The sequence below is a fragment of the Hyperoodon ampullatus genome, assembly GCF_949752795.1.
Source record: "Hyperoodon ampullatus genome assembly, chromosome: 3".
Lineage (NCBI taxonomy): Eukaryota > Metazoa > Chordata > Mammalia > Artiodactyla > Ziphiidae > Hyperoodon > Hyperoodon ampullatus.
This window is the reverse complement of record NC_136916.1, coordinates 94,245,639-94,481,542: the sequence shown is the minus strand read 5'-3', so window position 1 is coordinate 94,481,542 and position 235,904 is coordinate 94,245,639. Positions and strand designations below refer to the sequence as shown.

Here is a 235,904-nt window from a genome sequence, read left to right as displayed (position 1 = left end):
CTGTGCACCAGACAAAATGGTATTTTCAGTTTTTCCCACCTAACATGCTCCTCCCACAGGGCTTTTTCTTATGCTGGTCCCTCTCTTTGGAATGCTCTTACTCCTTTCCATCTAGTTAACTACTCATTCTTCAAATCTCAGTCCAAATGTCAGTTGCCTGAGGAAGCACTCCCTGATCTCCCAGACTAGGTATTTCCTCACTATACACTACTCCCCTAAAATCCAGTAACTTCTTTATACCACTTATCACAACTATGACTATTTCTGAGGCAGACAGAAGAGCAGCAGTTCTCAACCATATCAGACCCAATACCCTTTTTTCTAAAACATTATGGGAATTTTCATTCATATATAAATATGAGGGATTATTATAAGAATTCCCAGTGTGCTCCTCAGTCACCTTTCCAAATTGTCACCATACAATTTTTTTCTTTAAAGCTATTTTTATACCTTCTTTTTATTGTAAATATTTTATAACACCTCCTTATCCTTCCTGAAATGAAATTCAGAGCTACTGTAACTTACACATGTAAATTTTGAAATAATGTGCTAGCTATAATAAAAAAGAAAATTTATCATAAAACAATATGTATTTCAACATATAAATGCTTTGGCATGATATTAAGTAAGACTACAAATGTGACACTTACAAATATAGACAGATATAGGTATTTTATTGTTGATAAAAATACCATGAATAACACTGCTGTCTGTGATATGACCTTCCAAAATAGTGACCAACTCTTGATAAACTTTCTGAAACAAAGAAACCACAGTCTCTTGATTTACATGATAACTATGCTCTATGCAAAAAAATAATAATACTGTGTGTTTATATGTAAAACAAATTTGATTCTAGGCTCAGATAATCATAAACACATTTTTACCTATGTGAAAAACCCTCTGGGACATTTGAAAGTGACACAAGATGTGGAATAACTTTTTACTATACATGGATGTCCCTTACACTGCAGGATGTCTAACATCCCTGATCTACATCCACTAAACTCAGTGTCACCCTCCCAATTATTTTGAAACCAAAAACACCCCTGCAAATTTCCAAACCTCCCTGAGTGATGATCCCCAAACCATCACTGAAAACCACTGCATTAGGGTAAAGGAAGAAAGCAAGATCTATATAGCCAGACTGCTTGGGTTTGAAACCTGGCTCTATCACTTACTAGCTGTGTGATCTTGAGCAAGTAATTTAATTTTTCTATACTTCAGTTTCCACTTATAAAATAAGAATATCAGTACCAATGTTAGAGGGCTGTTATGAGGAATAAATTAGAAAGTCCATAGTGTTTTGCACAAAGCAGGTAGTAAATCTTTGCTATATTTAGTTATTAGTATAATTATTTGCTTAATAACTGCCTCTCCCAATAGAGTGTAAGCTCCACGACAGCAAGCTGGAATGCCTGTCTTGTTCACCATTTTATTCCAATTACGTGGCACACCATCTGGTATAGAATAGGTATGCAATATCTGTTGAATGAATGAAATCAGCAAAGATGTCTGTAACAGAAACATAATAAAAACTGGAGTATAACCTTCAACAGTAGTATTATTTTAGGTTATACTACTAAGATACTTCTACATATGAATGTCAGAATTTACCCTGATGACATATACACATGTATAGAATATCTCCAGTGGGATACTCAAGAAACTAGTAACAGTCATTGCCTCTGGGAAAAAGAACTGAGGACATGGGGGTCAGGGATTTACTTTTCACTATAAATCCTTTTGTACTCTCCAAAAATTTAAGCAAAATACACATATACAGTTGACCCTTGAACAACATGGGGGTTAGGAGCTCTGACCCTCCTAACAGTCAAAAATCCATGTATAATTTGTAGTCAGCCCTCACTATATACCAATTCAACCAACCACAGATGATGCAATACTGTAGTATTTAATATTGTTTTAAAATCACCATATAAGTGGACCCATGCAGATCAAACCCATGCTGTCCAAAGGTCAACTGTATTATTATTTTTAAAATTAAAAAAAATTTTTTTTAACTCATAATATGTTTTTAAACAAAGAAGACTTTAGGCCCAAGAACCAAGACTATATAATGGTTCCAGGTAGGGAACTTTTTTGGAACTCCAGAAATCATCAAGAAGTTTGACTTTCACATATTTTGAACCTTCAGAGTGGTTCATTACAGGCTATCATACCACAAAGATCAATTCCAGTTTACTGATACTCCAAAAAGTCTAATCTCATTAGATATTGATTACCCGCCTAAAAAGATACAAAGGGACAAATAGCATAACTACCAGGAGTAATAACGATTTTATATTTACATACTAGTTTATAGTTTACAAAATATGGTGGAAAAAGCGGGACCTTGGAATTAATGCAAAAATACCTAATTTACCACCTTGAGTAAATTTTGGTCTCTCCAAACTTCAATTCCTCTTCTATGAGAACAATGCCACCTAGTTATCAGGGTTTCAGTTTAGAGAAAAAAAAAAAGAGAGAATTTCTTGCAGTGAGTTTTGTCTTTTTAAAGATAATTATTTGTATTTTGAATAGTTAACAGAAGTTTCAAAATTATAAAGGTACAAAAGGGCTTACAGCTGGTTTCAAGGGGTGAAATGCAACTTTACAAGGAAAGACTCAGACTTACCACCTGAACCCCCTAATTAATCTTAGCACCACTATCCTGGGGAAAACTAGACTACACAGCCTGATCTTTGATATAGTCCCCAAAGTGTTTACCTGAACTAATCAACTATTACCTCTATCTTCAAGTCTGTAGTAACATGTTAAATGATAACACTAGGAATCAATCAGATAAATCCAGATAATTGTACAACGTTCTTTGAGTCATGATGAAAAAAGAAAAGGGAAAGAAAAAAAGGTAACTTCTAGACTTAAAAAGACTTCAAGAGACATAACAGTCAAACTCAATGCACAAACTTTGATTGGAAGATGGATCAAAAATGGTAAAAAGAAAAAAAAGGAATAATTTGGGGAAATTTTAAAAGGATTGGGTATTAGATAATACAGAGAAATTATTGTTGTTCAGTGTATTATATAGGTTATGCAAAAAATGTTCTTTTTATTAGAAACACATATTAAAGTATTTAGGGGTGAAATGTCAGGAATAAAAACAAAAACAGCAGAATATTAACAGATTTTAAAATCTGAGTGATCGATTTACAGGGGATTCAAAATAGTATTTTTCCTACTTTTCTGGATGTTTATAAGTTTTCATTTAAAAAAAAAAAAGGCTTATAGAGAAAATTATTCCTCTCCCACTGGCTGGTGACTCCCAGCCACCTCCAACTTATCACTGTTACCAGTTTCTTATGTATTCTTCCAGAGATATTCTATGCATGTATATACGTACAATAATCACCGCTCACAGTTTTTCCTTTTTAAATATCTTCCTTTTAATCAAAGCAATTGGTTGTGAACTAACTTGATCTTGTATCTTTAATTAAGGCTCCTATCATTTTCTAGATTCAATAGTTAACTCTAGAAACTATAACTGTAGTATAGTTGCTTCTCAACATAAGTGCTCACAATATCTAACTTGATGTAACAAGAAAAGGATGAGATTTGTCATCGTATGTGAATTTCACCACTTACCCTAGCTAGGTTATCTTGAGCAAATTACCAAACTCTCAGCGACCGCATCTGAAATGTGCTCCAAAAAAAACCACCTTTCATTATAGTATCTCATTAATTTTTTGTGACAGACCTGAGTGTATCTGGCACATGTGTAGTAGGTGTTAGATAAATCCTAGCTGAATCTAAATATTATCTTCCATTGTTTCACTCACTTGAGAACAGGGCTTAAAACAAATTTTAAGATTTTCCATGGGGCTTAGAAGAGTATTAGGCTCTTAGTAAGTGCTCAAAAGTTATTTTGGCTTGAGTAAATTTGATATAAACCATTATGGTGGAAAAAGACTCATTTGTTAGGTAAGAGAACTTTCCTTAACTAGGATGGGAGTCCCAAATTGCTAAAAGCCATGGAAATCTCAAACTTCCCAACAAGATGGCTTAATCTGACTCTCAAAGATGATTAAATTGAGCAGGCTGAAGGGGAAGTGGGGTGCAAAGCATTTCCTCTCCATAAGTATGCACTGAGATTCGGACTAAATATTAAATTGACCCATAGTAAGCGCTCCATAATTAGCAGCTATTATTAAGACGAATCCCACAGGGAGAGAAGACCGAAGGAGGAAAAAGAACGAAGGCTGTCAGTCACAAGAGGTGGAAAGGTGTCCGTGGCGTGAGACGTGTAGGCCATAAAAGGCACCTGGGTCTATGGGCTCCCTGCGGCCCCGGTGGGGCGAAGGAGGTCAGCGACCTCTCCGAAAGGTCAAGCCTCTGGAGCCACGTTTCCCTCTGGAGCTGGAAGCAGAGCCGGAACGCCCCCGCGAGAACCTGTACCCGGAAGCCAGAAGCACCGCCTGCCCGTAAACCCGCGCCGATTCTGGGAGAGGGGACGACCCACCGCGCCGGCGCCGCAGCCCCCAGGAGCAGAGACCTGCCGCGTCCTGAAGCCCAACATCCTCCCTAAAGTGGCAGACCACCGGGACCCTCGGGCTCCGATACGCCTCAGCGCAACCCGGCCCTTGGATACTCACACTTACAGCCGAACCCTCTTACTCCATCAGGCCTCCGAGGCCCCAGCGACGGAGCCCACTGACGCCCCAGCCGCCCCCCTCAGCTTCGGGTCCGGGGGCCCGCTCCGGACCCGCTGCCCGCCTGGCACGCCGCCGCCAGAGCGCAGGCGCACAGCGCCGCCGTCGCACTCCCTTTTTTTTTCCTCTGCGCTCAGCCTTTCTCAATAACCTAGCTTTATTTGAACACACGAGAGTGAACAACGGACACAGAGGAAAGAGGCTTTACTGCAAAAGAATGGAAGAAGACCAAAGGGTGGAAGAGTTCATCCGCTGCACCGGACGGTGCTGTGACCAGCCTCCCTCGTTTCTTTTTCATTCTTTTTGCTCTTTCTGGGCCTCCCTCTTGCTCCTACTCTCTTCCTAAGTCCCTACCGTTCCCTTTAGGTAGTGGCAACTGTTGTGGCTAAATTTCCAACCACGCCTTCCTTGTAAAACTTTTTGAAACTTGATGGAAGGTGCAAGAGCTTTAGAACAGACAGACCTCAGGTCAAATCTTGACCTAGGTACTAGTAATTTGTGATATTGGGAAAATTACAAGTTTTCTTGAACCTCACTTCCCTCAGAGTTAAAATTAGGATACTGATATCTTATCTCTCAGGGTGTTGCTGGGAGTGAATGACAAAACATAGGTCAAGTGCCTGTCCATGAATGGTGCCTAAATCCATCAACACCAATGATTATATTCTTATTAGTACCTAATGTATTTATATTCATCATTAAAGTTAGCCCATAACCATTCCCTCAGGATCTCCTTTTAGTGACTAAAACTAGTCAGATAAACCAAGTTACATTAAAGTTGATAATGATGTGAATTTCCTATATTATTGAAAACTTCTAATAATATCTATGTTTAACAAGACCTTCAATGCCTCAAATCAAATTAAGCAGCTCCCTCCATCTATGTGTAAATCCAGATTTGCTTCTAGAGGATTGAGGAACTTATTCCAATTCTGTATTCGTGACATCACAAGTCTTTGAAACACCAAGGTGTGGGGTATGCTGCCCATTCTCTCTTTTAAAGGCATGCAGTGTAAGAATTGCTTTACCCTGTAATCTCAGGGCCACAGTCCAAGAGAAAGCTTGTAGAAGACCAAGGTCAGCTGTTGGTGGGCATCAAGGTAATCGTAGATCAACGTTTTTCAACCTTGGCACTATTCACATTTTGGAAATAACACTTGTGCTGTCCTGTGCATTGCAGGATATGCAGCAGCATCCTTGGACACTACATGCCTATAGTACCCCCCTTATGACTCCCACCTCCCACACATACACACCTGTTGTCCTGACAGTCAAAAATATCTCCCAAAGGAAAAAAAAAAATCTCCAGACTTTGCCAAATGTTCTCTGGGAGCAAAAATATCCTTGGTTGAGAACCACAGCATTATACCAGCCACCATCCCAACCCTAAATGAACTCATTTTCTCCACTTCTACCCTCAAGAAGTGATTACTGCTTAAGAAAGCCACGCGGGAGGGCAGAAACTGGTGAGTTCAAGTTTTCCAATCTTATACAGGCCCTCAACACCACTTACCTGTCCTACTACTTTTCTCTGGTCAACTTGCTCCATCACTTCCTACAACAATATTCCAAATCTTCTCCACTTTTCTTAAAACTCCTCTTTATCAGTAGGTGACCTTGTCTCCTACTTCACAGAGGAAACAGAGACCATCAGATGAGAAATTCTTTAACTTCCTGTTACTAAACATACAAACTTACAAATACTTCCTCTCATTAAAATTGAGGAGATATCTTCTCTATCTTGTTTCCAAGAACTTTCCTTCAACAGTGCTTTAGATTGCCTCTACTCTTACCCACTCAAGATCTTTACCTACTGACTAACCCTTCTCTTTAAAACAGTTTTTTCTCAGTTGTATCTTCCCTATCATGCTTAAGTTTCTCCTGTCTTAATTCTAATAACAACAAAAAAAAACAGAAACAAAAAAACTTTGACCCCTTGTCATCCTCTTTCCAGCCTCCCTTCAAGACCAAACTCTCCAAAAGCATTCTACAATTTGTCCCCGTTTCTGCATCTCCTCTGTCTTCAAACTAGTACAATCTATCTTTCAACCTCATCATTTCACCACATAGCTTTCACTAAGATCACCACCAGTGTTACTAAATTGAAAAGATATTTCTCAGGGTTCATCTTCCTTGACTCCTTAGGAACAGACAACTCCTTTGAAACTCTTTTTATTTCCAGCACTATGCTTTACTCTTAGAGGTGCCTGGAACCGTTTCCGGACCTGCTTAAAACCCTTCAATATTTTCAGTGATCATGGGAAAGTGCAGGTTCACTAGTCCAAAAATGCAAGATCTTCCAAGATCTGGCCATTGCCAACTTTTAAAAACTCATTCCCCCCTTCACCGGATGATATACGATGAACTTTAAGCCTCTAAGTAGGATGAACTACAAGGAAATTTCCAGAAGGCGCTATGTTCTTCTTGGACTCTCCAGTGCCCACAGTCTGGAAATCTCTATCTCCCTCCCGGACTTCCGGGGGAACTCCTGCTTATCCTTCATGATTCAAAAGTCACTTCCTCCGGGAACCCTTCCAGATACCCCTAAGAATAAAGCGCTTAGTTCATTGTGCGCCAGCAGCGCCTATGATTTTCTATTTGTCAAGCATTATATTCAGTCCACCATAATTTGTTTACATATCTTTCTCCCAAATCTAGACGGAGGGCAGGGAAGGCATTCTATTCGCCTTCTTTTCCTCAGCATTCATCCCGCACAGTGCCTGGCACACTGTTTGCCCTCAGTAAATGTTTGCTGTGTGAACACTTCCCACCTTCGTGCGGGACTCGAATTATCCGGTTAACGGGCGAGTCCCCGGGCTCTCCGCCTGCGTGGCAAGGAGATTTAAAGCCTCAGCACGGTGATTGGCTCCAGCTGCAGGGGTGTGTCCGCGCCCCCCGCCCCCCCGCGCTGGGGAAGTGCGCAGGCGCGCAGGTCCGGAGAGCGCAGGCGCAAAAAGGGGGCAGCTGGGGCTCAGCTTGGGGTCCGGCCTGCGGGTGTCCGAGCTGCCGCGGCCGGAGAGGAGTGGCCGGAACTGCTTGGTGAGTCTCCAGGAGTGGGGCTGAGGGAGCTGGCCGGATGAAGATTGGGATCATAATCCCAGGGAGAAAGAGTATATCGTGACGGTTGAAAAGTTGGTGGCGTCGGGCTTAAGGGGAGGAGCGGGCGCTCTGGCCCCGACTGGGCAGGTCCGGCCCGGATCGAGGACGCGAGGTGCCTGGAGACTATCCAGGGGCCAGAGGAGGAAGGGTGGAGAGATGATGGTTCTCTGGACCCTTCCTTGAAACCTAGAAGAGGTAAACTCCCACTCCCTCACCTCCCACCCTCGCAGTGTTGCTGCGATCGGGATTAATAGACTGTATGGTGGCCACAGTGATCAGATAACTCTGAACTAGTTGTTTGAAGGTTTCTGAGGTTCATGGCATTGGAGAGTCCATGCTCTCCAGGAAAGTCCATTCTTACCTCGCGGCTTTACTGAAGACACACGAAGGAAAGGGTGGGTAAAAGATCGAATTCCACGGAGTAAGGGGGGCGGGGGGAAAGTCCTGGAAAGTACTATTTTACCTGAGACTTTTTTTCATTGTTAGTCACCGCAATACTAGGAAAGGCAGGTGGGAGTTAGAGGAAACCGAAAGTCGTCAAAGTTGGGAAAAGAAGATGAGAAAGGGGTAGTATTTTGCCTTTTGCTACTTGTCATCTACTTCGGGGAGGGGTGGGGGCTATTGGGAGAGGAGAGTTATGGACACTGGCAGCTTCTGACAGTGTTCCCTTTGCCTTGTGAAAATAATGTAGCTTCTTAGTAGCAGATATTTCGAGAATTGAGAGTGATATTACTCCACCTGCCCTGGTGCCCTTAAGCCTGGTTTTCAGATGTCCGGGTGAAATACTGCAGCTGTGACCAGATAGAAATGGTTCTCCCACTTTCTTGTCTTGCCTGGAAAATACCACACTTGAAATTCATGAGACATCATTAGCAAGAATACTTTGACATCTAATCTTAAAATATTTCGTAGTAAAATTTTAAAATATTAATATTTCTGCCACCAGTAAAGTTGATGCCAAAGGCATCCAGTGATCGCTGGTCATTCATTCCTTTGGCAAGAGGTAATGAGAAGAAACACAGTCATATAAATATTAACAAATATTGATATTAGAAAAACTTCTTACATTACCCTGCTCCTTTGACAGGTCATGTGAAAGTAAATAAAATGATCATATAACAACCTACAACTTAAATATTTTTCAGTGTTGCTAGGGTTCTTTTTTTAGGTGCTTGTGGTATGTGGGTATGCACTAGAAAATTGCTGTTATCTTAATTCCAGAATAGGAATGACTTACTGTGCCATTATTTTCTTAACAATATTATACTCTTTCCTACAAACAGTAGAATTTCTGTATGCATCTTAGTGTTTGTTTCTTTTACTCTAAATCAACTTTAGTAACAAACTCACTGAACTAAAGGTCACATCTCTTCTAATCATTCAGAGCACAACCTTGAACCAAGAGGAGAGCAAACAAACAAACAGGTCCTGTTGCTCATGGGACAGCTATGGTACTTCACTTGGCATGAACCATACCACCATCATGAATTATGCATTTTAGAAGATCGTCTGTGTTACTATTTTAGATCATATTTTAATAGACTTTCTTTTAAACATTACCCTCTTCCAAAGTGATAATTTGTGAAATCACAGTTTTGCCATATTTTATAACTTTTTCTAGTGCATATTATATTAAATACATAAGTATTAAGTGCATAAGTATTGCTGTATAACAACTAAAATAATTTCTTGTTCTTGCTCTGCACTTTGGAAAATACTGCTTTGGGCCTAATCTACTCATTTTTAAGAGAAAGTGAAGATTGAACTACCTAAACTCTAAGGCCAGTGGACTCCAAAATTCTGTGAGCCTTGTGATGATGGCCTTCATTATTGTGACACAGTTCTAACAAACTTACTTATCTGGTTTCACCAGAATAGCAAAAGTGAAAAAGAGGATGTGTGCTCTTTGACATTTTTGTGTGAAATCAGCTGCCTTTTGTTTTGTTTCCTCTGAATTAAGGTGCTTTGTTTTCCTCCTGTGTGTTCCTCTGTCTTAAATATTCTGGAAATCTGTTTTTTAACTGTGTTTGTACTCTGTGTTATGTATATGTTAACATTTATAATATATGATGTTGCTTGCATCTAAGAGTGCTGAACTTTTTATTCCAGTGCCATATTTTGTTTCCAGGTCTGTAGATTGACAGAGAAGTAGATGACAAGGACTGGTTTTTTCTTTGTCTTGGGCGGGTAGATGCTTGGAACAGATGGATCCAGTGCCTCTAACAATTGGAGGAAGTGGATTGTGGAGCCAGGAAACAGCATCTACTGTTCTTTTTGTAATATTGGGGGGTGGAGATGGGATTCCATTTGCAGTCCTTTAAGTCACTGACATTTTGGTTTTGATTTCAGTTTAGGTTGAATCGCTACTAAAATATTTAAATCATTGTTCACTATGTTTTTCTAGAATTCCCTCATCTTAAAATCTTAACATTTATTTTAACAAGGTTTGACAATTGAGATTACCTTTAGACTGCCTCTTGATACTTATAAAATAAAATCCAAACTTCTTGGTATAGGATATAAGCCCTTCATAACCTCTCTCCTACCTGCCTTTTTTTTTTTTTTTTTTTTTTTTTGCGGTACGCGGACCTCTCACTGTTGTGGCCTCTCCTGTTGCGGAGCACAGGCTCCGGACGCGCAGGCTCAGCGGCCATCGGGGCACGAACCCGTGTCCCTGCATCGGCAGGCGGACTCTCAACCGCTGCGCCACCAGGGAAGCCCCCTACCTGCTTTTTAAAGCCATCCTGCCTCCTCTGTACACAGGCACATACATACACACGTTATATTCCCGCATGACTACGTTGTGGCACTTCTTTTTTTTTTTCCTTTTGGCGGTGTGGTGTAGCTCATGGGGTCTTAGTTCCCTGACCAGGGATTGAACCCAGGCCCCAGCAGTGAAAGCACCGAATCCTAACCACTGGACCACCAGGGAATTCCCTGTGGCACTTCTTTAATAGTCCAAAATCACAATTTTCTTAGAGTTGATTGTGCTTTGATTCCCAAATCACAATCCTGAGAGGTATTTAATAATTATTATGAAAAATTATAATAGTTTTAGTTAGCATTACATTCTAGCAGGGTTCTAAATGCTTTGTATAAATTAACTCAATCCTTATAACAACACTTGAAGTAAGCATTATATTCTCATTTAATGAGAAAGCTGAAGAACAGAGAAGTTAAGTAAGCAATAGTCATGATTTGAAACCATTATGCCTCCAAATACTGGCCACTTAACCACTACATCATATTGCTTTTTATATAAACAAGAATGCCATTCAATCTGCTGTGGGGGATATTCCTTTCCAGGGATCTGAATGCTTATGTTTTCTGCCTGTGGCACCTGACTCTTCCCATCAGAATATTTGAGAAACTTACCAGAAAGCATCTAAGTAAACTTGGAATTAGGGCCAAAATACTTGGATGGTTTAGGTGAATATTTCTCTCAGGCAAGGTAAAGCCATGCCAGTCCTCCCCACCTCACACTTGGTATTTCCCTGGCAGATACCATACTTATGTCTGCCAGACTGCGTCTCTCTCTTCCCTGGGGAATGACTGCTGCATTCTTGAGCCTCCTTATCTTTCATATAGATCATCCCTTTTCTGTTCTCACGGCCTTTCCTTTAGACGTGGTCAATGTAGTTAATTATAATCACAGCTAGATCTTCCTCCCCAAGATTATATCCTGATCACTTAGAGTAGAATTGCAGAATTTCCAAGGCTGAGCAGTACTTGAAAACTAGGTGTTGGACATCAAGCAATTAAGTTAAAATAGGTGCTTCTGTAAAACTGAAGTGTAATTTTGATCTTTTTGGTTAGTGATCTTTAGTGGTACTTTCTCCCTCAGTAGTATGATTTCTGTCTTGATTCTTGTGCTTCAGCGGTCTTTGAAACCAAGGTATTTAATAGGTATGATTCAGAGGTGTACTTCTTATATTTGCATAGCTTTGGGGCTTTGGCATAAGAATTGCTAAAGTTGTTCCTATAGGGGGAAGTAGAAGGAAGAAATGAACCCTAACATAAATAAGACTCTCATCTCATCTAAATGCTTTCAGGAAGAATTAAATTTCCTAATCAGAGCATGTATTCTTTTTGGCCTAACCTAGAATGTTTAGAGTATTTTGGAATACCATGTACCTGTACTTTGTGAGTATAAGTGTGAACATTTTTTCTTCCTTCCTTTCTTCTTTGTGTGCGAACACTTTTAATGTTCCATATTAAAAATGGAATCTAAGAATGAAACATATTTCTAAAGAGAAACTAAATTCTTTTATGCAGTAAGTGATGGTTCATATCTGAATTTCTCCTTCGTTCTCTGTAATCCTTTTTTCTATTCTTTCCATTTATTCTCCATTACTCATGTTTAAGAGTCTTCAAAAAAGAGCTGCTTAGGTGTATTGTGCATATACTAGTACTTTATTAGGCGCCTGGAATGGCACCTAATAACTCACAACATGAGATACCACGTGTGAGTTAGGAATGATTGGCAAGGCTTCCAATAGCCTGAATAAAATATTCACCCCAACCATCCAAGTGTTTTGGCTCTGATTCTAAGTTTACCTGGAAACTTTCTGATTAGCTTCTCAAACATTTTGATACCAGGAGTCAGATACCACAGAGAACATAACAAATAACATGAGTGAAAATGCGCAGTTCATTAGTAATTGTCATTTCATGAGTCTTTGCTCTGTGCTAGGCACTGTGCTAAGCACTTTATATACCTTAACTAATTTTATTTCTGAAACAACCCTGAGAGGTAGAACTGTAATCCTAACGAATGAGGAAACTGAGACTTGAATATGTTAAGTAAATTGCCCAGGTACCAGAGCTAGGATGAACTCGGGGTCGATCTGACCTCAGAGTCTGTGTTATGAACCACTACATTATGCTCATTCAACACAATTTATTAAATTATCTCACCTTATCTGGATGTAGAAAGTTTAGTCACAGGAGAATTATAACTGAAATCATATTCAACCCAACTAGGCCTTGACAGTATTTCAGATGGTCTTAGCCTCAGGCTAGGAAGACAATAGTCTTGTAGAGAGGCAGAATTTATGTGCATAAAACAATTAGAAAACTTAAGTGAAAAGGAAAACTATATATATTTGGAGGCAGGTAGCATAAAATAAACATTGCAAAAGAAACAAAGGTAATTTTCTTGGCATCAAAATATGTTCCCTTATTTGATAGTAGATGCTTGAAAAATGTTTGTGGAATGTATTGAGAGAGATGAATTCTAGGACCAGGGTTCCTTTCTTCCACACCTTCAGACTAGGTAGGTTGCTGACTCCTCCTTGCTCTCTGTCAGCAGAAGGAAGTTTTCAGCTCCCTTGGGGAGGTCACCATAGCTACATGGTAGTTTTTATCAATTCTCTTCTGACAGCCCTGGCCTATAGTTTTCCTCTTCAGCTGGACCTCGGTCTCGCTTGCTCGCTTGTCGTCTTATGACGACACTCCTCTGCTTTCTCTTTCTCAGCTATCATCAAGTCTGTTCCAAGAAGTATACCCGACCCCTGCCACTTCTCCAGTAACGACTGTGTAAAGAAAGCCTAAGAGTTGCATTTTATTCTCTTAGCATAAAAAAGTTGGACTAGATGATCTCTGAGGTTTCTCTTTAGAGATAATTCTCTGAGATGAGAATTAAACAGAAACTTTGTTCACACTTAATTGGTTAATTAAGCAGAAATTTCTGTAGGCTGGTGTTTTCCAAATGGTGTTCCATGGAACCCTGGGTTCCTTGGGATTAATAGAAGTATTCTTGGAAGGATTTTATGGTCATCTACATTTGAGTGGGATAGACAAAGGTGAATAAATATACGTCTTCACTGCTTTAGAACTTATGATTTCCAGCCAAGAATTTAATAAGCCAGCCAGTCTATAATGTGAGGATAAACATCAAAACTAGGAGGGGATGGGAAGGTGTAAGAGCTAAATATCTTCACTGTAGAAAGTCAGTGGATGATACCCAAAATTGACAAATATCAAGAAACAACACTATAAGCATGATTTAGAAGTTGGGAGTTAAACACTAAAATAACTAATACTGTTGAAAATTTTGCCTCTAGGGTCTTGGGAGCAGGAGTTGGTTTGGGGGAAGAGGAAGGTCAGGGGAACTGCTATTTATTGGTGTAGAACTGTTCGACGTCTCAAACCATGTATATGTATTTGATCAAAATTAAATATGGAAGAATATCACATCTTCAAAAATAACTTTTAATGGATGAATAACATTCCATCATGTAGTTATACCATAATTTTTCAGTCAAATCTCTATTACTGGTTATTTAGACCACTTCAATGTTTTTAACACTATAAATAATACTGGGACAAATGTATTTTTGCCTATATCTGTGATTTTCTTCTAAATTGATAAAAGTGGGAAAGGCCAAAGAATAGGGATATTTAAATTTTTCTTGTATGTATTACATTATCTTTTGAGAGTTTTGATTTTTTTAAATCAGCATTTTATTTTCTTAAATAGTGGTCAAGTAAATTTTAATTGTATAGGAGTAAGAATTGAAATGCCCATAGATAACCTGGGCTTGAAAAATACTATTATATCAATTTTTCTTTTGTCATTGGAGCTTGCAACATTTTTTATCTTTTAGAGTTTTTCATTATCAATCAAAGGTTTGTAGTTATAGCATAGACTTTTGCTGTTAACAAACTTCTAGAGTGTTCTGAAATCTGTCTACAAAACCAGTGTGTTTGTAACTTTTCTAATGTTAAAGTGATTTTTACAGAAAATTTAGAAAATACATTATTGTATAAGGCAAATAAAAATCACCTGTAAAGGGCTTCCTTGGTGGCGCAGTGGGTAAGAATTTGCCTGCCAATGCAAGGGACATGAGTTCGAGCCCTGGTAGGGGAAGATCCCACATGCTGCAGAGCAACTAAGCCCGTGCGCCACAACTACTGAGCCTGCGCTCTAGAGCCCGTGAGCCACAACTACTGAAGCCCGTGTGCCTAGAGCCTGTGCTCTGCAACAAGAGAAGCCACTGCGATGAGAGACCCACGCACTGCAACGAAGAGTAGCCCCCGCTCGCCGCAACTAGTGAAAGCCCACATGCAGCAGCAAAGACCAAACACGGTAAAAAATAAATAAATTAATTTTTTAAAAAAATCACCTGTAAAAATGTTTAAACATTTTATTCCGTGTAATTTAAGATAGGGTGGACCTTCACATTTTTGGCCTTTAGTTTTTAAACTGTACATAGTTTTTAGTGTAGCCTTTTTTATTTATTTATTTATTTTTTGCGGTACGCGGGCCTCTCACTGTTGTGGCCTCTCCCGTTGCGGAGCACAGGCTCCAGACGCGCAGGCTCAGTGGCCATGGCTCACAGGCCTAGCCGCTCCACGGCATGTGGGATGTGGGATCGTCCCGGATCGGGGCACGAACCCGTGTCCCCTGCATCGGCAGGCGGACTCTTAACCACTGCGCCACCAGGGAAGCCCATTTATAGACTTTTTGATGATGGCCATTCTGACCAGTGTCAGTGATACCTCATTGTAGTTTCCATTTGCATTTCTCTAATAGTCAGTGATGCTGAGCATCTTTTCATGTGCCTGTTGGCCATCTGTATGTCTTCTTTGGAGAAATGTCTATTTAGATATTCTGCCCATTTTTTTTTTAATATTTATTTGTTTGGCTACATCAGGTCTTAGTTGCAGCACAAAGGATCTTCCTTGACCCGTGTGGGATCTTTCGTTGAGGCATGTGGGCTTCTTTCTAGTTGTGGTGCACAGGCTCAGTAGTTGTGGCATGTGGGCTGTCTGGTTGTGGCGCACAGGCTCTAGAATGCGCAGGCTTAGTTGCCCCGCAGCATGTGAGATCTTAGTTCCCCAACCAGGGATCGAACCCACATCCCCTGCACTGGAAGGCGGATTCTTAACCCCTGGGCCACCAGGGAAGTCCTTTCTGCCCTTTTTTTTTTTTTTTTTTTTAATTTATTTGGTTGCACTGGGTCTTAGTTGCAGCAGGCAGGCTCCTTAGTTGTGGCATGCTCGCTCTTAGTTGCGTCATGCATGTGATATCTAGTTCCCTGATCAGGGATCAAACCCTGGGCCCCCTGCATTGGGAGTGTGGAGTCTTTTTTTTTTAATTTTTAAAAAAATTATTTTATTTATTTATTTTTGGCTGCATTGGGTCTTTTTTTTTTTTTTTTTTTTTTTTTTTTTTTTTTTTTTGGCATAGTGAATTACTGCTTTTTCTTTTTTATTTTTTTTTGCTTTATCACAAATTTAATCAGTTATATGTATACATATGTTCCCATATCCCATCCCTTTTGCGTCTCCCTCCCACCCTCCCTATCCCACCCCTCCAGGCGGTCACAAAGCCCCGAGCTGATCTCCCTGTGCTATGCGGCTGCTTCCCACTAGTTATCTACCTTACGTTTGGTAGTGTATATATGTCCATGCCGCTCTTTCACTTTGTCACAGCTTACCCTTCCCCCTCCCCATATCCTCAAGTCCATTCTCTAGTAGGTCTGTGTCTTTATTCCTGTCTTACCCCTATGTTCTTCATGACCTTTTTTTTTTTTCTTAAATTCCATATATATGTGTCAGTATACAGTATTTGTCTTTCTCTTTCTGACTTACTTCACTCTGTATGACAGACTCTAGGTCCATCCACCTCATTACAAATAGTTCAATTTCATTTCTTTTTATGGCTGAGTAATATTCCATTGTATGTATGTGCCACATCTTCTTTACCCATTCATCCGATGATGGACACTTAGGTTGTTTCCATCTCCGGGCTATTGTAAATAGGGCTGCTATGAACATTTTGGTACATGTCTCTTTTTGAATTATGGTTTTCTCAGGGTATATGCCCAGTAGTGGGATTGCAGGGTCATATGGTAGTTCTATTTGTAGTTTTTTAAGGAACCTCCATACCGTTCTCCATAGTGGCTGTACCAATTCACATTCCCACCAGCAGTGCAAGAGTGTTCCCTTTTTTCCACACCCTCTCCAGCATTTATTGTTTCTAGATTTTTTGATGATGGCCATTCTGACTGGCGTGAGATGATATCTCATTGTAGTTTTGATTTGCATTTCTCTAATTAGTAAAGATGTTGAGCATCCTTTCATGTGTTTGTTGGCAGTCTGTATATCTTCTGTGGAGAAATGTCTATTTAGGTCTTCTGCCCATTTTTGGATTGGGTTGTTTGTTTTTTTGTTATTGAGCTGCATGAGCTGCTTATAAATTTTGGAGATTAATCCTTTGTCAGTTGCTTCATTTGCAAATATTTTCTCCCATTCTGAGGGTTGTCTTTTGGTCTTGTTTATGGTTTCCTTTGCTGTGCAAAAGCTTTTAAGTTTCATTAGGTCCCATGTGTTTATTTTTGTCCTTATTTCCATTTCTCTAGGAGGTGGGTCAAAAAGGATCTTGCTGTGATTTATGTCATAGAGTGTTCTGCCTATGTTTTCCTCTAAGAGTTTGATAGTGTCTGGCCTTACATTTAGGTCTTTAATCCATTTTGAGCTTATTTTTGTGTATGGTGTTAGGGAGTGATCGAATCTCATACTTTTACATGTCCCTGTCCAGTTTTCCCAACACCACTTATTGAAGAGACTGTCCTTTCTCCACTGTACATTCCTGCCTCCTTTATCAAAGATAAGGTGACCATATGTCCATGGGTTTATCTCTGGGCTTTCTATCCTGTTCCATTGATCTATCTTTCTGTTTCTGTGCCAGTACCATACTGTCTTGATTACTGCAGCTTTGTAGTATAGTCTGAAGTCAGGGAGCCTGATTCCTCCAGCTCCATTTTTCGTTCTCAAGATTGCTTTGGCTATTCGGGGTCTTTTGTGTTTCCATACAAATTGTGAAATTTTTTGTTCTAGTTCTGTGAAAAATGCCAGTGGTATTTTGATAGGGATTGCATTGAATCTGTAGATTGCTTTGGGTAGTAGAGTCATTTTCACAATGTTGATTCTTCCAATCCAAGAACATGGTACATCTCTCCATCTATTTGTATCATCTTTAATTTCTTTCATCAGTGTCTTATAATTTTCTGCATACAGGTCTTTTGTCTCCTTAGGTAGGTTTATTCCTAGATATTTTATTCTTTTTGTTGCAATGGTAAATGGGAGTGTTTCCTTGATTTCACTTTCAGATTTTTCATCATTAGTATATAGGAATGCCAGAGATTTCTGTGCATTAATTTTGTATCCTGCAACTTTACCAAATTCATTGATTAGCTCTAGTAGTTTTCTGGTAGCATCTTTAGGATTCTCTATGTATAGTATCATGTCATCTGCAAACAGTGACAGCTTTACTTCTTCTTTTCCAATTTGGATTCCTTTTATTTGCTTTTCTTCTCTGATTGCTGTGGCTAAAACTTCCAAAACTATGTTGAATAAGAGTGGTGAGAGTGGGCAACCTTGTCTTGTTCCTGATCTTAGTGGAAATGGTTTCAGTTTTTCACCATTGAGGACGATGCTGGCTGTGGGTTTGTCATATATGGCCTTTATTATGTTGAGGAAAGTTCCCTCTATGCCTACTTTCTGCAGGGTTTTTATCATGAATGGGTGTTGAATTTTGTCGAAAGCTTTCTCTGCATCTATTGAGATGATCATATGGTTTTTCTCCTTCAATTTGTTAATATGGTGTATCACGTTGATTGATTTGCGTATATTGAAGAATCCTTGCATTCCTGGGATAAACCCCACTTGATCATGGTGTATGATCCTTTTAATGTGCTGTTGGATTCTGTTTGCTAGTATTTTGTTGAGGATTTTTGCATCTATGTTCATCAGTGATATTGGCCTGTAGTTTTCTTTCTTTGTGACATCCTTGTCTGGTTTTGGTATCAAGGTGATGGTGGCCTCGTAGAATGAGTTTGGGAGTGTTCCTCCCTCTGCTATATTTTGGAAGAGTTTGAGAAGGATAGGCGTTAGCTCTTCTCTAAATGCTTGATAGAATTCGCCTGTGAAGCCATCTGGTCCTGGGCTTTTGTTTGTTGGAAGATTTTTTATCACAGTTTCAATTTCAGTGCTTGTGATTGGTCTGTTCATATGTTCTATTTCTTCCTGATTCAGTCTTGGCAGGTTGTGCATTTCTAAGAATTTGTCCATTTCTTCCAGGTTGTCCATTTTATTGGCATAGAGTTGCTTATAGTAATCTCTCACGATCTTTTGTATTTCTGCAGTGTCAGCTGTTACTTCTCCTTTTTCATTTCTAATTCTATTGATTTGAGTCTTCTCCCTTTTTTTCTTGATGAGTCTGGCTAATGGTTTATCAATTTTGTTTATCTTCTCAAAGAACCAGCTTTTAGTTTTATTGATCTTTGCTATTGTTTCCTTCATTTCTTTTTCATTTATTTCTGATCTGATTTTTATGATTTCTTTCCTTCTGCTAACTTTGGGATGTTTTTGTTCTTCTTTCTCTAATTGCTTTAGGTGCAAGGTTAGGTTGTTTAGTCGAGATATTTCCTGTTTCTTAAGGTGGGATTGTATTGCTATAAACTTCCCTCTTAGAACTGCTTTTGCTGCATCCCATAGGTTTTGGGTCGTCGTGTCTCCATTGTCATTTGTTTCTAGGTATTTTTTTATTTCCTCTTTGATTTCTTCAGTGATCACTTCGTTATTAAGTAATGTATTGTTTAGCCTCCATGTGTTTGTATTTTTTATAGCTCTTTTCCTGTAATTGATATCTAGTCTCATAGCATTGTGGTCAGAAAAGATACTTGATACAATTTCAATTTTCTTAAATTTACCAAGGCTTGATTTGTGACCCAAGATATGATCTATCCTGGAGAATGTTCCATGAGCACTTGAGAAAAATGTGTATTCTGTTGTTTTTGGATGGAATGTCCTATAAATATCAACTAAGTCCATCTTGTTTAATGTATCATTTAAAGCTTGTGTTTCCTTATTTATTTTCATTTTGGATGATCTGTCCATTGGTGAAAGTGGGGTGTTAAAGTCCCCTACTATGATTGTGTTACTGTCGATTTCTCCTTTTATGGCTGTTAGTGTTTGCCTTATGTATTGAGGTGCTCCTATGTTGGGTGCATAAATATTTACAATTGTTATATCTTCTTCTTGGATCGATCCCTTGATCATTATGTAGTGTCCTTCTTTGTCTCTTCTAGTAGTCTTTATTTTAAAGTCTATTTTGTCTGATATGAGAATTGCTACTCCAGCTTTCTTTTGGTTTCCATTTGCATGGAATATCTTTTTCCATCCCCTTACTTTCAGTCTGTATGTGTCTCTAGGTCTGAAGTGGGTCTCTTGTAGACAGCATATATATGGGTCTTGTTTTTGTATCCATTCAGCCAATCTGTGTCTTTTGGTGGGAGCGTTTAGTCCATTTACATTTAAGGTAATTATCGATATGTATGTTCCTATTCCCATTTTCTTAATTGTTTTGGGTTCGTTATTGTAGGTCTTTTCCTTCTGTTGTGTTTCTTGCCTAGAGAAGTTCCTTTAGCATTTGTTGTAAAGCTGGTTTGGTGGTGCTGAACTCTCTCAGCTTTTGCTTGTCTGTAAACGTTTTAATTTCTCCATCAAATCTGAATGAGATCCTTGCTGGGTAGAGTAATCTTGGTTGCAGGTTTCTCTCCTTCATCACTTTAATTATGTCCTGCCACTCCCTTCTGGCTTGTAGAGTTTCTGCTGAGAGATCAGCTGTTATCCTGATGGGGATTCCCTTGTGTGTTATTTGTTGTTTTTGCCTTGCTGCTTTTAATATGATTTCTTTGTGTTTAATTTTTGACAGTTTGATTAATATGTGTCTTGGCGTATTTCTCCTTGGATTTATTCTGTATGGGACTCTCTGTGCTTCTTGGACTTGATTAACTATTTCCTTTCCCATATTAGGGAAGTTTTCAACTATAATCTCTTCAAATATTTTCTCAGTCCCTTTCTTTTTCTCTTCTTCTTCTGGAACCCCTATAATTCGAATGTTGGTGCGTTTAATGTTGTCCCAGAGGTCTCTGAGACTGTCCTCTGTTCTTTTCATTCTTTTCTCTTTATTTTGCTCTGCATTAGTTATTTCCACTATTTTATCTTCCACCTCACTTATCCGTTCTTCTGCCTCAGTTATTCTGCTATTGATCCCATCTAGAGTATTTTTCATTTCATTTATTGTGTTTTTAATCGATGCTTGATTCATCTTTAGTTCTACTAGGTCCTTGTTAACTGTTTCTTGCATTTTGTCTATTCTATTTCCAAGATTTTGGATCATCTTTACTATCATTATTCTGAATTCTTTTTCAGATAGACTGCCTATTACCTCTTCATTTGTTAGGTCTGGTGGGTTTTTATCTTGCTCCTTCTCCTGCTGTGTGTTTTTCTGTCTTCTCATTTTGCTTATGTTACTGTGTTTGGGGTCTCCTTTTTGCCGGCTGCAGGTTCGTAGTTCCTGTTGTTTTTGGTGTCTGTCCCCAGTGGCTAAGGTTGGTTTAGTGGGTTGTGTAGGTTTCCTGGTCGAGGGGACTAGTGCCTGTGTTCTGGTGGATGAGGCTGGATCTTGTCTTTCTGGTGGGCAGGTCCACGTCTGGTGGTGTGTTTTGGGGTGTCTGCAGACTTTTTATGATTTTAGGCCACCTCTCTGCTAATGGGTGGCGTTGTGTTCCTGTCTTGCTAGTTGTTTGGCATAGGGTGTCCAGCACTGTAGCTTGCTGGTCGTTGAGTGAAGCTGGGTGCTGGTGTTGAGATGGAGATCTCTGGAAGATTTTCGCCGTTTGATATTATGTGGAGCTGGGAGGTCTCTTGTGGACCAGTGTCCTGAAGTTGGCTCTCCCACCTCAGAGGCACAGTACTGACTCCTGGCTCCTCAATTTGGGATGATTTGTTGTCTATTCATGTATTCCACAGATGCAGGGTACATCAAGTTGATTGTGGAGCTTTAATCCGCTGCTTCTGAGGCTGCTGGGAGAGGTTTCCCTTTCTCTTCTTTGTTCTCACAGCTCCCGGGTCTCAGCTTTGGATTTGGCCCCGCCTCTGCGTGTAGGTCGCCGGAGGGCGTCTGTTCTTCGCTCAGACAGGAAAGGGTTAAAGGAGCAGCCTCTTCGGGAACTCTGGCTCACTCAGGCCGGGCGGGAGGGAGGGGCACGGAGTGCGGGGCGAGCCTGCAGCGGCAGAGGTCGGCGTGACGTTGCACCAGCCCGAGGCGCGCCGTGCGTTCTCCCAGGGAAGCCGCCCCTGGATCCCGGGACCCCGGCAGTGGCGGGCTGCTCAGGCTCCCGGAAGGGCGGTGTGGACAGTGACCTGCGCTCGCACACGGGCTTCTTGGCGGCGGCAGCAGCAGCCCCAGCGTCCCACGCCCGTCACTGGGCTCCGCGCTTTCAGTCGCGACTCGCGCCCGTCTGTGGAGCCCCTTTAAGCAGCGCTCTTAATCCCCTCTCCTCGCGCAGCAGGAAACCAAGAGGGAAGAACAAGTCTCTTGCCTCTTCGGCAGCTCCAGAGTTTTCCCGGACTCCCTCCCGGCTAGCTGTGGCACATTAGCCCCCTTCAGGCTGAGTTCTCGCCGCCAGCCCCAGTCCTCTCCCTGCGCTCTGACCGAAGCCCAAGCCTCAGCTTCCAGCGCCGCCCGCCCCGGCGGGCGAGCAGACAAGCCTCTCGGGCTGGTGAGTGCCGCTCGGCACCGATCCTCTGTGCGGGAATCTCTCCGCTTTGCCCTACCCAGGTATGTGGGGAGTTTCTTGCCTTTTGGGAGGTCTGGGGTCTTCTGCCAGCGTTCAGTAGGTGTTCTGTAGGAGTTGTTCCACGTGTAGCTGTATTTCTGGTGTATCCGTGAGGAGGAAGGTGATCTCCGCGTCTTACTCTTCCGCCATCTCTGCATTGGGTCTTTGTCGCTGCGCATCGGCTTTCTCTAGTTGCGGTGAGTGGAGACTATTCTTTGTTGTGCGGGGGCTTCTCATTGCGGTGGCTTCTCTTGTTGTGGAGCATGGACTCTAGGCACGCGGGCTTCAGTAGTTGCGGCATGCAGCAGGAGTGCAGAGTCTTAACCACTGCACCACCAGGGAAGTCCCTGCCCATTTTCTAATTGGGTTGTTTTTTGTTCTTGTTATTGAGTTGTATGTTCTGTTTGTTCTGACTGGGTTATTTCCATTATTCTGTCTTCCAAATCACTTATTTTTGTGCCATTTAGTCAGCTGTTCATTGCTTCCAGATTGCTTTTTATCTCAGCAATTGAATTATCTGTTTTTTTTTTTCTGCTCTTTCTTTTTTTTTTTTTGGCAGTACACGGGCCTCTCAGTGTTGTGGCCTCTCCCATTGCGGGGCACAGGCTCTGGAAGCGCAGGCTCAGCGGCCATGGCTCACGAGCCCAGCCGCTCCGCGGCATGTGGGATCTTCCCAGACCGGGGCACGAACCCGTGTCCCCTGCATCGGCAGGCGGACTCTCAACCACTGCACCACCAGGGAAGCCCGAATTATCTGTTTTTGACTGGTTCATTTTTATAGTTTCTAGATCTTTGTAACAGTGACCTGCATTTCTATTGATAATCTTTCTTAATTCAATTAGCATTTTTATTACCACCTTTGAACTCAGGATCTGCAGGGACAGGGCAGCTACCAGTGCAAGGCTCTCTTCTCCCTGATTGTTGGTAGGCCAGCACATGTGCACTCCTCCCAAGTAGAATCTATTCTTCTCTAGCCCTTCATACTGTCATAGTGATTCTCCCAGGAGCCAACAGGGCTTTTCTTCTTTGCGCAGGACCCCAGGACTGGGATGCCCAGATTGTTGCTTGACCTGCTTGTTCCCCAGGGTGAGAGTCTGCTGGTGCAGACCTTCTCTTCCTTCCAGATCCCTCCCAAGGTTGCAGATCCTGACCTGATGCCTTTTTTCTATCCTACTCCGTTAAGTGGAGATCTCTCTTGTAGCTTTGGTTGTATAGGAGTTCTTCTGTCAGTTCCCAGCAGTTTTCCCTGAGAATTGTTCCACTTGTATATGTGGGGGGTTTTTTGTGTTTTTTTTTGTTTGTTTTTTGGGTTTTTTTTTTTGCGGTACGCGGGCCTCTCACCGCCGTGGCCTCTCCCGCCGCGGAGCACAGGCTCCGGACGTGCAGGCCCAGCGGCCACGGCCCACGGGCCCAGCCGCTCCCGGACCGGGGCAAGAACCCGCATCCCCTGCATCGGCAGGCGGACTCTCAACCACTGGGCCACCAGGGAAGCCCTGTAGCTGTGTTTTTGATGTGTTTGTTGGGGAGGGTGAGCTCCACGTCATTCTACTCTGCCATCTTCATCCCCCTCTCGGCTTTTGCCTACTTTTTGATTATTACGAATAATGCTTAACATTGGTGTACAAGTTTTTGTGTGGACATATGTTTTCATTTCTAATATATGTAGGAATTAAATTGCTAGATCCCATGGTAGTTCTGTGTTTAACTTTTTGAAGCCTAAGTTGTTCTTGTCCTGTGTCGTTAACCTCTATCTATGTTTTTCCTCCATTAGGTACCAGAATTATAACAGGGAGAATGTCATCCATTAGTACTTGTTTGTATATTAAAAAACGAAAACTTTTATCTGAAACAGTGGTTTTCAACCTCGGCCACACGTTGGAATCACCTGGAGAGTTTTAAAACTGACTGATGCCTGGCTCCCACCCGCAGAGATTCTTATTTAATTAGTGTGGGCTGCAGCCTTGGCCTCCAAATTTATAAAGGCTCATCAGGTGATTATAACATGTAGCCAAGGCTGGGAATCACTGCTCTAAAATGTGCTTTAAGCATGGAGTTAGACTTGCAACTTGGAAAAACAGGAGGCAGGTGTTGCAGGAAAGAAAGTGGGACTCGAGAGGATGGTCATTGTAAGGTCGGATCTTAACAGACGGCATCGCGAAACAGAGGAAAGCTTCAAGTGAGCTTTATTAGGGGGCGCTCCCAGGCGAGGTTCACTGGTCCGAGAGAAAGGGGCCAGAGAAGTCGCACCCGGGCGAGGGTTGGGCAAGACTTTATAGGGGAAGAAGGGAAAGGGGTGTGGTGAATCTGGGAGGGCGCAGGGTATTCCTTATTTGGTGGTCTCTTCGGGTATCGTGGCAATATCTGGTGCCGGTTACATCAGTCTTGGGACCGCTAGTCCCGCCCCTCGAAAGGCGGGAAGGCTGGGCCGGGTGGAAAGCCCCCAGGTCAGTTCCTGGAACTGGGTGGTCTGGAGAGTTTAGGTCTGATGCAACCTGTGAATCTGATTGCGTTCCCCTGCCTCGGGCCAGTTGGCCTTACAGTCATGTCCCAGCTCTCAGGTGAGTCGCTGGGAGGGTCGCTGAGTGTGGGTTCTTGGCTTGGCGTAGGAAAGAATTCCAGAGCGCCATAGTAAAGTGAAAGAAGGTTTATTCAGGGAGAGATACACACTCCATAGACAGAGTGTGGGCCATCTCAGAAGGCGAGGGCCCCAAGGTACGGGGTTGTCAATTTTTATAGGGGTGGGTAATTTCATAGGCTAATGAGTGGGAAGATTATTCCAGCTATTTTGGGGAAGGGGCAGGGATTTCCAGGAACTGGGCCACCACCCACTTTTTGGCCTTTTATGGTCCGCCTCGGAACTGTCATGGCACCTGTGGGTGTGTCATTTAGCTTGCTGATGTATTATGATGAGCGTATACTTGAGGCCCAAGGTCTAGTGGAAGTCGACTCTTCCGCCATCTTGGACCTAACCAGTTTATGTAACCAGTTTATGTTGTGTCCTCAGTGACAATGCCATTCTTTTAAAGGTTGTGCCCAGCCCCCTTCCTGTCTCCCAGGGACTTCATGTGTATACAGGTTGACCCTTGAACAAGGTGGGTTTAAACTGGGTGGATACACTTACACTCAGATTTTTTTTTTCCCAATAAATACCTACTACAGTACTAACGTAACCCCTGCATTGTTCAAGGGTCAACGGTACTTTTCTTTGGGCAAAGCTGCTACAGATTTGAATGACTTGATAATGTGGTTCTTTACTCTCCATCTAGTATGCATAACAGTAATTGAAAACACATGCTCTAAAGCACTCTTCCTGGGTTTCATCCTGGCTCTACTTGCAAAAGTTGCTTAACCTCACTGTTCCTTAGTTTGTACATCTGTAAAATGTGGGATTAAACAGTGTTTGCTAGGGTCGGATGTTTGTACGTCCTCCCCTCCAAAATTCATATGTTAAAATCGTAATGCTGGATGTGATGGTGTTATTAGGTAGAGCCTTTGGGTGGTGCTTAAACCATGAGGGTGAAACCCTCATTAATGGGATTAGTCTCTTATAAAAGAGACTCCAGAGAGCTCCTAGCCCCTCCCACCATGTGAGGGTGCTTTAAATCATAAAGAGGGCCCTTACAAGAACTTTTAAAATACCCAGTCTGTGGTATTTTGTTATTGAAGGCTTAATGTACTAAGACAGTGTTGTAAGGATTAAATGAATGTGTGTGTGTATTTATATTTTTTAATATTTCTTAGAATAGTGTCTTGCATGTATAATGCTTTATAAATATCAACTATTGTAGTTAGAGTCCTCTCAATCCCCTACCCACTATCTAGACTTTCAAAATGGTGAGTAAGGATTATTAAAAAGTTAGCTACCATTTAACATATTTTTGTATATTTTTAAATTTTTTCATAATAAAAAGTTGAGAAAGTAGCATAATGACCCTCCATGTATTATTCACCCAGCTTCAGCAATCATGGCCATTCTTTGCATCCTCTATACTCCCACCCATTTCCCCACCTTTGTTGTTTGTTTGTTTTTTCACCACATAGCATATGGGATCTTAGCTCCCCGAGCAGCAATTGGACCTGCTTCCCCTGCAGTGGAAGTGTGGAGTCTTAACCACTGGACCACCAGGGAAGTCCCAACTTCGAATTATTTTAAAGCAAATCCTACAGACTTCCATTTATTTATTAATTAATTTATGTATTTATTTATGGTTGCGCCCGGTCTTAGATGCAGCCAGCAGGCTCCTTAGTTGCGGCATGCGAACTCTTAGTTGCGGCATGCATGTGGGATCTAGTTCCCTGACCAGGGATCAAACCCGGGCCCCCTGCATTGGGAGCGTGGAGTCTTAACTTCTGCGCCAACTGGGAAGTCCCAGACTTTCATTTAAATGGCTTCTCATTTCATAACATTTTCTTTGAATCCCTGACGGTGCTGAATATCAGTAGAAAAGTTAGAGAACAAGAATACACTGGAGGTGAGGGGCTATGACAGAAGATTGACTGTACTCCAGGATGGAGCTGTTGTAAATTCTCAGTTACAGCTACGTTCTCTGCTTCTTTATGGGATCCTCTTTTATCCACTTCTTAGTATTTTGCCATGAAAGTACTAAGAACTTATTCAGACTCCATTAGAACCCACTCCTGCCACATCATGTGAAGTATGTTTCCCAGCCAAACCATAGCAAGGGCCTTTTCTCTAAACAACTTTTAGCAGTTTAGGACAAATTTTTCCACTGTATTATTTCTATACTTTTATGGTTGGTGTGGGTGATCATCAATTAGTGGATAGAAATGTTTCCACGGATTTACACTTACTGTGAATATGTGCCAACTGGAAGATCTGTCTCAGGAAAGGCTAAGAATTGATATTATGCTTATGAATTAGGGTCTAGAATTTATTCCTTGTCCTTGTTTTCTCCAATCTTATAAATCTCTTTTCTTCGTTGTCATAAACTATCATATTTTACAATAAAAATAAATGTATGAAATTTAAAAGTAGTACATTGCAAACTATTTGGAAAATTGGAAAAAGAAGAAAAATCACTCTTAATTCTACTATACCACAACAGCCATTGGTTATATTTTGATGATTCCCTTCCAGACTTTTTTCTGCCCATATTTTAACCCTCTGGTAATTATAGCACATATTTGATTTTTTCTTAAAGTCTCCTTTGTTCACTGTATAATATACTAACCTTCATAACCTGAGCCCTTTTGTGGTTGCCGGCTTTAGCCAGAAAAAAAGAATCATTTAAGGGCAGTCTTTAATTTTTTAGACATGCAAAGTTATATATATTTGTCTAGATAAGTATCTGTCAACCGGAAACTTGGTTTAGTTCTCCATCTTGATGGATTTTTTTTTTTTTTTGATAACAAGCAGTGAAGTTTAATTAACCAGTACTGAGAGGTAACCTTCATGGACCAACATCACTTCCATGAGCTGATTGATTAAGTGGGAGAACCACAGGCCTCATGACTGGCATGAAAATAGTATAGCCTATACAGTATCATCAACTTTTTTTTTTTTTTTTTGCGGTACGCGGGCCTCTCACTGTTGTGGCCTCTCCCGTTGCGGAGCACAGGCTCCGGACGCGCAGGCTCAGCGGCCATGGCTCACGGGACCAGCCGCTCCGCGGCATGTGGGATCTTCCCAGACCGGGGCACGAATCCGTGTCCCCTGCATTGGCAGGCGGACTCTCAACCACTGCGCCACCAGGGAAGCCCCAGTATCATCAACTTTAATATTCAAATTTAGTCTTCAGATGGAACAGTTAATATTTAGTAGTGATTATTTTCAGTTGCCTTTACATTGATATCACTCATATTTAACATTGTTACTTTACTTTTGTTTTGCCTACTATTTCTCCTTCCCTAATGGTATTGAAATAATGGCTAACACTTGAATACCAGCTATGCTTCAGGCACTGTGCTAAGCACTTTGTATGGATCATCTTTTTTAATCTTCACCAGAAAAGCCTTTGAAATAGATCTGTTATCTCTTATCTTACAAATGCAGACTCTGAACTTTAGTGGGGATAGGTAGCTTGCCCAGGGTCACACAACAAATACATTTTTGGGGCCAGAATTTGGATGCTGGAGCTCCCACTACTCACCACTGTGCTAGCCTGCTCTGAACAGAAGTTTCTACTTGTTGTAAATACTTTAGTTACCATGAAAGTCTAATCAAAATATGCCAAAGAGAATTGCACATTTTATCAAACTGCTAAAGAGTACAGTAATAACTGTATGAGTGTAACTGATAGAGCAACTTACATTGTGATTAACTATGTTTTAAGAGAAGGAATAGGCAGGAAACTAATGGTAGAATATTTTAATACAAAATCCTTGCCTTCCTGTATAAACTGAGTTAATACTTTATAAAATCATTCTTATATTGGTCTTGTCAGGAATCAGTGATTTAAAGTGCTATTTCTTCATTACTTCCTGAGTATCCCTCCATTTTTATCAATGAAGACATGTGGCTCTCCTGTTGATTAAGTTCTGAGTCCTTTTTACTTTGTATTCCTTCTTCCCAGTAGTATTATTTTCATTTTCTAAATTAATGTAGATATTTTTCAGGTTCTAAATTATTATAAAACAGATGAAAGCCATGATTACTCTGGTCTTTCTAGTTCTTCCTTCGGTTTAACCATCTTTGAGTCTGTGGAAGAGATAAGATTTCATGGTATTACTATAGAAAGTATCTGAAATTTTGCAATGAGCCATCAAGTAGAGTGCTTAGCCTATATTCTTATATTCAACAGTTCTCATATCTTATTAAGGGGCGGTACATCCAACAGTAAGACTATTTACCAGACCATGAGCCAGCCTTGGTTTCAGAGTTGATCCAGCCTTGAATAATAAATCTGCTCTTTACTCAGTCACCTTGGGCAAATTACTTACTTAAACTGAGCCTTAGTTTCCCCACCTATAAAGTGGTATAACAGACATAATGACATATATAAATAACTTAGATGGTTATATGATACATAGTACATGCTCAGTGAACATTTCTTCCTCCCCTCTCCCCTCAAGGTTCATAATAGAAAAGAAATTAAGAAAGATAACTAGGAGTCTGCTAGTAAGCCCAAAGGAACCATAGTAAGGGAAATAAGGTGTAAAAGCACTGAGAAAAATCTTGCATTTTCATCTCCAAGTCACACATATAGCGTAAGTTCCCAGGAGCATTGGGAAAATGACACAGATATTTAATCTATTGGGTTATACCTAAGAAAATAAGTTTAATGGGATCTTTGTGTCAAATGATGTTTCATTTTTCCTTCCCCTCCCTTCTCTAATTCTCTTTACCATTCTGGATAGCCTTTCCTGACTCCATGAGAAAAACTTCTGGAGATAATAAATATGAGTAAAGCTATATAGCTAGTTCTAGCTTGCACCCTGCCTGACACTTCTGGGCAGTTTAGTAAAGGCTAAAAGAGCCTAGGGAGTATTATTCTTTGTCTCTCTTTGGCCTTCCCCTTACAATTCTGCTTTGTCTCACTTACTCCCATTTACTATAATCATGTGCTCAACATCCTCAAAAATCCAGAGTAGAGAAGTCTTAGGCAGCTCTGTCCTGATATCAGCATGCCAAACATGTGAGAATTTTACAGAAGTCTGTTTCTTGTTTTGTGTGTCATCTGCTCAGGGAGGAAAAAAAAAGAAGTACTAGGCAGCACTTCGAGTTCACTTAAAAGGTGTGTCCTAAAAAATGGCACCACTGCTATGCCAGGAGTGACTCTTCACATCTGCTTCCCAGCTATATCTGCCTTTTTTTTTTTATCTGCCTTTTTGATAATTAAAGGCAAGGACTCTTGGAATCTTTAAGTTTGACAGAGGTGAGTTTTACATTCAAGCCTCTCTTTGAACCTACATAAGTTTTGCTCATATTTACTAGGAGAATAACAAATATTGACTTGTAATTGGCAAGAATCACTTCTAGGAGTAGAATTACAAAATTATACAATTTGAGAGACCTGAGCTTCCTCACTCCCAAAATATCTTCCTACCCATAGTATACTATATCAGAAAACCTAATCGGGATGTCATTTCCAGGTACTAACTGATCAGTGTGTATTGCTTTTCTTAACACTTTCTGCTCTGTGGGGCATTTAGGAGTTTCATGTGAGAGGGATAGATAACTTTGGAGCATACCGCCTAGGAAGGACAGGCTTTGAAAGGTACCTTGTGTGGGAAAGCACGAGACTGCCTGGGCAGGCAGATGGAGATATTATAGAAAGGAAAAGCGTACAAAAACGGTGGGAGGGTACAAAGCAACTTCCTTTTCTTTTTATAATTACAACTATGAAAGATTGACAGAAGAGAAACTGTAGCATAATCATATGTGTGACTAAAGCTAAAGTCTCATAAAGAATTAGCAAGGTAATAAAGCATGTGGTTCTGTTTATGCTTATATCTACTGAATGATCAGTTCTTAATTTAAGAGAGACCTTTATATCTTGATTATGTATCTTAGTATATGAACCTTTTGGCAGAGCCACAGTCCTACTATGGCATACAAGCTATGAGATTAAATTTGCAACTTTTAATTTAATAATTTTAATAACAGTTTTATGAGCATTAATGTCTTTAATCAAGGCTCAAAATCTTAATTAAATCCTGAAATGGTTAGCAATGACAGTAGAATTATAAACAAGGCTCTAAATGTAATGCCTTCCTGTCCTAGGAATGGGATATTGCCGCTTTTTGTTTAGATGGTTCTAATAAAAGTGTTGGTTAGCTACGGATGTGACTAAAAAGATCTGTATGTGACCAGCAGGCCATTCTAAATCATACACATGTAATGGCAATTTTTGGTTTGTGGTTCTAGTGTTTATTTGAAGGCTTTGTGCTACTATTACATGTAGCTTTGTTTCTAAGATCCACTTAAATGAGCGTACATCTTGTTTTTCTACTTCTTTGTTCATTCAGCACACATTTATTGGGGTACGAACTGTCAGATCCTGTTAGGTGTTAGAGGTACAAAGATATAATAAAATCCTTTCCCTCCAAGTGTTCAGTACTAAGAAGTTAACAAAGTTCCCTGCTCGTCAGTGAGTGTACTCCATGGCAGGATTTCTCAACCTGAGCACTTTGACATTTTGGGCCAGATAATTCTTGTTGTGGGACTGTCACAAGGAGCATTATAGGAGGTTTAGCAGTATCCCTGGCCTCTACCAACTAGATGCCAATAACGTTACTCCTCCTTACCGCCCCCCCGCCAACTCCTGGCAATCAAAAAATTCTCCAGACATTGCCACATGTCCCCTGGGGATAAATCCAGAATGTGAACCACACTTTTATATGTGTCATTGACAAAGGGCTTTGGTAAAATTGGTTTTCAAATTTTTAATAACAAAGCTAGCAAATGTAATAAAAAGAAAACAACCTAGGTATGTCACACAGTGCTTATTACTCCACATGACTGCTCAAAGAAGAATACTATACAACAGTGTATCGCTGTTAATATTAGAGGGCAGGACTCTTGGAATCTTCACCTATTAAATGTTTTATGTTTCAGTTTGAATGTCTGTGAGATCACTTCCTGAGTTACTATGAGCTACTAAGTATAGAAGAATAATTATACAGTTTCTTAGGGACTTCACTAAAATAACAGACCATACAGTAATTGGAAAGGGAGAGTCTACTCTTAATAAAAACTAGGTCTTTTCTGAGCCCTTTGTATCAACATTATCCTTTTCTTGTTAAGAATGAAAGTATTTCATTTTTTCCAATGAGTAGCCTGGACAACTGACACATTTTTAGAATGTTTCCTGTGCTCTGCAGGCACACGACTTTGAATTTGTTACTTTACTAATGGAACACTACCTAACTTCGACTTCTTCACCTTATTGCTTTTCCATAAAGAACATTGTACAACCAGGAATTCATTTTAATAGTTTCCTGAAGCTTGTCTTCTAGTAATGCCTTCCTTCTCAAAGTAGAAGGACCACTTTCCTATTAGAAACAGTGCTTCACTGGAAGTCCTGAAACCTGAGTTTTAGTTTCACCTCTGGTAATAACTAGCATTTAAGCATTTACTTACCATCTCTCAGCCTTAATTTCTTCACCTGAAATATAGATAGATAGATAGACAGATAAATAGATAGGGATAAAGATAGGCTATTTTACCATGTTTTCCAAGTATCCTAAATTCCATAAATATACACTCTTTGCTCAAACAAACTTGTTTTTTGTGTCCTTATTCTTACAGGATATCCACATTTCAGTTTCTCCACCTATCAAGTTTTAATTCATCATGGATAATCTGTCAGCAGAAGAAATTCAGCTGAGGGCTAACCAGGTTACTGATGAGGTAAAGGTTTTACTTGGAATAAGTAATTAATTCTCTTTCAGTTTTCACAGTGGAAGGATGAGAGGACTTTCTTAGAAGACCATTTTGGCTTCTTCCTAGTCTCTTTATATCAAAGAATGCATTTGCTCTAGAGCACCGTTACTAGCTCCTTATTTTTTCAACTCATCAAAAAGCTAAAAAAGTGAAAACAATTTGTATGATTTTTTTTTTTTTTAGTCATTACTGAACAGTTACTTACAACAAAGATATTCTAGATTTGAGGAATTCTGACATTTAATTTTAATAGAATTTTCTAACATCTGTGTAATATACCTAGATTTCTGCTTACATTAAATTTTTTATAAATTCCATTAACTTCACCTTCCAAATTTTCTCTTAAGGACCATCTGGTAGGAAGAAAATAACCAAATTATAGTAATAAGCTTTCTTTTTTTGTTTTAAAGGGAGAGGTGGATGGGCTGGCAATCTTTTTTTTTTTTTTTTTTTTTTTTTTTTGCTGTACACGGGCCTCTCACCGCTGTGGCCTCTTCCGTTGTGGAGCACAGGCCCAGTGGCCATGGCTCACGGGCCCAGCCGCTCCACGGCATGTGGGCTCTTCCCGGACCGGGGCACGAACCCGCGTCCCCTGCATCGGCAGCCGGACTCTCAACCACTGCGCCACCAGGGAAGCCCTGGGCTGGCAATCTTTAAAAACAGAGTAGCATTATGAATATGGCCTGTGTTCAGATTTTGGGCAGGGGGTTGTGGATTGTTGTAGAATGCTGAAACTCTTGTGTTTTTTCCTAGTCTCTGGAAAGTACTAGGAGAATCCTGGGTTTAGCCATTGAGGTAAGAAAGTGTTTAATCATCAAGTTAAGTATAGAAACTGTATAGAAGGGATTCTGATAGCACAGGCTGGAATTACTATTAAGAATCAGAAGGGTATTGTATCAATAAGCTTTATTATTTGAAACCAGCAATTGCTGAAATTGTCAAACCATGCAGTAATGGGCCTTTTATGTTTTTCTAATTGATAGTATTGGAATATGACAGGGAAGACAATTCACCATGAGTCTGTGACTTATTTTGGGGGGTTAATATGTTAAAGTGTGTTGGTTTGGGGAGATTAGTTTCCTCAGTAGCTCTAGTCCTCTGAGAAACTTAAGTTTCTAATGATTCTCTCTTGCTATTTTTCAGACCTTGTAGGTTCTGTTTCTGTTTTGTTTTTATTTTGCTGTGCTCTCAGCGTTTTTCCCTTCTTTTAGTCTCAGGATGCAGGAATCAAGACTATCACTACGCTGGATGAACAAGGGGGTGAGTTGCAGTCATTGGCAGAAATTCTTGATTTGATTTAGGATGCCAGAAAGCCTTTTCAAATCAGCCATGTATAAAATTAATTAAGCCTTTGGGAGTACCTTCCCTTTGCAAGATAAGAGTGATATTTTACTTCTTTTCTGCTGATTTGAATTATATCATGTTTGTTGCCTATTTGAGGTGGGGACCACAATACCCCATTGTATACCAAGTATTTATTATGTAGCAGGGCTTATTGTGTGTATTGGTCATATGTGAACTAGACATTATGATATTTTTGCATCATTTTCAGAAATCAAGTTAAGTCCTTAAATAGGTCAGATTCAGGCAGGCTTGGAAACATTCTGTTTGATTTGGCCCTGAGCAATCTGGTCTAGTTTTTATTAATCGTATGACAGCCTTCAGGTTTTGAGCCTATCCAATAATAGAAATGCTGGGGATCTGGTCTAGTCAAAGTATACTTAATTTGGTTGCAGAAGTGATCTCTAAACCAATCCTCACATGCTCCTATTATACAAATTTCTTTAGAACAAATCTTTCCACAGTCAGAGGCCAGGTGCCCCAGGATCAGTATGTGAAAGACTATTTTCATTCTGGACAGTCTGTAATACCATCTGGCCCTGATACAGTCACTGTGATGGGTTATTGGTGGATTCGAGGTTAAAGTTTTTGCTGTTCCATCATAATGGCGTTTTCTGGTTGGCACCGTGAATGTAACACAAAATGTAACTTCCACAACTTATTCTTAGAACAACTAAAACGCGTAGAAGAAGGCATGGACCAAATAAACAAAGACATGAGAGAAGCAGAGAAGACTTTAACAGAACTAAACAAGTGCTGTGGCCTTTGTGTATGCCCCTGTAATAGGTGAGTTGATAAATCAAGACCTTTTTCAAATAAATCTAAAGTGAGAGCACACCCCTCCCCACCTCCCAATAAGTATGACAGGGCCTAAATAAGGAACTTTGTTAGATCAGCTGAAGCTGTTTCTCCTTCAGTCAGATCAAACTTTTTGTATAAATGGGCATGTTCACTGCAAACCATCGCTTAAATTTGATCAATCTTTCGATCAAGTCCCAATTTCATTTTTTAATAATACAAGAAAAGGTTAGGAAATATACATCTGGGTAATACAGAGCAGGATAGAATTAGTGTCTTTTCCTTTCAAATAAGGAGAATTAACAAAATATATGTTCTGTGGTAGGCACATGAGGGAAGGTCAAGGGAATAAAAGACTTGGATCCTGGCTTCAAAAGACTTACCATGTGGTTGGGTATATGAGAAAGAATAGCAAAAAGTAAGAACTATATAAATCTAGTGCTAGATCATGTGATATCAACTGAGGCTAAAGGTATAGAACTGATAAAGGTTGGTTTGGAGACCATCTTATAGGAGAGATAGGACTTGAGTTGGGCTCTGAATGATTAGAAAGATCTGGATGGACATGAAAGAAGTGGGAAGACATTTCCTGTGGAAGATTTAATTTAAATAAAGATTACAGAGGAGCTTGACTTAACTGTACTACATGATTCATATAGATGAGAAGTGGAAAATAATACATAAGTAGACAATAGAGGAACTTTGAATGCCAGCCTAAGGGGTTGATTGATTGGAGTGGAGTATATAACCGCACACCAAGAGACTAGTTAGGAACCTTTTGTAAACTAGGCCTGTGGGGTATAACTTTATCATCAAGATTAGAGAGAAAAATGTAAGTGAAAAAAATTCACTTTAAATCAACTGATTGTATATCAAACATGAGGAAGGAAACATCAAAGAAGACTCTGAAGATTTGAAGCCTCTAGTAAACTAGGAGATGAAAAGTCTTCAAATTATTTGTGTATAGTGTATGAGATTAAACTTGACAGAAAGGAATTCATTCTTTTTAGTGACTTTATTATTAACATTTAAATTCTCTACTTAATCTTGGGTAAAACAAACTCCATGGTGTTGACAAAAGTACATGTATTCAGACAAAGATGAGGAGTCATTAACAAAGCAACTTTGAACTTTACCTTTGGCTGAAATGACATTGTCTGGAGATTGAATGACTATCCTTTCTGCTGAGAGTATTCATTTTTAAAGAGCTTTGTAAGCATTACTGCTTCCATCCAGTTGTCTCAGCTGGTGTGGTAAACCAAAAATGAGATACGAAGGTTTACAGACTCTCAGCATTTTTTTACTCCTCAAAGTAGTTAGGAATGGAGGGGGTTTTGCTCTGTCATGAGTTCAGATAAGTGTTTTCATGTGACAACATTCTCTGTGCCATTTCTACTGGAGAAAATAGAGTTAAATTACTTGTTGGTCAACTTTAGTGTTTGTTTTGGGCATAAGAAGCTAAGAAAGACAAGTCTGTTGACCTGTTTAGACCTTGGTTGACTCTCCAAAAGTGCATATTTTAATAACTATGACCTGCAAATCAGGGTTTAGAAGATTACTTTCAGCAAACAAGTTAGAAATGCACAGATTTTTTTTTTAATCTAAACTTTTTTTAACTATGTTTTGCAAACTTACTTGCACTTTTCTCCTATGTTCTATGCACCCTCTTGGAAGAGTTCAGGGGAAAAAAGTAAATGAACTTCATTGAGATACATATTAAGAGAAGAGCAAGGAAGAGGAAGTCCTCCCTAGAACCTAGAGCAAATTATCTCTGATGAGTAGGAAGAGCAGTGAATAAGGTGATCTGATATCATAGAAAGTGGGAAATGGAGCTACATAAGTATTAATTTTATTTTTCTTTGTGTACCCAGACAAGCATAGGCAGGGTTTTCTTGGACAGTCTGAGAGAGAAGGTAGAGTATGGTCCTGAAGCGGTCCGTCGTCAGCCTCTAACCTCAGCAGAGCCCTTTCCTAGTGGGTCAAGAGAAGAAAGCACTTCTTAACAGTTGGAATCAAGGGGCTCCTATAACAGAACACTTGTTCTCTGAAGAGGAGAGAGTAGTGTTTCACTTTACAGATTCTGATTTTAATTGCCTCCCTTCCATCCATCTCTCCTTTACACCATTGAGTCCTTGCCCTCTATGGTATCTCTTGTCCTCAGCTTTATCTATTTTCATTCCTGCCAGGGGCGTGATCTTTCTAAGCTTAATCTGCTAATCTGTGTTTCAGTTAGGCTTATCATATAAATAGCCATAACATGAGCTTCTCAAAGGCAGGTATCTTAGTCTTCTGTATAAAGCTAGTACTAATTCTGGTACTAGCAATAACAACTCAGGTCCACAGTCTCTTATCTGCCATTTAGAAATCTAAAAAACTCTGCAAGCCAAAGGTTTGTTTTTTTCGGAATGTAGTGCCACAACTTATTAATTAGGCTACAAGATGTAACCTGAACTGAAGCTATTTAATAGTCTTTATTACACTTAGCATAAATGTTAATCTGTTTCACTGCAGAAATATTGATGTATGTGATTGTGTGGTACTGCTCAAAATGTCTCACATCCAAAGGTTTGCATGAGAGTTGTGAGCCTGTATATTAATTTAGGCTCTTACTATCCTGAGCACTTTAAATTTAATCCTTACAATACCCTTAATATGAGATAGTTCCTCTTATTATCACCATTTTACATATGGGGAAACAGGCATAAGGAGGCTACACTAACAAGTGGAAGAGCTGAGATTCAAAACCAGGCAGAGCCCGAGTTTTTAACTGTATGCTACATTGCTTGACTGGCAAGAAGAGAATGAACCTTTTTGTTGTTGCTTTTGTTAGATGTATTACTATATAGAAAATGTCTTGAGTAGATTTGTTCTTTGAGACTTCTTTTTTTTTTTTTTTTTTTTCGGTATGCGGGCCTTTCACTGTTGTGGCCTCTCCCGTTGCGGAGCACAGGCTCCCGACTGCGCAGGCTCAGCGGCCATGGCTCACGGGCCTAGCCGCTCCACGGCATGTGGGATCTTCCCGGACCGGGGCACGAACCCGTGTCCCCTGCGTCGGCAGGCGGACTCCCAGCCACTGCGCCACCAGGGAAGCCCGAGACTTCTTTTTTTAGTAGTATTCATTAAAGCCATATCAGCAGATCTTTTTCTAATAAGACATGGAAATAGCTTCACTTAACAGAACGCTATACTAGAAGTGAATTTTAATTTTAGCTAATTCTTTTTAAAGGACTACTAGAATTTGAAAACAGACTACCAGGATTAAACTTTAAAATTGTGAATAAATGTCATTCTTTTAGCTTGCTACTATTTGAATCCTAAAAGCAAAATAGAACAGATCCTTATTAAAAATCCTATATCTTTGTCAGTAACTTTGGAGTTTTTTTGTTTTGTTTTGTTTTGTTGTTTCGTCCGTGTCACACTGCTTGCCGGATCTTAGTTCCCTACCAGAGATCGAACCCAGGCCCCCGTCAGTGAAAGCGCCGAGTCCTAACCACTGGACCGCCAGGGAAGTCCCTTTGTCAGTAACTTTGATAAATCGTAATTCTAATTAACGAGTTTAAAAAGAGGCAGGTTTAAAATGGGAAGTCTCAGAATAGTAAACTGCCTGATGTCCCAGTTTAACCATTGTCAGACAAAGTATTCCTCTGTCTTAACCTGCCTCTCTTCATTCTGTGCTTAAAATGTCAAACATATTGGCATGTAGTTTGAAGACAGGTTGGTATTTCTGGACCACTTACTAGAGAAGTTGAAAATTGGTACTACAGGTTTTATACTATTGAATCTTATGTCATATTAAGATGTAAATATTCAACTCTGATTAGTTAAAATAAATATTGAATTACTGTATTTTAGTCAACATTTGAGTGCTTCCTCCATCCTACTCACTGAAGATACAAAGTATTTGCCTTCTCTTCATGTTAATTTTCATAATTTTAGGACAGAATATCATCATTCAGACATTCTTAGGAAAAACGAAGTATGCTCTGGTTTAAATAGTTTTCATGTTTTTCTTTTTATCTAGATTCTCAGATGTTGGTTGTTTCTATGAAACCAGGCAGGAATTTAAATGCATTATGCTTTGAAAACTAAACCTGTTTCTGTTCTGTTTGATTGGCATTCACTGTTTTCTGAATTTCATTCTCTCACCTAATCTCTTCCTTTCTAATATGCTTACTAAAAATGAAGATTTAACATCAGAAGCTGAGCTCAGTAACTGATCAAAGGGAACTTTAAGATGCAGTCTTGTGGCGCAATTTGGCTGTTAACCTGCTATCTAAAGGTGATGCTTCAAATGGCTTTTCTGTGCACGTGCATGGATTTTGTGAATGGTAGAGACTCTTAAAAGCTGTGCTGTGGTGTGTAATGTAAAGTGAATTTGTTCTTGATGAGTGCTGTCTGCCAGAAGATGGATTGACGAAAGGATCTTAATTTATAATACCACCCTTTGACTAATGGCTCTGATACTAAGTTTTTGCTAAAAAACATTTAAGATTATAAAAGTAAAAACACCCCTAAAGTTTCCTAAGAAGTTTTAAATAGGTTGATCTTTGTAGAGAATTGCTGCATTCTAGTTCTGAACAAAGGTAAGGGAATTCAGGCTAAATACATAGACTTTGATTTCAGCTTCCTTTCTTCTGTTAAGTTTTCCTACTCCTTTCTGGTTCCAGAATTAATATTTCCTCTATTGAAATATTGCTTCTAATGATTTTGGATTCCCCATGATTTAGGCCACTACCAAATTGAGGAATTAATTGCCAATGTAAGTCATCTTAAATGCCATTTGGAACAAGGTGGGATATAAATTTAAAATGTTGCCATATCTAGTTATCTCCTTTTTTTAAATAAGGGTTTACCCTCTTTATATATATTATCATCTGTTCCATAATACCTATTATGTCATGTGTTAGCTTGCTGTGGTTTCGTATTGAATTAATGCAGAGCTAACTAAACTTAATTTTTTTATGGAAGTTAACCCTCTAGTCAGCCTACTGTTTATTATAATGTTTGACTCCTTAATTTTGGATCTTTATGGGGACTATGAATACCGTGGTTAAATGTTAGAAAATTGTTTGATTTCTACCCTTTGTTTCTTGCCCTTCTTTTTCTTCTTTCCTGTAACCTGATCACCTCTCTCTCTCTCTCTCTCTCTCTCTCTCTCTCTCTCTCTCTCTCTCTCTCTCTCTCTCTCTCTCTCTCCCCCCGCTTGGGCTTTCTTTTTGCTATTTTATTCAGTTAGTACTAATGTTGACAACCAAAACTCAAAAAAGAAATTGTTAAAGTTACTGTGTTCATATCCTGATACTTGTTTTCTATATTTATAGCAGCTTCTTAAGGGATATTTCAAATTCTTATTTCAAACATGCCATTTTGGAATGTGATATTTATCTGAAAAAATGTAGTAGTTAAAGATGATTAAACTCTTCAAAACTGACAGTCAGGGGTAAATCTAACTTTCTAGATGGAGTTCTTAATTGCATTAAAATCTACCACAAATTTGCTTAAGCATTTTATTATGAATTCTAATTTCTTCCCAGAGGGGCTGTTAATTTTGTTATGCAGAAGAATTCTGTTGCAAATCAGAACCATTTCTTTCTTACTGTAGACCAGAAACAACCCTGGCCTAGATGCCTTTTTATATAGCTATATTCCAACTATATTCGGCTGCTTGTAGATCTCAAAGCTAGGGAATGTTAATGGGCTATAAGAATAAACATGCCAATTGGTAATCTGTGCAATTAAAGACATGAACTTTTAGCTAAGGATCAAGTTGAGTTGAAACCAAAGAACAAAAATATTTGTCTAATGCTTTACAGAACAATTTTACATCTATTATCAACAGCCCTGTGACTTATTAAGTACTGTTATCATCTTAGTTTTACATATAAGGAAAAGATGCTCAGAGATGGAAGTTTGCATAAGGTTCTGTAGCTACTGAATGACAGGTCTAGGATTGGGATTCAAGTCAATTTACTCTAAATCTTGTGGCTTAAAAAAAAAACCTTGTGTGTATGTTCGCTTCCTCCAAATTAATTCCTCAGTGTCCCAATATATAGTAATACTAAGGTGTACTACCATAGTCATCTAAAATATTCCTTCTACAACAGATTGGAAGTCTCTTAGAATAGTGTTTCTCTTCCCTGGTTGGGCAGCTAAATGATCTATTGAATTTAAATAAAACCATAGTTACAACAGAAGATTAACAGGCTCCATCCGATAAAAATTGAAGTAGAATTTTCAGAATGTGGCCTGAAATACACATCTGTGTATTCAGAATCATCCAGGTCACTTTGGTGTTCAGTCAAGTTTAGGAAATACTACCTTTTAAAGCACTTAAGACACTTTGAAGGAAGACAAATTAGATTAAAACCATTGTTGTTTTTATTAGACACTCAGCTGCCTGACAATGCCCTTAAAAACAGGTGTCTTTAAGGGTTTTACAACTCAGTGGGAGAAGCTCCAGGGTAACAGCATGTGGCAGATCTTGAGCAAGCAGAAGGCATTATTACCTGGAGTAGAGGTGCTGAAAGAGACTTGGAACTATCACAAGGATGAAGATATGAAATCAACAGCATATAAAAATCACTGCTTTATAAACATGCAGAACATGTCAAAACTGCATGAAAAAGAAGTGCAGAGTTTTTTTCCCCAATCCATTTGAAAATAAATGTGACAATTCAAGTGAGCTTTTTGTACCTTTTCCCCTTGATATTGGAAGAACATCAAAGATCCAGTCATCTTAAAGGGAGAAGGGTTTGATAACCAGTCTGATTCTTTATTCATAAACTATGCTTTAATTGAACCTCATTCACAATATCATGTTAAAACAATTCGTTTGCATCGTATGCCCCTTATATCTAGTTGAAGGAAGAATTCTCAGAAGTTGAAGGAATTTCAAATATTATTTCTTAAGGTTGAGGAGGTTGGAGCATGTGTATATCCCTTGCTAGACCAAGAGCCCACAAGTCTCTCCCAACTCAGTGCTTCTGTGCTAAGACTCTCAGAAGCACAGTGTCTTATTATGTAGTGACATTAGAATTCCAGCCCTCAATCTTTGACCTGTTTTACAGTCTAACATCCTCACTTATCTTATATTACTTCTATTAATATTTCTGGTTAACTTTCTGATAAACTTATATGTTATTTATTTTGATTGGTTGCTATTACTCTGCTTCAGAATTTTGCCTGAGACCCATATTATTAAAAAAGAATACATGTAAATGGGTTTTTTACTAAACAGAAATTATTTATAAATATTCATTTAAATAATGTATATATCAGGGACTTCCCTGGTGGTCCAGTGGTAAAGAATCTGCCTTCCAGTGCAGGGGATGCGGGTTCGATCCCTGGTCAGGGAACTAAGATCCCACATGCCACGGGACAATTAAGCGCACATCACAACTACTGAGCTCGTGTGCCTCAACTAGAGAACCCACGTGCCGCAAACTACAGAGCCCACGCACTCTGGAACCTGAGCGCCACAACTACAGAGCCCACGTGCCCTGGAGCCTGGGCTCCACAACTAGAGAAGAAAAAACCTGCACGCCACAACTAGAGAGAAGCCCGCGCACTGCAAAGAAAGCTCCCGCGTGCCTCAATGAAGATCCCGTGTGTCGCAACTAAGACCCGATGCAACCAAAAATAAAAAAGTAGTACTAAATAATGTGTATCCCACCTTGTTACAGGAAGGATTTAACGTGGCTTATTAATAACTAAATAGATTGATTAATTAAACATATAGTACCCTTTCTGTAGCATTGATGATTAAGGTCTAAGATCCAATTCTAGGTTTGCCAAACATGAATCCTCACATGATCCTATTAAGAAAGGAGCCACTGCTTTCTTAAAATCTCTCCTTTGCTTTTGCGATTTCAAAACTTCCTCGTTAATGTATCATGTGGAATAAATCAGGAACCAATGTTATAGCCATATACTACTTTGTTTTTGTTTATAGAAAAGCAAAAACTAAAATTGTGTGAGTGGAAACTTTACCTAGCCAAATAATCAGTAAGAAAAAGTTTTATTTGTTTTTTTTGTAATAGCCACTTAAAAGTCATTTTACTAGGTTCTTTTTTTTTTGCCATTTATACCAGTTTAAGTAGTAAATCCCGTGGTAAAATTCTGGCTTTGGCTGATTTTTAGCTATATCAGTTAATCTAAACATATGCTTCTATTTTTAAGAGGCTTGGATTTAGCATCTTTTTTTTTTTAAGGTGGAACAGTAAACTCTTAAATGAAAAAGTCCTAAACCAAAGGATTTATAACTGGTACCATTGTAGCCAAGGAACGCATTCATTGCCTTTCCGTCATGATGTTTGTTTCTTAAGAAACCTTTCTTTAAAAAAATTTTTTATAATAACTTAAAAAAATTTTTTTTATACAGCAGGTTCTTATTAGTTATCCATTCTATACATATTAGTGTATATATGTCAATCCCAATCTCCCAATTTATCACACCACCCCCCCCCAAAGAAACCTTTTCTAAAAAATTTAATGCACAATTCTAACTTTAAAAACAGATCAGCTGAAACTACTACAGTTTAAGTAAGTGAACAGCTGAGGTCTAAGTACTGCCCACTCAGCCTTCTTTCTCTTCCATCCCTCATCAACATCTGAGGTGCTTCCAAGGAACCATTAAGGCATCCCAGAGCACCTTTCCTAAAGAATTTTTTTCCTAGTGTCCATTAACCTCTTTTCTGGAGAGTGTCAGAGGCTAGGAGAACCTGAAAAATCAAATAATTACATTTTGGTACTTGCTAACTGCTCAGTGAAGATTTGGTGGAAGTAGTTTAACCTCTAAAAAAATGTTTTTAATGTCAGTGGGCTTACACAGTTCATCTTTTTCCTATGCCAGATTGTGATGGAGCACAGTGTAGATAATCTAGATCTAGCTGCATGTAGCTTTTATTCTAAGGGTGCTAGGGCATCCCTAAGGTAACAAGCACTAATAATGTCATTTCTCCCTCTCCTGCTTTTTGGTATCTCTACACTCCTGACTCTTATATAGGACAAAGAACTTTGAGTCTAAGAAAGCCTATAAGGCAACATGGGGAGACGGTGGAGACAACTCTCCTAGCAATGTAGTATCTAAGCAGCCAGGCCGAGTGACAAATGGTCAGCCTCAGCAAGCAACCACAGGAGCAGCCAGCGGTGGATACATTAAACGGTATGCCAGCTCTTCCTGATATTTTTATTCTTTTCCTAAATGAATGGCTGTCTCTGGAGACTGGGTGTAATTATGCATGAACCCCAACTTATTAATTAGAAATAGTATTTATTCCCTTTTTTTTTTTTTGGCCGCACGGCATGTGGGGGCATGCGGGATCTTAGTTCCCCGACCAGGGATCGAACCCGTGCCTCCTGCAGTGGAAGCGGGGAGTCTTAACCACTGGACCACCAGCAAAGTCCCTTATTCCATTTTAATATTTGCCTTCTGACAAAATGGTGACTGGGATTGTTGACATTCAAGGATGGATTAACTTTTCTTTGTAAAGTACTTTCCAAATTATTCAAGTAATCATGTTTTACTTCTGTAAATAAGAAGACGTGTTTTAAAATGTATCATCTAGAGTAGGAGTCGACCAAATCCCTATAAGGATATCTGTAAAGGGTCAGATAGTAAATATTTCAGACTTTACAGGCCATACAGTCTCAGTCACAACTACTCAACTGCTCAACTCTGTTGTAGGGTAAAAGCAGCCATAAACAATATATAAACAATTGAGCATGGCTGTGTTCAAATAAAACCTTATTTATAAGTTCAGAAGGCAGGCCAGATTTGGCTTTGGGCCAGGATTTTGCAACACTTATTTTAGAGGAGTAGTTCTTTAGACCTAAGCATGCATCAGAATCACCTGGGAGGTTTATTAAAACACAGATCCCTGGGGTCCCTTCCAGTCTCTGATTCAGGAGATCTGGAGTGGAGTGTGAGAATTAGCATATTTTCATGTCTAACAAGTTCCCAGGTTATGCTGGGAATTACACTTTGAAAAACCACTATCCTAAAGTTATTTCTTAATCTTAAATGGCTTTAAGATGTTGTGCTCTCTTGGATTAGTCTTTCCATTTTTACTATGGAATGTTTCCCAAGCATGGTAACCTGCATCTATTGGGTCTAACACTTGCTGAGGTCATTTTGGTTACTTATTTTTATAAAAATTAAATCCAGACTCACTCCATTTCTAATTCACCCAAAAGTACTGAATTAACTATCTTTTTGTGGTAGTATAACAAATGATGCCAGGGAAGACGAAATGGAAGAGAACCTGACTCAAGTGGGCAGTATCCTAGGAAATCTAAAAAACATGGCCCTGGACATAGGCAATGAGATTGAGTCTCAAAATCGACAAATAGAACGGATCACAGAAAAGGTAAGAGCTTTTTAGTGCCACAGGAAAATGAGACATCCAGTATAGTGTTTAGTAATAGACATCTGTGCTAGATGCTCTGGGGGAGAGCAATAGGGATAAGATCCTGTCCTCACAGGCCTTGCAGTTTTGATGAGTTCTAACACATTGAAAAACAATAGTCAAGTCCTCCTATCTCTTACTTGGTTCATTTTGAAACCAAGACCTTGGCACCAAGTGGTTTTATTTAAAATTTCACACATGAAGCTCACAATCTCCTCTAACCTTTCTGTGAGCTGTCGGGTGTTTTTTTGTTTTTCCCCTGAAAGAGCGAGTTAGCTTTTGGAATTTTATTTTGTTAACTAATAACAAATTAGTAAGTTCCTGAATCTTCATCTCATGAGTCAGTAGGTAAAAATCAGTTCTGCAGAATGGTTCTCATGGGGTGGACACACAAAAACAAGAGTTACAAAAAAGTGTGGTTGCTATTTTTTACTTCATATGATATAAAATATACTGAGATTAAATTGTGTTCTGTGTTTGGTTGTGTCACGTCTAAAAGCTTTTCTTATTTATTGTTACTTCATTAAAATCTCAGTATACTTTAAAGGTTGGGGTAAGTTTTTCAGCTTGGCTTTCTGTTGAATCACTTATGATGGATTTCATTGAGGCAAACAATGGTTCATAAGATGTTTTCAATGCTGTTATGTGGGTTTAGGCTACATATTACCCATCATTTTAATTTACATATTGATGTGGATGGTGATACATCTGTTCCACAGATCTTGGGATAGGTTATTTCAGTCTCTGGGTGAGATCTAGGGTAGCTCCAGATGAGATTCTATGATTCAGTTCACGGGACTCCTACAAGGTCCAGATCTATAACAGAGAAGAGCATTATATTTTCACTGCATCTGCATGCCATTGATTATAAGATGCATCCTAGTTTCAGACATGTTAAACTATGAAAAAAAATGTTATAGAACTCATGAAATACTGGCAAGTTCTTCTGTTATATCTTTGTCATGTTTGTACACCCAGGTTTTTCCAAATGAATTTGATATTCTGTCACTTCTTGCCCAAAATGAGTTTTGTAATGTGGCTTGGACTATTTCCTGAATTTTCTCAATGTGTCAGTTACTCTAAGTACATGAAATTTAACGTTTATTAGAGCAGCTTACCTTGTGAAGTAATGCTGGTATATTTTTCTTTTTTCCAGGCTGACACCAACAAAGATCGTATTGACAATGCCAATGCCAGAGCAAAGAAACTCATTGACAGCTAAAGCTACTGCTGTACTTCTTTATCATTTATTCACTTCCCTAGTTCCTCCTTCAAAGTCATTACCTTTCCAGAGTTTGAAATTTTGGTTCCACACTCTTCTAATCGGGAGATGATGTGGAAGAAGATCTAGGAGTAACAGCCCCCCTATTCTTTTATTTTCTCTTTTTCCCTTGAGGGTAGACTGCGGCTTAGTTTTCCTTCTAGTACTTTCTTTCTCAGTCCATACTCTTAGGTTGGTTTTCATACATCATATATAGTGTTATTTTTCATTCTCTCCATTTACTTAGCAAGTTCTTCTGCTTTCAAACTTTGGAAGCATTGCCAAAGACAGCCGTGTAAAAGGCTGGGGGCAGTAGGGGCAGGCACAAGGAGGAGAGGCAAGAGATAAGAGGTTGTTACCTCAGTAAAACCTGCAGACCCTAAAGCCAAAAGTTGCATAACCACAGTGAAGATCTAGTTGGGTTTAATTTCTGTTTAAGTTGCAGTTTTTGCCAATTTAGGCCAATGCTTGGTTTGGGAGCCTGTATATACAATATTTTTGTTATACATCACAACTTTGCAACCTCTGCTTCAAAAAACAGAATGAGTTTTCTGAAAGTGAGCTTAATTTCTGAACTCTTGGTGGTTCATCTATGTACATAGATTCTATGATCCCATTTCATATTGCACCATATAGGAACGCATGGTATAAATGAATGGCTTTTTATTTTCATATTATTAATAGTATCATGGTCCCATTACAGGCCTATTAACCTCATAAATTTGTCATTAGTCTTTGAAGAAAAAATATGTAAATATGTATATATAATATGAGAATTTCTCTCTACAGCAGGGCTTAAAATTTTTTGGAAAAGTTTGACAAAGTATATCACGTGAATTCAGATTTACCTCAATGCCAAGAATTCTGTTTAGATAGGAAAAAAAGAAACTTGTTTTGATCTCAGGTAGAAAATAGTTAGATTGCTTTGAGTTTTATGTAGCTTTAAACTTTTTTAAAAACTAGAATTTATTCGGTTTAACTAAAAATGATTTAGAAAATTATGTCTTTGGTTTACTTATTGATGATTGCACTATGATTCTCTTAGCTTTTTGGATTCAACTTCCAGAATCACATTTGCTTAGATCCTGAACAGTGTTATAAGAATCTGATTGGTATTTGTCACCTTTATTTAAAAACTAGCTTCTGCACACTTCAAAGCTATTAATGTCGATTGGTTTGACCAATAACCACTGTTTGATCCTTACAATTAAATTTTGTAACTAACTAATGGAACTGTTTTTTCAAATAAGTGATGTGCTTCTGTGAGTACTTTTTGGGGGGTGGAAAGCAATAATTTTGTCAGCTCTCATTTGACAAACTGAATAGAGCAAAGATCCATAAATCAAAAGGCACTCCAGCAAAGAGCTGACTTTATTAGCACCTTTCCCATTTTTATTGGAAATATAGGACTTTTCCCTGCTATGATTTGTCATGAGGTTCATTTTAATCATTACTAGTCTTTTATTCATTTGAGCTTAAATACACTAGCGACTGAAAGTGTTCATGAGTGAAAACCGCAACGCACTTACTGGAGGAGATAGAGTTAACATGGGAACTTTCAAAGGCTGAAAAGGAAAATATTTATAGTGAGATTTAATTAGGCCCTCAGTAACAGAAATGCCACATGCCAAAAAGGAGTAGTTTGGCAGGTGGTAGTAAATGTGTACAATAAGAAGGTATAAAACACTGGGGGCTGTTCTATACTTAAATGTCCTTCCTAAAAGCGTTAAAAAAATTTTTTTTAACACTATTATGGCTAAAGGAAATAGTTCTGAAGATACCAGTATGCTGTTCCGACAGTATAATTGGTTAGAAGTGTGAGCTAAGGCACCATATTGTCTGGATTTACACTCTAGCTCTGCCACTTGCTGGCTGACTATAAAAGCATTTCTGTGCCTCAGTTTCCTTGTGCGTAAAGTGGGATTAATGATTCCTACCTCATAGAGTTGCTGCGAAGACTTAATGTAGTAATGCATGTAAAGCACTTAGAGCAGTGCCCAGCAAATGTAAGAGCTTATTAAATGATAGCTGCTATTCTCTCTAGAGTGGAGCTCTTTTTGGGTCAAGGATCTCTTCGTGAATTTGATGAAAGACAACACAGCCTATCTCTCCAGAGAAATAGACACACAAACACACACACGTGAATCATGCATAAATGGGTCTTGAAAGCCCATCCATAGATCCCAGGTTACATACTTTTTCAAAGCTTCTGCTACTGAGAAAAGAGGAATGAGGACCTAGAACTTAGGCTCATAATACACTAGAAATAGAAGCTGTTGACTTAAAAGTGTTCTCCTGTGACACTGGAAACTTGTTTCTATTACTTCTGAAAGGTAGTAACTGAGGTGGTTAGCACAAGCTCTGGAGTCTGACCATCTGTGTTCAAGTTTTGGTTCAATCATTTACTAGTTTTGTGACCTTGAGCATAAAACTGACCTATAATTAAGGAGTTAAACATTATTCTCCACTGAACTTAATTGTTTTTTTAACAATAAGCTCCCTCTTCAGGTTTCCGGTCTTATAATGACAGTGATCTTTATCTCCTATAGTTGTGCCTGTTTTATTTTTTCTTTCACAGTTTTAATTCATCCTTTGTTTACCACATTTCAACTCTGGATCTTTTCATGTCATGTATGGATTAGGAATCTCCCCTTAACTTAAACTTCTACTTCCCAGACATTCTATACTCAATTGCTCTTAGAATTAGTTTCTTTAAACGCTATGCTTTAGGTTACTCTCTTACTAAAATCCTATGTTATCCCAGTTACATTCCTAAGCATACTTATAGTTCTCAGGTTGATATTCAGGTTCCTTATTCTCTACTCATTTGTTTTTCATCCTAATGTAGTGTTTGCTCCAAGCCTTCCATTTATGTACAACTTGCTAAATTCTATTTTAATGTTTTACAGGTGAAATAAATAGCACCATTTATTGAGTGCTTACTCTGTCATAGGCACTATTCTAAATGCTTTTATGTATCTTTTCACCAAATCCTCATAACATACATGAGAGGTAGGAGGTGTTCCCCATATTATGGATGATAGTAAGTTGCTCAAATTCATAAAGCTAGTAAATGATGGACTTCAGATTCAAATCAGGATCTTTCTGACTCCAAGGCCCATGTTCTTACTCAGTATACTACACTGACTTCTAACCAAGCTCTAAAAGAAGGTAGGTGATTTAGAGCTGGTGGCCACTAGAATTTCAGTCTCCAGACCTCAAGTCAACCCACTTTATTAGCTCATATTTAAGTCTAAATACTTGTGTACTATATCTTTGGGCATATTACTTTACTTAATCCCTGCCCTCAAGTAGCTCAGGCAAGAGGCAGATGAATACAGAATGTGAGAAATGCTGCTGTAACAGATGGAGCAGTTAATTCGGCTTAGACTTCTCAGGAAGGGGCTTAGACATAGGAAAGGAGCATGTTAGTAAGAGGGCATTCTGACTGAGCAAACAATGTAAAGACAGTTAAAGGAGAGAGACATTGCACTGTGGGTTTAAGGAGCAGAATAACCTGGTAAGACTAGGCAAGTGAATGAGAGTGAGGAGAGGGTATCTGGAAACAAGGCTGGTCCAAGTTGTGAAAGTTAGCCATCATAACGGGATTCTCATAAGGGTAGGGATTTTTAAAACTCCCATTAATAATTAAATGTCTTGGGACATTTAAGTTATTTAATTTATAAGTTCTGATTTATTAGATAAGTACTGATAAAATAGAGAAATGTTCAGTAGGTCCATAAGATTAAGCATTAAACAAAGTTTATAAAAAACAAAACTCAATTGGTAATGTAAACTGGCACCCCCATCCCTCCCCAGTTGAGAAACAGAGAATAACATGGGGAAAAAGAGAACCCCTAGACTAGATTTAAGGTCAGAGAGACTTTTCCTCATATAAACACTAGGCTCTTGTGATCTCTTGACTTAATGGTTAAACTAGGTTTGTAAAATGAGAACTAACAATACATGGTAAATGACAGCCCCTTGGCTAAGACAAAACAGCAGAGTTTTAGCTTTCTAAATGTTCATGCCAGTAACGGTCTGAAAAAATCTACTTTTATAGCTTCAGTTTCTCTTAATAAGCATGGTTTCCAGTACCACAAAAATGTTTATCAGTCACATGAAGGCATTTCAGTACTCTTGCAACCTGAACAAGAACATAAAACATTTCTTCCTTATCAGTTTACTTTCAAACAAAGGGCCATTTACAGGTTAAAGTTCCCCTGTCGTCTTACTTTAAAGGATTAACCTTTCTTCCAGCCATAGTTATTAAAAAATCTTTCATTCAGAGAATAAATTTGATAAACATAAGTTGTTGTAAAATACTGTAACAGTAGCTTTTTGATAGGTAATTTGTATTAGAGTTGTAAATACAAAAAGATGACCAGAAATAAGAGACTGTTTCTAACAAAGCTTCAGGAAAATCTTGATTATTAAAACCCTTGTATCTTACAAGTTTTGCATACAGTTTCAGCTCTTCAGAGCCCTCTATCAATAAGGCACCTGCAATAGTAAAAAAAAAAAAATTGCTACTGCAGCCTTGGGAACACCTCTTAGTGTTGTGTTGTTGCTTCTCTGACATACACTTTTAATCAAGAGTCATACCTTTATGTACATCCTAAATTCCAAGTATAAACATTGCAATTGAACTAATGGACTGGAGTAAAATCATAAATCCTTAGATTAACTATAGCAGCCTCTCATGAATTATTTGAATTTCATAAAAATATGAAGTGTCAACACAGGGTGGAATGGTAACTGATTTTTTGAAAGCTCGCACATTGAGACACATGAAATTTCAAGCTGTTGTGTGGAGCTATTCTGGTACCAGGCAGCATCCCCTCACTGTATACATAGCAACTAGCTACTGGGTTTCTCAAAGCCAAACAAATGATGGTTTTGAAGATCAACATTGTCCTTTGCCCTATCCATGATTCAAAATGGAGGAGTCTTCCTGTGTTTGATTCCCTTTAGCTTATTTGAGATGAGCCCGGGAAAGGAAAAAGATCATTGAGTGAAATATAACCTCCTGGAATATCATCTCCTCAGTGCAGATATCCTTGACAACAACAGGAGCCTTTCATTCAGCCAGATTGCAACAGGTTCCAAGTCAGTGTCCTGTATGGTTCACATGCTCCTGGAGAACATCATGCAAACTTCTTCTTGGTGGCTGTGAACCTCTCCATGTACTGAAAATCATGAAAGAATACATGTGTTATTTTGCCCTGAGCAAATAACTAACGTATTGGTTATTTAGGATTTTATGATTTTTTTTCCTTTAGGTTTTTATGGTCCTTCATTTCCTACAAAATCTACCTATTCTAAATGCAAATTTAAAGCACATGGTTTTGTGGGGTGTTTTTTTTTCCTTTATATCTTAATAGGACACCTATCAAAAGAAAAAGATGCTTTACAATAAGCTGTCTAAAGAAAAATATCATCTTGGCACAATACCATTTGGCTGATTCTCAGAACCCACCTCCAAAATGGAGAACAAATCCTTATTGACATAAACGGATTATACATATGTCCTGTACCTAGAAACACTCATTTGAGTTACTTCACCTTTCTCTTCTCTGGAGCAGTGACTAGAAATTCAGAAGTACACTAATACATACCTTATCATAGCCTTCCAGTTCTCGAAGTTTCTTTATTTCAAAAAGGTTGCCTTCTACAGCAAGCAGACAGATCTGGGAATCACTGAGGATGCTCTGTGGAAGCATACTGAGCTCAAGACAATTCTCCTCCAAACGAAGAACTTTAAGGCGAGGACAGCAAGATATCTTCACTGAGATCTGAGCTATCTATTGAACAATTTTAAAAAGGGATAATAGGAAAAAGTATAAGCACTGTAATGATTATTTTTTACTAAATTAAAAAATCTTTACTTGACTATTTGTCCTAGTTCTTTCTTCTACCACCTCCATTTTCTCACTACCCACTCATTCCAGAAGCCTCTTGTGTTATCCAGCTTCTGTTACTGCTCCACTTTTTTGGGGAAAAAAGAACAAATCTTTTTTGAAGGTCACCAGTGGCTTTTTGGAAACAAATTTTTCTGATAATAAAAGCACTTCATTATAGAAAATTTGAGAATCATATGAGTTTAGAGAAAAAAGTTACCTGTAATTCATCACTGTAAACATTTTGGTACATTTACTGCCAATCTTTTATGTGTACATAGATGCCAACCACTTTACTGCCAAAGTCAAGGATTCGTTGCCCTCATTCCCTGTTGCATCTGACTGTGCTATGTATCCTTTTCTTGAAACTCCCACTTCTTGTACCTAAGTGCTGTGTTTTTCTTCCTATCTTTTGAATTATTCCCGATTTTTGGCTTCCCTTCTTGTTTGTATGGACATTTTTCAAGCAGCAGTCCCTAATACTTAATATTCAATCTTTCTAAACTTTCTCCTAGAAAGCTCATTCATTCTTTTTTGCGGTACGCGGGCCTCTCACTGCGTGGCCTCTCCCATTGCGGAGCACAGGCTCCAGACGCGCAGGCTCAGCGGCCATGGCTCACGAGCCCAGCCGCTCCGCGGCATGTGGGCTCTTCCCGGACCGGGGCACGAACCCGTGTCCCCCGCATCGGCAGGTGGACTCTCAACCACTGCGCCACCAGGGAAGCCCAGCTCATTCAGTCTTAAAGCTATCTCTTCTTTTAAGCTATCTATCTACATTCATTTCTGCCTACCTCTATTCCACTCCTATGTTTCTGATTTTTAGTAAAACACATTGGATGTTTCACCATCATAACCCACTCAGCATGCCCATTCCCAATAGCACAACTCTTCTTTTAGGCTCTGGAGCTCAGTAGCAAGCAGTTATCTTTGATGCATTCAGCTCTTCTGCCCTTTAAATGCTCCAAGCCACCTAGTTATATTTACTATGCCTGGTATCATCTCAGACCATCACCTGGGACCTTGTTAAAACTGCAAATTCTCAGACCCTACCCCAGACCTACAAAATCAGAAACAATGAGTGTGGAGCCCAGTGATCTCTTAACCAGCTCTCCGGGTTATTCTGATGCACACTAAAACCTGAGAACCACTGATTTAAGGCAGCATAGGTGAATGTGGAGCAAGTGCTCAATTTGCTTAACAAGTTTTTTCCAATATTTTTTGCCAAACATTCAGAATTTTTTTCCAAAAAGCTCAAGAACATACAAGAATATCCACTTTAAGGAAAAGATAGAGCCAATCTCGTCCAAGACTGACTGAATTTCATCATAACATAAGGTCAGGACAATCTAGAACAGTTTTGTCCAATAAAACTTATTGCAACTAGTGGAATGTTCTATATCTGTGCTGTCCAATATGGTAGCCACTAGCCACATATGGCTGTATTGAGCCATACTTGAAATATGGCTGTATTGAGCCATACTTGAAATATGGCTAGTGCAACCGAGGAACTGAATTTTTAAGTCTAATTTAAATGAATTTTAATGGCCATGTGCCTAGTGGCTACTGTAATGGACTCTGCAGATGTAGAAGCATAGACACTGGAAAAACTAAAGACTACCCAGTCTCACTATGATCAGTGTTTCATCATTTGTGCCTTATGTCTAGACCAAAGATTGTTTCTCCAGTCAGATACGTGTTAACCAAAGAGTTTCTGAAGTTATGGAAATAAATTTCAAATACTGAAATTAGAGCTGTCCAACAATCTCCAAAACTCCTATCACTGACGGTTTTTCCGCAAAAGCAGGACACACACTTGACAAAGATGTCAGCAAAAGGACAACTGAATGAACTCTGATGTCCAACTCTGAGAACATATGAGTTTAAGCCTCTTTTCCACTCTATCTTCCCGACATAGCTCCTTGCTAGATGATTAGAGGTATATCTGAGGATGATTTGAAGAACTCAAGGTTTGTGAGACAGGGGTTTAACTTTTGAAATTGCCTCACCATGTTACCCACCCTACCCTCCAAAAAACACCTACACAACAAACACACCCAGTGTCTCAACTAACTTCACGGCACTTTGGGCTTTGAAATTAGTCCAGCCCATAGAATATACCTCTCTTCTAGCCTCTTATACCCCTCTCCATGATTACAGTTTAGAGAACAATTGTTTATTCAGGAGACTGTAAACCCACATACATGCTGTAGAAAAAAACCCTTAAGCTCTAGACCTGGTTCTGGTTGAGGTTGAGTTCGATGACCTGCAGCTCCCGCACTGTGTCAGGTATGCTCCGAATTTGGTTCTTGGAGAGATCCACTACATCCAGGTGCCGTAGGTTACAAAGTTGGGATGGTAGTGCTCTCAGCTGGTTCCCAGAGAGGCTCAGGGTCTTAAGGGCAGATAGTTGCCCAAAAGTAGATGGCAGCTCTCTCAACTGATTGTTGTTTAAGCTTAGTGTCTCTAGTTTTTTCAGATTGCATAACTCATCAGGAAGGACAGCTGGCAAAGAAAAATTTAAAAACCTGAATCCAATACAGCTGAAAAACACCTTTGATGAAGTTTATAAAAACTATATGGCAGTCTGTTATGCCTCTTGTTAATACACATAGGCATTTCACATGTTGTGCCATTTTTAAGTATTGCATTTTTACCAACATAGTCTTCAGAAGGTGAAGGTGCCATCAAAATTCAGGAAAGCTATGTATATAACAGGCTCCTTTTGTGAAGGGGCCACTACACAATCCCACAGCAATTTTGTGGGATTTGGAAGGCCCTCTCCTTACCATCCCATCCGCCCTTCCAAATTAGCAGCAAAGTTAGCTCTGTTTACATTACACCCCAAAGATGGTCCCTTTCAAGTCCAAATTAACCTCCTACCAATCATTACACCAGGAGAGGAGGCTTATAGATGTAATTACAAGAGATAGAAAGCTTCAAGGACTCTGACATTCTTCTGCATCTTGAGCTCCTGAAGTTTCATAACAAGAAAAATCAGCTTGTAAGAAAAAAAAAAAACCCTTCTTTTTTTTTAAGATTCTGATACATTTATTTGAAAACCAGTTTAATAACATTATAATCGTACTCCACACTGTATTCCAAGAGAAAAACCACCCTTCTTAACAGCTGATAACTAGCAAAATTCCCAGGCGCAAAAGCCATACTCAGTTTGTTGTTGTTCAAGGACAGGCTCTTCAGCAGAGTGAACTTCCCTATAATCATAGGCGGTAGACTCTCGATCTTGTTGTTGGACAAGTCGATGGTCCTGAGATTGCTTGTCAGCTTCTGCAACTCTGAGGGGAACTGAAGAAAGGGGCTCTCAGCGCCTTACCTATTAACTTCACCGCCCGCCGTCCCTCTCCCTTTAAATTCCCTTGGTCGGATCCTCCCAGTCTCACCTCGGTCAGCCCACGGTCCTTAAGCTGAAAGACACCAGTTTTCTGCGCTGTTTCCACATGAGCGCGGAGGGCACTGTTTCCCATCCTAGCGCCAAGGCTCAGGTCTCTGCGGGAAGGATGAGCAGCTGTAACCACTCGGCCCGGCACCCAGCCACCCTGTCGGCCTCCCGGCTATGTCTCAAGCTCCAGCTGTCACCTCCTGCCGATCCCTGGATCTTGGGGGCCAGCTCAAGAGTGGCAAGGAAGAAAGGGAAGAACACCAGGCCCCGCCGCTTTTGCAGCTGTTCGAAGGCTAGACGCCGCTAGGAGCCTACAGAGGATCAGGGATCCCCGAACTCGCCTCCTACCCCTCAGCTCACAGCCGGCTCCGCAGAGGAAGACCCGGGACCCGCGCTCGCCTGGGATGCGCTCCCCAGGCTTCCGCCGGGGCGGAAACGCCCTGTGACGTCATCGAGCCGCGCGGTGCGTTCCGCTCACTCTCCGCGCCACCCGGAAAGGCGGCTGCCAGCTATGGCTGAGGCGAACCCCTGGGACCCGGCGTCCGAGCCAAACGCTGCGGGGCTACTGCTGGGCCATTTCGTAGCTTCGGGGTTGGTTACTCAGGTGCGTGGGGGGCGATGGCGTCATGAAAGGGGTGCCCACGGTGGCGACAGAAGATAGCTGTGAGGTGGTGGTGCTGGCTGCGGGAGTGGGTGGGAGGGTGCTGGCTGGGGGCTGTTCTAGAGTCGTGGCCGATGGAGCTCCTTGTAGGCAGCAGAAGTGACTGGTCCGCGGTGGGTTCTGCAAAAGCGGGGCTCTAAGGAGATGGTGTTTCAAGTGTCTGGCAGGCGAGTTATCCCAGGTCAGTTCTTGGGCGGTAATAAAGACTAGTGTTACCCGCCTTTTTTCATCCAGTAATACCGCCTCTAGATTGTAATCGGTGGCGGGGTTGGGAAATAACGGGTAGGTGGTTAAAACATACGTTCCCAAAGAACGCTCGTTTGTGTGAAATACTGAAGCATTGCGGCAGGCGCCGGGTACAGGAGAGCGCCAAGGGAAGCACGCATCTTTAAAGGCCGGTGGGGGCGGGGAACAAAAAAGCATTGGTGAAAAAGACCCGAGAGACCTTGGAACATGATTGGAGGAAGGAATTAATTTTGAGAAGGAGAGAAGAGGGAGATTGGCCAAAGGGTGGTAGTTTTAGGTTCGGCGGGAAGAGCATGTTCATAGGCCAAAGGGAACAAGCCAACAGAGGGAGAAATTGAAGATGTGAGGGAATAATGAAATAGAAATGGCAGATATGACAAGGGAATGGGAAAAGTGGGGTTGAGAGAAGGGAAAGAAATTTTGAGATAATGAGGAAGTTGAGGAATTTCACTAAAAAGGCAACTGAGAAAAATAGAAAAGGTAAAACCATCTACAGAGATTAGCACTATGCACATGATGAAAGATTTATGAAAAATAGACAATTTTTTAGACCTAGAAGAGTCATTAGAGAATTCTACTATCTACTTACAGTAATTTTAAGATGCAGAAACTGAGACCTGAGGAGACCAAGAAACGTGTCCAGGGCCACTCAACTAGTGAAGTAGAGTTAGATCCCAGAGCTCTCCCTTTTCTGACACATTATATCATCTCTAAAATGAACTGTAATAGATGATAGATACTGTAACACTATCTTGAAAGAGTTTAAACGTCTGTTGAAGGACTTTTCTAGATTACTTGAAGACCTAGTAGCCAGACCTTATGGATTTTGGGGGAAACGAGGGGTAGGAATGAATGCGTTGGAAAATAGGCAAAACATAACCACAGCACTCCCCAGTTCTCACCTTCCTCACTTCTCTCCTGTGTTTTCTTGCTACCAGATTGCCTAGTGCTCTCACCTGTATTGTCCAGTTCTGTAACAAAGTAATTTGGTAAATTCGGGCTTCCCTGGTGGCGCAGTGGTTAAGAATCCACCTGCCAATGCAGGGGACACAGGTTCAATCATTGGTCTGGGAAGATCCCACATGCCACGGAGCAACTAAGCCTGTGAGCCACAACTACTGAGCCCAGGTGCCACAACTACTGAAGCCCGTGCGCCTAGAGCCCGTGCTCCGCAACAAGAGAAGCCAGAGCAATGAGAAGCCCGCACACCCCAACGAAGAGTAGCCCCCGCTCGCCGCAACTAGAGGAAGCCTGCGCACAGCAACAAAGACCCAACGCAGCCATAAATACATAAATAAGTAAATAAATTTTTTTTTTTTTTTTTTTTTTTGCGGTACGCAGGCCTCTCACTGTTGTGGCCTCTCCCGTTGCGGCGCACAGGCTCCGGACGCACAGGCTCAGTGGCCATGGCTCACGGGCCCAGCCGCTCCGCAGCATGTGGGATCTTCCCGGACGGGGCACGAACCTGTGTCCTTTGCATCGGCAGGCGGACTCTCAACCACTGCGCCACCAGGGAAGCCCAATAAATGTTTTTTAAAAAGACCTTCTTTTTTTTTTTTTTTTTTTTTTTTTTTTTTTTTTTTTTTTTAGTTTCTGCTTTATAACAAAGTGAATCAGTCATACATATACATCTGTTCCCACATCCCCTCCCTCATGCATCTCCCTCCCTCCCACCCTCCCCATCCCACCCCTCCAGGCGGTCACAAAGCACCGAGCTGATCTCCCTGTGCTCTGCGGCTGCTTCCCACTATCTATCTACCTTACGTTTGGTAGTGTATATATGTCCATGCCTCTCTTTCCCTTTGTCACAGCTTACCCTTCCCCTTCCCCATATCCTCAAGTCCATTCTCAAGTAGGTCTGTGTCTTTATTCCCGTTTTACCCCTAGGTTCTTCATGACATTTTTTTTTTTTTTAAATTCCATATATATGTGTTAGCATACGGTATTTGTCTTTCTCTTTCTGACTTACTTCACTCTGTATGACAGACTCTAGGTCTATCCACCTCATTACAAATAGCTCAGTTTCGTTTCTTTTTATGGCTGAGTAATATTCCATTGTATATATGTGCCACATCTTCTTTATCCATTCATCCGATGATGGACACTTAGGTTGTTTCCAGCTCCGGGCTATTGTGAATAGAGCTGCAATGAACATTTTGGTACATGTCTCTTAAAAAGACCTTCTTATAATCTTACTGCACAGCTAGGCCCAGTGAGGAAACTGAAGATTTGTAGCATGATTTTACTTTAAGCAAACTTTACATATAAAAAACCTATTTTTATTACAAGGATTTATCATTGATTCTTTCAAAATGATGTATTATATGATCCCTTTAAACAGTCCATCCCTTAAGTGCACATCCTCCCATGTGAATTAAAAATTGAGTGATGCTTAAAATTGTGATGTGATATGATACAACTCTTATAGAAAATGTTTGTTTCAGCTTTGTTCTTTTTTTTTTTAATATTATTTAGGCTCCCCTCGGTCTTAGTTACAGCGCATGTGATCTTTAGTTGAGGCATGCAAACTCTTAGTTGTGGCATGCATGCGGGATCTAGTTCCCTGACCAGGGATCAAACCCAGGCCCCCTGCATTGGGAGCACGAAGTCTTACCCACTGGACCACCAGGGAAGTCCCAGTTACTGAGCATTTATAATGTTTAGTTCTTTCTGTCTGGAGTACCTTTTCCTTCCCATCCATCATGAGCTTGTTAAGGGCAGAGAGCTTGTTTCATTCATCCTTGAATCTTCTATTGCCTAACTCAATAAATGTTATAAAATTGATTATCATCAGTCAGCAAACGTTTGCTATGAAGGGCAAGAGAATAAGTATTTGAGGCTTTTAGGTCCATAGGGTCGCAACTAGGCTGTTGTAGTATGAAAACAACATGAGATAATAAGTAAATGAATGAGTGAAGTTGAGTTTCAATAAAACTTTATTTCTGGACCCTGAAATTTGAATTTCATATAATTTTCATGTGTCACAGAATGTTTTTCTTTTGATTTTTTTTCTCCAACAATTAAGAAATATAAAAACCATTCTTAGCCCTTAAGCTATACAAAAACAGGCAATGGGTGCATTTAGTTCATAGGCTGTAGCTTCCCAATCCTTGGCCTATATGATATCTGAAGTTCTTTCCTGTGCTAACATTCTAGAGAAGAAAAGGAGGATAGAAAAAATTATGGATGAAGCCAAGGGATGAACAAGATAATATTCTTATTCTGAGATAACCTGCAATTTAAGAATGCAGCATAATACAGAATGAAAGGATAAAAAGGAGGTGGGGGGTAGGCTTTTTCAAGGAATAATTATGCCTGGACAAAACATTCCTTTATCTAAGAGAGAGAGAATGCGGAAGGAGACAGTATGAATGACTTGTAACCAATAGAGGTCATTTAATGAATCAGGTGAATGATTCCATAGCCCAGGAAGTGTTTAATTTTAGCCGCAGGAAAGTCTGAGAGACTAGGTCATTTGTGTAGAAGTGATTCTCCAACAATTTCAACTTTAGAATTTTTTGGTAAGCTATCAGCAATGCCAGTCTATTGTGCATGATGCCTTAAGAAATAGTACAAAGTGATTTTCTTCTTTGTTTTTCTTATTTTTAAAATATTAATATTTGGCCAAAAGATTTGTGATGGTGGAGGTTTTAAAAAACAGGAAATATACATTGCACTGTCCTACTCTGTATTTCATTTTTCAGGGGCAGCGTTGGACATAATATATCCTCATATTTTAGACACGTGGGCATGCTATTCCAACACACACATAAACTCTGACATATTGCTGCTTTCTCTGTTCACTTACCAATAGGAGATGTTAAATATATCTAAGAAATCAACTTCTTGCTTTGTGAACTTCTCCAGACTACAGCAGATCACAGATCTTCAAGCTGAAATCTACCAGGTAAATTATGTTGGAGTTTTTACTTTCTACCTCTAGTATGGAAAAAAATCTTAACTGGCTCCAACAGTAATCCTCTTGCACGCAGAACACTGTCTAGCACATAGTCATATAGGCTTTTCTTTGCAGTAGTTAATAATAGTAGTAATGGTCATAGTTGTAGTTAGGAGTAGTAGCAGTAGCAGCAACAGGGCTTGAACACCAAAATGAAGAGATTCAGTAAATCCCTGGGCTCTCATAACAAATCATCCTCCTGGTCCCCTTAAATATTCCTGAGTTAAAGACTGTCCATTTTTATCAAAGCCTTTACTTCAGGCTACTTTCTGCATGAGCTAAGTGTTTTTTTGTTTCTAATGTAGAAAAACCTGGAAATTGAACTCCTAAGTCTAGAAAAAGATGCAGCAGATGTTGTCCATCCTTCCTTTTTGGGTAAGTGGTTTAGTTAAATGAGTAATCATTGAAATTTCAACTTTTTCTTGGATTACTTTAAATAAGCACTAGGCTATAAAATTATGATAATTTTTCCAGGTATTGCCCCAAAGCTAACAAAGTCAGTAGAGCTTAAAAGACATGGGGCTTCCCTGGTGGCGCAGTAGTTGAGAGTCCGCCTGCCGATGCAGGGGACATGGGTTCATGTCCCGGTCCGCGAGGATCCCACAAAGGCTGAGGAACTTTCCAGATGAAAGGATCCTAAAGAGACATGACAGCTAAAGCACAGTGTAGTCATGGATTGAATATTTGATTAGAAAAAAATTTTTTTGATATAAATGACATTATTGGGATATTTGGTGATGTTTAAATATAGGCTGTATTAAATATTGGTAGTATTGTACTAATGTTAAATTATCCGAATTTGATACTTGTAGTATAGTTACATATCTTGTTCCTATTTTGGGAAATACATGCTGAAGTTTTAGGAGTAAAAGGTCATGACATCTGCAACTTACTCTCAAATTGGTTAGCAAAAATATATGTATGGGCATGTAGAGAAGAAGGGGAAAAAAAGAAAACATAGCCAAATGTTAGTTGGTGAGTCTAGGTGAAATGTATATGAGAGTTCAATCAATGAGCTATTCTTGAAACTTTTAAGTTTGAAATTTTTTCTAAATAAAAATTTAAAAGAAGAGACAACTGACAGCCATTAACTGAATTCTGGGGAAAATATTGAAATAAAAGTAGCTTAAAAGACAAATATTTGTTTTTTAATGCTCTAATATAGAATATTAGAGACAGACACTTTATGTGAAGCATATGGCTCTGGCTATAAAAACTGAACTATGAATAGAATTGGGAAACACAAAGAATTTAGCACTAGATTGGGTTGTCAGTAGTAAAAGTAAGAGAAAATAGTTGAAAATGAAACTGGTATTGGTATTAAAGACAGCAAAGGGGAGATATTTAGGAGAGAAATGGTGGGATTAATTTTTGACCATTGTTAGTATTAGTGACTTCAAAACTTGTCCTGTTGCTAATTATAATGACTGTTTCTGGTTTGTGTAGCTCAGAAGTGTCATACTCTGCAAAGCATGAATAATCATTTGGAAGCGGTGCTAAAAGAAAAGCGGTCCCTCAGGCAAAGACTGTTGAAACCCATGTGCCAAGAAAACTTGCCTATTGAAGCTGTTTATCACAGGTTAGACTAAAAAGTAGAAGTTAACAGTCACACATGTTCCCTGAGGGTAGTTTTTGTTTAGACTAGTAGTTATTTCATAGCATAATTCATTAAACAGTATATGAGTGATCATATCTATTAACATTATTATTAATGCTGATACATTAAACCAGAAAGAAAATCCTTTACTTTTAAAGAATTGTAGCAATGGTGAAGAGAAAGACATACCTTTTGCCCATTGTGTCTTAGGAATTATAAATAATGACTTTAATGAAAGAAATTAGATCCATAACATATAGTAAGGTGGATAAAAGTCATTTTTATTATGTATAGACAGCTTTCTGTGATGTAAATTTATTGTTGCATTAATGTTGCCTCTGTATAAAAATTCTGTTGGGGGAGTTTAAGCAGGGACAGATGAAAACAATGTCATCTAAAAGAAAAATAACAGTTCTGATCTCACCTCTGCTGTTTATATGCCTCAGAGCCTTGGGCAAATGATTTAAGTTTTTGCCTTAGTTTCCCAATCCATAGAATGGGGATGCTTTCTATTGCTCTCTTTCTCATAGGAGTATGGAAAGTATCAAATTGAAGGTGTAGGTTATTATTAATAATAAATAACAAAATTAAAAAGCACTCATCTGGGGATCTGATTGCTAACTTTGTCTGCCAGTGCCTCACTAACTGACCCTGAACAAGTCAATATTTCCTCTAAGTGTCAGATCTTTTATCTTGCAGTAAAATAATAAATATACAAATCCCATTCTTGTGGATATATTCAGTATTCAGTGTAGTTAAATATCATTAATGTGTATATTATACATTATATATATCAGAAGAACTGAGTAATAGTTTTAAGGCATTTTGCAAATACAAAGATTCAAAGTAGTTACATGTGTAGGCTATTTCAGTGAAGTACATTTATCCTTATTGTCTTCACCCTTCACCAAGAATGAGTAGATTGAAATGGAATGAGGTTTTACCTAGAGAAATTTTTTTTTAAAGTTCTTCACTCTTTTTTAAATTTTTATTTATTTTTTAAAGTTTTTAAAAATTTTATTTTTGGCTGCCTTGGGTCTTCGTTGCTGCGCACGGGCTTCTTCAAGTTGCAGCGAGCAGGGGCTACTCTTCATTGTGGTGCACGGGCTTCTCATTGCGGTGGCTTCTCTTATTGCAGAGCACGGGCTCTAGGCGGGCAGGCTCAGTAGTTTGTGGCCCACGGACTTAGTTGCTCTGTGGCATGTGGGATCTTCCCAGACCAGGGATCGAACCCGTGTCCCCTGCACTGGCAGGCGGATTCTTAACCACTGCGCCGAAGTCCCAATTTTTTACTTATATGAGAAAATTATTAACATTGATATTTGTCTAACATTAGATTGGGTTACAGATATGATTAGTGTTGTCTCTTTCTGTTTTTGTGTTTGGATGAAAAGTTAATTCCTGTTTAAAGTGAAAGAGAAGAACCTTTTTTTTTTTTTTTTTGCGGTACACGGGCCTCTCACTGCTGTGGCCTCTCCCGTCGCAGAGCACAAGCTCCGGACGCGCAGGCTCAGCGGCCATGGCTCACGGGCCCAGCTGCTCCGCGGCATGTGGGATCTTCCCAGACCGGGGCACAAACCCGCGTCCCCCGCATCGGCAGGCGGACTCCCAAGCACTGCGCCACTAGGGAAGCCTGGAAGAAGAACCTTTTTTATCACTGATATTTCCATGAATGCAGAAAGGTTATTAACAGCTCATTGGGTGGATTGTAATTCTCTTAATTTCATATTAAAGGTCCTAATTAAAGGGAAAAAAGAGAACACAAAATACCTGAACTAAAAAAAAAGAAGAGTTGACTTTTTTTCTCCCTCCTTCAGATACATGGTGCATTTGCTGGAGTTGGCAGTAACTTTCATTGAGAGATTAGAAGATCATCTTGAAATAATTAGAAATATCCCTCATTTAGATGAAAATCTAAAGAAAATGGTGAGTATTACCAATAGCATTTAAGTACCTCATCAACTCCTTCCACATTGCTTTTAGCTATCTTTAGTTCTTTTATACTAGAATCTCAAATGTGTGATCTCGTTTAACTTTTTTTGTTGGCTAATATTATGAGCAAATTACTTTTTTTTAATCAAGATACCTTTTCTTTATTTAGAAGTCATTTTACATTGTTTTATTCCAGTATTTAATAAATATGTGTTATCTTCATTGTGCAAGGGACTATGCTATAGGTATCATGAGAGATAAACAGATATGACCAATCCCTGCCCTCAAATTCTCAAGGTTTGGTGAGAGAAAGTATAAGATACTCTCTACTTTATTGTATTTGCACAATGAGTGCAGCAGAGAATTATAAAGAAGATGCTATCTTTTAAGCACAGAGAAGGGGGTGATTACTTTCACTTTAGGGAGATTGGGAATAGGATAGGAAGTAGGAATACTTGAATAAAGTTTTAAATAGGAGTTAATAGCAAGCTCCATCTTGAAGAATCAGTGAAAACTGGATGTGCATCAGAAAGAGTAGTTCAGCCGAAAGCAGCAATGTGAGGAAAGCCATGAAAATGAGAGAGCACAGGTAGTTTGAGGGAAGAGTGGTACTCCACTTTGGCTGATGCTTCAAGGTATTGAGAGGGAGATTGACTCGGGGTTAGTTTATGGAATATTTTGAAAACCAGACTAAGAAATTTAGACTTTGTCTGAGTACTGGGGAATCATTGGATGTTTTTTTCTTTTGTCTTTTTAGAGGAGGGCACAGAGGGTTGGCTTGAGCAGGACTGTACCTTAATCATGGAGAAAATATTGGATAAAGTAGACTGAGGCTTGTCACTCAAAGTATGGGCAGAGCATCAACATCACCTGGAAGCTTGCTAGAAATGCAGAATTGCAGACTTCTTTCACTTTAGACCTTCAGAATCTGAATCTACATTTTAACAAGTTCCTCAGGTGATTCCTATGCACATGAAAGTTTGATGAGCTGTGGTGTAGAGGACTAGGCAGAGGAACAAAAGGCAGAGGAACTTGGAGAATAAATACAGTCATTCAGAGAAAAGATTTAAAGCATAGGAATACAAAGGATTGTGTAGATTTTTAGATTTTGGAGGTCAAATTTCTAGCACGTGGCTACTATTTGGACAAGGGACACATCCAAGGAATGAAGTTTCTAGCCTTGGGGACTTGAGGATAAGTAGGATCAAGAGATTAAAGAAGCCAATGAGTTTGTTTTTTGATATGTCTTGCAGAGATAGTAAATGTTCAGTCATGGTTTGTTGAACTGTGGTTAAATCGAGTTTGAGATATTGAATATGCATCTAGATGGAGATTTCCAGCAAACTGAAATGTAGGACTAAATTTTAGGAAGAAGATTAGGTTTGACAATATAGATTGAGGGTCATCTGCATTGAGGTGATCACTGAAGACAAAGGAGAGATGAACTCACAAAGAAACAGAACATATAGGACAGCACAATTTTAAGGAGCCTTTGTATTAAGGGGCTGGAGAAGATCAGTTGTCAACTTTTGGTGTCATTATTTATGATATAGTAATGTTGTGTTAATGACACATGATTTCTCTCCTGTTTTCCCCTTCTTTCAAATGTTATAGAGCACAGCTTTAGCAGAGATGGATATTTTGGTGGCTGAGACAGCAGAACTGGCAGAGAATATACTCAAGTGGCGAGAACAACAGAAGGAAATTTCCTCTTGTATGCCCAGAATATTAGCTGAAGAAAATTTTCTTCATAAATATGATGTTACAGTGCCTCCTTAACCTTTTACTTCTAAAGTTAATGTTCAAACTATTAATGCAAAGTAATTATCAACTTTTAATTTTTGTTTAATTATATGTAGTCATGTGAAGTCCATTTCTAGTCAATTATAACATGGGTATTTATAGACTTTGCCACTAGCAATACTGAAAGAGCCCTCTTTATATTGAAATACCAAGATTCCAAGTTCATTAAGACAAAACTGAATTTTCCTTTGTTTTTCAATGTATTTTCATTCCACTTCAATAAAACTCAAATATAACTATGATAATTAACGTGAGTGCATTAACCATATCTTAGGCAGCAGACTTTATTATGTTGTTTTTTTAAAAAAATGCTTGTTTCTGAGTTAGAAGAGTCTTGAATCTGAAAGTATGTTGCTTATTCCTGTGAGATTGTCACTAAGTATGCAAAAAAGAGCAAAATAGCAGACCTGACCGCTATCCTGTGAAAGGCCTGCTCGTAAGATTGGTCCTTGGCTGGCATCTGGGAACTTAGATTTCTAGGGTTCCCTCCACTCACTGATAAGAGTTGCTCGCTGTGACTAAGGTGTTTGTACAGTGTGGTTTGTGCTGAACACCAGCTTTCTTCCTGGGAGTCTAGAATTTTGGTATATGCTAGGCAGAAGGTACCTATGTGACTAGCCCGCAGTAATAACCCTGGCACTGCATCTTTAATGAGCTTTGTGGTAGACAACATTTCACACGTCACAACTCAGTTGCTGGGGGAATTAAGCACATCCTGTGGGACTCCACTGGCAGGGACTCGAAGATTGTGCCTGGTTTCCCCCGGACTTTGCCCCATACACCTTTCCCTTTGCTCTTTTGCTTTGTGTGCTTTTGCTGTAGTAAATCATAGCCATGAGTACAGTCATATGCTGAGTCCTATGACTCCTCCAAGCATATCATCAAACCCAGGAGGTGGGAGGGGGCTCTTGGGGACCCGACACACTAAGCAATTCCAGAGGGTGTTCACTGGCAGCCTTAGAAATAGGCAAAGAAGTAGAGCAGAGCAAAGAAAAAGGCACATTATTGTAAAACTTACAGAGGTTTTACAAATTGCTCAGATATTTTACCTGAGATTATTATGCATATAAAAGGGAGTGGTATACTAAGTCTCAGGATGCTTTCATTTATATCAGTAGTACAACTACCCTTGGCTTATTTTCAGACTTGGGGTTCTCTTTCGCTTTTTTTTTTTTTTTTTTGGCTGAGTCAGGTCTTAGTTGTGGCATGTGGGATCTTCGTTGTGGTGCCCAGGCCCTTTGTTGCGGCCCGCGGGCTTCTCTCTAGTTGTGGTGTGCGGGTTTTCTCTCTCTAGTTGTGGCGCGCAGGCTCCAGAGCACATGGGCTCTGGAGTTTGCAGCACACGGGCTCTCTAGTTGAGGCACGAGGGCTCAGTAGTTGTGGCGCGCAGGCTCAGTTGCCCTGTGCCATGTGGGATCCTAGTTCCCCAGCCAGGGATCAAACCTACGTCCCCTGCACTGGAAGGTGGATTCTTTACCACTGGACCACCAGGGAAGTCCCCTCTTCTGCTTTAAATGGATGCTTCAATAATTTTATACTGTCCTATTCTCTGTATCACTGGAGTTTACTCATCCTTGTATTCATCACACTCTTAAAGGCAAGAAGACCTGAACATAGTGGATGAGTTAAGTAGTTTTTCATAAGGAAACAGGATCATTACCCAAAACTACCCCTGCTAAAAAACATGTCTTGAAGCCTATTTTGCTGACCTTTGCAAATGGGATATAGAAGAGTGGTCATAATTTCTTGAACATTGCCTAGAGTCTTTAAGCAAAACTTTTAGTTGTATTTCATTAGAAATCTGTTCAAGCCCAGCCTTGGTTTCAAACATCTTACTAAGCTTCTTCATGTATTGTCATACATACATATATATATATATATGAGTATATGTATGTATATATATACATATATATGTGTATATATATATATTTTTTACATCACATATGTCACAATTATTGATATACCTGGTTGTTTTGGGTTTTATTTTTGCTTTTTTGACTTTTATGTCTTTTTCAAAATAAAAAAATAAACCTGTGATTTTTAACTAAAATTTTGTGGCTCTTGTCTGAATCCTATATGATTAAAAGGACAGATTCTTTATTTAACATACACAGTTAAAGTGTAAGCATACAGGTTATCTGATTCACAAAAGCTTGAGGTAAGTTGAGACTGAGGTCTACTACAAAGAGAAAAGCTAATTTAGTCTGTGCTAGAGTCAATAAGTGTGCATCAGTTTTTTTTTTCCTCAGCTTCTAGATATGTGGATAATAAAAACAAACAAAAATAACTCTGAATGTCTTTCTATTTAACACCAGAAGTTGTGTGAGATTTGTGAATTCACTTCCAACATAATAATGATGCCACTTTATGAAGACTCTTCTGAAGGAATTGAGATTCTACCTGGTTTTTCCAGCATTTTTCTTATTTTATTCCTTGCTTTGATCTGTGACTCTGCCAGCCTGACCCGTGTTATCCTCTCAAACCTCCATAAGGTTAGGAAAATAGTCTGAGGAATAGGAAAACCCAAAGGGTTTCTTGACATGCAAACTATAGAGTTGAGATATTAATAAAACTAATCAATGTATTGTGGAATTTTCTGAGATGTAAAATGAATTTATGTAAGAGATTTATTCTACAATTTGGGGAATCTACTCATGTAATTGAGTTTACTTTAAATTAGTATAGTTCAAGATAAGCAGATCATGTTCTAGAGTTCTTTTAATTTTGCCTTTTCTTTTTCCTTTTTCACCATTTCCAAGTTATATTTTCTCTTCTCCTTTTGGAAATACCTCATAAATATTTGTAGGAAAAATTTACATTAGGATGTGGTAGGAACAGGAGTCCCATTAGCAGTTTATGAACTTTTCCTGGGAGACTATAGACCTCTGATGTTGCTCTACCAGAATTTAGGGTAAAAAAATAGGAGTCAAATATCTTACTTGAGACTTTGAATCACTTTATTTTCTTAATGGGGAAGGCTGGTAAAAGTGAAAAGTCATTCATTTCCTGAAGGTTGTTGTGAGATGACATTTTCAAGGAGACCCTACACAAACTCTGAATATGCTTCCTTATCAAAAATCAATTTACCTCTAGAGGGCAACATATACTTTTTCTTTTTTTTTTTTTTTTTTGTCTGTCAGGTCTTAGTTGTGGCATGTGGGATCTTTGCTGAGGCATACGGGATCTTTCCTTGCAGCGCACAGGCCTCTCTCTAGTTGTGGGATGCGGGTTTTTTTTTTTTTTTTGCTAGTTGTGGCGTGTGGGCTCTATAGTTTGCGGCACACGGGCTCTCTATTTGAGGTGTGTAGGCTCAGTAGTTGTGGCACACAGGCTCAGTTGCCCTGCGGCATGTGAGATCTTAGTTCCCTGACCAGGAATCGAACCCGTGTCCCCTGCCTTGGAAGGCAGATTCTTTACCACTGGACCACCAGGGAAGTCCCATATACTTATTTTTGATCAGTAGATGCTAATAAAATTTTCTGTAACTTACATTTTCTTTTCTGAGTCTTAGCTTTTGTGGGACGTAAAAATTTACCTTGGTCAATGAAGATTTATTTGAAAAACTTTGCTGGATGGAAAGCTTTCTGTAGAATACCTGACGGTAGGTGGGAATCATGGAATAGGATATCAGTAATCTGAACTGCCTTATCTCCCCAAGCTCATCTTAATCTTATATTCCTCTCTCCATCTCCACCCCCAACTTCAGGAGATTTAGAGACAGGGCTTGTCTTTAGCTACTACAATATGGAGAGTAATAGCAAAGGCTTTAGAATTATACCTGGTTTTGAATCCACGTTCCACCATTTACTAGCCCTATGTTCTTTCTAACTTATTTAATATCAGTCTCACTTTCCTCATCTCTAAATGAGATGATAACAGTACCTACTTCATGGATTCTTGGGAAAATTAAATGAGATAATGCATAAAAAACAATCAGCTCCTAGTACACAATAATTGAAAGTCACTGCTGTTAGTTATAAGCAAAACAAAGATGGCTTTGGTAACTCCCTTTCTAAGCTATTCCTTTTATTCCTTCAGGCAATAAGTTCCAAAAATATGAGTTAGATATGGTGGAACTTAGTTAAAGAGACCTTTCTGGATTCCCTGAAATTTTACCATGTAAATCATGGTGAGGTCACTCTAAGGAGTCAAGAGGCAGAGAGCTAGCTTGGTTAAACCACAGAACAGTGTAACTTCACTTACAACAGAGGAAATTCAGATGAAAACTTCTGAGTTATCATTTCTCACCTATCTGGTGGGCATAAATTCAAAAGTTTGTCGAGATACTCTGTTGATGAGGCTGTGGAAATACAAGCATGCTTAGCATTGCTGATGGGAATGCAAAAATCAGTCATATGGCCCCTACAGAGGAGAATTGGGGAATATTTAGCTTAACTGCATAAGCATTTCCTTTTGGACTCAGCAATTCTATTTATAGGAACTATCGCAAAGATATACTGGCAAAAATAAGAAAATATGTATGCACATGGCTATTCATACCAGGAATATTTCCGATAGCAAAAGACTGGAAACAACCAAATTTGCAGTTAATAAGGGACTGATAATATAAGCCATGGACATCCACATTGTAGAGCACTGTGCGGTTGTAAAAGGGAATGAGGTGTATCTGTATTTGCTGACAGGGAGTGATCTACAGGATCCACTGTAAAGTATAAAACAAAGTCAGAATCAGGACTTCCCTGGCTGTCAGTGGTTAGGACTCGGCGCTTTCACTGCTGTGGCCTGGGTTCAATCCCTGGTCAGGGAACTAAGATTCCACAAGCTGCGCAGTGCAACCAAAAAAACAAACAAAAAAAACAAAGTCAGAATTGTATGTATGATATGTTACTGCTTATGTAAGAAAGGGGGGAGATTAAAAAAAATATATATATATATACAAAACTAAAAATCATGGTTACCTATGGGGGAGAGAGTCAACAGGGTAGAGGGAATAGGGTAAGAAGTTAAACTTCTGAATAGATCTCGTTTTGTAAATTTGACTTTGGAACCAGGTAAATATATAATTATAAAACAAAATTAAAGGATTCCTAACATTGATAGAAAAATGAAACATTTGACTATATATCAAGTTGGTGGCCTAATCAAACTGAGAGGAATTATTTCAAATGACTTTAAAATTCAGTAAATTTGACTGAATATTCCTAGTGAGATATTCCCTATGAACAAAAAAACTCCAAAAAAATAAACCGTTTTCAGTATGCTTCTTATTGATGGTATTATTATTATCATTATTACTCAGAGACTGTGAGTATACCATGGGGTAAAGCAAATGACTAATTATGTTGATGTAGTTAGGGTAGCAGTATATGTTATGGAAGACAGTATTTATACTCTTTTTTTGAAACTTTTTTATTTTATTGAAGTATAGTTGATTTATAGTGTTGTACTAATTTCTGCTGTACAGCAAAATGACTCAGATATACACATATATTTTATATATACATAATGGAAAAGAATATTTTATATTCTTTTCTATTATGGTTTATCCCAGGAGATTGGATATAGTTTCCTGTGCTATAGAGTAGGACCTTGTTGTTTGTCCATTCTATATGTAATAGTTTGCATCTACTAACCCCAAACTCCCAGTCCATCCCTCTCCCTCCTCTCCTGCCCCTTGGCAACCACAAGTCTGTTCTCCTTTGGGAGACAGTATTTATAGATGTAAGGTTTCAATGAGACTAAAAACTCTGTGGTCCTGAATTTGAATTAAAAGTATGTATACAGCAACTATACTTCATTTAAAAATAAATAAATAAATAAATAAATAGAACTATCCAAATGGAAAAAAGACCTTAAATCAATGACAAACAAAATAGCAACAAGCACCAAGATTATAGTCTCTGAAAAGCAATTCATACTAAAAGGAACCACATTGTGCTGTACAGTACATCCACATGATTTGTTTATTTAATTTATTTTTTAAAAATATTTATTTATTTATATTATTTTATTTATTTTTGGCTGCGTTGGGTCTTAGTTGAGGCACGCGGTATCTTTGTCGAGGCGTGCGGGATCTTTCGTTGCGGCGCGCGGGCTTCTCTCTAGTTGTGGCGTGTGGGTTTCTCTTCTCTAGTTGTGGCACGCAGGCTCCAGAGCACGTGAGCTCTGTAGTTTGTGGCACACAGTCTCTCTAGTTGAGGTGCACAAGCTCAGTACTTGTGGCGTGCGGGCTTAGTTGCCCTGCAGCATGTGGGATCTTAGTTCCCTGACCGGGGATTGAACCTGCATCCCCTGCATTGTAAGGCAGATTCTTTACCACTGGACCACCAGGGCAGTCCTGGCTTGACTATTTTATAACTGGAAGTTTGCACCTTTTGACCACCTTCACCCATTTCTCCCACCCCCCACCCCTCACCTCTGGCAACAGCCAGTCTGTTCTCTGTATCTATGGGCTTGATTTTTTTCTTTCTTTTTTTTAAGTTTAAATTTTTATTTATTTATTTTCTTAATTTTGAGCTTGATTTTTTTGTTTATTTTTGGTTTTGTTTTAGATTTCACACTCAAGTGAGATCATAGAGTATTTGTCTTTCTCTGTTTTATTTCATTTAGCGTAATGCCCTTGAGGTCCATCCATGTTGTTGCAAATGGCAAGATTTCATTCTTTTTTTTACTAAGTAATGTTTCACTGTGTGTGTGTGTGTGTGTGTGTGTGTGTAACATATCTTGTTTATCCATTCATCCATCAATGGACACTTAGGTTGTTTCCATATCTTGGCTATTGTAAATAATGCTGCAATGAACATGGGGGTGCATATACCTTTTCGAGTTAGTGGTTTTGTTTTCTTTGGATAAATACCCAGAAGTGGAATTGCTGGATCCTATGGTAGTTCTATTTTTAATTTTTGAGAAACCTCCATACTGTTTTCTATAGTGGTTGCACCAATTTACAATGCTACCAACAGTGCACAAAGGTTCCCTTTTCTTCACATCCTTGCAAACACTTGTTGTAGCTTGCTTTTTTTATAATAACTATTCTAACAGGTGTGAGCTGATAATCTCATTGTGGCTTTGATTTGTATTTCCCTGATGATGGTGATGTTGAGCAGCTTCTCATGTACCTGTTGGCCATCTGTCATGTACCTGTCAGCCACTTGTATGTCTTCTTAAGGAAAATGTCTGTTCATTTTTAATTTAAAAACTCCACTTTTTAATTGAATTTGTTTTTTGGTTTTTGGGGTGGTTTTTTTTTTGGTCTATTGAGTTGTATGAGTTTTTTATATATTTTGGATATTAACCCCTTATCAGATACATGATTTGCAAATATCTTCTCCCATTCTCTAGTTTGCTTTTTCACTTCTTTGATGGTTTCCTTAGCTGTGCAAAAGCTTTAGTTTGATGTAGTCCCACTTGTTTATTTTTGCTTTTGTTGTTTTTGATTTCAGCATCAGATTTAAAAAATCATCACCAAGACTTAGGTCAAGGACTTCCCTGGTGGCACAGTGGTTAAGAATCTGCCTGCCAAGGCAGGGGACAAGGGTTCGAGCCCTGGTCTGGGAAGATCCCACATGCTGCGGAGCAACAAAACCCATACGCCACAACTAAGGAGCCTGCGCTCTAGAGCCTGCGAGCCAGAACTACTGAGCCCACATGCCACAACTACGGAAGCCTGTGCACCTAGATCCTGTGCTCCGCAACAAGAGAAGCCACCTCAATGAGAAGCCTGCGCACAGCAATGAAGAGTAGACTTCGCTCACCGCAACTAGAGAAAGACTGCACGCAGCAACGAAGACCCAACAAGGCCAAAAATAAATAAATAAATTTATTTAAAAAAAAAGACTCAGGTCAAGGAGCTTAACGCCTATGTTATTATGGGTTTTATGATTTCAGGTCTTATGTTCATGTCTTTTTGAGTTAACTCTTGTGTATGGTATAAGATAATGGTCCAGTTTCATTCTTTTGCATGTGGCCACCCAGTTTTTCCAACACCATTTATTGAAGAGACTGTCCTTTTACCATTGTATATTCTTGGCTCTGTTTTCATATATTCTCTATTCTGTTCTGTTGATCTATGTGTCTGTTTTTATGCCAATACCATACTGTTTTGATTACTATAGCCTTGTAATATAGCTTGAAATCAGGGAGTATGATGTCTCCAACTTTGTTGTTCTCAAGATTTCTTTGACTATTCAGGGTCTTTTGTGATTCCATACAAATTTTAGAAATTTTTTTTCTATTTTTGTGAAAATGCCTTTGGAATTTTGATAGGGAGTGCATTGAATCTGTGGATTGCTTTGGGTAGTATGGTTATTTTAACAACATTAAGTCTTCCAATCCATGAGTATGGAACATTTTTCCATTTATTTGTCTTCTTCAATTTCTTTTATTAATGTAGTATTCAGTGTATAGGTCTTTCACATCCTTGGTTAAATTTATTCCTAGGTATTTTATTCTTTTTGATGCAATTGTAAATGGAATTTAAAATAATTTTGTCTTCTAATAGTTTGTTATTTGTGTATAGAAATGCAAGATTTTGTATCCTGCAACTTTAGTGAATTCTTTTATGAGTTCTAAGAGGTTTTTTGGTGGAGTCTTTAGGGTTTTCTTTATATAATATCATGTCTTCTGCAATTAGTGACAGTTTTACTTCTTCCTTTCCAATTTGGATGCCTTTTATTTATTTTTCTTGCCTAATTGCTCTGGCTAGGACTTCCAATACTATGTTGAATAAAAGTAGTGAGAGTGGGCATCCTTGTCTTGTTCCTGATCTTAGAGGAAAAGCTTTCAGCTTTTCACCTTTGAGTATGATTATGATGTTACTTGTGGGCTTGTCATAAATGGCCTTTATTATATTGAGGCACATTCATTCTATACCTAATTTGTTGAGAGTTTTCATCATGAAAGGATGTTGAATTTTGTCACATGATTTTCTGCATCTATTGAGATAATCATATAATTTTTATCCTTCCTTTTGTTAATGTGGTGTGTCAGATTGATTGATTTGAAGATGTTGAACCATCCTTGCATTACTGGAATAAATCTCGTGATCATGGTGTATGATCCTCTTAATGTATTGTGGAAATAGCCTTGCTACTATATTGCATCTATGTTAATCAGGAATTTGGTCTGTAATATTCTTTTCTAGTGGTGTCCTCAGGGTAATGCTGACCTTGTAAAATGAGTTTGGGAGTGTTCCCTCTTATTTTTTGGAAGAATTTGAGAAGGATTGGTATTAATTCTTTTTTGAATGTTTGATAGAATTCACCAGGGAAGCTGTCTGGTCCTGGACTTTTGTTTGTTGGGAGGTTTTTGATTATTGATTTAGTCTCCTTACTGGTAATCAGTCTGTTCAGATTTTCTATTTCTTCATAATTCAGTTTTGATAGGTTGTGTGTTTCTAGAAATTTATCCATTTCTTCTAGGTTGTCAAATTTGTTGGCATATAATTGTTCATAGCAATCTCTTATGATCCTTTGTATTTCTGTAGTATCAGTTGTAATGTCTTCTCTTTCATTTCAGATTTTATTTATTTGAGTCCTCTCTCTTGTTTTCTTGGTAAGTCTAGCTAATAGTTTGTCGACTCAAAAAATCTTGATAAAGAACCAGCTCTTAGTTTCACTGATTTTTTTTCTGTTGTCTTTTTAGTTTCCATTTTACTTATTTCTGCTCTGATCTTTGTTATTTCCTTCCTTCTACTAATTTTGGAAAATTTTTTTCTAGTCCTTCAGGTGTAAATGTAGGACATTTATTTGAGATATTTCTTGTTTCTTAAGGTAGGCATTTATGAACTTCCCTCTTAAAACTGTTTTTGCTGCATCTCATAAATTTTGTTATGTTTATTATTTTTGTTTGTCTCACATATTTAAAAATTTTTCCTTTGATTTCTTCTTTGACCCATTGGTTATTCGGTAGCATGTTGTTTACTCACCACATATTTGTGAATTTTCCAGTTTTCTTCTCGTAATTGGTTTCTAGTGTCATACTATTATGGTCAGAAAAGATGCTTGATATGATTTCAATCCTCTTAAATTTATTAAGACTTATTTTGTGGCCTAACACAAACAAATATAATGTTATATGTCAATTATACCTCAATTTAAATATTTTTAATTAAAAAAAATAAAATAGAGACCTAAAAGGAACCAGAAATCCTTGAAGAAAAGGCTGATAGCACACTTGGAACATGTTCAAGAGGCACCTGGAACTTCTTATCACGTCAGAAATAAAGGAAGCTAGCAAAGATTACTGAAGGTGAGTCAAAAGTCAGTGAGGTTCCCACTGGCCAAAGTTGGGATGATTTTGGCTATCAAGAATAGTAACTGCAGGGACTTCCCTGGTGGTCCAGTGGTTAAGACTCCACGCTCCCATGCAGGGGGTCCAGGTTCATCCCTGGTTAGGGAACTAGATCCTGCATGCCGCAACTAAGACCCGGCGCATACAAATTAAAAAAAAAAAAAAATAGTAACTGCAGTAGGCTGAAGCAAACAAAATATGCTTAAATTCATGAATTTATAATAATGTTAAAAAAAACAACAGCTCATTATCCACCTTTGGAAAGTGCTAGGGAACCAACTTATTTTGAAAACTAGTCATTGAAACAAGCATTTATCCTGCCTTTACTATGCTACCTGTCCCTCAGTTGATGAAGAAAAGTTGCTCTTTATAAGTATGTCAACACATAAATGAAAAAGGATAAAATTGGAGTTTATCACTTTGCAACCTTGTGATATTGTGACTTATAGTAAGAAATATATATTTGGTCTTTGTCTCACTTTTGGCACAGAGCTCCTAAAACCCTTGGGATTTCCTAAATGATGAGTCTGGTAAAGGTGTATCTTGTTATGTTAATGAGGTGACTTTTTGACCCCACTGAGGGATGGGGCCTGGTTGCCAGGAGAAGCTACCATATAATTAGAGGATTGGAACTTTTAGTTCCAATCCTCGAGGTTTAAACAATCCTCCTGGGGCTGGAGGTTTAAACAATCAGCAATGGCCTATGATTTAATCATCCATGCCTATGTAATGAAGCCTTCATAAAACCCCAAAAGGATGATGTTCAGAGAGCTTCCAGGTTGGGGGACCAGAACACTTCTATGTGTCACGTGCAGGGCCCCAAACTCCACAAGGACAGAAACTCTTTTGTTCAGAACCTTGCCTCATGTATCTCTTCAACTAGCTGTGGATTTATATCCTTTAATAGCCTCTGTAGCAAGCTGGTAATCTCGTGAGTAAATGGGTTTCCTGAGTTCTGTGAACTGCTCTAGCAAATAAGCCAAACCCAAGAAGGAGGTTGTGGGAACCCCTGATTTTATAGCCAGTAAGGTCAGAAGTATCAGTACAAGTAACAACCTGGATTTTCGACTAGGATCTCAAGTCTGCTCTAGCAAATTAATTGTGCCCAGGCAAGAGACAGTCAGAATCTCTAGTCTATAGCTGGTGGGTCAGAAGAAGAGGTAACAACCATGGGCTTACGATTGAGGTTAGAAGTGGAGAGCAATCTTGTGGGACTGAACTCAACCTGTGGAATCTGACGCTGTCTCTGAGTAGATAGTGTCAGAATTGAATTGTAGGACACCCAGCTGGTGTTGGGAATTGTAGGACACCCAGCTGGTGTTGAGAATTGCTTGGTCTTGTGGGGACCGCCCCCCAGCCCCACGTTGGAAATTGGGTCCAGAACCTTTAAGCTCATAATGAAGTGATGATCTAATTAACTCAGAGGATGCTCATTAGTGACTACAAATAACACAAAAAGAAAGATAGGTGCCAACTGATTTGATCAAGGCTCTAGATTGAACTACCAAGTTACAGAAAATACAGAGGACAGAAAAACATTTAAATATCACCATAGGGATTAATTTGCAGAACTGGTCTGTGGGAAATTTACCGGAAAACTGCCTGGTTTCTTAAACAAATAAATGCCAGCAGGGAAAAAGGAGAGGGACAAGGAAGCTACTGAATAAAAGATTAAAAGACATATCAGGGCTTCCCTGGTGGCGCAGTGGTTGAGAGTCCGCCTGCCGATGCAGGGGATACGGGTTCGTGCCCCGGTCTGGGAAGATCCCACATGCCGCGGAGCGGCTGGGCCCGTGAGCCATGGCCGCTGAGCCTGCGCGTCCGGAGCCTGTGCTCTGCAACGGGAGTGGCCACAACAGTGAGAGGCCCGCATACCGCAAAAAAAAAAAAAAAAAGACATATCAATCAAACTGTATTTGGATCCTGATTCAAACAAAGAGACTGTTAAAAAAACTTATGAGAAAATCAGGGAAATTTGAATGCTGAGTATTTGATGGTGTTAAGAAACTAATGTCTTTGGTTGTGATAATGGTATTATGGTTATGTTAAAAAGGTAGTCCTCATCTTTCAAAGACACATTGAAATACTTATGAGTGATATAACTAAAAATACAGAATATTGTTATGCTGACTTCTCCAACCTGAATATAGAAATATATATATATATATTTGGCTGCACCACGTGGCTTGCAGGATCTTAGTTCCCTGACCAGGGTGAAAGCACGGAGTCCTAATCACTGGACTGCCAGGGAATTCCCAAGATAGAAATATATTAATGCAGCAATACTTTCCATCCACCCCCCAGCTTTATTGAGATATAATTAACATATAACATTGTGGAAGTGTAAATTATACATGATTATTTCATACATGTATATATTGTGAAACATTAATATTGGTTAATATATCCTTCACCTCACATAATTACCATTTTTTTTGGTGATGGTAGTGGTGGTGAGACACTTAAGATTTATTCTCTTGGCAATTTTCGAGTGTACAATACAGCATTGTTAACTATTGTCACCCTGCTGCACATTAGATCCCCAGAACTTATTTATCTTACATCTGGAAGTTTGTACCCTTTGACCAACATCTCATTTTCCCCAACCCCAGCCCTGGCCACCACCAATCTACTCTCTGTTTCTATGAGTTTGTCTTTTTTAGATACTTATACAAGTGAGATCATACAGGATATTTCTGTCTGAATTATTTAACTTAGCATAATGCCCATCTATGTTATCATAGACAGCAGGATTTCCTTCTTTTTTTAAAGGATGAGTAATATTCCACTGTATGTGTATATATATGTATATATATATATATATATACACACACATACAATTTGAGATGTATGTATATATATATGTGTGTGTATATAAAATTTTCCATTCATCCTTCGATGGACACTTAGGTTGTTTGTTTCCACATCTTGGCTAATCGTAAATAATGCTGCAGTGAACATGGGGATGCAGATATATTTTTGGGATAGTGATTTCATTTCCTTTGTATATATACCCAGAAGTGAGATTGCTGGATCATAGGTAGCTCTATTTTTAATTATTTGAGGAACTTTCATACTGTTTTCCCTAATACAGCCATTTTTTCCACTGCAAAGCACAGTGAGTAGAGAAGCCATTCAGAAGCCTAGGGTTCCAGGCAAATTTGAATTGTAAACCAGCTGTCCCAATAGTCTAGGGGTGGGTCCTTTCAAATAGATGAGAGAGGAGACTGGATAGGTAAACTACTGTTGGAACATGCCTGACACACAAATCAAAGGCTCACCGTGACTCTATTACTGCCCCTGGGATACTAAAATAGCCTCCTGACTGATCCCTCTTGGGCTTCCATCCTTCCCCACTCCTCAGAATAATCTCAAAACAGTGGCCAGAGTAATCATTTAAAATATGTACAACATATGATTTTACTTTTCTCCTTAACACTTTCCAATGGCTTTCCAGCTCACCTAGAATAAAATCCAAAGGCTTTACCATGGTCCCATGCTACCTCTATGACTCTCCCCCCCATCATTCTATGCTACCTCCACTGGCTTTCCTTTTGTTCCTCTAACATTCCAGGCTTTCTCCAAGTTCAGTGCCTTTACACTGGCCTGTTCCCTGTGTCTGAAATTGCCCTTTTACAGAACAGCATGACTCTTTTACAACCTTCAGATTTTTCTCAAGTGTCACATTCTCAAGGAGGTCTTCCCTGGGCATATTATCTACAGTTTCAACACTCTCCTTTACTCACTTCCCATCCCCTTTCCTGCTTTATTTTTCACTCCTTAGCTAATCTGATATACATTTTAATTAATTTGTCTTACTTATTATAAGTTTCTCTCACCAAGCTGCATGAGGTCAGAGGTTTGCCTGTTTTCTTCACTGCTATGTCCCTGGTCATAATAGGTGATTACTTAGGAAATATTTGTTAAATACATAAATGAATACCTGCAAGTCACTCCCTGCCCCACAGTTCATTCAAACCTTGTCATGTCACCTTATCAATGATGCCTTTCCTGGGCCTCCCTGGTGGCGCAGTGGTTGAGAGTCCGCCTGCCGATGCAGGGGATACGGGTTCGTGCCCCGGTCTGGGAGGATCCCATATGCCGCGGAGCGGCTGGGCCCGTGAGCCATGGCTGCTGAGCCTGCGCGTCCGGAGCCTGTGCTCCGCAACGGGAGAGGCCACAACAGTGAGAGGCCCGCATACCACAAAAAAAAAAAAAAAAAAAAAATGATGCCTTTCCTGAAGATCCTATACAAAGTAGCACCTTTCCCCCTACATACACACAGAGATCATTACTGAATCTCCTCACCGTTCTTTTTCCAAAAAATTGCATTTAGCACATTTCGACATATTATATATTTATGTATTTATTCTCTCTTCCCTTCCCTGTGGATTCTAATTCCCATGAAGGCTGGGACTGTATCCTCAGGGCCTTAGAACAGCCCTTGACTCTTGGTAGGTACTCAGTAGCTATTTTTTTTTTAGATTAATTTGTGCTTTTATTTGCCAATATAACTACAGTGGCCTGCAAACTTTTTTGATCTAAAAGGTACATTTTACATCACAATCCAACAAACACACACACATATATAATATGTATACATATATAAAAGTGAAACAAAAGTTTTGCCAAAAACATCTACCGTGAATGTTCTTTTTTTTTTTTTTTTAAACAAAGGATGAATTTCACTGACACATTATAATCACCAAAGTCCCCAGTTCATCTTAGGGTTCACTTTAATGAAATGAATATTGTTGCACGTTCTACAGGTTTGGACAAAAGTATGGTGACATAAAATCATTATAATGTCATACAAAGTATTTTCACTGCTTATAAAAAACTTCTGAACTCTGCGTATTCATCTCTCCTCTCCCCCCAAACTCCTGGCAACCATTGATCTTTTTTTTTTTTTTTTCCGGTACGCGGGCCTCTCACTGTTGTGGCCTCTCCCGTTGCGGAGCACAGGCTCCGGACGCACAGGCTCAGCGGCCATGGCTCACGGGCCCAGCCACTCCGCGGCATGTGGGATCTTCCCGGACCGGGGACGAACCCGTGTCCCCTGCATCGGCAGGCGGACTCTCAACCACTGCGCCACCAGGGAAACCCTGATCTTTTTGTTGTCTACATAGTTTTGCCTTTTACAGAATGGCATATAGTTGGAATCTTTTTTTTTTTCCTTGAAAAGGTTCAAAGCCTTTATGTCTGTAAGACTACTCATGGCCCACCCATGCGTGGACCGGACAGGCTCTAGGTAGCAAACTCCCCTACTAAATACCGTAGCTTTCCTTCCAATACTGAGCCCTGTCGCACTGGTCCAGCAGCCACTTGGAGGTGCAGGGGAACACGTGTTGGGTATTTGCTCATAGGAAGGCCACAAGCTTTGTGCCCCTTCTCACAATGAACCCAGATTCCTGTAGGGTGTGTTGTAAACACACGAGCCATTTCTTCAGGCCCCCTGCTCTGAGCACACCCCAAGTAGCTATTTCTTGGATGAATTAATGAACTAACTCGGTCCGATAGTCTTCCCGCCACGATCAAGAACTCTGTCAGGGTGGCTGTGAGCTTCCAGCACGATCAAGAGAAGCTCGCCAGCGAGCCCTCTAAACTCCTTCATCTCCCGTGCCTCTTCAAAGAAAGGCGATGCCCTTTGCAGGGAACTGCAAAAACATCGGTGTTCCCCATTTCATTTCTGCTCCTAAAATTTAACCACAGAATTGACAGCTCAGGCGAACGCAGCGAATAAAAGTATTTAGCAAATTACTTTGTAAACTGTTTTTGTAGTCTGTCTGTAAACTAACTAAACTTAACGGATTTACTCGACTTTATACCACTGTCGCACGGTGGGAGAACAAAAGCTAGTTCCCAGTAGGCGGGAGCCGGCCCCAACCAGCCAGGATCCGCGCCCTCCCGCCCCCGACAGGATTGGTCCAGGCTCCGCAGGCACCTCCCTGGTCGGGCAGCCTGCGCCCTCGTGGGCGGGGCCGTCCCGTGAGGCGCGTGGGAGGAGCGAGGCGGGGCGGCCCGGGCGTCCTCCAGTCCACCGAGCTCAGGATTGGCTGAGGTTTGGCAGGCACCGCTGCGGCCGGGCATCCGCCCGCATATGGGCGGGGTTGTCCCGTGAGGCGCGTGGGGTAGGCGGGGCGGGGCGGGGCTGGGCTGGGCTGGGGCTTGGCTTGGGGCTGGCATTGGGGATGCTGCAGCTGGGCAGACCTGCGGGACTTGAGCCTTGGCCCGAGGGATGGCCAACGTGCGGGTGGCCGTGAGAGTCCGGCCCCTCAGCAAGAGGTGAGTCTGGGCGGGAGGGGGCGCCTGAGGCGTCAAATGAGCTGAGAGGAGGGCGAGGTTCTCGCCTCTCCCTCCAGTGATTCTGGCGCGGAGAAATCAGACACAAAGTGGCTCAAGGGTCCAGCGTCCGGAAACTGTAAAAGCCTGGCGGGACAAAGCCTCGCTCGGGTTGGGTTTTCGATTAGTGCCCTGGCGGGTAGCGGTTAGTGGATGGCCTCAGGGTGGCCTACCCTGTGTCCCTGGAGTCCTGCCAGCAGGAGTTTTGAGGGGCCGCGGCTCCAGTCTTTTTTGGAGTATAATTGGTTTACAATAGTGTGTCAGTTTCTGCTTTATAACAAAGTGAATCAGCTATGTGTATACTTATCCCCATATCCCCTCCCTCTTGCACCTCCCTCCCACCCTCCCTATCCCACCCCTCTAGGTGGTCACAAAGCACCGAGCTGATCTCCCTGTGCTATGTGGCTGCTTCCCACTAGCTATCTATTTTATGTTTGGTAGTGTATATATGTCCCTGCCACTCTCACTTCGTCCCAGCTTACCCTTCCCCCTCCCCGCGTCAAGTCCATTCTCTACGTCTGCGTCTTTATTCCTGTCCTGCCCCTAGGTTCTTCAGAACCTTTTTTTCCCCCCCATATATATGTGTTAGCATACGGTATTTGTTTTTCTCTTTCTTGATGCATGGTGTGGGCCTTTCTCCCTGGGTACACCGAGAAGGGCTGGGAAAGGGGGAGAGGGATCGGGCGGTCTCCTGTCTCTCCTTCGTGGCTCTGGAGTACCTGTGAGGAATGGGGCAGAATTGTGTGCGTGCCTGAGTGCACATGGGTTTCTCTGTGAAGATGTGGAGGAAAGCACATTGTAAGGTATCAGAGGGAAACGGAGGCTCAGAGAGATGGTGGTTTCATTCGGTGCTCGACAGCAGAACTGGCAAGAAGGGGAAGTCGTTTTAACCCCTTCCCTCAACGTAGTCAGTGCCCATTTCCTCGTGCGTGAATCTGATCCTGCACTTCTCAGCTGTTGAGGCATCCAGGGTCCAGCCGCATAATTTCTTTCCCTTCTTACTGATTTTCCACTCATAGGTTTGGAAAGTCAGGGAAGGCTTCACAGAAGGGTTGGTGCTTGAACCCAAATGCTTTTGAAAGAGCTGCTAGAGTCTGCTGACAGGTGGAGAAGGTGTAAAGAGCACTCTGTGTGAGAACACTGAGAGCGAAGGACTTAGGCTGTTAGGAAACAGAAAAGTTTCAGTTGTTTGAGGAGAGGGTGTGTGGAGGGAGATGAGTAGTAGGAGATAAAGCTGGCAGAATGTGGTTTGGGACCTGAAGGCACATATTGGAACTATTTGGGAGGCACAGACTCAGTTAACAAAGTCATTGGATCTTATGTGGTACTTGGAAAGAAATCTTAGAGGTCAAGCTTCCATTCTTAATTTTTCCAGATGAGAAAATGGTCTTGTTTAAGATCTAAAAGTAGGTAAGAGCCGAGATTCCTTTCACCAGACCAAGCCGCTCCTTCCTGAGATAACAGAAAAGTTGGACTTCTTTTTCAGAAGCCTGTTTGCTCAGTAGGGCTAGAATAGACCATCAGTAAAATGATAATATGGGAAATGGCTTTGGTGCCCTCCCTTCTACCTCACAGTTGTTTCCCATAATCAGAAAATCATGTCTCATTATAAGATGCTGGCCCTTGTTTGTCCCAAATCATCCATCAGTGAGAGAACATGTTTCCTTCTGCCAATACTGTAGGCTCTGGAACACTAGCCACTGCCCTGGCAAAAGTTACTTTTCATGCACTATATTCCCTTTCTGTGCTCTTCTTTTTAAATCTGTGAAATAGTGTAACTACTTTAATGGGTTTTTTTTTTGTGTGAAGATCAAATGAAAGGGTATATTAAAAATACTTAGAACAGAGCCTGGCTCATTTTAAGTATCCAGTAAAGTGCTAGCTATATAATTTTAAACAGCTGCTTTTATTCCTCCCTCTTCTTAGCTGTCTTTTTTTTTTTTTTTAAGTTTTACAAATGAATAGATCAGTGGAAATGGCTTGGTTATTTTCTCCTCTAGGGCAGTGATTCTCAAATTATAGGAGACATACAGTCCACCTGGGAAGCTTGTTATAATGCAAGTTGTTAACAGGAGTTCCAAGTAACTAGCCCCACCTTCTCCCATAATTCTGATGAAGGTAACCTGTGGACCACACTTTGGGAAACACTGTCCTAGGAGTAAACGTGTAACTGAGGATTTATTCCTGTGCAAAATCTTTAACCCTAACGAATGAATGCCTGTTGGTAGAATTCAGGACCCAGAGACATCAGTAGACTTCCTATGAGCTCTGTGCAGTCCGCTGCCCAGTTGAGGTTGGTGCCCTTTCTTTCTCTTCTGCTCAACTTTAATTTGTCCTCATTTTGTTTTAGAATATTTTGGAATCACTAGATTACCAATGGCAGTGGTCCAGGCAGGGGAGGGGCAGCATCTCACCCACCTTTAGTGTCATATCTTTCTGTCAAGAGGTCAACTTCAAGACACTTTTTTCTTTTGGCCGCTTTATGCTAAAAAGTCCTAGATAAATCGTCAAAAAAGGGCTTACTTTAAAAAAATAAATAGATTTGCAAACGTTATTGCATATTTCCCCCCTTATTTTCTTTATTGTCCAAATTTACTATAACCTGTGTATTTTATAGTGAGTGGAGGGAGAATAAAACCTACTTTTAAATGCAGAAAGGAAAAAAAATTATCTTAACACCAAAGATGAAAGATTTTCTTTAGAAGAGCTGAGGGCTGGGGGCAGGAAGTGTAGTTTTATGATCCTGGGGGACAAAGAATATCCCTGCTGCCTTAAGTACAGTCTTGTATAAAATGTGAAAGAAAGAGCATCAGGGCCTTGAGGAAATTTAAGTAACAGAAATGTCATCATCTGGGAGAGGGAAATTTTTTATCCAGGACTTTATCCCAAACACACTGACAGGTTTAAAAAAATAATCTTAAGTGTAAAGACCCCTGTCTCACTGTGCGCACCTTGCCATCCCCCAGCCCCCAGATCCTCAAGGTCACATCCTGGAAACCCTGAGGAAAGATAAAAATGAGACTGAATATATTTGCTCAACTTTCAGGTCTCAGACCAGGAGTAATTTAATTGATAACTTTCTTTGTAGTAGAAAAAGTGCCAGTGAGTTAACTCTCATCTATTAACATTCTGACCTTAAGCACTTTAGCTAAAGTTCTTTATGTTGTGAAAAAGGATTTCATATCTAGAAAGGAGTGTATTCCATTCATTTTGGCCTTAAGGTATATGGATCATATGGATTAAGCCCCTTAAAGTGAATTTAGGGGTTGGATAGTTGTTAGCAGTGTTACTACAGAACTGCAGTTTAGGAAGATTCTTAAGGATCTTGGCTCTCATTCTGATTTAGGAAGACATAAGGAAAGGATTTGGGAAGCATGTTCTCAGGTCTCAACAGAGAGGACTCCAAACCTTTTTCGTTATTTTCTGTGCTCAGAATATCAGAGAAAATGAGAAGTGATGCCATGCTGTGTGCTGAGTGGAGGATATTCTCCATGGTTTCCAAGCTTGATTTCTAAGTCATATGGCTTTGTGGTTAGACAGATCTGGGTTGAAATTTCAGCTCTGCCACTGCTAGCTGTGTGACCTTGGACAAGTTACATGATTTCTCTCAGCCGTAGTCTTCATTCTGAAAAAATGAAGATATGTTAGGAAGCTATGTCAGGAGGTTGTGTTAAGAGGATTGCGTAAGATGAAGTATAGTACATACTCTACTTAATACAGTGCCTGGCACATAGAGGGTGCCCAACAACGGTGACTCTTCACTGTTCCCAAGCCAAATTCTAATAATCCAGGGAAGCGTGCCAACTAGGGGACTGCTTGATATGATGCTGATAGCCATTTATGGAGACGGACACCCCAGTTATGGAGACAGCAGTAGGGAAACACTTTGTCCCAATAGCACTGTTCTCAGCTGCTCTTTTCTTTAAAATAAATTTATTTATTTATTTTTGGCTGCATTGGGTCTTCGTTGCTATGTGTGGGCTTTCTCTAGCTGCGGCAAGCGGGGGCTACTCTTCGTCGTGGTGCGCAGGCTTCTCATTGCGGTGGCTTCTCTTGTTGCAGAGCACAGGCTCTAGGCGTGCGGGCTTCAGTAGTTGTGGCACACGGGCTCAGTAGTTGTGGCCCACGGGCTTAGTTGCTCCGCGGCATGTGGGATCTTCCCAGACCAGGGCGCAAACCCGTGTCCCCTGCATTGGCAGGTGGCTTCTTAACCACTGTGCCACCAAGGAAGTGCCTCTTTTCTTGATTAACTTAAAGAAGCAATATTTCTTCTCATATAGGTTGTGTTTTGTTTCTAGGGAGACCAAAGAAGGGGCAAGAATTATTGTGGAAGTTGATGGCAAAGTGGCAAAAATCAGGAATTTAAAGGTAAGCCTGAAATTGTTTTCCTTTTTCTTTCCACTGAGGAGCTAGTATTATTACAGGGCTTCTGCGGGTGAAGGTGGGTATGTGAATGTGTTTAGAGAGGGGGATTGGGAGAGGGAAGGGCATGTAAGGGGGATTGTGGGAAGAGCTTTGAGCAACCACAAAGCAACTATAAAAATACAGCAGGAAAGAAGTTCCAGGGATGTGGCTGCTGCAGCCCAAGTTCTATCAAATGGGGTACAGCTGTTTTGGAAACTGGTCAGTAGTTCTGAAAGCAAACACTAGGAGTGTTATGGGGGCTGTGGCCAGCTTAAATCATGCTGGGGACAATCCACGCATATATTTAACTCACCCGACCACCAATTAGACTTCGGCTCAAGTTTCTTATGGGATATCACTTCATCTAGAAGCATTACCAGGGCTTTTAGTATGCATCTGCTAATGCAGGGCTCTTTTTTTGGCCATAGTGAAGGCAAAGTAAGAGACTTTAGATCTCAGAAGAGAGTCGGTCACTAGCCCGAGTCTTGCTACAAATTCTCTTTTACAGATCTGACTGATCTTTGAGTCACGATTGGACAAATACTGGCAACTTCCTCCCCTACCCTTCACCCCTTCCTAGGGCTAATTTCCTCCATCACATTCCTCCATTTCCCAGGCCAGCAGAAGTGGAAGGGATTTTTTTTAAAGAACAAATGGCCCTTGAGCAGTGGAGAGGGACAGGGCAGCCGGCCATGTGACTGTTGCTGTGGTCAGCTTGCAGGTGGTACTCAGCATTCCTAAGAGCTGAGGAAGATGACTTGCAGGATGAGGGTTATCTGGATCCCAGGGCCCCCAGCCATGCCCACTCTTGTGTTACTCCTCTGATGGGATCTGTTTCCTTTTGTCAGTAGCTCTCTGCTGAAAGAGAAGCCGGCCAGACTTTCAACAGGAGCTCCCCGGGGACAAAAGACCTTTCATTCTCTGCTGTCTCTTATTTATGTCTCTGTTGCCTAATCACTTCAGCTACTTTGTTCTGAGAGCCCATATTTTTGGTTCTTAAGAATAAATTCTGGCCAAGATCAAACTCTAATCTGCCCCCTGCACACCTCGCTGACTGCTTACTTCCCTGAGGCCAGTTATCCACTAAGAATCTCTTAGTCATTCTGGCAGCCTCATTCTGTTGTGGCTTATGGTACCTAGTTCAAGGGATTGTTTCTCCCTGTCCAGAGTCTAAATTTTAAATAGTAAGATAGGCATTTCTGTGAATAATGCCGTTCTCCCCAGTACCTGGAGGTCAGTACAGTTCCAAGCTCTGGCTCTGCCCTCATCTACCTTGGGCAGTTGGAGTGGTCCTAACTCTTCTGTCCAACATGCTTTCTCATTCACTGGGGGTGGATACCCCAAGGACCTCTGTGTTTGCCCTAGGTTGATAGAGCCTGTCAGGCCCAGGGACTGAATTACTCATGTACTACCAGTATGTTCTACAGGAATGCTTAGAGAAGAAATGGTAGTAAGAAGAAGAGGCCCAGAGAAGGAAAGGCTTTTTCTCCCAAGCTGTCTTATGCCTCATAGGGCTGGTTCATATGTGGGTTGATGTGTGATAGTATGATAGACAGGCATTTAATTCTCTGGGGCTTCATTGTACCTAACAAGATGAAGACAAAGGTTACTTTTTATTTTTCAGGTAGATATGATAAAGGTTCTCATGATCAGTCCAGGTATCTCTAGCTACAGCAGAGAGGAATCAAGTGCTACTGGCCAGATTCTGATATTATAGTAGAGAAGACACTGGATCCTATGTTTGATTTTAGGTGGACGGTCGACCCAGTGGCTTTGGCGACTCCTGGGAGAAGGTTGTGGCATTTGGCTTTGATTACTGCTACTGGTCAGTCAACCCAGAGGACCCTCAGTATGCATCTCAGGATGTGGTAATGTCATTTTTCCTTCACTCTCCCCAGGTCTTTATAATTGGATAGTTATTGGGAAATTAACATGGAATCTGGGCCCTGGCTATTTCTTACTTATGGTAGTTTGGTCAGAAACTAATGATGTTTTGATCTGGGAAGTGGTAGTGAGAGGCATCAGTTGCAGAAAGAGCAAAGGAGATAAGAAAGGACTGCTTGTTGAGGGCACGGAAATTGACTCGTGTCCATTTAGGCTTGGACCTCCGTCTGATTCAGGTTGGTACGAGGTAGTTCAGGCAGTGTTCTGCTCCTGTGGTAGGTGAATGGGCTCACCTCAAACTTGACCTTGTATTGTATGCAGCAGAAGGGCCCATGAGTCGTAGAGACTGGTATCTTCTTTGAGTCTTAGGCTTGTGCTCCTAGGCTGAGTGTAAAGGGCTGGACAGCTAGTCTGCCAGCCTGCAATGTATGTAAGAGGTGAATTCTGTTCATCTTGCTGAGGGTTGAGAGGATGAGCCAAGCCTTTACTGGCTGGTGCTGTAGGTCACCCTTCCTGCTGATTAGCTCTCCCATAAGTTTCTGAGGCAGCAGGTCTGGCCAGGTGGGTCTACAGGACTTCTCTCTGTTTCTGTGAAGCAGCAGCCTTGTCCTGGTTGGAGCACTGTCAAAGGTCATGCATTTAGTCCCCATGACGTCCAGCAAGCCTTGCCTGATTCAAGTCTGTGACCACAGACAATAGTCCTCATCCTAGCAGCTGCCGGGGTCCTTTGTAAAATTAGAAAAATCATTTATTTGGCCTTTCAGATGTTCTTTCTTACATGTGAAAGAGAATACTAGAGGAATATGTCTTTAGGAAAAAACATTGAAAATGGAAAAATTTGGGGGAGAACCCTAGACAACCACTGCCTATCAGTGCATACATCTTTGAATAAAAAGCCAAAGTGTGTTTTCTGCTAAGTATGTTAGTCTTTTGTGAAACTTTTCCTAATTATGCCAAAGAAACAATGTTATCAAGCCTGAGTGACTTGGAGGACAGCATAGGCATACCTCGTTTTATTGCACTTTGCTTTATTGCCTTAATGGATGCTGCATTTTTTACAACTTGAAGGTTTGTGGCAACCCTGCATCAAGCAAATCTATCCATGCCATTTTTCATAACATTTATTCACTTTGTGTCTCTGTGTCATATTTTGGTAATTCTCGTAATATTTATAACTTTTTCATTATTATTATATTTTTTATGATGCCCCCTGGTCAGTGATCTTTGATGTCACCACTATGACTCACTGAAGGCTCAGATGATGGTTAGCATTTTTTAGTCATAAAGAATTTTCAAATTAAGGTATGTTCAGTGTTTTTTAGACATAATGCTATTGCACACTTAGTAGACTGCAGTGTAGTGTAAACATGACTTTTGTATGCACTTGGAAACCAAAAAATTCATGTGACTGGCTTTGTTGCAATTATTTGCTTTATTGTGTTGGTCTGGAAGCGGACCTGTAACATCTCCGAGGTCTGCCTGTACTGATTTTCTGCTGATGCAGACTTCTGAAGATGATTGGACTTCTGAAGATGATTGGATAATTCTAAACCATGGAAGTATAATTCCCCATCCTTCCCTTTTGATGGGGAACATGTGGAAACAAGACCCTAGACCACTGTGAGATTTGTTGTTTCAGTGGGTCCCTTGTATTATAATATGAGCACCCCACTTTTGTAGTCACAGTGTGTTTGCTGTAAATGCTCAGCAGAAAGGGGCAGTGTGGGTATTACCTGGCCCCTACCAAGTCTTCTCCATCCTTTGGAGGATGAGGGCACTGACAGGTCCAGGCTTATCTTGTGGCCCTTGACTTTTATCCCAGCACTCAAGCAGGTATGATTTATCTGGTTACTGGTGTTTGTATTGTTCCACTGAGATCCTCCAAGAAGAGCCAGGAAAGGAAGTGACTCTCAAATAAGAGCATGGGACTCCTAAAGCAGTTCACCGTTGTGACTGTATTTGTGGTATCGAAGACAGTGGTCTTTCTGTTAGCAGAAAGTGTGAGCATTCTGATGGCTCTTTCCATCCTTCTTGGCCATAGCATACTTAGGACTGTTCTGTACATAAGAAACATTAACTATTTTGTGTAACATTTGATAGATAATCTGGGAAGTATGTGTAGACAAAACAAAACTACATGTCTATATCTATATATCAGCAAGCTCAGGTATAATTTTGGTATGAGACTCACTTTTTATATTTATGTAGCTTAAGTGTATAAAAGTAACCTAGTGGAAACCCAGAAGCCCATAGAGGAGGGGAATTCATAAATATGATTCCTTTTCTGTTGCCCGATTTGAAGTTCAGTGGAAAGATCAAATGGCATTTGGACAGGAAGCCTGTGCAGAGAGATAAAACCAGTGTCTCCTAAGGTTTATTCTGGCTTGTTTACTAATTGTCTAAGGCACTCATTGGTCAGGTTACGAGAGGGAAGGAAAGGAATCTCTGTCACAGGCTGGAGAAGGGCCAGAGGTCCCAGAATGATGTCAAGACTCACATCCACATGATTTGGTTGGAGGGAATCATCACTTTGACACAGAAATTGGAGCCCGGTCTTAATCCTAATCATTACGGCTCTGAGGTCACCAGGGATAGGAATGGCAGATTATCATAAAATCATAGGACTTGGCATAAGAAAGCATTTAGATGTCATCTGTTTCATCTTCTCCCAAAGTACAGCAATCCTCTCTACTGTCTTTGTGATTGTATTTTGGGGGGGGTGGGGGCAAAGGGGCCAGTCTTATTGAAGTATAATTTTGGTACAGTAAAATTCACCATTTAGTGTACAGTGTACAGTTCTGTGAGTTTTGACAAACACATACAGTTGTATAACTTACACTATAATAAGTATATAAAACAGTGCATCATCCCCCAAATTCCTTCATGTCCCTTTGTAGTCAGACTGTCCTTACCCACCCAACCCCTGGCAACTGCTGATCTGTTTTCTTCCCTACAGTTTTGTCTGTTCCATAATGTTGTATAAATGTAATAAAATAGTATGTAGCCTTTTGAGTCTGGCTTACTTAGCATGATGTATCAATACTTGATATTCACCTCTGCTGTTGTGTGTACCGTGTATCATTCTGATCTATTCAGACTCATTTACATCATCTTCTTGCCCTAAAGAAACCTCATGGCTTTGGAAACACCAACTCTAATTGCACAGAGTAAGGGACCAAGTCCCTGGAGGACTGTGCCTCCTTTTGTGAAGGAAGGACTGTCATCACCCTCAGAAGTACAGCACTGATTTCAGAATATCCAGATATCCGAGGGGAAATTTTCCCCACTGGCCTTAGGGGGATTTTGAGCAACGTCATAAGGCATTGCTTGATGGATGTTGACAGGAAGTCACATGTTCAGTGTTGGTGTTGCCTTCTCCTCATAGTTTCTTAGAGCATTAGAACTTGAAGGGAACTTAGCAGTCATCTAGGCCAGGCTTCCCCAACCTTAGCACTGTTCATATTTTGGCTGGTTAATTCTTTGTTGTAGGGAGTCTGTCCTGGGCATTGTAGGATCTTTAGCAGCATCCCTGGCCTCTACCCATTAGGTGCCAGTAGCAGTCCCAATCGTGGCAATCAAAAATGTTTCCAGGCAAGGCCCACTCATTTAGGCCACCCTCTCCTGTTCCAGATACAGCGTGTAACTTACATGGTCTTATACAGGCAGTTAATGCCAAAGTGGGACTGGACCCTTGCTTGCTGTGGTGCCCTTTGCATTGCATTGTACCACTCTACCTCCCTCTCTTTATGTTTACGTTACAGCCTCAAAAGATAGGTTCAAGATTAAAATTCCTTTGTGCTTTAGCACTTCTTCCCAGTCCTTAGTGGTGACACACTTGAACACATAGATCAGGTGTCAACAAATATGAGCCTCTAGAGAGCAAATCAGCTACTGCAAGTTCTGCTGAGAGGCAGCTTCCTTGTTAAATATCTATAGACTCTAAATGTTTATCATTTCATTTGACTTTCTTCCAAAATCTATTAACCCTATATTATTTACTCCATTTTATAGATAAGGAAACCGAGCCACACAACGGCTACAAGAATTGCCTGAGTCACTTAGCCAGTAAGTGGTAGAGCAGGGATTCAAACCCAAGACTGTCCGGCTCTAAATTGTATGTCGTGTCCACCAAGCCTCACTGACTCTCAAAATTAAACAAATCTCATTTAGTCTGCCAGTGACCTGGTCCTCTCTTTATGCATATTATCTGATTTAATTCCTTCAACAGCCTGAAAGGTAGAAGATTTTATTATTCTTCTATAGTTGAGGAAATTTAGGATTAGAGAGATATGATCTGCCCAAAGTCACACAATAAGAAAATGAGTCTTAGATTTGAACACAGGATCATCTGAATGCAAAGTTCATATTCTTTACTAAACTACAGTGTAAAAAGATAAAAAGAGGGATATAGGAAAAGGAAGAGATGGAAAGTTGAGAGAGGGTGAAGGGAAAGAGAGAGAGAGAGAAAAGGTTATAGTGAATGGGGACTAGCAGGGGATTATACTACCTGACTTGTCCATTACCCCACGACCCTGATGTCATCAGCATCCTATTCTTTTTTTTTTTTTAATTTATTTATTTTGGCTGTGTTTTGGGTCTTCGTTGCTGTGCGCGGGCTTTCTCTGGTTGCGGTGAGCAGGGGCTACTCTTTGTTGCGGTGCGCGGGCTTCTCATTGCAGTGGCTTCTCTTGTTGCAGAGCGTGGACTCTAGGTCACGCAGGCTTCAGTAGTTGTGACACACGGGCTCAGTAGTTGTGGCTCGTGGGCTCTAGAGTGCAGGCTCAGTAGTTTTGGTGCACGGGCTTAGTTGCTCCGCGGCATGTGGGATCTTCCCGGAGCAGGGCTCGAACCCGTGTCCCCTGCGTTGGCAGGCAGATTCTTAACCACTGCACCACCAGAGAAGTCCCCAGCGTCCCATTCTTAAGGGAGGTTGTTACTGACCTAATTGTGTTTTCAGTCTTTATTAACATTTGGACTTGCAGCCAAGGCTTTTCTTAAAAATTGACCTGCATTTTATCTGCCTTGAATCTATATTAATCGGCTTCTTCTTTTGAAGTTAGACCTGGATTTGAATTCAGGCACAGCCACTTACCAGCTGGCTTACTTTGGGACAAGTTACTTAACCTCTCTGAGTCCTAGTCTCTTCAATTTGAGTTACTGTGAAGAGGAAACAAATAATGATGTGAAGTGTCAGCCCAGGGCTTGACAGCTAAAAGTGGAATAAGTGAGGTCATGAGTGCTGTGGCTTGGGTCCCTGTTGTGATTACCACTATCACAGTACAAGAGAAGTGAGGCCCATGCTTCTTTCTAAGAGCTGAACTAGATTTGAAAATCTCTTCTTTGAATCTGGTTGTGATCCCTTCTGGGATCAGCATGCTCCACTTGGAAAATTAACTTCCCTCCCTTCCTCCTGGTCAGGAACATCTGTTGGAGCGGGAGTCCTCTGCACAAGCATTTTGTGTTTGGGTGATTGTATGTTTGTAAAACTTTCCATGGGGAGCATTAGCTCAGCTTTACCCACCAAGGACTGTGAGTGGCTGTCAAAACAAGTGTAGACTGAGTCAACAGAAAGTGCGTCAGAAACAAAAAGCTACCCAGCCCTTGTGGGACGTAATTGCTTCTATTCTCCTGGGAATCTTTATTTTAAAATGCTCTGTTACTTGGCTAAAACACAATAGTTAAAACACCTGTAGCTTTTCCAGATGAAATATCGTGTGAGTAAGCAGAGATTTCCTCCCCACAGCCACCAAATTTCAAAACTGAAATTATAGCAGCAATGTGATTATGCTTGTTGTTGTTTTAACACTGTTTCATCTCCGTAATACACTGAACACCAAACAACACACACAGAACATCCATTGCTTACCCCCAAAGAGCCCTGCCGAGGGGCAAGGTGGGGAGGAGAGTGTGTGTGTGCGCTCGTGCATGTGCGTTTGTGTTACAGTTTCTTTGGTGAGTATTTTCTCCAGTTCCGGACTTCAGCTTGAGGATGATAGGAACTTGGAGAGGCTTCAGAGGAAAACCCCACATACCCCAAAATGATTAAAGGGCTGGCTGCAGGAACCAAGAGGAAAGCCACTGTCAGTGTAGTGCACCTCATGTGCATTCTGCATGTGATTATTTAATGAAGGAATGTTGCTCTGGAGACGGGAAGACAGATAATAATAATGCTCTACAGGTACAGAACATGATGATTTTAATAGTTTATGGAGCATTAGAACCAGCTGGTCTTCATTGCCATTTGGAGAAAATAGAGGATTTCAGATTAAATTGCAGAGGATTTATAAAGACATGAAGAGTAACTTGTGCAGAGTTTTTGAATCTGGATATGTGGCACCTAAATAGTTTGACTTTAGAATTCCAGAATGTTGGTGTTAGAAGAAATGCTAGAGACCATCATGACACTTATTTTAAAGATGAAGGCCTAGGGCTTCCCTGGTGGCGCAGTGGTTGAGAGTCCGCCTGCCAATGCAGGGGACACGGGTTCGTGCCCCAGTCTGGGAAGATCCCACATGCCGCGGAGCGGCTGGGCCCGTGAGCCATGGCCACTGAGCCTGCGCGTCTGGAGCCTGTGCTCCGCGATGGGAGAGGCCACAACAGTGAGAGGCCCGTGTAACGCAAAAAAAAAAAAAAAAAAAAAAGAAGATGAAGACTTAGAGAGACAAAAATAGTAGTTACAGGATTTTTTTTTTTTGGCCAGTCCAGAGTTGTGCTTGGTGTTGCAGGGAAATGCCTGTTGCTTATTCTAGTGACGGGATCATGAACTGCAGCACATAGTTTCTTGCAGGGCAGGAAGTGTGATGCTTAGCAGAATCCCAAGGAAAGATCTTGTTCTTGAGACTGGGCCTCGTCACGATGAGGAAATTACACTATTGCCATCTAGTAGTATGGAGGTGGGAAGGTATTGAGTGACTATTATCATAGGTTCTGTAACGTGACCAGGCTGGGGCTAGTTACTGCTGCCACAGAAGCAGCATTTCTGTCTGGGGACTGCAACCCATTATAAGATGAAGACAAGTGATCTGTGATCTCCTGCTTAGGAAAGTAAGTAGGGCGAGGTGGAGAGGGGTATGGCTGTCACTTCTTTTGTGTCTCCTGAACTTGGAGTATGAATGAAGGCTTTGGGGAAAGAGGAAAGAAGGTGGAAGAGCTACTGAAACTGAAGAGGGACCTTGGAGGAGCAAGAGGAGGGGCAAACATGAAGAAGAAACTAAGGTGAGAAGGAATTTGAGAGTTCACAGAGGGGTAAGGGGTATATCACTTTTTACAGTAAATATTATTATCTGCAATTTAGGTACAGGAGCAGGTTCAGATAGGTTGAGTAGCTTGCTTGAAGGTCACCAACCAAGTGATGGAACCAGCATTCAAACCTTTGACTGTGTGATTCCAAAGTCCAAGCTGTCAAATGCTGCACCACACACAGCTCTATTTATTTCTGTATTTCTAGTGCTGCACATCTTAAATTATCAGTTAACGGTTATTGGGTTGATAATTCAATTTATGGTTCAATGGATAAGTGATAAGTTAGCACTCTGCCTTCTTGAATCTTGCTGTCTGTGCCTTCTTGAATCTTGCCTGTTTTAGGAGGCCTTGCAGTTTGCTTAAGTTGGAGAACCATAGATATCTATGAATTTCTCTGTGCATCCCTTTCCCTAATGCATGTATGTGCTAGGGCAGCTGGGGAGCGTGTGGGCGTCAAAGGATTTTCTCATGAATATTTGCAGAGCTGTGTACATTCCATCGCTAGTGCTATTTCTTCCCAGCCAAGATGGAGACAGAAGTTGAAGGGAGAGAAGTTTATAAGAAAAAGCCTTTTTGTGCAATAATTGGATGGGGCTCTTCTGGCATGAGTGGGGGAAGGGAGATTACCATGAGTGCTTCATTTCAGTAAGTTCCCTCTGCCAATAGCACAGCTGCTCAGCTCCATAAGCATGTCCATGGGCTGGATTTTAAAGGAATAAGGTCATTCTTTTGGCTTCTTCTAACTCATTTTTTCCCCTCTCTGGAAACTTGATTATGAATTTTTAAAGGGTAGCTTTTAGATTCATAGAAAAATCTGAAGAACAGAGATCCTTGACACTTAATGCTTGCTGTTGGTGCTGGATACCTTTACAAAAATGAACAGCAGAAACTAGAGAAATCTTTTAAAATGCAATAGCTTGTTTGGATTCTTTTTTCTCCTCTGTGAGTTAAGGGTAACAGGAATTTCTGGTTGTATCTGGAGTCCTTGAGATTTAGGCTTGGGAGAGAGGTTATCTGTAGGGGCGGCATGCCCAAATTTTGATAGTTAACTGGAAACCTGGTGCAGCCTAAGCATAAATACAGATAGAGGTCCTGAGCTAGGTGTCCTTGATGTTGCCCAGAAGTTCTCTTGCTTGCATCTGCAGTGCTGAGAAGTTGCCCTATACTCCGCTCCCTTTACACTTGAATTTGTCCTGGGTTTATAAGGGTTGTCAATTAATTGCTTGAAGAAATGATGATGGAGGTGATCACTTTGAGGGTCTTTGGAAAAACTGATTTGAAAAATCATGTGAACAAGAGGATATAAGATGAAGCGCAGCCCTTTGAACAAAAGGTCTGTGTGTCCACCACAACAGACGTGTGCACAGGCAGACTGGTAACAGTAGCCTTCTCCAGAGGAAGCCACCTGGTCTGCATCACCAGGTGCTAAATTCTCTCCCACATACTTGCACGGTAAGCCTGTGTCCAAGTCCCCTCTCAGCACCTTTCAATGGTCCTCTGTTTGGGGGAGCCAGTCCAGCTGACCAACAAAAGGCCCCTTCTAAGTGCAGTGTTCTGAAAAGGGTTCAGAAAGTACGGGGAAAGGAACAGGACTGGACTCTCTCTAGTTCTATGCTCAGCAGAAAGCAGACAACTGCATAAAATGTGTCAGTAGATTAATTAATTAAAATATTTTGCTGTAAAAACAATACAAGCTAACTGGAAAACGTTCAAACAGTCCAGAAGGGTGTAATATAAAAAGTGAAAATCGCTTCCCCTTCCATGCCTCCCCACTGGTCTCATTCTCCAGATGTAACTACTGTCGGCAGTTCTTTGCTATCCTTTCAGACATTCTGTAATCATAAGTAAGCATATATAGTATGTCTCTTTTAAAAAAAAATACTAAGAGGCTTACACTCTATGTACTGTTTTTCAACTTGCTTTATTCTATTCAACTTATCTTGGCCCTAATTTATTTGTAGTACCTATAGTTCTACCTCATTGTTTTAATGCTACGTGGAATTCCATCCTATAAAGGTATTGCAGTTTAACTAGTTTTCTAATGATGGATGGTTAGAATATTTCCAGCTAACTATATAATACAATATATTATTACATATTATATAATTATAATTCCAAAATTTTGTAGTTCTGCTATTATATATATTATGTTTCTACTATTCACTATAATACTAGAGTGATCATCTTTGCATTTTTGCAAGTGTAACCGTAAGGTAAATTTCTAGAAGTGCAGTTGTATGTTCAGAGAATATGTATATTTTAAATTTCAATAGATTTTTCTCTAATTGTCTTCCAAAAAGATTTTACCAATTTACATGCTTAACAGTAGTGTATCAGAATACTTTATCACATTCCTTGTCAATACTAGGTGTTATCAAACTCTTTAATCTTTGCCTATCTTATAGGTAGAAATGGTATCTTTTTTTTTTTTTTTTTTTTTGCGGTACGAGGGCCTCTCATTGTTGTGGCCTCTCCTGTTGTGGAGCACAGGCTCCGGTTGCCCAGGCTCAGTGGCTGTGGCTCACGGGCCCAGCCGCTCCGCGGCATGTGGGATCTTCCCGGACCGGGGCATGAACCCGTGTCCCCTGCATCGGCAGGCGGACTCTCAACCACTGCACCACCAGGGAAGCCTGGTATCTTATTTTTGGCTTTTCTTTTTATTATAATTGGGATTGAGCATCTTTGTATGTTTCTGGGCCATTTGTATGTTTTGTTCCCTGTGAGTTGTGTGTTCGTATATTTTTTCCCCGTTTTTCTACTGTATTGTTCATCTTTTTCTTTTTTTTAAAAAGATTTATTTATTTATTTATTTTTGGCTGCTTCAGGTTAGTTGTGGCATGCAGGATCTTCGTTGAGGCACGCAGGATCTTTCCTTGCGGCGTGTGGGCTTCTCTCTAGTTGTGGTGTGCGCATTTTCTCTCTCTAGTTGTGGTGCTCAGGCTCCAGGGCACGTGGGCTCTGTAGTTGTGGTGTGCGGGTTCCAGAGTGCGTGGGCTCTGTAGTTTGCAGCACACAGACTCTCTAGCTGAGGTGTGCAAACTCAGCAGTTATGGCACGTGGGCTTAGTTGCCCCGTGGCATGTGGGATCTTAGTTCCCTGACAAGGGATCGAACCCACATCCCCTGCATTGGAAGGTGGATTCTTTACCAATGGACTACCAAGGAAGTCCCTTTTTCTTACTTATTTTTAAAAGCAGTTAGAATATTAAGGAAATTGATCCATGTCATAGATGTTGCATGTTTCCCGTTTACTTTTGTTTTGACTGTGTAATTTTTTCCCGTGCACCCGTGTGTGTGCGTTTAAATGTAGTCAAATTATTGACCTTTCTCTGTGGCTTCCTAGTATACTAAGCTTAGAAATGCCTGTCATTCTGAGATTATAAAAGTATTTGCCATATTTTTTCTGGCATGCTAATGGATTTATCTTATTAATAGTTAAATATTTGATCCATTTTAATATTTTTGTTGTAGGAAATGCGGTGGGGCTTCATCTTTACTTTTTTCCCAGATAGCTAGCCAATTGCCTCATTGCCGTTTACTGAACACCCATCCTTTCTCCACTGATATGTAAAAGCGATTTTTATCATTTGCTTAATTCCTGTATATACTGGGGTCTCTTTTATTATTTTTTTAATTAAAAAATTTAAAAAAATTTTTTTTGGCCACGCTGTGCAGCACGTGGTATCTTAGTTCCCTGACCAGGAATCAAACCCACACCCCCTGCATTGGAAGCACGGAATCTTAATCACTGGACCGCCAGGGAAGTCCCACCTGGGGTCTCTTTTAAAACTGTTTTGTTTCATTGATTGATTCGTACTTTTGTGCCAGAACTATACTGTTTCACAAGTTTTCAAATATTCATAAAAGCATATACCATACTGTTTTACTACTTTTTAGTATCGGACAGGGCTGGTCCTTTCTCATTTCTTTTTCAGGCTATCCTGATTATTTTGGTTTTTGCTCTTCCCCAAATGCCATGTACTTCCCTGCTTTTGCTCATGCTGACTCCTCTTTCCAAAAATATGTTAAAATATCTCACCTCCCCAGTTCCTACCATTCAAAATGCTGCTTGTTCTTTAAGACCCAGTTAAAATGGTACTTCCTCCTTGAAGTTGTCACCATCCCTTAGATTCTCATAATATCTTGTTACTCTCTTATGACACTCTGTGTATTAATTTAAATTAACGCTCTTTGGGTACACGACTTACCTATTTTATTAGACTGAGTGATCCTTGAAGGCAGACTAGGCCTCATCCATCTTTGAATACCCTACATTTCCTAGCGTAGTGACATTTCTCTCATTCAGTCAGTAAGCACTTGAGAAGCAACTACCATCTGCAACACAGTGGGGTTGAGTGCTGTGAGGAATATGGAGTGATATAAGATGTGATTCCTGCCTTCAGAAAGCTTACAGTCTTATTGGGAATAATAATAATAGTAAATATAATAACAGTATACTTATATTATTATAAATGTATAATTTTATATTTATAAATAATCCTTAAAATAATAAAAATAATCAACAATACCAAGCATTCAAGTGTTAAATGAGTGGCACTTACATTAAATATTTCAGGAATCCAGTGGAGTAACACACTACCCATAGATGCCTTTGAATGAGTTCAAGGGAGGTCATTGAAGTCAGAAGGAAAGGCATAATAAGCAATGATTGTAGGGCAAGAATGTACAAGATGTGCTTGAGTGGATCAAGTGCTGCCAGTCCAGGGTGAAGCTAAGAGAAGGTAGTCATAGTGTCCATCTCTCCAAGTGTCCCAGGAGGCCAGACTCCCACATTCCATCTCTGCGCTGCTCCAGACTCCTAGGGGATATGGAGGCTAATCCCAGGTTCTTTGGGACAGTGGCAAAGTGGCCTCAGCATCCTGGATGCTTAGCTGAATCCAGCAGATACAGGCCATGTCATACAGGCCATGAAGATATTTAACCTGAGGGCAGGAGGCGGCGTATCCTGGGTTACAGAAACAGCATTCACTCACCATTCATCTATTGTATGTTGGTATACGCTAGGTGCTGGGTAAACAAACTGTGAGTGTGTGTGTGTGTGTGAGTGTGTGACAGAGACAGAGTTTTGCTTAGTTGCTTTACCTCACTTGATATATCACGTTTTATGCTGATCAGATTTTGAGCAAATCTATGTCTCATTCAAGATTTTTTTCTAGAGGTTCTAATAGGCTATAGTGCCCATTCCATCCATTTGTCCATCCCCATTGTTGCTTGGACACCACTGCCTTTCTTTGTTTTCAGAACCTTGGTTTGGGGCCATGGTATCTCCATTGTTTCTGCTCTCTCAAGAGTCTGCCCCTGGGACATCATGCAGACCTGTTTTGTTCCAGAATGGTTCAAGTGTTCTGATTTATTGTAGAAAAATGCCTCCCAGGAGCACATTACTGGTTTTTCCTTCTGGATGTGCCTGCTGAGCTTTACTAAGAACTCTGCGTGTCCAGATGCTTCCATACAATGAAAGGAAGAGGACATGCTTCCTATTCTTTGGGAACACAGATGTAGAGAGCCTTGCTCCTCAAAGTGTGGACCTTGGTATTGCCTAGAGCTTGTTAGAAATGTGTACTTTCAGACCCTAAGCCAAATGCATTGAATCAAAATCTGCATTTTAAAGAGATCACCAGGTGATATGTATGCATGTGAAAGTAATTAAAGTTAGAGACGCAGATTCAGATCAAAGAGTTCTGGGTTGGAGCTTAAGATACTGCTGGACTGAGGACTACGCTTTTAGTAACAAGATTCTGGAGTTCATGATATATTGTAGCTTAAATTATACAATTTTGAATAGATGACTGCTCTTCCCAAGGTCCAGATAACTGTGCTTTTGCTTTGGCTGTAAAATGTGGATTATTCCCTGGTTGACATTTCTCTTACTTGTCTGTCTGGCTGATGTAAGAAGGAAGACATGTTAGACACTGACATATCCACTTACACAAGTGCCATCTCAGGCAAACCTTGATGGCTTTTGGTTTAGTGGAACAACTTTATATTATGTGATTTAAATAGCCTCAGTTTTCTTATCTTTCAAGAGGGAGTGATGATCCCCACCTACCAACACACAGGAATACTGTTAGACTAAAATGAAGTATTAGGCTTGAGAGGACTTTGAAAAAAATTAGAAAGATTAAATAAATATCAGTTGATATTATTACTACATTATATTCTCTGATGTTTCTGTACCAAGAAAGAAGTCTCTTTACAGAGTTCTATATACTGCCAGTGAAAGTATCTTTTGTTCTTAATTCTTTAATAATAAAATTTTTTTCTAAAAATACTATAATTTATTAATTTAAAAATAGGTAATATATGCACATGGCAGATAAAACAGTACAAAAGGATGTACAGTGAAAATTAAATGTCTTTTCTATCTCCTGGTACTTCTTTCCCCTATGCTGAGGCAACCATTGTTATTGATTTCTTGTGTATATTCCTATATATTCTGTGTACATCTAAGCATGTAGTTGTATATTTATTCTTTTTTAAAAAAATGGTAGCAGACACATATTATTCTGCATCTTGCTTTGTTCAGTTAATGCATCTTGGAGACATTTTCATATCTGTATATATGATTACCTCACTTTTTTGATGGCCACATAGTAACATTTTATGTGAGTGTACCATAATATATTTGCTACTGTGAACTTTTAAACTATTTATGTCTTTATATTTACAGTGAATTTCTTGTAGGCAGCATATATATGATTGAGTCTTGCTTTGTTTTCCTAATCAGATCATCTCTGCCTTTAATTGGGGCTATTTAGAACATTTACACTGTGTAATTACTAATATAATTATGACGATCATTTTTCTTTTTCTTTTTTTTCTATTTGACCTATCTCTTATTTGTTCCCTTTTTTGTATTTTTCTGCCTTTTTTGGATTGAGTATTTTTGTGTTTCCATTTTATTTTTGTTGGTTTATTAATTATAAGTCTTTGTTTTGTTAGTGGTTGCTTTAGGGTTTATAGTATACATTTTTAACTTATCACAGTCTATATTTAAGTGATAATATACTACTTCCCACATAAAATAAGGTACACTGAAATACTTCTGTTTCTTCTCTCTCAGTCTTTATACTATCAAGTCATACATTTTATATCTACATATGTTATGAACTCCATAATACATTGTCAGTAATTTCATTTAAATGGTAAATTATTTTTTAAAGAATTTAAATAGTAAGAAAAAAAATCATATACTTGCCCATGTAGTTACTGGTTCTAGCGCTCTTCTTTTCTTTTTGTAGATCCATGTTTCCATCTGGTATCATTTTCCTTCTATTAGTATATTCTTTAACTTTATTTCAGCTGTCATATTTTGGACAGTGAAAAGATGGAAGACTGCGTTTGATTTATATCTGACAAACCGTATAGCATTAATTCTGGTGTCAGCAGATGGATCCACACTGGTTTGTGACTTGCTCTATGGACTCAGTAGAGCAGATTTTAATTTAGCGTTTGTCTTCTAAACCAAAGACAGTTAGATCCTTTGACAGGCACAGTGATAATATGCTGTGGCTTCTAGAACATGTACAGGAGACTTTTCGTTATATTCTAAAGACAAAATCAGAAATTGATAATTTACTATGAAACATTTTGGAGCATTTCAAGTTGTAGGTCTTAGCTGTCCAATATCTTTGTTGCTGCTTGCTGTTCTTTCTGAACTGCATTTTTTGGGAACAGGAGTTTGGCTTCAAATTATTTTTTCCAGGATCTGAAGTTAGGGGTGGTTGTTACTGTATACTGGCTCTTACTAGTGTGTGGTTTACATACATTTACATAATCTCAGCTTCCAGCAAACATAGCCTTTTTGGAATCCTGAGCAGGTGTGGAGATGAAGGGAAACAATCTGTTTATATCGCTGTTTTGTTTACTTTTACCTGCTTGGCCCCCTTTTCTCTCACCTCTCCCTTAAATCAACATTAAATTTGATGTATCTTTTATTTGTGAAAGCTCACTAAGGTCATGTAATATGTGATTATTTTACCTTATTCATTCAACATACTTCTACTGAAAAATATGCCAAGAATTGTGCTAAGCACTGGAAATAACCAATAAGAATTGGACATTGTAGTTACCCATGAAAAACTCTTAGTTCTTGAGGGAGAGAGATACACAGAGTTAATTACTTCACAGTGTGGTAAATACTACTGATAAATATTTTAATTAAGCATTTGAAAATACTTGAAGAGGGAGGTAGGCCTTTTTTTGTCGGGGGTAGGGAGGGGAGGTTGTCAAAAAGTCTAGTCCACAGCGTGATTGCTCTTTTCAGGATTGAATAGGATTTAAACCTGTAGTTCTCTTCCGAAGGCGGGAAGGGCATTCTTCTTAAGACTTGGAAGTGGTGCTTCACATACATGGATTTAACTACACAGTTTGGTGTGTTTCCAAAAAGACTTCTCAAAAGCATCACATGAATCATTCACTAATCTTAACTTGAAGCTCCTTCCTGGTTTCATTCTAGATACTGTTTAGTCTTATAAGTAAGTGTATGAATCATTTGATTGAGGCTGGCTACTTAGCATATTAACTTGGTTTATAATCATGATGAGGGAGCTGTGTTCAGTGAAAACCCTCTCTTCTCTCTGCAGGAAAGGCAGAGTGGATGGTTTCTCATTTTTTCGAGTGTGAGCTATTTATAGCCTCACTTCCCCCCACAGACTGAACACAATAGGAGCCTGAAATCAAATGGTGACCAGATGTGCCCAGGCATCCCCCAGTTTGTACTTAGAAGTTGGAAAAGGTAGAGCCCCTAGGACGTTGGTCTCAGGGCAGAAACGGTTGGACTCACTCATAAGATTCTCATCTGTATACAAACAGCCCCTTGCTGTCCCCAGGAGCGGAGGAGGTAAACAGAAGCGTGTGCGCACTCATTTTTCTTGCTTCTCTTCCTTGAAGTGGGGGATTATTTCTTTGTTAGTCATTTCATTGCTCAATTCTTCTCTCTGTAGTTAGGCAGTTAGACAAAGTACAGATGCTTTCTGGGGATATGTGCTGAATTGATGTAGGAGGAAGAGCTAATGCAGCTTTTCCATGTAGTTGGTGGAGACAATGGCTCTGCTCAGATGAGAAGAGATCTGACAGGAATGGAAACCCTTAATTACTTTTTTTTCTTTGCTCTTCCTCCCCTAGTAAACTAACCCCATCTTGTTTGTGGTGGTGTTATGGTTTAAAGCACAAACATGTAGTGGTTTCTGGCTGGTATTGCTTTTCCTTTTCTCCCACATTAGAGATTTTGAGAAAGTAGAAGCAACTTCCCCCTTCAGTAAGCATCTGGCAACATTTCCTTGGAGTTTAGAGATTTGATTTCAGGGTTTGGAAAAGTTGTGCTTAATTTCGGAGAATATTCTCATGAACAACTCGCTTAAGTGGGAAGTGAGAGAAGAAAATACCACCTTTTGAGAACTTGCTCTGTTCCAGGTACTGAACTGAGTACCTGACTCATCTCATTCACTCTTTAACAGCAGCCCCCAAAGTGGGTTATTATCATCTCTATGGTACAGATGTGAAAACCAAGGCTCAAAGAGGTTAGGTAACTTTCCCAGGGCCACACTACTAAGAGGTGGAGCCCAGATTGGAACCCAGATCTGCTGCTTCCAAAGCCCTTGCTCTTTCCACTACACCTGCTGCCTGCTGTGTGTGCTAACTCCTCCTGACTGTGTGCTTGCCTCTGATATTTGAAGTATGACATGAATTAGCTGACAATTAGAAAAATTTCAACTGATAAACTGTGCATTTACCATAGGAAAGGACCCAGGAGCCATGATGAGGATCATGTGTTTTCAAGCCTCCCTGTTGATGCCTTTCTCTGAGATATGGAGGACACCACCTATTTTAAATTTTGTATCTGAAGTGCTTGTCTACAGGTTCAGTCAGCGTGTGTTCTTCTGAATCCGCCGAATAGCTCTAATTGACCCAATCACTTTCTGAGATACAAAAAATAGCTCCCACGTTACAGCAAGTGGATGCTTCATTTCACCTGTTCTGACCCAGGGGCCAGGTTTTGAAGTGGACTTTAAAAGTGGCGAAATGGGGACTTCCCTGGTGTTAACCACCCTGGTCCAGTGGTTAACAATCCGCGCTTCCACCGCAGGGGTCGCAGGTTTGATCCCTGGTTGGGGAGCTAAGATCCCACATTCTGTGTGGTGCGGCCAAAAAAATAACAGTAAAAGTGGTGAAATGTACCCAGAAGTGCCCATGAAGGAGCCTGGGGTCTGTGCACTAACCCTGCCAGTCAGTGTGCTTCTTTCCTTCCCAGCACAACTCAGTATTGCTGGTGCCTCTTTTTCTGAGTAAGTCCTTTCTCATCTGTGAAGTACCCTGGGATGTTGTTTCATATTGGGGAGGGAAACAGTGAATGCAGGACCTCCAGTTTGAATCCAGAAGAATCTTAATATGTGTTTTTGAATGAGATGAAATCCTACATTGTTTACTAGTTTTATCCTAAATTCCACCAACTTTAATTTCCAAATATTCATTTTTCTGCAAAGATGAACCTCATCTGCTCAGTATCTTCCACATAGAAGCATTTATGCACCAGAGAGAATGAACCTCTTAGGCATTCATCAGCTCTGTTAGGGTTTTTAGAGGCTTATTAACTACACTTCATTGAAAATCAGTCCCAGGTTCCTAACTGTCCAGGTTTGTGTCAGTGCATCTCTTGGTTGTCACCAGCAAGTAATTTTTGAGCTGAGTGCTCACCACTGTCGGGTCTCTCTTCGATCATCTAATTTTTTTGTCTTTTGCATACACTTTAGTAAGTGGCTGTGACAGCTCCAAGAAGCACCTTTGTTCTGGGGCTGTTGGCTAAGGCTGGAGTCATGCTTTGTTTATTTGGTTGAGGTGACTTGAGATGAGGGGCTGAGGCACAAGAAGCACCACAAGATGGGTGCGGTTAGAGGTCTTGTGGTTCTAACAGGCAGCTCTGTCTTCTGCAAACTACCAAGTCTTCAGGGAAGACTGGCGGAGGGAGCTGTGGCTCGAGGGAGGAAGGCCCCTGCCAGTGGGATGCATGAGGCAGATGCAATTCAGATCAACGCAAAACTAATCTCTTTAACTAGACCTTGGATTGCTGAGAATGGTATAGGCTTAAGCTGGGCTGGCTGAGCTCAACTATGAAATTAGAACTGTCTTGGGAGCTCAGCGTATTTGCTTCTCCAGCATTAAGTTTGGTCTCTAGAGACCCATTCAGACTAAACAATATTAAAAACAGGAAATTTGCTCCTAGCAGCATGGCTGCAGAAAACTTTTTCCACTTAGGCAGGAATGAGAGTTAAAAACAGGAACTCCATCCTTGGGGCCTGTTTTCTTCTTATATAGAAGTAGTATTAGCAACTCCAACAACTTGAAGCAGCTTTGCCCTACTTGACTTCCCTTCAGAGTGCTGCCTGAGGGCATCCATTACAAAAGGTGGTAAAGAGCCCTCTTGAACACATTCAAAAATATGGAAACAGTGCTATGTGGAGGATGTTGACCTGGTGATGTATATCTTGGCTGAAGATCACGTGTGTGGAATTAATGCAGGCAGTGCTTAGGGGAGACCTGGAGAACAGCTATCGTTAATTTTATTCAGCACACATTTATGGTGTGTATTCTGGATTGGGTCCACGGGTTATGTATTCATTTATTCAGTCGGTGTTAACTGAGCGTGTACTATGTGCGTCGTGTGTGGGGCCCTTAGGTGTGTGATGTGTGTGTCCCCTTCAGTACTGCAGGGGCCTGCTTGGGTTTGCTCGTGATGGTCAGCCCAGGGCATCCCTGAATCTGGGGGTTCAACTCCCGGGACTGCTGCTCTTTTGCATAATTTGCTGCTGAGGTTGGTGGGGGTGGACAGGGGACATTTTGGAAGAAGGGAGTAAGGACAAAGGAAGCTAACAGCTAGAGAGGAAATGCTCTTTTCTTCCTCCCCCGCTGTGATGGCACTCTGCCTAAACAGTCCAGCCTTGAGGAAGGCTTCTGAAGCCCTCAGCGAACGAACGTGAGCCAAGCCCTCGCTGTCACCCCACCCTTTGTTCACAACCCCCTCCTCTGGCTCAGTCGATGTGTCATGAACAAGCTTCTGCAGCAGAACAGCCTGTGCGGTGAAAAGATTCCTTAGCAGATGCGTGTCATTATTTTTGGCTGGTAAGGAGACAGAACTACTCTTTTTAAAACTTTTAAATTGAAATATACACACAGAAAAATTATATGTTCACACATTATAAGTGAACAGCTCAAATTTTCTACCCACTTGAACTTTTACAAGCTGAGCATACCCACATAACTAGCATCCAGATCGAGAAATAGCGCATTACCAGCACCTCAGAAGTCCCACTTGTGCTCTGTTAAAATACACTGTAAAGCTGTTTCCTGGGGCTTTTTTCCAGTGAATGCTCTGAGAGGCAAAGTAATGTCCCTGCCTAGCTAATCACTGAATTTAAGAGAGGGCAGGCAGGCCAAACACAGCCCTGCCAGCCTTTCTCCTCAGTCTTCCCTTCTTTTTCTGACTTGCAGCTGTCAGGATCCAATCAACCTCCTCGTGCATTCAGCCTGGGGCTGGTTTCTAGCTATAGAGATGCATTTTGGTTTGTTCTTTTTTTTTTTTTCTGGCTGTGCTGCGTGGCATCCAGGATCCTAGTTCCCTGACCGGGGGTCAAACCCGTGCCCCCTGCATTGGAAGTGCAAGGTCTTAACCACTGGACCGCCAGGGAAGTCCCCATTTTAGTTTGTTCAGTGCATTTCTTTAGCAAAAAAATGTCATGGAGAGCATCTTCAAAATAGAGATTAGTGAGGTTTTAGTATGTGTGCTGTTTATCATCCCTTCTCAGTTTTGGTACTCTTCAGGTTGAGCATATGCCATATTTAATAGTTGTGTGTAGGATTGTATTACAGCCCAGCATTATGAGTTATTATCCACATGTGGGCAAAGCAACTGGCAAGCTTCCTGGGAGCCATGCCCGTGCTTGGGGTAACTCCATGCTTGATCATATGGCCCACATAGTAATGGAAGGTATATACATAAAAGGGAGCCAATAAGAAGAAAGATCATAGAGTTAGAATTTTGTAAACTGGTCAGAGTTTTAAAAAATCATCCATTATGCAATGTTGTTTTTGGTTTAGACTGTGGACTGTAGTATCACACTGCTTGGGTTTGAACCCCACCTCTGACATTTGCTAGCTATATGACTCTGGGCAGCTTTCTGGACCTCTCTCTGATTTGGTTGCCTCACTTGTAAAATGAAGATGATAATATCTACTTCATGGGTTGTTGTGAGGAATAAATTATTAATGCAGGTAAAGTGCTTTGAATATTACCTGGTACATTTCAGTAGTGAATAAATTGTTGTTCTTGTCAATCTAGTGTCATGACAGATGTTAAAGTAACAGCTATCTGAACCTCTTTTTTTTTAAAATTAAATGCAAGTCAGTATGGAATTGAGATGGAATATAGAAATTTTCTTCTACAGAAATTTTCTTCACAGCCAACTTTGCACATGTTTATTTCATAACATGAGGACATATATCCACAGCCTGGGAAAGAAAATCTCACAATAAGTTTTTTAAAGCTTAGTCTTTGTTTCCTATAAATTCTCTCTATGGTAAGGTAGGACCACTGTAAGTTTCATTCTGCCGAGGTGGCTGAAGTTTTCCTTCTCAAAGTGAGGTTTCCAGATCAGCAGCATTGATGTTACCTGGGAACTTGCTGGAAATGCAAATTATTGAGCTGTACTTCAGACCTACTGAATCAAAAATTCTAGGGGGTGGAGCCCATCAAACTTTTTAAACAGCCCTCCAGGTGATTATGATGCATGCTAAAATCTGAGAACCACCACTGTACAAATTTTCTTCTATTTGTAGACAGTGGGGAGCATAGTCATAATTACAGGTTGGGGGAAGGATTAGAAGTTGGGAAACACCTATCTTAAATGAGCTAACTTCTTCCTAGTGTAATATTCTCTAGTTTACAAAGTGTTTTCACACGTATTGTCATCGTCCCATGTATTTGTCACAAAATTGTTGTGTTAGGTACCATTATTTCTACATTTTAGAAGGGTTGATAAAGACTGCTGTTACCTAATAAGTTGTAGGGTGGGAACTCTGTCATTTGGAGTCTCCTGAGTCCAAATCCTGGTCTCGTTCTGTAGCACTGTATAGCCTTTATGTCTTCATGCTGTGAGTGGGCTGTTTTCAGTCTGGCTTCCTCAGTAACAGACCCTGAGATAACGAGTTATGTGGAAGTCATTTATTAGGACGTATCACTGGAAAAGAAGTGGTAGGTAGGGTGGGGAACTGAGACCAGCAAGGGAAGGAGGAGGCCAAGCAACTCCACCGAGGTGCTCTGAAGACAGAGTATAGAGTTTTCCTAATCAAGAATGTCCCGAGTTTCCCTGTACCCATCAGTCATTGGTAAAAACTGCCTTCTAAAGAACATCTGGCTGTTATTCCTGTCTTGCCCCTAGGTTCTTCATATCAATTTCTTTTTTTTAAGATTCCATATATATGTGTTAGCATATGGTATTTGTTTTCCTCTTTATGACTTCACTCTGTATGACAGACTCTAGGTCCATCCACCTCACTACAAATAACTCAGTTTCGTTTCTTTTTATGGCTGAATAATATTCCATTATTCCATATATATGTGCCACATCTTCTTTATCCATTCATCTGTTGATGGACACTTAGGTTGCTTCCACGTCCTGGCTATTGTAAATAGAGCTGCAGTGAACATTGTGGTACATGACTCTTTTTTTTTTTTTTTGGTGGTACACGGGCCTCTCACTGTTGTGGCCTCTCCCGTTGCAGAGCACAGGCTCGAGACGTGCAGGCCCAGTGGCCATGGCTCACGGGCCCAGCTGCTCCGCAGCATGTGGGATCTTCCCAGACTGGGACACGAACCCGTGTCCCCTGCATCGGCAGGTGAACTCTCAACCACTGTGCCGCCAGGGAAGCCCACATGACTCTTTTTGAATTATGGTTTTCTCCAGGTATATGTCCAGTGTGGGATTGCTGGGTGGTATGGTAGTTCTATTTTTAGTTTTTTTAAGGAACCTCCATACTGTTCTCCATAGTGGCTGTACCAATTCACATTCCCACCAGCAGTGCAAGAGTGTTCCCTTTTCTCCACACCCTCTCCAGCATTTATTGTTTGTAGATTTTTTGATGATGGCCATTCTGACAGGTGTGAGGTCATTATAGTTTTGATTTGCATTTTTCTAATGATTAGTGTTGTTGAGCATTCTTTCATGTGTTTGTTGGCAATCTGTATATCTTCTTTGGAGAAATGTCTATTTATGTCTCTTCTGCCCATTTTTGGATTGGGTTGTTTGCTTTTTTGATATTGAGCTGCATGAGCTGCTTGTAAATTTTTGGAAATTAATCCTTTGTCAGTTGCTTCATTTGCAAATATTTTCTCCCATTCTGAGGGTTGTCTTTTTGTCTTGTTTATGGTTTCCTTTGCTGTGCAAAAGCTTTAAGTTTCATTAGGTCCCATTTGTTTATTCTTGGTTTTATTTCCATTTCTCTAGGAGGTGGGTCAAAAAGGATCTTGCTGAGATTTATGTCATAGAGTGTTCTGCCTTTGTTTTCCTCTAAGAGTTTGATAGTTTTTGGCCTTACATTTAGGTCTTTAATCCATTTTGAGTTTATTTTTGTGCTTGGTGTTAGGGAGTGTTCTAATTTCATTCTTTTACATGTAGCTGTCCAGTTTTCCGAGCACCACTTGAGGACACGGGGAGTGGGAAGGGTAAACTGGGATGAAGTGAGAGCGTGGCATGGACATATATACACTACCAAATGTAAAATAGATAGCTAGTGGGAAGCAGCTGCATAGCACAGGGAGATCAGCTCGGTGCTTTGTGACCACCTAGAGGGGTGGGATAGGGAGGGTGGGAGGGAGGGAGACGCAAGAGGGAGGAGATATGGGGATATATGTATATGTATAGCTGATTCACTTTGTCATAAAACAGAAACTAACACACCATTGTAAAGCAATTATACTCCAATAAAGATGTTAAAAATAAAGAAAGAAAGAAAGAACATCTGGCTCTTAAAAGGCGTTTCAGTAACCTGAGGGCAGTCGTCCAAGAAAAACAGATAAAGAGACACAGATACTGACTGTTGGAAGTTAAAGCACACCCACTGGCTGGTGCACATGAAAATAGTAAAGGAATCCAAGAGTATATAGGTGTAGAACATTAACAGCACCTGCTATACCATCAAAGCTGGTCCAGAAGACTGCAGTAGGGAGCTAAGGAATTCTGAAATACATGCTGGTCTTGGAGAGGGCTGTGGAAAAATCACTCTATGTATCCTGTCCCTAAACCTCCTGGGAGAGCCCTGCCCCCAACACAGCTTCTGGTTATGTCCTGTGGTCAGTAAACACTCAGTCTACTGTATTCTCTGCATCTACCAGTATGGGCATTAAGAATTGATACTCATAATGATGACCTCAAGTCCTGCCATTCCCAAATCCTTAGACACTAAGGAAGAGTATACCGAACACTTTGAAATTTTAATGTAAATGAAGTTGACAGTGGTTTCTGGCTAACCAGTACATCAGAAATGTGTTTTTAATATGAAAATCGCATTTTGTGATCGTCTAGGTCAAAGTAACTTAACCATTGCTATGTGATAGTCACTCATGCTGCTCACTCAGCATTCCTGGCTTTTCATCTTCTGTTGCGTGATAGAATTTCACTTCCTGGTCCCATTGTGTGAGGGGAGGGGGACCATCCAGTATATTTTAAGGAGAAATGATGTCGGAGCCTTCAATTGCTGGAGTATGACCTTCCAAAGCCCTCTTTCCTTCTGGCACCAAGATCAGTAATGTTGAAGATAGGTAGTTCTGTCAGAGAAGCTACAACCATCAAGACTCCCTACTGACCCACAGGTAGCATGAGCCAGAAATAAACTTTTGTTGTTTTAAGCTACTGTGCTTTAGAGGTTTGCTACAATAGCCTAAGCTAACCTAAGCTTGTCTTGACTGATGACTCTTCAGTGTTGATCTTACTGAGTGACTTTAACTTTGGTACAATATCAGTTATTGTAAGAAAATGGATCGGGACTTCCTGGTGGCGCAGTGGTTAAGAATCTGCCTGCCAATGCAGGGGACATGGGTTCGATTCTTGGTCAGGGGAGATCCCACATGCCGCGGAGCAACTAAGCCCGTGCGCCACAACTACTGAGCCTGCACTCTAGAGCCCGCGAGCCACAACTACTGAGATCGCCTGGTGCAACTACCGAAGCCTGCATGCCTAGAGCCCGTGCTCTACAACGAGAGAAGCCACTGCAGTGAGAAGCCCGTGAACCATAATGACACCACAACGAAGAGTAGCCCCTGCTCGCCACAGCTAGGGAAAGCCTGCACGCAGCAACAAATACCCAACGCAGACAATAAATAAATAAATAAGAAAATGGGTCTAGGTGATCTGTCCATATACTTTCACTTTATTTTCAATGATAAATGATTTTAATGTATTTCAAAGGATTAGAAGGCCTTTCATGTATGTAGGACGCTCTTTAGTTTTGCTTTGTTTCTTTTTCCACTTGGAACCTTCAAACCCACTTATATTTTTGAAGAAGTTGGCTCTAAAAAGGACTTTTGCCTTACAACTGTGGGCCATATCTGTCTACCACCTGACTTAGTGAAGTTTTATTGGAACATAGCCATGCCCATTTGTTTATGTAGTGTTTATGGATGCTTTTGTACAAAAAGGCAGAGTTGAGTAGTTGTGACAGAGACTCTGTGGCCCATAAAGCCTAATATATTTGCTGTATGGCTCATAATAGAAAAAAATTTTCTAACTGTCTCACAGATCCTTAATTATTAGGAATGGAAAGATTCCCAGATGATTTGCCTGAATTGCTGCAGATATCCTGGCTCTTGGAAGTTCTATCTGATGGAGTGAAGGCCTTCTCCTGGATCTGCAATGTCCCTTTATTTTATATACTACCCTAAAAGCAGTGAAACAGCTTATCCCTCTTGGATTCTGCCTATGAATAAGCAAAGACTCCCTCACGCCTGATAATCAAACCATTTTTCCATATTGCCACCCTCGTTGTCTTTGTCCAGACCAGCTGCTGGGCAAACTGCTAACAAGTCCACTTTGTCATGTGACTGCTGCTCAGTGATTCGGCTTTGTGCTTGCTGCTGTTGACAGTTGAACCTGCCATTTTGATAGGGCTTTTTCAAGCTGCATGGGAGAGAGGTGATCAGGTTGTCTCACACAATGGGTTATGAATGTGAGGCTATGTGAGGAAATAAGGAAACTGTCCACAGTCACACAGCCAGACCACATGACAGTGGAACGTTATTCATTACTGCTCAGAATTCAGCAGTAACTGTAGGATGACAACAGCAGCTCTCTGTCTCGCATTCAGAGCTCCCCAAGAGTTGATCGTGTCCGTTAATCTTTATCCAATTTGGCACACCCTTATTAGCATTCTTGTTTGGGGTCATGTAATGGTTGACAGTCTCTCTTTTGCCCATACTTGCTTTGCTTGGGGCCCAGTCAGATGGGGCCTAGAAAACAGGGTTAAATGACATAAAACGTGGCAGATTATGATCAAGGAATCACTTGTGGTTGTCTTCTTAGAAGTGGCTGTGGGAATGGCAAGTCTTTAGATTCTATTCCAATAAATCCATCTTTCATCTTTTCTCATAGGATCCTGTATAAGGAATCTGTCTTTTTGCAAGGAGGAGGGAAGCATTAGAGCTAGAAACCCATCTATCTGTCCTGTGAATTCCTTGCTTATGTCCAGAGAGTATGAAAGCCACATATGGGACCTACCAGATGGCACATGCCACTTGGGCAGTTGTTCATGGGAACATTCCTTAGCAAAAAAGCATTGTTAGAAATAGCAAAATCTTGTATAAACAAAGATATGTGTTTTGGTGATCTCAAAGCTCAGTTTTTCTGATTCCTTCAGTAATCAGAGGCTTAAACTAAGAATGTGAATTTATGTTTCTCTGTGTGGTATGTGTATCTATTACCTCTGAGTGTTTGCTGCTATGTGCAATTTTCTTTTTCTTTTTTTTGAGGTTTTTTTTTAAAATTTATTTTTGGCTGCGTTGGGTCTTTGTTGCTGTGTGCGGGCTTTCTCTAGTTGCAGTGAGTGGGGACTACTCTTCGTTGCAGTGCGCGGGCTTCTCATTGCGATGGCTTCTCTTGTTGTGGAGCATGGGCTCTAGGCGCGTGGGCTTCAGTAGCTGTAGCTCACGGGCTCTAGAGTGCAGGCTTAGTAGTCGTGGCACACGGGCTTAGTTGCTGCGTGGCATGTGGGATCTTCCCAGACCAGAGGTTGAACCCGTGTCCCCTGCATTGGCAGGCAGATTCTTAACCACTGCGCCACCAGGGAAGTCCCTCTTTTTCTTTACTTTTTTTCTTTTCAGAAAAAGAAGCCCTAGACAAATAGACAGGGATTTCTATTTTTATCTTTTGTTAAAGGTAATAAGAGTTGCATTCAGTAGAGAGGGCATATTTTAGGGTCTGAAACCAGAGGGACCCTAGACTTTCCTCTTTGACACCCCATCTCCTTCCTAGATGAAAGGTGGTGAAGTATAGTGATTAAAAATATGGTTTATTTTCCAGTTTCACAGATTACTGGCTGTGATCCTGGGCTAGTCCCTTTATCTCTCTGTGCTTCACTTATCTCATCTGTAAAATGGGGATAATGATACCTACCTCAGAGTTGTTGTGAGGACTAAATGAGTAAGTAAATATAAAACACTTAGAACAGTGCTTCGCAGATAATAAATGCTACATAAGTGTTGTTATTATTATTATCATTATCTTCTCTGATACCTGATCACCATCTTATCCAGCACACAATAATTTCTCCAATCCCTTTTCTATTCACAACAAAGTATCCTTCTGTCCTTCCTGGTAGCATGTGCATTTTAATAGGGGCACTGTGAAGTTACAGCAAACTCAGATGAATTACTCTAATGGAGAGAATTTCTAGTATTCTACAGGGTGGTGGGGAAAATCATTTGGGGCACATCGTGGCAAGAGGTTGAAGAATCAGGGGAAATCACATGCTTAGAGCATATCTAGAAAGAAGAGACTTGAATATGTCTCAGCTTACTTCCATTTCTAACCCCAAGTTTTCTTAAGTCAAGAAGCTATAGGGTCTGCACAGCCTCCTGTGGAAACCTGAGCTGGCTCTGTAGCTTTCTCCCTGTGTCTCATAACCATGTCGAGCAACAGGAATGCTAACTCACCAGCTGCCTGCCTTAACAGATTCAAGGGCATGATAGTACAGAAATGAGGCCGCACTGAATACTGGTTAATGTGGAGCTGAGGAAAGCTAATAAGCTAAGAAGGATGACCAGGTGCTGAAAAGGAGAAATGTAAGGTTGCTTCCTGAGGCTGCTGCTTCTCCACTGCAAGAAAACCAGAACAACCAGGGCACTGTAAATTGGTCTGTTGATGATACTGTCAAAGGCATCAATAGGAACAATTTGGAAAGCCAGCTCCAAGCGACTCAAGCTGCTGGGAAACTGCCTTCTAGGAAAAACAGCCCCCCGTAGACAACATAATCTGGGCTGGTTTGATTCCAAAATTTGTGTCCTTCTTGGGCAGAACTGACTTTAGTCCCATTCAGTTTGAATCTGCTTGGGTGCTCATTAACATTGCCTCTAGGACGTCAGAAGAGACTGAGGCTGGGACTTCCCTGGTGGTCCAGTGGGTAAGACTCCACACTCCCAGTGCAGGGGGCCCAGGTTCGATCCCTGGTTGGGGAACTAGAGCCTACATGCATGTCGCAACTAAAGATCCCGCATGCCGCATCTAAGACCCGGCACAGCATGCATGCATAAATCAATCAATCAGAACAGGCTGGGATATAGAAGATGTGGCACATATATACAATGGAATATTAGCCATAAAAAGAAACGAAATTGAGTTATTTGTAGTGAGGTGGATGGACCTAGAGTCTGTCATACAGAATGAAGTAAGTCAGAAAGAGGAAAAACAAATACCGTATGCTAACACATATATATAGAATCTAAAAAAAATGGTACTGAAGAACCTAGGAGCAGGACAGGAATAAAGACGCAGACGTAGAGAATGGACTTGAGTACAAAGGGAGGGGGAAGGGTAAGCTGGGACTAAGTGAGAGAGTGGCATGGATATATATACACTACCAAACGTAAAATAGATAGCTAGTGGGAAGCAGCTGCATAGTACAGGGAGATCAGCTCGGTGCTTTGTGACCACCTAGAGGGGTGGGATAGGGAGGGTGGGAGGGAGATGCAAGAGGGAGGAGATATGGGGATATATGTATACGTATAGCTGATTCACTTTGTTATACGGCAGAAACTAACACACCATTGTAAAGCAATTATACTCCAATAAAGATGTTAAAAAAACAGAAAAAAGAAAAACAGACTGGGGCTGTGCTGTCCCAGCATTCATTTCTCTGCTGGCATCTCCCCATGCTTATATCAGTGAACAAGCTGTATGGGCTCTCGGAAACATTGCAGGTGATGGTTCAGTTTTTTTTGACTTGGCTATCAAGTGTGGTGCAGTTGATCCACTGTTGGCTTTTCTTGCAGTTCCTAATGTGGCATCTTTAGCATGTGGTTACTTGTAGCACCTTACCTGGACACTTTCAAACCTTTGTTGGAATAAGAATCCTGCATCCCTGTTAGATGCTGTTGAGCAAATTCTTCCTACTTTAGTTCTTCTCCTGTATCATGATGTCCAGAAGTATTAGCAGATACATGGACAATATCAAATATCATAGCTGGCCACCATCACCAGATACAGTGAGTTGTGAATCATGGATTAGTCCCATTCCTCATTGGTGTTCTAAGGCAGACTTTAAGATGCAAAAGGAAGCTTTATGGGCTGTGACCAACTAGAAAAGTTGTGGAACAGTTGAACAGATTGTGTAACAGGTTGTTCATTGTGCATAATAGAATTGTTGATGAACCTCTGAACTGTGAAAGATACCAAAATTACCATGGTTATTCTGGATGCCATTTCAGGTATCTTCTAGGCTTCTGAGAAACTAGGTGAAACTGAGAAACTTAGTATAATTGAAGAATGTAGAGGTCTGGACAAAACTGAAGCTCTATAAAACCATGAAAATGAGTCTGTGTACAAAGTTTCATTAAGTTTGATTGAGAAGTGCTTCCCTGTGGAGGAACAAGAATATCAAAGTGTTGTGCCAGAAACTGCCTCTGAAGGCTGTACGTCCCAAGTTCCGGATGGCATTCTGGAACCACTTTTAGATTGTACAACTAAAGCATAAGTTTATTATACCAAACGTGTACTATGTTTGGTATAAGTTTGTCTTACTGTTTCTCTAAGAGCTCTTTAAATGTGGTTTGCTATGGTAAAACCACTTTTTACAAGGAAACTGTACTTGAACAGTTCCAAACTGTGCATATTGTATGAAGCTTCTCCTCTCAATGGGTTTCTTAATTTCAGTGTGGAATTTCATATCTTGCAGTGTCCTATAAAAAGATTATTTCACCCTTTGCTTCAAAAAAAAAAAAAAAAAAAAGCAGCAGCAGCTGTGGGTCAGCAGGCAGTCAGGGCCTAGAGGGTTCAGGGGAGGCCTCAGGCTTTGTTGCAGTTCTGATAGAGGAATTTAGACTTTATACTTTGGAGTGTCTAGAGGTAAGGGTCATATTCTATAAAAATAAAAACACCAGTAATAAGGATATATGGTCAAGGATATTTATTGAACCATTTTGAGTAGGGATAAAATAGTAGAAACAAGTGATTGCCCATTTATAGGGGAATGATTGACTCAATTTTGGTACATATACACAGTGAAATATATTGCAGATGCCTTAGAAGAATTCAAAACCCATAAATATGTGAGTGAGCATGTGTGCATTTATGGTTATGACTGTGGGAAGAACAAGAAATGATGCCAGTTGTTAACATCTTACCCACAGGTGGGGGTTAATGTATGAGGGAGGAAAAGAGGAAGGGAAAAGAGGGGTGGCAAATAAAAAGGAAATAAAATGAAGCATTCCCCCCACAGCATGCATGATAGCCCAATTATTTTAATTAATTATTTATTTATTTGGCTGCATTGGGTCTTAGTTGCAGCATGCAGCATCTCTCGTTGGGGTGCGCAGACTTCTCTCTAGCTGTGGTGCGTGGGCTCCAGAGAGTGCGGGCTCAGTAGTTGGCGGTGCATGGGCTTAGTTGCCCTGTGGCATGTGGGATCTTAGGTCCCCAACCAGGGATCGAACCCACCTCCCCTTCATTGGAAGGCAGATTCTTAACCACTGGACTGCCAAGGAAGTCCCCCAATTATTTTAAATTGTGTTTGTGTAACTGTGGATTTGTGTATGCATGAAAAAAGGAAGAGTTGTATCTATGGGAAATAACCTGTATGTTCATGCTATGTTATGTGATAAAAAGCAAGTTGCAGGTTGACGTGCATTATATGTGTCTATTTCAATGAAAATAAAGAAAAACGAAGAATGGTACATCCTTATATATGTGGAGAAAGGTGTGGAAGGACATACCTGTTGGTTATATCCTTCTTTCCGTCAGTACCTGAAGGGGGACCTGTTGGATACTTAAATGAGTAGGATTAGGGGTTGAGGTAGGGATGGAAGTTTAGTTTTTTCTTCATGCATTGTATTTTTTCAGTTGGTACAAAAAATGGATGTTCTTTGTAGTTTGAAAAACAGCAAAGAAAGAAAAAAATGTAATCTTGTCTGTCTCTAATAAGGCTTCAAATTCTGGTCATTTAATAATAGCAATGTGGGTGAAATTTGGGGGTGAGATTATAATTCTCTTCATGTGCAAATGAAAAGGTTAATGGAGCAAAAAGACTCCAAAAGTGATTAACAAATGGCAGAAGGATCAGATTTTATTGTTTTTGACCAAAGGCTATAACAAAATTTTACTGAGACTGCTATTTAGAAATACTCAAAGGAGACTTGGTAAAGTTTCTCCCAGTGTGAAGCAAAACAACAGGAAGTAAGGAAACCTTGAAGAACAATTTAAAATTGTAGGGTAATAGCTTAGTGTTCAACAGATAAGATTTGCTTTTCCTGATAAGTCTGGTGAACAGTTATTTTGCTAGTGGCAGAATATCACAGTGGTTAAAAGCAAGAGCTTTGTTTAGAGGTACTTACTACCCATGGGACGTCAATTTTCTCATGTGAACATTAGAGAACTTTGATAATATTAACTACCCTCATAGATGTATTGTGAGGATTAAATGGATTAATAACATTTAAGGTGCTGAGAGCCTAACACAAAATAATTGCTTAGTAAATGTTACTAGCTATATGAATCTAAAACTCTGGTTTTTGAAAAAGCACTTTTAGAAAAAATTGTAAACTTTTTTTTTTTTTTTTGCGGTACGCGGGCCTCTCACTGTTGTGGCCTCTTCCGTTGCGGAGCACAGGCTCCGGACGCACAGGCTCAGCGGCCGTGGCTCACGGGCCCAGCCGCTTCGCGGCGTGTGGGATCTTCCTGGACCAGGGCACGAACCCGCGTCCCCTGCATCGGCAGGCGGACTCTCAACCACTGCGCCACCAGGGAAGCCCTGTAGACTTTTTAATGATGGCCATTCTGACCGGTGAGAAGTGGTACTTCATTGTAGTTTTGATTTGCATTTCTCTAATAATTAGTGATGTTTAGCATCTTTTCATGTGCCTCTTGGCCATCTGTATTTCTTCTTTGGAGAAATGTCTCTTTAAGTTTTCTGCCCACTTTTGGATTGGGTTGTTTGTTTTTTTGTTGTTGAGTTGTATGAACTGTTTGTTGAATAAAGCACTTCTGTTGAAGTATTCATTGTGCAAAATAATCCTAACAATCATCCTTAAACAATAGGACTAGTGCAAAGCACAGTATTTTGCTTTAGTAGGCACTTTACAAATATTGGTTGAGTAAACAATTTCATATGGTTTTTTTAGAGTCTCTGTTTAGATTAATATCATTTCACATATTTATATTTTTCAAAAATTTAAAAGGAAAAGTACATATATAGGGTAATAATTTGGGTGCATCTTAGTTAATGGATTCAAGAATAAAACAGATTCCTATGTACTTAAATATAGACAGCTTTCAGTAGGGAAATATGAGGGTACTAATTTGTATTTTAGAAAATTATTATGAAGGAGAGGATTCTGGGAAGAAAGCAGGAATCTGTCTTCCCACCTAGATAACAATTGCACTGGTAGAATCCATCTTAAGTAACTGTTTTTCAACCCTGGGGTCTATTGAAGACTTGCCACTTCCAGAGGAAGACTTGGAGGACAAATTGAAATTAATTTCATCTCTTAACATAGTAGCAGCCACCCATTCCCTATTCCCAGCCAAGTGGCAGGCAGCTGTGCACTGGTCCTGGAGCATCTTGCACGTAGCTTGCAGAAGTCAGTGTGGGCAAAAAGGACCCTGTTTTCCAAATATCAGGAATCTGCTCTGATTGCTAATTGCTGCTTCTGATCACAGAGGTGCAGACAAAGAGGGAGGCAGCCATTGTCGTTGCACCTTTTTCCAAGTCCCTCCCCATCCTGCTGAAGTGACTTCCAGGGGATTTAAAGGGCCAGCACCCCTTCTCCCCACCCCCACCCCACTTCATTTCTCTCTTTTTCTCCTTTTGGGAGCCAGATATTTATGACCAGGGCATTCAAAAACAACAAAACACACAGGGAAAATTAAAAAGTAACCAGACATGCCCAGGGAAAGGCTCAGAAAAGACCTGAGAATACTTTAGCTTTACACCTCTGTCTGATCCTCAGCACAGAGACAGCCTACAACAATCAAAAATACAAAAACAATAAATGAAAAGAATAACAAGAGATAGCATATGCTGGAGAAAGGAAAGAATCTGATTTCCAGAGTTATTACGTTATTAGATTCAAATGTTCAGTTTTCAACAAAAAAATCACAATACAAAGAAACATGAAAGTATGGCCCATGTAAAGGAAAAAATTAATCAACAGAAACCACCCCTGAGAAGGACCTAAAGGCAGATACACTAGACAGAGACTTTTAACTGTCCTAAAAATGCTCAAAGAACTAAAGGAAGATATGGAGAAATAAAAATATGTATGAATAAACAATCAAGCTCACCACTAACCTCATACTCAGTGGTGAAAACCTGAAGCATTTCCTTTGAGATCAGCAACAAGACAAGGATGCCCACTCTTGCCACTTTTATTCAACACAGTATTGGAAGTCCTAGCCACAGCTCAGACAAGAAAAAGAAATAAAAGGAATCTAAATTGGAAAGGAAGAAGTAAAACAGTCACTGGTTGCAGATGACATGGTACTGTACATAGAAAATCCTAAAGATGCCGCCAGAAAACTACTAGAGCTCATCAATGAATTTGGTAAAGGTGCAGGACACAAAATTAAAATACAGAAATCTGTTGCATTTCTATACACTAACAACAAGCTATCAGAAAGAGAAGTTAAGAAAAAAATCCCATTTACCATCACTTCAAAAAGAATGAAATAACTAGGAGAAAACCTAATGAAGAAGGTATTGGGGGGCTTCCCTGGTGGTGCAGTGGTTAAGAATCCACCTGCCAACACAGGGGACATGGGTTCGAGCTCTGGTCCGGGAAGATCCCACATGCCATGGAGCAACTAAGCCCATATGCCACAACTACAGAGCCTGCTCTCTAGAGCCCGTGAGCCACAACTACTGAAGCCCATGCACCTAGAGCTCATGCTCCACAGCAAGAGAAGCCACTGCCATGAGAGGCCCGCGCACCGCAATGAAGAGTAGCTCCCACTCTCTGCAACTAGAGAAAAACGCACGCAACAACAAAGACCCAATGCAGCCAAAAATAAATAAAATAAATAAATTTATTTAAAAAATAAATTAAAGAAGGTATTGGGTTGGCCAAAAAGTGCCTTCGGTTTTTAATTAAAAATAAAAGGCACATTTTTCATTTTCACCAAGAACTTTATTGAACAACATATTCACCCTTTTGTTCCACTACCTTCTGCCATTTTTCAGGCAACTTCATTATTCTCTCTTCCCAAAACTTTTTATCTTTTTGAGAAAAGAGCTAGTCCAGGTGCCTTTTACAGTCTTCCAGGGAATGGAAATTTTTTCCATTAAGAGAATTTCTTAAAGACCTAAATAAGTGGAAATCCAAAGATGCCCAAATGTCTGGTGAATACCATGGATGAATCAGAACTTCCCAGGCAAGCTGTAACAGTTTTGCCTGGTCATCAAAGAAACATGTTGTGTTGCATTATCCTGATGGAAGATTATGCATTTTCTCTTGACTAATTCTGGACGCTTTTCGTCGAGTGCTGCTTTCATTTGGTCTAATTGGGAGCAGTACTTGTTGAAATTAATCATTTTGTTTTCTGGAAGGAGCTTATAATAGAGGACTCCCTTCCAATCCCACCATATACACAACATCACCTTCTTTGGATGAAGACCGGCCTTTGGTGTGGTTGGTGGTGGTTCATTTTGCTTGCCCCACAATCTCTTCTGTTCCACATTATTGTATCTTCTGTATCCACTTTTCATTGCCTGTCACAATTTGTTTTAAAAACAGAACGTTTTCATTAAGTTTAAGTAGAGAATTGCATGTGGAAATATGGTGAAGAAGGTTTTTTCCGCTTAACTTACGTAGAATCCAAACATCAAAGTAATTAACATAACCAAGCTGGTGCAAATGATTTGCAGCGCTTGATTTAGATATTTTGAGTATTTCGGCTACCTCCCACGTGGTATAATGTTGATTGTTCTCAGTTAATATCTTTATTTGATCGCTATCAACTTCACCTGGTCTAACCGATCTTGGACCATTGTCCAGCGAGAAATCTCCAGCACGAAACTTCTCAAACGACTTTTTTTTTTTCCCGGTTGTGTTGGATCTTCATTGCTGTGCATGGGCTTTCTCTAGTTGTGGTGAGTGGGGGCTACTCTTCGTTGTGATGCGCGGGCTTCTCATTGCGATGGCTTCTCTTGTTTTGGAGCACGGGCTCTAGGCATGTGGGCTTCAGTAGTTGTGGCTTGCGGGCTTAGTAGTTGTGGCTCACAGGCTTTAGAGCACAAGCTCAGTAGTTGTGGCACATGGGCTTAGTTGCTCCACAGTATGTGGGATCTTCCCAGATCAGGGCTCAAACCCATGTCCCCTGCATTGGCAGGTGTATTCTTAACCACTGCGCCACCAGGGAAGCCTGCAAACCACTTTTGACACATTTGATCAGTCATAGCACTTTCTCTGTACACTGCACAAATCTTTTTTTTTTTTGTATTTCGGTTGCATTTTTACCTTGCTTGAAATAATAAAGCATAACACGCCAAAAATGTTGCTTTTTTCTTCCATCTTCAATATTAAAATGGCTACACAAAAATTCACCAATTTGGATGTCTTTTTCAAATGCACTGATATGACAGCTGTCACATACAATCTAACAAAATTGTTTCGAATGAAGTTAAATACAACCAAGTGCTACAAGAGCTATCTTATGGAAAAAAACAAATGAAACTTTTGGCCAACCCAATGAAAGACCTGTACTTGGAAAGCTATAAGACACTGCTGAAAGAAATTGAAGATGACACAAACAGGTGGAAAGATATACCATGTTCATGGTTTGGAAGAATTAATATTGTTAAAATGACCCTACTACCCAAGGCAGTCTATAGAGTCAACGCAATCCCTATCAAAATACCAATGGCATTTTTCATAGAACTAGAATAAATCATTAAAAAATTTGTATGGAAACACAAAAGACCCCAAATAGCCAAAGCAATTTTGAGAAAGAAGAACAGAGCTAGAGGTGTCATGCTCCCTGACTACTGACTATACTACAAAGCTACAGTAATGAAAAGAGTATGGTACTGGTACAAAAACAGACACATAGCTCAGTGGAATAGATTAGAGAGCCCAGAAATAAACCCACGTACTTATGATTAATTAATCTATGACAAAGGAGGCAATAATATACAATGGGGAAGAGACAGTCTCTTTAGTAAGTGGTGATGGGAAAACTGGACAACTACATGTAAAAGAATGAAATTAGAACATCTTCCCACATCATGTACAAAAATAAACTAAAAATGGATTAAAGACCTAAATTTAAGATCAGAAACCATAAAAATCCTAGAAGAAAACATAGGCAAAACACTCTTTGACATAAATCATAGCAGTATTTTTTGATCCATATTCTAAGGCAGTGGAAACAAAAGCAAAAATAAATGGGAACGAATTAAATTTAAAGGGCTTCCCTGGTGGCACAGTGGTTGAGAGTCCGCTTGCCGATGCAGGGGACATGGGTTCGTGCCCCAGTCCGGGAAGATCCCACATGCCGTGGAGCGGCTGGGCCCGTGAGCCATGGCCTCTGAGCCTGTGCATCTGGAGCCTGTGCTCCGCATCGGGAGAGGCCACAACAGTGAGAGGCCTGCGAACCGCAAAAAAAAAAAAATTTAAAAGCTTTTGCACAGCAAAGGAAACCATTGACAAAATGAAAAGACAACCTACTGAGTGGGATAAAATATTTGCAAATGATATGACTGTTAAGGGGTTAACACCCAAAATATATAAATAGCTCATACAACTCAGTATAAAACAAACAAAAAACCAACCTGATTAAAAAATGGGCAAAAGACCTGAATAGACATTTTTCCAAAGAAGACATACAGATGGCCAACAGGCACATGAAAATATGCTTAACATCACTAATCATCAGAGAAATGAAACTCAAAACCACAATGAGATATCATCTCACACCTGTCAGAGTGACTATCATCAATGACCACATATAACAAATGTTGGTAAAGATGTGGAGAAAAGGAAACCCTTGTACACTGTTGGTGGGAATGTAAATTGGTGCAGCCACTGTGGAAAACAGTATGGAGGTTCCTCAAAAAACTAAAAGTAGAATTACCATATGATCCAGTATTCCACTCCTGGGTATATATCCAAAGAAAATGAAAACACTAATTTGAAAAGATGCATGCACTTCAGTGTTCATAAGCAGCGTTATTTATAATAGGCAAGATATGGAAGCAACCTGAGTGTCCATCAACAGATGAATGGATAAAGAAGATGTGAGATATATATATATAAAAAATATATATATATGTGTGTGTGTGTGTATATATACATATATATATATATATAATGTATGTCATGGAATACTACTCAGTCATAAAAAAGAATGAAATCTTGCTGTTTGAAACAACATGGATGGACCTGGAGGATATTATGCTTAGTGAAATAAATAAGATAAAGACAAATACTGTACATATCACTTATATGTGGCACCTAAAAAATAAAACAAACAAATGAATATAACAAAACAGAAACAAACTGGCACATATAGAGAACAAACTAGTGGTTACCACTGGGGAGAGGTGAGGGGCAAGACAGGAGTAGGGGATTAAGAGGTACAAACTACTATGTATAAAAAAAATAAGCTACAAGGATATATTGTACAGCACAGGGAATATAGCCAATATTTTGTAATAACCTTAAATGAAGTATAATCTGTAAAAATTTTTAATCACTATGTTGTACACCTGAAACTAATATGATATTGTAAATCAACTATACCTCAATTTTTTTTGGCTAAGCCATGTGATATGCAGGATCTTAGTTCCCCGACCAGGGATTGAACCTGCACCCCCTTGCAGTGGAAGTGCAGAGTTGTAACCACTGGACCGCCAGGGAAGTCCCATATACCTCAATTTTTTAAAAATGAAAGAAAAGAAAACCTCGTCCTTTGCATCACCCCAATATTTAGTCTTATCTTACAACATACCTGATTTTCTAAATTTCACCTGGACAGCCATGCATTTTCATTACTCGCAGCTTTGCATGTGTTATTCATACTGCCTAGATAATCAACCTAATAATTAAAATCCTACTCATGGCTTGAGGCCCACTTCAGATGTTCCCTGTTTCATGAAGTCTTCCCTGCTTCTTCAGTTGAATTCAGTTCTGTTGAATGTCTTCCTTTTGCTCTTCCAGGTCAACTCTTCATCGTTTTCTACCTTTTTCTGCGCACCAAAGTCTGACCTGTTGGACTAATCATTGGGCTTCCTTGCCCTCTGGCTTGAGTTGGGGTTGAACGGTGGAGAGCTCTAGCAGATGAGAGGGAGAGGTTTACTCCTGAGGGATTGGCGGATTGGCTTGGTCTGGCTTCATCTGTTAACTTAAGTCACAGCTCCTCTCAATGTGGTGCTCTCCGCATGGTTCTCTTTTTCCAGGTTTTGGTGAACGTTTTTTCCCCCTCCGTCCATTTTGACTCTGAGGTGGTGAATTTCCAGGCACTGGTTCCAGGTTACTCCACTGTCCCTTGTGGTTTTCCTACTTCACACCCACACCTTTGTGAATAGTCTTTTTACTTAATTAAACCTGAGTGATTCTAATTTGAATATATCATCTGTTTCTGTTCAGACCCTGATTGATACAGTGCCACAATGTGTTTCTTGTACCTGGAGTACATTTCATTTTATCTTTATGGTTATTTTTTTAATTTGATTCAATAGGACTGCAAAATAAATATCTTATGCTTCATTAGCATTTTCATGTATTAAGTGTTTTCTCATAATTTACTTCATTTGATTTTTACAATAAACTGTTTACAATAAACGTCATCCCTATTTTACTGATGAGGAAAAAGGAAACAAAGCACGTTACTCACACCAGGTCACACAGCTAGTAAGTGGCAGTGCTGGTATCTGTAGGAACCCAGGCCTAACTCAGAATCCAGGGCGCTTTCCGTTGTTGTATTTTTCCTTACATCTTTTTATTAAACTTAAAAAATTTTTTTGAAATGATCACAAATTTACAGAGAAGATGAAAGTACATTCAAAAAAAATTTTCCTGAACCATTTAAAAGTTGCCAACCTGTTACCCAGTTGCCCCAGATACTTGAGTGTGCAGTTCCTTATAGTAAAGGACATTCTTTAACATAGCCACAATACAACCTTCAAAACTGGGAATTTAAATTGTTATATTACTACATCTAATCATTAGATCCCATTTGAGTTTTGCTGATTATCCCAGTGATGTCCTTTATAGAAAAAGGATCTGGTTCAGAATCACTTGTTGCATTTAGCTGTCTTATGTCTAGTCTAATTCATGCTGGAATAGTTCCTCAGTTTTTCTTTGTATTCATAATCTTGACACTTTGGAAGATTATAGGTGAATTATTTTTTAGAATGTTTCTTAATTTGGTTGTTCAATATCTCTTCATGATTAGATTCAGATTATGCATCTTCGGTAGGAATATCACAGAGTTCACTTTGATTTCTTGATTAAGGTGGCGTCTTGCCAGGCTTCTCCACTGTAAAGTTACTCTTTTCCCTTCTTTGTAATAAATATTTTGTCGAGAGGTACTTTGAAACACTATGTAAATATCCCATTCCTCATCAAACTTTCAAATTATTTACTTGTTTATATTTGTACTGACTCATGGTTTCCCATTTTATTCAGTGGATGACAGTCTGTTAGTATTATTGTTTGTTATGATGCTCAGATTGTTCCCATTAATGGGAAATGGCATTTAGCCAAGATCTGGGTGCTAGGTGTGATCATTGCTATTGAGATATCACTGTTCCTTGGTCTCCTCAGTAGAGTTAGACAAAGCTAGGGAATATATATTTGCATATACAGATGTATATACACACACACACGCACACAGTTCCATTATATCTATTTACTTATATTGAAACTCATGAGTTCTCACTGATTCTGATCAAATACTCTACAGTTGAAAGAAGGAAGTGTGAAGAGAGAACTTGAGTGCTAGATGGAAGTAAATGAAAAATAACCCAACCAACCTAGCAAATTTGTTTCAGGACAGGGGGTGCTTGACTAAGGAGAGTTGCGTTCATAGAATTTTGGAAATTGAGGGCTTACAAATAGTGAAGGTAACTCTTCTGCTTTATTTCTTTGTGTTCCATACAACTAGGAATCATTGACCTCGAGCTGCAATTATAAATACTAGTTGCTACCAATATTTTCTAATGGGAATTTTGGATTTCATTCATCTCATGTTGGTATGAGAATAAGAAGATTGTCCATTGTTAAGAACTCATTAAGTTAGTTGTGTCAGTTATGAACCTCTAAACTCAGAATTGTGAAAATGAATCACAGAAATGTTTAAAATGCTTAAGTGTTTGAAGAATATAGGAATGAAAAGCAATACACAACAGGTTATATACTATGAATAACAATATAAAATTTATATATTTGTAGAAAGATGGAAAAGTACAGTAAAAATTTATTGTGCTTAGCAATGGTATTTGGTCAGTTATTTAATTTTTTTTACTCTTTTGGGATGTTGATTATTTTCTTACTGATTTGGAACTACTCATTGTATTGCAATATTAAGTTGTGGTGAATCTACATTGAAGATAATAAATGCCGTTTGGAGAAGACAGAAGAAAATGAGATGGAAGTATTTTACATTTCAGTCTTTATTTTCCTTTTTTCTGCTAACTAACGCAATATAATGAATGCACTTGGATAAAGATGGAGTACTTTGGTCTTTTCCAAGTGCCTCCTGGTTCTGTGGTCATGGCAGTAGCTGTAGGGTCAGAGAAACTTTAAGTGGGGACACTTTGGGAGATTCTTCAGGCCAATGTCATGGTTAAGAAAATTACGGCCCTTCTGTCTCCTCCTCTTCCCTCTATAGGTGGGAGCTCATGGATCCCTTAGCTTTAGGGGGGTTGTGAGAAGAGGGCTAGTCTATCAATCCCAAGCAGAAGATCCTAGAAAGACCCTGTTATATCCAGCCACAGAGTAATTTTCATTTTAGGGAGTGATATTCTCATACCACTAAAGGGTTGCATTGTGGGAACGGACCACTGCCACTACAGTTGGGCCTCTTTCATTGAAGCTAAGAACAGATAGCTGCTGATGCCTGTCCTTTTTGTACCCATACTTCCTTGTTCAAATAAGAGTAATAAAATAACTTCAGTGAAGCGATGAGGCAGAGAGATTTGTTTGGCTGTTTCTGGGGTTACTTGCCTGGATATTTGTTATTCCTAAGGTGGGAGATCTTTAGTCCTTGGGATGAACTTTCCACAGTTGACAGCCAGGTATTAAGAGATGGCAAGTGGAGGTCTGAAGGTTTTTCAGGGAGAGTAAAGTGACCTAGTTGTTCTGTTGTTTCACCCAGAATTCTGACTTCTTGAAGGATTGAAATGACAAGGATACATTTTAGATTTTTTTTTTTTTTTTTTTTTTTTTTTTTTTTTGCGGTATGTGGGTATCTCACTGTTGTGGCCTCTCCCGTTGTGGAGCACAGGCTCCGGACGCGCAGGCTCAACGGCCATGGCTCACGGGCCCAGCCGCTCCGCGGCACGTGGGATCTTCCTGGACCAGGGCACGAACCCGTGTCCCCTGCATTGGCAGGCGGACTCTCAACCACTGCGCCACCAGGGAAGCCCCATTTTAGATTTTGTAGTAGTGCAGTCCTGAGGTCACCCTCACTTAAGAGAGAAGGCCTTTATCCGGGGGACATTATTCAAAGAAGGGACTTATCTGAAAGCAAGCTTAAGACACAGGTTTAGTGCCACCTATGTTATGAAGATTTTTCTACCCCAGCCCACAGTCTTTTTTCCTTCTCCAAATACAATATTATGTCTACCCTTCATTCTTTTTCTACTACGTAAAAGTATTGAACTTTTTACTAACTCTGTGATCATTGTAGATTGAGACAGTATTTCAAATGTCTTTCAAATCTCCCACAGCGACCATGCAGTGCTAGGGCCCTGTTAGGAATTTAATAAATACTTGCTGCCGAGGTGAAGAGAAATCCAGTTCTGGGACCTGCCAGTCTCAAAACTGGTTTCTTTCAATATAATAAAAAAAGAAGCAGGGCTTCCCTGGTGGCGCAGTGGTTGAGAGTCCGCCTGCCGATGCAGGGGATACGGGTTCGTGCCCCGGTCTGGGAGGATCCCGCGTGCCGCGGAGCGGCTGGGCCCGTGAGCCGTGGCCGCTGGGCCTGCGCGTCCGGAGCCTGTGCTCTGCAGCGGGGGTGGCCACAGCAGTGAGAGGCCCGCATACCGCAAAAAAAAAAAAAAAAAAAAAAAAAAAAAAAAAGAAGCAGACTCACAGATATAGAGAACAAATTAGTGGTTATGGGGGTTGGGGGGGCATATAGGGGTGGTGGGATGGGAGGTACAAACTATTGGGTGTAAGATAAGCTACAAGGATGTACTGTACAACGTGGGAAATATAGCCAATATTTTGTAATAACTGTAAGTGGAATGTAACCTTTAAAAATTGTATAAATATACAGTGGAGAAAAGATAGCCTCTTCAATAAGTGGTGCTGGGAAAGCTGGACAGGTACATGTAAAAGTATGAGATTAGAACACTCCCTAACACCATACACAAAAATAAGCTCAAAATGGATTAAAGACCTAAATGTAAGGTCAGAAACTATCAAACTCTTAGAGGAAAACATAGGCAGAACACCCTATGACATAAATCACAGCAAGATCCTTTTGACCCACCTCCTAGAGAAATGGAAGTAAAAACAAAAATAAACAACTGGGACCTAATGAAACTTAAAAGCTTCTGCACAGCAAAGGAAACCATAAACAAGACCAAAAGACAACCCTCAGAATGGGAGAAAATATTTGCAAATGAAGCAACTGACAAAGGATTAATCTCCAAAATTTACAAGCAGCTCAATAACAAAAAAACAACCCAGTCCAAAAATGGGCAGAAGACCCAAATAGACATTTCTCCAAAGAAGATATACAGATTTCCAACAAACACATGAAAGAATGTTCATCATTAATCATTAGAGAAATGCAAATCAAAACTACAATGAGGTATCATCTCACACCGGTCAGAATGGCCATTATCAAAAAATCTAGAAACAATAAATGCTGGAGAGAGTGTGGAGAAAAGGGAAGCCTCTTGCACTGCTGGTGGGAATGTGAATTGGTACAGCCACTATGGAGAACAGTATGGAGGTTCCTTAAAAAACTACAAATAGAACAACCATATGACCCAGCAATCCCACTACTGGGCATATACCCTGAGAAAACCATAATTCAAAAAGAGTCATGTACCAAAATGTTCATTGCAGCTCTATTTACAATAGCCCAGAGATGGAAACAACCTAAGTGTCCATCATCGGATGAATGGATAAAGAAGATGTGGCACATATATACAATGGAATATTACTCAGACATAAAAAGAAACGAAATTGAGCTATTTGTAATGAGGTGGATAGCCCTAGAGTCTGTCATACAGAGTGAAGTAAGTCAGAAAGAGAAAGACAAATACCGTATGCTAACACATATATATGGAATTTAAGAAAAAAAATGTCATGAAGAACCTAGGGGTAAAACAGGAATAAAGACACAGACCTACTTGAGAATGGACTTGAGGATATGGGGAGGGGGAAGGGTAAGCTGTGAAAAAGCGAGAGAGAGGCATGGACATATACACACTACCAAAGAAGGTAGATAGCTAGTGGGAAGCAGCCCCATAGCACAGGGAGATCAGCTCGGTGCTTTGTGACTGCCTGGAGGGGTGGGATAGGGAGGGTGGGAGCGAGGGAGACGCAAGAGGGAAGGGATATGGGAACAGATGTATATGTATAACTGATTCACTTTGTTATAAAGCAGAAACTAACACACCATTGTGAAGCAATTATACTCCAATAAAGTTGTTAAAAAAAAAACTACAATGAGATATCATCTCACACCGGTCAGAATGGCCATCATCAAAAAATCTAGAAACAATAAATGCTGGAGAGGGTGTGGAGAAAAGGGAACACTCTTGCACTGTTGGTGGGAATGTAAATTGATACAGCCACTATGGAGAACAGTATGGAGGTTCCTTAAAGAACTACAAATAGAACTACCGTACAACCCAGCAATTCCACTACTGGGCATATACCCTGAGCAAACCATAATTCAAAAAGAGTCATGTACCAATATGTTCATTGCAGCTCTATTTACAATAGCCAGGACATGGAAGCAACTTAAGTGTCCATCAACAGATGAATGGATAAAGAAGATGTGGACATATATACAATGGAATATTACTCCGCCATAAAAAGAAACGAAATTGAGTTATTTGTAGTGAGGTGGATGGACCTAGAGTCTGTCATACAGAGTGAAGTAAGTCAGAAGGAGAAAAACAGATACAGTATGCTAACACATATATATGGAATCTAAGAAGAAAAAAAAAAAGGTCATGAAGAACCTAGGGGTAAGACGGGAATAAAGACACAGACCTACTAGAGAATGGACTTGAGGATATGGGGAGGGGGAAGAGTAAGCTGGGACAAAGTGAGAGAGTGGCATGGACATATATACACTACCACAAACGTAAAACAGATAGCTAGTGGGAAGCAGCCGCGTAGCACAGGGAGATCAGCTTGGTGCTTTGTGACCACCTGGAGGGGTGGGATAGGGAGGGTGGGAGGGAGGGAGGGAGACACAAGAGGGAAGAGATATGGGAACATATGTATATGTATAACTGATTCACTTTGTTATAAAGCAGAAACTAACACACCATTGTAAAGCAATAAAGATGTTTAAAAAATTTAAAAATTAATTAAAAATAAGAAAAAGAAAGACTGGTTTCTTTCAGAATAATAATTCTTCTCCTCATTGGATATGACATAGGTTCCAGTTGGCCTTGCTTATCTTTACCTGCATTTCAAAATTTCTCTTGTAGTTTCTTTCTCCTCCTGTTCCTTGGAAACTATTCAAACAGCAATTTCTATGGTATACAATGCATGGATATACATATATGATATGAATAAATATGGGAAATAAATCTCTTTGTAGTTCACAGTGTGAAGTGGAGAAACCAAATAGAAAATCTAATTTCATCTGTCAAAGTCAAATATAGGCTGTTGCCTGTTTTCTCTGGAAAAATCTGCTACAAAAAACCAGGGGCAGGACCCAAATGATGTTGATTAACCCCTAGCTGGGCTTACAGTGGGAATGGACTGTGAACATTTATACTGGGCAGAGACCCAAAGATCAGTGACCTGCAGTGGCGGCTCTTTGGGTAAGCTGCAGCCAGGTGGACAGTGGAGCCTAGGCTGTGGCTTAGATAGACTTGGATACCTGATGGGTGGGGCTATAGCATGTTTTCCTACTGAGAAATTAAATAGAATTTTAAATTAAAATATTAAGTTGTCTAATTATAAATATAGGGAAAACTGTACTTATGAGTATCATAAATAACTATAGTAAAATAAAAAATAAAAACAATTGGGTTCAGTTAGTATCCTCATTGTATTCAAGTATTCCTAATTACTATATTTACATCAGAATTTAAGACCTGAAAGGGACATTAGATATTATCTAGGAATAGAACAAAAGTCTGAAGAGTAAGCTGTACACCAAAATGTTAACAGTAGTTATCTCTAAATGGTGGGAGTATTTTTATCAGCATTTTCTGTTTTTTTTTCTATTTTAAATATATTTATTTATGTAATAAAACATTATAAGAATACTTCTCATGGTGAATACTGAAATACTGATCCTTGTCAATAAAGATGACATCTATTACTGCATTAAGTAGCAGCGTTACTAAAAGGGAAAAAAAAGTCTTCTAGTACAATCCTTTTAACAGTGGAGTTATAGACCAAGAGAGATACGTGATGTTTAAAATCCATTTAAATGGAATACATCATAGAATTTAAAGCTGTTTTCTCATAAATATTTCTTAGGTAAATTAACAAAAACTGGTGAAGAATTTCTTTTCTGTGTGAAAATCATAGTTAATAATAGCAATTTCATTTTATAATAGAAATGTATGGGTCAAAAGGTACAAATTTACAGCTATAAAATGAATGTCATGGGGATACGATGTACAGCATGGTGACTATAGTTAATAATACTGTATTGCATATTTGAAAGTAGCTAGGTGGGTGGATTGTGAAAGATCACAGCAGGAGAAGAAAATTTGTAACTGTGTATGGTGATAGATGTTAACTAGATTTATTGTGGTGATCATTTTTTTAAATAAATTTATTTATTTGTTTATTTATTTATTTTTGGCTGAGTTGGGTCTTTGTTGCTGTGCGAGGGCTTTCTCTAGTTGCAGCGAGTGGTGGCTACTCTTCGTTGAGGTGCGTGGGCTTCTCATTGCTGTGGCTTCTCTTGTTGTGGAGCACGGGCTCTAGACACGCGGGCTCAGTAGTTGTGGCTCGTGGGCTCCAGAGCGCAGACTCAGTAGTTGCGGCGCATGGGCTTAGTTGCTCCGCGGCATGTGGGATCTTCCTGGACCAGGACTCAAACCCATGTCCCCTGCATTGGCAGGCGGATTCTTAACCACTGCACCACCACGGAAGCCCTGTGGTGATCATTTTGTGGTATATAGAAATGTTGAATCATTATGTTATATACCTGAAACTAATATGTCAGTTATACCTCAATTTTTTAAAAAGCCTGGGAAAAAAGAGAAATGTTTGAAGCCTTTCTGTGGGAAAGTATTAAGGGTTAAGAACTTCATGTATTTTATTGGCTAGGTAACCTCTCTCTCCGTTACATGATTTTCATACTTATAGAAGGGAAAGAATGATCCCTAGGCCTTAGCAAAACCGATAAGACATGAAGAAAGAGTTTAAATTTTTTTTTACGTTAATGGTTTCTGAAGATTTTTTAGAAATGAATATTTAATAGGATGGAAGGTAGAAGTTTCTTAAAAGGTATCTATGTGAAGTTGGGGCATATTAACTATGGTGTCTGTATTCGGATATCTGTTTTCCAAAAGTCCATGGTTCTTTTAAAGTACATGGGAGTACCAGAGAGAATGTTAACTCTTTTGAGTACTCCTTATACCAAAACATGGAAAAAAATAAAGTGTAGTAACAACAACAACAAAAACTAGCACAGTAAAATGCTTACTTTGTGCCATTGTTCTTAAAGTTTTACATGTATTTACACAGTTAATTCTCTCAAAAACCCTGTGAGTTTTAGGTGCTTTTTAATCTCCATTTCACAGGTGAGGAAACTGAGGGAAGGTTACTTGCCCCAGGAACTAGGTTTAGAATCTGTTAAGTTGCGAAGCCTGTGTTCTTAACCATTAGACTATAACTGTAGCTGTTTAGAGGAAGGCAAATTATTCTAAGCCCTTTCCCCAACTCCAGGCCCCATTGTTATATTTTGTACATGAATACTCTCTTCAAATAATAGGCCCTGAACCCTAGTTTTCTGTACTGCTGCCACAAGTTTGGAGATAGGATGGGTCAGTAGATCCACAAGTAGTACCAGCTGTACCTCACGGTCTCTGTGTGATGAGAAGTAACAGTAAGTACAACTCTGGGCTACTTGAGGTTTTCCTAAGCAGCTAACAGAGTTAGTGAAAACATATGTTTGAACAGTTTCCAGAGTTGTCTAGAATTATTTTCCAGTTTAAAGATGCCTACTAACACACGGTTTTTGGATTTTATTTATTTATTTATTTATTTTTTCCGGTACGCGGGCCTCTCACTGTTGTGGCCTCTCCCGTTGCGGAGCACAGGCTCCGGACGCGCAGACTCAGCGGCCATGGCTCACGGGCCCAGCCGCTCCGCGGCATGTGGGATCTTCCCGGACCGGGGCACGAACCCGTGTCCCCTGCATCGGCAGGCAGACTCTCAACCACTGCGCCACCAGGGAAGCCCAGATTTATTTATTTATTTTTTTTTTTTTTTTTTTTTTTTTTTTTTTTTTTTGTGGTACGCGGGCCTCTCACTGTTGTGGCCTCTCCCGTTGCGGAGCACAGGCTCCGGATGCGCAGGCTCAGCAGCCATGGCTCACGGGCCCAGCCGCTCCGCGGCATATGGGATCCTCCCAGACCGGGGCACGAACCCATATCCCCTGCATCGGCAGGCGGACTCTCAACCACTGCGCCACCAGGGAGGCCCCCAGATTTATTTTTAACTAACATTTTTCCCTCCTTAAAATGTCCTTCTTCTCACTTATCAACAATTTTTTTTAATAGTTATTTATATTGGCTGCTTCAGGTCTTAGTTGCAGTATGTGGGATCTTCGTTGCGGTATGCAGGATCTTTTTTAGTTGCGGCATGCTTGTGGGATCTAGTTCCCTGACTAGGGATCGAACTTGAGGCCCCTGCATTGGGAGCGTGGAGTCTTACCCACTGGACCACTAGGGAAGTTCCAATAATTTCTGATACCTGTATTTGAAATCAATATTTATTTCATCATTTTGAACCCTTTTTCATCCTAAATGGAAATCGCAGGGTTTTTTTGTTGTTGTTATGAGTCTACTTGGGGCTCAGAGAACATAGTATATAATAGAAAGAACTACAGAGCTACCAAAAACAAGCAAACAAACCAAAAAATCTATCAGTGAAAAGTTCCTTTAGGAAAATACAGCACAACCATTATTCTTGGACCTTAAACAGTCATCATGAAATCTCCAGAGACATAGTTGATTCTAACTGCTTTTGAGAAGGGTATGTCTGCTAAATGTCACTGATATCAGGGAAGTCCATTCCTTGAGATTTATCTTGTAGATCTTCTTTTTAAAAAATAGACTTGGGCCTCCCTGGTGGCGCAGTGGTTGAGAGTCCGCCTGCCGATGCAGGGGATACGGGTTCGTGCCCCGGTCTGGGAGGATCCCATATGCCGCGGAGCGGCTGGGCCCGTGAGCCATGGCCGCTGAGCCTGCGCATCCGGAGCCTGTGCTCCGCAACGGGAGAGGCCACAACAGTGAGAGGCCCGCGTACCGCAAAAAAAAAAAAAAAAAAAAAATAGACTTTATTTGTTAGAGCAGTTTTAGGTTTACAGAAAAATTGAGCACAAAGTGCAGAGAGATCTCGTATACCTCCTGCCCCCAAACTATCAACATTGCACACTATTGTGGTACATTCATTGCAGGTGGTGAACCTACATTGACTGATATATCATCTAATGTCCATAGTTTATATTAGGGTTCATTTTTGGTTTTGTTCTTTCTTGGGTTTGACAAATGTATAGTGACATGTGTACACCATTATAGTAGCATAGAGAGTAGTTTCAGTGCCCTAAAAATCCTCTGCACTCCACCTGTCACCTGTCCCTCCGCCAACTCCTCCCAATCACTGATCTTTTTACTGTCTTCATAGTTTTACCTTTTCCAGAAATTCATATGGTTGGAATCATACAGTAAGTAGCCTTTTCAGATTGGCTTCTTTCACTTAGCAATGTGCATTTAAGTTTCCTCCATGTTTTTTCATGGCATGATAGCTCATTTCTTTTTAGCACTGAGTAATATCCTGTCATCTGGATGTACCACAGTTTACACATTCACCTACTGAAGGACACCTTGGTTGCTTCCAAGTTTTGACAATTATGAGTAAAGCTTCTGTAAACATCTGTGTGCAGCTTTTTGTGTGGATATGTTTTCAGCCCCTTTGGGTAAATACCAAGGAGCATGCTTGCCACATTGTATGTTAAGAATGATATGTTTAAATGGAATATTACTCAGCCATAAAAAGAAACAAAATTGAGTTATTTGTAGTAAGGTGGATGGACCTAGAGTCTGTCATACAGAGTGAAGTAAGTCAGAAAGAGAAAAACAAATACCGTATGCTAACACATATATATGGAATCTAAAAAAAAAAAAAAAAAAAGGTTCTGAAGAACCTAGGGGCAGGACAAGAATAAAGACGCAGACGTAGAGAATGGACTTGAGGACACGGGGAGGAGGGGGAAGGGTAAGCTGGGATGAAGTGAGAGGGTGGCATGGACATATATACACTACCAAACGTAAAATAGATAGCTAGTGGGAAGCAACTGCATAGCACAGGGAGATCAGCTTGGTGCTTTGTGACCACCTAGAGGGATGGGATAGGGAGGGTGGGAGGGAGACACAAGAGGGAGGAGATACGGGGATATATGTATATGTATAGCTGATTCACTTTGTTATAAAGCAGAAACTAACACACCATTGTAAAGCAATTTTACTCCAATAAAGATGTTAAAAGAGAAAAGAATAATATGTTTAGTTTTATAAATAAAAACACAAAAAAACTGGCAAAATGTCTTCCAAAGTGTCTGTACCATTCTGCATTCCCATCAACAATGAATGAGATTTCCTATTGCTCCATATCCTTGTCAGCATTTGGTGTTGTCAGTGTGTTGGATTTTGGCCATTCTAACAGGTGTGTGGTGGTATCTCCTTGTTTTAATTTGCAACCCTAATGACATATGATATTGAACATCAAAGATTCTGGTTCCTATATTCAGTTGCCCTTAGGAAATGAGTATTGCTACGGATTTTGGTTTGGGCTTCAGGTGTTGTGAGTCCCAATACAGAAGCATCCAGTGGACTGTCCCCTATCTAGCGAACCCTTAAAAAGACTGGAAGTGCTGTGTCACATAAAATTAACCTGTCTATTGAATGCTTTCTTCTATTTATATTCCAGAAAAAATAAAGTTACACTGCTCATCTCTCCTCCTGAACTGGACCCTCTAGCTTTTAATTGCCTTTTGGTGATTTATTTTAGCCTTCAAACTGTTCCTGGTATTCATATTGAGCTGTTTCCGTCTGCTTCATTATAATACCACAGTCAGAGTGAACCACGGTGTCATCTGGCTCTGTTGTGCTCTATTTAGGGCTGTGGTTTTTCCTAGAATTTATGATGAGCTAAGCCTCACAGTTCTTTTTTTTTTTTTTTTTTTTTTTTTTTTTTTTTTTTTTTTTTTTTTTTTTTTTTGCGTTACGCGGGCTTCTCACTGCTGTGGCCTCTCCCATTGCGGAGCACAGGCTCCTGGATGCGCAGGCTCAGCGGCCATGGCGCACGGACCCAGCCGCTCCGCGGCATGTGGGATCTTCCCAGACCGGGGCACGAACCCGCATCCCCTGCATCGGCAGGCGGACTCTCAACCACTGCGCCACCAGGGAAGCCCAAGCCTCACAGTTCTTGAAGAATGGAATCTTAACTTTCTACCAGTTCCACGTTTGGAGCCTACTAGTTTTGCTTGTTCACATCTTTTACTGTTGAGTGAAAATGGTATCTTCAAAGATGTTTTTCATAAAACCTCCAGGGATTATTTGAATTTGGATAAAGTCATGGGCAGAGTAACATTCTGTTGTCTTCCTTTACAATCCACTGAGCTCATTCTGCTGTGTGAGTGGTGGGAAGAAATAACACTTTCACTAGATGTGATCTTGCTCTGTCTGCACCTCTGTTTCCACTTCCTGCTGGAGCACTAGTAAGAAAGGTTGAGTTTTGGGGAACATTTCCAACTAGTAAATGGGTGGCAGCCAACTCAAGTGGTCTGGTAAAGAGAAATAACCTCTCCTTCCTTCAGTCCCTGGGAATTTTACCAAGACAGATGTCAGGAGGCAAAGAGAACTCTGCCCAGTTTTCAGTTTTGCTAATATAGAGGTGAATGAATGGCGAGTACAGAGCTGGGAGGGAGATTGGGGAAGGGGGTGGGAATGGTCCAAGGTCCAAATCTTTCGCCACTCCCTGGGTTATTTTGGCCCTATGCCTGAATATTAGAAGCACTAAAAAACAAACGAAACATAATAGTTCATTGGTCAAGAAGCATAACTATAGCTGCTAAAACAGAATAGGGTAGTATAGTCGTAGGTCAGCAACTGCTGTCTTCGTTCCCGTGGTCCCTAGTTACGTGTGTTATCTCACTTAATCTTCACAACAAACCTGTGATATAGTTACAAAATATCCACTTTACTGGGAAAGAAACTGAGGCTTACAAATTTTAAGTAAAATTTTGTGGGACCATACAAATTTGTATGGTCCCACGGCTATGAACCATAAGAACAATATTCCAATTTGGAACCAATTTGGAACTGTATCAGGAGATTCACAGAATTTAAGGGAAAGTAGAAAAATGAGCAGGAAACCATGGGGCCCTAGGTAGCAGGGAAGCCAGGCAAAGCCATATCACAGAATAGTCTGATTTGAGCACCACACTTGGCACTTGTACGTTCAGGATGTAGTACTGATGGACTCTTGATGCCAACAAGGAGAATTTATACTTTGTTTTTGTGTCTTTCTTTGAAAATTCAAGTGCAGGCACCTAGTTGGCGGGCCTCATTTCACATGTTCGTGTTCTAGCCAACAGGAGGTGGAGGGGGTTTCCTGAACTATTTGGCTTCCATCGGGGAGGGTTGGGCCCTGCTTCCAACCAAGACTGACACAATCAGGTTCCCCCCTCAGATAGGAAGAGTATTTGGATGCTGAGCAGCAGCAATACAAAGGGTAAATGCCCACCATACCAGCTGTGTATGCAGATGTCCATGTGGCATTCTGCTGAGGACTGGTTCAGCTGGAAGCTCTGCCTTCCCCATAAGCCAGGCTGTTTTGTCCTGAGCCTGGGGTCTGCCTGACAGAGTCCAACAGGGCTTTCAGATACTACACAAAGTTTAGGGGTTTTCATAGGAGGACCTCTGGCTGTTTCTGATTCATTAAAGCTGACCACTACAGAGATGAGTGACAGTGGAAGCAGTCAGCTGTTAGGATCAGTCTGAAGAGGCAGAATGTAGAAAAGGGCCCCATAGGGAAAACTCCTCCCTAATTTCTGGGCTTAACTGATTCTCAGTGTGGTCTCTTGAGACCCTGAATTTGTGTGACATGTTACTGGGCAGTATTTCATTGTAGCTTTACCTGATTAACCATATTAAACTTTTATTTATTTATTTTTTTGGTAATGGGAAGGAAAAAGAATTAATGTACATGGTTTTTCTTTACTAATTTGCTTGAGTGTCTTTGCCTTTCTCCCAGACTCTTTTTGCCTTAAGGTTAGGGACCATATATATCAATTTTGTGTCTTTAATGTCTAGCCTTGTGCCCGGCATACAGTAAGCACTTTGAAAAATATTTGACTGACTAACTGAATGAATGAATTTTCCTTAGCAATCTTCTTTTTTTTAAGGTTTCAATATTTTATTCAAATTTTATTTTTAAGTGATGTTAATTATAGCATTTGAAGGGGAGGAACTAATTCCACACAAAATGGAAGACTCTAAAACGTACCCATTAAACTGCTAAAAAATAAACTGAGAGGCGAGAATACAACAGAAGTTCAGTTTAGATTCTGAGTGTTGTCCCCATGTGATTACAGTTACAGAGACTCTTCCCAGCTTGCAGCTGGAGCTCTTAGGAGCTATTTCATACTCTGGTGCAAGGGCAAAAAAACACAACATGAGAAAAAGCACAATTAAGTCCTGAATTACTGGCTTCATCACATCTGCCTTCTCCACCCCAAAATGGCACAAAAGAAACAGCTACCACACCCTGCAGACTACTTTTGGTATAAAAGAGGTGATGGATTGGGGTGGAAAAAGTCCCTGCCTAAAAAAGTCCCTTTCAGATGAGTTTGTATACACCATCAAAGAGCCTCTCCTCAATCAGGGTAGGAAACCAAGGTTCAATTCTCAGGAAGTCACAATTTCATGCATTTACTCAATACGAATTTACAAACTACAAAGTGCCTGCAAATTATCAACTTCCACTTGCAGCCATTTCTAGGTAAAAAAGAAACCTGACATCTCTAGAGGGGCCAGCAAGCTCCCCCTCAAGTCTACAGCTGAAAGGACCTTTTTTGAAATTGGGTTTCTTCTGTACCTCTGCAAGGGTAGCACCCTAAAGCTGAATCATCTTTAACCTGGAAGTCTAACATGATATTTAGCGATACTTGCATCCCAGACATACAACATTAAAAGGTACACTAGGGCTTCCCTGGTGGCGCAGTGGTTGAGAGTCCGCCTGCCGATGCAGGGGACACGGGTTTGTGCCCCGGTCCGGGAAGATCCCACATGCCGCGGAGTGGCTGGGCCCGTGAGCCATGGCTGCTGAGCCTGCGTGTCCAGAGCCTGTGCTCCACAACGGGAGAGGCCACAACAGTGAGAGGCCCACACACCACAAAAAAAAAAAGAAAAAAAAAAAAGGTACACTAAATTCTGAAGGTAGCTATGCTGCAAAATAGTTTAAAATTAAATGATTCTACAGTATTCATTTATGCTTGAAACTCCAGTCCTAGACCAAGCTTGTGGCCACCAGTGTTGACATTCTTGCCATCCAGCAGAACTGACAGTGTCAGTCTGATACCTGGCTTTAGGGTCTGAGTATATCCTAACCCTATTCACTTTAGCCAAGAAGCAGGCATCAGGGTCGATCTGGTACTTGGCTGTTGTTCTGAGGTGAGTGTTACTGTTTCCTGCTGTCCAGGCCAGATTAACAGCAGTCTCCAACTTGTTCACTTTCTGATAAATGGAGCTGCCAGACTCTGTCCCATCATTTACATTAGTGTGAAGCTGGAACTCATCTGTCTTGTAGCCAACTGCAAAGTTGCTCTGGGTCACTCGAGACTTTGCGGTCTCAAAATTCACCTGGTAGCCAACCAGCCAGCCCTCATAACCCAGCACCAGAGCACCCCGGATGGAAGGCCCGGCAATGTTGAAATCGACATCACAACCCAGGTTGATATGTTCCCACTTGTACCCTGTCTTGATTTTAGCATTTTTTCCCCAGTGTTTGGTGAGAAGGATGAACCGAAGGTCAGCTTCAGGCCACGTGCAAGCTGATCTTCCACGGTAATCTCCGTGCGTAGTGTGTTGTCAGTGTTCCATTTCTCCATAAACGTTAGACCATATTTGGTCCATCTGTACTTGCTTTCCAGACTGCCCGTCACTTTGGTGGTCTCGGTGTTGGCTGAACCTGAGCTTGTAAATTCCAGTCCATTCTCGGATTTTGTTTTCAAATCAAGTTTTATTAAGCCAAATCCATAGCCCTTGGTGAAGACATCCCTGGCAGATTTGCCAAGATCAACATATGTGGGAGGCACAGCCATCTTCTGCTCGGAAGCGGTGGCAGTCAGCAATCTTTTTTTGAAACTGAATTGATTCTCATAAAACAGTGGGGAATTTATAGTCATGGATGTTTGAAACATTTTATATTATTTTAGGTTAATGGGCTTCCCTGGTGGCGCCATGGTTGAGGGTCCGCCTGCCGATGCAGGGGACATGGGTTTGTGCCCCGGTCTGGGAAGATCCCACATGCCACAGAGCGGCTGGGCCCGTGAGCCATGGCCGCTGGGCCTGCGTGTCCGGAGCCTGTGCTCCACAACGGGAGAGGCCACAACAATGAGAGGCCCGCGTACCGAAAAAAAAAAAAAAAAAAACTAGTGGGGAATTTATAGTCATGGATGTTTGAAACATTTTATATTATTTTAGGTTAAAAAATAATTCAAAAGCTGCTGTGGGAAGAAGGACCAGAGTGACATGCTCTCTATTTTTATTGTTTTAGGTGTTCCAGGATTTGGGGACTGAAGTACTGTCTGGAGCTGCCAGAGGCTACAACATATGCCTTTTTGCCTATGGGCAGACAGGCTCTGGCAAGACATACACCATGCTGGGCACCCCAGTGAGTATTGGGATTGGAATGCAGTATCTTCCTAAAGCCACAGGAAGCCTGAACCTTGCATTGTCCTTGCCACTGAGAGAGGATGTGAGTTTCATAGTCAGTCAACTTCAGTAAGATTTAATGGGTCCTATTCTATATTAAGAATGCGTTTCTTCAGAGTCACAGACTTAGAGAACAAATTTATGGTTACCAGGGGGGGAAGGGTGGGGTGAGGAATAGTTAGGGAGTTTGGGATTGACATGTACACAGTGCTATATTTAAAATGGATAACCAACAAGGACCTACTGTATAGCACAGGGAACTCTGCTCAGTATTATGTAACAACCTAAATGGGAAAAGAATTTGAAAAAGAATAGATACATGTATATCTATAACTGAATCACTCTGCTGTACACCTGCAACTCACACAATATTGTTAATCAGCTATATAACTTTTTATTAAAAAAAAGTTAAGGGCTTCCCTGGTGGCGCAGTGGTTGAGAGTCCGCCTGCCGATGCAGGGGACACGGGTTCGTGCCCCGATCCCGGAAGATCCCACGTGCCGCGGAGCGGCTGGGCCCGCGAGCCATGGCCGCGGAGCCTGTGTGTCCGGAGCCTGTGCTCCGCAATGGGAGAGGCCACAGCAGTGAGAGGCCCGCGTACAGCAAAAAAAATAAATAAATAAATAAATAAATAAAAGTTAAAAAAAACAATGTTTCTCAGCATTTTATTTGAAAGGTAAACTTTGAATAATTAGCCCCTCTTTATTACATCCTGAAGAATCTTAGAATTTTATAATTCCCTTTGATGACACAGACCTTGTCAGTCCTTCTGAATTTCTCATATCATTTCCAAGTTCATCACCTGTAGCTTTTTAACACCTTTGGTGTAGACAAATCCCAGACTGGGTGTTAAGTGCTGGCTAAGGCCATGTGGATATGGGGCTATGTGTGTGTTCGATCTGAGTGTTCAGAAAGAAGCAGGAGAACCAGCTACTGGGATGGGAGCTTTCAAAAGTGTGTAGGACTTATGAGAGCCTTCCTTTATCATGGAAAATTGAGAGGGTAGAGTTCCTTAAGAATAACTCTTTGTTTTAGGCTTAGAAGTACCCTGGTGAGATGAACTGGTAGGGCAGGTGACAAGTAACACCGCACAGGGACATTCTCTAGGATGTTATTCCTCCTGAAAGATTATCCCTGCTGCCGTGGGCCCAGATCATTGCTTACTACGTCCATGTTTAGCCTGATTTTATAGATCTTAAATTAAAAGAAGAAAATGCCCAATAACCCAGGGGTGTAAAGCCCTTAACCTGAGTATAAGTTAGCACTGGATCCAAGATGAAAAAAGAAGCCACTTCTCTCTAAATGTGTGTTTTGAACACCCATGTACTCTAGTCCTCCTGTGTGTGCAGGGTTAGGAGATAGGGTTCTGGGAGGGACCACCATGGTAAAGTGAATTCATCCAAGAAGGATGTAACCTTCTCTGCATGAAAGTATGTACCTGGGTTTGCTAGCTTCTTCTCTCTTCCTTCTTATGGTGGTGATCTGCCTCTCATCTGGTACATTCCTCCCATGAGGGTCTCCTGAGAGCACTGGCAAATAGAGTCTTCCACATACCGCCGGGGAAACTGCCTGAAGTGAAGAGGCTAACGCAAGGAGCCCATCCCTGCTGAGGGTGGGCCCTGGGTGTTGGGGTGAGAGCATCACCGTGACTGACCAGTAATGCTTTCTTCTCTTCTGTTCTCCAGGCCTCTGTTGGGCTGACACCACGGATATGTGAGGTATAGACTCTCTTTTGACTGGATCCCCTCAAAGTAGGTCTTCTTTGTACACTCCCTTCAGTGAAACTCCAACCCTCTGGTTTGTGCAGGGTCTCTTTGTCAGGGAGGAAAACTGTGCCCCACTGCCTTCCTCCTGCAGAGTAAAAGTAAGGTAAGAACCTGTCAGGCTCTGCGGCCTGAAGTGTTTCTGTTTCCACTCCAGAGCTGTCCTCTCCGCTTCCAGAGTTGCCCAGAGGAATGGAGAAAAGCCACAGCAGAAATATCTTGCAGTACAAGATGAAAAACTTACTTAGGTTTTAGGTTGTAGGAAACTTAGTTCCTATCCTCAGGCTTAACAAGCTGGCGTCTCCTGTGGACCAGCTTCCCCTGGCTAGCTGGTTTCCTTTCTTTTATTTTCTGTACAGTTTCATACTAGCTTTTGGGATTTCTGTTCCAGCCCCCTCCTGGGTTGTCCTCCAGGTCAGTAGTTCCCAAACTCTAGTTCCTAGACTAGTGCTGGCTACCCCAACGTGACGTTTTCACCAGTCTGAACTGTAAATGTTGGTGGAAGGTTACCAATTGCCCTTAATTCTCTGTATTCTTTTTTGTTTTTGTTTTTGGTGTTCAATGTCCTTGTTTAAAAACATGAGACATAATTCACATACCATAAAATTCACACTTTTAAAGAATATATTTCAATGAGATATGTGTGTATATATATATATATATTTTTTATATTTACAAGGTTGTTCAACCATCATCGCTATCTAATTACATAACATTTTCATTACCCTAAAAAGAATAACTGTCTGTCTGGGGTTTTTTTGTTTTGTTTTTTATAAATCTATTTATTTATTTATTTTTGGCTGCATTGGGTCTTTGTTGCTGTGCGCGGTCTTTCTCTAGTTGCGGCGAGCGGGGGCTGCTCTTCATTGCGGTGCATGAGCTTCTCATTGTGGTGGCTTCTCTTGTTGTGGAGCACAGGCTCTAGGTGCGCAGGCTTCAGTAGTTGGGGCTCGCGGGCTCTAGAGCACAGGCTCAGTAGTTGCTCCGCGGCATGTGGGATCTTCCCGGACCAGGGCTTGAACCCGTGTCCCCTGCATTGGCAGGTGGATTCTTAACCGCTGCGCCACCAGGGAAGCCCAACTGTATGTTTTTAAAATTAAATGAATGTGAACACTATTTTTACATTTTTTAAGTTTATAAAGTAAAAATTTGCAAACCTCTATGTGTATAAACATATACATATATGTTAGGTGTTCTGTTGTCCATGAAATCTGGGAACCACTATTCTAAGAGATATCTGGAGTTCCTGTGTCCAAATATGAGAAGATTAAGGAGAAAAATTTTATAAGAAGAGTGTGCAGAGAGCAGCTTTGAACTGGAGCCTTTTTTTCTGACTGCTGGCTCCACAGGCAAGCATCTGTGTTCCAGTGAGGAAGACCTTTCTGTGAGAAGTCTGCTTTCTTATTTAACAAAATATTTACTGATTTTAATTAAGAATTGTAGCTGTGTTATTATTTTAAAAAGGCATAAAATGCCAGTAGATACCAATAAGACAGCATATCTTAAACAGAATCCCAGTGTATAAGACAGATAAAATGAGAACTGTGCTAGTTAAATTAGGGGTGGGGAGCAGACCCTTCTCACTTAGCTTCCTGTGTTGCTCAGCATGGCCCTTGAGATGCCTTCAGTGAATAATAGAGCTCAAAGATCACATTTGAAAACCACTTCAAGAAACATGCTTGTAGACTCTATGCTATGGGGGCCTGATCGAGGCACAGGCTGGTGGCAGCCTAAACCCATGCTGAAATAGCCTCTTGAAGGCTAAACTTGAATCAGCACTGACACTGTAAACCTGAAACTGTGGAGTAATGACAGCCAATGCTCAAAACCCTATTGTACACATGCAGAACGAGACTCAAGGGGGAAACCTGGCGTGACCAAGGTCTTAGACTGTCAGAGGTAGAACTAGAACTAGGACCGTCTGATTCTTGGCTTAGTGTTTTTCCCACATTTTTTCAAGATCTAATTATATGCCTTTTTCTACATGTCTCTAGCTTCCTGGAAATCTATAATGAACGAGTGCGGGATCTGCTGAAACAGTCTGATCAAAAAAAGACCTATAATCTGCGGGTCAGGGAGCACCCAGAGATGGGGCCCTATGTACAAGGTGAGCCACAGTGGTCCTGGAGGTCTGAGACCAAACTGAAGCCTGGGCAGCTCTCCTGACGGTCGCTGATTCATTCAACAACATATAATGAATACTTACTATGTGCCAGCTACTGGTATTAGATGCCAAATAGGTACCAATAAATAGAAAAGGCAGTCTTATCCTCCCAGGCAAGGTTATACTCTTGTGGGGGTGAGTCAGAAAAGAAGCACTACTTACAGTTGTGATAAAGGCTAATAAAAAGATAAATAGGGCTTCCCTGGTGGCGCAGTGGTTGAGAGTCTGCCTGCTGATGCAGGGGACGTGGGTTTGTGCCCCAGTCCGGGAGGATACCACGTGCCGTGGAGCAGCTGGGCCCGTGAGCCATGGCCGGTGAGCCTGCGCGTCCGGAGCCTGTGCTCTGCAACGGGAGAGGCCATGGCAGTGAGAGGCCTGTGTACCGCAAAAAAAAAAAAAAAAGATAAATAGATACAGTGATGGCAAAGAACACTGGGTGGTGTAGGCAACCCATCTGCATAGCATGGTCAGGAAAGCTTTCCTGAGGAGGTAACATTTTAAGCTGAACCTGGAGGGGATACAGGAGCCAGTTGTGTGAAGGATGGCGTAGCAAGGGGAAGAGTGTTTCAGGTTGAGGGAGCGGCATGGGCTAGAGCCCTGAGTGAAGGGCTTGGTGGTATCAAGGGGGCCAGTGTGTCTAAAGCATGGTGAGTGAGGGGGAAAGTGACATGGAATAGGGTTGGGTCTGTGGTGCCAGGTCCAGCAGGGCTGGGACTGATTTCCAGGTCAGCCAGTCTTCTTTTCGGGGTACTTTCTGTTCCGGTGGTGGTGATAGTTGGGAACAAGGGGAGATGTAAGACATGGAGCAGGGTCTACTTGCTGCTTCCTCATCAAGCACTGATACTTGGTGTTTGGTTCCATCTGTCTTATTCCATTAGGCTAAGTCTTGCTATTAAGTAGAAACTGTTGGGTTCTTTTGTGGGGGAAGCTTATTTAAATCTTGACAAGGAGAGGGACATGAAAGATCAAGAGCTGGTCTCTTCTCTGATCAGGGCATGGCTAATGGCTGACTCAGTAGGTGTGCCAGTCACTGATTCTGCTGAGTCTTTTCCCAAATGTTCCATCGTAATTGGCAGCCTGGAAACAATGATGAAAATACCGTTTACTTTGCTAGGAGCCCGTTGGAGATTCCTCTGTAAAACTCTGTGGATATATAGTTCTGTGTAAAACAGTAATTTGAAGGCAGACCATGAGTGGATGCAGTAGTGCCACAGTTTCTCATATTTTAATTTATTTTTATCTTAATGTGCTTTCTGGGTGTGGGGGGCGGGTAGGGGGAGTAACTAGAGGAGACCTCAGATGTAGTCCTGATGTCTTCGTTGCACAGAAAATGAAATGAAGTCTGGCAGAAGTTAAGGGATGTTCCCAAAGTTGCACAGCCGGTTGGGGCAGGGTTGGAACTGGGAACCTTTTCTAGGACTGGAAGAGAAGAATGGGACAGAATCCTGTACATGGAGGAGACCTATGATCATAGATTCTTTGATTGGCATAGTACCTGAAACCCTGAGAATTCACACAGGGTCGTACAGCTTGGGTCATATACCCAGTGACAGGATCAGACTTAAATATCAGGGCTCTTTTGGATACCTTCATGAGTGAACCCTTGTGGAGAGGAAGGATGCTTGGTAAGAAATAATTCTAAACCAGCAAAAAGTCTCTTAGGTCCTTTGGGTTACGTGTTTCTTAAAGTTGGTCTGGACTTTCTCAAATCATTACAAATACAGGTGGACATTTCTCTTATTTCCTAGTAAAGGAGCCGTAAGCTCACATAGTATAGAGCCAGGCTTGGAAGCCGAGACCCTGAATAGTCACTCTGAACTTATTCCCATTACTACCCTCTGATGGCATTACAGCAAACTTTTTATTTTTAAAAATGTTTGCTTTCTTTATTCATTTAGTATTTATATTACCTACCAGTCTGTCTGTCTATCTTTCTCTATCTTCGGCTCATATATTCTGTGAATACGATTCCAAAGCAGAAAGTGGTTTCTGCTTTGAAACCAATTCTACGGGAATTTATTGAGTACTTGCTGGATGCCTATACTATTCAGATTGCCATGGGGAAATATGAAAGATACAAGGCCTTTAAAGAACTTGTAGTTCCAGTTTAGAACTATAAGCCTGAACTTGATAGCTGCCTAAATCCAAGAAAAGAAAAGGGGTAGCCTCTTACTTTTCATTAAAAAGTTTATGAATTAGATGACAGATTAAGTTGAAATCTGAAATGTACAGGGCCCTGCCCAAAGCACACATAAAAGCCCAGTGGTTACAGGGTCTAAAGTGATATTTAAGTGAGACAAAGACACTATCGTATTTTTGCTTTGGTCTTTATCTTAATACACAGGGATGGGTACAAAGCAGGAGGTTGTTGGAAGAGGGTAGTTGGGACTCTGAAAAAAATTATTTTGTATTTTCTTTGTACTCATTCTGCACATAACAGGAGTATTTTTGTGTGTTTGTTTTTTTAATTCTTACACCTTTTTTTCCTTGCCTTTCTACACTGACTAGGACCTCTAGTACCATATGAAATAAGAGTGGTAACAGTATTTAGTTTTGTTCCCGGGGAAAGCTTCAACATTTTACTATGGTGTTTGCAGTAGCATTTGTTGTTAATAGATACTCTTTATCACACACTTCTCAAACTATCTGTGAGGAAGGACCGGTTTTTAAAAAAATTTCCAATCCGTGGCAAACAAATACTTTGATAAAATAAAGATGAATTACTAGAAAAAAAAGAAAAAGACATCTTAATTATAAGCCCCAATTCTTCTTTATTAGATTCAAAAGATATAAAATCTGTCACATTGTTGTAAAGGTTTCTGTACCTGTCTCATTGCACATCGGTAACTGTTTGAGAACTGGCTCCGGTCTGTGCAGCAGCTTTGAGAAGCACTGCCTTAGCAGGTTAAGGGAATTCTCTTTTTATCTTAGTTTTCTAAGAGTTTTTATTTTTTAATTTTGAAAGAAACTTTTGAAAAAGTTGCAAATATAGTATAAGGAACTTTTTTTATTTTTATATTTTTTTTATTTTTGGCTGCATTGGGTCTTCATTGCTGTGCGCGGGCTTTCTCTGGTTGCGGCGAGCAGGGGCTACTCTTTGTCACGGTGCATGGGCTTCTCACTGCGGTAGCTTCTCTTGTTGCGGAGCATGGGCTCTAGGCGTGCACACTTCAGTAGTTGTGGCATGAGGGTTCAGTAGTTGTGGCTCGCGGGCTCTGGAGCGCGGGCTCAGCAGTTGTGGCGCATGGGCTTAGTTGCTCCGCGGCATGTGGGATCTTCCCCGACCAGGGTTCGAACCCGTGTCCCCTGCATTGGCAGGCAGATTCTTAACCACTGCACCACCAGGGAAGTCCCTAAAGAACATTTTTACTTGAACCATTTGAGAGTAAATTGCCAACCTAATGACCCTTATCCCCTGATTATTTTAGGGTGTTTTTCTTTCAAGCAAGAATGTTCTCCTGTATAGTTACAACACAACCATCCAAATCAGAAAATTAACTTTGACGCATTACTACCATCTGATCCTTAGAACCCATTTAAGTTTCACTAATTGTCCCAGTAATTGTCCATTTGAGAGTTAAAGGTTGCCTTTGGTTAGGGTGTCTCTCTAGTGTTCTCCAGTCTGGAAGGCTCCTTGGTCTCTCTTGACTGTCATGAACTTGACACCATTAAGTGGTGCACAATTTTGATATGTCCCATTACTCATGATTTTTAATTTCCTCACTTAAGGTCATATCTGCCAGGCTTCTTCACTCTGAAATTGCTGTTTTCCTTTTGTAATCAACAAGTGTTTTTTGTGGGTGTGGTCCTGTGAAACCATGTGTGTGTCCTATCCTCATCTGACTTTCAATTTATTTATTTATTTATTTATTTATGTTGGCATAGACTCATGGTTTCTTATTTTATTGAACGAGTCGCCTTCTGTTACTACTATTTTTTATTTTGATGCTCCAATTATTCCAGATTTAGCCAATGGAATCCACTTCAGGTGTGTTCCTGTGACATTTTGGCATATCACCATCATTCTTTGAGCACTTCCTTGCTTTCTGACAGGAGATGTTCGAGGTTCATCTGCTTTCCCTGCCTCAGTCTTTGAATCAGCCATTTCTCCCAGGAGCCCTGGTTCTTCTTTTTTTTTTTTTTTAATTGAAGTATAGTTGATTTACAATGTTGTGCTAATTTCTCCTGTACAGCAAAGCGCTTCAGCTATACATATATATATATATATATATATATATATATACACACACATTCTTTTCTTTAATAGTCTTTTCCATTTTGGTTTATCTCAGGATATTGAATATAGTTCCCTGTGCTAGATAGTAGGACCTTGTTGTTTATCCATTCTATATGTAATCTGGTCCTTTTTATTGGAGAGAAGTTTTTGGAAGCCAAGATCTAAGTGCTAGGTATGCTCATTGCTTTTGAGATGCTGCAACTCCTAGTCCTTCTGAGTGGACGGAGCTAATATATGTTCACACCAGTACTTCCAACTGCAGTCCAACACGACAGGGTTCATTCTGGATTTCTCCCTTTCCAGATTTGTAATTCCTTTATCCAAAGGTGGAAATGCTTCTTTGATTGGTCCCTCCACCCCCATGTGTAATTAGTCTCGTCATTGCTGTCCTCTCTCTTATGTGGATGCCCGCCTCACCTGACTGTGCCTTTCACCACAGGAAGCCATGCTCACCATGCCTGCATTCCAGCGCTCCGTGCAGGGCTGCCTCTCCCCACCCCTCGCTGTGCAGGTACCTTCCATATCCCTCTTGGTCTTGGTATTCTTTTGCTGGGCCCCTCCTCACGCCAACTTAGAAATCTTGTTCCACAGCCAGGCCCTCTGTGGGGATGCCTTTCTCTCCTTGTCGGGCCTCTGACTTCTCACGGCAGGCTGCCCCCACACATGGGCAGCCTGCTCACGTTCCCCGGGCTCCCATGCCCTGCACTGGGCTGCCTCCGTGGGGACGCTCTGCTCAGCCCGCCAGGCTCTGACTTTCTGTGCTGGGCTGCCACCTGTGTCATCCCCTCCTCACCCCACTCTCACGCCAGGCCTTCCCTCTGCGGGGACGCCCTCCTCATTCTTCTCAGGCTCTTCACCCTGACGTGGTTGCCTGCCTTGCAGGCTCTGCTCCACTTAAGGACTTTAGGACTAAATTGTTCACGAAAGGGAAATGGAACGGGTTCTAGGAATTTTTAAAAAAATATAAATAGCTGGGCTTCCCTGGTGGCGCAGTGGTTGGGAGTCCGCCTGCCGATGCAGGGGACACGGGTTCGTGCCCCGGTCCGGGAAGATCCCACATGCCACGGAGCGGCTGGGCCCGTGAGCCATGGCCGCTGAGCCTGCACCTCCGGAGCCTGTGCTCCACAATGGGAGAGGCCACAGCAGTGAGAGACCCGCGTACTGCAAAAAAAAAAAAAAAATATATATATATATATATATATATATATATATATAGCTATTGAATTTTTAAAAAATATTTATTTATTTATTTATTTTGGCTGCATCAGGTCTTAGTTGTGGCATGCAGGATCTTGTGTTGCAGCAGCCAGGCTCTTTGTTGTGGCGCATGGGCTTCTCTCTAGTTGTGGCACGTGGACTCCAGAGTGCGCGGGCTCAGTAGTTGCAGCGCGTGAGCTCCAGAGTGTGTGGGCTCTGTAGTTGCAGCATGCAGGCTCTCTAGTTGTGGCGTGTGGGCTCAGTAGTTGCAGCACGCAGACTTAGTTGCCCCGTGGCATGTGGGATCTTAGTTCCCCAACCAGGGATCGAACCCACATCCCCTGCATTGGAAGGCAGATTCTTAACCACTGGACCACCAGGGAAGTCCCTGAATTTTTTTAAATATTTGCTTTATATATGCTTGTCTATATTGTATGATTTGTGTCCTTTCTCCTGTGGTGAATTACACTGATTTTTGAATGCTATAGCAGTCTTGCATTCCTAGCATAGACCCAAGTTACTTGTGATATATTTTCCTTTGTATATATTGCAGAATTCAGATTTCCAGTGTTTTGTTGGGAGTTGTTGCATGTATGTTCAAGAGTGAAATTCTCCTCTAATTATCATCTTTCTTGTCCTGTTTTTCTTCCTCCTCCTCTTCTCTTCTTTATCCTTCTCTGATTCTCCATTTTCCTTTATCAGGGTTAAGTATAAAGGTTATGTTTGTTTCCTAAAATGAGTTGAGAGATGCTGCCTCTTTCTATTTTCTGAAAGATTTCTTGTAAGATTGGGGTTATTCCTCCTTAAATATTTAGTGGAATTTGCTGGCAAAGCCTTCTGAGTCTGGAGGATTTTTTGATGAGAAGGTTTAAGATTATAGATTTGATTTCTTTCAAATATTCTATTTTTTATTGCACTGATTTTTGGTAAATTGTATTTTTCTAAAAAATCCACTTCCTCTAAATGTAAGACATGTATCTGCATAAAGAGTAATATCCTCTTACGCTTTACGTGTAAGATGTCTCTTTAAATGTAGGATCTCTTTTTTCATTCCTAACTGGTTATCTATCCCTTGCCTCTTTTTTCTTGTTCAATTTAAGGACTTATTAATTTTATTTGTCTTTTCAAACAATCAACTTTTGGTTTTGTGGCTTTCCTCCACTGCAAGTTTATTTTGTATTTATTAATTTCTGTTCATATTTTTATTATTTTATTCATCCTTTCCTTGAGTCTAATTTGCTGATTTTTTAACCTTTGTAAGTAGATGCTTAGCTTGTTGATTTTCATCCTTTTTTCTTTCCTAATATATTTATTTACAGCTATAAATTTTTCTGTAAATATAGCTTTAGCTGCACTGCACACGTTTTAATGTGTAGTATTTTTATCATTATTTAGTTTAAAATTGTATGTAATTTTCATAATGATTTCTTTTTTGACCCATGGGTTATTTAGAATTGCATTTCTTAATTTTCAAATATTTTGAGATTTTATAGTTCTATTTTATTATAGGTATCTAGTTTAATAGAATGGCATTCAAATAACACTCTCTATATGATTTCATTTAAAAAAATATATGTATAACAGTTTGGTTTGTGGCCTAGCATATGGCTAAGTTTTTTAAATTTTCCATGTGTTCTTAAAAATAATTATGCAGTAGTTGGGTATAGCATTTATATAATATTATTTGTCAAGTTTGTTATTTGCGTTGCTTAAATCTTCTATAACCCTATTGATTTTTTTTTGCTTGTTTTATGAGATAATAAGAAAGGCTAGTTAAAATTTCCTGTTATGACTATGAATGTCTTTTTCTCCTTTTAATCCCAGCAATTTTTGTTTTATAAATTTTGAGACTTTATTATTATGTGCATACAAAATTAGAATTATTAAATCTTCTTGATGAATGCTTCTATCGTTTTGAAGGATCCCTCTTTATCTCTAATAATGCTTTGCCACGAAATCTACTCTACTTTGTCAGGAATTACTGTAACTACTGTAGATTTCTTTTGGTTAGTGTTGGCATTTTAATCTTTTTTATACTTTCTCCCTTACTATATCCATATGTTTTAGATGTGTTTTTTTTTTAAATAAAATATTTGGCTTTTGCTTTATTTTATCTAGCATCACAGTTTTGGTCTTGTAATTTGAACATGTTTCAAGCATATTTTAGTCTGTTTATTTTTAATATAATTACTAATTTTATTTGGGTTTAATTCTGTTACATTGTGTTTTCTCTTTACATTTTATGTTCCTTTTTCTCTACTTTCATGATTTTTGAGTTGGTTAATTTTTAAAATTATCCCATATTTCTCCTCTTTTAGCTTACTGTTTACACATTGTCTTATTATTATTTTAGTAGTCATTGTAGAGATTACAGCATGGGTCATTGACTTATCAAAGTCTAATATTGTGGTCTAAACTTTTTTTTTAAATCTCCTACCTTCTGTCTGATATTTTCCTTCAGCTAAAAAATAATCTTCAGTATTTCCTCTAGTGTGGGTCTGCTGTTTACGAATTCTCTTGGTTTTCAATTGATTGAAAATAACTTTATTTCTTCTTTATTCTTAAAGGAGAAATTCGCTAAGTATAGAATTTTAAGTTGGTGGTTATTTTCTTTCAGCAATTAAAAATTATTCCACTGACTTCTGCCTTCCATTGTTTCTGTTGAGATGTTATCTTAGTAATTCCTTTAAGGTTTTTCTCTTTGTCTTTGGTTTTTAACAGTTTACCATGAAGTGTCGAGGGATAGATTTTTATTTTTTTTATTGTGTCAGGCTTCCTGAATCTGTGGTTTTATATCTTTTTTTGCAGACATTTCTAAGCCATTACTTCTAACATTGCTTTTACCCAACTCTCTCCTTTTGGAGCTCCAATTACAGGTGTGTTATATATACTTTATGATTCTTACCCTCTCTTATATAATACTTTGTATCTTTTGGCTCTCTGTGCTTTATTTTGGTTGTATGTTTCTGACATATGTTCCTGTTCACTAACTTTTTTTTTACTTTTTTATAAATTTATTTATTTTAGGCTGCATTGGGTCTTCGTTGCTGCGCATGGGCTTTCTTTAGTTGCAGCGAGCGGGTGCTACTCTTGGTTGCAGTGTGCGGGCTTCTTGTTGCAGTGGCTTCTCTTGTTGTGGAGCATGGGCTCTAAGTGCGTGGGCTTCAGTAGTTGTGGCACGTGGGCTCAGTAGTTCTGGCTCGCGGGCTCTAGAGCGCAGGCTCAGTAGTTGTGGCACACGGGCTTAGTTGCTCTGCGGCATGTGGGATCTTCCCGGACCAGGGCTCGAACTTGTGTCCCCTGCATTGGCAGGCAGGTTCTTAACCACTTCTCCACCAGGGAAGCCCTCACTAATTGTTTTTTAAGCTATGTCTAACCTGATGTTAAACTTAGATACTGAGTTCTTTTTTTCACTTACAGTAGTTCTTACTTCCCAAATCTACATTTGATCTTTTTATTATAGTTTCCAATTTTCTCTGAGATTTTATAATCTTGTCTTTAGCCCCTTGAAAATAGTAAGCACAGTTACTTTAAAGTTACTGTAACTCCAATATCTGGATCTTTCTTAGGTCTCTTTCTATTCCCTATTATTTTTGCTGGTGTTCATTTATGTTATCAGGTCTACTTATGTGTCTGGTTTGTTATAATTTTGTGCCAGACAGTATTTGCTAAATTGCTTATAGAAGTAATTTGTAGGTCTAGAACAGTGATATCTGCCAGTACAGAAGACTTTTATTTATTTGTGCCAGGTTCCTGTACACACTAGTGATTCAGAATCACATCAGTCCAATTTAAGGACTGAGAATATTCAAAGCTGAGCTGTAATCCCTTCAGAGGCTATTTACTTCTAATTCAACCTTATTCCTGTGTTTTAACCCTTTGGGTTAAAGAGGTGGGGTGCCATAGGGCCCACTCCAGGTGGGCTGTGGACTGCAGTCTGTGTCTCCCTAGGCCTGTGAGTTTGTCAAGAGAACTGCTGTCAGCCACTTCTCCTCAAGATTTGGGAAATGCTCTCAGAGGAGAAGCGTCCTCAAATGCTGGCCTTATCTCTCTGGACTTCCATCCTCCCCCAGTATATAGCCTGGAAATTTTTCACTATCTCGTCATCCCTCTGTGCCTTCACACTGATATCTTTTATATTTTGTCCAGCTGTTTCTAATAGTCTTTAGCAGAAGGCTTGGTTTATATTATGTAATTTGCCATTACAGAAAGCAGAAGGTCTCTATCCTTGGTTAGTTTTTTATTTTTATTCTTTTGGCTCCGCCGGGTCTTAGTTGCAGCAAACAGGATCTTTGTTGAGGCATGTGGGGTCTTTTAGTTGCAGCATGTGGACTTCTTAGTTGTGACATGCAGACTTCTTAGTTGCAGCATACGAACTCTTGGTTGCGGCATGCATGTGGGATCTAGTTCCCTGACCAAGGATCAAACCCTCACAGAGTCTTACCCACTGAACCACCAGGAAAGTCCCTATCCTTGGTTAAATTTTTAAAATTCTTTTTATTATAGAGAATTTTGAACAAAAATAGACTAGTATAATGTACCCCCATGTTCACAATAACCGATAACCCAATAACCCTTTGCAAATTCTTCCCTGTCCACATTCCTGTCCACATTCTATATTATTCTGAGGCAAATTCCAGATGTCATGTCAATTCATCTATAAATATTTTAGTATGTAGCCCTAAAAGATAAGGAATATCTTTTTTAAAAATCATACCCCAAACTATTATTACATCTAAATAATAGTAATAATTCCTTAATATAAAAAAATCCAGTCAGTGTTCCAGTTACTTTGCTAATTTTTAGTGTAAGTGTATTCAGCTATGAGCCCATAAATTTACTTTGGTTCCTGAATCTCTAATACAGAGATTCTCTAGCACAGTTGTGAAGGCCTTTTTTGACTTGGTGGGTAACCAGCCATAAAGATTTACTTTCATGCCCTTAAGCTCTCTTTACCTATCTAAAGCCTGCCCATTCTACAGTGGCTAAATTCAAGTCTTGCTTCCCCCATGGAGCTTTCCCTGACCACTCCTCTGATCTCCTCAGCATTTATTATCTTTCTAGTCCTGTGGCACTTGGCCATATTATCTTGTATCATAAAATTTCTCATGATTGTAAACTGTGGGAGGATAAGGACATGTGTACTGTATGGTTTGTATGTCAAACCGAGTCTGCCATTTTGTGGGGCACGTAGCCCTTGTCTGCCTCAGGAATTTTGTGAGGGCCAAATGAGGTAATTTATGAGAACTTTTCTTATAACCTATATAGCAAAATTGTCAGGAATTGTTATTGCTATTCTTCTCATTGTTGTTAGCATAACCGCTACATGAATTCTAGACTATAATGTCTGTGTGGGCAGAGACCTGTGTTCCCAGAGAGACTGTCACAATGCCTGACAGTAGGCTTCCAATAAATATATGTTGACTTAATTTATTATCTGAATTAAGTTGTTCCCTCATTCTTGTCTGTCAACTGATATGAAATAGGATGATAAATTTAATTACCTACAGGAAAAGGTTAAACTTTGCCAAAAAATTTTAATTTCTTTTTTCCTCCTTGCAAATTGGATAGGTTTATCTCAACATGTAGTTACCAGCTATAAGCAAGTAATTCAGCTCTTGGAGGAGGGAATAGCAAACAGGTAACAGGTTTGTTTGTCCTTGTCATTCTTTCAGTCTCATTCTTATTTCCTGTGTTCTCATCCCCCTTCACAGTGTATATTCTCTCTGCAGCTCCCCACATCCATGATCAGCAGGCCTTTCTCAGAACAGAAGTGTACCCAGTGTAGGGGGCAGTGGCTGAGGTTTAGCGCTCTTCTCACTAGTGGTGAAGCTGGAGTTTGTTTTGGGTATAATAATATTAGGCAGTAAGCCCAGAGTATTACTCTATGCTTTGTCTTATAATGCGCGACTTCTGCTGTTTTCATCAAAGAACAGATTCTTGCCTGCATTGTCCTCTCTTTGATAGAGGTGATATACTTTAATATAGTTTATATATAGTTTAAAATGTTTCAGAAAACCATTTTTCTTCTAGTTTTGCATACTGTAAAGGTTACTCAAAAAATGACTGTTTTGAATCTGCTATGAAATACTAAGTGCTATTGACTCTCCTTAAACCTATTGCAAATTGTGATAATACTCTATTTTTAGTTACTATGAAATACCCAGAATGTTATTTTACACCCCCAAAATAGCCTTTTTTACCTGGAAAAAAAACTGGGGGAATTTAGAGTCTTCTACGTACCCTATTAATAACACGTCTGAGTTAATTGAACATGAAGGAAGAAATTTAAATTTAACATTCTATTCCTTGGCTTTCATGGAACTATTCTGGAGGCACTTGCTTCATGTCTTCAGGGTACCCTGAGCTCCTTGATCTTTAAGTGTCAGGCCTCACCTTGTCCTTTTTATCCTTGAATAAAACAGCCTCTAGGTTTTGACTCTTTTCTTCAGTTCTGTAACTCCTCTGAGAACAGAAGTCAATGAGTTGGTCTTAAACTGAGGCAAGATTGACTTAGATTTAGATGAAGGGAAGACTCTTGACTCTAAGGGTCAAGATTGGAATGAACCTTTCAGGGAGCCTATGAATTCTACCTGGCTTAAGCATGATGTTCATGTAATTCAAGATCTCATTTTAGCCCTTTCTGGCACTATAAGATTAATATTCTGTGTTTAATCACGACTTAACTTTCTCTGTCTTTGAGCCTTCTTCTCCAGCAAGCTCTCTACATCCATTTGTCTTATTTAAATGGGTCTGTTTTAGGGATATTCTTACAGGTTGATGACTCTTTAGTATCACGCTTTCATCTCTGATTTTTAACTTCTATTGCTTAAAAAAAGTTCTAATTGTGGTTTAATATGAAGCTACACTCACTTTTATTCTCAGATATCAGAACCTAGAGCACTGCTCCTGCCCTCTTGGGGCCACTCTCCTAACAATAACAGACTAAATAACGTGTGTTTCATGATCCTCACTTGTGAACCTCAGCACTAACATCTCTTGTGTTCCCCATGGATCCTTAAGGATCACCATGCATAAACAATCTTTGTCCTAATTTTCTTCCCTTATATACACAGAATCACAGCAGCAACCCATGTTCATGAGGCCAGCAGCAGATCCCATGCCATCTTCACTATCTACTATACGCAGGTTGGTTACCACTTATATTTGCTTAGATTTCTTCCTTTCATTGTCCCTTTTGACTTGATTTCCTGTCTTCCTTCCTATTTCTTTTTCTTTCTTCCTACCTTTCCCTTTATAGGTCCTCTGATATGACCTAACATTATAAGTAGGACCTACACACAGTCTACTAAGCTACACACTCAGAAAGCGTACAGGCATTTCATAAAGACTAATCAAAATATCTTTGACCTACATTTTACTTTTAACATTTCAAAGTACTTTAATATCTATATGATCAGTCTGGGCATTTAAAATGAAAAGCAAGATTGAAATGAAAATAAACATTAAAATTAAAAAGTAGGGACTTCCCTGGTGGCTCAGTGGTTAAGAATCCGCCTGCTAATGCAGGGGACATGGGTTCGAGCCCTGGTCTGGGAAGATCCTACATGCCACGGAACAACTAAGCCCATGTGCCACAACTACTGAGCCTGCACTCTAGAGCCCGTGAGCCACAATTACTGAGCCTGTGTGCCACAACTACTGAAGCCTGCCTGCCTAGAGCCCGTGCTCTGCAACAAGAGAAGCCACCGCAGTAAGAAGCCTGCACACCGCAATGAGGAGTAGTCCCTGCTCGCTACAACTAGAGAAAGCCCGCATGCAGCAGCAAAGACCCAAAGCAGCCAAAAATAAATAATTAGAAAAAAAAAAAAACTGACTGTAAGGGCTCCACATGTTGGATTCAGCATACAAAGACTTCCAAGCAACTAATATAAATACGTTCCAAGAGCTGAAGGAAACCATGTTTTAAAGAATTAAAGGAAAACATGATAATGACTCTAGGGAATTTCAATAAAATGATAGAAATTATTTTAAAAGGGGGAATTATGGAAATGTACAATAACAAATGAAAAAATCACTAATGGGACTCAAGCGCTGATTTGAAATGGCAGAAGAATTAGTGAAGTTGAAGATAGACAAATAGAAATCCAATTTGAAGAAGAGTAACTGAAGGAAAATGAACAGAGCTGCACAGACCTGTGGGACATCAGGTGTGTCAACATAAGTGTAATGGGAACCCAGAAAGAAAGAAGAGAAAATAGGCATAAGAAAAAATTGAAAAATAATGGCCAAAAACGATTGCCAAATTTGTTGAAAGTCTTTAGTGTACACTTTATTCAAAAATTAACTCAAACTGGATCGTAGGCACTAATGTGAAACCTAAAACAATTAAACTCATAGAAAATAACAATGGGAGAACATTTGTGACCTTGGATTAGGCAAAGTTTTTTTAGATATGGCACTAAAAACACAAATTGAACAAAAGAACAAATTGAAATTTGGAATTGGTCAAAATTTAAAACTTCTGCTCTTCAAAAGACACTATTAAGAGAATAAAAAGAAAAGCCACAGGGAGAATTTATTTGTAAAACATATGTCAGATAAAAGACTTGTATCCAGAATATATACAGAACTCTCTAAACTCAATAATAAAACAACTCAAAAAAAATGGTTAGAAATTTTGAACTGATACTTAACTAGAGAAAATATACAGATGGCAATTAAGCACTTGAAAAGATGCAAACATCATTAATTATTAGAGGAATGCAAGTTAACACGAAATGAAGTATCACTACTCACCTTTTAAAATAGCTAAAATTAAAAAGAATGATTATACTAAATATTGGCAAGATTGTAGGAGCTGGAGTTCTCATACACTATACTACTGGTACAACAACTTTGAAAAAGAATTTAATAGTTTCTTTAAAAATTAAACATATACCTACCATATGATTCAGCCATTGTGCTAGGTATTTTCCCAAGAGAAAAGAAATCATATGTCCATACAAAGGCTTGTACACAAATATTCATAGCAGCTTTATTTGTAATTGCTCAAAGCTGGAAACAACCCATATGTCCATCAAGAGGTGAATAGATAAACAAACCATGGTACATTCATACACTGGAATACTACTCAGCAATAAAATTGAACTTTGGACATGCCTCAACCTGGATGAATCTCAAAATAATTATGCACAGTGAAAGAAGCCAGACATTGTATGACTCATCTGTGTGAAATATCCTGAGAAGACAAATTTATAGAGATAGAAAATTGAATGGTGACCTAGGGCTGGAGATGGCAATGGAGATTGATTGCAAACAGACTTGGAATTTGGGGAGTTATAGGAAATATTTTAAAACTGGATTTTAGTGATGGATGCACAACATTAAAATTAAACAACAACAACAAAAACCCCATATTGAATTTTTTTAAAAAAAGGAAAGGTTGTTTTGCTCTTGAGGGCTGGATGCCCCTGGATAGAACAGAGAGAGGCAGAGTCCTGCCCAGCAAGTTAACAGGCTGTGACTCAGGCTAACAAGAGACAAAGCCCCATCATCCGCCCCTGCAAACCTGCTGTGGATCTCTACTGATGGGTCAGAGCCTCCTGGAGAAGAGTTGAGCATTTACCTGGTAAACCGTGCTAGGGAGACTTTGTGGGGGGTTGCCCACCTACCTTCTGGAAGTTTTGCTCACATTTTTAATGATGGCAGGACCCAGGGCTTACTGATTGTCAGATATTGAGAGCTCATCTGGTTCAGAACACATGAGAATACAGATTTCTTGAATGAGTTGGCTAAAAATCCGAATATCACCTTGGTTAGGAGGGTGTCATGGGAAAAAAAACAACATATTGTCCCAAGTGACAAGCTTTAAATATCTTTTCTCCCTTTAGGCAATCCTGGAGAACCACCTCCCCTCTGAAATCGCTAGCAAGATCAACCTTGTGGACCTAGCAGGCAGGTAATTAGGATCTCAAAGCCAAGTGGAATTACTCCCTTGACAATGACCTTGTTCTTGCTCATTTTACAGGGAATAAACTTTTCCCCACCTTTTACACATATCAGTCATCCTGAGAAAATTACAAAAGAAACAAATTGTTTGAATGCTAGGTTAAGAAACTGTAGATTTCTGAGGGCTAAAAAATTTTATGTTAAGGGTTCTCAATCTTAGCTGCCCATTAAAATCACCTGGACCTTTTAGAGCTCCCAATGCCTAGGCTGCACCTCAGATCAAATGAATCAGATTATTAGTGGAGTCAGAAGGAATGCCGGCAGTGTATAGCCAAGATTGAAAACCAGTGCTCTAAGTAGAGGGGACTGAGTTAGCGTGCTTTTTTCCTTTGACCTAATATTGATTTTATGCAGCTCTACACATTTCTTAAAAAAAAAAAAAAAGCTTTAAAAAATACTGTGGTATTGGGGAGAAGCTACTGCCTTTTTAAATATTAGAAGGAAACATGAATTGTACTCATTTACATATCCAGAAAGAAGAAACTCTCAGGAATAATGTGGTCAGAAAAAAGTGTAACATGAAATAAGGCATATTTTCTTATTTTAAAACTGCTAAATAATTAATATGGTACACCACTCCCTTAAAAGCTTAAGTGCTTTCTGGAAGAAATTGTATCAGCCAACTGGAAGTGTGAATTTTTAATATTTCACATTTACTTAAATAAGGAATTTGAAACCATTAATGACACAGCATAAAGCCATTAATATGTGAAATTAAAACAAAAGGGGAATTGTATATACCAAAAAACTATATTGGTATCATTACTGTGAATAAGTATTAACTCACAGTGCTCTGGCAGCCAAATGTAATGAATTGTTTGATTTTTATTGCCTGAGAAGCAGAAGAATGCCAGTTCGTTACACGATGGTAACATTTTTTCTGGAACTGAATTCTAAGGGGAATTTATTATATGGATCTTTTACACAAAGTGCAACATAATGGATAGTGTTTTTCAACAGCATTATAAGGATAGTGTCTTCTTGTTCACTTTTGTTTCTCTTTTCATCCACTGTGTTTTAGTGAAAGAGCAGATCCCAGTTACTGTAAAGACCGGATTACTGAAGGAGCCAATATCAACAAGTCTCTTGTGACCCTGGGGATCGTCATCTCCACCTTAGGTATTTTGACGGTAGCCTGGATTATCAGAGTGGGAGGGGAGACTTTGCAAAATAACTCATATGTTTTCATTTTGTCAAAATGGAGTAGATACTTAAAGGTTCTTTCTGATAAAGTTTACCTTCTGGCTTTGGGCATGAAAAATTGATATTTGTAGTTTTTGAACACAGTGTGACCATCATCCTACCACTCTCATTCCAAAAAGAAGGGAGACTACAAAATTGTTTGGCTTAAATATTCCATCTCTTGAGTCCAGAGTCTAATTCAGGGACCACACTTAAAGCATGCAGTCATATGCAGAAAGGGAGTAGGAAGTGTGATGCTAAGTCTACCTTCTCCAACCATTGCTTCGTTTTAATGCATTTGTTTCCTAATTCCTTTTTTTCTTCCAATTTTATTATTTTTTGTCTTTTAAGCCCAGAACTCTCAGGTATTCAACAGCTGCCAGAGCCTCAACAGTGCAGCGAGCAATGGTAGTGACAGTGGGATCCCTAGCTCTCCTTCCGGGACCAGCAGTGGAGCAGGACCTTCCCAGAGGCAGTCTTACATCCCCTACCGGGACTCCGTGTTGACCTGGCTGCTGAAGGACAGCCTCGGAGGCAACTCCAGAACCATCATGGTTGCCAGTGAGTAGGCTGCCGGAGCTGGTTCTGTGTTGGGACTGGTGCTCTGCCACTGCCGCCCATTTCATCAAGGGTCTCAGACAGCCTGGGCGACGGCAGCAAGGCCAGTGGTCATGGGCTGGGTTGGAAAGGCTTGGCGTGTGTTTTAACCTTCTCTTTCTACCCCAGCCGTGTCTCCTGCACACACTAGCTACAGTGAGACCATGAGCACGTTGAGATATGCATCCAACGCCAAAAACATCATCAACAAGCCACGGGTAAATGAGGTGAGACCTTCATTTGAAGTCCTGGTCTGGTACAGCAGTTTACACCAAGTTCTCCTTTTTTCCTCTCATTTGATTTCCTTCTCTTTGTACTCACCCCAACTGCCAGACTTGTTCTCCAAATGCCGAGGGAGTGAAATTCTTTCTTTCAGTGTCATACCATTCTCTCATATCTCAACTGGCTTCTTTCAGTTGCCTTTTTTGAATAATTTATTTTAGATATTTCTCTAAGGCCATTGGTCTTAAGATCCCTTGTACACTGTTGCCACTCGAGGAAAGATCATTTAAAAGTGTCTGTGTTGGGGCTTCCCTGGTGGCGCAGTGGTTGAGAGTCCGCCTGCCGATGCAGGGGACGCGGGTTCGTGCCCCGGTCTGGGAAGATCCCACATGCCGCGGAGCGGCTAGGCCCGTGAGCCATGGCTGCTGAGCCTGCGCGTCCGGAGCCTGTGCTCCGCAATGGGAGAGGCCACAGCAGTGAGAGGCCCGCGTACCGCAAAAAAAAAAAAAAAAAAAAAAGTGTCTGTGTTTACTGCCTTTATTCCAAGTTTATGTTGCTCTGTGCCTTTCTTCATATGCAAATTGCAGTGAAGTCTCTGTTTTGGGTAAAAGTGGCATATGAGGAATCCTTTAGTCTTGAAAGCTGAATTAATAATGAGAATATTCCAAAAAGTTCCTCATCTGCTTTGCAGTTTTGGTGAAAAGTTCCAGGGCAGGGATCACAAATGGGTGGCCCACATATAGCCCATTTATGGACTGTTTTAAAGGGCAGTGTAGGGACTTCCCTGGCAGTTCAGTGCTTAAGACTTCGCCTTCCAACGCACGGGTGTGGGTTCGATCCCTGGTCGGGGAGCTGAGATCCCACATGCCTTGCTGCCAAAAAACCAAAACATAAAACAAGCAATACTGTAACAAATTCAATAAAGACTTAAATAATAAAGGGCAATGTAATTCGTCAGGTACTAAGTTTAGTCACACTCAATACAGGAAGATTAGCACCTACTACCTATACATGCTCTGGCATTTGTATTATATTACCTACCTGACGTCCTGCTCTAAGCAGTGATTCTCAAACTTTAGTGTGTATCAGAATCACCTGGAGGGTTTGTTAAATCACAGGTGGGCCCAGCCCTCAAGAGTTTCTGATTAATAGGTGTTGGGGGGGTGGAGTGCTTCCCTGGTGGCACAGTGGTTGAGAGTCTGCCTGCCGATGCAGGGGACACAGGTTCATGCCCCGGTCCGGGAAGATCCCACATGCCTCGGAGCGGCTGGGCCCGTGAGCCATGGCCGCTGAGCCTGCATGTCCGAAGCCTGTGCTCCGCAACGGGAGAGGCCACAGCAGTGAGAGGCCTGCGTACCGCAAAAAAAAAGGTGTTGGGACATTGCGGGAGGGGGCGTGGTCCACAGAATTTGCATTTCTCACAAGTTCTTAGGTGAAGTTGCTGCTGATCCTGGGACCACAGTTGGAAAAGACTGCCCTAGAAGTTACTCTAAAGGAGTAATCCGCTTCTTCCAGGCTAATTGCCAGTAGCATCTCACAGCCATTTGGGACCTGATATCAATCAGTGGTGACCGAGTTCTCTCTGTTTCAGGATGCAAACGTGAAGTTGATCAGAGAACTCAGGGAAGAGATTGGAAGACTGAAAGCCATGCTGCTGAGCTTTGAGCTGGTATGTGGGCAGTCAGGACTTTTCTGTTCTCCAGAGCCCCTTCTCTTCTGCAGGGTATCTGAGCCCTGCTGCATTGCGTCCTCAGTCAGGTGATGCTTGTAGAGCAGAGGCCAGAGATAGGATGGCGATTACTCTGATTACCTGTGTAGTTTCAGATGGGGTGGGCACCCTCTCACTGTGTCCTGTCTGCTGTCCAAAGGCTGTTTGCCTGAATGGCCCTTGTTCTGTATGTGGGCAGATATGGGGAATGGGGCCCTCCAGAAAAAATTTCCTTGAATTCTCCTTCTTTGTACCAATCTGAGCCCAAATACTTAGGCTTCTGATTTGTTTCTGACTGTAACGATAAAGTCTTTCCTTTATCTGCATCTTTTCCTTCACAAGAGTGAGGGTGGGACCCATGAAGCACATCTCTCTCTTTGTGCAGAGAAACTTCCATTCATTGAATGAGGGAAAGGATGAAAATCTGAAGGAGCTGGCTCTCCAAAATGAATTGAAGGTGGGTCTGTTGGGGAGACTCAGTTGTGCTTCACATCACCTTGGGAACAGATCTGACCTCCCTCCATCATTCCTGGGCCAGGACTGCTCCCCCACCAGGACAGACAGGTTCTGTATAGAGACAACCTTTGTCTCCATTGAGCCTTGATTTGGGGGATGTGTTTGTCATAGGGCTGGTGACTGGCTTTCTGACTCTGCTTTGTTTTCCCAGGGGATCATGATAACTCCCTTCAGATAGTGACAGTAGCCTAGGAAAAAATTATTTTCTAGTAAATAAGTAAATCAGTGACGTGTATTCATTGAACACCAGCTAGGTGCTCAGCACGATGCTGCAGGAGATACAAAGAAGTCCCTGCCCTCAGATGGCTTGCAGTCTAGTTGGAAGCACATTTAGAGCATGATTAAATATAATAACTTATGTGAGTCAGACATAAAGAGCTTAGGAAGGAAGAAATCAGATGTGGCTTGGAATTTTCAGGGCGAGCCTCAGTGCTGGAGTTGGAAGGCAGAGAACTTGAACTAGACCTTGGAGGATGGATAGGGTCTGTTAGATAGGGAGATGGGCAGAGGTATTGGGGTGAGGGAGGGATAACAGAAGCAAAGCCACGGAAGTGAGAGAAGGGCTGGTGTGAGACACGTGGACACAGGGGTTGTGAGGGCAGTGAAGGTGGCTAGGATATGTGCTCCTGGTAGAGAGGAGCAGAGGGGAGGGGAGGGCCAGTTCAGGAGGTTTGAACTTGACATGAACAGGATTACTCACAGCTTCTTAAACCCAGTTAGTGACATGATAAAGGAGTATATTGGGGAAATTAATATGGCAGTTGCATGTAGAATGGATTGAGGGCTGGAAGCAGAGAGACCAACAAAGAAAGAGACTGTTGTTGGGACCCCATGAGGGTGAGGACATTTTGGGAGATTGAATCAAATGGTGATTCCCAGAGACTTTTTTTTTTTTAATCACTTGTGTTAAGTTTTTTTTGGCCATGCCACACAGCATGCAGGATCTTAGTTCCCTGACCAGGGATCGAATCTGTGGCCCCTGCACTGGGAGCACAGAGTCTTAACCACTGGACCACCAGGGAAGTCCCCCAGCGACATTTAAAAGGAAGAAGTAGCAGGCATTATTTGGTGACAGGTTAGATTTAGGTCTTGCAAATAAATGTCCCCATTTCCAGTACTCTACTGCATCATCCTTATATGTTATTAAAGTATCCTGGCTATGTCAATATTTTGTTACCCAAACTAAACTTTAGGACTACTTCACATATCCAGAAGTTTCTCAAAAATTCTGTATTTAGCTATATGTTCTGATTTTTGGTTCATTCCAGGCACATTAGCATTTTTACATTATACAGGCCGGCAGACCTGGACTTGAACCTGCCGCTTGCTAGCCTTACAACCTTAGGCAGGTAGGAGTGGGTGATGAAGGCTGGCCAGAGGGGAGGTGTCGTCTGCAGCACCTCCAGGGGGATGTGCCCTGCCACCCACCTCTGCCAGGGCCCAATCCAACCCAGCCCTTCACGGGTACCCTGTAGTTTTCAAACTTCAACTCAATGATTATAACATTAAAAAGAATGTTTCGGGAATTCCCTGGTGGTCCAGTGGTTCGAACTCTGTGCTTCCACTGCTGGGGGCGCAGGTTCGATCCCTAGTCGGGGAACTAAGATCCAACAAGCTGCGTAGGCAGCCAAAAAAAAAGAATGTTTCTAGAGTCATAAAATACTTGTACCTAAACTTGGCATGATTTTTTTTTGCTTAAGTTTTCTCTTTATGAGAGAAGGGCTTAGCTGAATCCAGTTCCTTTTCCTGGTCTTCCTCAGTTCTTCCACTCCCAAAAGAAGCTTCCTGCCCTGATAACAATTTCCACCGTAAGAAATAAAAAGGACCCTATATTCAACATTGTTCCTTCATGTTTCCCAAGTGGGCTTAGCTTAAGGCCTCTAAGCCTTGGTGTGTTTATTTTTAAAACTCTGTTCCTGATCCATAGTAAGCCCTCAGTGTTTTTTTAAATTAATTTTTATTGGAGTATAGTTGATTTACAATGTTGTGTTAGTTTCTGCCGTACAGCAAAGTGAGTCAGTTATACATATACATATACCCACTCTTTTTTAGATTCTTTTCCCATATAGGCCATTACAGAGTACTGAATAGAGTTCCCTGTGCTGTACAGTAGGTCCTTATTAGTTATCTGTTTTATATATAGTAGTGTGTATTATATATGTCAATCCCAATCTCCCAATTTACACCACCCTCCGCCCTCAGTGTTTAATAACATTAGTTATTACTGTTGTTATTTTTTTTATTGTGTGGTAGTTCAGACCAGTTTCATAGTCTTCATTCTCCCTGGGGAGACCCGTCTTGGTGCTTTGTTGGTTTTTGAGGTGCATACAAGCTTATATTAGAACTCAAGGTGCTGCACCTTGGGAAGGAAGTTCACAAGAGGACTCCCAGTATGGATCACATAGGAGGGGGGGTGGAAAGAGGGGAATTTAAACATATCAATAGATATGTGACTCAAATCCCAACTAATTTTTTAAAATAAATTTATTTTTGGCTGCATTGGGTCTTTGTTGCTGTGTGTGGGCTTTTCTCTAGTGTGGTGAGCAGGGGCTACTCTTTGTTGTGGTGCGCAGGCTTCTCATTGTGGTGGCTTCTCATTGTGGAGCACGGGCTCTAGGCACGTGGGCTTCAGTAGTTGTGGCATGTGGGCTCAGTAGTTGTGGCTCGCGGGTTCTAGAGCGCAGGCTCAGTAGTTGGTGGTGCACAGGCTTTGTTGCTCCGCGGCATGTGGGATCTTCCCGGACCAGGGATTGAACCTGTGTTCCCTGTATTGGCAGGCGGATTCTTAACCACTGTGCCACCAGGGAAGTCCCCAAATAATTTTTAAAAATAACATTTATGGTGCTTTTTTTTAAATAAAAACAATACATGCTCATTGCAGAAAATTTTAAAAATAACATTTATTGAGTTTCTATTTATAAAAGTAACAGTTGCTTTTTGAGGAAAACTTAGAAAACAGAGCTCACAGAGGTGCAGGGGCCCATGTGCGGCCTTGAATAGTCACGGGGAGGAAAGTGAGCAAGTGATGCCGTGAAGAATCGGGCCAGGATGGCGCTGGACCGTTCATCTGCTCCCTGTACTGAGTGTCCAAGACCACCTCCTCTGTCTCCTCAGATTGACCAGCTGACTAAAGACTGGGCCCGTAAGTGGAACGAGTGGAAGGCCCTGGTGGAGCATTACAGAGTGGACATCAACAGGAGGAGGGCTGGGCTGGTCATTGACTCCAGCCTGCCACACCTGATGGCCTTGGAGGACGATGTGCTCAGCACAGGTGTCGTGCTCTATCACCTCAAGGTGAGCGGGCAGGGCGCGCCCCCCTCCCTCCTTAAGCCGTTGGCCCCAGAGGTCAGGGAGGGAAAAGCTGGCAGCATCCAAAGCCGCAGAGCTGCCCTCAGGTGTGCCCTCAGGAAACTGGGCCTGCCAACCAACTGTGATCTGTTTTGTTTTTGTATGAATACAGCAGAAGACTAGTAATCAGAACAGTCATTTGGTTTTCAGCTGCTGCTCCTGTCGCTCTTACTTTTGTTTTCTATGCCTAAATATCCTTGTTTTAAAGTAAGAATAATGCTGCTTGTATTCCTTATCCGGCTTCCTGAAGCACAGGAGTGCAGTCATGGGGGTGAAATCCTAACCTCGAAATCCCGGCAGCGCTCCTGAGTGCTCCCCGCAAATACAGGCTGCTCACAGACGGCTTTCAGAGGCTAAAGGGATCAAAAGATCTGAAACAGTTCCCTTCCCATACTTTCCCACTTCATTCAACCCCACTTCTCCATTACCAGGTTTGCCTGGGAAAGAAGAGAGGAAAGAGGGAGTAGATTTAGGAAGCTTCAAGAAAGCGTGCAGGAGTCCAGAGAGCTGGGGGGTGAGGGGTGACCAGGGCGTGACATGCAGCCACCCACAGAAAACAGAGTGATGCGAAGGCCTTCCACAGAGACCTCGCTGCCCTGGGTCTTTGTCACCTGGAGGCCGGGGCCTTACTTCTGAATGAAGTGTTTTGAGGGTTAGTGACCCACGTAATCTCATCTCCTGTCCTCATCAAAAGTGTCCTCCTATAGAAGGACAGTCCCCATGGATGTGGCTGAACGTACTTTACATGGCCCAAATCCCTGTGCTCACTGAAAATCCAGTCTTCATTTTCATAATTGTCCCCAGCATGTTAAACTGACATTTAAAAGGAACAGAGTTTATGGGGATGTGTGACGCTGCTGTCATCCCTGGAGAAATCAGGTTGCTATTGCTGCAGTACATGTGGTGGGAAGATGTCGGCAAGTCTCACACATTTAGAAAGTCTGTGTTCTGAGGATAAGCCCTCGGGGAAGTTGTCAGAGACTGAGCCTCCCAGACAGAAGGTTAAAGTAGCTTCTTTTTTTGACACAGTATAAATCATCTCAGTGAAAATGCCTCAGGCAGAAGTGGCTGTTACCTTAATAACAAATCTGAACACCCAAGGCTATCCACCATTCCATTTGTCAGAACCATGGGGAGAGGTTGGAGGTCAAGGAGAGACCAGATGGATCAAAATGCTCAGTATTTGAGTAGAACTGATCTGATATATTGATTGGAGGTGGAGTGAGTGGATGAAGTTAGACGTCAAGTGGCAGAGCTTAGGGTAGCCGCAGAGGGTTGAAGGATGTTGGGGAGATTGAGTTGGAGGCGGGAGATGGACGATGCTGGAGTGCTGGTGTCCTTGCCAAGTCAGTGCACTGGGGGTCACTCCCTCCCTCATGTTCTGGACGTGAACCTGGGGAAACAGGATTTCAGTCTACTTCTAATCATGGCATTTCTGCAAATTTTGTACCCATTTCCCCCCTTTTTGTTTGTTTAGATCCTGGTTTGGGTAGTAGTATAACAGTAGTCACTCAAGATTCTCTGTTTTTATTTGCTAACTTGGCTCCAGACCCAGAACTAGTCCCTTGCAGTGGCCTGGGAGCTGTTTGCCTGAGTCACCTTGGGAAGCACCTTCGGTGGGGAGCGGGCAGCAGGAAGGGAGGGTGGAGCAGGTTACTGACACCCTGGACTTGGTCTCACAACTGCCTTTGTGCCGCTGCCCCTCCCAATAAACAGGCGTAAAGAGGCAGAGGGGCAGCAGGCACAGGCGCCAGCTCAGCCCATGTTAAATGAGATGCCAGCGCGTTTTTGGGTAGTTTCTGCTCTGCAGATCTAGAAGTTGGGATGTGCTGTGTCCTTTATTCCTTTGGGAGGAATGTGCCTCATCATCAGGGCTGACTTTGAACCCCTGAGAGTGGTCTTGACCCCCCTCCCTTGATTCTGGATGGCTGTGTCTGGAGACTGGCATCCGTTGGATCGTGTGATCCTTAGTGGCTGAGCGGAAAAGCCTGGGCTCTGGCTCGTTGTGGGTGTGTAGGGGGAGCCAGAGCCTTGTTCATTCCGTCCAGGGGTCTTTCTCCTCAAGCAATTTTGGGAGAGCTACAGGGCCCTCCTTTCTGGCTGCTGATAGTGAAGCCTAGTGCAGAACTTTCCAGTCACTTCAAAAACATCGGACACCGGGCAGGTGGTTTGGCGAGGTTGGAAACACGTGGGCACAGGACCTGGAGAGACCTGAATTCTAGCCAGGGTCGTCCTATTTAGTGGGTGGGCTCCCTGGGCAGCTTATCCCCTGTCAGCTTCAGATTCCTGATCGTAATACCTACATTCTGGGTTGTTAGAGGATTAAATGAGAGCTATCTGTAAAGCACTCGGCGCAGTGCCCGGGACATAGGGAATAGTTAGTCAGTAAATGATAAATACATATCTTGGGCTTCCCTGGTGGTGCAGTGGTTAAGAATCCGCCTGCCAATGCAGGGGACACGGGTTCGAGCCCTGGTCCGGGAAGATCCCACATGCCGCGGAGCAGCTAAGCCCGTGCGCTACAACTACTGAACCTGTGCTCTAGAGCCTGTGAGCCACAACTACTGAAGCCCGTGCGCCACAACTACCGAGACTGCACTCTAGAGCCCGCCAACCACAACCACTGAGCCCGCGTGCCTAGAGCCCATGCTCCACAACAAGAGAAGCCACCGCAGTGAGAAGCCCGCGCGCTGCAACAAACAGTAGCCCCTCGCTCTACACAGCTAGACAAAGCCCGTGCACAGCAACGAAGACCCAATGCAGCCAAAAATAAATAAGTTAATTTAAAAAAGATAAATACATATCTAAACTCGCATCTCTGTTGCTGTGTTGCTGCCTACCGCAAACAGAGCTATGTGGTCTTAAACTGCATTGTTATAGTCCAGCAAGGGCCAAAGGCTTTGTCTTCTACTAACCCAGTGATTCATTGATACTAACTCCAGTTTCCCCCTCCTCTCTTGTACTCTCTTCCAGTCTTTTTTGATTCTAGATGTGCTTTTCTCCTTTTTGTGCTTTACTCTTCTTAGAATCTGGTGTCTGTTAAACTTCATCTGTGGACCAAGAAGGTAAAAATCCTGTGCTTCCATACAGCATCCTAGAAGGCGTGTCTCTTTGAGACTGACTGGACCAAACTTGGACCACATTAACCTTAAGCCCCGGGAGAAAGCTATACCCATGTGCCCACTTCCTCAGACTAGAGAAGCTCTGACGGCCTAACTCCAGGCTATGGGACAGAAAGGAGCCGGCCAGCCCTAGTTAGACTTTGCAAAAAGCTGGTGCTGCTTAGTCATGCATTTTTCTGACCCCACCCTCTCAGGGGCTTCCTGGGCTGCAGCGTGAGTGGGCAGAGCAGTCAGAACAGCCTGGAGCAAAGCTGAGAAGTGGTGTGGAAAAGGCTGGGTTGGGCATGGGAGGACAGTGATGATGCTCAAACAGGTGGGCTCTCCTTTGGGGGTAGGGCTGCATCCCTTTTTATTCTCATTAAAATGGCTTTGTTTTTCCCTTTAGGAGGGGACAACAAAAATAGGAAGGATTGACTCAGACCAGGAACAGGACATTGGTGAGTGACAAAGCATATGGGTCCGATGCTCCGTGGCAGGTATTCATGCTGGATGGGTTTCTTCAGAGGAACGTGATGGTGCTCTGAGAGGAAGGAGTCTTTGAGGTCTGAGGGGCCGCTCCTCTTTCCCTGACAGGTTGTGGGTCTGGGACATGATAGGAGGAGACCCACACGGTGGGATGATCCAGGTCTGGGTGGTTTCAGGCGGTGGCTCTTCCTCTCCTGTCATGATGTGAGGTCTTCCAGATGTGGATTCTGATCTCATCAGAAGACTGGAGGAGGTGTTTCCCTGGGCTGTGCCTCCACCCAAGTGACCCCCGCCCCCTTCTGTAGTCCTGCAGGGTCAGTGGATCGAGAGAGACCACTGCACTATCACCAGCGCCTGTGGGGTCGTCATTCTGCGGCCTGCCCGCGGGGCCCGCTGCACAGTCAATGGCCGGGAGGTCACCGCCTCCTGCCGTCTGACCCAAGGTAGGGCCCCCTACAGCCCGGTTTATGCCAGGATGAGTGATCGGTGAGCTCCATTCTCATGGGCCAGACCCAGAGAGCTCAGTGAGGCAGGCTTTAATGATGGAACACCCAGCCTCTGCACCCAGAGTTCTGAAGATTCCCTAATACAGTCCTCTTCCCATAAACAAAGAAGCCCCAATTCCGGGGCTCCAGAGTAGAGAGTGACTCTCTGAAATTAGTACCTGTGTTTGTTAGCTCTGTGTCCTTGGGAAAGTCTCTGAGCCTCAATTTCCTATAAAATAGGAATAATAATAAAATCGTTGTGAGGATTGAATGAGCTAATCTGTGTAATGTTCTTAGCAGTGTTCTTGGCACTTAGAAAACATCCCTTATCATGATTACTGTCACTATTACTACTACTATTAATCTATTCAGATTCTGTCTGTCCTTTGAGGCTGAGCTTGGATACCCCCTCTTCAACGAAGCGTTCCCTGACTGCTCCCCCTGGAGCTCATCTTGCTTTCCTTGGGAATACCAGAGCTCCTTCTGTTCATCTCGTTAATTCAATACATACGTTGTACGGTATCCAATGAATACATATCTTATTGACTCAGCTAAATTATCAACTTGTGGGGGCAGGACTTTGTGCCCCAGAACAGTGGCCTGCACGTTACATGTGCTCAGAACACGAGCTGTGCATTGAATTCGCGTCGGTCTCTGTGCCGCAGGAGCAGTCATAACCCTGGGGAAAGCACAGAAGTTCCGATTCAACCACCCCGCAGAGGCCGCCGTCCTTCGGCAGAGGAGGCAGGTGAGCACATGGTGTTTCCACGTGGCTCCTGGCCTCCCCGCTTCTCCTTTCTGGAGGGGGTCCAGCTCTGTCCGGGCCTGTTGGGATGGGGGTGATGATGCTTCCTTCCTTGTCTGCAGGTTGGAGAGACTGTTGGTAGCAGTGGCTCTCTGGAGTGGCTGGATTTGGACGGAGATGTCACTGCCTCCCGGATGGGTCTTTGCCCTTTGCTTGGGAAGGAAAGGTAAGAGACAGCTGCTCCTTCTGCTGTGGGACATTTTGGTTTTGCTTTTTAATTCATTAAAACATGGAGTGGGGAGGAGATGAGTGTAGCAGCCAAGCTCAGAATGAGGCCTGGTCTGAACCAACGTGGGCGAGTGTTCTGAGGACGCTGAGCTAGCCGCTCAGCTGGTGGTTGGCAGGGTAGTGGTCGTGGCCTTCATTCATTTCCCCTTGGGTATTGCAACTTTCTTCATCACTGAAAGAGGTATATATCATGATGTTTCCTGTGGCCACCTTCCTCTGTCAACAAGATTTACACCTGATGTGTCTGGATATCTTTGCTGCTTTTGGACCTACCTCTTTAAATTCTATTAACCCCTTTAAATTCTGGCCTGCCTGTGTGTGAGCTCACGTGTGTGTCAGTTAGCTCCAGGACTGTGACTTCCTCTGAGTTTTTAAAGTTACTGTGGGATTGAGAAGCCTCTTTTCCTCATAACCGTGGGTCCAGTACTGTGCATGAGGGGCAGGAACTCCAGGACCAACATGAAAATATCTCGGGGCTCTGCCCTGTGCTACTCGCTTCATCTGCCTTGAGACTGTGGAGTGTGGGTCCGAGTTTTCTACATGATTCATAGGAACTGCTTTTCTTCTTCATAGTCGTTCTTTATCCATTTCTGCATAGGAGCCCCCTCCCAGATCGAGATGCCTTGTGGGTTGGATCCTGGGAATAGTGGTGTCCTCCTGTTCTGAAAGCCACAGTGGCTCGTACCTTGGAGACTTCCTATAGAAAATGTCAGCAGGGGACCCGGTACCTGTGAGACCCCTGGTGTGGGGGGCTGTCCAGCACCATGTGCACAGGGTGCCTGGGAGGGTTCTCATGGCCCTTGGTTCCCTGCTGCTCTTTCCTCAGGCCAGGAGCCTTGATGGCAGCTGAGGATAGCCTTGGGGCAGACCTCGGTGGTGAGATGTGGGATGAGGACAGGAGTGCTCTGAGGCAGGTAGTACGAGCAGCAGGCAGGTGCTCACAGGAGGGCTGCTGACGACCAGAGGACGATGCTCCAGGGCCTAAGGGAGGATGGTCAGTGTTGGGTGACTGTGGGCCCTGAGGGGTGACATAGGGTGGAGCATATCAAGATCAAGGTAGACTCAGGACTGAGGCCGGGGCTCTTGTTTGTCAGAGTGGCCTCCCTTTTTGTAGTGAAGTCATGAAAGGAGGCCTTGTCTTAGGTCAGTTCTGTTGGGAAGTCGCACTGAGGTTGTGTTTTTCCCAAAGTCCAGAGGTCTACAGGGAACGGTTCTGCAACTTAAAGACCCGTGGATGCTGAAGAGATACGTTGGAGTTGGGTAAAGCGGCCTTACCTCCTGGCTCTACGACAGAAAAGCTGTGTGACCTTAGGCAAGCTACTGGCTTGAGAGGTGAGCCTATTGGCTCACCTCTAAGTAGGGATGCTACCGTCTCCCTCCCAGGGGTCCTCGTGACACGGCTTGAAAGAGCGAGTGCATATGGAATGCTTTGCCCAGTGCCCGACACCCCACAGCACCTCTGCCGGGAGGCCCTCGCGGCAGGGTCTGCCCGGGAAGGTGGCCTCCCTTTTGCTTTCCTTTCCTCCCACCTTGCCCCAGTGGACCCATCCACACCAGAGAACACTGGGCTTCTGCCTTTTTAAGGTCTTCTCAGGCTCTCTAGCCCCATGGGCATGGACGTGACCTTTCAGTCGCACCAAGAATGCACCCTTTCATGCAGAGGACAGAGGGGGGCTGGAGAAGCAGGCCTCTCCCCCTCACTGCCTTCGCTCTTAAGCTCCAGCTCTGGGAGCCTGTGGGCCGGGCCGGTCCTGCCCAGCTACCATTGCCAGCACACGTGCGCCAGCCCCTGGCAGCAGCGGGTGGTATGGGCTCAAGCCTCTGAGCGGGCAGAGGGGCCGGGAGAGAAAGTGAGTGTGCGGAGCCCTGCACGTTGTCAGCAGGGCTCCCCGTCTGGGCTTGTGTCTCCATGAGGGTCTCTCATATGCTCTTGGGTGGGGTCGGCTCCAAAGTCTCCCCATGTCCTAGGTTTCCTTTCCGTCCTCTTTCTCTCTGGATGGATGCTTCTCTGGTGGGGAGCCTGTGAGGCCAGAGCTGACTCCAGAGCAGGGGAAGTTGGCCTGTCGGCCTCCTTTTCTCCCTGCAGCAGTGAGTGATCTGGACCTGAGAGCAGTTTGTCCTTGAAAACTGTTGTCTGTGTTCTTGGCATTTTCCCCCTGGGAATTTTGGGAGCTTAGCCTTAAGTGCCTAGAGCCCGGCGGACACTGTTGCTGCTGCCACAGTCTCTGCCACCTCAGCGAGTAGGTGCCATTGCATTTCTGCTGTGGAAGCTGCCAGAGCCAAGCAGCCGGAGGGCGCGATGGAGCCCTGGCAGCAGCTGGGGATGCTGGAGTCCCCCAGGGAGAAGGGCACCATCTGAGAGGGACAGAGGTCCTTGGCCGCAGGTTACTGAAGACTGGCACTCGGTGATCTACCCAACATATAGCATTAGGTCGGCGTGTTCTTTTTCACATGCTTTCGGGGAACTTGGCTGATGTACTCAGCACAGGAGACATTTTCAGTCTGAAGGTGTATGGCTCCTCGGACAAACGTGCATGTCTGTGGGGCTTCTCCCAGACTGCCTCTCCTTGCGGGCTTGCGGCTGCTATGGAGGAAGCTGTATTGGGTCTGTAGAAGCTGACAGGCTGGCTACAGCTTTCCCCGGGGAAGGGTGGAGGAGCTCTTCTAGGGAGAAGCAGATTGTAAATCTGAGGGTCCGGGGACAGTCAGAGAAGGAAGTTGAACACTCTCAGGGAATTCAGAATAAAGATCTCCTTCCTACCCCTTGTATCTGATGGTGTAGATCTTAGCTGGGTGTGTCTGAGACCCTCTGATGGGCTCAGGTTTGTAATTCAGCCGTGTCTGTGGTCAGACACAATTTGGAGCTGTGACGCAGGCGTGATACATATAAATATATGTGTGAAATGTTTTCCATTAACTGCTTTTTCTGTTTGTGTGGCACTAACCGGCTTCTTGTTCCAGTTGCTATCCCTGGCCCTTGCCTTATGTGTGACGAACGGCGCCTTTCCTGTTTTCTGTATCTTCCACTCTTGAGTGTTGCCCTTTTGCCCACAGCAGCCAGCAGCCGTCTTCCCCAGAGCACGCTCGCACAGGTGCCTGGGCCCCTTCTGATTCCTGGACTCACTGTGGATTGAGTCACCTCCCAGCCTCCTTTCCAGAGAGGAGCCTGCTGTTGTGTCAGCTCCCACCCACGCCCCCATCCATCTATGCACTCTCCCACCCGTCCCTCCTTCACTGTTCTCCTAAGGCTACATTAAGATATCTTAATTTCTTCTAAGACAGAGACAGCAGACTTTCTGTGAAGGGCCAGGTTGTGCTGTAGGCTTCGCCGCAGCTATTCCGCTGTGCCAGTGAGGCATGGAAGCCCCTGAGACGATACGTAAACCACGCGTGTGGCTGTGTTCCAATAACTTGATTCACAAAAGCAGGCAGCGCACCATTTAGCCCACAGGCTGTAGTTTGGGGACCTCTGCCTTCATTCTGCTCTACAAAGTGGTAAACCTCCTAAGTGGAATGGACCCCTCAGAGCACACTGCTCAGACGGTTTGCCGTCTGCTTCTAGTGTCAGGTCACTTAGAGAATCTCCAAGCCTGAGAGCCGTGGCCTCCTGGGGCTGGAATGAGGACCGAGGGCAGGATAAGCAAGGCTGGCTGGGGCTTTTGTGTCGGTCTCCAGCAGACCCTGACCCTTCCCAGACGCTCCCCCTCCCAGCCCGGAGCGGAGCCCGGTGCATTTGGCTCTTTTTGAAACCTGAATGACAGGGACGGAGAGGCCCTGCAGAAACAGCATGGGAGGCCCTTGCATAGAAGTCATGTGTGACCTAGGGAGAGGTTAGCATGAGAGGAGAAGCTGTCAGTCTTCAGAGGAAGGCTCTGACTTATCCATGGTCACACAAGAACCTGGTGGCAGAGTAAAAGCATGACTGTAGTCTAGAATTTTTTTTTTTTTTTTTTCCGGTGGAGGTGCCAGGGATTGAGCCCGGGTCCTCATGCAAGCCAAGAGAACCTTTTTAAAATTTATTTATTTATTTATTTTTGGCTGCTTTGGGTCTTCGTTGCTGCGCATGGGCTTTCTCTAGTTGCAGCTAGCGGGTGCGCGGGCTTCTCACTGCGGTGGCTTCTCTTGTTGTGGAGCACGGGCTCTAGGCATGCTGGCTTCAGTAGTTGTGGCTCCTGGGCTCTAGAGCGCAGGCTCCATAGTTGTGGCGCACGGGCTTAGTTGCTCCGCGGCATGTGGGATCTTCCCAGGCCAGGGCTCGAACCCATGTCCCCTGCATTGGCAGGTGGATTCTTAACCACTGTGCCACCAGGGAAGTCCCAAGAAAACCTTTTTAAATTTTGTATTATTGGAAAATTTTAAATACACTACAAATGATCAACTCATGGCTAATCTTGTTTCATTTATATCCCCAACTCCTCCCCACTGGATCTAAACAAATCTTGGACAGTTTCACCAGTAAACGTGTCAGCATGTATCTCTGAAAGGTGTGGCCGAGTCTAAAGCTCTTGAACCCTTGTCCAGGGCTCGTTCACCGAGAACAGCCCTTGAGTGGAGACCAGCTCTCCCCTGGGGCTCCTGCTGCACACACAGGTTGGCGTGCGTCTGAGTTCCCTCTCCTCCTACTACCACATCAAGAGGGTTTCTGCTTTAGGAGTGGAGGTACAGTAGTGATCACTGAACATGGAGGAGAGGGTTTCCATTCCCACAGTGTTTCTGGAGCTTCTGCTCTAGTCTAGTTACAACAGATTTTTAGCAGATACCTTTTTATTCTTTTTTAAAGGACAAAGTTTCTTGATTTAGCTAAAATGTTGTGTTTCCTAAAAACAGCCGCTTTACTTTCCTGGTTATTTTCCTTAACCAAAATGAACTTGTGTTTCTGCTAAACCCACAGTCTAAGAATATGCTAGTCTCAGGACTGTTCTCCCCTCCTGCACTGTGACATCATGAGCTGCCTGTGACACCGTGCCTGTGTGTCCCAAGTTGCCAGAAGTCCAAAGCCCTCTCCGCCCTGTTGAATGCAGGGCTCTCTGGGAGGGGCTGAGGCCGCGGAGGTGTGTGCTGAGCTGGGTTTACATTTCCCCCGGGTAACCCCGGCCCCTGTGACAGGAAAGCGCTGGGAGAGCAGAGTGACAAGGACCACAGGCCACCAAGGGCTGGAGAGACACCCTGCGGAGCCCAGATTCAGCAGCAGCGGCTGTGCTTCGTGGGGGATTTGAGGCAGCGAATCCTAGAGGGACAGATTAGAGCCAAACAGGAACGGGAACTGGACGGTACGTGTGCCAGCCGGCAGGTTAAAGACGGTAGGAGCCTGCTTCCCCTTCCCATCTCTCCACACCGCCCCGGCCTTCTGTATTCTCTCCTTTGTTTTCTTTGTGATACGATGGAATCTTTGGAATTAGGGGTTCTCTCCCCTCTTTTAGAGACCAGAGGCTCTTACACGGGGCTGGAAGCAAGAATAAGGAAGCGACCTTCCTCACTGCCCTCATGCACGCTTGTCCAGGTTCTGCTGCCGGCCCTAGCGTGTGCCCGCTGCCCTGCTGAGGCCCGGGGCTTCGTCCACTTGCCCTGTGGTCAGGGGGCCCGGCACTGCTGCCCCAGAGGGCCATGTGGCCCTCATCCCGCCACATCACCCTGGCCAGCTCTTCACTCTGTGCAGGTGCAGCCATGGCTGGAGGTGCCTGAGTCCAGGGAGGGAGGACGGGCTGACCTTCTCTCAGGGTGTTTTTGGTTCGCAGACCAGCAGTGGCTGCTCAGAGAAGGGACCTGGCGGGCCGGCTCGCAGCAGCAGCTACAGCAAGACCGTGTAGAAGAGAAAGAACTTGTAGCCGCTGTTCCATCTGATTCATGGTGCCAGACAGACCCTGAGACTCAGCCATCCCCCCTGGTCCAAAGCCAAAAGAGGGTGGTGCACCCGCAGCTCCTGCGGAGACTAGCGCTTTGGGTGGCGCAGCGGAACGGCCGGCAGAGAAGGGTCTCGTTCCAGCTGAAGAGGATCATCGAGAAGCCGAGGCTGCTGGAGGCCCACAGGAGACTGGAGCAGCTCAGGGAGCTGTGCTGGCTCCAGGATGACTGCCCCCGGAGGCCCCCCTTCCCGGCCCCCTGCCCTGGTGCCCTGGTCCCAGGGCCTCAGCGTAGAAGCAGATCGACAAGTTGCAGTTCTTTGAGCCTCCGAAGGCCCTGCAGCCGGCACTCGGCCCAACTGCGCAGGTACAGCCAGCGGAGGCCGCCTCGGGGCACTGGCTGAGGTTTACAGCCTTGTTGCAGCGATCTTTACTTCCTGGGGCCTCAGTTTCCTCCATCTGTGAAATGGAAAGATGTGTCTACTCTTCTCTTCCTCATCCCTTTTTCTCCTGATCACTCTCTTCTTTCTCTGTAGTTGATGTCTTCTAAGATTTTCCCTGCCCCCACTCTGAGGGGCAGCTCTTGCTTCTTTGATCATATCTGCTGAGGGAGAATCTCAGCCTCATTTTCCGTGTGCTCTAGACCCTGACTACCCACATACGTCTCCTTGTGTGTGTCCTGCCGCCACTCTGTCTCCTATTGCCTCAGACCGCACTCTTCCTCCCTCCCCTCCCCTCCCACCCGACCTGCTGGCTCCAGTCAGTTTCCCAGCCCACCTACCATGCTGAGCAAGTGAAACACTCTCTTTCTGACTCCTGGGTTCATTTTGGGATCCTCCTTGTTTCTTTTCTCCTTCACTCCTCACATTCAGTCAAGGTGAGGATATGTTCTCTCCCAGACTGCTGGGAGCAGAAGACTCTGTCTACCCCTTTATATCCTCCAGGCCTAGCGCAGGGCCTTGCCCATATTAGGTGCCCAATTAATGTCTATTACTGTTATGTTTGCTTACCAATCTGGTCTTTAGAGTACTAGGTAGGCTTTTTTTTGTTTAAGTTTTATTATGAAAAAATTTCCAACATAAAGTTGAGAGAGTTGTGTACCTGTCACCCACGTTCAGCAAATGTCGAGATTTACCATGCTTGCTTTGTCTCCCCTCCTTCCTTTTTCTGATGAAGCATTTTAAAGCAACTTTTAGATGTGATGTCATTTCAATCCTACATCAAGTATACACTTCTGAAAAATAAGGAGTTTTCTTATAACCACATTGTCATCACACCCAACAAAATTAAGATTAATTATTCAGTATAATCAAAAACTTAGGCCATATTCAAATTTCTCTAATTGCCTCAAAATATATATTTATAGTTAATTGAAATTAAGATCCAATAGAATTTACACACTGCATGTGGCTGTTATGTCTTTTAAGTTTCTTTTAATCATGCTTTTTAAAAATTTCTTCGGGCTTCCCTGGTGGCGCAGTGGTTGAGAGTCTGCCTGCCGATGCAGGGGACACAGGTTCGTGCCCCGGTCCGGGAGGATCCCACATGCCGCAGAGCGGCTGGGCCCGTGAGCCATGGCCACTGAGCCTGCGCGTCCGGAGCCTGTGCTCCGCAACGGGAGAGGCCACAACAGTGAGAGGCCCGCGTACCGCAAAAAAAATTTCTTCATATCATCGATTTGTTAAAGAAAGCGGGTCAATTCTGTAAAATGTGCTCCTTTATAGATTTGTCTGTTTGATTGCTTGTAGTGCCATTTAAGTTATCCTTCAGTTCCTCATGTTGGAAGTTTTCCCTAAAGGCGTGATTAGATCCAGATTCAGTTCAACCTTTTTGTAAGATAAAGAAAATGAGGAACAGAGTGTACCTGGGGCTTCTTTGATAGCCAAGACTATAGTCTGTAGTTTCCTTATGTACCTATAGAGCTGACCCCAAAGGCTATAGGGGACAGTGACATTGACCTAGTTTTAAACCTCTTTCAGGGCAAACTAAGTGGGACTTTATATTCCTTCTGTCAGCAGGAAGTAGGGACCTCTTACTTTTCTGAGATGGCTTTCCTTGTTTCCATAGTGTTTTCCTGAATTGGGATCCCTCCACCACGTTACCTCCTATGCCTGACCGTACTGAGCAATTATCAGAGAAAATCCCATCAGAAGAGTACTTGTCCCAGGCTGCTTATTATCCCCCAAGGAAAGGGCATTTCATCAAGCATGCCCTCCATTCCTCAGGTGAGGGGCAGCTCTGCACAGCCAGGAAGGCCCTGGCCAGGAAGGGAGCCTCAGCCTCTGGCACCTGCCTCACTGAGAGCTGCGAGTCTGCCAGTGTCCAAGAAAGGGAGAGAGTGGGTAAGCAGCCCTGTCAGATGGTGGCCCAGAGTTTCACAGCTAACAAGCTAAAGCCGTGGGATAAGCCGGAGGTCCTCACCCCTTCCACCCAGACCAGGAGGGCTAAGACCACTCACCAGCAGGGTGGGGAAAAGAAGGGAACCTTGGGCCCCGTGAGGCTGCTGAGGGAGCCAGTTGCAGTTCCTCACATCCCCATGGATCCAAACAGGCCACTGGGCGTGGAAAGGCAGCCAAGACTTTCTGGGCAGAATCCACCCCACCTTCTCCAAGCGGGGCATCGAAGAGGCAGCAGAGGGTCCTGGCAGCTAGGGTTGAGAAGTCCTCTCGCTTGCCTCACAGCAGCCCTTTGAAGAGGCAACACAGTGCGGGGGACCCAGGTACCACGGCCTAACTCACAGGTTCCAGCCCCGTAGAGGATCTTGCAAGAGAAAAAGGTGGTGATTTATCTGACGCAGATAGCAGTCACTCAGTAGATTCTCTCTCCTGTGTCTGTGCCAAAGCCCTGCTGCAGCCATGGAAGCTGGAGGAGCCCCAGGGGAAGGAGCGGGATCTCCCAGAGCCAGATGACTCCGGCAGCGAAGACAGCCAAATATCTGAGGACTCGCTGGCCGAGAAGAGGTACCAAAGCCCACAGGACAGCCCAGGGCTCAGTTATCTCACCCATGGCCATGGCCACTCCAGGGCCAGAGCTCAAGCCTCTGTGAGGGGCTTCACCACATCCTCAGACAGTCGACTGTTCACCCAGACTCACAGGAGCTTTTCCCTCGACAGCCTGATTGACGCTGAGGAAGAACTGGGGGACGATCGGCAAGAAGAGCCTTTCTTCCGTTCAGCTGACGAGATGCCCACGGAGACTTTCTGGCGCCTGCAGAGCTCCAGTCTGCCCGCAGGGGACCAGGAGGCAGTGTGCAGGCCTGGCCCCATCAGCCACAGAACAGGAGCCAGGCTGGATGCCACCCTGCCAGTGAGCAGATCATTTTACCTGGAGCTCCAGCCCCGCTGTGAGCAGCCAGAATTGGCGGTGGAGGCAAGCTCCACAGAACAAACCAACACTCTCCAAGACGTGCAGCTTTCAAGAGGGAGCCCTCTGGTGTCCATGGATTCCTGGTTCTCCTGTGACTCCAAGAACAATCCCAGTAGCCCCCCAGGTTCTTTATGTCCAAGTCCTGACGTCCAGGATGTTCAGCCCTGCGGTTGGAAGAGGCCTGGATACTGGCCCAATATGGAAGAACTAAAGTCATCAGATACAGAAACAGTTCTGTCCTACAGCTCCAAACTGCCCCTGGGCGGTGCTGAGCTGCCCTGCAGTGTCAGAAGTGTGTACACAGTCCCTGTTTCTGATACGACCAGGGTGTCCCTCTGGGACTCTTATAGGCTTCTTCAGCCAGGAGCCGATGGCACCTTTCAGGCCAGAGGGGTCCGTGAGATGGCCCAGAAGGGCGTCTCTGAAGCATCCGACTCTAGTGTGTCAAGCTTGTTGGCTGCCTCTGCCACCTCATTCACTTACGTTGGCAGTGCCTGTCAGAGAGACTGGGCTGCCCTTCAGCAAAAGTACCTCCTTGAACTGTCTCATCCTGTTTTGGGGGCCACAGGAGCACCCAGTCTTCCTCCTCAAGGGAAGGGAAAGCCCTCCCTCGAGGAAAACTCTGGTTCCCTGACCCAAGCTTCTGGCAGGGGAGGAGATGCTCTATTGCCAATTGGTCCTAGGGTATCTAGCAGCCCGGATTTCAACAACTTTCCTATGCATCTGTCCACAGTTAGGCGTTTGAGAGCTGAGAAAGAACAGGACAGTCTGCGTGTTGAGGTAGAAGGTACTTCAGATTCCTTTACAACTAGTGAGAAAGAGGTGAGTCATAGTGGAACTTATTCAGCGGACGTAGAATCATCGACTTCTGGAACTACAAATGCCCAGGTCTCTACAGCAGCAAACAAGACAGCGCATCCCGTGATGGAAGCATGGGGAGTCAAAGAGAGCAGCTTGGAAGAAGCCTCTCAGAGTAGCGAGAAACCTGGACTCATGACGTCCTCTGATGAATGTTTCATCCTAACGAACGCTTGTCACCGTATTGTCACCATAGACACCAAAGAACCCCATTGGCCCCGAGGCTGGGCTCCTTTGAGGAAGAATAGTGCAGACCCAGGGGGGCAATTAGGTCAGAACAGCCACCGCCCCCCGCAGGAAGAGAAGGCAGACTCCCAGGAGAGCTCCAAGGAAGCGTGTAGAAGACACAGCAGGTTTTCCTTTGCCTTTCCTTCAGGTCCAGAGCTGTACCTCCACCCTGCTCCCTGGAATCCACTCCCATCTTCCCTGCAGCCACCTCCCTTGGAAACATTCTATGTGACCAAAAGCCGAGATGCCCTAACAGAAACCGCCTTGGAAATCCCTGCTTGCAGAGAAGCAAGGGCGCCCTCCCCACCTCCCAGGGAAGCATGGGGCTTTGGACATGAGCACCAAGTCCTCCAAAATGTGTATGTGAAGAATAAATTGCCAGTACTGTTACAAAACCAGAATTCCAAGATTGCATCATCTCAGCAGGTCATAGCAGAGAGGCCAGCTGATCTGAACATCAAGGAAGTTTGCAGAGAAAAAGGGAAATGCCTTGGAAACATTAAAGAAGAAAGCCATAATTCAGTTTATTTTTCTGTCACTCAGAACAGACATTTTCTTCCATCTACCAGCATAAAAGTATGTGAATTTGAAAATCAAGTTGGAATTTTAAATAAACACAGTCTTCCAGTGCTCAAGCAGGGAGAAAAGGCTGCTGTACAGTCCTACTGCAGTGTCTCCTCAGACAGTTCTGGGTCAAGGAAGCCTCTCCTGGTGTGTGAATCTGAGACGAGTGGGGAAGAAGAGCAGGGGCAGGATGCAGTCCTCAGAGAGACCCAGGCCTTTGACATGAAGAGACGGTTTCCTTCTGGGGTCAGGTCTGATTTCATCTATAAAACCATCAATTTAGGCCTTGACAAGGACAAGATAGAGGAAGCCGCTCTTTCTTTGAAGTCCAGATCAGTACATCATAGAGTAAGCAGCCCAGAGACAGCAGCCCAGGATGAGAGTCCAACCCACAAGGGGGAAAGGAGGAATGAAACTGGGCTTCTTGGAAAAGCGCTCCATCCCAAAGATGGCTCAGAAGAGTTTAGGCTCCCACAGGCAGAGTCTACGTATGAAAGATTCCAGTCAGTTACGTGCTTTCAGGAAAGAAACCTCAGTGAATGCAAGGTCCCTGGAAAGGTGCGAGAAACGTTAAACCCCAAAGAAGAACCTCCTGGAAAGAGATGGAGTAAAAGAGATACTAATACTGATGAGATGGCTAGGCTAATTAGGAGTGTAATGCAGCTGGAAAATGTCATCTTGGAAATTGAATCCAAACAGAGTAAGCAGCTATGTGCTTCCCACACACTGGGAGTCAGTAAGGAGTTTATGTTCCAGGACCAGAAGGACCAGGAGATGGCTGACCATGTGCTGAGGCCAGGCAGCTTTAGAAACCACCTGTCCTTCAAGGATCAGCCATCTTCTCCAAAATGGAAAGATGATCTCTTTAGGGATGGTGAAGCTGGACAAATGGAGGTTAACAGTAGCATTGCTCCCTGGGTACGCGACATCAGGTTTGTGAAAGGGCACACCCACCCAGCTGTATTAGACAAACCCGCCAGGGAAACTGGTGGTTATTTAGGGACATTTACAGCTTGCAGAGAATGCACCAACACTTCTGCTCATCCAAGGAAAACGAGAGCTTTGGCTGGAGCTCTGCCATTGCAGCCCATGCCTGAGAGGACTTCTGAGGAGGGCGAGCTGGCGAATGCAGTGTACCCCAGACGACCGCCCCGGGGCTTGGGAAATCTCGAGGAGCTGGAGACTGTGAAGGGTGTTCAGGAAAGCCATTTTGCCAAACGCATACGTAGTTCTAAGCAAGAGGAGCTGGAAGTTCAAGGCAGAGTTGAAGAAACGGCTGTGCAAAGAGGGAGCCTACAGGAGAAAAACAAAGTGGTTTCATCAACTCAGAAACTCCCTGGCCCGTGCCAGCATTGTGTGCGCACATTTTTCAGCCAAGAGACCGGCCCATTGCCAAGCCCGCCAGGATCCTGTATGGCTCCTCGCCGAGACCTGAGTAACGCCTTGCCCTTGAATTCAACAAGGCCGCCAAGAACCTATCTTTATGTACCTGGTACTCTAGGCGTCTCTTCTGTTGACTGTGTGCTGGATCCCACCCTGTTGAAAATGCCCACCAGTCCCCTGGTAACTGGAGCAGGGCGTCAGGACCAGAGTGGAGAGCCCGGACGCCACAGCTCACAGCAGGGAGACGATAGACGGGGCTTCTCCGCAGCGCACCCTGCTTCTTGCGGGTCTGTGATATCCATGGCTGTGGGATCTTCCAGTCAATCCAGTGCACCAGCGAGCATTCCCCTGGGGGCAGAGGGCAGGAGGTCAACAAGCACCGGTCCGCAAGGCCACGGAGGGGACCTCAGAAGCACCTTGCTGGGCTTGGGTAGCAGGGTGGGTTCTCCTTCCGAAGCTGAGGCAGCTGTACCAAGAGGACCAGACAGAGCCAGTTCCCTGAACAGGGCCTCTAGCCCGCTTGAAAGGAGGGCCAGCTGCCCCTTAGAAGAGGGGGACAAGCGAGGCAGGGGAGAGAGGCAGAAGGCAGAGAAGGAGGCCGAGGACCTCACTCCTGCCAGTGGTGCTTTCTCAGCACCTGTGTCCTTGCCAAGGCTGCCTCAGCCGGAGCCCTCTGCCCATCCACCCACGTGCCTGGCTGAGTTGGAGGAGATAGGACAGGCAGAGGCCCAGGGAAAGCAGCTTCACAACGTGGTGGCTGGGGGCACAGTCCTTCCTCACGATGAGACGCTATTTGGACCTGAATGTTCTTCAGGGGCCCCTGGCAGGCCTCAGTGTCCACAAATGGGCCAGTCAGTGTCAGCCAGGACCAGAAATGAGGGTGAATCACGGGGATTTCATGTGGCGTCTCTCCCTGCTAAACCAGGACACATGTCAAGTGATGAGAGGACATCTGTCCTTCAGGCCACACCCCCCTCTGCAGACAGCTGCCACCCTTTGCCCAGCACTGACACTAACACAGGGCCACGGCACCCCTCACGGACTTCCTCCCACGCTGACCCTGCTCCAGGTAGAAGTCACTGTACTGGAAAACTGAGACATTTCCTGGGAGCCTGTGAACAGTTTGTGCACCCCACTAGCTCTTCTGAAATCAGAGAGAAAGAGGGAGAAGCAACCAGAACACCTTCCTCTGCTGATGCTTTGGGCTCAGACCGTCTTCCTTCTTCAGCAGCCGTGGAGGAGGACAGGAGGGTAATGGCGGAGGAAATAGTGGCTGCTTTACATTCTCAGGCCCCTTTTGATGATGCTGGAGGGATTCCATGTAGGCGAGGCCCGTTCGCTGCCTGGGAGGCTGCCCAGGGCGTGCTCCCTGGCTGGCAGGAGAGCAGCCCAGCCCACCAAGAACCTGGGACTCTGGACAACACATGGGGAGGAGGTCCTGGTAGCTTCCTAGTGGCTGCACAAGGAGGAAAACCAACCTGTTTTGAAAGTCACCTTGTGATCTGTGATGTTCAGAATTCTGCCAGTCTCTCAGGGCCTAACCAAGACCAGGGCCAATGCCTTGAGGCTTCCACCGGCTTAGAAGAAGGGAAGGTGAGTCCCAAATGGGGTGCCGTCCTGTCCAGAGCCCTAGGAGGGATTGAACCGGAAGCTCCCTCTCAGCAGCCTGTGAAACGGGAGGGGAGTGTTGGCTCTGGGCTAGCAGAAGCCTGCAGGGCCAGCGTCGAAGGTCCCAGGCCAACTCTGTTGCCGGATCAGAGACCTGGGGGAGTTAGGGAGGAGGCCCTGCGCAGGTGCCCGCAGGAAACTTCAGACTGTGGTGTCTTTTCGGGGAGCACTGAAGGCAGCAGGACCCTCAGCCCGTCCGGGGGCCAAGAAGACAGCAGATCTCATCCTTGCTGGCAACCGTGCAACCCTCAACCCGTTGCTTCCGGGGCCCGTGCCTCCCCTTCCTCCACTTCCCTGCGTTACAGAGACGGTGACCTGGGCAAGGGGGCTTCCGAGACCACCCCACACACTCGCCACCCACCCTGCATGGTCCCCCCCAGGGCCTGGGGGGTGGAGAGAGGAGAGGGCCATTGCAGGGAACCTGATGTGCTCTGGGCACATGGTCTTGAGCCCAAAAGCATTAATGTGGAGTTGGGGCCGGCAGACGGCAGCACCCCGGAGACCTCTGCTGCTGCTCTCCTGCCTCCGGCTCAGGGCTGCAGCTCCCCTTCCACTCCTGATGTGCGGACAAGTCCCCTCAGCCCCTGGGTTGCTGACGGAAGCTCCAGGTCAGTAGGGGATCCTGAGAAAAAGGCTGCCGAGAAGAAAGTCAGCGCCGAGCTTGAGGCTCCCCCTTTCCACGCAGGCAGGTGCTCCGAGCCACCCGGGAGGTTTCAGGACAGCTCCGCTGGTGGCCGGAGTGCACAGGGCTCTCAAACCAAGCCAGAACCACTTGCAACAGCTGGGGGACCACACAGCCTGAATTTAAGTGAAGGGTGTGTTGCGAGTGAGCCGCCAGTGGGACCACAACATGGATGTTTGGGAAATGCCATCAGATGCCTTCCAGAAAAGTCACAACTTTCCATGGAGTCAAGGGATCATAGTGGCTTGGATCCCCAAGCCAAATTGGTAGCAGAGTTACAGTGTGTCTCCAGTCCCCAGGTTGACAGCCCCCGGGAGGAGGAAGAGCAACAGAGGGACCAGGCTTCAGGTGGCCGAGAAGACGCTGCCTGGGGCAGGAGCCCCCCATGTGCGGATGAAGGTGGCTCAGGCAGCTGTCAGATTAGTGGTGCAGGCAGAGAGGACGAGGCTGTGGCCAGGCCCCCTGCAGCCTTCAGAGACTCAGCCACTGTCACCTTGGGGCAACGTGGAGCATGTTGGCCTGTGGCCCAGGGCCTCGGGCAGCCCTCTTCTGGCGGGGAGCAGCCGGCACCCCGCCACCGGTGCTCACTTCCTGTGGTCGCCATCGTCTCTGGCCCCAAACACTCTAGACCGCAGTTCTCTGTGGTCAGCTCTCCCCAGTCTCTTCAGGAGCTAAGCTTGAGCGTGGAGCCTCCTTCCCCAACAGATGAGGATATACAGCAGCCTAGCAGATTGTGGACCCCACATCCCAGAGGCTCTTCCTCAGGAAAGTCTGCGGCAAGAACGTCTCTGAAAGCTGAGGGCCGTGATCAGGAAGCCGCCTCTGACTTGGACGGCATCGCTGCTGATCCCAGGCCCCTGCCATCCACACCCACTCCTTCCCTGGCAACTTCAGCTGTCTCGTGCATGCTGACCCCCGATCTCATGGCTGCTCGGCCATTTGGTACTCCGGACCAGGCCCAGCCAGGAAAGCCAGAGAGACTGGGTGGCCAGGCTCGGCCAGAGGCATGGAGCTCTGAAGCAGACGGAGGAGCCCTGCTTTTTGGCTCCAGTGCCATCGATCCCTGCGTCCTGCCCTGGCGTCCCGAGGGGCCTGCGCACGTCGGCTGGAAGCAGTATATGTTTGGCGGCGCAGCTGATGTCTCCCGTGGCCCCACACCCCAGGGCCTGACACCATCAGACGTGGACCGGTTCTCCCGCAAGGACGACGGCCTAGACGACCGGGGCTCCCCGGTCTACTCCCACCGCAGCACCTTGGCCAGTGCCCGAGGCCTGTCGAGCACACGCAGCCACGTCGAAAGTGCCCGCCATTCCCGTGAGGCCTGGGGAGTCGGGGGTTCCTCGTTTGCCCTGGGGAGCCCCCACGTCCTGATCGGCTCTGAAGGGGCAGCCCCCGCTAAGGGTCCTGACGAGAGAGGCGGGTTCCCGGGCACCCCTGATGAGGCAGGCTGCCTGAGGAGGGAGCCTCCCTTGCCTGGAGTAAGTGCTGCGGGCCCGGTGGATGAGATTATGCTGCCGTACCCATCAGAGGAGGGCGGCCCTGTGGGTGTGTCTAGGATGAACACCTTGGAGCAGGGCACCCAGACCCCGGGCTGCAGGTCGCGCTGGAGCTACGCTGACCTCTCCTCTGCTCAGTCAGATCTGGCCTCTTGGGCCAGCACGCACAACCTGTCTCTCCGCCTCTCGCAGCTCCTGCACAGCACCTCGGAGCTGTTGGGGAGTCTCTCCCAGCCAAGTGTGGCCGAAAAGGAGTGGAATGCCAAGGGGGAGACCCCGGGTGAGGTGCCCCAGGCACTGAGGATGGACGGCTGTACTCAGACCACCATGGATGAGGGCATCCAGACTGACCCGGCCTCACCACCTCTGCACCTCCAGGCCCCAGAGGCCAACCCTCAGAAAGTCAATGCGGTCCTTGAAAGGCTGGGCTCAGATCTTTCCATCATGTCTCAGGAAAAGGGACATGTCCCTGGGACGCTTAAGAAGAGAGGGGCAGAGGGGACCACATGGAAAATAGCAGGTCCCCAAGATCTTCAGGAAGAAAGCACCCTCTGCAGGCCCCAGGGCGCCCCCGTACCCTCATCCCACTTGAGCTTTCAGAAAGTTCCCCCTGGGCAGAACCTGCCTCCTCTGATCCCCCAGGCTTCTCCGGATGCCCCCCTGCTTCCCAGCCTGGCTGGTGGCAGCCCTGGCCGCAGCCTCGGTGCATCTCCCTTCCCAGGGCCCTGCGCCCATGCTGTGGAGCCTGTGGAGGAGCCCGGGGTGCGGAAGGAGCAGGGCCCCACGAGCGCCTTGCTGGTGGACAGGGCCTCCTCCCCGATCCTCACGCTTAGCGCCAGCACCCAAGGGTCAGGGCGCCCCCCAGGCGCTTTGTCTCTCTCGGCCCCCTCAGCTCATTCCCTTGAAGGCTGCCAGAAGCTTGTCTCCCGCCCAAGCCTTCCCCTGTGTGCCCCGAGGCCTGCAGTGGGTAACTATTCTCAAACCACTGATGAGTCAGGTAGCTCTCAGAGAGTGGAGGTTCCATGTGGAGAAGATAGCAGTCCCTTAGAAGGGGGTGACCACAGGTGCTCCCTTGGGCTGAGCTCCCGAGGCCACCCAGAGAAGAGCGCAAAGCCCCAAGTCCGTTGCGTGGAGCAGTCCCCGCAGCAGCGTCAGCCCAGGACCACCACCGGGGTCCAGAGCAGACTGTTGTCTCCACCACCGGGAAGCAGGAGCCGGAGGCTGGCTGATGGCTTTGTGCCTGAGGACATGGCCTCCCTAGAGTGTGGCCCACTGAGCAGTAGGGGGCTGAGTCCATGGCAGTGCAGGACAGAGAATGGGGGCGAGAGCTCAGCATCTCCAGAGGAGCCACGGCCCGCTCTGAACATTTCCTCTTCGTGGGGCGGCCTCCGGTGCCACTGCCCCTGCCCTTTCTTTGAGTTGGCTGACACCCCAGGGCTCCGGGGTTGCATCTTGGGCCCTACTGAGGCCTGCCAGCCTGAGGGGCCGCTGCGCCCCAGTTCCTCCCAGACATGCACGGCCCCTGAGCCCCAGCACCACGGTCTGAGGGACCTCCCGGTGTATAACAAATCCAGCGATTGGTGTGGGGGTCAGGACGGCTCCCCTGGGGCGCTGGGTGTGATGGATTTGCTGGGGACCAGATGTGATTGCAGCTCAGGAGAGCAGGGACAGAGGCTCCCACAACTTCCTGAGGACCAGAGCCAGGCGCCCGAGTGGTCCCAGAGGGAGCAGATCCCCCTGCGAGTCGGGGCCCAGAACCTCTCCCTCAGCGTGGAACTCACGGAAGCAAAACTGCACCACGGCTTTGGGGAGGCAGACGCCCTGCTGCAGGTGCTGCAGAGTGGGACGGGGGAGGCACTCGCTGCCCAAGAGGAGGAGCAGTATGCCCGGTAAGGACCCAGCTCTGAGTGGGGTGGCGAGGGCTGGGCGGAGAGGAGAGGGAGCCGAGCCGGCTGACCGCTGGCCGTTCCCTCCTCCCGGCTCAGCTCTGGGACCTTCCGGGGGTCAGAGATAGGTCTGGAGATGGAGAAGGGCAGTCAGGGTCAGCTTCAGTGTCTCACTCACGTTCTGTCTCAGGCCAGAATGCACTGCAGAAAACCTCCGGAGGGAGCGGGCTGAGCGACTTCAGAACTTCCGCAGGACGCGAAGCCTCAGCCCCCAGAAACAGCTGAGCTTCCCATTCAACCGGGGTCTCCCCACATGGGCCTTTGACTTGCCCAGCAGGCGCCGAGAATACCTGCAGCAGCTGAGGAAGGATGTTGTGGAGACCACCAGGTGTGGTGGACCCAGAACCCTGTGGGGAGCAGGCTCTGTGTGGGGCGAGTGTGGGGAGTAGGGCCTGGATTTGAGCGTCCTGGACACCGGAGGCTGCAGCTTCCTTTGCCAGGAGCGATTCCAGGAGTGGGTCCTACGTGACTGTGGACAGTCGGAGGCGGCTGTGGAGACTGAGGCAAAGGGAAAGAGAAGGGTGCGGGAGGGAGCAGCGGACGGGGTGGGGGTGGATAGAGGAGCCGTTCCATGCTATGTAAGACTGCAGGCCTGAGCCTCAGGGTGTTTGTAAGACCACACCCGAAGGCCCTGTGGGCAAAGAGAGGATGGGCCCTTCAGGAAGGTAGTGTTGAGCGGGCCTGGGCCATTGCCCACTCACCATGTTAGAAGGCATCTCTCCAACCCTCTGGTCTTCCCCAGGAGCCCAGGGTCAGCGTCAAGGTCTCCTCACCCACCCTCTGACATAGAGCTGATGCTACGAGAATACCAGCGGGCCCGTGAGGAGGCCAAGGCGGAGATTGCCCGGGCCCAGGCTCGACTGCGGGAGCAGACTGAACAGGAAAAGCTGAGAATCCGCCAGCAGATCGTCTGCCAGCTGCTGCGGGTGGGGAGTGGGGCAAGCCTCTGATTTCAGGGTAGGCTTGGAGCCTGGGGCAGACCAGGGCTGCCTCTGAGTCTTGGGACGTAGAATTTGGAGGAGGGCGTCGGGCCCCTGGTGCCAGCTCAGAGCTGCTTCACTCTATTTTCATGCCATCCTCGTCAGACCAGCTCCTGTCCCCGGGCCAGAGTTTGGGAGGAGGCGGCTTGGGTATTATAGTTGGGGGTGGGGATGGGGGAGGCATGGGGGTATGAGGCTGAGGCAGGAGGCAGTGGGAGGTGACGGGAACTGGGGAGGTGAGAAGGGGCAAAAGTGAGGGTGGGAAGTGAGGGTGCACCTGGAGCTGGTTGACAGTAATCTGTCCTTCCCAGGAAGAAGAAAAGCTACACACCCTGGCCACCTCCAGCTCTTGGTGCACCAGCTCCAACGGAAGCCTCTCTTCTGGTGTCACCTCCGGCTACAATAGCAGCCCGGCCTTGCCAGGCCAACTCCAGTCCCCAGACAGTGTGGTGAGTAGGCAAATGCAAGCACCAATCGGGCCGGGAGTGCCGTGCCAAGAGTTTGGGAGGAAGTTCTGCCTCCTGGAGGCCACTGCTGACATGAGCCCTTCTCCTGTATGATGGCCTTTGTCTTCCCTGTGGTTTTTGTTTCTCCTCCCTGTTTACTCATTCATTCATTCATTCATTCAACAAGTGTTTATTTTGTAGGCACTATTTCAGGCACTGAGCAAAATTGTTCTTGTCCTTAAACAGATTATTAGAGGGATAAATATTAAACAGCTTATTTTATGATTATTTAATTATTGTTGCAGTAGGTTCTGTGAAGAAGGGGTGCTAAGCCGGATGAAACAGGGACCTGACCTAGTCTGGAGGGTCAGCAAAGATGCTCTGAAGAGAATGTGTTTAAACTGAGACTGGAAGGCCGAGAGGTAGTTAACTCAGTAAAAGTTGGTGTCTGGAGATATGTGGGGGGCAGGAGAATAGCCTTCCAGGCAGAGGGCCCAGCAAGTGAGGGAGGAGGAGTTGGGGGAACTAAAAGAAGGTTAGTGTGGCTGGAATGTAAAGAGTGAGATGGAAGAATCACATGAGAAGGGACTAGAAAAGGCAAGGTGGTGTAGACGCTATTGAAAATTCTGGCTGCTTTCTAATCCATCTGATCATGTTACTTCTCAAAGCTGCTGACAAGCTTTTTAGCGGGGAGGAGAATGACGAGCTTGCCAGAGAAGTGGCAAGAGCAGCCCTGGGTAGACCCGCTCATGACCTTGGCAAAGCCAAGTGAGAGATGACTGTTGCTTGGTTCAGGGCACCACCTGAGTGGAGGAGCAGATGTGGATGCGCTGGCTAGAACATCCACAGGACGCAGGGGCAGATTGGAAGTTGGAGGCTGGAAGCAGGAGGAGTCAGAACCACATGCACTTTGGGCTCGAAGGGCTGGTGATGTCCATGTGTCGAAGAGCCCTGAAGGGGGCAGGTTTTGAGGGGAAGATCATGAGTCTAGTTTGGTATTTACCAGGTTGAAAGTGCTTGTGAGAAATGCAGGGGAGCAGCTGGAAATCAGGCAGTTGGAATCCAGGTCTGGAGCTCAGAGGTAAGATCTGGCTGGAGATATAAAATCTGAAATTCCTTTTATAAGCAAAACTTCACATAGTAAAAAAAAAAAAAAAAATAGTATTCAAACAGTAGCAAAAGACATAGAATGTCAAGTGCATTTTTCAGTCTTTTTGCCTCCCCAGAACCAGTTTGGTGTATATTTCCAGAGATAGTCTGCACATCTATAAGAAAATGTATATCTTTTGAGAATATGTATATCTTTTTTTGTAAAACTCATGAATGGGAGCATACTGTACCCATTTTGTCTTTTTCCTTAAAAATATTTTCTAGATATCATTTCATATCAGTAAATGCTCTTTTTAACAGTTGAATAGTGTTTCTTTTTTCTCTTTTATTGCATGTTTTTAAATGTGATGTTTTGTAGAGATAATATATTCATGTAGTAGGAAAGGCAAAAAATATACACATATAGAGAGGTATGCAGGGAAATAGCCATTCCTGTCCCTCATCTACCTAGTCCTTCCCCCTCATCCACCCAAGAGACCAGTGGTGGCCCTCCTAGAGTGTTATAAATACAGAATTAAAGTACATTATGCCAGTGTTCTGTCCTTACATTTTTTCACTCAGTATATCTTAGAGCCCTTTCTACATGAGAATGCAGAGAACTTTTTCTTTTCTGTCGCTGCACAGTGTTCCGCTATAGAGAAGCACTGTATTTATTTAACCAGTCCTCCACCTTGGGTTGTTTTCAGTCTTTTGCTGTTGTAAACAGTGCTTTGTGCATGTAACATTTCATACATATGCACATATATCTGTGGGGTAAATTCCCAGGAGTGGACTTATACAAAGATATGGGCATTTGAAACCAATAGGTATTGGCAGGCTTCCCCTCACAGATGTCCTACTTTATACTCTCGCCCCCCCCACCACCACCAGCAGGGGGAGAGAGTGCGTCTCCCCCCACACCCTCACCAACGTGTTACCAAATGTTGGGACTTTTGCTGGGTGGTCTGTTCATATCCTTTGCTCATTTATCTCCTTTTTTTTCCCTTACCAGTTTCAAGGAGTTCTTTATATATTAGCAAGATAGCCCTTTGCCTGATAGGAATTAGAAATTTTTTCCCCTAGTTCTTCATTCTCTTTTGGCTTTGCTTCTTCTGTTTGGAGCCATTCAGAAAGTTTTATTTATCAGTTTTCCTTTTATAGTGTCTATGTTCTGAATCATAATTAGAAATACATTCTCCATTCCAGTTATAAATAATTTTTCCTGTAGTTTCTTCTAAAACTTGTATGGTTTTATTTTTCATATATAAGTCTTCGCTCCATCTGGAATGCATATATAGTGTGAGGTGTGGATCCAACTTTATTCTTCCCGATGGTTATCTAGTTATCCCTATCGTGCTTATTAGATAGTTCATCTAGACAGTTCCTCTTTGTCTCACCAGTTTAAGGTGTCAGCTTTTCTTGTACCAAGGCTTATAATATATTCTCCTACTCATTACTCTTCTTTTTTTTTAGATTATCATTATTTTTTACTGAAATACAGTTGATTTACAATAGTGCGTTAATTTCTGCTGTGTAGCAAAGTGATTCAGTTATACATATATGTACATTCCTTTTTTTATATGCTTTTTCATTATGGTTTATCATAGAATATTGAATACAGTTCCCTGTGCTATACAGTAGGACCTTGTTGTTCCCATTATTCTTCTTTTTCTGACCCTGTAGTGTATTCTTTTTTTTATTTAATTTTTATTTTATATTGGGGTATAGTTGATTTACAGTGTTGTTAGTTTCAGATGTATAGCAAAGTGGTTCAGTTATACATATCATTCTTTTTCAGATTCTTTTCCCATATAGGTTATTACAGAATATTGAGTAGAGTTCCCTGTGCTATACAACAGGTCCTTGTTGATTATCTATTTTATATATAGTAGTGTGTGTATGTTAATCCCAACCTCCTACTTTATCCTTCCCCCCTGCCCCACCTTTCCCCTTTGGTAAACATAAGTTTGTTTTCAAAGGGAGTCTCTTTCTGTTTTGTAAATAAGTTCATTTGTGGGGCTTCCCTGGTGGCGCAGTGGTTGAGAGTCTGCCTGCCAATGCAGGGGACACGGGTTCGTGCCCCAGTCCGGGAAGGTCCCACATGCCGCGGAGCGGCTGGGCCCGTGAGCCATGGCCGCTGAGCCTGCACGTCCGGAGCCTGTGCTCCGCAACGGGAGAGGCCACAGCAGTGAGAGGCCCGCGTACCACCAAAAAAAAAAAAAAAAAAATTAAAAAAATAAGTTCATTTGTATCATCTTTTTGGATTGCACATATAAGTGATATCATATGATATTTGTCTTTCTCTGTCTGACTTACTTCACTTAGTATGATAATCTCTAGGTCCATCCGTATTGCTGAAAATGGCATTAATTCATTCTTTTTTATGGCTGAGTAACATTCCATTGTATATATGTACCACATCTTCTTGATCCATTCATCAATGGATCCATTCATCAATCTCGGACATTTAGGTTGCTTCCATGTCTTGGCTGTTGTAAATAGTGCTGCAATGAACATTGGGGTATGTGTATATTTTCAAATTACGGTTTTCTTCAGATATATGCCCGGGAGTGGGATTGCTGGATCATATGGTAGTTCTATTTTTAGTTTTTTAAGGAACCTCCATACTCTTCTCCATAGTGGTTGTACCAATTTACATTCCCACCAACAATGTAGGAGGGTTCCTTTTTCTCCACGCCTTCTCCAGCATTTGTTATTTGTAGACTTTGGATAATGGCCATTCTGACTGGTGGGAGGTGATACCTCCTTGTAGTTTTTTTTTTTTTTTTTTTTTTTTTTTTTTTTTTTTTTTTTTTTTTTGGTTATACGCGGGCCTCTCACTGTTGTGGCCTCTCCCATTGCGGAGCACAGGCTCCAGACGCGCAAGCTCAGTGGCCATGGCTCACGGGCCTAGCAGCTCCGCGGCATGTGGGATCCTCCCAGACCAGGGCACGAACCCGCGTCCCCTGCATCGGCAGGCGGACTCTCGACCACTGCGCCACCAGGGAAGCCCCTCCTTGTAGTTTTGATTTGCATTTCTCTAATATCTATATTGAGCATCTTTTCATGGGCTTTATGGCCATCTGTATGTCTTCTTTGGAGAAATGTCTATTTAGATCTTCTGCCCATTTTTTGATTGGGTTGTTTGTTTTTTTGATATTGAGCTGCATGAGCTGTTTGTATATTTTGAAGATTAATCCCTTCTCAGTCTCTTTGCTTGCAAATATTTTCTCCCATTTTGTCAGTTGTCTTTTTGTTTCTTATGGTTTCCTTTGCTGTGCAAAAGCTTTTAAGTTTAATTAGCTACCATTTGTTTATTTTTGTTTTTATTTTCATTACTCTGGGAGGTGGGTGCAAAAAGATACTGCTGCAATTTATGTCAAAGAGTGTTCTGCCTGTGTTTTCCTCTAAGAGTTTTATAGTATCCAGTCTTAAATTTAGGTCTTTAATCCACTTTGATTTATTTTTGTGTATGGTGTTAGAGAATGTTCTAATTTCATTTTTTTACCTGTAGCTCTCCAGTTTTCCCAGCACCACTTATTGAAGAGACTGTCTTTTCTCCACTGTATATTCTTGCCTCCTTTGTCGCAGATTAATTGACCATAGGTGCATGGGTTTATTTCTGGGCTTTCTCTCCTGTTGCATTGATCTATATTTCTGTTTTTGTGCCAGTACCGTACTGTTTTGATTACTGTAGCTTTGTAGTATAGTTTGAAGTCAGGGAGCCCGATTCCTCCAATTCAGTTTTTCTTTCTCAGGATTGCTTTGGCTATTTGGGGTCTTTTGTGTTTCCATACAAATTTAAAAATTTCTTGTTCTAGTTCTGTGAAAAATGCCATTGGTAATTTGATAGGGATTGCATTGAATCTGTAGATTGCCTTGGGTAGTAGAGTCATTTTGACAGTATTGATTTTTCCAAGAACATGGTATATCTTTCCATCTGTTTGTGTCATCTTCGATTTCTTTCATCAGCATCTTATAGTTTTCGGAGTACAGGTCTTTTGCCTCCTAAGGTAGGTATATTCCTAGGTATTTTATTCTTTTTGTTGCAGTGGTAAATGGGAATGTTTCCTTAATTTCTCTTTCTGATCTTTCATTGTTAGTGTATAGAAATGCAGCAGATTTCCATGTATTAATTTTGTATCCTGCAATGTTACCAAATTCATTGATGAGTTCTCGTAGTTTTTTGGTAGCATCTTTTGGATTTTTATGTATAGTATCATGTCATCTGCAAACAGTGACAATTTTACTTCTTTTCCAATTTGGATTCCTTTTATTTCTTTTTCTTCTCTGATTGCCATGGCTAGAACTTCCAAAACTATGTTGAGTAAGAGTGGCGAGAGTGGACAACCTCGTCTTGTTCCTGATCTTAGAGGAAGTGCTTTCAGCTTTTCACCATTGATTATGATGTTAGCTGTGGGTTTGTCATATATGGCCTTTATTATGTTGAGGTAGGTTCCCTCTGTGCCCACTTTCTGGAGAGTTTTATCATAAATGGGGTTGAATTTTTTCAAAAGCTTTTTCTGCATCTATTGAGATGATAATATGGTTTTTATTCTTTAATTTGTTAATGTGGTGTATCACACTAATTGATTTGTAGATATTGAAAAATCCTTGCATCCCTGGGATAAATCCCACTTGATCATGGTGTATGATCCTTTTACAGTTCTCTTGTTGGATTCAGTTTGCTAGTATTTGTTTAGGATTTTTGTGTCTATGTTCATCAGTGATATTGGCCTGTAATTTTCTTTTTTTGTGTTGTCTTTGGTTTCGGTATCAGGGTGATGGTGGCCTCATAGAATGAGTTTGGGAATATTCCTTCCTCTGCAATTGTTTAGAATAGTTTCAGAAGGATAGATGTTAATTCTTCTCTAAATGTTTGATAGAATTCGCCTGTGAAGCCATCTGGTCCTGGACTTCTGTTTGTTGGGAGTTTTTTAATCCCAGTTTCAATTTCAGTAATTGTGATTGGTCTGCTCATATTTTCTGTTTCTTCCTGGTTCAGTCTTGGAAGATTGTACCTTTCTAAGAATTTGTCCGTTTCTTCTAGGTTGTCCCTTTTACTGGCATATAGTTCCTTGTAGTAGTCTCTTATGATCCTTTGTATTTCTCTGGAGTTAGTTGTACCTTCTTTTTTTAAAAGTCAATTAATTTATTTTTGGCTGCATCGGGTCTTTGTTGCTGTGCTGCACGTGGGCTTTCTCTAGTCACGGGAAGCGGGGGCTACTCTTTGTTGTGGTGTGCGGGCTTCTCATTGCGGTGGCTACTCTCGTTGCAGAGCACAGGCTCTAGGTGCGTGGGCTCAGTAGTTGTGGCTCAGGCTCTAGAGTGCAGGCTCAGTACTCGTGGTACACGGGCTTAGTTGCTGCGCGGCATGTGGGATCTTCCCAGACCAGGGCTCAAACCCGTGTCCCCTGCATTGGCAGGTGGATCCTTAACCACTGCACCACCAGGGAAATCCCTGTAACTTCTTTTTCATTTCTAATTTTATTGATTTGAGCCTTTTCCCTTTTTTTCTTGATGAGTCCGGCTAAACGTTTATCATTTTTGTTTATCTTTTCAAAGAACCAGCTTTTAGTTACATTGATCTTTTCTTTTTCTTTTTTTTTTTTTTTTTTGCAGTACGTGGGCCTCTCACTGTTGTGGCCTCTCCCGTTGCGGAGCACAGGCTCTGGACGCGCAGGCCCAGCGGCCATGGCTCACGGGCCCAGCCGCTCCGCGGCATGTGGGATCCTCCCAGACCGGGGCACGAACCCGTGTCCCCTGCATCGGCAGGCGGACTCTCAACCACTGCGCCACCAGGGAAGCCCTTTTCTTTCTTTTTTTTTTTTTGTGGTACGCGGGCCTCTCACTGTTGTGGCCTCTCCCATTGCGGAGCACAGGCTCCGGATGCGCAGGCTTAGCGGCCATGGCTCACAGGCCCAGCCGCTCCGTGGCATGTGGGATCTTCCCAGACTGGGGCACGAACCCGTGTCCCCTGCATCGGCAGGTGGACTCTCAACCACTGCGCCACCAGGGAAGCGCCATTGATCTTTCCTATTGTTTTCTTCATCTCTGTTTCATTTATTTCTGCTCTCATCTTTATGATTTCTTTCCTTCTACTAACTTTGGGTTTGTTTGTTCTTCTTTCTCTCATTGCTTTAGGTGTAAGTTTAGGTTGTTTATTTGAGATTTTTCTTGTTTCCTGAGGTCAGATTGTATGGCTGTAAACATCTCTCTTCCTTGGCATTCCTTGGCTTGTAACTGTATCACTCCAGTCTTTGCCTTTGGCATCACGTGGCTTCTCCCTGTGTGTCTCTGTGTCCCTGTGTCTTCGTGTGGCCTTCTTATAAGGACACCAGTCGTTGGATATATGGCCCACACTAATCCAGTGGGACCTCATCGTAACTTGATTGCATCTGCAAAGACCCTATTTCCAAATAAAGTTACATTTATAGACAGCAGGAGTTAGGACTTCAACATATCATTTTTGGAGAACAATAATTCACCCCACAACAAGGGTTCATCCACTTGTAGCATGTATCAGAATTTCATTCCTTTTTATGGCTAATAATATCACATTGTGTGACTATCACATTTATTTGTCTGTTCATCAGTTGTTGGACATTAAGGTTGTTTCCACTTTTTGCCTATTATGAATAATGCTGCTGTGAACATTAATATACAAGTGTTTGTGTGGACGTGTTTTCACTTCTCTTGGGTTTTACCTAGAAGTTGGACTGAGATCATAGGGTAACTCCGTTTCACCACTTGAAGAACTGCCAGACTGTTTTTCAAAGTGGCTGCACTATTCTGCAGTCCCATCAACAGTGTATAAACAATGTATTTCTCCACATCCTAGCCAACGCTTGTTATTATTCATCTTTTAAATTATATTCATCCCAGTGGGATGTCAGGTGGTACCTCATCGTTTGCATCATCCTGATGGTTAATGGTGTTGAACTTTTCATTTGCTTATTATAAATTTATAAATTTTTTTTAGAGCAGTATCTTTTCACATCTTTTGTCCATTTTCTAATTAGGTTGTCTTTTTATTATTAAGGCAAAGAGTTTATATATTCTAGTATAAGTCCCTTATCAGTTATATGATTTATAAAAAGTTTCTTTATTCTGTGTGTTGTCTTTTCACTTTCTTGATGGTGTCATTTGAAGCATAAAGTTTATAAATTTTATAAATTTATAAATTTTGATCATGTCTACTTTATTTTTTTCTTTGTTGCTTGTGCTTTTGGTTTCATATCTGAGACACTCTTGCTCAATCTACGGTCACAAAGATTATGCCTATATTTTCTTTTAGTTGTATAGTTTTAGTTCCTACATTTGGGTCTTTGATCTGTTTTGAATCAATTTTTGTATATAGTGAGAATTAGGGATCACATTTCTTTCTTTTGCATGTGGATATGCAGTTGTCCCAGCACCATTTGTTCAGACAGATAGTCTTTTCTCCCATTGAATTGTCTCAGCACCCTAGTCAAAGATTAACTGACCATAGATGTGTGGATTTATTTCTGGACTCTTAATTCCATTCCATTGAATTATATATCTATCCTTAGGACAATACCACACTGTCTTGATAACTGTTTAGGTTTGTGGTAGATTTTGAAATCAGGAAGTATATGTCTTCCAACTTTGTTCTTTTTCAAGATTGTTTTGGCTCTTCTGGGTCCCTTGACTGTACATATGAATTTTAGGGATAATCTTTTCAATTTCTGAAAAGAAGTCAGCTGGGATTTTGATTGGGATTGCATTGAACCTGTAGATCAATTTGGGGAGGGTTGCTATCTGAACAATATTAAGTCTTTCAATTCATGAACATGGGATATCTTTTTATTTATTCAGGTCTTCTTTATTTTTAACAATGTTTTATAGTTTTCAGAGTATAACTTTTTCAGGTTTTTTTTGTTGTTAAATTTATTCCTACCTATTTTATTCTTTCTGATGCTATTATAAATGGGCTTGTTTCCTTAATTTCCTTTTTGGTTTGCTCATTGCTACTATACAGAAATACAGTTGATTTTTGTATATTGATGTTGTCTCCTGTACTCATTTATTAGTTCTAATACTTTTTTATTAGACTCCTTAGGTGATATGGCCTTGTATATAGAATATCCAATCTTTTGTTGTTGTTTTCTTGCCTAACTGCCCTGGCTAGAATCTTGAGTACCATGTTAAATAGAAGTGGTGAGAGTAGACATTCTTGTCTTGTTACTGATTTTAGGAGAAACCATCCAGTTTTTACTATTAAGTATGTTAGCTGTGGGGTTTTCATACGTAATCTTTATCAAGTTGAGGAAATTTCCTTCTAGTCCTAGCTTATTGAGTGTTTTTATCATGAAAAGGTGTTGGATTTACTTTTTCCTGCATCTATTGAGCTGATCATGTGGGTGTTTTCCTTGGTTCTATTAATATATTACATTGATTTTTCTATGTTGAACTAACTTTGTGTTCCTGAGATAAATCCCACTTGGTCATGGTATATATCCTCTTTATATGTTGCTAGACTCAGTTTACTAGTTATTTTGCTGAGGATTTATTTGTTTAAATGCACAGGGATATTGGTCAGTAGTTTACTTGATGTCTTTGGTTTTATCAGGGTAATCTTAGCCTCATAGAATGAGTTGAGAAGTGTTCCCTCCTCTATTTTTGGAAGAACTGTGAAGAACTGGTGTTAATTCTCCTCTAAATGCTTGGTAGATTTCACTAATGAAGCTATCCCATCTTGAAATTTTCTTTGTGGGAATTTTTAAATTTTTTTGATTACTAAATTTACTTATTAAATGTCTATTCAGATTTTCCATTTCTTCTTGAGTCAGTTTCAGTAGTTTGTGTCTTTTTAGGAACTTGTCCATTTCATCTGAGTTACCTAATTTTTGGCATGTAGTTGTTCATAATATTCATTTTTATTCTTTTTCATAGATGTTTACATCTGAAGTTAAAACTTTCCCTCTGAGCACTGCTTTAGTTGTATTCCACAAGTTGTGATATATACATAGATATAGATATATATCTGTATATAATCTTTGCTTTATAGTAATTTTGAAATTTCAGTTTGTATTTCTTCTTTACCCAGTTGTTAAGAGTTTTGCAAAACTTTTTGGTAGAAAGGCCCTCGTGTTTTCTGATTTTTTTTTTAAGGGAACTTTATTTTTATTTATTCATTTTCGGCTGCATTGGGTCTTCATTGCTGTGTGGGCTTTCTTGAGTTGCAGCGAGTGGGGATGTATCTTCACCCACCTTTCTTTAGTTGCAGCGAGTGGGGGTGTGTCTTCATTACGGTGTGCAGGCTTCTCATTATGGTGGCTTCTCATTGCGGAGCATGGGCTCTAGGCACACAGGCTTCAGTAGCTGTGGCACGAGGGCTCAGTAGTTGTGGCTCGCAGGCTCTAGAGCACAGGATCAGTAGTTGTGGTGCACGGGCTTAGCTGTTCCACAGCATGTGGGATCTTCCCAGACCAGGGCTCAGACCCGTGTCCCCTGCATTGGCAGGTGCATTCTTAACCACAGTGCCATCAGGGAAGCCCTGTTATTAATTTTTAAGTTTGCCATGTGTTGAGAGAATGTATGATTTCAGAGACAGTAAAATTTCTAATTTTTATATTTGAGGGTTTTGGTCATGAATATTCCATTGGCTTCTAAAAATCTTGTTTATCTTCATTTGTGGTCTGTGTTTTCCTTGATTTGGGGGTGTATACGTGTCTTCTTTCTGGTAATTTGGAAGCCTTTTTTTCCCTTTCTTTTCATCATCACTTATATATATTTAAATAGTCTTTATTTCTTGATTTAGCAGTTTTCTTTTCACCCTGGCTGTAAAACATGAGGAAATCAGTGTATTTCCACCTTCTCTCATTTTTTCTCATTACCTTTTGTTACAGTATTTCTATACTGTTTACAGTGTTTGTATTCAGAGTTCTAGTTCTCGTGCTACTGCTCATTTGCAGTTCTTTGGTATACATTCTTTTTTCTACCCTAGTAATTCTTCTTGTAATTTCTTCAGGAAAGACTCAAGGGCAGTATATTCTCTAGGTTCTCTGAGTTCATATTTGAAAATGTTTATTGCCACTTAAATGAAAGAATATCTGTAGATTAAATACCTAGAAGCAGGATTGCTAGGTGTCAAAGGATATATGTATTTTTAATTTAAAATATGTGATGAATATTTTCAAAATATACTTATTTACACTCTCAAATAACAATTTATAAGTGCCTACTTACCAAATTTCTGCTTAACAGTGTTTATTAAGGGTTTTTTCCTTCAATCTTTGTGCATCTCATAGGCATAAAATAGTACTTCATTTTAGTTTTAATTTGCAATTCTCTTGTGTCTGAGATGGAGTGCCTTTTCAGATATTTAAGAGCCCTTTGGCTTTTTGTTCTGCCTGCCAGTGTACTGGGTCCATTTCTGTTAGGTTGTTCTCCTTTTGTTTTTGGTGGCCTTTCTTTATATTAAGACAGTTATCCTTTTGCCATTTGAGAGGCCAGTGTTTTTTTTCCTAGTTGTTTGTTTTTATGATATGTTAATCTAGTTTTTATCAGTCTTTTCTTTCATGGCCTCTGGAGTTTGTGCCCTGTTTAGGAAGGCATTTCTGCACTATGAGATCATTAAATTTTTAAAAAAATTTTCTCATAGTAATACTAAATTCTCCCCCACCCTGTATATTTTTGAGCCACAAAGCATAAGTAATTTGTTTTGGCAAGATGTATGAAATGGCTCTGATGTAACCTTTTCTTCAGATGGTGACCCTGTCGTCTCAGCAATATTTGATTAATCCACATATATTTACTTTTGGAAGTCATCAGTATAGCACTGGGAACAGATGGGATCATACAGGAGTATACTATAGTGCGAGAAGAGGGCCTAGGCCCGAGTCTTGAAAGAATCCCAATAAATCAACTCATGTTTGGGGAAGATGAGCCAACAAAGGAAACTGGGAAGGAACACCCAGAGAGATAGAAAGCCAAGATCCCAGGGATTCAGGAAGCAAGTGAAAGGGAGATGCTCAGCAAGATGAGGACTGGGACCTGTTCACCACATCCAGGCACATGGATCTAGCAAAGGCTAGACTTGAGTGCATTCAGAAGGGTATAAGAGGCGGGAGATGGCAAACGGTGACAATCATTTCAAGTTTATCTGTAAAGGACAAAGGAGCAAAGATGCCTGTAGAGGAAAGTTTTTAAAGGTGGGAGAAATTTTTGCATGCTTAAATGCTGATATGAAGAATAGTGAAGAGGTAGAGGTGGAGGCAATAAGTGAAGAGAGAGATGATCAGTAGTGAAAGGTTCTTAAGAAGGTGGCACAAAATCTCAATCTGCCTGAAGTAGGAGAGACACCACTTGGATGTTGCAGCAGGAAGAAAGGACGTAAGGATGGAGACAGAATACCTTTGTTCACCTTTTTTTAAAAGTAGCACTAGGTTAGGAACTGATGATAGAGGTAGGATAGTGGACGCCTGTTAGATCCAGCAGAGGTCAAGGGTCATGTCATTGAGGAGCTGCTTGTAGTAAAGGTGTGGTGGCTGTATTGCAAATCCAGAGGATCATCCCCATTTGTTTCCAAATTAGGACCTTTGGCTTAGCCGCTGTACCTGGGGCTGGGGCCAAGGGTCAAGCTTTTCTCACAGCCCGTCACTTTTCTTCCCCATTCCACCTCCCACCTCCCAGTTGGGCTTTGTTTGCTGCCCACATTAAACAGAGCTCCAGCCATGGCCTCATTCCTGTTGCTGCAGTGGCGCAGAGGGCCCCCCCCACTCACTGACCCCTGGTACCCCATCGTCTCAGGTCCCAGTTCATTCTGATCCCTGTTGGAACTCTCCTACAAGCAACCTTGAGCGTGTGGCTTGAAGGGCAAGGAAACTCTCCAGGGGGCTGGTTTCTATTGTGGTTGACTTCTCAAGGGCATCCAGCAGGGAAGACCTTTTCACTTGAGCCTCTATGTCTAAAGCTGTTTGGTGCTGTTCAGAGGCAGAGGAGAGGACTCTGCACCGGCTTGCTGGTGCTCTGCTCTCCCTGCCTCTGCCCTGGTCCTGAGCGTCTTCTCTTCTGCAGCGGGACACAAACTTACCTGATTCCAGAGACTCCTCCATAGGGGAGGTGTGGGGCCGCTCTGCAGTGAGGAATAGTCAGCTGAACCTGGCCAGCTCTGCCTGGAAACCCTCAGCCTGCAGTGAGTGGTGGGGCAGAGCTACCTACCTGGTGTGGGGACTTTGGGGCTGAGGTCTGCTAGATCCTAGGGAGCCACTGTCCCTCAGGAGGCCATTGCTGCCCTGAGGCCCTGATGCTCATATGCCATCTCAAGAATCTCCACCTGTTCATTGTAGGCCGCAGAGCCTCCCTGGGCAGTTGCTGCTGTTCTCCGTCCAGCCTGTCCAGCCTGGGGACCTCCTTCTCCTCCTTCTACAAGGATTTGGCCAAGCACATCGTGGACATCTCTATGGCTGATGTGAGGTTTCCTGTAGCCAACTCTGCTGGGTGGGGAGGAAGAAAGAGGAGGGAAGGAACAGGGCAGATGAGGGCTTCTTCATCAGTTCTCTGTCTTTACAAAAGCGGGGAACTCAGTAAATGCTGGCCTGAGGGACTAATCCAAGAGTCTGCTTTGTACCAACCGTGCCCACTAATTTGGGTGTGGTCACTGTGTCCCCAGGTAATGGCTGCTTGCTCAGATAATCTGAACAACCTCTTCAGCTGCCAGGCAGCAGCTGGCTGGAAGTAAGTTCCCTTGCACAGTGTCTTCTCCCTGTGGCCCTGCTCGCCTTCTCTCCTCCTTTCCCTTCTCCACCCCGGCTTCCTTGAGTCCCTCACCGTGAGCTCTTCCTCTGTGACTCTAGAACCCAGCTTTCATCCCCTCCTCCTCTTCCCCACCCTTGGTGTCTCCCCCAGCCATCAGGGCGAGGAGCAGGACGTGCATCTGTACTACAAGGTGTTTTCTTCTACTCGGCATGGCTTCCTGGGGGCTGGCGTAGTGTCCCAGCCACTGTCTCATGTGTGGGCAGCTGTGAGTGACCCCACCTTGTGGCCCCTATACCACAAGCCCATCCAGACAGCGAGGCTGCATCAGCGGGTGACCAACAACATCAACCTGGGTGAGCCCAGGGGACAGAGGCAGTACTCTCAGAAGGCCGGGTACTCAGCTAGGTCCAGCGGGGTGTCAGGCTGTGGATAATAGGGTGTCACAGGGCAGAACTCGGTCTGACTTTCTGCATCCCTGCCCCTCCAGTGTATTTGGTGTGCAATACCACCCTGTGTGCACTGAAGCAGCCACGGGATTTCTGTTGTGTCTGCGTGGAAGCCAAAGAGGTGCCTGCCTTGCTGGTGGTAAAGATGTTGTGGGAGGAACTTGGACTGGCGTGTTGTGAGAAGCAGTCTTTGTGGGCATCAGGTCCTCTGGGGGAAGGAGGGCAAGTTGGGCCAGGGTGCCTTCCCCGGTACTGACTGCACTGGAGCCCGTCCCTGTTTGTCCCTGTCCCTCCCATATCACGTAGGCTGAACTCACATTGCTCTGTTTCCAGGGGCAATTGTCTATCATGGCAGCTCAGTCTGTGTATGATGCGTCCATGCCGAGACCCAGCAGGGAGATGGTCCGAGGGGAGATCTTGCCCAGTGCCTGGATCCTGCAGCCCCTCACTGTGGAAGGGAAGGAGATCACCAGAGTCATCTACTTGGTCCAGGTGATCCACCTTGTGCAGCTGGCCTCACAGCATGCCTTGATTTGACCCCAGCCCCATGGGAGCTTTCTGTATAGCTGTTCAACATTCTTCAGTACCCAGGACCTGTGGCCTGAGAGCTGGAGACTCAAGGGTTTCTTGGGTCACGAATCAGTGGGGAATCAGAGAGGAAGGAATGAGGCAGAGTTGATCAACCTTCTTCTGAAGCTGTTCTTACCAGAGCCTGGCGGCCTACATCCTCTGGCTGTTCCCAGGGTCCTCAGGAGATAGATGAGTCATTGTGAGGCGGAGCAGCACCCTCAGTTCCCTGACTTGACCTTTTGTCATTGGGAAGTGAAGCTTTTGCCTAGATCTGAACAGCAGAGCACAGGGCTGTCGACAGTTCTGTTCAGAGCCTCTCCAATCACAGCAGCCTGGGGTGGCTGCTTATGGCTGAAGTGTGCCCCTGTGTACTCTCTTGGGTCTGTCTGCACCTTTAACTCTTCCCTCTCTGGTTTATTTCAGGTAGAACTTGGTGCTCCAGGATTCCCCCCTCAGCTCCTAAGCTCCTTCATCAAACAGCAGCCGCTGGTTATAGCCAGACTGGCTTCCTTCCTTGGTAGTTAGCATCTCACGGTCAAGATGGCGCTCCAGGACGCCCCAGAGATGCTGGGGCGGCTCTTGTTACTCTCCGTATCCTGATGTTAAGAAGAGCCGAGGCTACCTGCTGTGCCCGACTGGGCAGACAGCACTCAGCCCTGAGTTGCCAGCGAAACCTAGTCAGTACTTGGTCACAGCTGGCACCTCTGCAGAGCGAGGGGGCCTGAGCTCCTGGCTGTCCAGAGTGAATGAAGCTCAATTCACCTTTTTGGATTTCTCACCTTTTTTTCCCGTCTCTGGGACCCTGTGGCATACAGGCCACTCAAGGATCAGGACTGGACACAGCCAGCAGAGCTGGGAGCCTGCAGTGCTCTGACATGGGGCTTACTTAGTTTGGTGCAGCCCTGGGGCTGGTAGGGAAGCAGGAGCCATTGGCCAAGACTCTGCTCAGAATGTGCTCCAGCAGTCAGCTCCACTGTGGGAAGAAAATGGTTTAAAAAAACAGCTGCACAAACCAGAACACTGATTTAGAATTGTTTCTCCTCCTTGAATTTTTACAAAATGCTTTATTATTAATTTTTGCTTTGCCCTCCCTCTTCCTTTCCCTCACAGAAGAAGACAATTATTTGGGTCTTGGCCCCAGTGAGGAGTATAGAGTAATGCTCTGTCATGGAGCCACCACTCCAGAGCTCAGAAGAATGGGAAGACCACTGTAGAAACTGGCTGGATAGGTTTGGGGTTGGTGGGGGGGCCTAGCTCTTTGAGGAGGACTTGGGGTGGTGCGTGGGCATCTCTCATTTCAGAGATGAAAAACTGTCTTTTGAAGACGGGAGGGAAGATAATGGACCTCCTAGAAGGAGGTAAGTGATTTGTTAGGAGGAAGTGCAATTCCATTCCTTACCTCACTCAGAGACTTGGTCCCAGCCTTCAGTCGTCTCTTGAGCATTCCACGCACTGCTGTAGCCCCTTCTATTCTAGGGTGGGATAGAGAATGGGTTCAGTTTTCTTGTAACTTAGCCTGGCTGAACTCGAGCTTTGAATATTCTGTATGATTACCTGAAGTGTAGGGGTCGGAGAGATTCTCAGCTTCAGTTCTGGTGCCGAGTCTTTGGTGGAAGAGGAGGGTGACCATATGGGGATTGAGAAGATGCGGTAAAAGGTAAATTTCTGTATAGTGCAGCAGAAGTTTATTTTTCTAAAAGTATCTGCAGGATTTTGTTTTTCTCTTACCTCAGATTAAGTTATTTATATATTATTGAAGGGTTTTTTTTATTGCTTTTAAACTTATTTTTCTGGTTAATTTTTTGGGTTACAATTGATATATTTAACACCCTATTTATGTACTCCCATCTCTCTTCATATGAATCTCTAAGACCACTGATTGAAAAGTGCAGAACACTTGCAAATTAAAAGTCCAATGTGTACTTTTATTCAGTGAAGACTACCCTGGGATAGCCTAAGTGTGTCATCTGGGCTCAGAATTCAGCCTGGTGATTATGATGGCAGTAACTACTCATGGCCCAGTTTCAAGCTATATAGTTTACACATATGTATTGAGTGTTTCCCATGAGCTCAGCACTGCTTTGCACATAAAGAGCAACCAGGTAAGTTGCCCAGCTACAGCCAGCTGTAGCCCAGACATGAACATGAGGGAGGATTCCAGAACAGATTCCACTGCCACACTCAATGGTGACCACAGACCCCTGGAAGGAAGCTCTTTAACAGGTATGCACCTCTAGGGCTTCTGAGGTAGAGCCAGCAATGGGAATCTGAACGGTGGTTAGCCTGGAGGTGACTGTATCCCCTAAACTAGAGAAGCCACAAGCCAGGCATGTGAGTCAGCAAACCTAAAGAACATTAACTGAGGCTGATCTTACAGTAAAATGCAGAGGTGTTAAGGATAATCCAGGGACCTGGCTCCAAATGATCCAGGAGAAGTCAGGTTTTGGTTAAGACAGGTGGTTCTCAGACTTTATTGTGCTTCTGAATCACCTGAAGGACTTGTTACACCCCAGGCTGGCCCCCACCCTAGAGTTTCTGATTTAGAAGAGTGGAGAGGGGCCCACATATTTGTATTTCTAGGAAGTTGCAGGTGATGATGAGGCTGCTGGTCTGGGGACCACACTTTGAAAACCACTGATACTGGTAGAGAGCAGGTATATGGAAAACAACCGAAATACTAATGAGTTCCCTAGTTCATTAGCTGCTTGTCTCTAATTCCTTTCTTATCTTACTGCCTGCCTAAAGTAAACCCTTAAGGTTCACACTGGCCAGCGTTTCCTGAATTGGGCCTGTGCGGTTTAACTAAGTGGGCTTTAAACTCAGCTTCCTGGGGCTTCAGGCTTCCTCCATGCTTGCCTGCCTGTCCCACCTCACATGGAGCTGGGTGTCTGAAGTAGCTGGGTGTCTGCTTACCTCGGGGCTCAGCTTCCTGGGGCAGTGCTTTCGTTCAGCCACACCTGATGGGTGCAGAAAGATAAAATATTTCTTAAAACTGTTTTGGTTCCCAAGCATTCAGAACTTCCATAATTTGCTATAGTATAAATTGGATTTAAAGGACAAATGAAGAGATGAAGAAAAACAGGTTCAGATGCAAAAACTTATTGATTAGGATGAGCTGAGGGGAAGGGATGATCACTGCCTGACTGTGCAGAAGCATGATTACAAAGTGGTGAGACACACCCCCATTTTTAACTTTTCTGTGCTGATGGGACCTACTGTAAGGGCTCCCAACTGGCTTTACTAAAGTCATACAGCAGACCTCTTTAGACCCAGAGCATCTTAACCTTCCTTGGGTTGGAGACCTTTGACAGCTGGGAACTTTTCTCCTAAGAAATACACACATATGCACAGACAGATTTTGCAAGCCACTTCAAGAGGGTTCGCTGAGTACCCTACCCTCTCTCCTTCCCCTGACAGAGACTGAATCTCTCTGCACACACTGCCAAAGTAGAAAAACCATGAATTTTAGAAGAGTGAATTTAATGCACGTTATCAAGGTAGTGCTTGCTTAGTCAAAATTGGTGCATCATTTATAGACACGTAGAATGCTTTTGTTCTGAGCCAAATCAAACACCCCCAGCCCACCAAGAAGCAAGCATCACAAGTGGGCAGTATCTGGTGAGTAGAAACTTCACACATCCTAAACCTTTAAAGGAGTTGAACAGAAGTCAATACTGTTGGCAGTGGCTTAACAAGGGCCCCAGGCTCTCTGGCCTGCAGGGTCTCACATGATGGAATGTTTAGGCATTGCTAAGTGGCCAACCAATGGGACAGCTCTACCCTGTCAGTGCCCACCTCCAAGCCCACCTAAGACTTTGCGGCCTTCTACAGGGATGAGTAAGGTGAAAATAACTAGACATGAAGCCCTTGGTAAAGAAAACAGTTTATTTTAAAAAGCTCTAATGTTCTGCCCGTGCTTGGCCCCTGGATTAAGCTAGAGTCAAAAGTTACTACCTGCACGGGACTGAAGGCAGGCGGGGTGCAAGGTAAAAGGCAGGTTTCTGTCGGGCGAGCCCCACATTTGTTGTACGTTTTTAAGGAGATGGCAGTCCAGCTCCTGGTGGTAAGAAAATGTAGACTCCCGAGATTCATGTTTAACTTTACTCACAAGTTAAGCAGAAGTCACTTCCCTCTGTCATGATTTCCCAAAGCACAAAGCTCTAAGAGATGCTGGGACAGCAGCAAGTGGGGCTTGAATCTTGTGTCGACAAGCCCCCACACATCATTTCATAATAAATGCCAACTCTTCTTCTCCAGGACTGGAGTCTCTAGGTTCTTCCACCATAATCCTGAATCGGGTGACCCCCTCCTTCTTCCTTTAGGACTTGGGATGGTGAGCCCGCAGTCACGGGGATGCCAGGCTGCCACTCTCTTCCTTCACACGTGAGCAGGAAGCCTGATGACAGACTGAGCTACTACCACACCAGCAAGGGTCAGGGTGGGCACTTGGGGTGGCTCTGGGGCCTCCTCCCGAGGCACAGTCAGGCTGGGTTCCAGCGCTCTGGCGAGATGCCCAAGGTAGGGCCGCTTCCCAGCCCTAGCTCTGGGCCAGCACAGTCCCCCGGTTTGGCTGCACCAGTTCACAAGCTCTTAGCTGAGGTTGTGGCACATGGGGTTCAGCTAGAAACAGGTTGAACAGTGTTGCTAATTCTTCAGAAAAATCCTGGAATAAGCAGAAAGATGACGGAAAAGGCAGACACAAAATTCTAGATTGTTCACCCACATAATTCTATATTCACCCTTTTTACTAAAAATCAATCCCAAATATCAAGCCCTAGCTAACCAGACAACCTATTTTATTTTTTCCCAACTGCCTTCTACCTGGAAATGGACTTGGAAACCTTGGCCCATTAGTACTCTAGGATGCTCAAGTTCCAGCAGGGAGAGTGAACTCTAATGGGAAGCTCAAAACCACTAATGAGTACTTAATATGCACATTATTTCATCTTGAAGAACCCCAGGAGGTCTAAATTAGTCCCATTTGATGAATGAAGAAACTAAAATTACCTTGCCCCAAATCACAATAACATTAAGGACTAGCTGAGATTAAAATCCAGGTTATTCTGATTTTAAAAATCCACACTCGGGAATTCCCTGGTGGTCCAGTGGTTAGGACTCAGCGCTTTCACTGCTGGGGCCCAGGTTCCATCCCTGGTTGTGGAACTAAGATCCTACCAGCTGTGTGGCGTGGCCAAAAAAAAAAAAAAAAAAAACCCACAAACCCCACACTCACTATGCCATGCACTGTCTGCCCCTTCCATCTTCCCTTCCTCCATGGACACAGTCCTTCATACAATAGATACTTAAATGTGAAGGAAGCCCCCCAGAGCAGCCACTTCCATTTCAGGGTGGTCCTCAAGAAATCTGACAAAATCCACTGAGCTTTGGGAAGATCCTAAGAATGCCAGGCCCCATCACTTGCCCCCTTTCAGGATAAAAGGGACATATGACACCTGTTCTCTCTCCAGGTAAAAGGAGATGAGGACTCCTTACCCTTGGCCACTGGGCCTCATGGAGGTTGCCTAGGCAGGCCTCTATCTCCATCCGTCCCATCAGACCTTTCTCTACCAGCTCCCGGAGCAAGAACAGCAGCAGGTCCCACTGCAACACACACAGAGGAAGAGGTCAGGGTGGCCAGGAGGACCGCACAGTGACCCTGATACAAAGGACAGAGCTGCTGAGGGAGGAGGGGGAGACGAGACGAGACTAAGGGAGTCTGAGCGCGGAAGAGAAGATAAGCACAGCCTCAGCAAAGGGGGACTAAACCAGCTAATAACATTTGGGGTGGGGGTGGTAGGGGTAACACACTTCTCAGAAGCCCACCTGCCTCCCTCCCCCGCCCCTCTAGCTCACCTCCCTCGGCCGAGTGGCTGCGAGAAGCCCCACGTTTCTTGGCCTCAGCAGCAGCTGCAGCGGAACCGGCACTTGAAAGTCCTCCTTCCACAGGGAAACCAGCATGAGCAGGAGCCTTCGAGCCTGCCCTCTCTCAAGCTGCTGCTGTGCCGGGGGCCCTAGGACAGGAATTTGATCTGCAACTATGGGGAGAGAGGAATGCCAAGCTCTAAGAAATGGAGGCAGGGTCACATGGCCCTGGGAGGACACAGAGTACAAAAAAGCTGTTTTCTAATCTTGCTTGTACCCCACCCTGAGAACTGGGGGATCTGGCAACAGAGTGATGTGATAAAAAGGAGCCATACCAAGGAGGGATGCTAACTCCACAGAGCACTTCGCCAGATGCTGCTCAGCAGGTGGGCACAGGAACTGGGTGAAAAACAGGGAGACCTTGGACATTAGCACCATCCTTAGAGCAGCAGCCCCAAGCCAATGCAGCTCTGATTATTAGGCGCTGGACAAAGATACATAAGAAGAGCATCTTGTCGTGTCTCACCTGGCGGCACCGCAGCATCTGGCCCAGCTGGCCTAGAAGCTGCTCCAGATGCTCTGGGGAAACTCCCTCCTCAGAGTCCCGGGGCCCCACGGCCAAAGAGAGCACGTCCTGCAGAGAGGGGTGGAAGCAGAGTAAGGCTTCATGCCAGGCCAGGGCCAAGAAGGCCACAGAGAATGTGGCTTGGGGTGGGGATCAGCCAGTGGAAAGAGGCAGAAGGAAAAGGAAGACAGGGCCCTGGGGTGAAGTAACGGGCAAAGGTGCCCTTAGACTTGGGGCTTGGGCAGGACAGCACAGCTGGGAGAAGCAACCAAGTGGACAACAAAGGAACAGATGGAGCAGGTAAGCCAATGGACAACGCGCTGCCAGAGAGCTCAAGAGATGGCACTCATCTTGGGACAGTCATACCTAGCCAATTCCCAGACAGCATCTTATTCTGAAAGCATTCAAGGGAACTGTCCTGTCGTGTACATGTCGTACTCTTTTCCGTCCCTCATGATTCTCTGTTCATCTCAGGAGAGTTGAGGTTTCAGTACAGAAATCCTCTGCATGTTGAAAACCAGTAGCTAATGGCTGCTGAGAGTTTTCTTCTCCCTCTTACTCTTCTAATTTTAGTCATTCCTTTTTAGTCCCTATTCCAAATCTTTATTCTCACACTACTACCCCAGATCTGGGTCACTAGTTTAGGACTCTGCCCCAATCACTCAATTCTGCTGCTGGAGCACAAAAGCAGCCCAACAATTCGTAAATGAACAAGTATGGCTGTGTTCCAATAAAACTTTATTTACGAAAACAAGCAGCAGGCTGGATTTGGCCCACAGGTTGTCAGCTGACTCCTGCTCTAGACAGTATCAAAAAAATTTTTTTATCAAATTAAGAGCATTGATAGATTATTCTTATTGCCTGTAACTAAACAAGCATCACCTCCCACATAGGAGAACACTTCTGAAATCATATCCCAATACTGCGATGACTGTTCCTTAGAGACTTCCTACTGCACTGGACAGCCATTCCCTACCCCACTCCCATCATCATCTGCGTAACGTGTACTCAGTCAACAATTTTCACATCTACCCCTTTCCCTTTCACCCTTTTGGGTGATTCAAGTACAGAAGTCAGAGAACAGCAGTTACGAAAACCATTCAATTCAGTTCTGCCCTACCTAATCCCATTCAGTAACAAAATGGGAACTAGCTGGACAACACAGAAAGCTGCCACACAAATACTGGAGTTGAGGGAGAGAGGAGGGAGACTAGGAAAAGAGCAGGGAGAGGGAGGAGGGGCACCGAAGGGAGTAGGGAGCTGTGTACTTTTATCTCGGAGATGAGGTGGGAGGGGAGGGGAGCATGGTGCTCACAGGCACGGGAGCAGCCCCTCCGCTCCCCCCGGGCAGCTGGCTCAGGACCCTGGGCTCGAAGCATGCGACTCACAGCCGCTTTCACCTCCCTTCTGATCAGCGCTGCAAGTCAGAGGGAGGACAGAAAAGGGGTCATCAAAGCAGCCCTGCACAGGCTCACCATGCCAACCCATGCCCTTCCCTGTTACCAACTGGCTTCGAGTCCTATCTCCCCCACATGGCCTCCAACTTCCTGCCAGTCCACTTTTGAAAAACTTGGTCAGCCACTCCCCCTCCCTGGACCTTACCTGTGACGTTGGCTGACAACCAAGCACAGGCTTTCTCTGTTGCAAGCCCCACAGCAATGTTCTCTGCACTGCTCAGAACCTGTGACACAGAAGTTCTGCATCAGGGGCAAGTTAGGACAATGACGAATGCCCAAGTCCAGGAGTGACCCACCTGCCACCAGAAGCCTCACACATACAACCCCACAGCACTCCTCTCCCACCACCAACCGCCCAGCCCGCTAACCCCAGGACTCCTTCCTACGTACGGCTGCCGGGGTCTCCTCAGGGAGCAATGCCCTCACAGCACCAGGGCTCTTCTTTTGGCAGAATCTGAAAGGAGACAGAGGTCAGTGATGTCTAAGTGCATCAGCCTGGCCCACAGAAGGAAACGCCCCGAGTGCACCAATCGCCCGAGCTGGAAGGGCTCTGCCTCAGGGGAAGGCACCCTCAGCCCTCTGGCCCCACCCCAGATGCCCTTCCAATTCAACTCTGGACTCTGGGCCCTAAAACCTCTAAAAACCAAGATAAGAGCCTACAGAGCAAGCACAAAAAGCACCAAAAAAGCAGGGTGGGGAGAGGATATGCAATAAAGGATGAGTACAAAAGAGGAAAAAGGGACAGGAAAGTAAAACTAAGAGGAGAGTGGAGATGAGAAGATTCAAACAGACTGGCGTCTTACTCCCGCCCCTGGGTCAATGCCTGGGCCCCGTGAGGGCACAGCCGGGAACACAAGATCTCCAACAGCTGGGCTGGATCTCCCCCTTCCTGTCCCTGCGTCACCAGATGCTCTTGAAGAAGCGACTCTGCCTGGCGCACCAGATCTGCCACCAGTGTGGCCCTGCAGTAGGAACAGCAAGGTTTTGAGGTAGTTGGAAAGGGTGAATCGGAAAGGGGCTGCAACTTCAAGGAAATCTGGTCAGAACTAACTTGAAAGAACGTCAGCAATTTTAGCCTCCCCCCATCCCACCTGGCCCTTGTCCTCTATCACCCGCTCCCCCGCCGCCCCTCAGCTGACTTTCCTCAGTTTGGCAACAAGGTGTTACAAAGGGGAAAATCGTAAGGAAATGAGACTGAGGACCCTCAACACCTCCATTCCCAATCCCGACTCATCCTCACTTGATATGCTTGACACAGTTGGAGCCGATTCTCTCTGCCACGAACTCCACAGTCCTGCGCAGGGAGGGCGGCTGGTTGTGGAAAAAGGCTTGAGCCAGCTGTGCCTGTTGGGAGGAGGGAGCCGGGCAGTGAAGGGCCCGCTTTCCCTTCTCCACTGCGCGGCCCCCCGCCTCCGCCCTGCCCCCTACCTGCAGCCCTTGGGTGGTCCGGGGAGGCTGGGCTCCCAGGCCAGTGGTGGTGGTGGGGGTGATTTTCCTGACGAAGCCCCCACTCCGTCCACTGCTTCCTGATACCCAGGAGGCGAGCAGTTTGCGGAGCTCCCCTGCGTCAGAGAAGCCCAAGCGTTTAAGTTCCAGAACCGTCCCACCCTCCCCAGCATCTTGACTTTTAAGTATTTATGGAATAGAAAGACTGAGGCACCAGGGAGCGCCTAAGAACAGAACAACATATTGGGGCGCTGGGCCCACAGGGTGCCTTTTGGGTACTCATGAAGGGACAGGCCAAGGACCAAGGACCCTCTGAGGGGAGACCAGTATCCTCACCAATATAGGGGCAGCAAGTGTAGAGCAGGTGCTGGTCCACCACAGGCATGCTGTCCTGGGGGAGAGAACAGGCCAGTGTTGGGAAGGCAGGCTTCCCTTCCTCCCCAGTGTGCCAGAAACGGGGTGGTCAGGTAAGAGAATTACATAAAAGACTTCAGTCTCTATTCTAGCTTGTCTCCTGCTGGGCCCTACTGGGCAGCCTGCCTCCTTTACTCCTGTGCTTCCCTTGGCTCTGGCTTGACCCCAACACTCACCAAACCATGCTCTGAAGCTACTGTGTCCACCTCAAAGGCATCCAACTGACCCTCTTCCAGAAAGAACAGGTCCTCAGGGACTGTAGGAATCTGGCAAGAGATTAGGGCAGTGCAAGTCAGCACTTCAGAGATTTGTCACACCTCCTACCTCATGGTTCCAGGGTTTAGACACCAGGTTCAAAGCCACCTTCCTCTGAAACTATGGCAATCCCTACCCCTCCTCTGAACCTTCACCTTCTGGCCCCACCCTTGTTCAGACTCATACATCCTCCCTTTCCCTGTCTTCAGCCACAGTAGTCACCCCCTTCTCCAACCTGGATCCTCACTCCACCAACCTGGAAAAGCCAGCCCAGGACAGCCAGCAGCAGCAGCTTGTTCAGGAAACACATCTCCCCTTCACTCTCCTTTGACAAGACCAAGCTCCTAAAAGGTAAATGAGGGTGTGAATGGAGTCTGTGCAAAGAGAGAAATGGAATGCAGTAACAGAAGGCTATCACTGGGAAGGTACTTCTCAAAAGCAGACCTAAAAGGGACTGCTGTTGTACAAGAAACCAGGTCTCATTACCCCTCCCAGATCTGTACTCCCTTCTGAGCTGGGCCACAGTAGGAATAGAAAAGGGCCAATCAAAGTGCAAATATTCAATAACTGCCCACTGTCTTTCCTTATGGATCAAGGCCTGGCCTCTTCCCTGAGGGTCAGTTATGGCTATGGTACCACACAGGAAGCACAGGCTGCTTGACCCTCTTCATAAACAGCAGCCTCAGCAATGTTCTCCCCACACCCTTTTCTCAAGCCCGCTCTCTCTCTACTCACCGATGCAGGTGCAGCAGGAGAGTGAAGACGCTGCGGTAATAGTCCAACATGGGGACGATGTGGTCAGCCAGGGAAAGGAACTCCACCAGCCAGGGCACTGTGAGCACTGCTCGGCGGGCCCGCAGCCCCTGCTGCAGCAGAGCCCGCACATCCAGGACCGGGGGCACCTGGCAGGGCCAGCGTCAGTCAGTGGGTGGGTCAGTCCCAGGGGCTGGGGGAAGCCTTCTAACGCCATTGCCTTGCAGCTCCTCCCAGCTCCCTCCTTACCAGAGCCCCCAATCACCTGGCTCCTCAGGGCCAGAATGGTGTCCTGGAGCTCACGGGTCGGGGGTGGTTCGGGCCCCCGGTATGGCAGGAAAGCCACAAAGCCCAGGAATTTAGCCAGAAGCCTCAGGCTAAGCAGCACCACAGCAAACTGCCTCCGTTCACCCTGCAGTGCATCAAGAAGGAAAAGGTCCCAAGCATAAGGCTTCTAGAACAAAACCAAATCTGTGGGACTTCTCTGGTGGTCCAGTGGTTGAGACTTTGCCTGTCAATGCAGGGGGTGCAGGTTCGATTCCTGGTCGGGGAGCTAAGATCCCGCATGTCTCACAGCCAAAAGACCAAAACATAAAACACAAGCAATACTGTAACAAATTCAATAAAGACTTTAAAAATGGTCCACATCAAAAAAATCTTAAAAAAAAAAAAAAAGCCAAATCTGTTACAGATTTCTTCTTGAAAATACCCTTTCCCCCCTAGGTCAGAACCCCATCATCTCCCTCTGCTTTCTAACCTGCCAGTCCACGTCTGACTCCCCGTCTTCATCACTGGGCTCAGGCTGAGGCAGGGCAAGGCTGTTGAGCTCCCGGATCTTCAAACTCAGGCTATCCATGAGATGCTGATTAAACTGGAAGCTATGAAGGGGAGGGGGAAATAAAGGTACTGGAAGAAGTGTAGGAAGGACCAGAATAGAGAAGAGGTGCTCCAGACAGAAAGGCTCAGCAGGGTAGACAGAGGAGGCCAATGCGGTTACCTTCATGGGTGAAAGAATGAGAAGGGAAATGGAGGCAGGAAGTGTGAGTTAGAAGGAGCCCAGGCAACACCCAGTCCCACCCTGTTATATTCCAGACAAAGGAGAGAAAACGCTGCCCTTCTGTGAACACAAACCTCTTCCGGCCTCTGCCCCCACTCTCTGCAAGACAGGAGACCTTTACCTGCTGGCACTCAAGATGAAGTCCCTGAAGAAGCCCTGACAGCCTGGGAAGGTGGGGGGTGGGCAGGGCCCCCCACTGCTCTGAGGGGCCACAAGCCGTTCCTGTAGGCGCCGCAACCGCCCCAGCTTGTCAGCTCCAAGCATATTTAACACATCCGGAGCCTCGCCCAAGACAGTGCCCCCAGCACCACCAGGACTCTGACACATCTGGGGCAGGGGGAGGAAGAGAGAAATCAAAAAAACGGTGAGTTTTCCTGGAAAGAAGGACTTAACAAAATGAGGAGGAAGCGATGAACCCTGTATCATGTGCCACAGATATGGTTTTTTTTGTTGTTGTTGTTGTTGTTTTTTGCGGTACGTGGGCCTCTCACTGTTGTGGTCTCCCATTGCGGAGCACAGGCTCTGGACGCGCAGACCTAGCGGCCATAGCTCACGGGCCCAGCCGCTCCGCGGCATGTGGGATCTTCCCAGACCGGGGCACGAACCCGTGTCCCCTGCATTGGCAGGCGGACCCTCAACCACTGTGCCACCAGGGAAGCCCCATAGATATGTTTTTTGAGGTCTGGATTATATTCTTATTTTTACAGGTGAAGAAACGGAACCTGTAAGATTCAACATCTGCCTAGGGTCACAAGAGCTAGGATTTGAAACCAGACCTGAGTCCTAACCCTGTGCTCTTTCTACCACAGCACAAATCAAGGGCAAGAAAGTAGCGAGGTGCTGAAGGAAGGCCAGGAGAGCCGGGTGTCTGAGGAGGCCCAGGGAGGCAGGAGGTGCAGGGCATGGGAGAGAGCGCTCCGCCTCCTCTGGCTTCCTGAGTTTCAACCACCACCCAAAGAGCAGAACTCTTGTTCAATCTCCAGACAAGGACCTGCCTGCTTGCCTGCCCTATCCCAAAGTGTCAGCCATTACTTGGCTGCCTATAATACATACTGTCCACTGTAGATTAATCAGTCTCCCGCTGGGGCTATTACCTGGAGAAGTTGTTTTTGGAAAAGTCGAACAAAATGGCTGTGGCTGCAGGCTGCAGAGAGTTGACCCATCATGGCTCTGAGGAATAAGAGGCAGGGATGGAGTGTGATGGAAGGAGGGAGAGGGAGAGAAAGATCTGAGAGAATAAGCCAACGCTTGGGCCTTTCAGCCCTTACCAGGGGCTTGAGCAGACCTCTGCCAGAGCTGGCTGGCACAAGGATATGGGAAAAGGTAAGGGACACTCTCCTCAGCCCCAAGACCCCTCAAAGCTAGAGATACACTTAACCAAACATGAAATAGTACTGCCCCTCTCATCTTCAGTCTACACCGAGCGCCAGTGAGCTTCATGACCAACGTGGACAAGAGGATATTCTTTCTGTATCCTAGTTATCTAGCTATGCAAAGTTATCTGTATTGTCAAATGAGATGATGGAGAAAATGGAGGTCGGAAAGGGTCTAAAACTTGGGCCAAAACTCAAGCAACCTGAAATAAGAGCATTCCACTTTTTTCAAGCATTTGCAATCACAGAACAAGTACGAGTGATTTCTGAGTGGAAGGAGCTGGAGAGACAAATTGCTTTTTTTTTTTTTTTTTTGCGGTACGTGGGCCTGTCACTGCTGTGGCCTCTCCCTGTCGCGGAGCACAGGCTCCGGACGCGCAGGCTCAGCGGCCATGGCTCACGGGCCTAGCCGCTCCGCGTCATGTGGGATCTTCCCGGACCGGGGCATGAACCCATGTCCCCTGCATTAGCAGGCGGACTCTCAACCACTTCCCGCCACTGCGGGAAGCCCGACAAATCGCTTTTGAGTAGAGGCAGAGGTGGCAGTAACTGAAGAGATTAAGGAGGATAAAAGAAAACAGCTTTGCCCTGGAAGGACAAAGCCTTCCTCCAATCAGCTACCCAAGCACCACTAAGCTGCTCACTGCTGGAAGCAAGAAAGACAAGGTGACCGGTGTATGAGCACGTACCTGATCCTGCTGCCCAAGCCCTTCTCAAAATCCCAGCCAGGCTCCTCATGGCGATCTTCCCACTCTCGAAGCACCTCATAAAACACATCCCTGACAGACACATAAGAATGTCCGATCAACTGAAGCATAGCTGGCCTAACTCATTCTCAGGAGTGCCTTCCCTAGCTCAGAAGAACTGAGGACAGGACTATCCACAGCCCCGTTCCTTATCCTCTCCAGGGTTCTCTATGTGATAATGCTACAGACCCGGTAGCAGTACACCACATGCTTCACATACTTCTGTGGGCAGTTAAAGTTGATCTGGCACTCTCGTCTGAGAACCCTGTGACTAGAGTCATACACCTGCGAGAAGGCTGCTAAGGTCAGAGGTTCAAGTCCATGGGCATGAACAGAATGAGGCTAAGTGGCCCTTATGATGTTTGCCAGGAAGGGCCTGGTAGTGCTAAACTACCACCTGTTAGTGTCAAATTCCTAGTTTCTATGAAAATGACACAGGCTGCCTATCCCAGAGAAAATCCTGCTTCATCCCCTTCCCCCAAAGTTCCCTTTTCTTATCACCTCTGTTTTTTAAAAGTATGAAAGGCTCGATCACTGGAGAAGTTGGCACGATTGTCAGTTTCTGGCTGAAAGGAGACAGCTTGTGCAGAAGGTGGCATCGCCAAAGAGACCTAAAACATGGCAGTGACAATTAGGGACTGAAGCTGGCAGAGTTCATGCTCAGAAAACTTCATCCCCATTCCAGTGCAAATGACACTACAGTGATGTGAGCTGGGCTGCCTGAGTTATGAGACCAGAAAGGATAAGGTCCAGGCTAGTAGATGTCTAAGATGGGGTCACTACCTTGGCAACACTGCCCTCGTAGGCAGCTCGCAGGTGGCCTTGCAGAACTGGTGAGAAGCACAGTAGCCGTTCATTCTCAGCCAACAGCTTCAAGGTCCCTTTGTCCAGGTGGGAAAGAACGCTACAGGGACAAGAGCACAGATGACCAAGAATGGGACAGACTGAAAATAGGAAGCTGGCACCTGCACACCACACAGCGTGTTACCTGGAGCATGGAGCAGGTACATGAAGAAAAGTCATGGGCAAAGGATTAAAGATGATGAAGGCAAAGGGGAAAGAAATGAGAGAGACCTTATGGAGCAGCGAACAAGAGAGCAGGGCAGAAACATTAGATAAACCCAAAGGTCAGCTACCAAGACCACCGGGGGCAGTTTGATTCTTTCAAGGGCTAAATTCATAGCCTTGACACAAAATTGAAGGTTACGTGTAGGAAAAGGTCCAGGGTCACACTACACCTGTGTCAAGCACAAGCATGTACCCCAAGTAACAAGAGAACTAAGTGGACAATGGGAATAAGGCTCAAATGCCTCTGCTGGGGAAACTCACTGAAACTGATGTTCCAAAACCTGCACTGCAAAGAAGACACAATCATGGACACTCTGGAACAGAGGGCTTTCCAGGGAATCTAGAAGGACAGTACCAAGTTGTTGGCTAAGAATGATTTCATTTCCAGACCCCATTTCTCAAAAAGAGGCTTGTTCACCAACCTACGGCTCCTGGATTTGGTTCAAGGTCACTGTCCTTGGCAGCCACCATCCTCCGGGCGGTAAGGAGCTGAAGGACGAAGAAAAGCTCCAAGAAGAGGTTTGGTACCAGGTTTTCTACATAAGAAAAGAAACTGCAGGGTATTGAACACCATTCAGAACCAAGGCTCAGTCCTACATGCCTTATCAATTGTTTTAACCTGTGGTTCTACAAGTATCTCCATTTCGGGGCCCTTTGCTCTCACTCACCTGCAATGCATGAAGAGTAGACAAGGGCTACCAGCTCCAGACGCTCGCGGGAGGATACTCTGGCAGGGTCAGCGGGTTCAGCTGTGAGGTTTCCTGTCCGGCTGGGGTGAGGACATCCTGATTCTGGGGTGGGACAGGCGGGAGCAGGTGACTGCTGCAGCAGCTTAGAGCTATGGGGAAGGAATGTCATGAGTAGTCAGCCTGCCTTCCCCTCCACAGCCATACTCAGGTTCCTCAAAGAAACATCCACAGCCCAGGAAACAGACCTAGGGTTCCCAGGGGACAAATCAATCACAGGGAAAAGCCCTGCCAATCCCCCACAGAGGCAGCTGACATCCCAGGGAGCAGCAAGGCCATACCGCTCCTTCCTGAGCATCTCCCGCTCCTCTTGCAGACTTCTGCACCCTGGGGGAAGGCCATGGCCCCAAGGGCTAGTGTCCAGGACTGGGGGTTGGGAACTGGGGACACAGTTGATTGGGGGTGAGGTGAAGCAAGTCTTGGGCTTGGAGAGTGACCGCTCTTCGCTCACCGGAGTTGGGTTGATCCTGCGTGAAGGCTTGGTCCTGCTGAGGAGTAGCCACAGGTTTTTCTAATATTCCTTTCTTCAAGCATCTCCCCCTCCACAACAGCCTGGACCCCCTGCAAAATGCCCCTCACCACTGTAGTTATCTCATCCCCAACCTTCTAGCCATTACCACGCTCTACTACAGAGCACCCAGCCTTAGTTTATTAACTCCCCTAGTAGAGCCTTCGTGCCACCCATCTCCCAGATAAGGGCTGGTTCTCACCCTGCAGAGCCGGAGGGAACCGAGCCTACGGGAGGGAATTCCTCCAGGTTGCTGAGGTTTGGCGGATCAGAGCGGGCGAGGCTGGGGCTGCCGGGGCCGCCAGAGCTCTTGGGCCTCCGGCCCACGGCCCAGGGCAGGCTCTCCCCGCTGACCCCCTCCTCCAGGGCCCCGGGGCCGCGGCCTCCTCGCTCACGGGCCGGCCCCGGGCCCCGCCTCCTGCCCCCACGGCGGGCCGAAGGGGCCTCAGCGGCGGTGGCGCTCGAAGGCTCGGTCGGAGGGAAGAGCTGGCTGCGCGCCCCGCGGCCGCCCCGCGGTGGGCCCCCGGGTCTCCCTGGCAAGGCTGCCGAGGAGCCCGAGGCCTTGGCGGGGGTTGGGGGGCCCTGCGGGAGGACGCGGCTGCTCTGTTCCCTCAGGAAGTTCAGCAGGAATGGCACGAATTCCTTCCGCAGCGGCCTAAGTGAGATCAGCGCGGCCGCCTCCCCGGGGTCATCCTGAGGGAGAAGCAGCGAGGGGCGAGAGGGTCAGCTGCCAGCCCGGGGCCGCAGGGCGCGCTGAGCGGGGTGGGCGGCCGGGGGTAGCGGCCCCTAGCTGGAGCGCACTCGGCCCGGGCTGACAGCCAGGCACCCTAGAGGAAGAGGACGGGAGGGGTGGTACCTCCCGCGGGAAGCAGATTAGGGCCAGCCTGGGGGCGTGTCGGCGCTGTTACCTCCGAGCTCTGGGCGCTGCGCGCGATCCACCGCACGGCGGCTGCGACCGACAGCTCCTCTCGCAGCAACGACTCCAAAACGGCCGCCATCCCAGTCCGGGCGCTCGGAGGCGATTACGCAGGCGCAGGCGCCGGCGCGCCACCGGCGCCCGGGGGGCGGGGCCTGCGCCGCGGGGCGACCGTTGGGCTGCGGGGCGGAGAGGGCGGGGCCGGGGCGGAGGGGCGGGACCAGGGCGGGACCAGGGCGGGACCGAGACCGGGATCTGGGCCGGCGGCAGCGGCGCTTCAGCAGGCTGAGGCTCCGCCCAGGCTTTGGCTCAAGGCCTCGGATGGGTCCGCGGTTCTCGACAAGAGGTACGGTGGTCCCCCAAGTGCAGCGCACCACTATCGGTGAGGCCCGGCCCCGGCTGCCCTGGCCCGAAGGCGACCTGCCGGGACTCGGGGACGCGGCGGGGGAAACCAAGGGCCCGGGAGAGCGGCCGGACGGTAAAGGTGAACGATTCTCCAGAGAAGATGCCTATATTTTCTATGATAAGCACATTCTTTTCTTTCAAGAGTCTTTCTAGGTTCAATCGTCACCACCCTAAAGAAGTTAGGCAAGGCCAAAATGAAGTTAAGCTAACTTTATCCTTTCTCAAAAGCTGAGTCTCCTGCCCATGCGGTACCAGTGGTTTTCCCCACTCACCATCAACTGATTGATCATTTAAGACTTTAAGACAGAATTCTTGCGGGGGGGGGGGTTTAGGATCCTCAGCCCACAACCCTTAAAGTGCCTCATGCCATCCTGCACACAGAATAGCCTAGTCTGTATCCCTTATACATTACACAAGGTTAATATTTGAGCTACTTTGCAGTTGAGAAGTTAACAGGCATATACACAATTAGCTTCTGGGAGCTTGAGTTATTTCTTAATTTCTCTCATTTCGAAAAACACCAGTCACCTCTTTGGATGTTGCTGCTCACTGAGAAATCAAGACAGGGAAACCAGGCAGAGAAAAACAAATGGCACTAACATTCCAGGCCAGACCAAATCAGGAAGGGTGAAGCAGTGCCCATGTGAATGCCTCCTGAGAGTTCCCCTGGTTCAAAGGAAGGTGGAAAGGAGAGAGTGGTGGGAAGCAGAAATCACTCCAGTGCTACAGGGACATTTTCTACAGAGAAGGAAAAAGAACCTCCAGCCAGCGAGAGAATGTTGGATTGAAAGAGAGCTTTTAACACGTTCAGTTTTATTACATGGGGAACCATCTCCTCATATCCCTGAACCCTGGTTTTTATCTGCAGGGATTGTGAACGCCTAGTGTCTATTCAGTCCAGTGCTTCTTTTTCTAGGTCACTTCTGGATGTGGTACTGCATTTATAGAACACTTTCTACTCCCTGTTGATCTTGTAACCTCTGGTGCATTCAATAACTTTATCATAAAAATAATATTTCCCACCTTTGAAATCCAAACCACCACACAAATAGAACTAGAGTTTGCATGCGGAATGAATATTTTATTACTAGATTATAAAAATAAAATACAAAATAATTTTAAAACAGAACTTAAAACACTGTACAAAGCTTTAGTATGATACAAATGGGAAAATTAAATAAATAATTACTTTTATGTACAGATGGCCTATACAAAAGCACTCCATGTTTCTGCCAATACTCTATGTCCTTGGTTGCCTGAGCAAAAATGCATAAAGAGGGCTGCTTGGAAGGGAAAGGGATACAATACCTTTGGAGGTATTTCAAAGAGCAATTCTCATCACTCTGATTTCATGAAGAGAAGAAAGGGAGAAAACTATGAAATTGTTAAATTACTCTAACTTACTGGTCTTGCTCGACAAGAGAGAATTCTTCTGGTTTGTGGTTCTATCTGATTTAAGAGCTGCCAATAGTTCAGAACTTTCAAGAATTATATCTAATTCAAAGCTAGGTGTTTCCCAACTCCCTCTTTTTTCCTAAAAGCTGTGAACTTGTAAGTAAATGGCCCAGTGAAATTCAGCACTTGGTTATTTTAGGAAAGGAGTCAGAAGTGGGGGGGGGGGACCAGGAACTGTGCATGAGAAATAAGGGAGCTCAAGCCTGGGTCGTCTGTTATTTTCTTTACTCAGTTCATCCAATCCAATTTCAGAGCCCCAAGTGGCACAGTGTTACATTTCCTTTAGCTTCCTACCTTTGTATCTCTGAATGCTTTTTACCTTAGTGAACTAATTTACCTAACTGGTGAATAGTTTAAAAAGAAAAAAATCCCAAGGGCTTCCCCTTCCCTGGGTTGATCCCTAAAATAAATCACATTCAAGCTCTGGTAGGTTTGTTTATCCCTTGTGGATGAGAGAAGAACACCCAGACAGACCCCAGGTATGGTGAAGTGCCGTGCATGAATTTTTAAGGTTTTAAACTGTATATTTTAAGAGGGAAAAAAAGCAACATATGGCAAGGGTAGTCTATATAAAAATTTGGTCTACCTAGTGTTTTTAACAGGGTGAGTGAACACTTATGTACACAATATGAAACAATATTAAACTACTGAAAAGGTAGATAAAATTTCCTATCGTTAGTGTGTAAAATTATATCATCAGCAAATTCTATAGTCACATGGGCTCAAAGGTCTGCCTCACTGAATCCTATTCTCTAGGTCAAGGAACCCAGAACCCCTGGCCCAGGGTATCTGAGAGATATGTCAGTATCATCAGTGATACATACTGTGCCCATATCTGTCACTTCAATTAAAGAGGCAGATCTTATTAAAGTTTCACAGGGCAATGAAGAAAAAGGCTTCACATCCTTTACATGTCTCCTTAAGACCAAGGATCCAGCAAAATCTAAGGAAATATTCAAATCATTACTGAGTAAAGGTTTTGGCTTGGCTATTCAGTGTCTTGAGATTGTGTATCACATCAAGCAATTTTCCAAACTTGCTTAAGGGGAGTAAACATCAAGCTTATGTTTTAAAAGTTGGAGCAGGTATTCACAACTGAATTAGAAAATGTACTGATGGGTCAAGACTTTAATATCATCACTTCATGTCCAGCCAGGGATTTGAGATGTGCAGCATCCAATTCCCCTTTAAATGAATAGGGGGATCCTTGTCCCATGTCCTGGAGTCACCTAAGAACTATAGGAATTCCCCATTTATCTCCTGCAGTTCTCCCTAGCAATGTTGGCAACAGATTCTGCAGGCTCCTGAGTCTGACTTAAATTTCTCATATTTCCAGAGGGACAGCCGAACTCTTGAGAATATCCAATGATATGTTTCCACACTACTCCCACATCCTTGAAGTATATACCAGAGTTCTATTGGATGAGGACAGGGAAGTGGGATGTCCTAACAACCACCTGGGGTTTTCAATGTACTACATCTTTCTATATGGTCTGAGGACTGGAACTACCTCTGGTTCCCTTCTCTAAGTTAAGGTCTAAATATGCACCTGTGATTTCTGAACTTGGGTAAATATTGACATGTGAAGACTACTATAGTGGTTACATGCCTTAATCCATGCCATAATACTTTTTATATTAGAACGCAGATAAATGACTATTCTGCAAATAAACTGTCTACAGAACCAAACTCAAGAAAACTAAACAATACAGTTGTCACCAACCGTTCTATCTCCTCAGTGATACAGGTGCTGAAATATCTCTCCCTTTAGGCAAAGTCCCAACACATCTGTGGTAAATACATATAAACGGAAATGGGCAGATTTTAAAACAGTGAACGCAAATAACTTAATTCCAAAACACATGAACATGACAGAAGAAATGGTTCCCTAACATATGCCACATTTTGATATCAAGGAATGAAAAGTTTTAAAATGTGAAAAATTTGATTTTTAAGACTAAATCTAGACTTAGCTACAAATAAATGTATTTTCAAATAGCCAAAGTAAGATGTATTTTTTGCCCTAAGACACTAAATTCTGAATTCTGGATCCTGTTTCTCCTATCACCAATTCCTAATGTTAGATTAAGAATGTAGTTCCTAGGGCTTCCCTGGTGGCGCAGTGGTTGAGAGTCCACCTGCGTGTGCAGGGGACACGGGTTCGTGCCCTGGTCCAGGAAGATCCCACATGCCACAGAGCGGCTGGGCCCGTGAGCCATGGCCGTTGAGCCTGCGCGTGCAGAGCCTGTGCTCTGCAACGGGAGAGGCCACAACGGTGAGAGGCCCACATACCGCAAAAAAAAAAAAAAAAAAGAATGTAGTTCCTAGAACAAAGAATCCTCTGCTCTTGAGGGAAAAAGCATAATGTTTTTAATTCAAAGCTACTGGATATAGAAAAACTAGTTATCGTTTTAACTGTCTGTGTCTGGGTTTATAAAACATGTACCAACACTTTTCCTTGTCAATTGAATATAACCATACAAACATTCACATGAAAATCTGTGGCCTGGAAGGAATCTCTGATGATTACAGGAGAACTTCAAATTCCCATAGTGGCTAAGAGCGAAACAGATACTGCACCCTAGTCTGCTGAATTAGTAAGCAGCTGAGATTTGTTTAGTATTTAAAGCAAACAATATAGAGTGGATAATGATAACAGTGGGTCTCAATTACCATTTTGCCACTAATTTAGGACTTGATTAACTTGTTAACTCAAGAAAACCCAAAAAAAACCAAAAAAGCATTCACTCCACAACATGCAGCTTAAAAAACAGTAAATGTAACTATGCCACTGTCAGCAAGGCCAGCTTGCACACCAAGTTGAGAATAAGAGTGCCTACTTAAGACTTAACATTCGAAAATGTTTATAATCTGTGCTTTAAAGTTAAATTTGATATGACCCAATTTTCATTCTTTGTTCACTACACATTAAAGTTAAATGCCTTTAAGCTGTGCAAAAGACTGCTATGTGGAATTTTAACATTTCAAACAATCTACACCCTGGAGATTTGGCAGCATAATTTAGGAATAATGCTACCTAAAGGGACTGAACTGTTGCTAATTCCATCTTCTGCTCCACCCAAGTAATTCCAAAGACTAGACAAGGGAGGGTAAGGGCAAGTGTGACTAGGTAACTAGCCATTTTGTTGTGAAAGGAGAAACTAGGAGGCACCTGGTTTTCAAAAGATATTTTTAACTTCTGCCCCATACTACTCTTCATATAGTTTGGCTTGACTTTAATTGATGGCCATGTCCCTCACCTTAGGTAGAATATCCAAACTGGTTTAAAATCAGTTGGATGATCTATGTTTGTTACTGAAATCTGAAATATGCCATCACTAAAAAAGTTAAAAATAAATAAAAAAGAACTAACAACAACAAAACCCAACTCATTTTCTGTATCATACTCTAAAATAAAACAAAAACAAAAATCCTTGTGCCAAAAGTGCTTTGCTCAGGGCTGCCAACATCTCTTTTTAGCCCAAGACATCTAAAATCTAAAAGCACAAACTGCTTTTAAAAACTGTAGAGTAAATCTCTTCAAGATAGTCCTCTTAAGAGTATCTATTGATACATGAGATATAATTAATCTGTCTTCTTTTTAAAGTATCAGAGCAGAAATATCTTTGGTTAAATCTTTTCTCTACATGCAAAATAAAATATTCTTACACAACAAGGCTGGATCTTGAGTTTGTCAGTGCCATTTAGAAAAGGGGGGCAACACAGTGGAAAAGCTGGGATAAAAATGGAGGGAACCAAAAAAGAGAGAAACATTCAGTTGCCATGTTGCCATCACTGTCAGTTTTGACTTCTAGCAGAGAAATGCCAATAAGAAATAAAATAGCACACATACTACAGTTTGCAGCCTCATCAGCTTTTCAAATAGTTACCATGAGCACATTTCTGATTAGAGGGCTCAGGATTTAAAGCTGGCTACTTTTAGCACAATTTAGCTAATACAACAGGAAAAAGATAATTTCTTAATTGTAGATTACTTCCCACCGCCCACCTCCCCAAGTAAGGTGAAAAGAGGAAAGCAGAATGGTAATTTTTAAGAGATTTTTGTTTTTAAATCAATTTATGTCAGACCCATGATTATCATCCCAGTTTATCCACTCTAACCATAAGGACAGAATTACGTAATTAACATGACAAATCTTTGAACCAGTATTACAAGTGTGTCCTAGTAATTTTTTCCCCTATTAAAATCTCTTAAAAATGAAAATTAAATAACCTATCTTGGCTTGTTAAAGACTGCCAACCTTTGCATTATTCACAAGGAAGGCAAAAAGAATGTTAAGTGTCACATGCCAAGAACGTATTTTCAGAAAATGAAGATAGACAAGGCCCAAGTGTACACGAGGCACACAATAAAAAGTAATTTTACCATCTGTGATCTTGAAATTACAAGTGGAGAATGAGAAAGAATGAGTTTATATAAGCATATGTTTCTCTATATATTTATAAATATTTATATAATTTACCATGAAGACATGCAAGTAGTGTTATAGCAACTATTATACAATATAATACAGAAGGATTGGTCTTCCAATATTACAGTCGCTTTAGTTAAACAGCAAATATGTCTTATCTATTGCATTCCTCTGTAGTCTTGAAACCAGAGAGAAATTAAGATTCCACACTATGCTATATTTCTTATGGGAGACCGTATATGCCTCAATAGTGTTTTGAGTTTTTGTTTTTTGTTTTTTTTTTCAAAAAGCTCAACACAGATAAAGAGAACAAGATAAGTTCAGTGCAGCTTCAGGGCAGCTTTGATGCAGCATTAGAATATGTTCACTTGGTGAGGAAATATCTTTCTTTTTTTCTGTTTTCCAATTCAACCATATTAGGTTTGGCAGCAAACACAAGGTCAAAGAGAAAGCACAGATGTTTGCTAGAAGGCAAATTTCAACAGCAAGCAGACCAATTTACCTGACCTTAATAAGGTCTTTACAACACAAAAACTGTGAGTATAAAAGAGCTCATTTAAAAAATCTAGTATAATTTAACTTTGACTGATTCCTCTTAGCAGAAGAGTGAGATCAGAACAAATATGATCCTCCTTACAGCTTTATAAATTAAGATTACATGGAAATCAGGTCAAGAAGCCCAAATATTCAAACTAAAGCACAGGTGAAGCAGGTAATAAAATCTTAAAAGATAAATATTGAGCCTTAATTTATTTCCTCAGATACTCATTCCTTATTGGCTAAATGCATAAAATACAAAGTTTGAGAATTTTAAGCCTCAACATACCTAATTTCTTCCTATTTTTCTTTCTAAAGCTCTAAAAGCATAAAGTCACATTCCACAGCAATGTACTTCCCTGGTATTGTCTTGGAGGTTGATAGTAGAAATAGTTGGTACCTAGAAGATTTAAGGAAGCAAGGTCTTCTCTGGTCAGTTTTCCTTCCACAAGGAGGAAACTAACAGGGGAAAGAGGGTTCTTCTATCTTGAAGGGTATTACTCCACACTCTGTCCCTCTTCCTAAAGCACTGAAGCCTGCAAAGTAGTTCTATTTAGACTTTTCCTTCCTTCACCTAAGTTTCATCAGTTATTTTTCACAATAAAAATATACTGAGTTAAGTAACTGTTGCTCCAAAGAGAAATATTAGGGGATTTAAAAAAGTAATTGGATTTGAAATTCTCAGCATGTGCTGCCAAAAGCACGTTAGAATGTATTGTCAAAATAAGAGAGATTGGATCAGGTGACAAACACTAACTTTAAAAAATGTGAAATCCAGGGAGGGTACTAGGAATGAGGCAAAGTAAAGGTGTGAACTCTCAATACACCCGATAAACACACAAGCCAAATGTATACGAGCACTGGCTCCCCAGCAACACACTTCTTACATACTCTAATATTGGAGCAATTCTGACTCTCTGAGGTTGGGAAGTTTGGAAAGCAAATGTTAAAGTGAGAAGTTTCATTTTTGCTATATAATCTTTGAGCAGAGCCTTAAAAAAAGTAGGCTAAACCCCTTAAAATTCCAATCCACCCCCTACCTTCAACATTTTTGTATGGAAGGCAGATAAGAAATGAGAGTTCATTTAGCCAGTTTCACCCCCTTGGATTTTGCTGGCTTGCCCCTTC

General features: G+C 42.8%; 5 protein-coding genes and 2 pseudogenes across 13 annotated transcripts; 4 read left to right on the top strand and 3 right to left on the bottom strand.

The window, feature by feature from the left end:
* Positions 1-32,657: 32,657 nt before the first annotated feature.
* SNAP23 (synaptosome associated protein 23) lies at positions 32,658-46,514 on the top strand (the record flags this gene model as incomplete). 5 transcript variants are annotated; one of them, XM_079700233.1, is made up of 8 exons in its annotated part: positions 32,658-32,714; positions 33,501-33,542; positions 33,959-34,007; positions 34,757-34,874; positions 38,908-38,940; positions 43,891-44,049; positions 45,109-45,253; positions 46,449-46,514. In XM_079700233.1, 8 exons carry the CDS (start codon positions 32,658-32,660, stop codon positions 46,512-46,514), a joined length of 669 nt encoding a protein of 222 aa, XP_079556359.1. The 5 variants fall into 5 exon arrangements, with proteins under 5 accessions (XP_079556359.1, XP_079556361.1, XP_079556360.1 ...); XM_079700235.1 differs by lacking the exon at positions 38,908-38,940 and having other exon boundaries at positions 33,965-34,007; XM_079700234.1 differs by lacking the exon at positions 38,908-38,940.
* A 5,186-nt stretch (positions 46,515-51,700) lies between these two features.
* LRRC57 (leucine rich repeat containing 57) lies at positions 51,701-56,302 on the bottom strand (the record flags this gene model as incomplete). Its single annotated transcript, XM_079700883.1, has 6 exons — positions 51,701-51,742; positions 52,172-52,357; positions 54,687-54,955; positions 55,618-55,756; positions 55,852-55,957; positions 56,211-56,302. 6 exons carry the CDS (start codon positions 56,300-56,302, stop codon positions 51,701-51,703), a joined length of 834 nt encoding a protein of 277 aa, XP_079557009.1.
* A 59-nt stretch (positions 56,303-56,361) lies between these two features.
* On the top strand, positions 56,362-66,283 carry HAUS2 (HAUS augmin like complex subunit 2; the record flags this gene model as incomplete). 2 transcript variants are annotated; one of them, XM_079699537.1, is made up of 6 exons in its annotated part: positions 56,362-56,454; positions 60,572-60,664; positions 61,021-61,090; positions 62,162-62,294; positions 64,130-64,238; positions 65,859-66,283. In XM_079699537.1, the coding sequence occupies 6 exons, from the start codon at positions 56,362-56,364 to the stop codon at positions 66,021-66,023; spliced, it is 663 nt and encodes a 220-aa protein (XP_079555663.1). In that variant the 3' UTR covers positions 66,024-66,283. The 2 variants fall into 2 exon arrangements, with proteins under 2 accessions (XP_079555663.1, XP_079555664.1); XM_079699538.1 differs by lacking the exon at positions 60,572-60,664.
* Positions 66,284-82,536: 16,253 nt separating this feature from the next.
* Positions 82,537-211,305, top strand: STARD9 (StAR related lipid transfer domain containing 9; the record flags this gene model as incomplete). The annotated part of the gene is made up of 34 exons (XM_079700800.1): positions 82,537-82,583; positions 86,939-87,008; positions 88,796-88,912; positions 144,327-144,443; positions 146,170-146,202; positions 146,292-146,353; positions 148,242-148,354; positions 159,417-159,486; positions 160,922-160,994; positions 163,700-163,767; positions 164,839-164,936; positions 165,351-165,560; positions 165,726-165,823; positions 167,410-167,487; positions 167,912-167,983; positions 171,157-171,336; positions 174,898-174,949; positions 175,283-175,420; positions 176,128-176,210; positions 176,330-176,433; positions 181,602-181,795; positions 182,231-182,702; positions 184,403-184,677; positions 185,178-194,469; positions 194,657-194,854; positions 195,269-195,452; positions 195,818-195,955; positions 209,084-209,201; positions 209,356-209,477; positions 209,679-209,743; positions 209,915-210,117; positions 210,252-210,349; positions 210,544-210,702; positions 211,204-211,305. The coding sequence occupies 34 exons, from the start codon at positions 82,537-82,539 to the stop codon at positions 211,303-211,305; spliced, it is 13,503 nt and encodes a 4,500-aa protein (XP_079556926.1).
* Positions 107,069-119,173, top strand: LOC307050831 (importin subunit alpha-1-like; annotated as a pseudogene). Its single transcript has 3 exons — positions 107,069-107,264; positions 116,334-116,870; positions 117,872-119,173. The product of its transcript is annotated as an importin subunit alpha-1-like (transcript).
* Positions 142,756-144,171, bottom strand: LOC307050542 (non-selective voltage-gated ion channel VDAC1-like; annotated as a pseudogene). The gene has a single exon. The product of its transcript is annotated as a non-selective voltage-gated ion channel VDAC1-like (transcript).
* A 3,346-nt stretch (positions 211,306-214,651) lies between the features above and the next one.
* CDAN1 (codanin 1) lies at positions 214,652-228,028 on the bottom strand (the record flags this gene model as incomplete). Of its 2 annotated transcripts, none has more annotated exons than XM_079699312.1 (28): positions 214,652-215,443; positions 216,274-216,381; positions 216,634-216,815; positions 216,978-217,041; positions 217,169-217,276; positions 218,452-218,624; positions 218,810-218,888; positions 219,055-219,118; positions 219,468-219,626; positions 219,905-220,008; positions 220,093-220,226; positions 220,447-220,501; positions 220,701-220,790; positions 221,036-221,123; positions 221,515-221,681; positions 221,798-221,944; positions 222,290-222,410; positions 222,711-222,916; positions 223,684-223,759; positions 224,652-224,741; positions 225,210-225,319; positions 225,492-225,612; positions 226,038-226,116; positions 226,199-226,312; positions 226,445-226,614; positions 226,804-227,010; positions 227,233-227,723; positions 227,939-228,028. In XM_079699312.1, 28 exons carry the CDS (start codon positions 228,026-228,028, stop codon positions 215,318-215,320), a joined length of 3,723 nt encoding a protein of 1,240 aa, XP_079555438.1. In that variant the 3' UTR covers positions 214,652-215,317. The 2 variants fall into 2 exon arrangements, with proteins under 2 accessions (XP_079555438.1, XP_079555439.1); XM_079699313.1 differs by having other exon boundaries at positions 218,476-218,624; positions 226,804-227,007.
* Positions 228,029-235,904: the final 7,876 nt, after the last annotated feature.